The sequence below is a fragment of the Heptranchias perlo genome, chromosome 38, assembly GCF_035084215.1.
Source record: "Heptranchias perlo isolate sHepPer1 chromosome 38, sHepPer1.hap1, whole genome shotgun sequence".
NCBI classification, from domain to species: Eukaryota; Metazoa; Chordata; class Chondrichthyes; order Hexanchiformes; family Hexanchidae; genus Heptranchias; species Heptranchias perlo.
Genome location: NC_090362.1, coordinates 20,122,891 through 20,393,516, shown reverse-complemented (window position 1 = coordinate 20,393,516; position 270,626 = coordinate 20,122,891). Strand labels below are relative to the sequence as shown.

General features: G+C 42.9%; 1 long non-coding RNA gene across 1 annotated transcript; it reads right to left on the bottom strand.

The window, feature by feature from the left end:
- Positions 1–28,711: 28,711 nt before the first annotated feature.
- Positions 28,712–170,715, bottom strand: LOC137304649 (uncharacterized). Its single transcript, XR_010958599.1, has 3 exons — positions 170,633–170,715; positions 35,771–35,894; positions 28,712–29,349 (listed from the first exon to the last, which is right to left on the bottom strand). It is a non-coding gene; the product is annotated as an uncharacterized lncRNA (long non-coding RNA).
- Positions 170,716–270,626: the final 99,911 nt, after the last annotated feature.

The following is a 270,626-nucleotide window of genomic DNA, read 5'->3' as shown; positions in this document are numbered from 1 at the left end:
TGAAAGAAAGAAAGAAAGAAAGAAAGAAAGAAAGAAAGAAAGAAAGAAAGAAAGAAAGAAAGAAAGAAAGAAAGAAAGAAAGAAAGAAAGAAAGAAAGAAAGAAAGAAAGAAAGAAAGAAAGAAGGCCATGGAGGAGAAAAAGGAGGTAGGAGGAGCTTCTTAAAGTCTTTGTATCAAAGAGTTCTGAAAGTTGCTTGTAGTGCTTAATTAAAGGAGGCCATATCTAGAGACAAATGGATAGATTATTTTGCGTAAGCAATTTTCGTGAGATAACTGTTCTTGGTATAGAAGGCCCGTTATATTGTAGAGCAGAACCACCTGATATTATGGGCTGCCCTTTCCCACTCTTGCCAATACTCCTCTGCCAATGTATTTCACTTAAGTTAGGTAATAGAGTGTGGAGAATTTGATCTCATTAGTCTGGACTGGATTTAAACCCAGAGACCAGAGTTGAAAGTACAGATGTGTAAATCTGATGCGTCAAGCTTCATATATTGCAACAATTGTAATTTAATCTTAAAAAAAATACACTGCCTGTTGAAATATTGTGAATAGCTCATCATGAAAATGGTATTTTCTTAAATAATAAGCCTGAGCAAACTAAAAATCCGCTCAATTGGCCATTTCAAAGCAAGTGAATCTGTAATACATAAGACAGGATGTCAATAATTATGGATCATCAACCTCTGAGGTTAATTGCTAAAACACTGGGAATCCATGTCTTGTCTTTGAACTTTATATCATAAGATAAAAATTAAAAAATACTTGTAAACTACAATCACTGTTTGGCTATTTCCTTAAATTAAATGTTGGGCTGCATTGCTCAGTCAAAGAGACAACACTATTCATAAATGATTTTTACAGAACTGTTTCTATTCCATTCCAGGTTTTGTTACCTGCTCTGGGCGGTGTTAATTGATCTCACCTGGGAGCAACAGGTAGATGGGCATTAGGACAGGGTGGGAAAAGAAATAATCTGCCAGGGTTTCCTATCCTGATTGCTGTTCAGTGATCTCTGCTGGTGTGACAATTGGACACGGTGACTCCGGAATACGCTGGGAATGGTCAGTCAGGGTTCCCCAGTCTTGATTTCTACTCAGTGACTGGAATTGGAAAGCACAGGTGTGTGGACACAGGTGAGGACAGAAGCAGCCTTGGATGTATTGTCCCCTCATGGCCAAACAGACTGATACTCACCGGCAAGAAGATCGTGACTTGTGGGAACTACAGAAAGTGGTTAGGTGAGTCTGTTTAGTCAGGAATAAAGTGGGGACATTACAATAATTTTACAATAAAAGCAATTTCCATTCCTTTTACGGAATCAACAAAATATTCTTTCTTCAGTGTGAAAATCAGGCAGCTAAACAATCGTTCCCATAGCGACCACACTGCTCTCAATGAACAGCAGAGTTAAACCAAACAATAAAACAGCCCTCGTGCTCGTAACCATAGCTGCTACATAATTTCTTTCTGCCATTTTGAGACAGTGTCACATCTGCTATGGCCTTTTCTGATTATAGTATTATAGCAGGTACAGCACGGAGAAGGGCATTCGTCCCACTCCCCTGCTCTTTCCCCAGAGCCCTGTAAATTTTTTCCCTTCAAGTATTTATCCAATTCCCCTTTGAAAGTTACTATTGAATCTGCTTCCACCGCCCTTTCAGGCAGCGCATTCCAGATCATAACAACTCGCTACGTAAAAAAAAGTTTCCTCATGTCGTCTCTGGCTCTTTTGCCGATCACCTTAAATCTGTGTCCTCTGGTCACCTCTCCTTATTCTTCCTACCATAATGACGGTAACCCGCTTAAAATGAATGAGTTGTCATCAGTGTTACACTTGGAAAATTTAAGCCTGCAGCACAGCCCAAGCCATGCCCATGGATCCACAGTGCGTGTGATAAGGAAAGACTGACCTTTTTATGGCCTCTTTATTGCATCCCTCAGAATCATCTCAAAGTGCTTCACGCACAGTGAACAACTTTTGAAATGCAGTTATGTATTTGATTTATATTTTCTCATCATTTTCTAAGCTACAACAATCATATTTATTTTTGTTTTAGAGATGTATTCAGTGGACAGAATGAATTCAGTACATTTGTCGTTAGTGTTATTCAGTTGAGTCCATCGCTGACTAAATGTTGTACCCAACGATTGCCCACAATGCATTGTGTATTTCTTTACATAATGCGGGCAAGTATTCAGGAGGATTCTGAACTAAGAGACCAAAACCTGCACGCTTCATTCCACTGCCCTCCAAAAGTAATCCTGTCCCCAACATGCCATTCCTTTAAAATAAATAATTATATATTAAAAAAATCAAAGGGATTGTATCTTGCGAGCAAGATGACTGAAAATGAGCAACAAGTTCAGGTTTGATTTTGAAAGGAAGTAAAGATGAGTTCACTGTCCTATACACATGGGAATTGGAATAAATTCATTCTTTCTCACTCATACCCAAATATCAATGCTCAGAACTCAAACAAAATGCATCTCCAGTTCTTGTGCACTTCAAAGAGGATGAATCTGCTCCATAAGGTCATTAAGTGGTTTCACTTTCTCTAAGGAGTATAATGTCACAACTTTGAGATGCAAGTGTGGACTGAATGGACACATCACCTCATACTGTCCTCTAGACTACCTGTTGGATGCACCATTATCCTAAAGCTAGTCTCCAGGGGTGAGTGCTGAAATTAATCAATGGACCCAAACATGTGGCCTAGTTTAGGTTTATTCATCAATTCTTGAACTTGATTAATCACACACCATTTTGAGTTCCAATACATCAATCCCTTTAAAGCAATGGTGACTCAATCAATGTCTTACCAGAAATATTTCCTTCATTTTGGTTCTGTTGGTTATAGATCGGACCAAAACAACAAAGTTAACATGTGTTAGAATCGTTTCATTCTTGTTTTTATGCACACTATGTGTGTGTGTGTGTACATGTACGTGTGTGAAGGGGATTCATCCAATCTCTAGCAGTCTATTAGGGATCATCCAATCTCTGTTGGTTTAGTGATAGAGTTTTTAAACCTTTGTGGTCCAGGTGGAGATGAGCGGTCTCCCTGAAAGCAAAGTTGTGTTAGTGCCTTCCTGCTGAATCTCAGTCTCCTTAGGCACTTGTCATCATGAAATAATGTGCTTGATACAAGAGACCTGCTATATCATAGAGCATTGCCTTGTGACATTATGGGCAGCCCTTTCCTACTCATGCTAGCACTCCTCTGCCAAGTTCAGTGCTACTGGAGCACTGAACGCAGTCCCTGGAGTCCCCGGAAAGAAAATTTCAATCCACTTGCCTTTTAAATGAAGGCACCAGCTTTCTCCCTTTATGTTTGTACCATCTGGGTCAGTGTGTCATTCTCATGGGCATATTTAATGGACAACAGTGATTGATATGTGTCCATAATCTCTGGCAATCTGGTGAGGATGGAGATGGATTTGTATTTCCAAACTGGGTACTGCAGTGCAGTGATTATACTACTGGACTAGTAGTCCAGAGACTGCGAGTTCAAATCCCACCATGGTTTGAACTCAGTTAAAAGCGGTAAAAAGTGACCATGAAGCTATCGGATTGTTGTGAAAACCCATCTGGTTCACTAATGTCCTTTAGGGAAGGAAACCTGCCGTCTTTATGGGTCTGGCCTGTATGTGTGTGACTTGAGTGCCACACCAAAGTGGTTGAGTCTTATCTAACCTCAGAAGTGGTCCAGCAAGCAGCTCGGTAGTATCAGGGCAATGAGGGATGGGCAATAAATGCCGGCCTTGCCAGCAATGCCCACATTCCGAAAATTAATTTTTAAAAAAATACCACTGGGAGATTTTGGAATCTAATTCTTCAGCTTTACATACACCAAACTTTGCCAAATCTCAAATACTCCTCCTCAATCTGGGCAGTGATGAGTTTTTCAGTAGGGCCAAAAAAAGGATACAGGAGTCATGGCAATAAATAAATGGGAATTCTGATCAGTACTTTTTTCAATTAAACGTTTAAAAAATAAGTGCAATTGGTGCAAATTCACATTGTTTACTGGTCCAAAAGAGTCACAGAGACAGGGAGGCTTTACCATCATTCTATTAACATATGATTTGAATATTAATATATCGCTGGTTTACACCTGGTAAAACAGCATTAAACGTACTCTGGTGAAGGTCAGATATGTTGACACTTGACGCTACGAGGGAAACTGCATCAGCACCAACTTGTGGCAAAAGCATTTAGCAAAATACACTGAAAATTTTCAAGCCTGAAACCACAAGATCCAGAATTGAATTTGCCGAAAAATGCATAGAATTGTTACCAGAACTTTTTTTTGAAGCCATTTAGCGGAATGTCTCCCCTTATAAATCACTCTGATGTGTGGTGCTCCTTATTTTGATCCCTATATTAGCAAAAGGAGGTGTTTACATAAAGCTATGCTTCGGTACAGACAGTGCAACAATGCGGCAGCTCCTCATTACTAAATCATTTCCTTGCAGCACATTCAGATTACACTAGAGATGTAGAAAACCTGACTACTTTCTCCATTTGCCAACACAAAGGATTTTTGAGAACCTATTTGCCGTGTTACATGTGAAGAATGCAAGAGACATTTTTTGGCTGTAATCGCCCGTTATCATTTTTTTTATTCTTGTCAGTTTAACTCCCATTTCTTTCGAACAGGTTGGGTTCCAAAGGCACCAGGCCTCCCACTGGCATCACACCCAAATTGCTATTCTTGCTGTGTCAGCGAGTGTCAGCAAGCTGTTGAACCATTGGGGGGAGGGGAGGGGGGGGGGGTGGAATCTTGTCCTCGCTCGATATTCACATATTTTGTAACGGGAGTCACAGGTAACGATCAAGAGCAGGAACCCTGAGTGACTAAATATTGCGAAGACTGAAGTCATTGTCTTCGGTCTCCGACACAAACTCCATTCCCTCGCCACCGACTCCATCCCTCTCCCTGGTCACTGCCTGAGGCTGAACCAGGCCGTTCTCAATCTGGGCGTCCAATTTGATCCTGAGATGAGCAACCGACCTCATATCCGCTCCATCATCAAGACCGCCTACTTCCACCTCCGTAACATCGCCCGTCTCCACCCCCGCCTCAACTCATCTGCTGCTGAAACCCTCATCCATGCCTTTGTTACCTCTACACTCAACTATTCCAATGCTGTCCTGGCCGGCCTCCCATCTTCCACCCTCCATAAACTTGAGCTCATCCAAAACTCTGCTGCCCTTATCCTAACTCGCACCAAGTCCCGTTAACCCATCACCCACTGTGCTCGACCTACATTGGCTCGCCCGGTCTGGCAATGCCTCGATTTTAAAATTCTTACCCTTGTTTTCAAATCCCTCCATGGATTTTTCGCTCCCTATCTCTGTAACCTCCTCCATCCCTACAACCCTCTCTCAGATCTCTGCAGCCCTCCAATTCTGGCCTCTAGCGGAACCCCGATTTTAATCACTCCACCATTGGCGGCCGAGCCTTCGGTCTTCAGCTGCCTAGGCTCTAAACTCTGGAATTCCCTCTCTAAACCTCTCCGCCTCTCTACCTCTCTCTCCTCCTTAAAACCTAACTCTTTGACCAAGTACCTGTCCTAATATCTCCTGATGTGGCTCGGTGTCAAATTTTGTTTGATAATCGCTCCTGTGAGGCGCCTTGGGATGTTTTACTATGTTAAAGGCGCTATATAAATGAAAGTTGTTGTTGTTGATTTTTTTTCTCCCCCTAGGGCACTGATATCAATTGTGGTGCTTGACTAAGTCCAAACAGACCAAGGATTGAACCCTCCTGGTCTGTATGGCTCACACCAGGCAGTGCAGCTACCTACTGAACCCCCAGGAAAGCTATCTTACTCATCTTAAGTCAATGGTTTTCAAACTATCCTGCCTGGTGATTGCCTGTAATTATTGACACACTCCCAGGACCCTGTAAAGACCTTAGATTCCCATTGTAATAAATTGGAAATCATTTTTAAAAAAAGGTCCACGCCCCCCAAATTCCTGGGGCCGGAGAGGGTGGAAAGCACCCCGGGGAAGAGGAAGAGCCAGGAATTTGGCAAGGAACCTAGTTCCTTTGAGATTCCAGCCCATTTTCGGTACCCCTTCAAATTTTAGGGGCGGAGTCCATGGGCAGATCTTACGCCCACCCCTCCATCTCAGGAGGGGATGTCTGGGGAAGTTCCTGGGCTTCCCTGGTAATTCCATCTATTCCACCTTCAGTAGGCCTTCGTCGGAATCCCACCAGCTGAGAGTTGGCTCCAGTCCCATTGAAATCAGTAGGCCACAAACCTTTACTAGACTAAGGTAATTGAGCCCACAGGAGAATAGTAACCTTAGTTTGCAGGGACAAGGCTCTGCTAGGGGCAAAGAGCCACTCTTCCATCTGGCACCATGCAGGACCCTTGCACGTCTGACACACCCACTCATGCCAATAATCCCACTTCAGGGCAATTAAGGATGGGCAATAAATGCCGGCCTTGCCAGCGACGCCCACATCCCGTGAACGAATAAAAAATAAATAAATAAATAAATATCTTCAATTTTTTTTGTAAGATGTTTCGACCACTTTAAATGTGGTTACTGACCAATTGTTTTGTACCAATTGGAGAGGATACAAGTCACTGTTTGACATACAAGATGTCACTTCAAAGGCATTATTCCTATGCAGGTGTATTTGATTCCAAATTCAAAACAACTTAACACAGACTGTTTCTTCCCCCCTTATATCAACTTACAGTAAAGTATTGGGTAATATAGGTAAATGCAATGGTGGAGTTCAGAAAACAATTGCACCAACTTGATGAACTTAGCTCAACTATGGAAGACACTGTGGGCCCGATGTTAGCAGGGCTGCGGGTTCTCGGCGGGTGGTCTATCGGGCACGTGGAAAACACAGCCGGTGAATTGAGTCCGTCCCGCGCGCGATCACAGGATAATTGAGGTCATTAAGCTGTGGTTACGGGTTCTCCGCTTCTCAGCTGCGCGCTGGCGGCCTGCACATGCGCAGTGACGTCTGAGCGATGGTGGAGCTCTATTTAAAGGGGCAGTCCACCAATGCCCCTCCAGCTGCAAACAAGAAGTAGCGCAACATGGAGCACCCCAGGGGTAAGGCTGCCCCACGATTCTCTGACCACGCACTCCAGCTGCTGCTGGACGGGGTAAGGAGGAGGAGGGAGACGTTGTTCCCCAGCGACGGAAGGAGGTGCCCTGGCTCCGCCACCAGGAAGGCATGGGCGAAGGTGGCCGCGGAGGCTAGCAGCAGGGGCAACACCACAAGAACATGGATCCAGTGTCGCAAGAGATTCAATGATCTCACTAGGTCCGGCAAAGTGAGTACACTAACGCACTCTCCCACACTCCGTCTTCCACATCACCTCAAACACCGCACAACCCCTTCTGCACTGCCACCACAGCGCTCCCGCATCAATCCTCACAGCCACTCAACTATCATCCTCACCGTGCCTGCACGTACCCACCGTCCCTGTCCCCATTCGAACACTACCACACACCCCAATCCCCATACAATGGGACGGCCATGTGGCACACGCATCCTCCCATCCATCTCCCACACGCTCAACCCACCCACACCAATGCTTGAAGTGTCTCACAATGCAATCATCACTCAATCACGCATCTGTGTTTTGCCTTGACAGGAGAAGAGATGCAAGAACGCCCGGGAAAGGGCACGCACCGAAGGGGGCCCGCCACACGAGGTGGTTCTGATGGACGCAGAGGTGGACGCGTTGGAGATCAGCCACACGCTGCATTGCCTGTCCGTGGCGGATGGCGAGGCGGGGGCTGCAGAAACGTCCGGTAGGGAAAGCTGACACTCAGCACTCATGATCGCGAATGATCTTAGCATCACCTGGCATCTGCCGCACCGCAACATTTGTCCACATGCCTGATATTGCCCTCTGTTCTCTTGCAGGGCCGTCTGCGAGCGCCGTGTCTGGAGGGCGATTCCTCAGAGGACATGCCGGTCTCTGAAGGTCCATCGTCACATATGAGCCAAGCATCCACCAGCGCAGATACACACACCTCGGTGAGTCCCCCTCCTCAATTAGTTGGGGTTGCACATGGTGAGTCACCGCGCACATGTGAGCATGAGCAGACCCTGGTGGCAGGGGCAGCCGCAGAGGGTCCGCGTCGGTGGGAGCACTCTCCTCCAGGCTCTGCTCAGCCGGACCCAGATGCTGAACCCAGGGGGCCACCAGTCAAAAGGAGAGTCATCGAGGGGCACCAGCACATTGCCGAGGTACTGGGAGAGGTGCCACGCGCACTGTCCACAATCGCGCAGGTGATGGAGGAGTCCAACTCCTGCATGCGGGCAATGGTGGCGCACGTACAGGAGGGTATCGGCGACATAGTGTCGCGGGTAGGTGCGGGAACGTCTGCGGTGGAGGACAGGCTAGCCTCCCTCGAGCGTCACGCACAGCTCAACATTGAGTCCATGCAGGCCCTGACAAGGGCTGTTCGGATTCAGGGTGAGCAACATTCTGCCGCCATAAACAGGCTGACAGGTACATTAGAGGTGGCCTTGCAAGGTCTCACACAGGTCATCCAAACTGCCGTCCAGCAGGGTGGAAGGGGTGATGTGGGCCTAGGCCATGAGAGGGAAGATGGCAAACGGGGAAATGGAAGTGTGGACGCTACTCAAGGTGCCCCCACGTCTCACCCGTTGCCCCCCTCTCAACCGGTACCCGCAATGGTGCCTCCTCTCCAGGTGGCCGAGTCTGCCCCTGCACAGGTGCAGGAGGAGCAGTCTGTGGAGGTGCCCTCACGGGCACCGAAACCCAGGGGGCGTCGGCCCAAAGCATCTACCTGGTCAGGGCACGAACAAAAGCAATCTGCCACTACCTCTGCTGGAGCCACAGGGGTAGCACCACGTAGGGGTTCCCGCAAACATAAGGCAAAGGTGTTATGAACACAAAGGGAATGCACCAGGGTGTATGACAATTTGTTATGTTTTTATTTATAGTCGTTGACTGCACATACACAATAAACACAATTGTTCTCACCACTGCTGCCACCTCTTGTCCATTCTTCAGCGGCTTGTGCAATAGGTCCCTTCCGTGCGGCTCATCATGACGACGAACACCTGGTCCCACCCATTGGGTCACACTACAGTGGGTGCAGGAGTACAGGCACCACTCTTCTGTGGAGGGGGCTGGTATGGACCATCGTCTGTGCACGTGATGACATGTGAACGCCTCAGACAGTCTGATGTTAGGAGAACTGTTGACATATGAGTGCCTCCCTGGCCTGACGAGCACGCAGGTGAGCCGGTGTTTGGCCCATGGGTCGTTCCTCCTCCTCTCGCTCGTCCTCCTCCTCCTCCTCCTCCTCATCGTCGTCCTCAATGTGGGTGGCGGGTGTGCATGGGGCCTCCTCCAGCGGCACCCCTCTCTGTAGTGCCATGCTATGCAGGGCACAGCAGACAACTATAATTCGTCCCACTCGGAGTGGCCCGTATTGAAGCGCTCCCCCAGAACGATCAAGGCACCTGAAGCGCATCTTGAGAAGCCCTATAGCCTGCTCAATTGCAGACCTGGTAGCAATGTGGCTGTCATTATATCGACACTGCGGCTCGGTAATGGGGTTCCTCAGAGGTGTCATAAGCCACGTGTGCAGGGGATATCCCTTGTCGCCGAGGAGCCAGCCCTTGCCGGTGTTGGGTGCATGGAAGAGGGGCGGGACGGTGGACTCCCTGAGGACGAAGGCATCGTGGCAGCTGCCGGGGTATCTGGCGCACACGTGTAGGAATCTCCGGCGGTGGTCACAGATGAGCTGGGCGTTCATGGAGTGATACCCCTTGCAGTTGATGAACAGCCCTGGCTCATGTGGAGGTGCCCGTATTACTATGTGGGTGCAATCGATTACACCCTGTACCCGTGGGAAGCCAGCCACATCATGGAATCCAACCGCCCTCTCCATCTGGCTGCGCTCGTCCATGGCGAAGTTGATGTAGGTCGAGGCCCTGCGGAACAACCCATCGGTGACCTGCCTTATGCACTTGTGTGCAGACGACTGACAGACCCCGGTGATGTCCCCGGTGGCACCCTGGAAGGATCCGGAGGCGAAGAAGTTGAGGGCAGTGGTGACCTTGACGGCGACGGGTAAGAAGATGCTGCTTGGTCCATCCGGGAGCAGCTCGTCATTAAGGAGGCTGCAGATGTCGGCGACTACCTGGCGATTGACTCTGAGCCGACGTATGCACTGCTCCTCAGAGAGGCCCATGAAGCTGAGCCTCGGTCTGTAGACCCTGTGCGGAGGGTAGTGCCTCCTGCGACGCATCTCTCACTGCGGTTGCCCTCCCTCCTGCTGTGCAGGTGGGTGTGCCACAGCACCGTGTTGGGGGGCTCCACGTCTCTGAGGCGGACGGCGTGGACTGCGAAGCTGCTGGGGCTGGTGATGCTGTTCATCCTCCAAGGATGTCAAGGCAGCCCCCATCTGGCAGGTATAGGTCTGAGGGGTTGTGCACGGTAGGTAAGTGTGTCCTCGCACAGAGGTTGCGGTTCCACGCCGGTGAATCTTCTTGCTAGGAGGAGGGTGGTGGAGGGCAGGCGTTGCCCAATGTTACGGAGTGTCCTCCTGCGTTGGTGAAGGCTCTTCCCCCCCCACCTGTGGAATGCACCTTGCCAGCTGCCACAGGCTGCTGGCTGCAACACGTCCATTTGGAGTGAGTGTTTCCCCCAGTATGGGAAACAGTCTCAGTTCAAGGTAAAATCCCACCCTTCCTAATAAAACAGCTCAATCAGGTCAGTTAATGACCTGAAATAGCTAAATACATATTCTCAAGTGGCATCCCGCTGGCTTTAATTGCCTGCGGGATTCCCACCAGCGGGGGCTGCGCGCGCACGCCGGCGCGTCCATGGGGAACCCGGAAGTGGGCGGGATCGAGGCGGGCTCCGGTCCCGCTCCGGGATTCCCCGATTTTCGGCGCCCCCCCGCCGAGAACGCGGGTGGTAAAATCGAGCCCTGTGGGTCAAACAGACATCGAGTGTGCAACGGGCAAAGTCCCATTGACGTTAGTGGTAGGCCCGATCCATTTGGGTGGTTGGGCCTCATTTGCATTGCAAGAGGCGAGTTGCCAGCGATAATCCCGCTGTTTATGGGGAGCTCGTCATTCTTTAGGGCAGGAAACTCATCACAGAGCAGATACTCATCATGGGCCTGGAGCAGCACCTTACTGGGAACATCAGGGTGTAAACGGAGCAGCATATTTCAGCGTCAAGGAAATTTAATGAGCACATCCAGCAGCAAGGAGCGGAACTTAAGAAAGCCTTTAAGGCTCAAAACAACCAAAAGAATGAAGGAAATATGAGTGCAAAGAACTTTTCCTTACAGCAACCAATAATCCCCTTAATTAACGCTGGAAGTGGCCATCTCCAAATAGTTTATGGACAGGTTGAGGAAGTAGTGTTATCAGCGCTGAATGACACAAAAATGGTGTGTGGGGGGAGGGCCTGACAACATGAGCTGACCTCTATTTAAATATTTTATTGAGGCCCCTGCCCGTTTGCTGTTGGGAGCATTAGCCGCCTAAGTCGAGGTCTTCATGAAAATCGGAATTGGGCGGACCTCCAGAAGTTTTTTGTCCTGATTTTCGTCTCGCTGCCGACCCAGTTACAGGTGTAAAAGGTGTGGTATCAGGACGGGAGATCAACACTCCGTTCCAGTCGGCTGTGCACCAAAATATGAAAGAACTTGCATTTATACAGCACCTTTCGTGACCTCAGGATGTCCCAAAGCGCTTTACAGCCAATGATGTACTTTTGAAGGGCAGTCACTGTTGTAATGTAGGAAACGTGGCAGCCAATTTGTGCACAGCAAGATCCCACAAACAGCAATGTGATAATGACCAGATAATCAATTTTTTAGTGATGTTGGTTGAGAGATAAATATTGGCCAGGACACCCCTTCGCTTCTTCGAAATAGTGGCCGCGGGGTTTTTTACGTCCACGGGGCCTCGGTTTAACATCTCATTCCAAAGATGGCACCTCCGACAGTGCAGCACTCCCTCAGTCCTGCACTGGAGTGTCAGCCTGGATTATGCGCTCAAATCTCTGGAGTGGGACTTGAACCCACAACCTCTGACTCAGTGACTATCACTGAGTCAAAGGTGACACTTGATCAAGCAAATATTTGACAATTCATTATATTTTAAATAAACAGTCTCAAATCATTGCAGCTTTAAATAGTAATCACACTGCTTTACTGCACATGATTAATCCCTGCAATATTTTTGTCTTTTTTTTGTGTGGTATATTTTTGTTTCAATAGTAAGAGCTCAAAGGCAGCATCAGGAGAACTGAGCTGGAGGAGATGCTGAGCCCAACACTGCGAGGCCAGTGATACAGTATAATTAAATACAATCACTGCTTCAGAAATTGTACGGTTTCAACTGAGTATTAATTCAGCTCCCTCACATCATCAGGGTCAGTAGCTCCAACCAATGGTGTGGCTAGCACTTTAAAACACTGAAACCTGACAGAAATAGCTCCCTTGACAGCTCAGCTGGTTAAGGATGTGCCGTCTGCAAAGATGCCCAGTTTCTAACCTGGGGGAGCGGGGAGACAAGGGAAGGGGAATAAAAGCTGAAAATGCTGTTTTTGTTTGAGATTTCAGATCTCATTATTTCAGATTTCCAGCATCCGCAGTTGTGCGCTTTTGAAGGGAAGGGGAATGGTATGAGTAGCTCTCGGCAGTCTGGGTTAGTGAGGGAGGGGGAAAGATATCAGGGGTCCTACTCCTGATTACTAACTAGTGACCCCTGACCCCTGCTGGAAATGGAGGCCAAGTGAAGATAGGATCAGCCAAAAGTGTGATATTTTTCCCCCCCATGGTGCAATACAGGACTGAATTCCAGGAGCAAAGCAGTAGGTCACTCTCACCCTGCTGCGAATTAATAATGTGCAGGAAATTGAAATTGAAATGCAAGAAACAGATTTATGAATATATAAAAATACATTACGACTGTATCTGGAGAACTTATTGTCCAACATAAATTGTAATAGTATATCTTCAGAGTAACTGTTCCAAGTATCAAGCAGTTAGCTCTGCCAAGGTATATATCAAAGTGAGCTCATTTATACGGAGAACTTAATAAAATCATCATAGCTCGCATTTGTTTCTGAATCTGTTCTGCCAACCTTCTTAAATATAATTTAATGGAGATAATCCCATCTCCTTGCCTGTTACAAACGATGCCAAGCAAGGATGAGTGCTTGCACCATTACTCTTCAGTGTTTTGTTTGCTGTTATGCTTTTCGTGGCTTTCAATAATCTCCAAAACACTTCCTTGCTGTATGACGTTGCTGGGCAAACTTCTGTCAAAAAAGATTTTTTTTTTCTTCTCCATTATTCCAGTAGTCTAATTCATATCTCTTCCTGAATTAAGCAGTGACTGAATTCTGCAGGGCTATGGGGAAAGAGCAGGGGAGTGGGACTAATTGGATAGCTCTTTCACAGAGCCGGCACAGGAACGATGGGCCGAATGGCTCCTTCTTTACTGTTAGATTCTATGACTGTTCAACGGGAAGAAATTTTTTTCATTTGAAGTCAGGATTTGCATGCAAACTGACTGAAGTTGCATATCAAAGATGCAATGGAAACCAAGATGGTAATTTTGACATAGAACAATTCTGCATAAATCACCAACTATTACACGTGACAAACTATCATACCATTTCTGAAAATGCTTTTTTTGTGAATTTGTGGAACGCGATAGAATTTGTCAGGAGTTTAATACCAAGAAAGTGTATTTGTTGGTGCAGCTGGTCCCAAATCTTTATATATCCACAATGGGGAGAGCAAAACTAGGGGCCACAAATATAAGATAGTCACTAATAAATCCAATGGGAATTCAGGAGAAACTTCTTTATCCAAAGAGTAGTAAGAATGTGGAACTCGCTCCCACAAGGAGTAGATGAGGCGATTAGCATAGATGTATTTAAGGGGAAGCTAGATAAACACATGAGGGAGAAAGGAATAGGAGGATATGCTGATAGGGTAAGATAGGAGGGTCGTGTGGAGCATAAACGCTGGTATAGTCCAGTTGTGCCGAATGGCCTGTTTCTGTTCTGTAAATTTTATGTAATTCTATGCAACAATGAACCATTCGCAGACTATTGCCAAAGCTGTGTGTTAATTAGGCATTGATAATATTCATTATTCATTTGTGAATCCTGTAACTTTTGATCAATATTTTGTTGGTGCTCATAATTCATGAGAAATTAAGAAGTGTAGCAATTTTAAAGCCCTCCACATATATTTTAATACATTGCACGATTGTGAACATTAACAGGGCTGGCGAGTATTAGTAATGTGGCAGTTCAACCTGATTTAAATTACAAGATCAAAGAAATCCTTATTGGTAGACTGGACAAGTGTTGTCTCCTTGGATTTAAAGACAAGAGGTAGGACTTGTGAAAAAACATCGAAACAATTGCGATAAAATATGTTAACGTTCTCGATATCAACACCCCTTAGAGGGCTGGAACTGCCTCCATTCTTTAAAAGAGAAAAAGATCAAGTTGTTTCATTTATTTTGTTTCAGAGCTTTTATGTAGTTTGTTCCGACAATCAGGCTTTAATTCACTCTGTGCCCTATTTTTAATTCACTTGTTCACACGTTCATGCAAATTTCTGTTTGCACTATTTTAATAGAGTTTACTTTAGCATAACATCGACTGGAATTTGTGCGACTGCATTAACCAGTGCATTAAAAATAGCACACATAGGAACGTAAAGCTAAGTACGTCTGCTCATATTTGTAAATATTTTGGCAACAAAAATGACAGGACACATGAGTGACGAACAAATACTGGAATTGCCTGAAGTACTAATTAATCCATAGCTTTATTATTATATTTTTATTAGAAACAGTGTACATCAGCAATCATACGCAGGCAACCCATGATTTTCCATCCTTATTTCCCAGTATGTGCTCCCAGTGAGTGAGGGTCTACACCGGGAGTCCGCGATTACAAGATGTGCCCTTTTATTCTTTGATCACTGACAGAAGTTGCTGAGGCAGCGTTGAGAAGCACAATGCATTAAACATCCTGGATATTAGACGGCTCTTCTTTTCCCAGAGAGCGGTGAGCCTCTGGAATGTGTTGCCGGCTGGTGAGGTGGGAGCCGACTCTCTGCCTTCGAGAGGGAGCTGGACCAGTTCCTGACTGGGACAGAGATCGCATCATCGAGAAGGTCAGTGTCTTTATAGATAACACTCGGTCCGTGTGATCTCCTGGACTGGTTTCAATTGCCTGAGGGGGGTCGGAGAGGAGTTTTTCAGATTATTTTTTCCCTTATTGGCCCGGGGTTTTTTCTCTTTTTTTTGCCTCTCCCAGGAGTTTCCATGGCTGCGGGGGATGGGTGAGGGGAGGAGGGGAGGGTAGACAGTGTCTAGACACGATGCTCCAGCCATCATGGTGTTTGGGGCAGGCTCGGTGGACCAGCTAGTCTTTTCCTACCCGTAAATTTTGTATGTTTGTAAACTGATACTATCTCATGCGATTCAGATACTCCTCTCAGAATTTTAATGCCTAGTCCACTGTTCTGTCAGGATCTGTATTTTTACGATACACTTTGACTGTTGAATCCAAAGACCTGTGAAATGCAGCCTCTCTAATTTTACTTTGTGCCCCCTTTAATTTTTTGGAGGTGAGTTTTGTATTCCCGAGGGTGAGAGATGTTAATGCTGGGAAATGGAACACTTTCCATTTCCAGCACCCAGGGGTCAGCGTCAAGCACTCTCTGGACAAGTGTACTGGTTAGATGCAGAGTAAACCGATCATTATTCTGCCCTAACGATATGTGCCTCAGCTTTATCCTCAGATAATTTACCAAACTATTGCACTTGGCTCGCCTCTGAGTCAGAAGTTTGTGGGTTCAAACCCCACTCCAGAGACTTGAGCACAAAATCCAGGCTGACACTCGAGTGCACCTTTCAGATGAGATGTTAAACCGAGGCTCCGTCTGCCTCCTCAGGTGGATGTAAAAGATTCCATGGCACTATTTCGAAGAAGAGCTGCGGAATTTTCCCTGGCGTCCTGGTCAATATTTATCCCTCAACCAATATCACTAAAACAGATGATCTCATTGCTGTTTGTGGGATCTTGCTGTGCGCAAATTGGCAGCTACGTTTCCTACATTACAACAGTGACTGCACCTCAAAAAAAAGTACTTAATTGGCTATAAAGCTCTTTGGGATGTCCTGAGTCAAGTCTTTCTTTTACTCTGCCCGCACAATATGTGTCTCAGCCTTACCCTCAGATAATTGACCAAACTAGTGTTGTATTGTTCTCCTTTCCTCACACCAGCCATCCAGCGGCCTCTCTAGTCCCTCACACAAAGCAGTTTCCAGGCCCTGTAGAAGCCTGACGGTGAACTATTCCTAGGCCGCTCTCTGCCAGTTGTGATTTGTGGGGAGGATTTGTCTTCATCTCTGCTTGGTTACCTTCACAAGAGATAGAGCAAGGATTCTTGAGTGGAGTAATTATAAGTGCAATCTGGCACGTCACCACTCTGTTGCACAGCGTGTTGGAGTGTCCTGTGCCAGCATGTTATCTTTTACTGCTACATTAAACTCTAACAAGAAGTCTTGACCTTTCCATGGTGGATCTATGAGCATTTTAGCTTTTGCATGTTTGCAGGATTTAGTTAAAGAAAGTAAGTCACTTTTAGTTCCTTAACGTTCTACAACTGGGCTTTGCAGTAAGAATTCAACACTGAGGCCCTGTGACCATTCTTATCATAGAGACATAGAATCATACAGCACAGGAGAAGGCCATTCGGTCCATCATGCCTGTGCCAGCTCTTTGAAAGACCTATCCAATTAGCCCCACTCCCCTGCTCTTTCCCCACAGCCCTGCAAATTCTTTTCCTTTTCATGTATTTATCCAGTTCCCTTTTGAAAGTTATTATTGAATCTGCTTCCACCGCCCTTTCAGGCAGCGCATTCCAGACTGTAACAACTTGCTGAGTAAAAAAAAATTCTCCTCATCTCACCCTCTGGTTGTTTTGCCAATTACCTTAAATCTGTGACCTCTGGTTACCGACCCTTCTGCCACTGGAAACAGTTTTCTCCTTATTTACTCTATCAAAACCCTTCATGATTTTGTACACCTCTATTAAATCTCCCCTTAAGGGGAACAACCCCAGCTTCTCCAGTCTCTCCACATAACTGAAACCCTGCATCCCTGGTACCATTCTAGTAAATCTCCTCTACATCCTCTCTAAGGCCTTGACATCCTTTTTTTAATCAAACTTTCGGCTGCACACTGGGAGATTCACTGTGATGGTAAAACAGATCATATTCCAAAGCAATCCAGCTTTTAAACTTTTATGTTTGTATTTATGAGTAACTAATATGTGAACATGAAGAGCCAGAAAACTGCACAAAATGTTACCGCACAGAAGGAAGTGATTCATCCCATGCGTCTGTGCTGGCTCTCTGAGTAAGCTACCCATTGAGTCCCATTCCTCTGCCTCTTTTTCGTACCCTTTTAAATCTTTCTCTTTTAAATATTTGTCCACTTCCCCCTTAAAAGCCATTATAGATTCTGCTCCCCCCCCAACCGTTTCTGGTAAGGCATTCCATGTCCTAACAACCCGGTGTAAAAAAGATTCCACTAACTTCTCCTTTTGTAAAGATCTTAAATTTTTGCCTTCTAGTTACTGACATACCAGCCAGTTGAAATTGTTTTTTTTTACAATTTACTGTCTCAAAACCCCTCATAATCTCGAACACCTTGATCACATCTTAACCTTCTCTGTTCTAGTGAAAAAGGTCCCAGTTTCTACAGTCTCGAAGCCTCTCAGATCTGGTATTATCAAAGATAATCTCTTCTGTACCCTCTCCATGGCCTTAACATTATTCCTAAAGTTGAGCATCCAAATTGGAACACAATAATCTAACTGTGGCCTAACTATCGATGTGTTTAGATTTAGCATTACCTCTTTGCTTTTGCTTTTGTACTGTGTTGCCCTGGTTATAAAAAATGGGTTATCATATGATTTTTATTTATGGCTTTATCAACTTGCAGTCCCATATTTAAAGATTTGTGTATCTAGGTCTCTCTGCTCCTTTGCAAGTTTTACCAATGAATGTTTATTTCCTTTCCTTATTCTTCCTCCCAAATGTATCATCTCATGTTTCTCTGCATGAAATCTCATCCAACATCTACCTGCCCAATCAATTATTTCATCCTGGAATCCCTTACAGTTCTCTTTACATTTAATTATACCCTTGAATATTGTGTTGTCTGCAAATTATGATATTCCACCTCCTATATCTATCTAGGTCATTTGGATTATGCTGCTTTTTACTCATTTTGCTAAACTAATCAAACTTATAGCCCTAGGTGCCTCCTATTTGTGTCAAAGATTTACATCTAAATTGACTCTGAGCTCTTCTCCCAAATCCTTTCACACTGGGAGTAATAACTTTCCTCCTTTTTAGATATTTGAAAGTTTACTTTGAGACCTGCGCCCATCCTCGGGCTTTGCGAATGTTCCCGTTAACCAAATTATACCCACCTTTTTATTATAGGATACGTTCACAGCTTCTGCACACCCAATGAGGAGCCATGTTTGAATGAAGCACAGAGTTGGACAATCGGGACCACAGCATTGAACCCTATCTCTGACCAACACTCCCTTTGGGCGCTGTCCCTGGTAGGAATTGAATTAATTCGCGGGATGTGGGCGTCGCTGGCAAGGCCTGCATTTATTGCCCATCCTTAGTTGCCCTGACTTAGCATCTTGCTAGGCCACTTCAGAGGGCAGTTAAGAGTCAACCATGTTAGTGTGGGACTGGAATCACATATAGGCCAGACTGGGTAAGGACGGCAGGTTTCCTTCCCTAAAGGACATTAGTGAACCAGTCGGGTTTTAATCACAATCCACAGCTTCATGGTACCAGCTTCTTATTTCCAGACTTTTAAAACTGAATTCAATTCTTAACATGCTGTGGATGAGACTTGAACTTATGTTCATCTGGTTTAATTTAGTCCAGATCTCTGGATTTTACTGGTCGAGTAACATAACCACTACACTACCGTAACCCCTACAACTTCAGCATTGAGGAATTTACCTCAATGTACAGAAGCTTCAAGCTCCTGCACTTTGTTTCTAGAGCTTCTTGTTTTAGTGTGAAGCATTTACTCCATCCTTATATATGGCCCTTAACATTCACCATTTACCAACTCTCCTTATTCCTCCTTCCTCAATTTGATGGAATAGTTTCAATTTTAAGTTTAAAGTTCTAACCCAGAACTATAGGTTTATTTCGATATTCTAGAATATGCCTCTTTCTCCAAACTTATCCCAATTTTCAATCAACTTCAGATTCTAATGCTTCACTCCTGACGCTCTCGAAGCTACGACAGCTGCAAGTTCCTTACGGGTTAGAACCGTAAACCGCAGATCGGTCTTGTCCTTCAGTCAAGGAAACTATCCTCAAGCCGACACTGCTTTGAAAACAAGTAAATCATCGCTATTCAATTCTATTCTCACTAGAGAGGGTTGGTGTTTTCCTCCTTTGAAGTGATTATGGAGGATTTTCATCAAAGGTAGAATGATGTCAGAGTTATTACTGATCAATAAAGGAAACTGAAAAGGCCTCTGAATAAATTTTTTTAAAAATCTCCGTATACACTTTAGAGAAGTAGATTTAAACTTTTTCTGTTGAAAGTATAAAACAGCAGTAACATTATCATTCCAATGATGGAAGTTTTCATTTTTTGATTGAATTCACTTGAATTGTTATGCAATTGATAATTGAAGTCACAAAGAAGCCGATTCCTGTGTAGTATCCTAATTATGATCGAATCAGTTTTATGGAGAATCCATTCCTACGAGTTTGTGCTGTCTCTCTAGAATTATCAGCCTTCCCACAAAGGTCTTGTAGGTGATGGGCTGTGTTAAATTGGAGAGAAAATATAACTCTGCTGGTTGGAATGATTTAAATGGACATGCTTATTTGCAAAGTGGTGAGAGAGACTAAGAATATGGACATATGATTGGAGTAGAAAAGCTTTTTGAAATTCCCTATGCTGATCTTATTTTTAAAAAATAATCCAGCTTCTGAAATGCTGTTAAAAGCTGCCTGCAAACTGGAGAGAGGCTAAAGTATTGTAGCTATGAGCAAGTGAGCGTGATTCGCCCTGCACGGATAAGGGCAAGTGAGTGCAGAGGTGACTGAAATCGGACGACCACGGATTATTCAGGTGAGCAATGGGATGTGGGTGATTTGGTGAATCGACAATAACGCAGCTGGGAGACTAAGTGTGGGGGGTGTGAGACAAACGACTGTGCAGGTGAATGAGTGACCACGTTCATGACTCACTGGGAACTAATCTGCTGGATATAGAAAACAACTTCAGGCACAGTCTCGTTCTTTACATTCTTCATTAAACAGCTTCTATTTTACAAACAAGGACAAAAGAAAATATATGAGCCTTCATGGCAGTAGCCAGTACTGTACTTGTTCAGATAGTTTTAAGTCAATTTAGTTTATCAGTATGCATTGGGAAAAACACAATTTCGTTCTGTACTAAAATCAACAAATGTCAATGCATTATATTTTTTTTAAAAATCAACTGGTGAGGTATTAAAATTGCATAAAAAATATAAAATATTGCAGTACCCAGGCTAAAAAAATTAATTGTTTCTGCTTTGTCTGGTTCACTATATTCTCCGACTCGAGTTTAAAAATACCCATTATAGTGTGCAGTCGGGTCAGACCAGCGAGCGAAAAGTGTTAATTGGCTCTTGTATTAAAGATGAAAATATAATGGCCTTGAAATTAGATTGTAGGATATTAGTGTACGGAGATGTAATACATTTGTCTGAGGTGCCTCTATCCATTATTTTAGTGGAGACGTTAACTATTTGTTTTAAATGGATTAATGTCTCCACTAAAGAAGTACTCTTACATAGAATTACATAGAGTTTAGAGCACAGAAACAGGCCATTCGACCCAACTGGTCCATGCTGGTTTATGCTCCACACGAGCCAACTTCCACCCAACTTCATCTCACCCACACAAGTCATGTCAGGACAGGTTGAGAAAGGGGTTAAGGAACCAGATGGGATCCTGGGCTTTATAAATAGAGGCATAGAGCACAAAAACAAGGAAGTTATGTTGAAACTTTATAAAACACTGGTTCAGCCATATTGGAGTATTGTGTCCAATTCTGAGCAACGCACTTTAGAAAAGATGTGAAGGCCTTAGAGAGGGTGCAGAAAAGATTTACTGGAATGGTTCCAGGGATGAGGGACCTCAGTTACGTGGATAGACTGGAAAAGCTGAGATTGTTCCCCTTGGAGCAGAGAAGGATGAGGGGAGATTAGATAGAGGTGTTCAAAATCATGAGGGGTCTAGTCAGAGTAGATAGAGAGAAACTGTTCCCATTGGAGGAAGGGTCAAGAACCAGAGGACACAGCTTTAAGGTGATTGGCAAAAAAAACAAAGGCGACATGAAGAAACATTTTTTTTATGCCCTGAGTGGTTAGGATCTGGAATGCATTGCCTGAAAGGGTGGTGGAAAGAGGGTCAATTGTGGCTTTCAAAAAGGAATTAGATAGGTACCTGAAGGAGAAAAATTTGCAGGGCTATGGGGAAAGAGCGGGGCAGTGGGACTAGTTGGATTGCTCTTGCAGAGAGCCGGTGCAGGCTCAATGGGCCGAATGGCCTCCTTCTGTGCTGTAACCATTCTTTTTTATTTTAATTTGTTCATGGGATGTGGGCGTCACGGCGAGGCTGGAATTTATTGCCCATCCCTAATTGCCCTTGAGAAGGTGGTGGTGAGCCGCCTTCTTGAACCGCTGCAGTCCGTGTGGTGAAGATTCTCCCACAGTGCTGTTAGGAAGGGAGTTCCAGGATTTTGACCAAGCGCCGATGAAGGAATGGTGATATATTTCCAAGTCGGGATGGTGTGTGACTTGGAGGGGAACGTGCAGGTGGTGTTGTTCCCATGTACCTGCTGCTCTTGTCCTTCTAGGTGGCAGTGATCGTGGATTTGGGAGGTGCTGTCGAAGAAGCCTTGGCGAGTTGCTGCAGTGCATCCTGTGGATGGTACACACTGCAGCCACTGTGCGCCGGTGGTGAAGGGAGTGAATGTTTAGGGTGGTGGATGGGGTGCCAATCAAGCGGGCTGCTTTGTCCAGGATGGTGTCGAGCTTCTTGAGTGTTGTTGGAGCTGCACTCATCCAGTTAAGTGGAGAGTATTCCATCACACTCCTGACTTGTGCCTTGTAGATAGTGGAAAGGCTTTGGGGAGTCAGGAGGTGAGTCACTTGCCGCAGAACACCCAGCCTCTGATCTGCTCTTGTTGCCACAGTATTTATGTGGTTGGTCCAGTTAAGTTTCTGGTCAATGGTGACCCCCAGGATGTTGATGGTGGGGGATTCGGCGATGGTAATGCTGTTGAATGTCAAGGGAAGGTGGTTAGACTCTCTCTTGTTGGAGATGGTCATTGCCTGGCACTTGTCTGGCGTGAATTTTACTTGCCACTTATCAGCCCATGCCTGGATGTTGTCCAGGTCTTGCTGCATGCGGGCTCGGACTGCTTCATTATTTGTGGGGTTGCGAATGGAACTGAACACTGTGCAATCATCAGCGAACATCCCCATTTCTGACCTTGTGATGGAGGGAAGGTCATTGATGAAGCAGCTGAAGATGGTTGGGCCTAGGACACTGCCCTGAGGAACTCCTGCAGCAATGTCCTGGGGCTGAGATGATTGGCCTCCAACAACCACCACCATCTTCCTTTGTGCTCGGTATGACTCCAGCCACTGGAGAGTTTTCCCCCTGATTCCCATTGACTTCAATTTTACTAGGGCTCCTTGGTGCCACACTCGGTCAAATGCTGCCTTGATGTCAAGGGCAGTCACTCTCACCTCACCTCTGGAATTCAGCTCTTTTGTCCATGTTTGGACCAAGGCTGTAATGAGGTCTGGAGCCGAGTGGTCCTGGTGGAACCCAAACTAAGCATCGGTGAGCAGGTTATTGGTGAGTAAGTGCCGCTTGATAGCACTGTCGATGACGCCTTCCATCACTTTGCTGTTGATTGAGAGTAGACTGATGGGACGGTAATTGGCCGGATTGTATTGTATCAACCTACCCTTCTATTCCTTTCTCCCTCATGTGCTTATCTAGCTTCCCCTTTATTGCATCTACACTATTCGCCTCAGCTACTCCTTGTGGTAGCAAGTTCCACATTCTCTCCACTCCATTGAGTAAAGAAGTTATTGGATTTATTAGTGACCAACTTTTATTTATGGCCCCTAGTTTTGAACCCCAGGTGAAGAGCGTAATTTTAGTGGATGGAAAGCCGTGCTGACCTCCATATCCATGGTGGTGAAAGTCGGTAAGGGCGAGGAGCAAAAACAGGCCGTCTCACATCGGTCATTGGCTCTAAGCCCCACCCGATAATCAGACGTATCCTATAACAGGCGGTAAAAGTGATTCCACCTGTTTTACGTCCCCATCAGATCCAATTTCACCCCTGCATCGAATCCCTAATCTACTCTCCCATTGAATAAAGCTTAGCACAGGGGTGCTAATTTGTAAAATCTACCCCATATGTTTAATGCTCAATTCAGATTCGGAAGAACATTTATTGAAAAAAAGTGCAAAGTAACAGGCCGCTATTGATGATAAAAATTACCGATGTTCAGGAAGTTCAGACTTGTGGATTGGAGATTGTGCAGAAGAAAAGGAATTCTCTGGTGGCAAAAAAATTCTAGATACAATGGAACGATGGTGCTATCAGAATGGAACTCAATTGTGGAATGACTTACATAGTTTGCAAAGACTACCAGAAATGTTAAACTTGATTTTACCGACGCCAGAACAGCTTCAAGGTTCCATAGACTGACTGTCGATTAACAGATGTAAGTGATGGATAAGTCACAGCTGAGTCAAAGATAGAAGAAAAGGCTGAAAGAGGTGAAATAAAATGAGCTGCAGAAAATCATGAAGTTCTTTCGGAAAGATCGTACTTTGGATTTGAGTGAAAAAAATCTTATGAGTTCCTATAGCTTCTTCAACTCCAGTGTAGAAATAGGCCAAATGTAGAGAATAACCGCACAAGAGAAAGGACTTGCATTTATATAGTGCCTTTCATAACTTCAGGATGTCCCAAAGTGCTTTACAGTCAATCAAGAACTTTTTGAAGTGTAGTCATTGTAAGGAAACCCACAGTCATTTGTGCACAGCAAGCTCCCGCAAACAGCAAAGTGATAAGGAACAGGTAATCTGGATTTCTTTTTAAGTGATGTGGCTGAGGTATAAATATTGGCCCTGACACCAGGGTGAACTTCTCTGCTCTTCTTCAAAGTGCAGTCACTGTTGAGATGTAGCAAACGTGGCCGCCATTTGCGCACAGCAAGGTCCCATTAACAGGGATGAGATAAAGCGACCGGATAATCTGTCTTAGTGAGGTTGGTTGCACAGAATTACATAGAATGTACGGAACAGAAACAGGCCATTCGGCCCAACTGGTTTGTGCCGGCGTTTATGCTCCACACGAGCCCGTGGAACTATGGCAACAATTATTTAGTTCAGGACGTTCAAAACATTTCTTATCATCTAGAACAAAACGTACCACGGAATTGGCAAGGATGAAAAGATATACAGAAAGTGCTGCAAAACCCCATCAATCTTTACTGGACCAAGGAGAGTTTGTCTACAGCCAGCAGCTGTGGTATGTAACTGGTATCAATCAATTACCAATCATTTTGAACACATTGAACAGGGTAAAGGTTAGACAAAAGTTCAGCCTTTTAGCTTGCATGAGATTGAGCAATTCATTTTGTGGTATTTACTCATATTCTTTCCAAGTATGACACCGTGCTGATGACCTTCAGGGTGACCCATTCAGTGAGTAATATCGAGACACCAGCTGATGAATTGTAAGCCCCATTTTGACTGCGAAAAGGAAAAAAACAAAATCGGTAGGGTTACCAACTCTCCAGGATCGTCCCTGGAGTCTCCAGGAATTAAAGATTAATCTCCTGGGCACTGCTGCGAGCAAAACCCAGGAGAAAAATCATAGGGGCATTTGAAAAAAAAGTGTGTTTTCATTTTCTTTGCAAACTTTCATTTATGATTTATAATAATATTGGAGGTGGGAAAAAGAGGCTGTTTGACCGGGTGGAGCAATTGGAAGCGGGAGGTCATGTGATAAAATCTCCAGGAGAACGTCCAACTAGAGTTGGCAACCCCAGATGTCGGCTAAACTGAAGTCTTCTGTAATGGTTTAGATAATGACTTTATTCGATTTGAAGAACAAAGTCTGATCGTTGAAAGAGAGTCTGTGTTGAATAAATCTAAGTGGAGAGTTTGTGTCGATATTAACAGAATTTTTGCCTTTCACTATTGATAACATCAATAGGGTTTGTTGCTTTCAGACTGAGTGTACTGATTTCAGAAACAGGCTCAATGCTCTGCATCAATGAGATGCATCTAGTGATCATGTTGATTGTGGGGTTCCCATTCTACTCAAATAGTTTCCTCAGATTGAAGACAAGTTAGCATCAGTCCTGTTGACTCAAAGCCCACTTCGAAACCAAATACAGAATCAGTCCTCTCCACAGCAAAAAGATTTCTGGAATAAAGAAATACCTTTGCTTTTGGCACAAAGTTTTCATGACTAAAGACAGTGAGGGGAGATCAAATGGTTTCTCTGTGATGAAAACTGCATTTCTTACACTGATGGTGAAGTTGGATGTGGACCAACTTGCAAAACGGGTGGAATCACTTCTACCTCCCGTGAGACGACACTCCCAATATCCAGTTCTATTGGAGCCGAATCTCAGACGGGGTGTATAATCGGTGACCAACGCGATACTGCCTGTTTCACATCCCTGCTCACCCAATCTCATCCCCATCTAGTCTTGCTTGCCAAGGTAGAAAGAGAAATTCCATTTAAATCAAACAACCGCCCTCGATTTACATCAGGTACAATCAGGGAAGAGGACGCCTGTTTGATTTTCACTGCACTGTCTACAGCCCGGATTTTCCACTGGGATTCGGCTCAGTTTCAGGCAGGTCTGAGACAAGGCGGCCAGAAAATCGATGGGATGGCCAGTCCGCCAGCTCCCAACCATTCTCCACCGCTTGAAATCAGAGTCATACAGCACAGAAGGAGGCCATTCGGCCCACTGTGCCTGTGCTGGCTCATTGAAAGAGCTATCTAATTAGTCCCACTCCCCTGTTCTTTCCCCATTGCCCAGCAAATTTTTCCTTTTCAAGTATATGTCCAACTTGCGGGATTTTGTGCCAGAAATGACAAGGGCCATTGAATAAGTCCACCCACATACAGCAATTCTGTTTGTAAGTGAGGCCAACACATTACTGGTGTCCAATTTTGTTACGGCAGACTGGAAGGGATTTAAAATTGAACTGCTCTTGCCAAGGGAATGTGATCGCTTACAAAGGGTGATCGATTACACTCTCATACTCTGCAAATTTAAAAAATAAATGTCCTTTTCAATTGCCCAGGTGGCAGCCAGGCCCACTCTGTTGCTGCCTCAATTTTAAAATTCTCATCCTTGTGACCGGACTGGACTATTCCAATGCTCTCCTGGCTGGGATCCCATCTTCCACCCTCCATAAATTTGAGCTCGTCCAAAACTCTGATGCCCGTATCCTAACTCGCACCAAGTCCCGTTCTCCCATCATCCCTATGCTCGCTGACCTACACTGGCTCCCGGTCCGGGAATGCCTCAAATTTAAAATTCTCATCCTTGTTTTCAAATCCCTCCGTGGCCCTCGCCCCCCCTTCCCTATCACTGTAACCTCCTCCAGCCCTACAACCCTCCGAGATCTCTGCGCTCCTCCAATTCTTGCCTCTTGCGCATTCCCCATTTTAATCGCTCCACCATTGGTGGCCGTGCCTTCAGCTGCCTGGGCCCTAAGCTCTGGAATTCCCTCCCTAAACCTCTCCACCTCTCTCTCCTCTTTTAAGAAGCTCCTTAAAACCTACCTCTTTGACAAAGCTTTTGATCACCTGTCCTAATATCTCCTTATGTGGCTTGGTGTCAAATTTTGTTTGATAATCGCTCCTGTGAAGCGCCTTGGGATGTTTTACTACATTAAAGGCGCTATAAAAATGCAAGTTGTTGTTGTGTTCAAATCCCTCCATGACCTCGCCCCTCCCTATCTCTGTAATCTCCTCCAGGCCTACAAGCCTCCGAGATCTCTGCGCTCCTCCAATTCTGGCCTCATACGCATCACCGATTTTCATCGCTCCACCATCTGCGGCCGTGCCTTCAGCTGCCTGGGCCCTAAGCTCTGGAATTCCCTCCCTAAACCTCTCCGCCTCTCTCTCCTCTTTTAAGACGCTCCTTAAAACCTCCCTCTTCGACAAAGCTTATGGTCACCTGTCCTAATATCTGCTTATGTGGCTCGGTGTTAAATTTTGTTTGGTAACGCTTCTGTGAAGCACCTTGGGACATTTTACTACGTTAAATGCGCTATATAAATGCAAGTGGTTGTTGTTGTTGCAGGCTTAAGGTGGGCAACCGTCTTATTCCAACAAGCCACACCAGAACTTCTCAAAATCGCAAACATGAAACGACATTTGCTATAGCTTTAATTGGCATCAGTCCTTCAAATAAAGTGGGACTTGTTCCAAAAATGCTATTGATTGGCTTTGAAATCAGAGAGTTTGGAACAAAGCAGAAAGACCATTTTTTTTGCTTGCCCATTAAATCTGCAGTTTACCCTTGGTTTCAAATCGCAATAAAAGTCATGAAATAAATAAAACTCCATAGAATCATAGAAGTTTACAACATGGAAACAGGCCCTTCGGCCCAACATGTCCATGTCGCCCAGTTTATACCACTAAGCTAGTCCCAATTGCCTGCACTTGGCCCATATCCCTCTATACCCATCTTACCCATGTAACTGTCCAAATGCTTTTTAAAAGACAAAATTGTATCCGCCTCTACTACTGCCTCTGGCAGCTCATTCCAGACACTCACCACCCTTTGAGTGAAAAAAATTGCCCCTCTGGACCCTCTTGAAGAGATCTGATTCTATGTCCTCAATTAGCTGCAGTGTTATCAGTGCCCAAGCTTGCCTGGGAGTGGGCCCATCCTCTCTCTCCATGGTAACAGTTTGCTGCTAAGATGATATTTGTCGCTGCCTTTTGGATGTTGGCTTTTTTGACCACCAACTGAATTCTACTTGTTCAATTCCTTTCACATTACAGAGTGAGATGATCCAGCGATCAACTTCACTTAACTCAGGTCTCCGTTTTATTGAAAAGGGAAGCCACATAAGTCAAACATTTTATTGCAAAAACCACAGTTAAATTTTCTCCTCATTGGTCAACTAGAAGCCCTTATAAGTAATTCATATTTTTTACAGAGACTAAAAGCCAATAGGTAAAGGGACAAGAACTGTACATGAGAATCCAATCTATTTCAGAGGCTGAATTTTCCTATCTTCCCTCAGTTAAAGGGATCTTTCCATCAGTTTCATTTTTTAAAAAGTAAACTATTAAGAACGAATGTCCTTTTAACTTTTAGATCATTGTCCAACTTCTCTCAGACAGTCCCCCAAATGTCAAAAGGACTTGCTTTTCAATCAAAAGTATTGAAGACCTTGGCATCATTTTTCTAAGGTTTATTTTATATAAAGGTAGATAGCGGAATACACAATATAGAAACTTTACAAGTAATGAAGAAGCAATCACTTTACCCGACAGGAACCATTCACCTATTACTGAATATTTTAGGCTGAATGCATTTGCCTCACTTACTAAGGGTTTATTTTCAATACAGTGGAATGAATGAGCAATGATGGGAACCTTACCAATTATGGTCAATGCCAGTTAGTCAGTAATCTTCTATGCATGCTGCATTGGGCAGTCAGTTGGCAGTGCCCATCTTCTTGTGATGGGATTGGTGACAGAGGAGTGCTGGTCTTCTGAGGCTCATCTTTATTGGGTTTCATCTTACTTCCTTTATCAGATTACTACAGCTAGCAAGTTCCCTGTTCTGTAAAAGACAACACCTCCCTTCGAGATATGTTAAAGTTGTTTATATAAATGCAAGTTGTTGTTGTTGGAATTCCAAAAAGCTTCTGAATAGGTGCCACAAAACAGGTCACTTTATGATAGAGTCCTGTGGGATTGGAGGACAGATCTTGGGTTAGATAAGGAATTGCTTGCATTTTCATAGGCAGAAGGCTGTATTAATGGTTGTGGTTCTGGGTCCCGCAGTGGAGTCACACAGGGATCAGTGTTGGGACTGTTACTCTTCACCATATTCAGTAATGATCTGGATGAAGGCACTGGAGCAAGTTTGTGGATGATGCCAAGATTTGGGTGAGTGTTAAAACCTGGAATGAGAGAGAATGACTACAATCAGATCTAGATATGATGAGGGAATGGGCCTGCGTTTGGTAGATGCCATTTAACGTAGATAAGTGTAATGTTATGTAACAGTGTAGGTCTAATGCCAAGCTTGTGTATACCACGCAGGGTTAAGAACTAAGGCCTGTTGAACAGGAAAGGTATTATAGTACATAAATCTCTAAAGGACCACAACCAGTGAGGCAATAGTAAAAGCAAATAAAGTATTAGGATGAATTGCCAGGACAATCTAACATGAAACAAAAAGCATCATATTGTCCTTGGTTAGGCCTCATTTAGAAGATGGTGTCTAATTTTGATCCTCTCACATGGTGGGTGATATGAGGCCCTGGAAAAGGTTCAGAGAAGGCCCTCCAAAGTGATACCTACCTTAAAAGGCCTCACTTACTAAGTTAGGCTACAGTTTTTTGACTCTAGAAAAGCATAGACTTCAAGGAGATTTGATTGAGGTTTTAAAATAATGAAGGGATTAGACATGTTCATGTTAATAGACTATTTAAATCAGATAGATTAGGGAGAACCGGGGGACGTGTGTTGAAGAACTAGGTTTTGTGTCAGGAGGTTTTTCTTTCGGAACAAGTTGCAAACTCGTGCAGCTTCACTGCAAGCAATCAAAAGGGAGCTCGACCAGATCCTGGCCATTGCAGATATCACAGTATCCAGAAGTTAGGAGGTGTATTGGGCGGAGTGCCTCATGGTCACTGTGCTCTCCTAGAAGTTTCCTGTAGGTTGGAGATGAATTTCCCAGATTTTTTTTTCCATGACTTGGCCTACTTTTTTTGCCTCTCCCAGGAGATGAGGTGGCTGGCTGGTGGGTGGGAGGGAGGGGGGAGGAGAGCACTGGGTATTATGATGCTCAGTTGCAAAATGACTGTATGAGAGGCTCGATGGAGCATCTTTCCACGTCTGTATTTTTCATATGTTTATATATTGAGCTGGCAAGACTCACGTTGAGTTTACAAGCATGAGAAAGTTACTAAGATGGCTATTTCTGCAGAGTCAGATTCCACTGACTTGTGCATAAATTTGTTTTTGTTTGAGATGAGAAACCTAAATGAATGTGTCCTGTCACCCTTTTTAATTTGAAAAACACAACCAGTTTTAGACAGATGATGATGGATTCTCTGATTTTCAAATGGCAGTGTGAAAATAACATATTTATGTCTAATGAAACATCACCATACAAAACATTCATCTCTGGCCCCAACAATGCAAGAATTAATCATTCTCAACCACAGTCGATTTCCATTATTGTATTAGATATGTATGTATCCACAGACTGAAGTATGACTGAAGGAATAATTCACCAGGTAATCTGATGCAACCATGAAAAACCAGCTACATTTACAAAATATTGACATTTCAATTGCTGAAACATTAAATGATTTGCTAAGAGTGATGAGATAGCAGAAAATTAATTGCTAATTTAAAAAACACACTAAATCATAACTTCACATCGTCCTCCCTGATGTCGACTTAAGTGAAATCTGCTTTCATCATTCTCAATAGACACTTGCATAACAAGTCTTTTGAGAGTATATAAAAAACTTTAATTTTGATAGCTTGAAAGTTAATGCAAGCAGTTATTTAACAAAAGCTTGATGTGGCCTTTTAGAAAGAAAGACTTGCATTTCTATAATGCCTTTCACGACTTCACGATGTCCCAAGGCACTTTACAGGCAATGAAGTACTTTTTTTAAAAAGTGTAATCACTGTTGCAATGTTAGGAACATGGCAGCCAATTTGCGCACAGCAAGATCCCACAAACAGCAATGTGATAATGATCAGATAATCTGTTTATTTTTTCCAAGTGATGTTGGTTGAAGGATAAACATTGGTCAGGACACTGGGGAGAACTCGCCTGCTGTCCTTCGAGTAGTGCCATGGGATCTTTTACTTCTATCAGAGAGGGCAGACGGTACCTCAGTTTAACGTCTCATTCGAAAGACGGCACCTTTCACCGTAGCCTTACTTTGTGTTTCAGCCAACACACCAAAAAACAGTCACACCAAGCATATCATTCTACAGCATCTTACGGCCAATTTCTTTAGCAAGCCCAAACCAATTCTTTGGCAAGAGAATGAAGACTCTGTGGCACACTACCATTTGTCGATGCACATTTATATCTTAGGAAAAGTGTAACAGCAGCAATTTTTAGATTAAAATGCAAGTTTCTAGGAAGGTACTTGAATTATGAGGAGGAGAGGACATTAGGAGAATGGAGCAGCAGAACAGAAACTGGAACAGAGGCCTGAAGCAGCCAGCCAACCAGCCACCACAAGCCAGCCAGGCAGTCAACAGAAGGCAGCAAGGAAGCTATCCAGCAAGACACCAAACAACCCACCCACAGCCAGCACCAGAAACAAGCCAGCCAGTCGCCAGCAGAAGGTGGCTCAGATCTCCCACAGCCAGAAGCAATGTCAATCTGTCTTTCTCTTCCAGACCACTGATCAACTTGCTGGGTATGTAACTGATGGTCACGGGGCTCCAGACTGCCCTAACTTCAATCTTGTGGGTTGAAATCGCGCTTTGCATTCTTAGTAGAAAAGGCGTTCATCTAAAATTCCTCCGTCTCCGATTGTAATGAAAGCATCAAAGTGGTGAAGTGGTGGACAGAGTGATTAATGTACACATGGGTCATTGTGATCTCCTGGACTGATTTTGATCTCCTAAGGGAGTCGGAGAGAAATTTTCCAGATTTTTTTTCCTTTGTTGGCGCTGGATTTCTTTTGCCTAATTTTTTTGCCTCTCCCAGAGATTCCGTGTCCGTGGGGGGGGGGAGGGGGGAGGATGTGTTTAGTCGCGATGCTCCAGGCATTGTGAGTGTGTGACAGGCGAGATGGACCAGCTGGTCTTGTCCTCCCCGTCATTTTCGTATGAAATGGAGATTCATACCAAGCACAACTGTTACTAATATCACACTGTACAATTTCAACCCATGGCAGCGTACATCATTGAATCTTGGAACACATTCAGTGCCTGTTATTCTCTATGAAATATAAATCAAGTGAGAAGAATAGTTTATTAATAAGATTAAGAGGATTACCTGAATGGTCAAACTTAATATTGTTAGAGTAACACTAAAAACCAGAATTCGTAGACTTAATTGCTGTATTATAAGTGTATTATGAACAACAGCGAGGTTAATTATGCAAAAATTAATCACAAGATGGTTTAATGTTCGATGAAAAGACAATTATGCTGAATAATAAACTGACAGACAAGCTCTACTGCATTTCATTTTAGAAGCTGTTTCATTCTTTGATTTAATATTGTTGTTAATAAAACGTCATTTTTGATCGATTAACTCAGTGGTGCTCATAAAATGCCCTGGAGGCCATTTGCAGCCCATCACTTGTAGCACCTGATAGACCTGTGGCTTCATGTGACTCTAACTGGACCTCCATTCATGGCCTGCTTGCCTGAAAAAGGTTGACCAGGCAGAAATTCAATCCAATCCCATCTTTTGCCATGCGGAAAAAGGAGACAAGGAAAGCATATATGGCAAGTGAAAGATTCCGACTAAAATAAGACTATTGGTTTGATCACAAATTTTCCCCCTTGGACATAACTGTAAGTTCTTTGACTGTGAACAGTCTGGGTCACCCGGAGGCAATGGCCAGGAGTGGGATGGCAAAGGTAGAGAGTTTTGGTGGGCTTGAAGACAATGGTTTTGGTCTTCCCAATGCATAAAAATGCGGGTCATCCAAGACTGGATGTTAAGCAGCATGGCAATACAGAGGGGTCAAAAGAGGTAGTGGAGAGATAAAGCTGAGTGTGGTCAGTGTAGATGTGGAAGCTGACCCTAACAGTGCAGATGACATTGCCAAAGACAGTGTGTGGATCAGGAAGAAAAGAAGGCCAAGGATAGATCCTTGGGGGGGGCTTCAAAGGAAGGGAAGAGAAGCCATTGATGGTGTGGTCGACCATGTTAAAGGTTGCAGTGGGATCAACGAGCATGAGAAGGGATAATGCAGAGGATGTAATTTGTGACTTTGGTTAGGGCCATTTCGGTGCTGTGGCAGGGGTGGAAGCCTGATTGGAGAGATTCAAACATGGAGTTGTGGGGAAGATGGCCATGTATTTGGGAGGTGACAACACATTCAAGGACTTTGGAAAGGAGGAGAAGTTGGAGATAGGGTGATAGTTTTCAAGGACAGAGGGTTTGAGGGTGTTTTTTGAGCAGGGGAATGATGAGGGCAATTTTGAAAGGGAAAGGGACAGTTACAGACAGTGTACAATATCAGCTAACATGGAGGAGAGGAAGGGAAGTTGGGTGGTCAGCAGTTTAGTGGGAATAGGATCGAGAGATCAGGAGGTGGGTTTAATGGATGAACTTGGAGAGACCATGAGAGGAGATTGGAGAGATTTTTTGGGGCAGACGGTGAGAAGCAGCAGAGATAACTGAACAGATGGTCTCAATCTTAGTGACAACAAAGTCCATGAGCTCCTCGCACTTGTTGATGAAGGTGAAGGTGAGGGTGGAGGGAGGAGGGGAGAAGCATTAGGGTTAGGGTTAGGTGATGTTTGGTAGTGAAGAAAAGATGCCAGGGGGTATGTTTAAATCAATAACACATTGTCTGAGATTATTGCCTTAACTTTGCTCGCAATTTAATACTGCATTGTAATATTCTCTTAGAATCCATAATCCTCATTTATCATCGTACCTCCCATCTTTTGTGCTCAACGTAATAGTTTACACGTCTTACAATATATTCCATAAAGCAGTCAACATTTCTACCTAGAACTGCCAGAACCCAGCACTGATAATAAAATGGGTATTAAAAACCTGCTGATTCTAACATAGTAAGTTATACCCACATCGGCAACCAATATATTTATTACTGCTCAGTGTTCGCTCAGTGCTGAGAGAAAGATGTTCTCCGGCTGACAATACCAAACCACTTATTGCATAACTCGGCTGCTGTGCTGCCGGGAATGGCTCCCTGACTAACAATGTGGAAATGCAGCTCAGGAATACTCCCGCCACAAGTATTTCATTACCAGTCTCCAAGCCAAAATATTAATTTAAATGTTAATGCTGTGGAAAAGGAATACTTAGCCCAAGTTACTGACTTAGCCAACCGTCGATTATCACAGGTGTGAGCTGCAGAAGATGATGACACAGATTACTTAGATCAGCTTTCTCTGCCCTTGTGTTTGTTGGCATGTTGAGCAGTCAGTGCAGTAAAGGGTTGCACTGAAGAACATTTAAACACAGCCACATCTACAGGCAACTTATTCACAGGAAGCTACAGGCAACTTATTCACAGGAAGTTACGTACACGCCTTCAAATGAAAAGCGGCCCAGTCAGTTTTGAACAAGGGCCTTGAAGCAGCAAGTGAAATATTCTTGAATCTTAAGAAATTCAGTAACAATAAACAGTATTCATATTTCATCGTAAGAGTCATGTTAAGTGAAATTCCAACTGTGGGTGGAAGGGAAGATATACATTCAATTGAAGTATAAGCCCTTTTAACAATATTGTTGGTGTAATTTTGCAGCACTTTGTTGAACATTAAGGGGTTGATTTTTTTTCAGTTGGTGGTTTGGGTCCAACCAGCTTGGAGAGCATAATGCAGCTAATTGGCTGAACAACAACCTTTGCCCGACTTGTAAAATGCACAAGAGTTTCAGTAAGGCCATGAAAAACTCGTAAATAAATAGGATGCAAATGACAAGAATTTTCTTGTTTTCTCACTAGAATGCATTGCTTGCTTTGCCGGCTCATACAGAATGGGTGATGCCAAGGTACGGGACGACATGTTTGAGAAACTGATTTCTTAAAGGTTGTTTTGGAGTTTTTCATAGTGGATTTTACTTGCTGAATTATTGCTTTCTTTAGCCATTCTGCCACATTGCTTTCTGCATTTTTCCTTTTCTGGATTTTTGAGAACTGTTTGCTACAATCAAAACTCATATTCAAAATTCCAGTGGATGGTCCTCTGTCTTGCACTCATTGTCTCTCTTGCTTTCTCTCTCCGAGCATTATGGAGGAGAAACTTGAGGATCTGGGAAGAGATGAGAGGTCAATACATTTACACTAAGATGGGATTTGCCCATGTCTACAGAGTCAGGCACAGTGAGCTGTTTGCAATTTTAACAAAGGCATTAAATAAATGGGCAATTAAAATCACCCCATTAAAATCACGGACAGTGAAAAGTCACACTAATGTCTTAAGGGTTCATTCGCTATTATCACCCACTGTACATTCTAGCCTATGTTATTCTTTGACCCTGCAAAAAGAGGTTGATTTTCTTTGAATGGAAAATAAAATCATTACACTCTACAATCTAACATCATTAAAAATCTTGTACAGCGTTTAAACTTCTGTCCAGACCTTAGCTCCTGTTATTTTAGGTTAAACTTTTCTGTCAACATTTACCTTTGGAAATTCGATATTTCCCATTCAATTTTGCTATGTCAACAGTCACAGTGTAGTTGCAGGATTAGGTGGCTCTCTGGAACAAACTTAGGAAGACACTCTCCAAACTCCGCTGCCATGTTGTCTATTTTAAAAAAAACATATTTTCATTAACTGACCGTGGTTAATTTACCAGTCATTTAAAAAAAAATTAGAAGTGTACTGAAGTGTGGTTGCAGGAACAAGCCCGGTGAGCTGCCTTCCCTCAGGGTTTTGTATCACACTCAGGTCCCCTAGAATTCAATGGCATAGCAAGGCCTTCCAAATTACACAGCATGAGGATACAGATTCCTTGGCAAGTCTGACCAAGGTTTTAGACATCCCAATGCAATAATTACTTTACAATATGGTACAAATCAATGCTAAACAGGTGGACATTGCTCAGAAAAATTGTGAATGACAGTTTACTGCACTGAGCCTGAATTCCCATGTTAGCCGTTGACAGTGATAGAAGCCACTTGATACCTTGTTGTCTCACCTGACCCTTCACCTATCCTGATGAGACAGCTAGGCATCAAGTGGCAGTTAACTGTAGGTAGTGGGTAACCAACACTTGGTATCCGGAATCAGAACTAGATCTGTATTCTGACCCCCATTAATTTGCAACTTACAAACAATACAATAAGTGCAGGGACTTATTTACAATTTGCAGGCATCAAAAATAAATGTGATCCTAGGATTTGTTTTATAGATGGGAAAATCAAGGTTATTGGGATTATAGGAACATTAGGAACAGGAGTAGGCCATTCAGCCCCTCGAGCCTGCTCTGCCATTCAATTGGATCATGGCTGATCTGCACCTCAACCGCAGGGTTGTTGATAAAGCTGCTAAAAAAGCATATGTGATCCTTGGCTTTATCAATAGAGGGTTAGAGTACAAAAGCAAGGAAGTCATGCTAAACCTTTATAAATCCCTACTTCGGCCTCAGCTGGAGCATTGTGTCCAATTCTGGCCACCACATTGTAGGAAGGATGTCAAGGCCTTGAATAGAATGCAGAGGCGATTTACCAGAATGATGAGGGACTTCAGTTGAGTGGAGAGACTAGAGAGGCTGGGATTGTTCTCAGAAGATTAAGGGTAGATTTAATAGAGTTGTTCAAAATTATAAGGTGTTTTGATAGAGTAAATAAGGAGAAACTGTTTCCATTGGCAGGAGAGTCGGTGACCAGAGGATACAGATTTAAGGTAATTGGTAAAAGAACCAGAGGGGAGATGAGGAATTTTTTTTTATGCAGTGAGTTGTGATGATCTGGAATGCGCTGCCTGATAGGGCGGTGGAAGCAGATTCAATAATAACTTTCAAAAGGGAATTGGATAAATACTTGAAAAGGAAAAATTTGCAGGGCTATGGGGAAAGAACGGGGGAGTGGGACTAATTGGATAGCTCTTTCAAAGAGTCGGCACAGGCACGATGGAAAGAATGGCCTCCTTCTGTGCTGTACGATTCTACAGATACGTATTAGGTACTGTGTGTAAAACTACTATTGCTTAGAACTAATTACTGAAACCAGTGACATGGTTAAAGTTTCTGTAGTTTGGCAAATTATGCAGGTGAATGAACCCCTAAAGACTCATTTAGAAGAGTCGGCTGATTCACCAGTGTAAACCATTTATTAATGACTACAGATAAAGTTCACACATGGACCTCAGCAAAAAAAAATCTCTCTCACTGTAGCTGCACTCATTGGATTAGATATGTGTGTGTGTTTTGCAAATATAAAACAGCGAGATCTTTTAGAATAAGGTGCTGACAAAAGTTTAATTTGAAATTGAGAGTTTGATTTCTTTTTAATACTCGCATTGGAAAACATTTATAGAGAGGCATTTATAAATATTAAAAATAACATTCAACTGTTTCTATCTAATAATAGCACTTACTACCAGGATGTGGGTCGAATTAAATTATTTTTTTCCATGACTGAATAAATTTAAACCACTTCCAATAACATTGGTTAGAGAAAGAAGGACGAAAGAAAGAATTTGCATTTACTTAGCGCCTATCATGACCGGGAGATGTCCCAAAGTGCTTCACAGCCAATAGAGTAATTAAAGTCACTGCTGTAATGTAGGAAACATGGAACCAATTTGCGCACAGCAAGGTCCCACAAACAGCGTTGAGATAAATGACCAGATCATCTGTTTTTTTTTTAAGAGATGTTGGTTGAAAGGATGAAAAAAAGAATGAAATCTTTTCCTTTATTCATTAAGGGTGGGAATTGTCAATTTGCAAATCTACAGTGAAAAAAAAAGCCAAAATAATAAAAGGTGTCATGAAAATCAATATATTCGGAATATTGTTGTATCAAGTCATGTACAAAGCATCCAATTGGGCATTTATGGCCCAAATGTAGCCACAATTGGATAATCATAGATTATGCCATTAATCTAGAGTTCAGTGGAAAATCTTGGTGTTTTGGCAAGGATCCATACAATTACACAGTGAATTGTCACCTTCACAATGCAATGCCGAACCATTCCTAACATTGATTTGTTGCCATACTGAAGCTTCGTTGAAGAGGCAAAAATGACCCAGAAGTTCCTCGTGTCACGGGAACCATTCTAATTTTTGCTACAAATTAGGTTGGTTACAATGGACCCCCTGTGTTGTGTTTTTTCATTTGCTTTATTAACTTTCTTCTAAGTGCACTGGCACATCTTTCTGTCTCTCTCGGTCTCAATTAGATGCAGGCGACAGCTAAGTATGATTCAAAAACAATCACGTTTATTGACAGGGCCCCAGTTTAACATTTCATCTGAAACATCTACAACAGTGTAGTACTCTCTCAGTATATGTCAGGCTAGATAATGTCCTCAAGTCCTGGAGTGGGCCTTGAACCCACAACCTTCTGACTCAGAAGCCACAGTTAACTAAAAAAAAAGGCCAATCACTTGTGTGACACCTTGAGTGAAGTTGACGCATTTCACAGAGAGCAGTTTCTTTATCTTGAATGGCGATTTTAATTATAGAAAAGAACTTATATAAGAAAACACAACCTGACTAATAATTAGTCAAGCTTTTTTGCAATTAGATTGTAATTTGATAAAAGTAAATAGATGTCTAGTGTTGGCTTCAGACTGCTTGCTCTTAGTGCTTCCAGCTCTCCAGCCAAAAGTCGTACCAATTGGTGCACTTGGCCAGTCGAATTTTTCATTCATAATTAATTTCCATTATTTCATAGTCAGTTTGGCTACAGTTACTGACAATGCAAACTGTAAATTAACTGCAGTGATATCCTGCCTTAACACTTTGATGGGAAGGTCTGCTGTAACTCTGCCATTTAACCTCAACCAACTACATCATTGAGCTCAAAAGCTTTCAAAGCGTTGCAGTTGGCCCCTATGCAAAAGGCAAGCGTTATTACAAAGAAAGGGAGAGCCGAACTTTATGGGTACAGTAGCCTAGTGAGGATGGTACTGTGCTGATTGAGTGAATAAGGAAAAACTGTTTCCAGCGGCAGAAAGGTTGGTAACCAGAGGACACAGATTTAAGGTGATCAGAGGCGACATGAGGAAACATTTTTTTTAATGCAGCGAGTTGTTATGATCTGGAATGCACTGCCTGAAAGGGTGATGGAAACACCTTTCAAAAGGGAATTGATTAAATACTTGAAGGGAAAAAATTTGCAGAGCTAGGGCTACCACAGGCATGATGGGCCAAATGACCTCCTTCTGTGCTGTATCACAATACTATGATACTATGACTGGATTAGCAACCAGAGGTTCAGTCAGAGGCAGCTCCTGTGACTGCCATGTTGTTTTTCTGAAATTTTGGTCTCCTTTGCAATCCTGACCACAACCTGATAACAGCTCAGTTGCCACAGACTGCTACAGCTTCATTAGGGCAAAACAAGACCGACACTGTCCAAGACTTCCTTATATTATAGACATTTGTCTGCATCTCAATTAAAATTCATCTCAATTTGAAAGATTTTCTTAATACAGGCAAAGAATAGAGAGCTTCAGGAGTGCATCAAGTTTACACACTGTCAGAAAAGAAGAATCAACCTTTTGTGGTACTGAATGATTTACGGTGATGAGGCCTCCTAAATAATCTATAGACATAATTGAGTTGACATTATCAGTGATGCAAAGCATGGGTCAGGATAATCAGGCAGTTCATTTACTGGTGACAGCACCGTTGGAAATCTACTTAACAGTACAGATGGGAAGCCAGCACGATTTTATAGAAATTTAATGAATGTAAAACACAGATCTGTAAAGTTTGCACAAATCAGTCATTGACCAGTGGAAGTGTTGTCGACCTCTGTATCAAGGGAATGGGATCCAGGCAAAAATATCCTTTTTGCTCACCGGTTAATGATTTTCAGCGTAACTCCAAATAACTTACAAATCAAAAGGTGATGAAGGATGATTTTTAACTTATCTGGGCAAAGATGGCTTAGCATATCCTGGACAATAATTAGGATTTTCCATAGAATCTTAGTTAAAATAGGTTAACTTTTGCTTAGTTGGGCCCTTATAAATGAGCATGCATGACTCTGTGCCTTGCAACCTAACAAACTTGAAAGCACAAGAATTTCCTGAATGATAGCAGTGCAGTTTATAAACCTTGGCATTGATAAAGGCGAGACCATCAATGTCACTTTGCTCTGCAGTACAAAAAGCCAGAAGTCACATATTGCCCAAGATTTCTCTGAAGTCTCAAAGGCAAGAGGAGATGGGAGACATGTGTGTGTCCCATTGATGTAACACTCCTCCTCTCTCAGGTTTTGGGGAGATCAGGAATCTATCATTCCTCCTCTTTAGCTAGTCCCTGGATAAGTCCAACTGAATTGTCTCGAACCAAATTCCGCCCAAATTGGATCTCCAGCATCAGTCTAGAGAAGAGGATCAGATGGGCAACTGTTGTATAATCCACAGAATGACCTCATTCGCACTGTGGAAGTTGAATTAATCAGGGTAAAGATTTACACATGGGGCAATGGAGTGACAAAGGACACCTCACATCATTCCAATACTAAATGTTAGACAACCAGTTAATATAGTAAGCACACAATATAGAAGCAAAGTCAAGCTACTTGATTGAAGAGTGCGAATTTTGTAATAGTCATAAATGTTTCGGCCCCATAGTATCAGGGTAACATATCACAGGATAAAGATCAGATATCAGGTTAATTGTGATACAGAGCACTCTGCAAGTTATGTAATCACATTCTCTCTTTTTGACCATTCGCCGCTAAAGGCTGATTAATGAAGATTTGGAGCAGTTTTGTGCTGTGCTGTGACCACTCGGGACTAGAGAGACTAAGAACTCATTAAAATGGTCTATAATAGCCATCAGCAAGAGGAGACATTTAGTACCTCTGTGCTGGATTTAAATCAAGAGGTGCAGCAACAAATCGACTCTACTCTTTTATCAGGAAGCCTTTTAGCTCTCTTCCTTATTTCTTTTCATCTCTTTGCAAGTTTTATTTGTTCCTGGAACACTAGCACCACTGATAAGGTTGCGATCATTGCCCAACTCTAATTGCCAAAGTGATCGTTTTTTTTACAACTGAGTGGCTTGCTAGGCCACTTCAGAGGCCATTAAGAGTAAACCATATAATGTGGGCTAGTCACGTGTAGGCCAGGTCGGATAGGGTCCCTGTGTAATTAAATCTCTGCCCATTAACTTACTCAGTAGAAACACATCAAGAAATAAGGTTTTATTCATCCCACTGTGAACAGGAAAAATACGATTGTTGCCAAATAACAGGCTTGTCCTTTTTAAGCACTTGAAACATAAAAGATTACTGCACAAGATAAGAGCTCATGGTGTTGGGGGTAATATACTGACATGGATAGAGGATTGGCTAACAGAAAACAAAGAGTCGGGATAAAAGGGTCATTTTCAAAATGGCAATCTGTAACTAGTGGGGTGCCACAGTGCTGGGGCCTCAACTATTTACAATATATATCAATGACTTGGATGAAGGAACAGAGTGTCTTGTGGCCAAATTTGCTGATGATACAAAGCTAGGTGGAAAAGCAAGTTGCGATGAGGACACAGTGTCTGCAAAGGGATATTGACAGGTTAAGCGTATGGGCAAAAATTTGGCAGATGGAATAAAATGTGGGAAAATATGAAGTCATCCACTTTGGGAGGAAAAATAAAGTAAAATATTATTTGAATGGAGAAATACTACAAAATGCTGCGGTACAGAGGGATCTGGGTGTCCTCATACATAAACACAAAAAATTAACATACAGGTGCAGCAGGTAATCCAGAAGGCAAATGGAATTATTTCTAGGGGGATGGAATATAAAAGCAGGGAAGTCATACTACAACTGCACAGGGTGCTGGTGAGACCACACCTGGAGTACTGCATACAGTTCTGGTGCCCTTATTTAAGGAAGGATATATTTGCATTGGAAGCAGTTCAGAGAAGGCTCATTAGGTTGATTCCGGGTATGGAAGGGTTTTTTTAAATTCATTCATGGGATGTGGGCGTCGCTGGCAAGGCCGGCATTTATTGCCCAACCCTAATTGCCCTTGAGAAGGTGGTGGTGAGCCGCCTTCTTGAACCGCTGCAGTCCGTGTGGTGAAGGTTCTCCCACAGTGCTGTTAGGAAGGGAGTTCCAGGATTTTGACCCAGCGACGATGAAGGAACGGCGATATATTTCCAAGTCGGGATGGTGTGTGACTTGGAGGGGAACATGCAGGTGGTGTTGTTCCCATGTGCCTGCTGCTCTTGCCCTTCTAGGTGGTAGAGGTCGCGGGTTTGGGAGGTGCTGTCGAAGTAGCCTTGGCGAGTTGCTGCAGTGCATCCTGTGGATGGTACACACTGCAGCCACTGTGCGCCGGTGGTGAAGGGAGTGAATGTTTAGGGTGGTGGATGGGGTGCCAATCAAGCGGGCTGCTTTGTCCTGGATGGTGTCCAGCTTCTTGAGTGTTGTTGGAGCTGCACTCATCCAGGCAAGTGGAGAGTATTCCATCACACTCCTGACTTGTGCCTTGTAGATGGTGGAAAGGATTTGGGGAGTCAGGAGGTGAGTCACTCGCCGCAGAATACCCAGCCTCTGACCTACTCTTGTAGCCACAGTATTTATATGGCTGGTCCAGTTAAGTTTCTGGTCAATGGTGACCCCCAGGATGTTGATGGTGGGGGATTCGGCGATGGTAATGCCGTTGAATGTCAAGGGGAGGTGGTTAGATTCTCTCTTGTTGGAGATGGTCATTGCCTGGCACTTATCTGGCGCGAATGTTACTTGCCACTTATGAGCCCAAGCCTGGATGTTGTCCAGCTCTTGTTGCATGCGGGCTCGGACTGCTTCATTATCTGAGGGGTTGCGAACGGAACTGAACACTGTGCAATCATCAGCGAACATCCCCATTTCTGACCTTATGATAGAGGGAAAGTCATTGATGAAGCAGCTGAAGATGGTTGGGCCTAGGACACTGTCCTGAGGAACTCCTGCAGCAATGCCCTGGGGCTGAGATGATTGGCCTCCAACAACCACTACCATCTTCCTTTGTGCTAAGTATGACTCCAGCCACTGGAGAGTTTTCCCCCTGATTCCCATCGACTTCAATTTTACTAGGGCTCCTTGGTGCCACACTCGGTCAAATGCTGCCTTGATGTCAAGGGCAGTCACTCTCACCTCACCTCTGGAATTCAGCTCTTTTGTCCATGTTTGGACCAAGGCTGTAATGAGGTCTGGAGCCGAGTGGTCCTGGCAGAACCCAAACTGAGCATCGGTGAGCAGGTTGTCTTATGAGGAAAGATTGAACAGGTTGGGTCTATATTCATTGGAATTTAGAAGAATGAGAGGAGATCTTGTTGAAACATATAAGATTCTGAGGGGACTCGATAGGGGAGATGCTGAGAGGATGTTACCCCTCATGGGGGAATCTATAACTAGGGGCATAGTCTCAGAATAAGGGGTTGCCCGTTTAATTCGGAAATGAGGAGGAATTTCTTTTCCCAGAGGGTCATGAATCTTTTGAATTCTTTAACCCAAAAAGCTGTGGAGGCCAAGTCATTGAATACATTCAAGGCTGAGTTAGACAAATTTTTGATCAGCAAGGGAGTCAAAGGATATGGGGAAAGGGCGGGAAAGTGGAGTTGAGGTAAAAATCAGATCAGCCATGATCTCATTAAATGGCGGAGCAGGCTCGAAGGGCCGAATGGCCTACTCCTGCTCCTATCTCTTATGGTCTTTAATCTGTGCACTTATCCAACTATTTACGCCACCTATTTGATGACTGTGAGGTCATCGTCTGGAAATTCTTCACTGCAGCTCCTGTCTGATTTGGATTCCTGTAGGTTGCTCACTATGTCACGATTGATAGTGCAATTTTCACCAGGATTCCTTTTAGCACGGCAGCATTTTGCCAAATTCAAAAACCAGCCGGCAGGTGAGGAAAGGGAGTGGGATTTTGACTTCAGTTCCGGGCAGCTGTGCTTGAAGGGAGTGTACTTCAGGCAATCACCTTCCTTTAATGACCTCCCTGCAGGCGCAGATGACCACTGGGATTGTGTGATTGTAGGATTGGTCTTCAGACGTTTTCTTGATAACAGCAAACTAACAACTAATGGTTGGACATTATAAGATACAGAAGTGAGTAGAAAAATGAAACCTTGCTCTCTGATGCTGAATACCCACTGATTTATTTAAAGGCAGCACGCACAGAGATGTAAAATGTCAAGTGGCAGATCTGTAGTGCATTGACATATTGCATATCAAAAATTTCCCCCACTCAGTAATACAGGAACAGAAGTAGGCCATTCAGCCCCTCGAGCATGTTCTGCCATTCAATTAGATCATGGCTGATCTGTATCTTAACTTCATCGACCCGCCTTGTCTCCGTAACCCTTAATACCCTTGCCTAACAAAGATGGTCACATATTCAGGGTTTCTTGCTCTCCCTAACAAAATCCCAGATGGCAATGTCCCTTTAAGTGTGTAGCAGAGCAATTGCAGCAGCCTGGCATAAAACAGCTCAATGCGAACCTCCTGTTGCTTCCTGATACGACAGGAAAACCCAGCACATACATCAGGCGGGTAATTAAATGTCATCCAGTGCTCGAACTGAATAGCTCACTGCACCTGCACTGGAACAGAAGTGTCTGATCATTCAGCACTGAAGTACAACAGCAGGCAAGTCACTTCCATATTCGTGTGTATCTAAGGTATCAGAAACCCAGGTGGAATATGAACTAGACATCATGCAGATATGGGCGACAAATGTATTGAGCTTGGATTATGCTGATCCATTCTGACGCACAGGGGGTAGGAACATAGGAACAGGAGTCAGTTAGATCATGGCTGACCTGTCCCTTAACTCCATCTCCCCACCTTGGTTCCGTATCCCTTAATACCCTTGCCTAACAAAAATCTATCAATCTCAGTTAGGGTGATTTTAACCTAACTCGCCGGTCAGGAATCCCACGGGATCGGGAGGAACACTGGTTTTATATCCCACCCTATATTGCTCTTCATCGATTTCAATGGAGAGTAAAATCGGACAGGGTGTAAATCCAGCGTTCCTCCCGATCCCATCAGTCTTCCGACGGGCAGGTTAGGTTAAAATTGCCCCCACAGTGTAACTCTAACTTGTCAATCGAACTTATTTGAGGGCGTGCCAAAGGAGTTTGCCTTTTTTATAACATTCAAGGAGTGGAACCCCTTCCTGTTATATAACATGGCTGGTTTGTAATGGGGAGAATGCAGGGCAATGTGGGCAAGTGTGAGGGATCTCTCCTCCAGATCAGCCGCCTTCTAGGTGGCAGGTGACGTATTGCGAGGGATAAGGGAGGCACTGCTACAAGCAATGAGGAACTCCTGATCCATCTCAGGGACTGGCATTCATGTCTTTTTAAAGATACACTACGGCCACTCCAGCAAAGCGAATATGCCTGCGATGGCTAATTTACTTGGCGTCTTCAGCCTCAAAGCAGCTCTGGTTCAATGCAGGAATACAAGAGAAAAAAACTTAAAGGAGGAACACAGGAACAGGAGTAGGCCATTTAGCCCCTCGAGCCTATTCTATCATTCAATGAGATCATTGCTGATCTGTAACTTAACTCCATATACCCGCTTTAGCTACATATCTCTTAATACCTTTGGTTAACAAAAAATCTATAAGTCTCATATTTGAAATTAACAATTGAGCGAGCATCGACTGCTGTTTGCGGAAGAGAGTTCCAAACTTCTACCACCCTTTACATGTAGAAGTGTTTCCTGACTTCACTCCGAGCACATCTAGGGGCAAGTGTTAAAAAAGAAAGAAAGATTCTTGCATTTATATAGCGCCTGTTACAACCTCAGGATGTCCCAAAGCGCTTTACAGCCAATGAAGTACTTTTGAAGTGTAATCACTGTTGTAATGTGGAGAGACGGGACAGCCAATTAGCGCACAGCAAGACCCCACAAACAGCAATGTGATAATGATCTGATAAGCTTTAGGTGTTGTTTGAGGGATAAATATTTTCCAAGACACCGGGGAGAACACCCCTGCTGTGCTTCGAAATAGCGTCACGTGATCTTTTACATCCACCTGAGAGGGCAGACGTGGCTTCAGCTTAACTGAAAGACAGCACCTCCAACAGTGCAGCACTCCCTCAGTCCTGGCCTGGAATGTCAGCCTGTATTAAGTGCTCAAGACTCTGGACAAGCAGCGCTATAGAAACAGCAGAATAGGTAAATTTGATCTCAAACGGTTAAAAAAAAATTGCAGCACAAATCACGAGGCAAAATGCATCACCAAAACTAATCAAACTCTTTACATGAATAACAATGCTACAGTGTAAAAGCTGCAGGAAGCAGTAAAGAGGCATTTGATTTAGAATGCACTTCAATTGAAAAATGACAACACTTCAGCTGCAATTTATTATTGTTCTAATGCTAAACAATTCAGAACCAACTGCTGTCTTTTTTTCCACTGATATTACGTATAATGATGTTTGTGTAGTCGCTTTATTCCATTTGAATCAACAGTCGATGAAATTGCTTTCAGTGGATTTTTAGCATATAATATTTAGATTGATATTGATTATTCTGCGAAAAGCAAGGTGAACAATCCCTGGAAGCATTACTTTTGGAGTCAAAGGAATCAAATCACGCAGTGCGCCTGAGTATTGCTTTAAAACGTTTGTCCGAGCCTCATGTTAAAAACACAACCCAGTTTACTTTCTCCGTGGCCACTTAAGTGTCACAAGGTAAATTAGTTCCAATTAGAAAAATACCAAGTGTCAGGGAAAATGCAATTTCCTGAGCTTCCGTCGTCAGGACCTGCTGAGAGGTAAAAGTCAGATGGACAGTGGAAGGAATTGGATTTGATTAAAGAGGAGGAACGTAGAATAGAGAGAACTGAACGACCAAAAGGAAAGTAACTCCGGACTCATTTGTTGTATTGTGAGAGATTGACCATTTCTCCAATTAGTTATCACTGAGCTTTTATAAAACTGATGCCTATTTTTCTCCTTAATGAAATAACATCATCACAAATTGCCTGATTCAAAGCCTCGTGTTCGTGCCATTGCGTTAGTGGGTCATTATAAATTGAAGGCAGGGATTTTTTTTTTGTTAAAATGAGTTTTACTTCCTTAGGTATTTGGCAAAAAAAAAGATCATTAAGTTTCAGGACCATGTACTTGGAAATATCATCCCTAGGAAATCTGGTTTGTCAAAGCGTCTGCTGAAATTTCCTGTGATGGTAAAATGATAGATTTTTGTTCCAGTCCAAACTTTATACTTTTCTATTTATTTATGTATTTATTTACATTAACATATTTAGGGATTCCTAGTGAATGGAAAAATGTCTTCATCTAATAGTTTATTACTATTTTTTATATAAACATCTCAATAAATTAATCATGAATATATTGTTCAATCTTCGTTTAGACATTCTTTTATCTCTGGAGAGATCCAAACATGGAGTTGTGGGTAACATCGACACGGATTTGGGAGGTGACAATACGTTCAAGGACTTTGGAGAGAGGAGGGGGGGTGGAAGATAGGGCAGTAGTTTGCAAAGGCGGAGGGCTGAAGGGTGGGTTTTTTGAAGAGGGGATGATGATGTGGTTTGAAAGGGAGGGGGAGCTGTACTTGAGACGATGGAACCAGTTACAATGTCAATTAACATGGAGAACAGGAAGAGAAGGTGGGTCGTCTGCAGTTTAGTGGGAATGGGGTCAAGGGAGCAGGAGATGGATGTAATGGACAAGATGAGCTTGGGTAGAGCATGAGGGGAGGTAGAAAAGAAAATAGAGAGAGATGCAGGTGCAGAGCGAGGGCAGGCAAAGAGCTTGAGGGAAGGTTTGGGTTAGTCGGAGAGGGGGATGCATCAGAGGCAGCTGAATGGATGGTCTTGATCTTAGTGACAAAGAAGTCCATGAGGTCCAGGTAAATCTGGTGATGGGGGGCTAAACCAGTTGGGTGCCAGATTCTGTGTCCCTTGGAATTGAGGGAGCAAAGGTGAGGGTCATACCAGGGGGAAAAGACAAGGATGGGAGAGAGTAAAGATTTTTCTGGGGACAACGCCATCAATATTGGAGGTAAGGGAGTATTTGGGCAAATCGAAGAGTGCCGAAATATCGTTGTGAATGGAAGGCTAAAGGCTAGGCAGTTGGGAGTTTGAAAGTGATTGGGGGAGAATCTTTTCAAGAGCCGACACAGGAGGAAGTGGGATTGGAAGGGATGGAGGGATGCGGGTGGTGAGGGATACAAGGAAGATTCCCCATTATAAATTCAGTACGATTTATATTCAATAGATTTGTTCCTGGATCCAGTACAGTGTGAGGTTCAGCAGTAATGTTTGACTCCTCTGTATCATCCTTTGAATGCTCCTCACTAGCAGCTTTGGAGTACAATCCTTCCCTCCCTTGCTGTATCCAGGCTCAGACCGTGGAATTATATATTCACTTTAGCTCAGTGTTATGCTGTGCATTGATTTCCACAGACTTGGGGGTCACCAAACATCAATCCATGAGAAACCAGTAAGAGATGGGCAGTGTAAAAGATTGCAAGCTCACTCTGAACTGCATGAAAGACCAAATGCAAAAAAGATTCCCCTGGCAACGCAATCAAGGTCAGGACAGCGTGGCGAGATATTTATTTCTCTTCTTATGTGTTCAAAATATAATTCTGCCAGCAATAACCCATAAAGAACAGCAATTAAGGGGAAGCTAGATAAACACGAGGGAGAAAGGAATAGAAGGATATGCTGATAGGGTGAGATGAAGTAGGGAGGGAGGAGGCTCGTGAGGAGCATAAACACCGGCACGGACCTGTGGGCCAAATGGTGTACATAGAATTACATAGAATGCTGTACATTCTATGTAATTCTATGTAATTACTACCGTTCTCATGCTATTCCTCAGGAGTACAGCCAACATGGATTGTGTCACAGAAAGAAACGTCATGGGACTGAGGGTTTGATCAAATGTCGTAGTCTGCAAGCCTCCCCACAATGGCAGCTGATTACCAGTTCTTTCTAGAACATAGTCACTATGAGTGATTGATTTTATAGATTTCTTACTACCCTTGGAACACTTTTAAACTTGCATTTTTAAAAGACAATTTTCAGAAAGTTTGTTTACAAATTTTTGCCAATTTACCAGATGTTGAATCACCTTTTTTTCTCCCCCACTGTTGCTTTTCATTCCTGTAAAAGACGAGAGCTTAATGGAACCTAACAGCAAACTAGTAAAAGGTTCTCCAAGGTCCTAGTGACCACCAGGACAGCCAAAAAAAAAACTCAATTCATCCATTTTGGTGACTTTTGTTCAGCCTGGATTTTGAATAGGGGAACTTGGGGCTAAGTGAGTTGTAGGGTCGATAAAGTACTATTTTCCTGCAGTTATAAGCTACTGATGTGAGACAGCCCACATCTTTAAGATGGGTTAAAATAACCTGTGGATTTCTTGACCAATTTCAGAAATATTAAAAGTAAAATAATTGCATTATCCAGCCTCATGATCTACTGCCTTCCATTGTGTAGAACCTTGATGTGTCGACTGACACCAGCAGATGTATGTCAGAGATATTCATCTTTAGATGTGTCTCCTATATGTCAGAATACAATTAATTCACAATCTCCATTTTGCACATAAAAACCTCTTTAGATATCCTGATGAACACCAGAGTCCATTACAAAGTCACACAAAGAGTACTTTCTATAAATGCATGCTACTGGGAGCAACGGGAAAAAAGAATGGTTTATATAACATGCAAGGGGATACTGTTTAAAAAAAACATTTTAGATTGCTGGCTTCTCTGTAATGAAAAGTCCTTGAGTTGTTTCATAGATTCACAGAGTATCTTCAATATTGTAGGTCTCTGTATGTATGCAGCAAAAAGCCAAAGAACACTGTACTCACCGAGTGTACGACCAATACTACAGGACCATACCTCTCAGTTGGGTGAGTGCATTCCATCTTCTCTCCTGGATGTGTTCACTCCTTGCTGGAGTACTAGAATTGCCAGATACCTCTGTTACCTTGCCCAAGTAACCATTATTCATGTGCGAGCAGCGATTGTGAATGGCGGCAGACTATTTGCCCACAAATCAGCCCAAATCTGTCCCCGTCTCACATCCACACACATACCTCCAGCGGGGTTGCTGGATAGAGATCCAATTTAGTCACCATAACCCTGGAGGACTTTAGTCAACTGCTGCGTCCTACTCCCCAAACTGAGACCAGCTGTCTCAGCACAGACCGAGATCAAACCGGTCACTTTCCAGGTCCGTTTGGCTGAGATTCTCACTGCCTTAACAGGAATTGGGGAAATGCATCAAACCTGGTAGTTTGATGGTTTTCCTTCAGGTGTAGTCAGAGTTTTTAAGTATAGAACAGTCAGCCAATTCACCCACAGAAATAACAAAAATATTAGCTGTTCAATAGCAACATTGAGAATTTTTTAAAAAATCCTTTATCTGTTATAAATGATAACATGGGGATGATAACACTTCAATTAACCTGTAAGAAAAGAGAATAAATATAATTCTACTGTTCTTGGCCCTTCAGCTTGGCAATGTTGTGCACAAGGGATGTAAGTGAATGCTTGAGGGCAGTGTGTTTCAAAGCAGTGTGTTCAGTCACTGTTTTTTTTTAATAGTTCAAAAAGAAAGACTTGTATTTATATAGTGCCTTTCATGACCTCAGGATGTCCCAAAATGCTTTACAGCCAATGAAGTACTTTTGAAGTGTCCTCACTGTTATAATGTAGGAAATGCAACAGCCAATTTGCGCACAGCAAGATCCCACAAGCAGAAACGTGATAATGACCAGATAATCAGATTCAGTAATGTCGATTGAGGGATAAATATTGGCCAGGACACTGAGGAGAACTTCCCTGCTCTTCTCAAAATAGTACTATGGGATCCTTTACATCCACCTGACAGGACCTTGGTTTAACATCTCATTGGAAAGACAGTACCTCCGACAGTGCAGCACTCCCTCAGTACTGTACTGAAGTATGAGCCTGGATTATATGCTGAAGTCTCTGGAGTAAGACTTGAGCCCACAACCCTCTGACTCAGAGGCAAGAATGCTACCCACTGAACCACAGCTGACATTCCATAACAACTTGCTTGTAGGTTGCTCTTCCTTCAAGACCAGAAAAAAAATCAGCTTCAGATGAGAAAGTGGCCTGTAGATTGACTGTCGCTGGGCACAGGACTCAGCATTGGGTTGCAGCATTGAAGCAAGGTACTTAGGCATATCAATATGACTTTTATTTTATAGCTCTCTTTTTTTTTAAAGTGTTCATTCCAGTTCAGCTGCAGGAAACAGTTTCAATATATTTTTTTTTATCGTTAGTTTTGGCCAGGCAAATAATTCAAAAAAAAGGGATTAAGGTGATGAATATCAGCAGTTCAGAGAACAGTCTCTGGATCATCGACTTTCAGTCCATGTGCACAGCAGCAGTGTAAAGGCACTTGAAGAACCATTGCTTGCTACTTTCCCAATTTCATCAAAATATCCGCCAGTAATGCTCAAGCAGACAGTTGCTACTCGAGTGACTGCTGTGTTATTGGAGCTGACTTCAACAACTGGCTGCATTTTACTGCTCCTTTAAAAGGCCATCTGTGAATAAACTAGTTCGGCAGTTCAGTCTGATATAAAAACGCCTGATGTGATGGATGTTAATTGCGCCCAGAATTGACGTGGAAGCATAGTGGAAATCCGACATATAAATCCAAAGACAATAAACGGGTCTATTATTTGCCTCAGTAGCTGAGAGTGAGATACCTTGTCCCAGTCTGAGGTTCCCCACTCCTGTTTTGATATTCAGCTTCTATCTGGTTTTTGGCAGCCCCTCTCAAACCCGCGACCTCCACCACCTAGAAGGACAAGCACAGCAGGTGCCTGTGAAACACCATCACCTCCAAGATCCCCTCCAAGTCACACACCATCCCGACTTGGACATTTATCGGCCGTTCCTTCATTGTCACTGGGACTCCTGACCTAACAGCACTGTGGGAGAACCTTCAACACACGGACTGCAGCGGTTCAAGAAGGAGGCCCATCACCACCTTCTCAAGGGCAACTAGGGATGGGCAATAAATTCTGGCCTCGCCAGCGACGCCCACATCCCAAGAATTAATTTTAAAAATTGGTGGGCTGGAGGAAAGAAATGCTGTTAATATGCAAAAAAGGAAAGCTTATGTCGGACACAGAGAGCTCGATACTGCAGAAAGCCTAGAGGAGTATAAAAAGTGCAGGGGTGAAATGAAAAAGGAAATTAGGAAAGCAAAGAGAGGGCATGAAAAAATACTGGCAAGTAAAATCAAGGAAAACCCAAAAATGCTTTATAAATACATAAAGAGCAAGAGGATAACTAAGGAAAGAGTAGGGCCTATTAGAGACCAAAAAAAACCTATGTGTGGAGGCGGAAGATGTTGGTATGGTTCTTAATGAATACTTTGTGTCTGTCTTCACAAAACAGGGGGATGATGCAGAGATTGTAGTTAAGGAGGAGGAGTGTGAAATATTGGCTGGGATAAACATAGTGAGAGAGGAAGTATTAATGGGATTAGCATCTTTGAAAGTAGATAAATTGCCAGGCCCGGATCAAATGTATCCCAGGCTGTTAAAAGAAGCAAGGGAGGAAATAGCGGAGGCTCTGACCATCATTTTCTGATCCTCCCTGGCTACAGGCATGGTGCTGGAGGATTGGAGGACTGCTAACATTGTACTGTTATTTAAAAAGGGAGAAAGAGATAGACCGAGTAATTATAAGCCAGTCAGTCTAGCCTCGGTGGGCAAATTATTGGAATCAATTCTGAGGGACAGCATAAATCGTTATTTAGCAAGGCACGGATTAATCAAGGACAGTCAGCGTGGATTTGTTAAGGGAAGGTCGTGTCTGATTAACTTGATTGAATTTTTTGAGGCAGTAACAAGGAGGGTTGATGAGGGTAACGCGTTTGATGTAATGTACATGGATTTTAGCAAGGCTTTTAACAAGGTCCCACATGGCAGACTGATCAAAAAAGTAAAAGCCCATGGGATCCAAGGGAGAGTGGCAAGTTGGATCCAAAATTGTCTCAGTGGCAGGAAGCAAAGGGTAATAGTCGACGGGTGTTTTTGCAACTGGAAGGCTGTTTCCTGTAGGGTTCTGCAGGGCTCAATACGAGGTCCCTCGCTTTTTGTGGTATACATTAATGATTTGGATTTGAATGTGGGGGGCTTGATCAAGAAGTTTGCAGATGATGCAAAATTGGCCGTGTGGTTGATAGTGAGGAGGAAAGCTGTAGACTGCAGGAAGATATCAATGGACTGGTCAGGTGGGCAGAAAAGCAGCAAATGGAATTCAATCTAGACAAGTGTGAGGTAATGCATTTGGGAAGGGCAAACAAGGCAAGGGAGTACACAATAAATGGGAGGATACTGAGATGTGTAGAGGAACAGAGGGACCTTGGAGTACATGTCCACAGATCCCTGAAGGTAGCAGGACAGGTAGAGAAGGTGGTTAAAAAGGCATATGGAATACTTTCCTTTATTAGCCGAGGCATAGAATATAAGAGCAGGGAGGTTATGCTGGAACTGTATAAAACATTGGTTAGGCCACAGCTTGAGGACTGTGTACAGTTCTGGTCACCACTTTACAGGAAAGATGTGATTGCACTAGAGAGGGTGCAGAGGAGATTTACGAGGATGTTGCCTGGGCTGGAGAATTTTAGCTATGAGGAAAGATTGGATAGGCTGGGGTTGTTTTCTTTGGTACAAAGTGTTGGCCAGAGGCTGCAGAAACCTATTGAGGTTAATTCGAATTGCTAACAAAGACACTGACCTTTTGAACTGAGGTGGCCTGGAGTTCAGTCACTGGTCTGAACTGGCCAGAACCGGTTTGAATTCGTTCCGCTTCTTACAGGGACAAAGGAACGGTGATGAGACACCAGGCCTTATTTAGAAAAGGGGTATTGAGGTGATGCTACCTCGGCCCTTGGAACAGAGCCAATCAGGGGATGACATTGATCACTCCAGCAACTTTGAGCCAACCGGAGAAGACAGCATCATTCGAAAAGACAGACTTGGAGTTAAAACTGAAGCATTGCTGGCTTGGTCCCAGTGTGTTTTTGAGGGAGACTCCGGAGACTAACCATTGTGGAAGTGAGAACCCTACGTCTGGGACGTAGAGACAACGTTGAGAGTGAGGGAGCGAATTGCCTGGCCAGCAGTATCTCTCCTTTCCGGGTAATATAATATCCTTTCTATTCTGTGAAAGTCAGGGAGTGTTATCAGAGAAACCTAGTGGGTGTGCGTTTAAATCCTAATAGTCAGGGAGTGTTAGCAGAGAAACCTAATGGGTGTGCGTTTAAATCCTAGTTTGAGTATAAAACTGTATAACCTGCTGTAAACTGCATGCCTATAATCTAACTAGACGTATAAGCGGTATGTACATGATCTAATAACGTTAATAAAGCGAATTGAGAATTAAGAGAGAATTGACTCTTCCTCTGTGTACTAAGCCAAAACCGTTAACTTCCGGTCAACAAAGGGAGTCTGGAGGGAGATTTAATTGAGGTGTACAAAATTAGGACGGGACTAGATAGAGTGGATAGTGAGGACCTATTCCCCTTAGTAGAGGGGTCAGTAACCAGGGGGCATAGATTTAAAGTGATTGGTAGAAGGATTAGAGGGGAACTGAGGAGAATTTTTTTCACCCAGAGGGTGGTGGGGGTCTGGAACTCACTGCCTGAAAGGGTGGTAGAGGCAGAAACTCTCAACTCTTTAAAAAAGTACTTGGATGTGCACTTGAAGTGTCGTAACCTACAGGGCTACGGACCAAGTGCTGGAAAGTGGGATTAATCTGGATAACTCTTCTTCAGCCGGCACGAACACGATGGGCCGAACGGCCTCCTTCTGTGCCGTAACTTTCTACGGTTCTATGAATATGTCCGAAGATGCTCACTGACCTGCTGTGCTGGGGCTATTGCCGGTATATCTGATTATAGACTGCTCGAGAAGGCCTCACAGAGCATGCAAGCTTTCACTTCTGGGCCGATCTCCGACCAAAAACATTGCACGTAAAGGCACAACCAATGAAGAAGACTGGAGTAGTCGTGGTCTATTTGAAAGTGCTTTAAAAAAATTGCAACAGAGTTGGATTTTCTTTTGTGCGAGGTGGGGGTGGGGGGAGGGGAGAGGGGGGAGGGGAGAGGGGAGAGGGGGGAGGGGAGAGGGGGGAGGGGGGAGGGGGGAGGGGTAGAATCACAAGCAAAAAAAATAGAATTTTGCCCAAAGATCTTAATTTTTTTTTTAAAGAATCCAAACAACTGAGCCTAGTCCTGATGCTGTGGGAAACTTGCTGCATTTGTCTGAAATTCTACACTGCCCTATTTTAGTGGCGGTATTAACTAGTTTAAAATAAATGGATTAAACACTTTGCTTTCAAGGCGCAGATCGTTAGAAGGAGCGGCCATCTTTAATCCACGTCTTGGTTCCCACTGTTTCTTTTAAAAATACATCGATCAATCACACAGGCTTTTATCAATGGTGCTGCTAAAATAAATAGGATAACTAATCCAAAGACAAGATCAGAACTGTGAATCGTTTTCACAGCTGCTGTCACAGTGTCTCTGCTTGGCCGATGGTTTGTTTTTATATTAAAAGTAACAAAGTCCTCGATGCTCACCCGACGAGTCAGCCTTTTATGGAAGTGCTGGGGCCTGAGCTTGGAAAGGCTGAGGTAAGTTCTGCAAATACGCTTAACGGTGTGGTATAAGGCACCAACCGGTCGCAGGGCGTCGGTGACAATCGCCGAGTTGTGTCCATGGAATGGTAGAGCGTAGGTTTGGTTTCTTGATGTCATTCTGTCCGTTGTGGCACTGAGCAGAAGTTGCAACTTCATAACAGACAAGGTGGAACATCAGAGGACCGTCCTTGAATCATTACCGTTGAAGAGTTCAAGTGCAACTCTTACAAGTGGCTTGCGAGTAAGTTATCGACCTGTCCATTCTCTCAGCTCTACATGGCATGGGAAGTCCAAACAAAGAGGAAATAAAATAGAACCATATCACACGGCAAGGGAGGCGGCCATTCGGTCCATTGTCCACGTGCTGAGTCTCTGAGAGAGCTATCCCGTTAGTCTCATAACCCTGCAGCCCAGCAAATTTTTCCATTAAGTAGAGATCCAATTTCCTTTTGAAAGTTGAATCTGTTTCCACTGCCCTTTCAGGCAATAAATTTCAGATCATAACAACTCGCTGAGTAAAAAAAATTCTCCTCATCTTCCCCCCTGTTTTTTTTGCCAATTATCTTAAATCGGTGTCCTCTGGTTACTGACCCTCCCGCCAGTGGAAACATTAAACATTACATTAATAATGGAAGCAAGTAAATCAAACCTACAATAGCCACAAAGGGTCGATTTTGCTTCAGTTGCTATATATTTTCATGGACAATGGCTTCATCATGGAGTCAGATGAGGAACAACTGGAAAGGCATGGAAGTGCAAAGCAGCTACCTGCACCAGATTAGCTACTGCAGTCAGAGAGGCTGGTGTGTGTGGGCCTTATTGCTTAGTTCTTTGATTGAGCCTTGCAATTGGGGACTATTACTTTCCCAGACTGTATGGCTGATTACCACAGCACATGATGCATTCACACCACAATATTAATGGCTGCAATATTGTGAATGTGCTCCCATTATCGAGAACTAATTTGCAACCTATTGCTGTGAAACTGTAATGGCCAGCACATAATATATTATTGTAATAATTTTCCGGTGCGAATGCTGGAACAGAGAATTGGAAACTGATTAAAGTAGGAGGTGCAGCCAAGTGCTTTGAATCAACTTTCAGTCCCCCAATTCCAGCATAAAGCACGGGAATATTTATTATTACCACCCATAGAGGATAGTGATCATTATGGAAATGTTAGATTTTACTAATCATTAATGGCGGCCATCTCAGCTAATTGTAACTGGATTTGATTAAGCAATGCTCCAAATCGATATAAACACTTGAACAGCCTTAATCCTTTACCAGTGGTAATACAGGTAGAACAATAAGGCTGTGAGACGAGTCTGGGCTGCTTCTTATTCTCTGACAGGGTGCAGAGAAGGGCTTGGTCTTCAGCATGAGTGGGCTGTGTCAACCATGGCTCAGTTGGTGTCATACTCACCCTCGAGTCAGATAATTGTGGGTTCAAGCCCCACTCCAGAGACTTGAGCACATAATGTAGGCCGACACTCCAGTGCAGTACTAAGGGAGTGCCGCCTTTCAGATGAGATGTTAAACCGTCTGCCCTCTCAGGTAGACGCAAAAGATCCCATGGGACTATTTCAAAGAAGAGCAGGGGAGTTCTCCCCGTTGTCCTGACCAATATTTATCCTTCAACCAATACCATTAAAAACAGATTATCTGGTCATTGTCACATTGCTGTTTGTGGGATCTTGCTGTGTGCAAATTGGCTGCCGCATTTCCTACATCACAACATTGACTACACTTCAAAAGTACTTCATTGCTGTAAAGTGCTTTGACATATCCAGAAGTCATGAAAGACACTTATAAATGCAAGTCTGTCTTTTTTTTATGAAGAGTTATTTTGCTGAAATTTTTGTGAATCTTCTGCCGTACCACAAATCACTCCCAACCCTTCCATTCATAGTTTGCACACTGACTGATAATATCACATTATTCAGACACAGGATTTCATTTGTGCCCTTGAATGTTCAATACTAAATCCCAGTTATTGCTTGTGTAGTTCCATAATGTCCAATTCAAAATAAAATAAACACAATTATTCTCCGATTGAGCAGATTTACTAAGTAGCACCACTATTTGGCAAATGGAGCTATTTTCTTTCTCTCCATTCTCCTTATAGTTCCTGTAGACTTTCCAGAAGATAAATGGAGAACTAAACCCAACTGAATACATGAGAGGAACTGCATAACACTGAAGATCAGAGACTCGTACTGAAAACGAGGAGAATTACACCCCATTGAAAACAGGAGACCCATGCTCCACCGAAGACCAGATAAGAATTATATAGCACTGAAGACAAGAGACTCAAAATCCACTGAAGACAAGAGGAATGCCACACTCCCCATTGAAGACAATCAAAAAATTGCAATCTGCGCAAGACATGAGGAAAATCATGTTCTACTAAAGGCAGAGAATCCTACTGATTGTAACATTGCCCGTCTCCGCCCCTGTCTCCGCCCATTCGATACCGAAGCCCTCAACCATGCCTTTGTTGCCTCTAGACTCGACTATACCAATGCTCTCCTGGACCGGCTTCCCGTCTTGCACCCTCCACAAACTTGAGCTCAACCAAAACTCTGCTGCCCTGTATCCTAACTCGCACCAAATCCTGTTCATCCATCACCCCCTTGCTCACTGCCTCAATTTTAAAATTCTCATCCTTGTTTTCAAATCCCTCCATGGCCTCGTCCCTCCCTATCTCTGTAACCACCTCCAGCCCTACAACCCTCCGAGATCTCTGCGCTCCTCCAATTCTGACCTCTTGCGCATTCCCGGTTTCCTTCGCTGCACCATTGGTGGCCGTGCCTTCAGCTGCCTAGGTTCTAAGCTCTGGAATTCCCTCCCTAAACCTCTCCACCTCTCTCTCCTCCTTTAAGATGCTCCTTAAAATCTACCTCTTTGACCAAACCTTTGGTCACCTGTCCTAATGGGCTGGAACTTGCTCCGACCGGTGTGGCAAGGCTGTCCGCACATCCTGCTGACGAAGACTACGAGAAAACCTACCTCGTGGTCTCCGACGTCCACTTGCTCCATTTTAAAAATTTTTTCAGTTCAGCGCTGTGATTTCACGCAGGTTCCTTCGTATGGAGAGAGAATGTGGGAACGGAAGTCCCACCCGCAGAATCCGTCAAGAAGAGAAGTCACGAGAAGGCAACTAGAAATCAATCATTTAAAGCAAACTTCTGTATGTTAGTTTAAATAAAATTTTAGCATATCTTATAAAAAGCCAAGCAAATGGTTTAATTTAACAAAGCTTACAGAAGTTAGAAGTAAAAAAAAATTTAAATGTTGAATTTTTTTAAAAAAATTTTAATGATCAAAAAATATTAAAATAAGAGTAATTTGACATTCCACATTTTTAAAATTTAATTTTTTGTTGTTTCGCCGTCATTAACAGTCACCATGCTTTTAAGAGGTAGTGTCGGGCTGGTATTTTCCAATGTACCTTTTGGTGGCCTAAGTATCTTCGTTCCAGTTAGATTACCAATGTTTAATGATTTCTATGATTTTATTGTAGGTGGCCCCTTAAATCGGACCCGTCAAGCCTCCGCCAAACCAATGTGATCAAGTTCGCGATTTCGGGGTTTTAGTGTGCATGAGCGCATTTGCGAACTTGCACAATTGATTCGCCAGCGGTCGGAGAGGATGCCATTCAGGGACGGCGTCTGTGGGTGAGCAATTTCTGGGCCAATATCTCCTTATGTGGCTCGGTGTCAAATTTTGTTTGTGAACGCCTTGGGACGTTTTACTACATTAAAAGGCGCTATATAAATGCAAGTTGTTGTTGAAGCTGACAGAAGAATTGTACTCTGCAGGAGAACATAGCGAAGAGTTTCTTTGGCCAATATATCATTCACCTGTCCTACCACGGTCATTTTCTTTTATTTACAACAATTCATCCTGAAGTAGATAGGCCTCCTATCTCAGTTCCAATCAGTTATGGTTCCCAAACCACTTCTATTGCTCCTAAGTACATGAAATGCCCATTTTATATTTTATAATACACAGCATATAAATGACACGTGCATCACATCTATCTCATAAAGGAAGGGACATCATTATGACAGGAGATGTACTTCTGAGGCTCCTATATCTAACCAAAATGTTAATCACATGAACACTAACTGCTCCATTATCAGCAAGGTTTGCTCTTCTCTCAAGGACCAGAAGTAAGTATTCGACTTTTGCCCAAAAGTATACTAAATCTCCTTTTTACAGTCAAAGCACAATTTAGTGTGTTAATAGTTTAAATGACATTCTCGTTTTTTTAAATCAGACAAAATGAACTTTAAAAAGTATGTAATTTTCTAATACCCATTAAGTTTGCTGCAGCTCTGCAAATAATTTAAATTCTGTAATCTTTTCAATTAACTGACGCTGCCAAAATCTTATCAGATCAAACTCCGCTTCAAAAGAAGCATTTAATGAAGACAACTTGCCTTTATATTTCTGTAACAATCCAGGCCTTTTTTAAGCTCTCTCTCATTTACCATTCTTGTTTTTTTTAAATGAAATAATTTAGTCCTCTTTTTATCAATTGGTAAATGTTAGTTGTTAACTCACAAACAAACAACTTCCCCAAATCTTCTGAGCCATGTTTCGTGCAAGTGTTTTTGCTGCAGGAAATGATCATTCAGATCTGCTAAGAATCTTGCATTTTCACAGACACAAAGACATCAATGGAAAGTTGCATTACGCCCAGTGCATGTGGAATAACAACAACTTGCATTTATGTAGCACCTTTAACATCGTAAAATGTCCCAAGGTGCTTCACAGGAGCGTTTTCAAACAAAAATTGACACTGAGCCAAAGGAGACATTAGGACAGTTGGTCAAAGGTTTTAAGGAGCGTCTTAAAGAAAGAGAGGTAGCGAGGTGGAAAGGTTTGGAGAAGGAATTGCAGAGCTTAGGGCCAAGATGGCTGAAGGCATGACTGCCATTAATGGGGTGAAGGAAGTGTTGGATGCACAGGAATTAGTGGGTTGCATCATGGGCTGTCACTTCATAATACTGCACTTGAATTAGCCATGTGATTTAATATGTTAAACATATTCATATATTAAAATAAATTATATTAATATATTAAATATTTAGGACAAAAGAATTGGATAGGGCCTATTATTGGGCGGGGGTAGTGCAATCCATTATTGCCCCCTGCCCAATGGCCCCTGCGCAGGCAGGGTGAGACTTTCGTGTGGCCTGAGGACTTATCCGCAAGCAGCGTTCCGAATCAGCGTTGAACGAGGATTCAATGTAATTCGCACTTTCCACTAGCAGGGGACCCCAATCTCTTAAAGGCAGGCTGTCTCTTAAAAATCTCTTGAAGGTAGCCGGTACCTGTTATTTGCTGAAATTAACAGTCTGCTGTCTGCACGGAGTGTGAACGGAGATCAGACACTGCACATGCAAAACACGGATGCAGCTCCCATCCCCATGTTTACAAACTGTTGAGTTATGTTAAAACATTGAATAAAGGTTGTGCACCACTAAATCCCACATCCTCCAATCTGCATGCGAGACCTCACCAATCTGCCGATCTGAGTTTGTACCAGGCCTGTGAGGTTGCATGCACCAAGCTTCTCTGCTGATGCACTAGAGGTGTTGGTGCAAGAGGTGGATGGAAAGAGGGAGATCCTATATCCGCGGGGGGGCGGGGGGGAAACAAGAGGCCCTCCGGACATTTATCCAAAAGGCAGTGGGAGGCAGCGGGGGACGAAGTCAATGCCAGGCGCACAGCATCATGAACATGGATGCAGTGCAGGAAGAAGTTCAATGCTTTGACACGAGTGGTCAAGGTGAGTGAGGTCAACTGTCAAGTGACGTCTCCTACCAACTGCACCACTAGCCACATCCACTGCTCCATGCACTACATCCCCATACCTACAAACTCTTTCAATCAGTACTCAACTCTTCCAATCAGATGCTTCCTCTCACCCTTACATATTACTACTATTGCAAGCCGCCCACCCACAACTTACAGGCCACACATACTGTCAGCTATTCAACCATGACAAGCACATCACCTACTTCCCGCTTTCTTCAGAAGAAGGTGGCCCATATCAGGAGGCAGCAAGTGGCAGTGGCATTTATCCTCTCAAGCCTGTTCCGCCATTCAATGAGATCAGGGTGGACCTGTGACCTCACTCCATATACCCGCCTTAGCCCCATATCCCTCAATACCCTTGGTTCACAGAAATCTATCAGTCTCAGATTTAACATTCAAAATTGAGCTAGCATCTACTGCCATTTGCAGAAGAGCATTTTCAAACGTCTCCCACCCTTTGCGTGTAGAAGCATTTCCTAACTTCACTCCTGCACATCCTGGCTCTAAATAGAATCATAGAAAGGTTTCAGCACGGAAGGAGGCCATTCGGCCCATCGAGTCCATGTCGGCTCTATGCAAGAGCAATCCAGCTAGTCCCACTGCCCCGCCCTTACCCCGGACCCTTGCAAATTTTTTCCTTTTAAGTACTTATCAATGCGCGGTCTGTAGACTGTTAGGCTGTGTCCCCTAGTCCCCTAGTCCTAGTATTCAAGCATAGGAGACCTCCAAAAACAGTTACAAATGTTTCAGCAGCCAGAAGCAATAATCCAGCCACTAACCTGTAAATCCTGCACGGTCCCTTTAAATATCACTGGTGGGGGTCCTCAGATGGTTGGGGTTAAGACTGTGCATTCAGTTGAGCGTTAAGTCCCAAAATGGTGTCTATCATTTTAAATCAGCATTGCACGCTGATTGTATCCACTTTCTCCTTACTTTACGTGCAGCCGGCGTTCGGTATTTGCATTTGCGCTAACTCCTATACCAAGATGGCATCGGGCGCACGTCACGCTGGAAACGTGCGTGCGCAGCCAAGACGCCATCTTGGATGTCGGAGTGGCCGTGTAGCGCCGAAACAACGGGTGCTACACGGCCCAATTTAGTGCCCGTAATCTCCGTGGGGAAATTTAATTGAGGTGTTCAAAATTATGAAGGATTTTGATAGAGTAGGTGGGGAGAAACCGTCTCCACTGGCAGGAGGGTCGGTAACCAGAGGACACAGATGAAAGACAATCGGCAAAAGAACCAATGGGGAGGCGAGGAGAATTTTTTTTACGCAGTGAGTTGTGATGATCTGGAACGCACTGCCTGAAAGGGCGGTGGAAGCAGATTCGATAGTAATTTTCAAAAAAGAATTGGATAAATACTTGAAAGAGAAAAATTTGTAGGGCTATGGGGACAGGGAGGGTGAGCGGAGCTAATTGGATAGCTCTTTCAAAGAGCCAGCATAGGCACGATGGGACGAAAGGCCTCCTTCTGTGCTGTAAGATTCTATAATTCTGTGTTATGTACATGGTTTTGGTTTTTCTTAAAGCATCGTTCATACTGTTTCTTGCTATTATGGTTGGTAGAGTGACATCTGTGCAGACTGAAGCTAAGTTTCTATTACTTACCATAGACTGCGGCTCACAAATAACAAAAAAAAAATCATAATTGAAAATAGTACAGCTCCCCCCTTTTAAGATGAATTTATTCTGCCATAAACCTGTTTTTATGGATAAAAGCCATTTTCAAAAGGAGCCAAACTCACCCTCAAGGGAACGTGCCTGTGAAAACTGGTGATGATCTATAAAGTTTTTATTGAGTAATTTTGTTTCTCTACTTTTAGTGTGAGCCGACAGATGCCATAAAGTATCAATAGAGAATTTGCACCTTCAGCATGTTTTAGGTCCTCGGCCGATAAAGATTGATATTGTTGTAGTTTGACAGGTTTCAACTCCGTTTCCTCTCTTCGCATTTGAACAACAAATAGATAATGGCCATGGCAATCCAGGAACAGCATCTTCTTTACATTCTGCCCTCGCAGAGGTGAGGTAATGAGAGCCTAACACTTAGCAACTTCATAGAGAGTTTGGTATCATAGCAGAAGACAAAGATATATTCAGTAAGTAGTAATGTTTGATGTTCACAAATGGATTCAGCGCTGAGCCACGGGAGGCAAGGGGGAGGTGGAAGGGAACCCAACGTCTGGGTGTAACGATGGGTCTGCAGAAGGATTTTAAAGGTAGGAGAGAGAGAAGAGGAAAAGGCAAAATATTTAGCATGGGAGTTCCAGAAAATGGGGCCAGGGTGGCTGACGGTCTTGCCACAAACAGTGGGGTGAAGGGAGGGAGTGAGGGAGGGACATACAGAACCCAGAGTCAGAGGCCCAAAGACTGTGGGTGGGGATACAAGGCTGGAGAAGGTCGCAATAAGGCGGGGAAAGGCCATGGAGGGATTTAAAGATGGTGATAAGGAGTTTAAATGTAATACATTGGAGGGATGGTGAGCCAGTGTAGATCTGCAAGGATTGGGTGTTGGGAAAGCAGCATTTTCTGTCGGATGGGATATAACCAATTACATTTTGGACACTGTGGTTTGGGGAGGATGGGAGGCCAGAAAAGAGGACACATCAATACTCAAGTCTAGACCTACCAAAACCATGAATAAGGTTTAAGCAGCAGGGAAGTTGAGTTAGGGCCAGAGGTGAGTAATGGTGCACAGATAGAAAGAGGCAAATTTGGTGATGGATAGCATATAGGGTTTAAAGTTCAGTTCAAATGAAACACCAAGGATTTTCATCCTCTAGTCCAGTGTGAGCAAATGCCTAGGATGGACTCAATGGCAAGGGAGCCGAGTTTATGGCGGAGGCCAAAAATAACGGTTTCAGTCTTCCCGACAGTAAGTTGGAGGAAGTTGTGGCTCATCCATGGCTAAATGTCGGACAGGCAGCACGGAGGCAGACCTGTGGTCCAGAGAGAGGTGGTGGAGGAGGAACAGAGCTGGGGTATTGTCAGTCTACACATGGAGGCTGACTCTCTGCCTGCTGCTGATGTCAGTGAGGGCAACATGTAGATGAGGAAGAGGAGAGGGCCAAAGACAGAACCTTGCTGTCAATGCAGTTCAAAATGAACGATACTTCTTTCTATTCAGAGAGAGAAGAAACATTGACAGTGGTCACTGACAAATCGTTTTAGCTTGTGTTTTAATTAAGGAAAAAGATTCAAAAAGCAGGACTTAATTTTGAAAGTTTCCTGGTGTGCTTTTCTTTCCCTCAGTGAGGCATAATCATATTGAAGACATCTAATTTAAATATCAATGATAAAACTAGAAAGTATTATTCTTCCTGATAGCTATGATGTCAATCATTCTGTTGTACGGATATAGCAAACAATGGTGATGATTTATATTCTGAAGTGACAAGAAATAAGTGGGCGAGTGATGTATCTACAAGACTATTGTGTTGGGGAAAAAACAATTTTGATTGCTGCAACGCAGGTTTAGCAGATACTTGTATATTTATTTTAATTACTCTACTTCTACTTCCTGTGTTTGCAAGAAACTGAGCTGTGCATGTTCTAGTAGCACCTGATTAACAGAACAGATCATCAGTGGTGATTTAAAGGGATGTCAGCACCTCAGGAGCAAGATTTCAGCCAGGCTTAGTTTGCAAACAGCCTTCTCTGAAAACTCTAATGCCAAGTTGACCATTGGCCAATGGAGAAGGATTATGCTGTGGCAGCTACACCTCAGCCATCCCAGCTGATCACATCTGCAAGCCAGGTCCAGGTTGTTTAAATAGTTTCTTGTTTCAAACAATCACTTGTGTCTTTCTAATACTCCTCGAGCACAATGTGTTTGAATCTTGCACGATCTTGGTGCACGATTTCTTCGACCTCAAGGGCTGGAATGGATTGGTCTTTGTTCTTGAGGAGCCCGACCGTGATGTCTTTGATTTTGGTGACACCAACTACATTTCCCTCCATGTTAAAAAGCATAAAGCCTCCCCTAGCTACCTCTCATGACCAAGATCACAACACAGAATGATCACGGTGGACTTACATAAGAACAAAACATAAGAAATAGGAGCAGGAGTAGGCCAATCGGCCCCTCGAGCCTGCTCCGCCATTCAATAAGATCATGGCTGATCTGATCCTAACCTCAAACCTAAATTCATGTCCAATTTCCTGCCCGCTCCCCGTAACCCCTAATTCCCTTTACTTCTAGGAAACTGTCTCTTTCTGTTTTAAATTTATTTAATGATGTAGCTTCCACAGCTTCCTGGGGCAGCAAATTCCACAGACCTACTACCCTCTGAGTGCATTACTGCTCCTTGGAATACCAACTGGCTACAATTCCATCTTTCAGTATTGTTTCATTCTTTCTCTCTGTTTTCACCTCTCTCTTTGTCTCTCTGTTCTCCTGTCCGTTTGTTGAGGTGCCATTTCTCATTCTTTTATCTTTTCCTCCGTTCTCTCTCCTTTTCCTTTATGTATTTCTTTTACATGTTCTTTGTCTCTCTTGCTATCTTTTTTTCCTCTTTCTATTTCCTTTGTCTCTGTGCCAGTTCTTTGACATCACTTCTGTTGCATGGAGATTATTTCAGGATTAACCTTATTACAATAGTGCTTACTCGCAGGTGCTGCAACTTCAGATATTCCACCCCCAAATCGACAAACTACACGTCTGAAATCTACATTTCAGACCTCGAGGATTTGTCAGGGTCATTGGCGCAGAGCCCACATTATCTGAAACCACCGCAGAAAATTGACCATATATTTCCTAGCAGGTCTATGACTATTTAAAGACCTCCTTTTGGGGAAAAAAGAATAGTGCAACTAGACCAACAAATAAAGAACTTGCATTTATAATGCCTTTCATGACCTCAGATGTCCCAAAACGCTTTACAACCTATGAAGCATTTTTGAAGTGTAGTCACTGTTGTAATGTAGGAAACGCACCAGGCAATTTGCACACAGCAAGATCCCACAAACAGCAATGTGATATTGACTAGATAATCTGTTGTCGTGATGTTGGTTGAGGGATAAATATTGGCCAGGACTCCGGGGAGAACTCCCCTGCTCGTCTTCGAAATAGTGCCATCGGAACTTTTACAACCATTAGAGGGCAGACGGACCTTGGTTTGATGTCTCATCCAAAAGATGGCACCTCCGACAGCGCAGCATTCCCTCAGTAGCGCAATGGAGTACCAGCCTAGATTTTGTACTCAAGTCTCTGGAGTGAGACTTGAACCCACAACCTTCTGATTCAGAGGCAAGCGTGCTACCCACTGAGTCACGACACCGAGGGAGGTTTTGTTTATTGGATGGAATGCTAAACTGAAGACCCATCTGCCTGTTCTGGTGAATGTTAAAGATTCCATGGCATTACTCAAATAAGAGCAAGGAGTTCTCCTAGTGCCCTGGACAAACATTCCTCCCATGACCAGCAAGAACAGATTAACTGGTCATTCATCTCATTGCCATTTGTGGGATCTTGCTGAGCACAAAATATCTGCCATGTTTAAATTACAATAGTCACTGCACTTCAAAGTATGTGAAGCAGATTATGGCATTTGAGAGGTCTGACAGGCATCATATAAATGCAACTCTTCTGCTTTTAATGGAAGAATAATAAAACTGCCAGAAAGAAGACAAGGAAGAGAAAAGATAGTGAAATGTAAATACAAACGAACATTTCTGCACATCTCCTTTAATTAGATTTATGTCAACAAGAAGGTAATGGACGTAACAGGTACATAGTGCATTGGTTTGAAACTAGGGAACGGTGCAATGTTTCAAACTGAATTAAAGTGAGGAGGAAGGATGTGAAGTTATGATATTTTTCAAAGAGCTACTGACTGTTAAGTGAGAATTGAAACAAGCAGTGAAGGAAAAATATTAGAAACAGTTTGATTGGAAGTCCATGACAGTCAAAGTAAGAAGGTGGTTACTGTACATGGAATCGTTATCTGAAGTGTCAGAGTAAGAGGCTCAGAGGGGAAAGGATGGGGGTGGGGGAAGCAGAGGCCAGTTTAGTAAATCAGACAGATGACACAGAAAGGCTCAAGCAGACCTGGCAAGGGGAGCTTATTCAGAAATGAATTATGAACAACTTGGCAGGTTATCATATATTTTTATAAAGAAAGAAGTAAAAAAAAAATCTTCAACAGAGGACAAGGTAAGTGGTTTATTTAAAATTCATCGTTAAAAATTTGTAAGTGGAAAAACAGCTGCACAACGGTGGTCTACAGAGATAGACTAATTAATAAGTGATTGGAATAAAAGTAAGCAATATATCCACTTTATGTTAAATTTGGTATTTGGGCCCTATATTTCATCACAGACTTTCACCTTGCTGCAATGGGCAAACCCCTAATACTGCCTGTAGTACCAGTTACAACTGTAGGTGGCACTGTGATAGGAGTTTGCAACATCAAGGGTGTCACACCTTGCCTGTCACATGCTCCCTCAGCCCGGTAGATTTGTAAATCTTAATTCTGTCTCTAATCAATAAAGCTGAGCTCAAAAAGTAAAATCAATTTAGGAAAGTGCTCTGCACCTTCAGAAGCCAGCCATGGAGTACACCCTCTTTCTTGTCCATTAGTAGATCAGGCATTCTTCCATATTTAAGTGAGTGTAGTCCAGCCACTCAACCTCCAAGATCAGGAAAAATATTATCCTGAAAGCAAAATTGGGCCTTTGCAGCATTTTCCAGCCAGCAAACCTAAGTCCTCTGTAACCATTCAACGATCCATGCATGGCTTCTGTCACTCTCTGATCACACCAGCCCACTCTGCACACTAGTGTCCCTCTCCATCTACCCCTTAGGCCCATCAGACCAGACCCTACATTTAATTTTCCCCAGTGAAGCACTGATCTTTATTTAATTAATGTTGTTGCCTGAAGCCCGGATCTTCCTTCAATCCATGTTACTGATGTTGTAAGGGCCCTTTCAGTCCAGTAACCCCACGTCTGTATTTAGTTAATCTTGTCAACTTTCTCCCAAGTTTAATTAAGTTGTCTTTCCCATCATTCCCCATCATGGTCATCTTTCTTCAATTAATTTATTTAGTGCAATTTTTCCCCATTCTGTGTAAGGTTGCTTTAAATTGAATAATGTGGAGATGCCGGTGATGGACTGGGGTTGACAATTGTAAACAATTTTACAACACCAAGTTATAGTCCAGCAATTTTATTTTAAATTCACAAGCTTTCGGAGGCTTCCCCCTTCGTCAGGTGAACGATGTGAAATGAAGTCCCCTCCAAATGAAGTCCCCTTCATTTCACATCGTTCACCTGACGAAGGGGGAAGCCTCCGAAAGCTTGTGAATTTAAAATAAAATTGCTGGACTATAACTTGGTGTTGTAAAATTGTTTACAATTAAATTGAATAGTTCTAAAACAAATTCATAGAATCATACAGCATAAAAGGAGGCCATTCAGCACATTGTGCCTGTGCCAGCTCTTTGAAAGAGCTATCCAATTAGTTCCACTCCCCTGCTCTTTCCCCACAGACCTGCAAATATTTCCTTTTCAAGTATATATCCAATTCCCTCTTGAAAGTTACTATTGAATTTGTTTCCACCTCTAAGATTAACTACTCATCCATCATGAACTTGCCCTCAGATATGCCTGCTCCTTTAAATCTTTTCCTCTTATGTTCCTGCATTGAACGAGAGCTGCTTTATGGCTGAAGAACCCAAGTAAATTTGCCATTGCAGGCATTTTCAGTTTGCCAGAACAGGCATGTTGAATCTTTAAAAAGACATGAATGCCAGTTTCTTTCTAAGTCCCTGAGATGGATCAGGAGCTCCTCGTTGCTTGTAGCAGTGCCTCCCTTATCCCTCGCAATAAAAAAATGATCCCCAAAAAAAAATAGCACGGATGGATTGCGGATCTTTCATAATGAGCTTCAGCATTTTGCTGGAGAGCTTGAGTGACCTCACTGCTAGTTACTGGGCTGGTTAAACTAGTAACAGTGACAGTAGGCCATTGTCTGTCAGCTCGCTGCTCAATCTAGAAACACTGATTGATAGCAAAGCATTAAACTAAACCAATCAACGGTCAAGATTCTTGTAAAACACAATATGAAGGCCTATGTTCTGTTGCAATTGTTTGATAGCACTTATAAAGTCCAAACACACTCTGCTCTGAAGCGAATAGTTTAAGTTATTCTCCTTTCTTCATGTGTCGTGACTCATCTGTTGTGCAGTAAACTGCGAAGCAGGAGTTGGAGATTAAAGAGATAAAGCGCCTTAAAAATATACAGTTTGGCCCATAACCTTGCATGCCAATACCAACAGTTAGAACCCACTCAAATGGAGATACTCTAAACCTGCAAGTCTCCAGGACACAATCCTGGCAGGCACAGCCTCCGCCGGAGGACTGACTCCGCTGAGATCAATTGGAGGGGACTTAATTTACATAGAACTACATTACATAGAATTTTCAGCACAGAAACAGGCCATTCGGCCCAACTGGTCTATATCAGAGTTGATGCTCCACACAAGCCTCCTCCCACCCTACGTCATCTAACCCTATTAGTATAACCTTCTATTCTTTGCTCCCTCATGTGCTTATCTAGCTTCCCCTTATAGCATAGATGCCTTTTCTCCTTAACCACTCCATTTGGTAGCAATTTGTATGAGTAGGCGGGCACAAATGCCAACATGGGCCAATCTCCGATGCCTGCATTCCCCATGCAGCTGGAAAATGCAGTACCAGCCTGCCGTCGGGAGAGGGGTTTGCCCAACCCTTCCGACCCCAACCATGTCCCCTTGGTCCCCTGTGTAAGGGAACTGATCAAAAAAATGTTTTAAATAATCCACCTTTCTTGGGTGGCCCAGTCCACTCTTCTGGTGTGGATACCCTCCCAGCTGGTGCATATTTCCGCCCTTTTGAGGGTTGTTACACCTCATCTCACTCAGCGCACCAGCCTCCATCACTACACCAGATCCAGAATGCGCCAAGGAAACAGGGAACTCCTGACATAGGGAGTGCTCGCTGCTGGCTCTGCTCCCTGATAGTACTTGCATTGAAAGGGGCGGGCATAGGTTCTGCTCCTTACTAGAACGTCCCAAAAATGTCAGAGATCTGTTTTCCGGTGGATTGCACCAGAGTTATGACTGGACACCAGTGGAAACTCTGACGATTTTGGGAGCCTCTGTATCCAAGTTTACCAAATATCAGATTTTTTTATTTGGGTGGGGATGGAGCTGGTTCTCATAAGGGCTAATTAAGAACATAAGAACATAATAAATAGGAGCAGGAGTAGGCCAATCGGCCCCTCGAGCCTGCTCCGCCATTCAATAAGATCATGGCTGATCTGATCCTAACCTCAAATCTAAATTCATGTCCAATTTCCTGCCCGCTCCCCATAACCCCTAATTCCCTTTACTTCTAGGAAACTGTCTATTTCTGTTTTAAATTTATTTAATGATGTAGCTTCCACAGCTTCCTGGGGCAGCAAATTCCACAGACCAACTACCCTCTGAGTGAAGAAGTTTCTCCTCATCTCAGTTTTGAAAAAGCAGCCCCTTATTCTAAGATTATGCCCCCTAGTTCTAGTTTCACCCATCCTTGGGAACATCCTTACCACATCCACCCGATCAAGCCCCTTCACAATCTTATATGTTTCAATAAGATCGCCTCTCATTCTTCTGAACTCCCAGGAGTAGAGTCCCAATCTACTCAACCTCTCCTCATATGTCCGCCCCCTCATCCCCGGGATTAACCGAGTGAACCTTCTTTGTACTGCCTCGAGAGCAAGTATGTCTTTTCTTAAGTATGGACACCAAAACTGTATGCAGTATTCCAGGTGCGGTCTCACCAATACCTTATATAACTGCAGCAATACCTCCCTGTTTTTATATTCTATCCCCCTAGCAATAAAAGCCAACATTCCATTGGCCTTCTTGATCACCTGCATACTAACCTTTTGATTTTCTTGCACTAGGACCCCCAGATCCCTTTGTACTGCAGTACTTTCCAGTTTCTCGCCATTAAGATAATAACTTGCTCTCTGATTTTCCTGCCAAAGTGCACAACCTCACATTTTCCAATATTGTATTGCATCTGCCAAATCTCCGCCCACTCACCCAGCCTGTATATATCCCCTTGTAGGTTTTTTATGTCCTCCTCACTCTCTACTTTCCCTCCCATCTTTGTATCATCTGCAAACTTTGATATCTTACACTCGGTCCCCTCCTCCAAATCGTTAATATAGATTGTAAAGAGTTGGGGACCCAGCACTGACCCCTGCGGAACACCACTGGCTACTGGTTGCCAGTCCAAGAATGAACCATTTATCCCAACTCTCTGATTCCTGTTAGATAACCAATCCTCCACCCATGCCAGAATATTACCCCCAATCCAGTGATTCTTTATCTTGAGCAATAATCTTTTATGTGGCACCTTGTCGAATGCCTTCTGGGAGTCTAAATACACTACGTCCACTGGTTCCCCTTTATCCACCCTGTACGTTATGTCCTCAAAGAACTCAAGCAAATTTGTCAGACACGACTTCCCCTTCATAAAGCCATGCTGACTTTGTCCTATTAAATTATGTTTATCCAAATGTTCCGCTACTGTCTCCTTAATAATAGACTCCAAAATTTTACCCACCACAGATGTTAGGCTAACTGGTCGATAATTTCCAGCCTTCTGCCTACTACCCTTTTTAAATAAGGGTGTTACATTACAATTCGGTAATCCTGCACTCCCAATAAAGAACTCTGTTCAAAGGGCTAACAAGATAGAAAATTAGGGCAACATCCCATGACCCACACTCCCTTCTTGCATGGAACTATTCCTCTATCATCACTGGAACTGCCCGCACCCCCAAGGTATAAATCTGTACATAGCACTGCTTTTAGCTTTATATATATTTTCTGTAATTATCTTGAAATAACATATCTGGATAAAATCAACCGGTTTGATTCCAAGATCCACTAATACATCACATAAAAAAAGCAATTTCAGAACACAGTTAAAAATCTTTGTAAAAAGAGATAAGAAAAGGGGCTGGATGCAGCGTTTAGATCGTATTTTAAGTCATCCTCACTGAAATCCATTCCTCAAGCTCACTAAATGTAACTCAAAGCCAGTCTCAAAACTAAGTTAATGATTAGGACTTGAGCATGTAAAAACAGACCACCTGTCCCCAAGAATCATTTGAAACTGGCCCCAAAGGCAGTTGTTACAGACAAGTTTCACAGAACTATCATTTCTTCAAAGGAAATGTCTTGCCCCCAACTGCATTTAATGGAATTCAGCTCTTTGCTTCTCCACTGATCTGAGATCTTGTTAAGCTAGAGAAAGCCTCAAATTAGACCAAGCATTATCCTTTTTTAAATGAGGAAAGACAAGCTACTAGAATCGCCGAACGTTAATTAGAATAATCCTTCTCAGTGCGGTGGTTGGTCTTCTTCAAAGAGATAGTGTTGTCGTCACTGATCTGTTCTAGCTTGAGTTTAAGTGTCAGTCGTGGCTCAGTGGGTAGTAGTCCCGCCTCGGAGTCAGGAGGTTGAGGGTTTATGTCCCACTCCGCAGACTAGAGCACATAATCCAGGCTGACACTCCAATCCAATACTGAGGAAGTGATGTACTGTCAGAGTCATGGATGAGAAGTTAAACCGAGGCCCCGACTGTCCTCCCAGGTGGACATCAAAGACCCCATGACACTATTTCGGAAAAGAGCAGGGGAGTTTTCCCTGGTGTCCTGGCCAATATTTATCCCTGAACCAACATCATTAAAACAGTACTAAAAAGATTATCTGGTAATTATAATATTTGTGTTGGTGGGACTTTGCTGAGCCCAAATTGGCTGCTGCGTTTCTACATTACAACAGTAACTACACTACAAAAGTACTTAATTGGCTATAAAGCGCTTTGGGGTGTCTGCCCAGAAAACCTTTTATCTTTGTTTGTCAATACACGATACAATGATGTATGTGTGTTATAGCCTCAGTTGCATACAATATCATCATGACAATAATGACACATAGCCCCTCATCCTCCGCAGACAAAACAAAAGCTTTCAAAACACTTTCTCATTGATGCTGGTGTTTGACTTAATTAACTATTCCTAACTTCAATAGGAATTAACTATGAAAGCAAACTCTCTCAAACTGCAGGCTGGCATTAGTTATCAAGATGGTGGTGATCTCTTCCACTGAGCTGCTTAGGCCTGGGTCGATACATGGCTACAAGAGGATGTTAGACCAATCTGCACAAATCATCCCGGCCACACTCCACTAGTCTATTAAAACCTTAATCTGCACTCATCATGAAAAGGCTACAGTACCTGACCAGCTTGTTGTTGATCTGTAACGTTAATTGAGTTGTGTACACATGTCCTACAGTGCCATCCATTTTCACTGGGGTTACTGATAATAATCTATTAACTGTCCATCCTGCTTTGCTGCGTCAACATTTCCAGGATAGAAATGATAAAGAAATAAGTCAATAGGTAGTAAAATTATCTGGCACACAGGAATAAAATGTTAATCAATGAAATTAAAGTCAGAGAAAGGATTTATTGAGGAAACTCTGAGTTCTGTACCGAGTCGGATCAAATGAATTTCACAACCCCCTATTGGTTTGCATCAGATTTGTTTCTTTTTCTTTTCTTCTCTAAAATATATCACTTCTTCACACGAGTAATTTTATCTACAGATGAACTTTGTATAAACAAAATAAATCTCGTCAGTTTTTGGAGAAGTAGCAATTCTATTTTTTGCAATTTTTAAAAAGCCTTTTTTTGCTCTGTTGCATTGTCTGTATATTTATGTATGAGAGAGAACACATACAGAATAGACATGGATGTACAGTACAGAAACAGGCCATTCGGCCCAACAGGTCTGTGCCGGTGTTTATGCTCCACACGAGCCTCCTCCCACCCTTCATCTCACCCCATCAACATATCCTTCTATTCCTTTCTCCCACATGTGTTTATCCAGCTTCCCCTTAAATGCATCTATTCGATTCGCCTCAACTACTCCTTGTGGTAGCAAGTTCCACATTCTCACCACTCTCTGGGTATATCTTATATTTATGGCCCCTCGTTCTGGTCTCCCCCACAAGTGGAAACATCATCTCTACATCTACACTAGCAAACATTTTCATAATCTTAAAAGACCTCTATCAGGTCACCCCTCAGTCATGTCTTTTCTAGAGAAAAGAGCCTCAGCCTATTCAACCTTTCCTGATAGGTATCATCCTAGTAAATCTTTTTTGCATCTTCTCCAGTGCCTCTATATCCCTTTTGCAGTGTGGAGACAAGAACTGTTTGCAGTACTCCAAGTGTGGTCTAACCAAGGTTCCATGCAAGTTTAGCATAACTTTTCTGCTTTTAACTCTATCCCTCTAGAAATGAACCCCAGTGCTTGGTTTGCTTTTTTTGTTAAATGGTCTGATTAACCTGCATTGCTACTTCTAGTGATTTGTGTATCTGTACTCCCTAAATTCCTCTGCTCCTCTATCCCATTTAGACTCTTATTTTCCAAAGAATATATGTAGGGAATTCCTTATTTCCTGGACACTGGTCGAATAGACAAGCAAAGAAAGTCACCCTCATTCTCGGTAGTTTCATTAATCAAAAGTAATTATTTAATAATGTTATAATTCATACAAGCATTCATGACTTAACAATTCATACACAAACCAGGCAAATCATTAATACATATACGACCTTTAAACCAAGGGGTTTGCTCATTGGCCCTGAAGGTTGATAAGCTCTTCAGAACGCGAAGTCCTTCTCTTCTTGCGTGATGTTCGACTGCTGGGGGCGTTCCTTGTGACTGCTGGGGGTGAAGAGACTGTTCTTCTCGCAGTCTTTTTATATTGTCTCTTTACCAATAGGACGTAGGATTGGGGAGGGTCATTCTCTTTGTCCAATCGGTCCCTGTTGCTGTGCCTCAATCATTAACATACCTCAATGATTGACAGTTTAGGCTTTGATGATGTGACCAGAGACCTTGTGATGTAGAAAAGACCATCTACTCGAACTATGGGTTGTAAAAGGCCCCTTTACTCTCTCTCTGTTTACGGCCTTTCATGTAGAAATAGCCCCTTACATTTCTACACCCAGACATTCTGAATGGTCCTGATGTCTCCAATTTTGATTCCTTCAGTGGCTTCAAATCTATTCCTCATCATTTGACCATATTCTGGATGCAATACTGTTTGATGTTTTATAAATCCCAGTTCTGTGAACAGATTACCAGAAAGGACTGAAAGGGCCAATGCCTTTTCACACTATCATTGCTTTCTTGATCCGAAGCCTTTGATGTTTGCCCTTATTGCCTTTTCTTACATTACCCCCTGCTATGTTGAAAAGCTTGTACTTCCAAAAACACTTTAAGCTCATATGATCCATCTAACTTATTTATTTAATAATCTAGATATCTATCCACAGTACAATGTCCTTGATCCCGAAACTCAATTCTCCAATGCCATCAGCGTCATAGAGGGAAAAACAGGATTTCCAAGAACACGGTTTACCACATTATTGTGTTTGCAGGTTTTCAAATGTCTTTGTTTAAAAGAGGTACAGTTAACCCCTTCCTTCAAATGTCTTTTGTTAAAGGGGTTTTGAACCCCACAATGTGGCCTCCTTGTTTTTCCTACCAAAATGCACCACCTCACACTTATCTATAATCGAAATTCATTTGCCAATTACATGCCCATTCTGCAAGTTTATTAATGTCTTCCTGTATTTTGTTGCAGTCCTTCTCAGTATTGGTGTCGTCTGCAAATTTTGAAATTGTACTTCCGATTCCAGAGTCCAAATCGTTTATGTACATACTGAGGAACAGTGGACCCGGCCCTGATCCCTGTCGAACACCACTTCCCATCTTGGCCAGTTTGAGTAACTGCCTTTAACCCCTGCTCTCTGTTTTCTGTTTTGTAGCCAGCTTGCGATCCATTCTGCGACTTGTCTCCTGATTCCACAAGCTCTGACCTTAGTCATGAGTCTATGTGGATATACACACACACACACACACACACACACATATAAATAGATAGGGAGATGGACACAAACACACAGCATCTATAATACTTTGAAAATCTTGCCAATAGTGTGCACTTCCTGTAGATGTCACACTTACTTCCTGTAACACTTTCCCCATGTAGATAACACTCCTGATGTTATAAAACATCCACTGACTCAGTGAGCAACGCCACAGGAGATATGTAAACTAACACAGAAATGTACACATACATGCACACACACATATGCACTCATACACACAGATGCACATGCATACACACACACAGACACAGACAGACACACAGACAGACACACAGACAGAGTGAGCTGGTGACTACAATCCTGTCCATCATGATTATTTAACTAAGATATATTTGACTGCAGCTGGACAATGTCCCAGATGAAGCTGTGTACTCCCTGGTTCTCAGTTTTGTTTTGCTGATGAGTACTGGACTTTCAGGCTTTACTGCATGTTGTTTTTTCTGGCAGTACTTTTAATGTCCTGCAACAGATGTGGAAAGCTGAATTGAGCTCTCCACAAGCCGACCGTTATTTGACTCCAGCAATTTATTATCGAGAGCATCTGCTCACTCTCACAAATTCTCTTTTTATTGCGGTAGAGTTTTGTATCAGTTGGACCAGTACAGTTTTGAAGCCAACTAAGAAGTGGTTAAATGGATGCAATTAAAATGTTATATTCACCAAGAGCCCAATAGGATTTTGTTCCATTTTTGTTACCATTATCATGTGGGCTATCAGTACTAAATAGTGTGTGTTATATCACCTTTGTTAACATAATAACGATATATTTTGACATTTGGCAGAAAACGATGTGGATTAAAGGGTTGTCAACATTACTTTAGCTAGTGATGCTTATCTCAAACTTACAGAAGGGAAGAAATACATTTATCCAAAATATCACACAAATTAAAACTTTTGAGCTGTTAGATTTGTCTGATATAACGGGGGATTTTTGGTCCCAATGCTGAAATGGCAGGATCAGAATTGGCAGCCTTTACATCCACTGCTTTGACCGTCTGCCGACCACACAGGATTTCTCACGATCAGCACACTGTCACCACTCAAATTTATCAAGACCAGCTCCCGGTCGATAATGGTTCTGTCGCCGAGAGTTGGTTAGGAGGAGAGAGGAATCTGGCACGGGGAGCTAGCTAAATTTAAAGGGAAGTGGCCACTTAAAAAGGTAAATGACCGCATTGAGGGTCAAACATATTTTAAAATGTTTTTTTTTTTGAAAAGGCGGTAAATATTTTGATTGCAATTTGCGGCTTTTTTTATTGGCAAGAAACAGGGATGTCAAAATCCAGTAACTGGCACAATAAATGGGGAGGCAGGAAACAGAGTCCATGGCGAGGTGCAGCACTGAAACCCTGGTCGATAGCTGGCACAGTGAAAGTGCTGTCGCATGAGATGCATGAGGGCATTATCTCCCAAGAATAACTGGGTGGCATGCCTGGCAGCAGCTGACAACAAGCTCAAAGCCTCAAGCACTATCCACAACACCTGGTAACAAACGTGGAAGACAATGGCACAAGGGGGTTGGAGTATAAGAGTAAGGAAGTCTTGCTGCAATTATATAGGGCTCTGGTGAGACCACACCTGGTGAGACCATACCTGGAGTACTGTGTACAGTTTTGGTCTCCTTACCTAAGGAAGGATATATTTGCCTTAGAGGCGGTGCAACGAAGGTTCACTAGATTGATTCCTGGGATGAGAGGGTTGTCCTATGAGGAGAGATTGAGTAGAATGGGCCTATACTCTCTGGAGTTTAGAAGAATGAGAGGTCATCTCATTGAAAAGTATAAAATTCTAGGAGGGCTTGACAGGGTAAATGCTGAGAGGTTGTTTCCCTGGTTGCAGAGTCGAGAACTAGGGGTCAAAGTCGCAGGATAAGGGGACGGCCTTTTAGGACTGAGATGAAGAAAACATTTTTCACTCAGGGTTGTGAATCTTTGGAATTCTCTACCCCAGGGGACTGTGGATGCTCAGTCATTGAGTATATTCAAGGCTGAGAGCGATAGATTTTTGGACTCTAGGGGAATCAAGGGATATGGGGATCGGGCAAGAAAGTGGGGTCAAGGTTGAAGATCAGCCATGATCTTATTGAATAGTGCAGCAGGCTCAAGGGGCCGAATGGCCTACTCCTGCTCCTATTTCTTATGTTCTTAAGGAAACTGCCAAGGCAGAATTTGCAACCTCTAATAACAAACTATATAACAAACTTTTTAGATCCATACTTAGAAACATAGAAAATAGGAGCAGGAGTAGGCCATTCGGCCCTTCGAGCCTGCTCCACCATTCAATATGATCATGGCTGATCCTCTATCTCAATACCACATTCCCGCTCTCTCCCCATACCCCTTGATGCCATTTGTGTCTAGAAATCTATCGAGCTCCTTCTTATATATATTCAGTGACATGGCCTCCACAGCCTTCTGTGGTAGAGAATTCCACAAGTTCATCACCCTCTGAGTGAAGAAATTTCTCCTCATCTCAGTCCTAAATGTCCTACCCAGTATCCTGAGACTGTGACCCCTCGTTCTGGACCCCCCAGCCAGGGGAAACATCCTCCCTGCATCCAGTCTGTCCAGCCCTGTCAGAATTTTATATGTTTCAATGAGATCCCCTCTCATTCTTCTAAACTCGAGTGAATACAGGCCGAGTCGACCCAATCTCTCCTCATACAACAGTCCTGCCATCCCAGGAATCAGTCTGGTGAACCTTCGCTGCACTCCCTCGATGGCAAGAAAATCCTTTCTTAGGTAAGGAGACCAAAACTGCACACAATACTCCAGGTGTGGTCTCACCAAGGCCCTGTATAACTGCAGTAAGACATCCTTGCTCCTGTACTCAAATCCTCTTGCAATGAAGGCCAACATACCATTTGCCTTCCTAACTGCTTGCTGAACCTGCATGTTTGCTTTCAGTGACTGGTGTACAAGGACACCCAGGTCCCTTTGTACATCAACATTTCCCAATCTTTCACCATTTAAAAAATACTCTGCCTTTCTGTTTTTCCTTCCGCAGTGGATAACTTCACATTTATCCACATTATACTGCATCTGCCATGTATTTGCCCACTCACTCAACTTGTCTAAATCACCTTGAAGCCTCTTTGCATCCTCCTCACAACTCACGATCCCACCTAGATTTGTGTTGCATTGTATTCTTTACTTCTTCTATTTGTACTCATTACTAGAGTTAACCTACTAACCTGCTTTCAGGAGGCGTGTTGGTCACTAAAACCTTTCAAGGAGGCTGTGGGCCTCCATTTTCAATGGTTTTTCAATTTCAACCCCTGGGGGGTGGGGTGGGGTGGGATTCCCGGGCTTTCTCCTTCACGCCACGCGAAAGGAGGCCAGAAGGCCTGAAACTGCAGGTAAGTGCCTTTCAGGCACTACTTATGGGCCGGGAGGAGCAGGAGTCCTTCCCCTAGGCCCAACAAGCCGACATGCAGCGTCCCCTGCCCCCCAATGATCGCAGACCCCCCCCCACAACGATCCTGGACCCCAGATCCTCCCCACAATGATCACATACCGCAGTGATGACCCCCGATCACCCCCATGATCGCGGACCCCCACGATGACTCCCCCTTATCTCCCCCCCAATCCCTCCCCCCATGACTGACTCCTCCGATGTCTGACTCCCCCCCCCCCCCCCCCCACCCCGTGACCCCCATTCCCCCACATGCCCTCCTCCCCCATCCATACAATGAAAGCCTGAACATTTATCTTTTCACGTCCTCTTCCTTGCTCTGCTCCCGCCCGACTGAGACCAGCCTGTCAATGAGGCCGGCCTGTCGAACGGGAAACCGACAAAAAAAAACGTCCTTACGTCAAAATCGTAAGGCTGCCCGGGAAACTCGTACTTCTGTGTTTCCCATCCGCGATTCGGCCCCTACGCCCTCTTCCTGGCTCCGGGTTAAAATTACCCCCAAAACTGCTGCCGGGGTTTGATGGATTTGAATAACTGTCGGCTAAATTCACCAGGACTGGCCAGTCGCACAAATAGAGAAACAGAAACAACAGTGAGATTTTGTTTAAACCTCATAGTTTGGCTCTTCCTTCAAGCCACCTATTCGGAGGCCAAACCTGTGACATTTATACAGAGTTTGGTCGGGACATGGAATATGAATGTCGGTAGTTTTTAATTGTTTATGTATTGTGACTGAATTCAAGGAAACTCTATCAAGGTAAAATTAGACAAAAATCCTTCATTATTGTCAGTGATGTTCTAACATTTTTCAAAACAATATTTAAAAGGGTTTAACTGCCTCTGCCTAATATATTGTCAAATTTCTTTGTATTAATATAATGCACAGTCACTAACCAATTTAACGTAGATTAACTTGTCTAATGTAAACAGGTTGATCCACTGATCCAAAATAGTGTACAAAGGAGCTTTATGCAAACATACCAGAGAAATTAAACCACCAGTTGCTTTAATTTCCTCTCTGCACTATTTAAGAATACTTGTATGAATTCCTGTCTATGCTGTTTTGAAGCAGTCACTAAATCAATTTATTTTAAATAGGTTAATGACTGTAATAATGTAATATAGTGAAAAAATTATACCTTGACGTCTTACTTGCTTAACAATTCTTCTTGAACAGTACACAAGATGCTTGACAGGAAACATCGCCACCATTAGAAAGTTAAACCGCGCGGCACACTGTTACTGTGTTGTTAGTTTTCCATCTAATTACTCCTTAGGATATATATGTACAGAAATCTAATTGAACCGTAGTGTGGGTGGTAGAATGCATCCATCAGGGCTGTGCAGCTTGTGTGTCAGAGAGGCTGATCTTTTCATTGCCACATGGATTATTGGAACAAAAAACCCATCATATAAGGAACATAGGAACAGGAGGAGGCCGTTCAGCCCCTCGAGCCTGTTCCACCATTCAATTAGATCATGCCTGATCTGTATCTTAACTCCATCTCCCCGCCTTGGTTCCATAACCCTTAATACCCTTGCCTGACAAAAATCTGTCAACATCAGATTTGAAATTGACCCCCAGCATCAACAGCTTTTTGGAGGAGAGTTTTCCAGATTTCCACTCCCCTTTGTGTGAAGAAGTGCTTCCTGACATCACCCCTGAATGGCCTGGCTCTAATTTCAAGGCTATACCCCTTTGTTTTGGACTCTCCCACCAGGGGAAATCGCTTCTGGCTCTGAATTATGTAAAGCAGCAAATGTAATCACACTGATTGTATTTGAATCTTATAATGCACATGGCAACAGCTCCAATCTACTATATGTGATGGCCATATATCACACAGGCCCTAGTTACTTTGAAAAATGAATGGCACCTAACTGGTCAATTTAAAGCGCTCTCATCAACTAATTAGAATTCTTCTTTACCAATCTCATTTACATTCATCACCTAATTTGATGCCAACTCTTATTCTGGAATTAGGTGCCAGATTGCTATTAATAACAGTATAACCAGCGCCCATAAGAAAACAGAACTCCTAATGCTCAATTAATTTTGCAAGACATCTTACCTCATTCCATTTACCTCTGGTAGTATAACAAGGTGCAACCAAAGATATGGAAAGACCAACCAGGTAACCTCATGTCTTCCAATTTTTCAGAGACTAGAGATGGTTCTTCCCAGATGTTAAGAGCGTCTAAGACCACGACATGCAACGACGAGACACTTAAAGTCAAACACATGACTACTAATGGTATGCTCTCCTTAAATTAATGCATTCATCTCATTGCATGACTCCATCTAATAGCATCTGCTTGCAGTGACTGATCCAGTCATCTAGTTTTCTTTTAAGATTGTTGTGTCCGTGTTATTACAATACAAAAAGGTCCTTTAGATAACCTGGCAACATTTATGGAGGGACCCATTGTTAACTGTGTCATCGAGTTTTCTCCAAGCTGGGATTCAGCACAGAAAGTAAGTAATGTAATCATGTTGAGATTCATTTGTCAGTCTGCATTCTGTAGGTATAGCAACGTTTTTATTTAACTCTTTAGGGTTTTTTACAACCCACGATTGAGTAAAAAAGGATCAACATTAAAAGTTTAAACAACATTGGGCTGGATTTTGCTGCAAAAATAAAAGTGAGGCTATCAGCACCCACTGTATTTATGTACAAATCGGACAGTAATTTCCGACGACCATGTACACAGTTAAACGTGAAAATTGGAAGTTGCTGGCCGAGATGTGCTGTCCCTCCAAAAGCTGCGTGAAATCGGCATCTCACCGTCTGACTCACCGTTCAAATGTCATGAAGTTCCTGTACTTACCTCATAGATACAGACTAAACTCACTCAAAAAGTTAGGGCTTGTCCATTCCATGCCAGTAAGTACCCTTTTCACAGCGTGGTCAGTCTTAATTACTGCCAAATAACCTCTCTGGCACTGAAAATTAACTTTTACAAGTGTGGAGTCTCATTCCTTCAGCTTTTAATTATTGTTGGACATTTTATTTTAAAATTCAAGTTTTTTTTTCTTACTTTTTCTTTCTGTCTCTTTTATCTCTGTCCCTTAATCCAATCTTTCTTTCCCTCTCTCTTTCACTTTCTGCACCTAATTTGACACTGAATTCACTATTGTAACTTACACTTCCTGGTTCAGTCTCTGAGCTCTTATTAACGATTCTTCAATCTGATTAGTTAAGGGGATACACAGCTGCTTGCCCTGTTCACACAGGTTCCAGGTGCCCTGTAGAGAGAGTGCCGTGCTGAAGGCGATCTCTAATTTACAGGAACTTGTCGTGCAAAACCTCAAAGAACGTCTTTGGACAAGTGCAAGTGTAATAAATACCTAGCGCAGTTCATTCACGGCTCATAGCAAAATCCAGCCCGTTGGGCCAGAAATTACTCACCTGAGGACACTGTTCCATAATGGCGTCCTCTCCGACCGCCGGAGAATCAATTGTACAAGTTCACGAATGCGTTCATGCACAGTAAAACACCGAAATCGCAAGCTTGTTCCCATTGGTTTGCCGGCGACTTGATAGTTACGAATTAAAAGACCACCAAGGCTAAAATCAATAAAATCATTAAACATTCGTAAACTTACCCATCTGCCCGGCTGGAACGAAGATACTTACACCGCACTACTTTTTAAAAAGTGCGGTGACTGTTAATGACGGCGAAACAACAAAACATTAAATTTTAAAAATGTGGAATGTCAAATTACTCCTATTTTAATATTTTTTGATCATTTAAAAAAAAATTTAAAATTAAATTTTTTTTAAAAACTTTTAACTTCTGTAAGTTTCATTAAATTAAATCATTTGCTTGGCTTTTTACAATAAGGTATGTTAAATTTTTACTTGAACTAACATAGACAAGTTCACTTTAAATGAATGAGTTTTACTCCCCTGTTTGTGGGCGGGACTTCTCTTCTGGACTGATTCCGGGCGGGGCTTCCATTCCCACAGTCTCTCTCTCGATACGAAGGAACCTGCGTTGAACGAAAAAAAAATTTTAAATGGAGCAAGCGGACGGAGACCACGGGGTAAGTTTTCTCGTAGTCTTCGTCTGCGGCCAGCCTTGCCACACCGGTCGGAGCAAGTTCCAGCCCATTGTGTTCAGCCTTTACGACCAAACTCCATCTTCAGTCTCCTGCTACAGTGGTTTAGATCAAACCAGTTGTCCAATTTAAACATCGCTAGATACGGATTGTTAAGGGAATGTCTCTAAATTACAAGTTAAACACTGACATTTATTGTAATAAGGTAACAACATTAAAGACTCCTAATATGTCGTTACAGATACCTCAAATAATTAGTCACTATTTGTACCATATGGGTTAGAAAATATTTCTTTTAATAATTAAAAGTGAGCTTAATCGAGGGATAAGTTTGTGATGTCAAGACTTCATAGAAGCCATCTTTTCAAAGAGTAAAAATAAAATGGGTATTTGGTTGTTGTTATGCCTGCGAGTGCAAGGACCACTTCAATTATTTCTTGTTTATTGATAGCAATGTGGTTGTTAGGGAAACCTTTCTTATGTAGCACACAATTTTCAGTAACATGTGGTTGAAGACAGCATTTATGTCATCATAGATGACCAGTCTGATGGGAGCAACTTCTAAAACTTGCCATGAAGAATGTGTGTACATTCACCTATCATTTCAATTAGAAACCATAATATAGGTGTCTAGTGTATCCTCTTGGTGCCAGCATATGAAGTAAGTGCTAACTCTAGCCTTGTGCTTCTCCTACATGCTATCTCCCTGGCAGGACTGCATGAGGTGTCTGCCTGCTAAGATGCAATAGGATACGCCTAGTACTGAGGTAGCTATCATCTCATGGCGGCTAAGTTTGGAGATGGTCTCATTTCCTTTCAAGCTTTGTAGGGGGCTGGCAGGATGGTTGTGTGAGCTGCCATATTAAGACCATATCTGTGCCCATTGCTGCCATGCCACTGGTTCTGAGCAATGGCTACTCCTCCGCAGAACGGCAGGCCAAACGAGATCAGTGAAGTGTCGTGCGATGCTATTATTCAGCCTAAATCTTTTATAAGTTGGAAGAGACAGCCCTCTCCAGTCTGGCACCTCAAACCTCTATGGTACCAGTTTGTGCATTCACAGAGGAAACGCAAATTGCCCTTAGGGCCTCTTTCATGAGGACATCTGCTGCAGATGTCTCTGGAGCTGCCACATGTTCCACAGTGGACTGCAGCATGGTGAATCCATCCTTCGATGATCTGCACAAGCTGCTAGTGGACTCCTCCATCAAACCCTTCATATGCAACACGCTATCTGGCCAGCCCCTAAAGCCTGCACCAATGCTCGATTGTCTGCAAGCATTTTTTTTTAAAAAGCTGATCATCCAGAACCAAAGGCTCTTCAGCCAAAGAGTTAGACAACCTGACTCTCTGGCCCAGCACTTTATTTTTCTTCATGTACAAGCAGCAGCATTAACTACTCTCTCGAGTTCGGTGCATCATCTTGGCCCAGTCTCAAGTTCCCCCATCCCCCAGGGCAGATGCGATGGTGCTTGGGGGAGATTGAATGATTGATGCTGTGTGGTATGAAGTGCCCCGAGGGCCAGGTATACTGGGAAATACAGGTTTTTCTTCAGGCACATACGGATGAGGAAACGAGTAAGAGGTTACAATGGTGTCCTGATGTACGGAGATCACAAGTAAACTTACAGTAGAAGAAATAACTGGAAGGTTTCATGATAATGGTTTGTTGATTGTTTATGCGTGGGTACAATAGGATAAGAAGGAAAAGAAGCAGAAACTAATCATTAAGCTGTAGTTCGTGCCTGCCTCCTAGTTCCAAAACACACCACGTAAGATACAGATGATGAGATACAGTTGATTTGTGTGCTGCTAAAACATGGGAGGATTGAGCCATAGAAAGCAATTTGTTGAGTTGTAAGCATGAGTTATAAAGTTACATTGATATGCAGAGATCTTGACTTGTTTACGCTTATGAGTCAGAGGTTTGTCTTCTTGATGTTTTGACTGTGGTTGTCTGTCTTCCTCAGAGTTTCAGCGACTTGAGTAGAGTCCGTGTTAAGGTAAAGGTTTTGCCTCACAGAGAAGGAATGTCAGAGAACAAGATATTCCCAACCCTCTTCTGTGAACTCTTTTGTAATGACAAACATGACAGAAGATATTGGCCCAGAAATTGCTTGGAAAAGAACGGAGAGCCCAACAGCGCTCACCGTTGTTAGTGGCCAAATGGAGGGGTACATGCGCAGTGAAACGTGGAAATCCAGAACTTGCTCCTATTGGTTCACCGGCAATATGACAGCTTTGAATTAAAGGGACATCGCAAGCTAAAATCAGTGAAATCATTGAAAAAGCATCAACTTACTCATCTGCCCAGCTAGAAAGTAAGTAATATCACCACAAAAAAAAGGTATGCTTAAAAATACCAGGTCTAAACTAAGTTCTACTAGTTTAAGTTCTAAGTCTTAATGACTGCCAAGCAACTAAAAATTAACTTTTAAAAATGTGGAGTCTCATTACTCCTTCTTTTAATAGTTTTTGGTCACATTAAAAAAAATTCTTAGAAATTAAAAAATTTAAACTTTTTTAAACTTTTCCCTCCTGTCTCTTTTATTTAATTCGATTATTTCTTACCCTTTTTTTTCCCACTGTCTGTAACTGTTTTTACAATGATTTTAATGTTGTACCTTTCACTTCCTGTATTTAACGTTCCAAAACTGCAGAGACAGTTAACGCAGCTTGTCAAAAATGCTGCAATCTGATTGGTGGAAGGGAGAGATCGATCCTCTCACTTCTCCCATGGGTCCTAGCTTCACTTGAACTAACACTGGGCTCTTCTCCGCTTCCTATTCGAGGAAGTGCCCGCAGTTAGTGGGTTAGTCTAAATCTATGGAGCGGCGAGGGGCATTGGTTCATCAGTCCGAGCGATTTCTGTCCCAATGTACACGTTCTGGGAAAGAAACGGCCTTGACGGGTTGAAAGGCATTGTGTCGCCCAAGAGCTAACACTGTTAAAAAATATTTTCTCGTGTTTTCTGGGAATGGTCATAAAAGCAGAGTGTAAGGTTCTTACACGCTCTCGTTCCTTGTACTTAAATTATTTTGCCTCGAGCAACATTTCCTGTCACTGCATCATAGGGTTTGTTCATTGAAATGGGCCTAACCATGCACAGTAAAATCCTAGCAAGTTCCTGACTGGAAATGTTCCAATTGTCTGGATCTCAATTGATTCTATGTTTAAAATGTATCTCAGCCGTAGACTGCATTTCCAATCCAAAAATATTATCAGGATGTCACATGAGCCTTTCATACCTTGGCTCATAAAAAGCACGATAATGAAGCATAAAGAAGAAAAATGGCTGCCTTAAGTTGCATAATTTCACATAATTCACAAACCTCGGCCGTGTAATAAACTTACCACTTCACTGTCCATTAGGTTCTGTAGTCATTTTGGGATATATATTGGGCTGGATTTTCATCTGACAATAACAGCGAGGCTAACAGAGCTCACCGTTATATACGCAGTCGAACCTGGAAATCTGGAAGTTGCTCTACCAGATGTCCTGCTCCTGCATAAGCTCCATGAGAACGAAATCTCGCCGGCTGGCTCACCCGTTCAAATGATTGGAACCGCCTGAAGTTCCTGCACTGACCTGATGGATACGACCTAATCTCGCCAAAAAAAAGGTACGTCAAGTCCTTAAAGTCTAAGCACACTTTTAACAGCATAATAAGTCTTAATTACTGCCAAACCACCTCTCTGGCACTGAAAATTAACTTTTACAAGCGTGGAGTCTCATTCTTTCAGATTTTAATTGTTGTTGGACATTTAAAAAAAATGTTTAAGGTTTAATTGTTTCAGTTTTTCTTTGTCTCTTTTATCTGTCTCTCAATTCAATATTTCTTAACCTTTCTTTATTTTGCTTGCTGTACTTGACCCGACATTGAATTCCCTGTTCTAACTTACACTTCCTGGTTCTGACTCTGCGTTGCTTATTAAGACATTTCGATCTGATTGATTGAGGGGATGGACAGTTACTTGCCCCGTTCACACAGGCCCCAGATGCCCTGTAGTGGGCATCGCACTGGATTCAGTGCCCCACGAGAGGAACTTGCCGTGGAACAAACCCCCCAAGTAAACTTTACGGGTAAGTGCAAGTCTTACAATTGGCGGGGGCCGTTCGTTCACCACTCGGAAGAAAATCCGGGCCATTGTAACAGCCACAGACCCACTACATATATATTTTACAAGAAAGTTTCAATGTACTGAGCACTGGACTGCTAATATATTATTTGTTGCCTTTAGGAGATGCTGGGGAAATCATTGACAGCAAAGGAGTACCAGGGAGAGAGTACAGGGAGCATATTTTCCATTATTATGTGAATTTTAGGATGCGAGAGCAATGGTGCAGAATTTGAATGTATCTTGGCACAGTTCACGGATATTTTTGTCTAGGTCGGCTTTATTAACAGGTAGAGTTGTAGCTCCCCCAATGGCTCATTTAGTAAATGTACCACTCAGTGTAGAACTGAATCATACAAACCAGATTCCCAGTCTGTGTTGATCTCAGGTGGGTCCTAGAATTGGCCTCCACACCCAACAGTTAAGGGAAGGAAAATTAATCAGAGCTTCCTCTCCTGGTGGCTGCCCAGTGAGCCCTGCTGGAAGGAACGGGAGGATGGACATCAGGATCCAGGACAGCTGTTATGCCTTCACCCGATGGTCAAATGGCCAACATCACCTTTTATGTTTTGACATGAAGAATAGCCCTTGTCAAAGGAATGGGAGGGCAGCATTCAACAACAACTTGCATTTATACAGTGCCTTTAATGTAGTAAAATGTCCCAAGGTTCACAGGAGCGTTTTCAGACACAATTTGCCATCGAGCCACATAAGGAGATATTAGGACAGGTGAGGCAGGTTTTAAGGAGCGTCTTAAAGGAGGAGAGAGAGGCGGAGAGGTTTAGGGAGGAAATTCCAAAGTTTAGGGCCCAGGCAGCTGAAGGCACGGCCGCCAATGGTGGAGCGATGAAAATCGGGGATGCGCAAGAGGCCAGAATTGGAGGAGCGCAGAGATCTCGGAGGGTTGTAGGGCTGGAGGAGGTTACAGAGATAGGGAGGGGGCGAGGCCATGGAGGGATTTGAACACAAGGATGAGAATTTTTTTTTTTTTTAAATCGAGGTATTGCCGGACTGGGACCAAGGAAGGGATCCGTACCTCAGTGTGACTCAGGGTCTCATGTTGAGAAAACCAGATGGAAATAAAGTCAAAATGAAACCTTGATTCTACGACCATTTTTTAAAATGAGGACGTCAGTAATCATAGAATCACAGAAAATCTACAGCACAGAAGGAGGCCATTCGGCCCATCATGTCTGTGTCGGCCGAAAAAGAGCCACCCAACCTAATCCCACTTTCCAGCACTTGGTCTGTAGCCCTGTAGGTCACGGCACTTCAGGTGCACATTCAGGTAGTTTTAAATGAGTTGAGGGTTTCTGCCTCTACCACCCTCTCAGGCAGTGAGTTCCAGACCCCCACCACCCTCCGGGTGAAAAAAATTTTCCTCAGCTCCCCTCTAATCCTTCTACCAATTACTTTAAATCTATGCCCCTGGTCACTGACCCCTCTGCTAAGGGAAATAGGTACTCCCTATCCACTATCTGGGCCCCTCATAATTTTATACACTTCAATTAAATCTCCCCTCAGCCTCCTCTGTTCCAAAGAGAACAACCCCAGCCTATCCAATCTTTCCTCATAGCTAAAATTCTCCAGTCCTGGCAACATTCAGATAAATCTCCTCTGTACCCTCTCTAGTCCAATTATATTCTTCCTGTAATGTGGTGACCAGAACTGTACGCAGTACTCAAGCTGTGGCCTAACCAGTGTTTTATACAGTTCCAGCATAACCTCCCTGCTCTTATATTCTATGCCTCAGCTAATAAAGGAAAGTATTCCATATGCCTTCTTAACCACCTTATCTACCTGTCCTGCTACCTTCAGGGAACCTGTGGACATGCACTCCAAGGTCCCTCACTTCCTCTACACCTCTCAGTATCCTCCCATTTATTGTGTATTCCCTTGTCTTGTTTGCCCTCCACAAATGCATTACCTCACACTTCTCTGGATTGAATTCCATTTGCCACTTTTCTGTCCACCTGACCAGTCCATTGATACCTTCCTGCAGTCTACAGCTTTGCTCCTCACTTTCAACCACATGGCCAATTTTTGTATCATCTGCAAACTTCTTAATCATGCCCCCTACATTTAAGTCAAAATCATTAATATATATCACAAGAAGCAAGGGACCTCGTACTGAGCCCCAAGCAACCCCACTGGAAACAGCCTTCCAGTCACAAAAACACTCATCGACCATTACCCTTTGCTTCCTGCCACTGAGCCAATTTTGGATCCAACTTGCCACTCTCCCTTGGATCCCATGGGCTTTTACTTTTTTGACCAGTCTGCCATGTGGGACCTTGTCTAAAGCCTTGCTAAAATCCATGTAGACTACATCAAACGTGTTACTCTCATCGACCCTCCTTGTTACCTCCTCAAAAAATTCAATCAAGTTAGTCAGACACGACCTTCCCTTAACAAATCCATGCTGACTCCTTGATTACTCCATGCCTTTCTAGGTGACAGTTTATCCTGTCCCTCAGGATTGATTCCAATAATTTGCCCACTACAGAGGTTAGACTGACTGGCCTGCAATTACTTGGTCTATCCCTCGCTCCCTTTTTAAACAACAATACAATGTTAGCAGTCCTCCAATCCTCCAGCACTACGCCTGTATCCAGTGAGGATTGGAAAATGATGGTCAGAGCCTCTGCTATTTCCTCCCTTGTTTCTTTTAACAGCCTGGGATACATCTCATCCAGCCCTGGTGATTTATTTACTTCCAAAGATACTAATCCCCTTAATACTTCCTCTCTCACTAAGTTTATTCCAGCCAATATTTCACACTCCTCCTCCTCAACGACAATCTCTGCATCATCCCTCTCTTTTACGAAGACAGATGCAAAGTATTCATTAAGAACCACACCCACATCTTCCGCCTCCACACATAGTTTACCATTTTGGTCTCTAATAGGCCCTACTCTTTCCTTAGTTATCGTCTTGCTTTTAATGTATTTATAAAACATCTTTGGGTTTTCCTTGATTTTACTTGCTAATATTTTTTCATGCCCTCTCTTTGCTTTCCTAATTTTGTTTTTAATTTCACCCCTGCACTTTCTATACTCCTCTAGGCTTTCTGTAGTATTGAGTTCTCGGTGTTTGACATAAGCTTTCCTTTTTTGCCTTATCTTACCCTGTATGCTCCTTGATATCCAGGGGGCTCTAGATTTGGCAGTCCCTCCCTTTCTCTTTGTGGGAACATGTTTACTCTGAACCCCTTGAATCTCCCCCTTGAATGCCTCCCACTGCTCTGACATTGATTCACCTTCAAGTAGCTGTTTCCAGTCCACTTTTGCTAAATCATTTCCTAGCTTAGTAAAATTGGCCTTTCCCCATTTGAGAACTTTAACTCCTGTTCTATCTTTGTCCTTTTCCATAACTATGCTAAAACTAACTGAATTATGATCACTACCACCAAAATGCTTCCCCACTGATACTCCTTCCACCTGCCCAGCCTCATTTCATAAAACTAAATTCAGGACTGACCCTCTCTTGTTGGGCTAAAAAAGTTCTCCTGAATGAAGATTCCCATAGACATCCCTGTAGCATCTTTGCGTGAGAGAGCCAATTTGTGCCAAATTATGAGCCATTTTCAGTTGTGTACCCCGTTGCCCACTGAAACTATCTCAACCCATTTCACATAGGACCTTCAGGTGAGCAGAGAGAGGAGACTTTCGTGCCATCAATTTGGACAGGATTCAAATTCAGGTCACTGAAAGGAGCATGTGCGAATACATAGCATTATCCAGAGTCCCATTTTAGGGTTCCTTTTTATAGTTATCATTTTCAGTGCTAAAACCAGAGCACTAAACGTAGGCACAAGTCATATTTTATAAATCTGTCGGGCATGGAACGTGGTCTAATGAAGCTCCAAAATGTTCAGGCTGTAATGTGTTCCAATTAGGTTTTGTCTCAAAGATTCAGCTTCAGAGCTATGCATGAACCCCCTGTGTAGAGCTAAAGGTCATTCTGAACTCATTACTATGAAGATGATCAGATTACTACAGATTCATTATCAGCCTATTATGAGGCATTAATAAAAAAGTGGCCTTAATGAATGCATTGAGACCCCTAACTGAGGATGGGAGAAGCTTTATCACCTATTATCCTACAGCAGACTTTAACACAACGACACAATCTTACTAAAGAGAGCAATAGATATTTGGGAGTAATAATGACAATAATCAAGAGGTTCAGAGTGAAGCTCAAAGGGTTTATACTGTTACCCAAACCCTACTATTAGATTATTGCCTTGACCTCACTCCGTGGGATCTCATTATTTCTATTCTCTAGGGTTTCAATTTTACCTAGTGACTTTATTTGGTTTTCTTTTGTATTTTTTATTGACCTGATTCATATCATCGATGCTGGATCTTCATACTGGAAGTTTAACGTTACTGGGAGATTATCAGGAAGTTTCCTGCTGCTCATTGTACAATTTATATAGGACACTCCCAGCATGTTGGAATTGACTTGCTCATCTGTAAGAAAATGCTGAAACGTAGAATTTCAGATCAGCCATGATCTTATTGAATGGCGGAGCAGGCTCGAGGGGCCGATTGGCCTACTCCTGCTCCTATTTCTTATGTTCTTATGTTCTAATACATGGCATCAGTGAGATCATTACCAGCACTGATTGAAGAATGAATAATGTCTTCCTGCATAGATAAAGAGGGCTGTTGATTAATCATTGGTGAGAATGATGTACATTAACAGTTAGATTTTTGTTCTACATTCATCCAATGGACCAAACCACCCATGGGAACGTGTCCTTCCCACAGCTACTGTAATTCAAAATTTAAATATATTTTTTAGGAGGAAGAGGCCATTCGGCCCCTCAAGCCTTTTCTGCCATTCAATTAGATTATTGCTGATCTGTACGTCAACTCAATTTACCCGCCTTTGCTCCATATCCCTTGATACCCATATCCAACAAAAGCTTTCTAAACAGAAAGTTGATTAATTATGGAGTAGCACAATGCCTCAACACACTGCTTCTCCAACATGGCATCATTCAATGGGATGGGAGGACAGGAGTTCTCCATACAATTCTCAATTTGGAAGGGTCCCCTGATCTACTAAAAGGGAGAGACCAAAGAAGGAAAGCCTTGTATTTATAGAACACCTTTCACGACCTCAGGACATCCCAAAGCGCTTTATAGCCAACGAATACTTTTGAAGTGCAGTCACTGTTTTAATGTAAGAAATGTGGCAGCCAATTTGCGCACAGCAAGATCCCACAAATAGTAATCACTGTTTTAGTGATGTTGGTCGAAGGATAAATATTGGTCAGCACACCGGGGAGAAATCCCCTGCTCTTTTTTGAAATAGTGCCGTGGGATCTTTTATATCCATTTGAGAGGGTAGATGGGGCCATGGTTTAAACGTCTCATCTGATGGCACCTCCGACAGTGCAGCACTCCCTCAGTACTGCACTGGAGTGTCAGCCTAAATGTTTTGCTCAAGTCTCTAGAGTGGGACTTGAACCCACAACCTCCTGACTCAGAGGCGAGCAATCTCCCAACTGAGCCTGACAGACGATTCCCCACAAAGAGAAGCTGATTGGATGTCAGAACATCGGTGAGCGGTCCAAGGCTTATGAGTGCTACAAGGAAGTGTTTCAAGCTCTGTGACATCACTTCCTCTGCTGAATGGGAAATAAAGCAGAGTTGCATCGATAGGATTTGTCCTCCAGTAAAGCAAAATAAAATGTTCAATAATTTATAACTTGTTTATTGCAACATACGAGATTAGCTTTATTCCCCATGGCAAATGTAGTAGGCCACTGGAGATTTACAATATGTTGCACACATTTATTTTGTATTCTGAAACTAATTAAAAGCAAATTCAGAGCTGGAGATTATATTTGTAAATAAACATACCTAAAAAACTGATTTGTATTATGGCCACATTAACCAATGAGTGTATTACAATTTGATAAAACTGTTTACCCAAAAGAAAGAAATTTATCAGTTGGTCTTTAATACCAGCACTGAATTTAATTTTCTCATTCCACACTGCGAGGTATGAAGCCACATCGCTGATGGGGTCCAAACACAGATAGGCAGCCATTTGGTTTGATTGTGCTAAATCTAAATTAGAATTAGAAGCAAGCATCTTGATATTAATGAGCTATTGGAATTGGGCAGCAGTGAGTCTGCTCCCAACATCAGCCCATCAGCAGAGTCAGGACAGTTCAGGGAAGATACAATGTCAGTGTGCCTGGAATTTAGGAGCTGCCTGCATGTAGGGAATTTCATGGTATTCTGAGGGGGCAGGGGGCTGCAGAGGAACAGCCAAATCTCAAAAGTTATTATATGCAAGGAGAAAGGGAATGTCGAAATGATAATACCACAAAAATCTCAAGTCATCAAAATGCTTATCCCTACTTTACACTAAATAAACTGTCCCTTGTACCAAATACACTCACTCACCTGTGGCAATGCTCCCTGTGAATAATAAGGTACGCTGTTTTATAACAATAGGGGCGTTATGGCATGTAACGTACAATGAATTATCAGGTCACTGACTTACAATGCCCGAACGAGACAGATTTTCTTGCATTTCACTTCTTCAGTCACTGTAAATCAGTGGTCCTGGAAATACATTCCATTACCTCACATAAAACCCCACATCCTTCAAATCACATAAGCAACAGCACAGGACATCCACTCCCTTATGAAAATCCATTTTCCCCAACCACCGAACAGTACCACGGATTTTTTTTAACGTACGTTTAAACTTTGCACCTAGCGTGCATCTCTCACACTTCATTACAGACACAGAACAATAAAGAGAGAAAGGAAGCCAGTCACTTCATCGGGAGTTCTGACCCAGAGCCTGAAATTACAAAGCAATTTGCTGACCTCGAATTGACCTCAACATATTTACAATTACCGTTCCCAAAGGGAGTATTTGCACAGTAGTCTCAAAAGGGACAGGCCAGGTAACATCAAAACAAAGTTCCAGACAGCTCAGACTAAACAAGATCACCAAAACAGAATATCTGGTCATTTATCTCGTTTACTGTTTGTGGGACCTTGTTTGCAAATTGGCTGCTGCTTTGCCTACATACCAATAGTTAATATACTTCAAAAGTAGTTCATTTGGCTGTAAACTGTTTTAGAAAGTCATAAGGACATGAAAGGTGCCACAAAATACAAGTCTGTTCTCTCTTTACTCATGAGCAATGCCGAGGGGGGTCAACTAGCATTGTTTGACCTAAGGCTACAGGACCAATTCTTTCAAAATACAGATTTATTTCTTCTCATAATCTCTATGAAAACTAATTGTGCATTCTTTTATTTTTGAGCAGTATGTTTTGAAGCAGTGTCGCAGACAATTTGCAGAACTATGCAATTCTCAACCCAAAATATGTTTGAAATAAGCTTTAAAAATAATTGCATGCTTTTAATTTTGATGCACAATAAAAATGGAGCCTTCCACTGACTAATTGAAGTTTCTCAGTAATTCTTTTGGTTTACATTTAATAAGCCTGCCATTTTGTGTCTCAGAATTTTGGACTAAAATTGTACTTTGCTTCAACCTCCAACAAATCTTTGCAAATCAGCTCAGTAGTTTGTAATAAAACAAGCTGGACTCTCACCAGCCCGTCACATGGTCAGTCTTTAAAGAATGTATTGTATCTGCTTCTTTCTCTTTTGCTTTCCCTGGGATAGCTTCCTTTAAATGTATAAGGCATTTATTTTTCTTTTTTTACTTTCTCCTTACTATCCCATTATTTGACATTTTTCACATCCTTACTTTTCCACATCATTTTCTCTCTCTCCTTCACACACAATCTCTCTTTTTGTCTTTCTGGCATCCTCCCCAGGTACCAATTCCATCCTCATGATAGCCTTCCTGTCTCCTTTATCTTCCAGTCTAGCAGAGTAGAAGGAGCTTTACCCTGCGTTTGGCTCATTGTATGCTTGACCCCGAATTGCTGGTTGCTAGTATTTGGTGTCAAAAGTCAATAGCCTCAGACTTTTATCAGTGTTAGCTTGACTCAGTGATAGCATTCTTGACTCGGAATCAGAAAGAACAAACTTGGATTTATAGAGCACATGTCACAACCTCAGGCCATCCCAAAGTGCCTCACAGCCAACAAAACACTTTTGAAGTGCAGTCACTGTTGTAATGTAGGACATGCAGCAGCCAATTTGTGCACAGCAAGATCCCACAAACAGCAATGTGATAACGGCTAGATAATATGTTTTAGTGATGTTGATTGAGGTATAAATACTGGCCAGGACACCGGGGATAACTCCCCTGCTCTTCTTCAAAATATTGCCGTGGGATCTTTTGTGTCCAACTGAGGAGGCAGACGGGGCCTTGGTTTAACGTCTCATCTGAAAGACAGTGCAGCACTCTCTCTACTGCACTGGGAGTGTCTGCCTAGATTTTTGTGCTTAAGTCTCTGGTTGCAGGTTCAAGGTTGCAAATTCAAGCCACACTCCAAGACTTGAGCACATAATTTGGGCTGACACTTCAGTTCAGTTCTGAGGGAGTATTACATTGTCACAGATGTCTTGCAGATGAGATGTTAAACTGAGGCCCTGTATGCTTGTTCAGGTGGATGTAAACGTTTCATGACATTATCTGAAGATGAGCAGTGGAATCGTTGCTGGGCAAGGTTTCTCCCCTAACCAACAACACCACAAAAAAAATTAATTGTTCATTTATCTCATTTGCTGTTTGTGGCACCTTGCTGTGTGCAAATTGACTGCTGCACCTGCCTATATAATGATAGTGCTAACACTTCAGAAGTACTTAATTAGCCTTGAAGTGCTTTGGGATGTCCTGAAGATATGAAAGGTGTTTTCCTTTCTTAAATTGTATCCCAAACTTCCCATCTCAAAATGAGATTAGCTGTGTTAGCATTTATAGTTCTTTCCAAGTATAGGAATATAGGAACAGGAGTAGGCCATTCAGCCCCTCGAGCCCGCTCCACCATTTGATAAGATCATGGCTGATCTGTGATCTCACTCCATATACCTGCCTTTGGCCGATATCCCTTAATATCTTTGGTTGCCAAAAAGCTTTCTTTCTATCTCAGATTTAAATTTAGCAATTGAGCTAGTATCAATTGCCGTTTGCAGAAGAGAGTTCCAAACTTCTACCACCCTTTGTGTGTAGAAATATTTTCTAATCTCGCTCTTGAAAGGTTTGGCTCTAATTTTTAAACTGTGCCCCCTACTCCTAAAATCACCAACCAGCGGAAATAGTTTCTCTCTATCCACCCCATCTGTTCCCCTTAATATCTTATAAACTTTGATCAGATCACCCCTTAACCTTCGAAACGCTGGAGAATACAACCCCATTTTGTGTAATCTCTCCTCGTAACTTAACCCTTGAAGTCCGGGTATCATTCTAGTAAACCTACGCTGCACTCCCTCCAAGGCCAATATGTCCTTCCGAAGGTGCGGTGCCCAGAACTGCTCACATTACTCCAGGTGCAGTCTAACCAGGGTTTTGTATAGCTGCAGCATAACTTCTGCCCCCTTGTACTCCAGTCCTCTAGATATAAAAGCCAGCATTCCATTAGTCTTATTGACTATGTTCTGCACCTGTTCATGACACTTCAATGATCTATGTACCTGAACCCCTAAGTCCCTTTGGGCATCCACTGTTTTTAACTTTTTACCATTTAGAAAGTACCCTGTTCTATCCTTTTTTGATCCAAAGTGGATGACCTCACATTTGTCTACACTGAATTCCATTTGCCACAGTTTTGCCCATTCACCTAATCTATCAATATCGCTTTGTAATTTTATGTTTTCATCTACACTGCTTACAATGCCACCAATCTTTGTGTCACCGGCAAACTTAGATTTGAGACTTTCTATGCCTTCATCTAAGTAGTTAATAAATATAGTGAATAATTGAGGCCCCAAGACAGATCCCTGCGGGACTCCACGAGTCACATCCTGCCAATGTGAGTACCTTCCCATTATCCCTACTCTCTGTCGCCTTTCGCTCAGCCAACTTCCTAACCAAGTCCGTACTTTTCCCTCGATTCCATGGACTTCTATCTTAGCTAACAGTCTCTGATGTATGGCTCCTGCTCCTGTATATTTTCCCAAAAGATCAGTTTTACTGCTTATCCTAGATGGTTAAGTACCTCGTGCATAGAAGTGATAAGTAATAAGTAAATGATGAAATAAATTCTTGGCCATTTGTTTTACAAGCAGTTCTCGGGTGCTGAGTCCTGTATCGGTTCTCAAACTGACCTTTCCCACCAGGGTTCAGATTTGTATCCATCCCAGATATGAACAATGACAAATAGAAAAAGACCCTCTGGTCCATCCAGCCTGTCCCACACAACTGCAATGCCTTGAGCATCACTATACATGCACTCCCCATCCCACCCAAAAGCCACGTGATCACTTGGGAGAGGCAAAAAAAGATTAAACACCCAGGCCAATGTGGGGGGGAGAAAAAATCTGGAAAATTCCTCCCCGACCCCATTAGGTGATCAAAACTAGTCCAAGAGATCACTCTGGCCCCGATTAATCTTATACTCAACGGGGTGATCTCCACCCCAGCCAAAAACTGGTCCAGCTCTCGCTTGAAGGAATTCAGTAAATCAGCATTCACTGTACCAGCCGGCAGCCTGTTCCATAGGTCCACTATTCTCGGGGAAAAGAACCACCTTCTGACATCCAACCTCGTTCTGGCCTTAGATAACTTGAAATTGTGACCACTGGTCCCTCTCTAACCTATTTAGTTGAAACAAGCAGTCTACACAAACACAATCAATTCACTTCATCATCTTATAAACCTCGATCAAATCAATCCTAAGTCTACGCTTCTCTAAAGGCTATAACTAAGAAGCTTCAAACTGCGATCGATAGGATGATGTTGTCATTCTCTATTAGCTGTGAAAGTTCTGTGTGAAATATGTTTGCGTCCATTTCAATCCATTTACAGCACAAAATTACTGACAATTTAGTGCTAATTGGTAATCTTACTCAGGTCACATGATGGCTGGTAAGATAATGGGAAAAGAAGTCAGTGGTGTAGCAATGGTGTTCTGATGCTAAGGAGTAGGATAGATAACAACAGTGAGGACAGTTCAGGATACTCCATTGTATGTGAAACATTTTAGGGCATTTCTCAATATAATAAGGTGCTATAGAAATACAAGTCCTTTCTTACGGAGAAAAGATTTTCTTCTCACTTGTAGCAAAAAATGATGAGGCGAGTAAAAAGGACACCAATAGAGAATGGAGGAAATTCGGCCCCATTCTTGAGGCAGAGTAGAGGGGGCTTTACCCTGCGTCTAGCTCGTGCTATACTTGACCATGAATTGCTGATTGTTGGCACGGCTGGCAAGAGTGGAAAAGTGTACCGATTGCCACTGATGAGGGGTAGTCTGGTGATTTTCAGCCCCTAGAGAAGGACACGGACCACTCTAAAGTAAAAATACTCAATTGGAGGAGGGCCAATTTCAGTGGGATGAGAACGGATATGGCCCGGGTAAATTGGAATCAAAGATTGGCAGGCAAAACTGTAATTGAACAATGGGCGGACTTCAAAGAGGAGATGGTTCGGGTACAGTCTAGGTACATTCCCACGTGGGAGAAAGGTAGGGCAACTAAAGCCAGAGCTCCCTGGATAACAAAAGAGATAGAGAGTAAGATGAAGCAGAAAAAAAGGGCGTATGACAGATGTCAGGTTGATAACACAAGTGAGAACCAGGCTGAAAATAGAAAGTTCAGAGGGGAAGCGAAAAAGGAAATAAGAGGGGCAAAGAGAGAGTATGAGAAGAGACTGACGGCAAACATAAAAGGGAATCCAAAAGTCTTCTATAGGCATATAAATAATCAGCGGGTAGGAAGAGGAAGGGTGGGACCGATTAGGGTCCAAAAAGGAGATCTATGCATGTAGACAGAGGGCATGGCTGAGGTACTAATGAGTACTTTGCATCTGTCTTTACCAAGGAAGAAAATGCTGCCAAAGTCACAGTACAAGAGGAGGTAGTTGAGATACTGGATGGGCTAAAAATTGATAAAGAGGAGGTACAAGAAAGGCTAGCTGTACTTAAAGTGGATAACTCACCCGGTCCGGATGAGATGCATCCTAGATTGCTGAGGGAATTAAGGGTGGAAATTGTGGAGGTACTGGCCATAATCTTCCAATCATCCTTGGATGGGGATGGTGCCAGAGGACTGGAGAATTGCAAATGTTACACTCTTGTTCAAAATAGCTGTAAGGAAAAACCCAGCAACTACAGGCCAGTCAGTTTAACCTCAGTAGTGGGGAAACTTTTAGAAATGATAATCCGGGTCAAAATTAACAGTCACTTGGACAAGTGTGGATTAATTAAGGAAAGCCAGCACGGATTTATTAAGGGCAAATCGTGTTTAACTAACCTGATAGAGTTTTTTTGATGAGGTGACAGAGAGGGTTGATGAGGGCAATGCAGTTGATGTGGTGTATATGGACTTCCAAAAGGCGTTTGATAAAGTGCTGCATGATAGGCTTGTCATCAAAGTTGAAGCCCAGGGGCAGTGGCAGCATGGATACAAAATTGGCTAAATAACAGGAAGCAGAGAGTAGTGGTGAACGGTTGTTTTTCGGACTGGAGGGAGGTGTACAGTGGTGTTCCCCAGGGGTCGGTAATAAGACCACTGCTTTTCTTGATCTATATTAATGACTTGGACTTGGGTGTACAGGGCACAATTTCTAAATTTGCAGATGACACAAAACTTGGAAAGGTAGTGAACAGTGAAGAGGATAGTGATAGACTTCAAGAGGACATAGACAGGCTGCTGGAAGGGACGGACACGTGGCAGCTGAAAATTAATGCAGAAAAATGTGAAGTGATACATTTTGGTAGGGAGAACGAGGCGAGGCAATATAAACTAAAGGGTACAATTCTAAAAGGGGTGCAGGAACAGAGAGATCTGGGGGTATATGTGCACAAATCGTTGAAGGTGGCAGGGCAGGTTGAGAAAGCGGTTAAGAAAGTATACAGGATCCTGGGCTTTATAAATAGAGGCATAGAGTACAAAAGTATGGAGGTTATGATGAATCTTTATAAAACACTGATTTGGGCACAACTGGAGTATTGTGTCCAGTTCTGGGCACCGCACTTTAGGAAAAATATGAAGGCCTTAGAGAGGGTGCAGAAGAGATTTACCAGAATGGTTCCAGGGATGAGGGGCTTTAGTTAGGTGGATAGACTGGAGAAGCTGGGGTTGTTCTCCTTAGAGTAGAGAAGGTTGAGAGGAGATTTGATCGAGGTATTCAAAATCACGAAGGGGCTAGACAGAGTAGATAGAGAGAAACTCTTCCCATTGGCAGAAAGGTCAAGAACCAGAGGACACAGATTTAAGGTGATTGGCAAAAGAACCAAAGGCGACATGAGGAAAAACTTTTTTACACAGCAAGTGATTGTGATCTGGAATGCATTGCCTGAGGGGGTGGTGGAGGCAGATTCAATCGTGGCTCTCATAAGGCAATTGGATAAGTACTTGAAGGGAAAAAATTTGCAGGGCTACAGAGAAAGGGCGGGAGAATGGAACTGGCTGGACTGCTCTTGGCGATAGGCGGCATGGACTCAATGGGCCGAATGGCCTCCTTCCGTGCTGTAAACATTCTATGATTCTTGCGGAGGTAGGTGCTCATTGGGGTACCAACAAACCAGACTTGGTGGCCTGTAAGAAATGTTTGTGAACTGGCTGTTTCTTGTCTTTCTGTTGACATACAGTGCACACTCTGCAAAGGGATGGGATTTACCCCTATCAGAAATGTAAAAGAATGAGGCTGGAATCATGATCCATGTTATTCTATTACAAATGTTTAACATGCTCATACCATTTTCCTCTCTGTGCTATTTTAACACAGGTTTAAAATAAATGGGTTGGTACTCGTATTAGAATACTGCCGAGAGGAATCTGGTATGAGCATTTTAAGATTCAGTGCCAGTCGTAATTTCTCTCCTATAGTCTCCAGCACTAATACAGCTTGTCCTATCCTCAGATATTAGCTTTCAGTTTAAGCAGCTTACGACCTAAATATTCTGTATTTTCATCGCTCAACCTTTGGCGGCCGTGCCTTTAGCTGCCTAGGCCCCAAACTCTGGAATTCCCTCCCTAAACCTCTCTCTCTTCCTTTAAGATGCTCCTTAAAACCTGCCTCTTTGCACCTCTCAATATTTCCTTATATGGCTCAGTATCAAATTTTGTTTGATAATCGCTCCTGTGAAGCAGCTTGGGACGTTTTACTCCATTAAAGGCACTATATAAATGTAAGTTGTTGTCTGTATAGGAAATGCATTTACTATTTTTCCCAAAGTGCTGCACTACCTCTATGGCTATAATAATCATCATATAGCAAATATTTTAAACATGCTTGATCATGTCAGAGTTATTTTGTCATAGTAAAATCTCTATGTGGCAAACACAATTAATAATTAAAGATTCTAGCTTTGGAAATATTGCAAATCGACCTCAACCTCAATAAGTCAGAGCTAACATGATCTGCTTATTTCCTCTTTTTTTTTTTAGGTCCACCTCATGTTGCTCTCTTCCCAATCAGTCAGTTAAATCTGGGTTGCAACCACTGCAATTCCATGACTGGCCCATTGAATGGGAGTCTCCACGAGACAAAATTGAGGATGTCAGTTCCCTTTGTGACTGAGCTGTAGCGTTCTGGTAGTACAAAAACCTCCGTCCAGTTGGACAGCTGACAAAATGTTATCCCTGAGGACTAGGCAAAGTTCATTAAGCTCACCAGCCCAAGTGAAAATTCAAACTTGTGCTCCTTCTGGTTTACGGTTAATATCAGCCCCAATCATGTGCTCAGTTTCTGGAGTGGGGCTTGAACCCATGGTCTTTTGATTCAGGGCGAGAGTGCTACCAACTGAGCCAAGCTGACATATATAATGTTAACAAGTCCGGAAGTACTTCGTTGACTTCATTTTCTTCCTGGCCACAAAGAGAAAAGGCAAAATGACTTGGCAGTGGACACCTGGGGCTCGATTTTACAATGAAGGCGGGTTGGCAGCTGGTGGAGGGGGGGCGGAGAGAGAGAGAGAGAGAAAAAAGAGAGAAAAAAAAAGAGAAAAAAAGAGAGAAAGAGAGCGCACGCTGGACTGGAAGACTGGTAGTGTGGGGGGTGGGAAGAGGAGAAGATCCGGAGGATATCAGGGGGTGATGAGTGGGACATTGGGGGGGGGATGGAAAGGGGGACATTGGAGCGGGAGACATCGGAGCAGGGTGCAAAAGTAGGTTCATTTTGTGTTTTCACTTCTGTCTATGGTTTTTTTTTATTTAATTAATTTAGTTTCTTGCTCCCTGATCTGGCCCTTCATACCTGGTTTCACCAGGCGTGAATCAGAAGCGGTGGGCAAGCCGCCCAGGTAAGTTAAAAATCATTCTAATTACTTCATCTGTCACAGGTAAAGTGCCTTCAGTGCCTCAATGAGGTACATCTGGCTCTTTAACTATCATCCCGCCAGCTTTAATTGCCGGCGAGACTTCAGTTTTCGGGTCGCCCGTGGGCACACAGGTGGGTCCCTGGGAAACTCGGAAGTCGGTGGGTTGGAGCCGGCTTCCGAAACCGAACGGGACTTCCGTGATTTTCGGAGCTCCCCTGCCCCCAACGCTCCTGCAATTGCCTCCTAAAAACAACCCCCACCCCCCCACCCTGGTCTTTCAGAGCTTCACTAAGATATTATCCACCTAATGGCCATTATATAATGAGCCAGAACTTTACAATCAATTCCCTAACAATCAAAAACATGGAATTGATTTAAGGTCATCCAACAAAGGTTAGCAATACCATAGACATTTCATATCTCAGTGCATCAAAGTGAATAAATTCACACTATTTGGGCACGGACTGAATATTGATCTACAGCAAATCTGAATTTACAGCTCTGGTGCAATCAGGACTTTAGAATTTCCTTACTCCTGACACGTAAACTGGGATTCACTTTATTACTGAATCAGCAGCACAAATGAGGAGTAATTGTTCTTTCTGTACAGGCAAGAGATTCCAGTTAAATGTTGACAATTATTTGCAGAGCTGGATTCACCTGGATAACTCCCAAGAGCATCGTACTTACTGATGGAATTATATTAAGAAGGGCAAAATGAGTGGCTGACACAGTGGTGTCAATAATGAGTCGGAGGCGGGGCAGAACTTACAGTAGGACTCACAGCAAACAAACAGTCTATTTTACAGCAAACAGCATCTATTTACTCAGTGAACAGGATCCATTTAAAAAGAGTCTCTACAAACTACAGCAAACAGAATTCATGACCGAAACTACAGCAACGTCTCCCGATAAAAGCAGGTTTATTTCTCCAGCAAAATGCAGTGAGTGGAAGATAGTTACATAAAACAAATTATGTGCATAAAATCAATCCCAGTCACTTACAGCAGTGCGGTCTCCAGGTGAGACAAACGGGGGAGTTACTCAATCATCTTCATTTTGGTCGAAACTGCTGATGTCACTATAGGCAGCCTAAAAAAGCTATTTTAACAAAGCCTGTAATCCATTTATTTTTAAAAGGGTTAACACCCATGCCAAAATTGTGGACAAAGGAACACTTTTAACACATTTATTACAAACTAGTCAGTATTCACTAGCCTTTCACATTGCAATTCAAGAACAAGTGCAGTGTTCAGGTGGAGTGGGGTTAGAGGGCATGGGGTAATTGGACCACACATGCAGACGTAATTCAGTTTCTGTTATAAAGTCATATATTCTGTTCTTATTTCTATATAAATATGTTGATTTTACAGCATTTATAGTTAAATAGCAACATTTACAGTAATTTGGGAAGCAGAGAAGTAGAGTTGGTTGTGTTAAGATTAAAGATAATCCTTATCCTTCACTTTTAACAGCAGTCGATCTGGTCATTTATCTCATTCATGTGCGCAAATTGGCTGCTGCATTTCCAACATTACAACAACGACAACCTTCAAATAGTACTTCATTGGCTGTAAAGCACTCTGGGTCATCCTGAGGTCATGAAAGGTGCTATATATAAATGCACGTCCTTTCCTTTACAGGCATGTGGACCCAAGAGATTGAGACACATCTGATTAATAATCTTTATTTACAGACATTATTTCAAGTTGGGATTCATTGGGTTTTCAATGCAGGGTCAGTTTGCATGGAGATTAACACCATTTCCAAATGAAAGAAAAAAAAGAGTTGCATTTCTATAATGCCATTCACGACCTCAGAATGTCCCAAACTGCTTTACAGCCAATGAAGTACTTTTGAAGTGTAGTCACTGTTGTAATGTAGGAAACGTGGCAGCCAGTTTGCGCACAGCAAGGTCCCACAAACAGCAATGTGATAATGACCAGACAATCTGTTTTAGTGATGTTGGTTGAGGGATAAAGATTGGCCAAGACATGGGAGAGAACTCCCCTGCTCTTCATCAAAATAGTGCCTTGAGATATTTTACATCCATCTGAGGGCAGACGTGGACTCAGTTTAGCATCTCATCCGAAAGACGGCACCTCCGACAGTGCAGCACTCCCTCAGTACTGCACTGGAGTGTCAGCCTGGATTTTGTGCTCAAGTCTCCGGAGAGGGACTCAAATCCACAACCTTCTCACTCAGAAGTGAGAGGGCTACAACCAAGGCTCAGCTGGCACCTGGCATTTACATCCAAGTGTAAATATGGGAGAACAGTCTGGATCATGAGGAACAATCTGACATGAAAGCTCCTTCAGATCACCAGCTTCATCATGGACCTCTGTCATTACTCAGTAGAATATTAGATCACAGATGTTTGGAATCATAGTACACATTTGGAGGAAATGATTTGCAGTGCAACGTAGAAGTGCCTTTGGCAGATTTATTGCCCATTGTTTTGTCTGCACACAGTAACCAACATAAAAATGAGACCCAACACTATTATCACATTATTAAATTGGAATAATCTCATCGAATTAATGAATTCACACCCATCTGGTTTTGCCTTTTGGAGGTTGCAGAACTAAATTCAATGAGGCTTTCGGTCTCACATTGGCTACGTCCTTCAAAACTGACACTGACTGCCTTAAACAGAGTAAATTGTAGCTTCTGTACACATTATGTAGCATTGTTAGCAAGAAAATTGCAGTGAACTCAAGGGAACTCCCTAACCTGAACAGCCCCTACACTTCTTAACACACCACCTGAGGTGCTTTGAAATGTCTTGCCGTGATTAAGGAAGAGAGAGAGGGGTAGATACCACTTTTTAAAAAAAATTCGTTCATGGGATGTGGGTGTCGCTGGCGAGGCCGGCATTTATTGCCCATCCCTAATTGCTCTACAGAAGGTGGTGGTGAGCCGCCTTCTTGAACCACTGCAGTCCGTCTGGTGAAGGTTCTCCCACAGTGCTGTTAGGAAGGGAGTTCCAGGATTTTCACCCAGCAACAATGAAGGAACGGCGATACATTTCCAAGTCGGGATGGTGTGTGACTTGGAGGGGAACATGCAGGTGGTGTTGTTCCCATGTGCCTGCTGCTCTTGTCCTTCTAGGTGGTAGAGGTCGCGGGTTTGGGAGGTGCTGTCGAAGAAGCCTTGGCGAGTTGCTGCAGTGCATCCTGTGGATGGTACACACTGCAGCCACTGTGCACCGGTGGTGAAGGGAGTGAATGTTTAGGGTGGTGGATGGGGTGCCAATCAAGCGGGCTGCTTTGTCCTGGATGGTGTTGAGCTTCTTGAGTGTTGTTGGAGCTGCACTCATCCAGGCAAGTGGAGAGTATTCCATCACACTCCTGACTTGTGCCTTGTAGATGGTGGAAAGGCTTTGGGGAGTCAGGAGGTGAGTCACTCACCACAGAATACCCAGCCTCTGACCTGCTCTTGTAACCACAGTATTTATTTGGCTGGTCCAGTTAAGTTTCTGGTCAATGGTGACCCCCATGATGTTGATGGTGGGGGATTTGGCGATGGTAATGCCGTTGAATGTCAAGGGGAGGTGGTTAGACTCTCTCTTGTTGGAGATGGTCATTGCCTGGCACTTGCCTGGTGCGAATGTTACTTGCCACTTATCAGCCCAAGCCTGGATGTTGTCCAGGTCTTGCTGCATGCGGGCACGGACTGCTTCATTATCTGAGGGGTTGCGAATGGAACTGAACACTGTGCAATCATCAACGAGCATCCCCATTTCTGACCTTATGATGGAGGGAAGGTCATTGATGAAGCAGCTGAAGATGGTTGGGCCTAGGACACTGCCCTGAGGAACTCCTGCAGCAATGCCTTGGGGCTGAGATGATTGGCCTCCAACAACCACTACCATCTTCCTTTGTGCTAGGTATGACTCCAGCCACTGGAGAGTTTTCCCCGATTCCCATTGACTTCAATTTTACTAGGGCTCCTTGATGCTACACTCGGTCAAATGCTGCCTTGATATCAAGGGCAGTCACTCTCACCTCACCTCTGGAATTCAGCTCTTTTGTCCATGTTTGGACCAAGGCTGTAATGAGGTCTGGAGCAGAGTGGTCCTGGTGGAACCCAAACTGAGCATCGTTGAGCAGGTTATTGGTGAGTAAGTGTCGCTCGATAGCACTGTCGACGACACCTTCCATCACTTTGCTGATGATCGAGAGTACACTGATGGGGCGGTAATTGGCCGGATTGGATTTGTCCTGCTTTTTGTGGACAGGACATACCTGGGCAATTTTCCACATTGTCGGGTAGATGCCAGTGTTGTAGCTGTACTGGAACAGCTTGGCTAGAGGCGCAGCTAGTTCTGGAGCACAAGTCTTCAGCACTACAGCTGGGATGTTGTCGGGGCCCATAGCCTTTGCTGTATCCAGTGCACTCAGCCGTTTCTTGATATCACGTGGAGTGAATCGAATTGGCCGAAGACTGGCTTCCGTGATGGTGGGGATATCGGGAGGAGGCCGAGATGTATCATCCACTCGGCCCTTCTGGCTGAAGATGGTTGCAAATGCTTCAGCCTTGTCTTTTGCACTCACGTGCTGGATCCCACCATCATTGAGAATGGGGATGTTTGCAGAGCCTTCTCCTCCCGTTAGTTGTTTAATTGTCCGCCACCATTCACGACTGAATGTGGCAGGACTGCAGAGCTTTGATCTGATCCGTTGGTTGTGGAATCGCTTAGCTCTGTCTATAGCATGTTGCTTCCGCTGTTTAGCGTGCATGTAGTCCTGAGTTGTAGCTTCACGAGGTTGGCACCTCATTTTTAGGTACGCCTGGTGCTGCTCCTGGCATGCTCTTCTACACTTCTCATTGAACCAGGGTTGATACCCTGGCTTGTTGGTAATGGTAGAGTGAGGAATATGCCGGGCCATGAGGTTACAGATTGTGCTGGAATACAATTCTGCTGCTGATGGCCCACAGCACCTCATGAATGCCCAGTTTTGAGCTCCTAGATCTGTTCTGAATCTATCCCATTTAGCACGGTGATAACACGGATGGCATCCTCAGTGCGAAGACGGGACTTCGTCTCCACGAGGACTGTGCGGTGGTCACTCCTACCAATACGGTCATGGACAGATGCATTTGCGACAGGTAGATTGGTGAGGACGAGGTCAAGTAAGTTTCTCCCTCGTGTTGGTTCGCTCACCACCTGCCGCAGGCCCAGTCTGGCAGCTATGTCCTTCTGGACTCGGTCAGCTCGGTCAGTAGTGGTGCTACCGAGCCACTCTTGGTGATGGACATTGAAGTCCCCCACCCAGAGTACATTCTGTGCCCTTGCTACCCTCAGTGCTTGCTCAACATGGAGGAGGACTGATTCATCAGCTGAAGGACGGCGGTAGGTGGTAATCAGCAGGAGGTTTCCTTGCCCATGTTTGACCTGATGCCATGAGATTTCATGGGGTCCAGAGTCAATGTTGAGGACTCCCAGAGCCACTCCCTCCTGACTGTATATCACTGTACCGCCACCTCTGGTGGGTGTGTCCTGCCCGTGGGACAGGGATCCTGTCTGGTTCGTGTATTTTTGTTGTAAGGTTATGTAAATGATCGAAGTGATGTATAGCATATACTGTCCTGCTGACTGATCAAAAGACACAAACATAAGTTTATTGAGACAACACAGGCTCCTTCTGCACAGTGAGCCTTTAGAGATACAGGTGCTGAGATCACCAGATAATTAGAGGAGGCCACTTGGCCCATCTTAATTCATTCATCCAGAGAGATCCTAAAGTTCTCCCCATTTCAGCATCAAATCTTTCTTTGAAGAGTCCAGGGTTTTCACCTCCACTACACTCCCGAGAGATCTAGTCCACATGCTGATCAGTTTTTGTGCGAGGAACAATTTATTGACATTAATCCTGAATTTGCACTTTACTAGTTTGAACCTGTGTCACTTTATCCTCCTTTCGCAATTTAATTTAAAGTAATATTGCAGAATTACCTTTCCTGTTACTGTAACTATCATATATACCTTTATAAGATCACCTTTCAGATGCCCCCCTTTAAAAGGCCAAGTTTCTCCAGGTTCTTCTCATTCCTGAGACCCCTGGCACTAAGGATCAGCTCTGTGGCTCTTCTCTGCTTTGCTTCCAGAGACTTTCAGCTGTTTAACTTTCCAGAGACTGACATGATAGCCGGGACACTGGGGTGGGAGAGAAGAGTTGAAAAATATAAAGAACGAAAAAAAATGAAACGAGCAAAATTTCCTTGCCTGCAGTCAACTCAACTCATAGGTGATAAGAGGAATGCGTCTGTTAGCAACAGAACAAACAATGTTTACAGTCCATCAAATTCCCCTAATTTGTCAGAATTTGTCACCTTGTGACTGGTTGAAGATTGTGACAACAGTCTAAATGTTTGTCTGAGTCCTGCAAGAGATATTGTGCTTGTATGCGTGACTGGATGTTCATGGATATGAGAGAACTAACCTCAGCTTTCATCTCCGAGCTGACAATCACATCACACCCACCAGCACCTCGACTTGCCGAATTAATAAGAACTACGCAGCGTATGCTGTAAAATACCATTCGAGGGTTTCACACTGGAATCTCAGCAGGTCTGTCTCTTTATTTTAATCTGCGATTCAGCTGGGTTACTGAAATTAGATCCTAATTTTAGAACGGGAATAATTACTTGCAGTGTATAACAAAGCCAAAAAGAAATGATCACAATTGTAACCCACTTTAAACCTTGAGCAACTGCCACAAATCTGTGACATGTCATTAAAAAACAAGTGTTCAAAATATGAGGCAAACATTTGCAATTAAGCTATACACAGGGAAGGGGGATAGGTTTCTGCAGGAGGAAGCTTACACTCTTAATTGTGAGCAATCTTTACGGCCAAGTTTCTTAATCCGTTCCCTAGCCACCGACTCCATCCCTCTCCCTGGCCACTGTTTGAGGCTGAACCCGACCGTTCGTAACCTTGGCGTTGTATTTGACCCTGAGCTGAGCTTCTGATCACATATCCGCTCGATCACCATGACCGTCTACTTCCACCTCCGTAACATCGCCCGTCTCCACCCCCGCCTCAGCTCATCATCCCTGCCTTTGTTACCTCCAGACTTGACTATTCCAATGCTCTCCTGGCTGGCTTCCCATCTTCCACCCTCCATAAACTTGAGCTCATTCAAAACCCTGCTCCCCCTATCCTAACTCATACTAAGTCCCATTCTCCCATCACTCTTGTGCTCGCTGACCTACATTGGCACCCAGTCTGGGAACGCCTCGATTTTAAAATACTCATCCTTGTGTTCAAATCCCTCCATAGCCTCGTCCCTCCCATCTCTGTAACTTTCTCCAGCCCTACAACCCTCCGAGATCTCTGAGTTCCTCCAATTCTGGCCTCTCATGCATCCGACTTTCATCACTCCACCAATGGCGACCGTGCCTTCAGCTACCTAGGCCCGAAGTTTTGGATTTCCCTCCCTAAACCTCTCCGCCTCTCCACCTCGCTCTCTCTCCTCTTTTAAGATGCTCCTTAAAACCTACTTCTTTGACCAAGCTTTTGGTTACTTGTCCTAATATCTCCGTATGTGGTTTGATGTCAAATTTTGATTGAAATTGCTGTGAAGCACCTTGGGATGTTTTACTACGTTAAAGGCACTATATAAATGCAAGTAGTAGTAGTTGATATAGACTTTCCTATGTTACAATATCAACAAGATCCTTTTTTAAAAAATCGTAGAATCTTACAGCACAGGAGGCGGCTATTCAGCCCATCGTGCCTGTGCTGGCTCTTTGCAAGAGCTATCCAATTAGTCCCACTCCCCTGCTCTTTCACCATTGCCCTGAAAAGGAAAAATTTGCAAGTGTGTACCCAATTCCCTTTTGAAAATCAGTAGTGAATCTATTATATATCATGGAAAAACAAGAAAACATGAAATATAAAAGGTCAATCGGCCCATCAAGCTATTTTTATATTAGAAGTTAGTGCATGATTGAGAGTGGAAACTGGGCCTATTTCATTAGAATAAAGTTGTTCACAAATGATTGTCGGCATTAATATCTATCCAGATATTTTTTATAAGCAAAATGGAATTTGGGGTGTTCTTCCCCAAAATATAATTTATATTAATAATGAACAAGTATAACAGATATCTGTGGCTAATTGCAAGAAGAAAATATCATCTCAAGGATCAAGTGACATCACAAAGAAAGAACTTTTATAGAAAGAAAAAAAGGGAAGAACTTGCATTTATATAGCGCCTTTTAGGACTGCAGGACATCCCGAAGCATTTTATAGTCAATGAAGTACTTTTTGAAGTGCGGCACTGTTGATTTGCAGGCAAACGTGGCAGCCAATTTGCACATAGCAAGGTCCCATAAACACCAATAAAATGAATGAGCAGATAATTGTTTTTTTTAAAAATGGGATTTTGGTTGAGATAAACGTTGGCCAGGACACCAGGGAGATCTCCCCTGCGCTTCTTCGAATAGTGCCATGGGATCTTTCACATCCACCTGAGGGCCTCAGTTTAACCTCTCATCTGAAAGACGGCATCCCCAACAGTGCAGCACTCCCTCAGTACTGCAGTGAAGTGTCAGCCTAGAGTTTGTGCTCAAGTCTCTGGAGTGTGACTTGAACCCTTCTGACTCAGATGTAAAAGTGCCACAGCTGATAAGATCCATTTGCTTCAAGGGAAACTCCAGGATAACTTAAAAAGAACGGCTAACTCTTATTCTACCATCTTAACTGTAAAATAGCAGCCCATCAATATTTTAAAAACAAAATCAATATTTATGATATGTGAATGATTTGTCACAACCTGTACTTGACATTAAAAAAAATCTAGGGATTTAAAGATTAAGAAGATAGTCCAACAAGTCAATGTGTAGACGTCATTTCTATGTAATTCTAACACAGAAACTGACCAGCGGTGTGCCTCAGGGATCGGTGCTGGGTCCGCTGTTATTTGTTATTTATATTAATGATTTGGATGAGAATTTAGGAGGCATGGTTAGTAAGTTTGCAGATGACACCAAGATTGGTGGCATTGTGGACAGTGAAGAAGGTTATCTAGGATTGCAACGGGATCTTGATAAATTGGGCCAGTGGGCCGATGAATGGCAGATGGAGTTTAATTTAGATAAATGTGAGGTGATGCATTTTGGGAGATCGAATCGGGCCAGGACCTACTCCGTTAATGGTAGGGCGTTGGGGAGAGTTATAGAACAAAGAGATCTAGGAGTACAGGTTCATAGCTCCTTGAAAGTGGAGTCACAGGTGGATAGGGTGTTGAAGAAGGCATTCAGCATGCTTGGTTTCATTGGTCAGAACATTGAATACAGGAGTTGGGATGTCTTGTTGAAGTTGTACAAGACATTAGTTAGGCCACACTTGGAATACTGTGTACAGTTCTGGTCACCCTATTATAGAAAGGATATTATTAAACTAGAAAGAGTGCAGAAAATATTTACTAGGATGCTACCAGGACTTGATGGTTTGACTTATAGGGAGAGGTTGGATAGACTGAGACTTTTTTCCCTGGAGAGTAGGAGGTTTAGGGGTGATCTTATAGAAGTCTATAAAATAATGAGGGGCATAGATAAGGTAGATAGTCAAAATCTTTTCCCAAAGGTAGGGGAGTCTATAACGAGGGGGCATAGATTTAAGGTGAGAGGGGAGAGATACAAAAGGGTCCAGAGGGGCAATTTTTTCACTCAAAGGGTGGTGAGTGTCTGGAATGAGCTGCCAGAGGCAGTAGTAGAGGCGGGTACAATTTTGTCTTTTAAAAAGCATTTGGACAGTTACATGGGTAAGATGGGTATAGAGGGATATGGGCCAAGTGCAGGCAATTGGGACTAGCTTAGTGGTATAAACTGGGCGACATGGACATGTTGGGCCGAAGGGCCTGTTTCCATGTTGTAAACTTCTATGATACACTATGATTTGGCCCAACCAGTCCACGTTTGTGTTTATCCTCCACACGAGTTGTATCCTAATCCCATATCCCTTTCATCCCCTTTCCTTCAACCACCTATCTAACCCATTCTTAAACATTGCCCTGGTCTCTACTTCAATCACTAATGCTAGTCGTGCATTCCACACCCTCTGTGTAAAACAGTTTCTCCTGCTCTCTGTCGTAAATCTCTTACATTTAATCTTATATCTATGTTACCTTGGTATAGATCGGCACTTGAAAAGGTTAATTGACAACTGGTAACACTTTCCTGCGACTCTGATGGGGTCTCGTTTTAAAACAAATGGTGGTTGCTAGTTCTGTATAATACTCAATTTGTCAATTTGCTTTCTCGTTCTGCTCTGCCTTCTGTGAGTGAAACCTTTTGATCTAACGCACTGTCATCTGTGGAAAAATGTTTGGATAAATTTGGAATGAAGAGTCGGGCCCCTATTTTAAAATGTCTCATCTGCATTTGAATCTGAATATTATATTAAAAATAATAGAATAAATGTGTGTGTTTCAATTTTGCACACAAATAATGGAGAGTTTGCTTCTATTGCAAGTGAAACCAATTGGGGCAAATCCCTCATCGGATCATGAAGACAATGGTGCCTTACCTGCGGATAGATCAACCCCCTATCACCATCCCTGGCCTTCACTGAATTGAATGTTGAAATATGTTCACATTCATAAAGGCCATCAAAGAAATAGAAGCTTTAGTCAGACTGAATGCACTGCCTGAAAGAATAGTGGAACCAGATTCAATAGTAACTTTCAAAAGGGAATTGGATATATACTTGAAAAGGAAGGGCTGTGGGGAAAGAGCAGGGGAGTGGCACTAATTCCCTACATTACAACAGTGACTACACTTCAAAAAGTACTTCATTGGTTGTAAAGTGCTTTGGGACGTCCTGAGGTCATGAAAGGTGCTATATAAATGCATGTCTTTTGTTTCTTTTTGAATTGGATGGCTCTTTTCAAAAAGCCAGCCCAGGCACAATGGGCTGAATGGCCTCCTTCTGTGCTGTATGATCCTACGAATGGATGTGCAGCCAACTAAAGATATTTGCACTGTGCTGTTTTAAAGTTCCTGATAGTCACCACCATTCCCCAGCAATATCATTTCTCAAACCAAATGCGTGGTACAACGTTTATTAATCATTATCTGGAATCGTGATTTGAGGTTGGGAAAACAAAGGTCATAGATAGCCCCATATATTGCAAATGTTCAAAACAAAAATCCATCCTGTTCAAAAAGATGGGCACTTCAAAGTTCATTCATTGCCTCTGGCAGGTTGTGATCTATAAGGTTTGACTTGGCATCACAGAGTCAAACCTTTTCATCCTTCACCTTGTCTCAGTGGAACATCAATCAGCGAGCTACATGAAGTTTGAGTGATGGCTCGAATGGCCTTAGAAGACCAGTTCGTGCATTTGCTTTGATATTTTGCTTCATGAAGTTGACTGAAGAATTACATTATTACGGAGTAAATTAATCTGTCAGTTCCTTAAAACTCAAATTACAGTCGTCATCATAAGTAGAAGCAATGGGGGGGAAAAATACCCAAGTTATTCCAGGTTGTTTTGCTGGTGACTAGGAGGCTGGGATTGACGTTCAATTCAGGGTCAAACAAGAGTGTGAGGTTGTACTCTGTTAAGCTCACTAGGCTCAGACTGAGCAAGCTGCCAGCAAGAACGATGGAGTCAAAGGCCCAGGTGCAGGATTTTTGGCAGGAGCCCTGTTGACGTTGGCTTCGGTCTTGCTGATGTTGAGTTAAAGGAAGTTCTTGCTCAGCCAGGACTTTATGACTGTTAAGCACATCGGTGGTTGAGGAGTTAAGGGAGCTGGCAGAGAGATAGAGCTGGGTTTAATCAGCGTAGGTGTGAAAGCTAACCCATGCCTTCAAGGAAGAAGAGGGGCAGGGGGCTAGGTTCAAGGGGCCGTATGGCCTACTCCTATTTCTCACATCCTTATGGAGTTTTGGGGAACACTCCAGGTGAGGGTGAGAAGAAGCATGGAACACGTGGAGAGTTTGATGACCACAGTCTTGAAGGGTCGGCAGAACAGAGCCTGAGAAGAGGAAGCCACTGACAATGTCAGCAAGTATCGAGCTGAAGAAAGATATTCAGACGATAAGGAATTGGGTTGGAAGGGTATTGAGGGAGCAGAAGGTCTTTTGATTTTAAAATCTATATTTTCAAATACTGCCATACAGCCTTTCCTTGATTTTATGTGCCAGTCAACTGGAAATTAATTTTTAATCATATCAAACACTGTTACTGGTGGGGGTAAAAGGTAAAATGAATTTTGAAAATTCCAATCCACTTCCTCGTGGTCATAATCTCAGGAGTACAAATTTGTACCTAATTCCACACAAAATGCAATCATGTTCAGAGAGGTCCTTGGATGATTGGAGCGAGATGTTTAAAAGGTTTAATTGGTATAGTCGGGGAACTGTTCTGAATCAGGGGATGTGGAATGCATAGCAGACGAGAAGGAGCTTTGCTCTGCATTTAACTGTGTTACATCTGACCTGGAGCACTTAATTCTGACAGTGGATGCCCAAAATAAAGAGTATTCCATTCCACAGTACTAACATCCCTCATCTTCACAGAGTGTTGTGAGGCCGTGGAATTGACTTCCAGGGTTAGTGGTTGAGGCAGAAGCTATGTCAACATTCCAGATTAGATTGGATAGGTGGATGAAAGTAAAAGGGATAACAGTCTATGGGAACAGGGTGGGTAAATGTGATTAGACCTGGAGGGACAACACTGGCACAGACAAGTTAGAAGTTACAACAGGCCATTCGACCCAAGTATGTTTTTTTCTTCAAATTCATTCTTGGGATGTGGGTGTCGCTGGCAAGGCCAGCATTTATTGGCCATCCCTACTTTCCCTGAGAAGGTGGTGGTGGGACTTCTAAGGTTTCATTTAACTGAGTGGTTTGCTAAGCCACATCAGAGGGCAGTTAAGAGTCAACCACGTTGGTGTGGGATTGGAGTCAGGTAGAGGCCAGACCAGGTAAGGACGGCAGGTTTCCTTCCCTAAAGGACATTAGTGAACTAGTTGGATTTTTATGAAAGTTCAACAGCTTCGCTGTCACTTTTACTGATAACAGCTTTTTTATTTCCAGATTTATTTTTAAACTGGATTCAAATTCTCAAACCGCCATGGTAGGATTTAAACTCATGTTCTCTGGATTATTAGTCCAGGCTGTGGATTACTAGTCCAGTAACAAAACCACTATGCTACCGCACCCTTACAAATGTACTTTAATGGGCACAAAATTCATGGCTTTATTCTTAAACTGCGTTCACAATAAACTACTGTTGAAACTAAGAGCAAGGACAAACAAAATAAATAGTATCAGTAGAAAAAGGAATCATTGCACCTTCTCACATTTATAAAAGGATAGATTAATGTTTTTTGCTGCAACATAACTCTTGGAGTAGGTGGTGCATTAGTTTATATAATAAGTAGAATTGGCTGCACGATGTTATCACTGAGCTTATGACAAAATAAAGTGTATTCATGTAGCAGAATCTAATTTTAACTGAAATTAATTAATTGTTCATTTGTTCACATTACCTTTCAAGGAGAGCTTTGTCTCCTCAAGTTTAAACAGCATTCCCCATGAAACTTCATGCCAATGATATTCGATATTCATTCAGTAACTTGCATTTGTATAGCACTTTTAACTTAGAAGACAACCCAAGGCAGTTTACAGTGGAGAAAACACACTCTAAACAGCAATGGAAGAGTTGCACAAGGCGACCGATAGCACGGTTGGAGAGATAGATTTTAAAGGAGGTTTTTAAAAAGGATGGGGAAAGGCAGTGAGGTGGATGGGTTTAAGGAGGGAGAGGAGGCAGTGGGTCTCATGGAAGAGATGAGCTTGAGCAGGGCAGGGGGGTGGTGAGAGAGAAAAAGGGGGAGGAAAAGAATTTTAAAAAGAGGCACAGAGAAAAAAAAAGGGGGGAATCATAGAATGATACTGTGATACAGCATAGGAGGAGGCCATTCGGCCCATCGTGCCTGTGCCGGCTCTTTGAAAGAGCTATCCAATTAGTCCCACTCCCCTGCTCTTTCCTCGCAGCCCTGCACATTTTTCCCCTTCAAGTATTTAAATGAAGGCTGAGGAAGGGGGAGGAGAAAGAAAAGAAGAATTGGGGAAGATGGAGAAAAAACTAGGCTCCCAGCAGTGGAGCTTGGACAATTACACCACTCCCTTTATATGGACAACTGTTACAGGTTGTAAAATTCCCATTTAAATGAGTTTCTTCACCCATTGTCACTGAATGTCATTTGATGACATTGAATTTTCTGACCACTGTATGCTGTTATAAGATCACTCTGAATACATAACAGATTGATCTAATTGGGATCCTTTATGGTTGTATTTATATTTTGTTTCTATTCATTCACTTTGTGTCATCTGTGGCTCAGTTGGTATCACTCTCGCCTCGGAGTCAGAAGGTTGTGGCTTTCAAGCCTCACTCCAGGGACTTAAGCACAAAACCTAGGCCGACACTCCAGTGCTGTACTGAGGGAGTGCTGCACTGTTGGAGGTGCAATCTTTTGGATGAGACGTTAAACTGAGTCCCCGTCTGCGCTCTCAGGTGGATGTAAAAGATCCCACGGCCACTATTTCAGAGAGTAGGGGAGTTCTCTCTAGGGGAGTCCTGGCCAATATTTATCCCTCAACCAGGGTATCTGATCATTACTGAATTGCTGTTTGTGGGATCTTGCTGTGCGCAAATTGGCTTTCGCGTTTCCTACATTACAACAGTGACTACACTTCAAAAAAAGGTACTTCACTGGCTGTAAAGCACTTTGGAGCATCCTGAGATCATGAAAGGCGCTATCTAAATGCAAGTCTTTTTTACTTTAGGCCTCTTGGATTCCCCTGCTAAGATAAGGCCATATAACAGCCTTCCTTCATTCTCTCTACTAATTTAGTAACACATTGAAGCTTAAGATGTTCACAGACACCAGTTCCATCAACTTAAATGTAAGTCACCATATCTTTATAGTACATCAAATACAATCAGACACTTTTACAGCACTGATAAATCACCTTATCTTTGGGATTCAGTGAATTATTTGAACATATCTTTCTAGTGCTGTTAACTGGTTTCATGCAGAAAAGTCCAATTTAAATTGTGTTGAACAAATTTTAAATTAGCTTAACATTTCCATGCAAACATTGTGCGTGACAATCATCACAGAGGTTGACTTGGTGAGTCGAGCATGGTTAATGCAGGCTCCAATCCAAATAGTATATCGTGGACATGAGGTGTACAGTCCTTAAAGTGGCACCACTGCATCACTAGGAATTTTTCAGGCAGACTCGGGCATAAAACTAAGCATCAAAATGAAGATCTCACACAGAATATACAATGAAAATCGCTGGGGGAACAAGATACAGAAACTGGCGTGCTGCACTAGTAAAACAGATAACAAGTTTACTAACTCAAGCTTATTTGACCCTCCACTCACCTATTTCACATCAGTAGGACACATTCCACACATCAACAACAAAAACTTGCATTTATATAGCGCCTTTTACATAGTAAAAACTCCCAAATCGTTTCACAAGAGTGCAAGTCAGGTAAAAATTGACACCAAGCCGCATAAGGAGATATTCGGACAGGTGAGGTCAAAGAGGTAGGTTTAAAGAAGCATATGAAAGGAGGAGAGATAGGTGGACAGGTGGACAGGTTCATGGAGGGAATTCCAGAGCTTAAGGCCCAGGCAGCAGAATGCATGGCCGCCAATGGTGGAGTGATGAAAATCGGGGATGCACAAGAGGCAAGAATTGGAGGAGCGCAGAGATCTCAGAGGGTTGTAGGGCCGGAGGAGGTTACAGAGATAGAGAGGGGAGAGGTCATGGAGGGATTTGAAAAACAAGGATGAGAATTTTAAAATCAAGGCATCAGAATGGGTGTGCGATCTGTCAATTTACATGCCATAGCAGAAGGTCTGTGTAACAAAATCTTAAGCCCCTTTATAAAAAACAAAGTTTAAAGATTTTTGTTAGAAGCAGCACTCAATGGGACTCTTTCCCCCATCTTAGCAACTGAAGGTTTTAGTGTTTGGAACATAATATGGTGCTCTCGGGCCAAGACTTGATACTGTGCAAACAGCACGTACCCAAACCAAGAGGCCAGAGGCTTGATAAAAATTGGTCTTCAGGCCTCATCAGTATTCACGGGGAGAGCTCCACAGGCAGCTCGCCCAGGTGAAGATGTCAATATATGTCCTTCAGGCAAGTTCCGGAAAGGACGGCTACAGAGGAGGGGTGGGGGCCCGATGTTCTAAAAAAACCAAATATGTCATCTACTGGCCGTTGGCGGACAATGGGTCGCTGAGTGATCCTAAACCTGCCCCGCTAATCAGTAACACATTTCTTGATGGGGTCCTGCAACAGGCATTAGGCCCCTAATTTACATATTTGAAGAGCCTAATGTCTGTTAAGGCATCCGCCCAGGTCGCCTAAAAATGGCCCCCACAAATTTAGCAGCAGGACCAATGCCTGCGCAGATTGGGCGTCCCACTGCTAAATTGGGACACTTTGTGCTCATTTTTTTTAGGCGTTAAATGGGCATAATGCATACCAATTTCTACCCCAATATTTAATGTCCATATTTAATGGCATGATAAAGCAAAATTGTGATGAGTAAATATTTTTACCCAATGGTTCTTAAGTGTAAAAAGTAATTTTAACAAATCAAGTTCTTGTTTATCAGGATTTCTTTTTGGATGGAGCAGTAGCAATGAGTGAAAGTTTCCCCTTCAGAGGAAAACTTACACAGAGTGACAGTCACTCCCTGCCTTTGGTTTAAAATGTAGGCAACAGAGGGCTGGATCAGCAAGAAGTTACCACACTGTCCTTTTATATATCTGGGAGCAGGCTTCCAATCCAACATGTCAAATGGGAGGAAAGATTTCCTTTCTCTGACTATAGGCATCCTGAATAGAAAGTAAAAGTTTTGGGCAGTCTCAACCCAGTTACCAATTGCTGTGGTTCCACTGCACAAACTTGACTACAGTTCAGCCCCAAACTGGCAATCTCACCTAGTGAGGCCAATGGAATCGATGGCACGAGAAATTTCATAATGATGCAGTAGGAGAGAGTCTTCTGAGGTTGGGGCGAAGCCATATTGTTGGGGAGTAAGAGAGATTTACTCTGTATCTGGGTGTCCTATATCTGACCTTGGAATGTTTAGTGCCAACACTGGCTGGCAAAAGTAAGGGAAAGAAAACGTGCCTCCAACATTGGCATCCTTTATTTCGATAAGCACAAAAATTAATCAAAAATGATATCCTCTATTGACGCATGTTACTGTGAAATGTTAACAGAGCGCCATAGATTTAGAAAAGGTTTCCAATCTATGCCTTTCTTTTAGGTCATAAATCTAACTTTGTCCAATATGTGCAGCTCTGTGAGGAAGATCGCACTTATTCCTTCTAATCAATTGAGTAGATCAAGCTTTATCTGGGTTGTTGTTTGCAATGTCGTCTCTGCACAACTTATCCACCATTTTAGTACAGGGCAACAATTTAACGGATCTCAACCAATGGCTCAACAAAGAGATTATCTCATGGATATGAATCCCAACTAGAACCAGGCCACCATGGATTCTGAATACTGTACACAACATTACTTTTATGACCATGTGTGTGAAGCATGTCTTAGTTAATCGCTACATTACAAAAGTGACTGCACTTCAAAAGTACTTCATTAGCTGTGAAACGCTTTGGGATGCCCTGAGGTCATGAAAGATACTATATAAATGCAAATTCTCTCCTTTTTCTTCTCAGAACCTTGAATTCTATTAGCACAGTAGACCTATACTGGTCATGCAAACAATATTTTCAGGTGAAAATGTTTGTTCCAGCCTCGATGGCATGGTCCATATCTAAAAACAAACAAAAGGATAAGCCTCCTTATCCAATGGGATTTGAGTATACAAGGAGTGAAAGCATACAGTGCCCATGGTAAATAAACCTGTCAAATTATTATTTGTCTTGCCTTGATTTTAAAATTCTCATCCTCATTTTCAAATCCCTCCAAGGCCAAGCCCCTATCTCTGCAACCTCCTCCAACCCTACACCCTTCCGAGATCTCTGCGCTCCTCCAATTCTGGCCTCATGTGCATAACCAATTTTCATCGCTCCACTATTGGCAGCCATGCCTTCAGCTGCCTAGGCCCTAACCTCAGGAATTCCCTCCCTAAACCTGTTCAACTCTTTCTCCTCTTTTAAGATGCTCCTTAAAACCTACCTCTTTGGCCAAGCTTTTGGTCACCTGTCCTAATATCTCAAGTGGCTTGGTGTCAAATTTTGCTCCTGTAAAAGAAGCTCAGGACATTTTACCATGTTTAAGGCAAGTTGTTGTTTGCCCAATAAAGCACCAGCTAAACAAAACCATGAAGGTGGAGTGGTTTCTATCAATTACAATGGCACAAATTCACCAGAATGGTGTAAATTCACAGGCTGGTCTATTCAACACCACACTTGAAAATATTCTCAGGTCTGGTTGAAGGGCCATATTAAAAATGACCTTCACCTTACAATGCAAGTTGAAAACTGATTTCAACGATGATCAAAAGTATGGTATAAATCTGTCTATAACATGCATCTTCCAAAGATACTTCAAGTGGTTAAATACAGCTTCAAATCTTAATTGGTAACCTCTTGATGGAAACGGTGCTAAGCAATCGGAACTGAAAGACGAGATTTGATATTCATCTGTGGAGAGAACAGATGAGTTCAAATCTCGAGTGTGAACATATCAAAGCAGTTCTGACGAAGGGTCCAAACCTGAATCGTTAACTGATCTCTTCTCTCCGCAGATGGCGACTGAACTGTTTCGTTTCAGATTTCCAGATTCTGCAGGGTTTTTTTTTTGCTTTTGCTTTCTATGATTCGATTTTATTGCGCTAAAGGCACAAGGGAGAAAAGAGACAAAATGAACATGGCAGCTCAGGGCCAGCGATCCCATTTTATTTGACTCCTGAACGGGAGCTCGAGCCTCAGCCCTGAACACCCATCCCACCACCGTGGAGATGGCCAGGGGTCTCAAACAGCCGAGCTGCCATTTTCTTTTCTCGTATCTTACCACTCAGTGAGCAAGCAGAAGATTGCCCCTGTAGCGTTCCAAGTTGTGCAAGGCAATCTTCTTGTCGCACTGACAGAATGCAGACGTGCCAATATGAATGAATGCTGCAAACAGATTTAAATTAATGTATTCATTCCTCATAAATGGAGTTGCTTTTTTTTTTTAAAAAGCAACCTTGGGTTTGGATTGATCAGCCTAGGGTCCATACAGGTGGTCCTTTTTTTAAAAAAATGTATTCATTCTTGGGATGTGGGCATCACTGGCAGGGCCGGCATTTATTATCCATCCCTAGTGTCCCTTGAGAAGGTGGTGGGCGCCTTCTTCTTGAACTGCTGCAATCCATGTAGTGAAGATGCTCCCACAATGTGACTAGGTAGGGAGTTCCAGGGTTTTGACCCTGCGACGATGAAGGAACGGCGATATTCGTTCAAGTCAGAGTGGTGTGTAACTTGGAGGTGATGGTGTTCCCATGCATCTGCTGCCCTTGTCCTTCTAGGTGATGGAGGATGCGGGTTTGGGAAGTCAGTATAGTGTTTCATTTGCTTAAGAAGTGAATATTTCTGTTGTTATGAACTGAATTTAAGTAGGACATTTGCTTTCCTTTTACAGACAGTAACATATTCATCAAATCAAGTGCCAAAAAATAGAAACTTGTTCTATCCTTGCATGCATCAGCATCAAATATTCCCACAGCACTTATAGCATGGGTCACCTGCATCGAACTGACAATGAACTGTAGCTGCAAACCTCACAAGAGCATCACTACTGTAATGAAAAACAGTCATTTGTACCCTGGTAAGGAGGGGGAAGAGAGGAAGAGAGAGAGATTGTGCCAGGTCCATCACACTTCAATGTCTGAAAAAGTATAAAAAAAGAAAGGCAGCCATTTCCTGCTGTTTTTCTCTGACCTGGAGTCAGGAATTTGTAAGCACCTGATCAACAATAACAAATCACAAATTGACCTCAAAATATGCTTATTTACAGAACAGATTTTGAACAGGCCAAATACACACATCCAACTTAACAGAATAACACATTATGGGGATAATTTTGACTTTGTGCGATAGTGTAAAATGGGCAAAGCAAATCAGCAGCTTGTTTCACATCTCTCCCGATTGACTTCAGTGGAATTTTAAAAACATAATGCTCTGTCCTCTTAAACAGACTTACCATAAGCAAGGTCATGGACAACCTGCAAGTATATTTTATAAGCAATATTGACCCAAATTGAAATAGGTAGATTACTCCTTCCATAAATTTAAAATTGATTGCTGGAGATGATCATAAGGATAAGTAGATTCTTTCTGATCAAGAATCATTTAAGGTAAAGGTTATATTCAATGAGGACAATATGTTTAAAATGCTAATATATGTATTATGACCAGCAACTTTCCCAGGCAGGAATGTGGTGTACAAAATGATGTAAGATGTGTGGAGTGTCTATGTCAAAATGTAATCCATCGTTTTATGATTTCCCAGAACTGATGCATCAGACAACTACTCTGTCAATTTTGTATGACCTATAAGCTCATTAAAGTTGTTAAGACTGCCAAGGACAAGCTTCAAATAAATCATTTTATCATCAAAAGAACCTTTTTGTAGGCAGCAGTTCTAGCAGAATGTTGAAATCCACACACATATATATATATATATATATATATATATATATATATATATAAAAAAAAAAATTATACACACACTCTAAGCAATCATTCCGTGTATTGTAAATTACTACTTGTACTGTACAGTATCTTGTACATTTTTGCTCCTGGTAAATCATCTAACTACAAATAAATTTTATTTATACATTTAGCCTGTAAGAAATTATTTTAGCATTTAATATTTTCCAGTTCGACTGGAAACAGTGGAAATCTTACGTAAGTTCCAGTAAATAATTGATTGTGATCAGGGCTAACTGTTTGACTCAGGCTATGCTAACGCAGTATAGCAGAGAATTGAAGATGCAAGTTTCATGCTTTAAGGGCCTCAATCAGTTTACAGAAACTATTATCAGGAGTTTTGTACGAGAAACTGTTTTTGGAAAAAGAGTCCAAACTGTAAAAGACAGAGCAATATTTTCAGCAACATTTCTGAATTAATGCTGATCCATTTTGGAATTCAAGACAATTTTATACTGTAGGCAAGTCTACTGGGAACTGGTTTTGAAACTGACTAAACTCATAACTCTTCGCCACAAGCAAGACAAGACCATCAGCCCATCTGTTTGGGCTGTATTACAAATTAGGCCCCAGAGGTAAGTGGACATTTTTCTAAATACAACAAGGCTACAAAACCACATCAGTAAACTACAAACATGCAGATCTGCATTTCATGCTTATTTTTAAACTCCCGACAACCAAATAGCCATTATAGAAGACAACAGGTCTCAGATAATGAAGCAGTCCAAGCCCGCATGCAGCAAGACCTGGACAACATCCAGGCTTGGGCTGGTAAGTGGCAAGTAACATTCGTGCCAGGCATTGACCATCTCCAACAAGAGAGAGTCTAACCACCTCCCCTTGACATTCAACGGCATTACCATCGCCGAATCACCCACCAACATCCTGGGGGTCACCATTGGCCAGAAACTTAACTGGACCAGCCACATAAATACTGTGGCTACAAGAGCAGGTCAGAGGCTGGGTATTCTGCGGCAAGTGACTCACTTCCTGACTCCCCAAAGCCTTTCCACCATCTACAAGGCACAAGTCAGGAGTGTGATGGAATACTCTCCACTTGCCTGGATGAGTGCAGCTCCAACAACACTCAAGAAGCTCGACACCATCCAGGACAAAGCAGCCCGCTTGATTGGCACCCCATCCACCACCCTAAACGTTCACTCCCTCCACCACCAGCGCACTGTGGCTGCAGTCTGTAGCATCAACAAGATGCAACGTAGCAACTCGCCATGGCTTCTTCTACAGTACCACCCAAACCCACGACCTCTACCACCAGAAGGACAAGAGCAGCAGGCATTTGGGAACACCACCTGCACCTTCCCCTCCAAGTCACACACCATCCTGACTTGGAAATATATCACCATTCCTTCATTGCTGGGTCAAAATCCTGGAAAACTCTGCCTAATAGCACTGTGGGAGAACCTTCACCTCACAGACTGCAGCGGTTCAAGGCAGCAGCTCACCACCACCTTCTCATGGGCAATAAATGCTGGCCTTGCCAGCGACACCCACATCCCATGAATGAATAAAAAAAGGAGTGTGTTGCTGCTGCTGAGGCCTTCGGTAACTCTCTCTTTTCTCACCTCTATCCTAAAGATGCCGGCTCAGGGTATCTAACTAGGTGGACATTTTTAACACATGAGCCTTGACTGAGTGTCTGCAGACGATTAGACTAAGTGGGTGGGAACCTGACAATAGGGTCTGATCCTATGCCCATCCCAACACCCACACACTATACTTTCCAGCAGGATCCATTGGTACCATTCAGGCATGTGAACCTCTCTCCCCCCCCCAACACAGGACCTTCCTGGTCTGCCTGGGTCTGAACCAAACAAAGCAATTCATTTACCCACTAAGCAATCAGAGGGAGCTTGTGGAGACTGTAATCAAAGGGGGAAAACACTTCTGCAGAACATTAACCAAAGGGCTCATCATATCAACGATGCTTATGAAAACCCAATCAAGTATGGCAAATGTTGTTTTTAAATTTGTTCTCTGGCTGTTTGCAATCTGCATTTATTGCCCACTCCACGTTGGCCTGAGAAGGTGGCAGTGATCCTTCTGGTGGATGGTAGCCTCAGGATGGTGTTATGTGGGCAATTCCAGGATTTTGACCCAGTGACAATGAAAGGATCGGTGATATATGTACAAGTCAGGATGATGGATGAGGAGAGGTAGAAGTGATGGTGCTCGGAGAATATTGCTTCTCTTGTCCTTCTTAATGGTGGGATGTGCTGTTGAATTAAAATTTTGCGAATTGCTGCAGTGCATTAAGTAGGTGGTGGTGGTGGAAGGGGTAGATATTGAGCCCAGAGGCAGGAGTAGAGCTTTGAGTGTTGTGGCAAGTGCACCCATCCAGGTAAGTGGTCAGTCTTCCATCACACTCCTGACTTAAGCTTTGTAGATGATGGAGAGACTCAATGAATGATGTGAATGCAAGGGAAGGACATACCCAGGAGCTGTCCGTGGCTTTCTTTTATTAATTATTCTGACAATCCTTTTTGCAAGACACATCTCATTTACCTGGTTCCTTTGATGTTGACTTCATGTTTAAATGAGTCTGCAGCTAGGGTGAAAGATATGGAAAATAGCAGCAGTTTACAGATTAAAAAGGGGTGAAATTATGCTGTTATTTTCCTCTGCTTTATGGTAATGGGCAAATTACCATGTAAGGAAAAGAACAAACAAACTTGCATTTCTATAGCATCTTTCACAACCTAAGGACATCCAAAATGCTTTACAGCCAATAAAGTACTTTTGAAGTGTAGTCACTGTTGTAATGTAGGAAATATGGCAGCCATTTTGCACACAGCAAGATCCCACAAATAGCAATGTGATAACAACCAGATAATCTGTTTTTAGTGATGATGGATGAGGGATAAATGTTGGCCAGGACAACGGGGAGAACTCCTTTGCTCCTTTTCAAAATAGTGCTGTGGGGTCTTTTACATCCTCCTGAGAGGGCTGACGGAGCATCGGTTTAACGTTTCATCTGAACGACAGCACCTCAGACAGTGCAGCACTCCCTCAGTACTGCACTGGGAATGTCCGCCTGCCTGATGTGCTCAAGTCTCTGGAGTGAGACTTGAACCCCTGACCTTCTGACTCAGAAACGAGAGTGCTGGCAACTGAGCCGGGGCTGCGAAGTGCCGGTAGCTGTCGAGTTCCCATGCTGAAGTTGTAACCTTACTATCCTGGCAGGTTTGCCACGTGCTCCTGGGCTTCACTGGACCTTCAGTGCACTATTTAATCCTATGCAGAGCTGTTTCAAATGCACTAGGGAATATATGCTCCTCCTTGCACTCAATTCATTTTAAATCTAATAGCCCAGAGCAGTGTTGGAACTGACCAGTACTGCATCGGTCTTTTCCAATCCTGTACAGTCCTATGTAATTCTTCAAATGCATATAAGCACACCCTACAGTTCAAATTGCAGTGTAGTCAGTACAAGGATGCTACAAACAGATGCTATAATAATTCCAGGCAGTGTTTTTTTAAAGACAATTATTGCTTTGGTCATTAAACAGTATTTCCAAGATGTACAATCACAAAACATGAGATGTTATATATATATATATTGAAATGAATATTATAATTTCCACAGATAGGACAATAGATTCAATTGTCAAGTTCTCATAATATTGGCACAGCATCAAAGTGTCTGGGCACACCACCGACAGGAGCGAGAGCTCCCAGTGAGATAAAGGCTCACTTTCATGTTTCATATCTTGAATTTATTGTGATTGAGGTGCTTAAAAAACAGAAAGAAACTGTTGCAAGGTACAAAGAACAGGCTCCAAGCCCGCAACTAGAAGTGCTAAAGATGATAAAAGACAGAACACAGCGGGGGAAAGAAAAACAAAAAGTGAAAAGAAAATTTGGCCCACATTCAATGAAAATCAGTAAGAAATGCAACGGTACCACATTTACCTATCCAACCAACGCTGGAAGCACACACACGGAAGAGATGTAAAACAGGCTGCCGACTCACTATCACCCGTTTTACACTATCACACAAAATCAAGATCTACACTTGTGTGTTCTGGCACCATGACAGAGACAGAGACAGAGACAGAGAGCGAGCGCATTTAGAAATGGTCGACCATCATCCATATGTAGCCAACCAACCAACATCTCTGTGTAATTGCAACGATTCCAGCATTGCTAACACTTCAGCTCAATTCAACGGGCCAGCTGAGGCAAAACAGAGGGACATATTTTCACTTTTCCATGGTATCTAGTTAGTTACATGACTCCCCCTTTAGCTATCAGATCACAACACAATACATGGTTTGAAGACATGGAATCAATCTGTACCTAGGCAACTCAGTCTGCATATCAATACCCTTTTAAGAATGCAGCAGCATTTGCTCAGACAACTTCTCACCAACTCACACATCAACGTAGTGTAGCCAACAACAACAACTTGCATTTATATAGTGCCTTTAACGCAGTAGAACATCCCAAGGCGCTTCACAGGAGCATTTCAGACAAATTTTGACACCAAGCCACATAAGGAGATATTAGGACAGCTTGGTCAGAGGTGGGTTTTAAGGAGCATCTTAAAAGGAGGAGAGGGAGGTAGGTTTGTTGCACCCAAACATCCTTCCATGGTGCTGGCAAGTCGGAGTAACTCTCATGGCTCTGCTCCTGGGCCTGGCCAAAGTGGCCATCTACAAGTCCACGGTGATCGCAGCCCATGGCGGTGGTCACTTTGGCTGCCTGCCTCTCTTCCGCGGTCTTGTCCGCTCCCAGGTAGACTTGGAGAAGGCGCACACATTGTCCATTGGTACGCTTGAGGCCTTCCGCGACTGGTAGGCACCATAAACAATGGAGTGTCTAGTGGATACTACCAGCCATATTATTGAAGGTTTTAAGTTTCCTTTGTTTTTATGGTTAAGTTCTTTATTAGTTGTGCCCCTTGTGGGGTTCAAAACCCCTTTATATTGAGCTTAAAGCATTGTCAGGCTTTCAAAACACATTGGCTTTTTGGAAACACAAACTTTTCAACACAGTAGAGGGTAATGTAGGAAAAGGCAATGAGGGCGAACATCAAAGGCTTTGGATTGGGAAAGCAATGATAGTGTGAAAAGGCATTGGCCCTTTCAGTCCTTTCTGGTAATCTGTTCACAGAACTGGGATTTATAAAACATCAAACAGTATTGCATCCAGAATATGGTCAAATGATGAGGAATAGATTTGAAGCCACTGAAGGAATCAAAATTGGAGACATCAGGACCATTCAGAATGTCTGGGTGTAGAAATGTAAGGGGCTATTTCTACATGAAAGGCCGTAAACAGAGAGAGAGTAAAGGGGCCTTTTACAACCCATCGTTCGAGTAGATGGTCTTTTCTACATCACAAGGTCTCTGGTCACATCATCAAAGCCTAAACTGTCAATCATTGAGGTATGTTAATGATTGAGGCACAGCAACAGGGACCGATTGGACAAAGAGAATGACCCTCCCCAATCCTACGTCCTATTGGTAAAAAAACAATATAAAAAGACTGCGAGAAGAACAGTCTCTTCACCCCCAGCAGTCGAACATCACGCAAGAAGAGAAGGACTTCGCGTTCTGAAGAGCTGATCAACCTTCAGGGCCAATGAGCAAAACCCTTTAAAAGGTTTCAAGGTTGTATGTATATTAATGATTTGTCTGGCGTATTATGAATTGTTAAGTCATTACATAATAATGTTGCAAATTATTAACTGTAGAATGGGATTTTCTAGAGGAAATACATATGTATGGTTTGATTCTTGCTTCATGAATGCTTGTATGAATGATATTAAATAATTACTTTTGATTAAAAAACTACCCTGAGTGAGGGTGACTTTCTTTGCTTGACCATTCGTCCACTGTCCAATAATCACAGGAAATAAGAAATACCCGACACAGTCTTAAGAAAAAAAAGGGGCAGTTTTGTTTGACACTAGGACAAGTGTCTCCTTATTGGTTATTTTAGAAAAGGCACACTGAAAACAGCATCGCCAGATATGTGTTACTATGGCAACTAACTCCAATGTACTACTATGGGCTGCAGGCAGCAGGTGAGCGATGATCGAAACAGATCTGTAAGGTCAAGCAAAACCACATCAAACCTTAAACTACTGAAAAAAAGGAACTCAAAACCTTTGACACACACCCATGGAATAAAATCATGGTAATCTTCTATAGGAGCAATGAGTAGACTCTTAGCAACTTTCTTTTTTCTCTTCAAACATTCATCCCTTAACGTTGTCCCAAAGTGCAGAGATAAAGTGGACACATTTAAATTTTTTCAAGCTTATGTCAGCTATTTTGTTTAATATACTGATTCCATTATATTTTATAAAACACTAATATACACATTTTTTTCCTTCAGAGCATTGACTGAAAAATGCTTGCTCCATCACAATTTAGTGACAGAACAAAACAAACTATTTGTTCAGGCTGATGAGACTCATACTACTGGTTTTATTAAAAAGTGATTACAACAGCTGGAAATTACAGATGAGGATTAATTCTGTTCTCTTCCATTGTGTTCCAGACCTATTACAGGCATGTCTTGATTGATGTCACTGTATCCAAAACACAATCCATATATATAACAAAAGTACAGGGTTACCAGAAGTGAGACACATCGCATAGACTGACCAGCGTCAAGCCTAAGGAGTGACAATAACTCATTTATGGTTTAAAAGATGTAACTTATCGCTCATGAATGTTAACACAGTTCGGTCAGTGGCCGAGGATGGGGTCAGTATGGTCAATATGGTCACTTGGTTGAGTAATGGAAAGGCAGTTGGGCCTGTGGAACATTCCCTCAGCACCTCAGGGCAGGAAGAAAAGTAAGAGGAGAAAAATATTTTACACTCTTCATAAGTGTCCATGTTAGCAGATATTTACACCTCCAATTCCAGGGCTAGCAGTCTACTTTAGCTTGAGTGAAGGTTCTTAATTCAATGGATCCCAGTGCCTGAAATTAACAAGGTGACTGTATAAGTAATATGTGGTCCCACTATAGCACAATTCTTGGCCAGGTCTATTTGTGTGCTTATGAGGAATAGATGCATGGATCACTCCTGTTCTACAAAGGGAACGTCTCTCGGTTATATTATTTATTTCTGAAGTTGTGGTGTTTTAGGAGCTGCAAGCTTCCTTCCTTGCTGGACTCCTGTCCTGGTGGGTATAAGGGGCTGCTGTTAAACCAGTTTAATTTATTTAAGAACAATAAAGACCAGGATGAACTCAAGTCTTCGGTGCACAGTTTCCCTTGATAGTTGATCTTTGCCAGGCTTGGACTAAACAAAAACACTCCCTTTCATTCAAGATCAAATGTTATGTGGGTGATGCCAATACATGTGGGTAAATCAAGATAGGACACTTTAACCACAGACCCACTGGCAATGTGCGAAGGCAAACAGAAAAGTAAAACGGTCATTGAGTGCAACCAACTGGAATGAGGCAAATGTCACCCAAACTCTTAAAAAGTAGATATTTAGCTGGAATAATATCTCCAGTATCCAATTCCTTACAGTAATGCATTTCACTCATTTCACCAACATGATAAAAGTTCCTTAGCAGAGGACTCACACTCACCTGACAGTAGATGAACTATTTGGAAGAAATAATCAGCCTTTTTTAAAAAAAAACTTGACATAATATCCTGTGTGTCCATTATAAGGATCCACAGACAAGTTCCACATGGTTGGTCCCTGGAAACCCTGATTTTTGCTGAATGGCTAACATCAATCACAGAAATAGGTCAAACTAACGAATCACAGAGAACAGAGATTCATAGTAAGAGATCCATAGAAGCAGTAACCAGAGGCAGTGCCTACTGATAGCAGAATGCTGAAAGTAACAACAACCACTTGCATTTACATAGCGTCTTTATCATAGTAAAGCATTCCAAGACACTCCACAGGAGCGATTATCAAACAAAATTTGACACCGAATCACATAAAGGGGATATTAGGACAGGTGACTAAAAGCTTGGACAAAGAGAGGTGGAGAGGTTTAGGGAGGGAATTCCAGAGCTTAGGGCTCAGCCAGCTGAAGACAGGGCCACCAATGGTGGAGCGATGAAAATCGGGGATGGGCAAGAGGCCAGAACTGGAGGCGTGCAGAGATCTTAGAGGGTTGTAGGAGGAGGTTACACAGAGATAAGGAAGGATTTGAAAACAAGGATGAGAATTTCAAAATGTTGGACTGGGAGCCAATGTAGGTCAGCGAGCACAGGGGTGATGGGTGAAAGGGATTTGGTGCGAGTTGGAATAGTAAGGCCATGAAGTAAAAGGTTTACTACCTTACATCATCCTTAACTGCCAAAGGATGGCAATAAAGAACTTGGGAAATAAGTGGATTAATCAACAAGGGGTCAGAGCCCAGACACTACCCAACTTTATATTATGTTGATTGGTACCATCACCAGACATCGGAAAGCTCGTCCTTATATCCATTACCACCAACAAACCTTCTCCAGGGAAGTAGGTTTATTGGTGGTAATGAATACAAGGACCAGCTTTCCTTACTATTACTTTCAGCAATCTACCATCCATTGGCACCTCCAACCTTGCAGTATGTCAACCTAGATTATGATGTGGAGATGCCGGTGATGGACTGGGGTTGACAAACGTAAACAATCTTACAACACCAAGTTATAGTCCAACAATTTTATTTGAAATAAAATTCAAATAAAATTGTTGGACTATAACTTGGTGTTGTAAGATTGTTTACATTTGTCAACCTAGATTATGAGCTCGAGTCCTGGAGTAGGGCGTGAACTCAAGCTTTTGACCAGAAGGTGACAAAACTACCAACTGAGGTAAGATGACATTTGCAAGTGTGATTGTAGAAGAGTCAGGTAAAGGAAGTTGATTAAAGCACCCTTTATCACAATTCTACCTTGCATACCTGTTTCATCCAGTATTTGACCCAATTGTCTGAGTACTTTCAATGTCAGTTTTATAAGGATTTTGAGATGCCAGAAAGATGAATCAGTGACCAGCAATCAAGCATAAGAAAGCGGCAGTAACATTTTTGGAAAGGTGTTTTATTTCAATTTAAATGTAAAATATGATATGGGTTTCTGCCAATGCTGTTTCAATTTAGTGCTCTGACATTCCAATAACACCTCATCTCACCATGTACAAGACCTTTCACTCGTATATTCTTTCATTAAATAAAAAAAAGTATCAGTGTATTCGAAGCATACATAAGTGGAATATCAATTATTTCAATAAAAAATAATTCTAGAAAAAAGTCTTCAGAGGTTTCCTCTGAAAGATCAATTTTATTCCATTATTTAAAAAACCTGAAATATTCTTGCCTGACTTTCAATCAGCCATTTCCCCACCCGTTTGGTTCTCCATTCAATAATTCCTGTGGTAGCCCAGGTGATATCACAGGGCCTATTTTAATGGACCAATAGGGGTGACACGGAGTTATCCCAGTGTCACCCCACAGGAGTCAGTGTTATAAGCAGCTATGGCCGCACTCTCGCCTCAGGATCACAAGGTCGTGGGTTTAAGTCCCACTCCAGAGGCTTGAGCACGCAATCTAGGCTGACATTCCATTGCAGTACTGAGGGAGGTTCTGTCTTTCGGATGAGACGTTAAACAGAGACCCCGTCTGCCCTCTCAGGTGGATGTAAAAGATCCTGTGGCCACTATTCGAAGAAGAGCAGGGGAGTTCTCCCTGGTGTCCTTGAAGGACCTTGCTGTGCACAAATTGGTTGCCTACATTACAGCAGTGATGACACTTCAAAGTACTTCATTGGCTGTAAAGCGCTTTGGGACGTCCTGAAAGGCAAGTTCCATTTTCTTTAAAAGTTAGTCGTTGTAAAATCTTGGATGAGTTCTATACAACTCTAGAAATAGTTTTGACCCATAAAGCGGCAGAACTCTGTATCTTAGTCAACCTTAAATCGAAAAATGTAACCGGTTATTCCCACCACTATTGTTACCATCACACCCTATTTCTATATTCACAGGCTGTCAAGTCTCAAATCATTTGGAGCTAGATTTTGTTTAAAAATGCAACCGGATATGATACAACTGTTTAAATATATGGAACTGTGCTGATTTTTCAAGAGTTGGGAGTCTTAATCATCATCATCAATTTTATTCCTAGCATTTCCCAGGTGTTCACAGTTCAGTCTATAGTATTCAAGATTCCCCTTCACAATTATTAATAACAAGTTATTTAACCCTGATGACAAACTGATTCTCACTGAAAATTATAGTGTTGGGAGGCTTAAATTCTTGATCAATACTTTCAGTTTTACTGGCAGATCTTCATTGACCCCTTGTTCGCAATGAACTGTTCTAGTGATGAGGCGTCATTACATATATGCTGGCCACACTTGCATCATCTATTGAACCAAGGACATCATACAACAGAGCCACTCGTGAAGAATGAAATATAAGGCATAAAATGTAGCTTTGAGATTTTGTACCACCCCACCACCCTAAACATTCACTCCCTTCACCACCGGCGCACCGTGGCTGCAGTGTGTACCATCCACAGGATGCACTGCAGCAACTCGCCAAGGCTTCTTCGACAGCACCTCCCAAACCCACAGCCTCTACCACCTAGAAGGACAAGAGCAGCAGGCACATGGGAACAACACCACCTGCACGTTCCCCTCCAAGTCACACACCATCCCGACTTGGAAATATATCGCCGTTCCTTCATAGTCGCTGGGTCAAAATCCTGGAACTCCCTTCCTAACAGCACTGTGGGAGAACCTTCACCACACGGACTGCAGCGGTTCAAGAAGGCGGCTCACCACCACCTTCTCAAGGGCAATTAGGGATGGGCAATAAATGCCGACCTCGCCAGCGACGCCCACATCCCATGAACGAATAAAAAAAAAGAGCCAGCTGTTCCAAAAACCAGAAGATGATGTTGTTCAGAAGGAAAAAAGGTTTCCCAGAAGAAGCAAAAACTCATAGCATGGGATTAGACTAACAAATTTTGCATCAACTTCTGTATATATAATAAAACTATCGAAACCCAACAAAGAGGCTTTGATATTCAATGGCTTGATCAAGACAGGTTAAAAAATAGAAATCTGTATATGGCACAAAATGGCAGTGGATGACAAATTAAAATGAAGTGAAGAGAGCTGTGTGGAAAGGTTGCTTAACAACTGCAAGAGATTAAAGGATTAACTCAAAACTTACATGATTATGTAACATTAGGATCGTTAACATGTCGGCAATACTTCAAAGGTTTGGAAGATCTTACATATTAAAGAAGAGGTGTTTCAACCTCGAAAAATGAAAACAGCATAAAAGGTTGTATTAACATTTAAAATAGAATTAAATGAGGATGTAGAAAAGGCACAAGGAGAAGTTTGCGGTTTTAATGCTAATAAGGTTACAACATAAAATAATAGGACATTACAGTAACATGCGGACTACAATAATCCCTGACTGCAACCATGGCTCAATCCTCAGCTTCATCCTCTCTGCAGCCTTTAACACGACTGACCATGCCATCTTCCTCCAGCGCCTCTCCTCTATTGTCCAGCTGAGTGGGACTGCCTTTGCCTGGTTCCACTCTCTTACCCCTCCAGTCGTAGCCAGAGAATCTCCTGCAATGGCTTCTCTTCCTGTTCCATTACCTTGCGTTCCTTTTGGGCCCCTTCTATTTCTCATCTACGTGCTTCCCCTCGGTGATATCATCCAAAGACACGGGGGTCAATTTTCGGATGGCCGAGCGGGTGCGTTCGTGGCGGGCTCCTAAAATTGGGGATTCCCGGAGCCCGGCTCCAACCCACCCACTTCCGGGTTCCCCGATGACGTGAATCTGTGCGCGGAGCCCCCGCGTGCGGGACTCCCACCGGCAATCAAAGCCAGCGGGATCCCACTTAAGATCATTATCTGGGTACTTGTGGTCGTTTACAGACCTCATCAGTTGGAGATTTTAGGAGGATTTGGATTTTGAACTACCCAGAGCGTGTCCATTTAACAGGTGCGGGGTAAACCCTCATTCATTTCAGCAGGGCATTCAGTCATCTCAGGCTAGGTTTTGCCTGCCACACCATTGTCGCCACACTCCAAGTTATTAAATCATACCCTAAACTCTGCTGTCCAAACACATTTACCTACTTTGTGGACCCTCTCACCGTCAGGATGAGGGGGGGGGAAGGGGAGGGTTCCATTGCTGCATTCATCACTCCACTAGAGGACGAGCAACATCACCAGCCTCGCCAGGCACGACGTCCACCTCCGCCACGTGGAACTACACAACACAGTGCTGCGCAACAGGCACCTGCACAAAGTAGTCGTGCAACTACACATACACCCACTGTAGGGTGACCCAATGGGTGGCATCAAGGGTGGTCATGAAAGGGCCTTATTGCACAAGCCAGTCAAGAATGTCCAGGACGTGTCGGTAGTGGTGACAATGTGATATATTTAATTTCTGATTAACTCACATCACATAAGTAAAAACCATGACAAACCCTTAAACACCCTAGTGCATCCCATTCATGCTCATGACACATTTGCCTTACGCTTCCTACTACACATGATGCATGTCCTGTGGCTGCAACACAGGTAGTGGCAGGTGGAATGAGGCTGACTGTGAAAGAGATGAACGAGAGGGTGAGTATGAGACAGAGCCATGAGATTGTATGAGGATTGGGTTGAGTGGTAGTGGCGGGGTGAGTACTGGTGAGGTGAGGATGAGCTTTGAGTGGGTGTGAGGGGTGATGTGACAGTAGTGTTGGCAGTGCAGAAGGAGATGTGGGGTGGGGGCAGTGATGTAGCAGATGGAGTGTAGGGGAATGAGTAAGTGTACTCACTTCGGCTGACCTACTTAGGTCATTGCAGCGCCTCCTGCACTGTATGCAGGTGACCTCCTCTGCCACCTCGAGCCAGGCCTTCCTGGTGGCAGAGGCAGGCCACTTTCTCCCGTCCGCCAGGGAGAATATCTGTCCTCCCCCTCCTACTCACCCCATCTGATATTAGGAGGGAGGCAGGTTGCCAGCGGGGGTTCGACTGGGCCTGGACCTGGACCTGAAGTGGGGCATCATTAAACCTGGGAGCAGCCTTCCCTCTGGGCTGCTCCATGCTGTAATTTTGGCTCCTTTCTGCAGCGTCAGTCAGTGGAGGACTACCCCTTTAAATAAGGCTCCTCCAGCTGACAGCCTATGATGCGGGTGCGCAGTCCGCCCGCTGCGCAGCTTCCAACGCGAAACCCGGAAGCCAAGGTATGTGGCTTCAATTTACTTACGATCGCGTGGGGAACCCACCGATTTTACTGGGCGGGTAACCCACGCGCCCAGTCAACCCCCTGCTGGCAACTCCCCTCCCGCCTAATATCGGGCCCATGATGTCAGGTTCCGATGCACACAGGACACCCAGCTCTACCTCACCACCACCTCTCCAGACCTCGCCACTGCCTCTGATCAGACTGCTTGTCCATCACCCAGTCCTGGATGAGCCACAATTTCCTCCATTGGGAGGACCAAAGCCACTGTCTCGGTCCATGCCACTAACTTTGTTCGTTCACCACCGATTCCAACCCCCACCCTAGACACTGTCTCAGACTGAACCAGGTTTTTTGCAACCTCGGCATCATATTTGACCCCGAGTGGAGATTCTGACTCCATATCCTCTCCATCACAAAGGTCACCTACTTCTACCTTCATAATATTGCCCATCTCCGCCCCTCCCTCAGCCCATATGCTGCAGAAATCCTTATCCATGCTTTTGTTACCTCCAGATTCAACTATTCCAATGCTCTCCTGGCCGGCCTCCCATCTTCCACCCTTCATAAACTTCAGCTCATCTAAAACTCTGCTGCCCGTATCCTAACTCGCACCAAGTCCCGTTCACCCGTCACCCCTGTGCTTGCTGACCTACATTGGCTCTGGTCCATCAATGGCTCAAATTTAAAATTCTTATCCTAGTGTTCAAATTTCTTCATGGTCTCGCCCCTCCCTATGTCTAACCTTCTCTATAACCCTCCAAGAACTCTGCCTCCGGTCTCCTGTGCACACCCACTCCCTTCGCCCCACCATTGGTGGCCGTGCCTTCAGTCACCTTGGACCCAAGTTCAGGAATTCCATCCCTAAACCTCTCTAACTCTCTCTCTTCCTTTAAGACCCCCCCCTTAAAATCTATGACCAAGCTTTTAGTCACCCCTCCTAATATCTTGGGATGTTTTCCTATGTTAAAGGCACTGTATCAATGCATGTCATAGTTATTGTTTAACCTCGCCTTGAAAGCATTGTCCACAGCTCTTGCCAGATTGTTTTTGAAATGTAATTGTGTCAATTTGTTTTAATTGTGTTACAATTATTTGACAATAATGCATTTATAGCAAAAGCAGGACAAACCTTTAAAAGGACAGCTTCTTAAAAATATTTGTTCCTAGGATGTGGGCGATGCGAGCAAGGCCGCATTTATTGTCCATCCCTAGTGACGCCGAGCAGGTGATGGTGACCCTCTTGTGGAGATAGTGCTCCCATGGTAGGGATCTGTAGGCTATTGACTCAGTGACGATGAAGGAGTGGCAGAAAAGTCAGGATTCTGTGTGGCTTGGAGGGGAATTTGGAAGTGATGGTGTTCCCGTGATATTGTTGCTCATGTCCTTGCCGGTGGTAGAGGGGACGGGGAGGCAGGCATCGCTGAAGTAACATTGACCAGTTGCTGAAGTGCATCCTGTAGATCCTATATTTCCCTTTGTTTCTTTCAGTTCCTCAGAGCTGTGTCTCATTCTTCGACTGAAAGGATAGACACGAGGGTGACTTAGTTCCAGGACTCTGTCTGCACTATTCTTGGACCCATTATTTGAAGAAGTATGCTAGAACAAGGTTTTGGGAAAAAGTGTATACAGTATACGCAATTGTGCACAGATTTACTGCAGTGTCCATTCAGCAGTGATGGGGAGAGATTCAGGGTGTGGTTTGTTGATTGTCATGTTGGCCAGAGGTTAGGAAGCTGCAGATATGGTGACATTTGCACTGGAGACCCAGGATTGCATGGACAGGTTGGGGAGAGGCCAATAGTTAATGGGACAAGAGTACAAACTTTAAAAATTGTTCGCTATGCCCCAGCCAAAGCTTGACAAATACTCTCTCTTTCCTCCCTCCCAGAATGTTGCTATTCTACTCCTTTCCAATGGCCTGACTCATACTCGAGGAAACAATGGAGGCAGGGAAGAGGCAATACTTCCTCTCCTACCAGCAGCTGATGCAGATATCAGGTGATGCAGCACAGTAAAGATGAAGAAATCGCCAATGGCATGGATTCTGGATGATTGTAGCCTATAACAAAATGCAATATTCCACCGTGCTAATAAAAGAACGTAACATCCATATTATTTCTTTTTCAAATGAAATTTTAGATACTCCAATTTATTGCAAATTTAAAATTAACCTAGAACGATGCAGCACACTGAATGGGACCATTCGGCCCATCGTACCGACTATCCAATTAGTCCCACTCCCCTGCGCGTTCCTTTTTAAAATATATATCCACTTCCTTTTGAAAGTTATTATTGAATCTGTTTCCACCACTCTTTCAGGCAGTGCATTCCAGATCATAATAACTAGCCAAGTTTTTTTTAAAAATTCTCCTCATCTTTCCCCCCCCCCGCCTGGCTTCTTTTCCCCCCAATTACCTTAAATCAGGTCCTCTGGTTACCATCCCTCCTGCCCTATCTACCTCTTCCAAATCCCTCAAGTTTGAACACCTCCATTAAATCCACCCTTAACTTTCTCTTAATTGGGTTCTTTTAAATAATTCTTTTGCCTTTTTTGAGGGGAGAAGACAATACACAAAGTACTATCTGGAATTGGCTGTTTGCTTGAAACAGAAGGTGTTCTATCTATCTATGTTAATGGGATTGTCCGATCAGTATCTAATTAGAACAAGTATGGATGAGCTGTTACCACAGCTCTTTTTTTAAAAAAAAGGTTAAATATATGCAGAACTAGTGGATGTCTACTGGAGTATTCTAGGTTTGTTCAAAGAAATCAAGTAAATCAAATTAATGATCCTTTGAAGGACAATGGGTCCGGACAGATTCCAGACAGACAGACGGGATTGATTCCAATAGCAGACGGATCATAGAATGCAAACTTATGGATGGATTCATCATCTTCAATCTGATTCATTAACGGTCATCTCAGAAGACACTTAATGTCTCAGACTTGGTATCTGTGACATGAAAAGCTTTTCTGGCATAAGTAGATTGTATTACAAGTCATCTTCAATTCAGTTTTCAATAGTGTCTAATGAGGCAGCTGGATTCGGTGTAGCCAAGCAGGGAACATTACCTCAACCCACGTAGAAGCAGCACATCTATGAAAGTCTTGTAGATTAATCAGACTGGGTGAGAAATATAGACTGAAGAAGGTACTTAAACTTTTGTGAACTGATTTAATCTTTGCCACTCAGTGAATATTTATACTGCAAGTTTCTTGCTGTATAATTATAATTCAGACTGAAATCAAGTTTATTTATATGGTCTGACACCTGTCGGACAATGGTGCACGAGACATGAGCCTCACAACCCTCGAGTGTGAAATATTGCAGTAAAGAAAGTAATTGTCACATTAAAAAGTGTAAAAGTTTCAGATGAAAAGTCTGCGTATAGAAACTAGATTTTGCTGTGAACAACTTGCATTTATATAGTGCCTTTAACATAGTAAAACGTCCCAAGGTGCGTCACAGGAGTGTAATCAGTCAAAATTTGATACCGAGCCACATAAAGAGATATTAGGACTTAGCCAAGAGGTAGGTTTTAAGGAGCATCTTAAAAAAAAGGTTTTGGGAGGGAATTCTAGAGCTACAACAAAAGGGCACCCCTTCCATAAATTTGACTTTGTTAATTGCTGAACGCATCAGAGAAGTTTTACCGAGGAGCCCACAGGCAAGCCATCTTTCCCCGTGGCCCAATGAATGCTCCAACAACACCCTTCCCCCTTCAGCAAGCGATAATAATCTGTACATTTGAACTTCAAATACAATCGAGTTCCAGGCAGTGACACTGTCTGGGAAAGGAACCCCAGGCAAGAGAGGTGATGTGTAAAATATATGCTGCTGCACTGTGTGTCAGGAGGGCCTGAATTGATGATAAAGCATGCACAGTGAGGTTTAAAATTAGAAATTCAATTTGAGCAGCATGAAAATGGAAGGGAGCAAAGTGCATAAGATTTGGGCCTAGTGATGAAATGTGCTAAGCGCATTCAAATAATGTTATTTTTTAGCTGGGTTACTGTAGGTCACCTCAGTTTTAACTGTACCTTCCTATTAAATGGAAATATTTATGTAAAAATAAGTTGTGAACAGGCATCAGTTCCCTCTCCATATTAACTATGATTAAGGCAATAACTTTACCACAGATTGCTCCTCAGACAATAACCACTTTTCCCCCCCAACATTGATTGCAAATTGCTTTAATCCAAAAAATATGCATTGTAAAGCCTTCACTTCATCATTGTGATCCTTGAGAGTGGTTCTTGGCCCACAGACAGCTGTTTCAAAGAGGTTTCATGAGATTAGATCTGGAGATATTAGCGCAAGAATGCTTAACACCCTTGCATAACGTTCCTGTTATTTTAACAGCGTTGTCAACTCATTCAAAATAAACAGTTCAACCCCTGCATTACACGATCAGTTAGAGGGACATCATCCGGACACATTAAGTGTGTGCCCATTAATATCACTTTCATAATTTGTAGGCTTAGAAGCTTGTTTGAATCAATAGACAAAAACATTTCAACTTCGAGCATCTCCATTTAGTTAAAAAATAGTTTTCCTTCCTTCTTTAAGCTCCCTTCTAACTGAAATAAAAACATAAAATGCTGGAAACACTCAGGTCAAGCAGCATCTGTGGAGATAGAAACACTAACTGAGACAGGAAGGAGATAGAAGGAGATATAAAGCTACATTCTCACACTCCATGATACAATAGGGCCAATTCCCCTCTCCGCAACACTTGTTACAAGGGTGTCCTGATGAGAATGATGAGCGGAGAGCCATAACCTGCCTCAGTGGGCTGGTCAATATTTATCCCTCAGCCGACATCCCTAAAAAACAGATTATCTGGCCAACATCCTATTGCTGTGTGCAAATTCACTGCCACGTTGCCTACATTACCACCCTTTCAGGCAGAAACCCTCGACTCATTTAAAAAGTACTTGGATGTGCACTTGAAGTGTCGTAACCTACAGGGCTACGGACCAAGTGCTGGAAAGTGGGATTAAGCTGGATAGCTCTTTATCGGTCAGCACGGACACGATGGGCCGAATGGCAGCCTCCTGTTCGGTAACTTTCTATGATTACAACAGTGACTACACTTCAAAAGTACTTCATTGGCTGTAAACCACTTTGGGACACCCTGAGGTCATGAAAGGCACTATATAAATGCAAATCCAAATTCTTTCTATAACCTACCTCAGTAGTGTATGATGCACAATAGTGGGTCGGAGGTGGAGGTGAAAGTACCTGCTTGAAGCAGACAGCAACTTCATTATAATATTTAGGTGATGCAGGAGAGTTGTTCTGAGCCTCCCGTTTCCCCTTCTCCTCACATTACACCAAATTTAACTGGGTGCAGATGATGTGCAGCGCGGATCGGTAAATTTGGCTCACTAATGGAACGTGGAAGGGTAACATTGTCACTGGGTGCCACATTCTTGCCACTTGGCTCCAGCTAACCCTACAAGTCAAAGTCCCAATGGGTAGGGTGTTCCTAGTTGGACAAGCAGCAGGAAACAGCTTTAGTTGACTACGTGGTTTTGGCTGATTAAACTCCAGCAGTACACACTTGAAGGTCTCTAAACCTTGGCTCTGCCATTCTGTGTCTAAGCTCTCTGGACCTGACTAATTGGAATGTGTCCTTATGGGAGAATATGTTCACATCTTATTGGGTAAACAGATGCTCAATAAATGGGTGTAAATTTCTCAGTAGCTTGGTTTTGAGATTATTAAAACGAGTTGGTGGGATTCCATGTGTGCCAGATAACGGCCCGCAGTACTCCAAGTGTGGTCTAACCAAGGTTTGATATAATTTTAACATAACTTCTCTGCTTTTCAAGTAGGTGCATTTACTTAAGTAATGTGGCAGTAGGAGGGGGGAGTTCATGCTAGTTTTCCAGGGCAATTGATCACAGTGATCAGCAGCCATTAGAGGGATGGCAATTGCAGCTTTTTTTTTGTTTTAATTCAAGTCTTCAGTTGGAACCATCTTGACTTCCTGATGGAGTGATAAAGTGCTGCTGTGATATTCCTGGCTCCCTTCCCCGGGTATTTGAGCATCATAAATGGCACCAGAGCACCGCCCCCTTTATGTGAAATGACCCCCTGCCAAGGATTTGGAATTGGGGTTGCTATGGGGCCAGATGTCTTTACATGCTGCACTCCCTGCAGTGGAGTTAGTCTCTATATGTAGATAAACAAGTTCAAAACTGCTGGAAAGAGGCAAAGTGAGATTTAGGGCAATTGTGGATTTAACAGAGAGTAAATCAATTTCCTCGATGTCCTGGAGGAAATCACTTTCTGGAACTATAGCTTGGAAAGTTAGTGAAGTATTCTCAAACCAAGGATCAGATTCAGAGAGTCAAACCCAAAGTTATAAATATTCAGGCACTCAAGCCTATTAACGACATTTAATAGTCCCAAAAATGCCTCCGTTAATGAAAAACGTGAATTCCAGTTTCTCGCTGCAGTTAACAACCTACTAAAAAAACCTCACTGGAATGTGTGGCTGTGAATTCTGCAATATCTTAATGTGATTCCCTTCACAGATAGTTAATTACAGAGCAATACAGATATGCTCCTCTGTGTTAAAAAGAAAAATTTCAGGCCCTATAATCTTCATCTCATACCTTCTCATCTGCTTTCCTCAATGGTGTAGGATGGTACACCTCATCCACTTACCACCAGCCACTGTTTGAATCGTCAAGCTCTCTCACCTACTTAAGGCACATGTTTAAATTTAAATACATCACAGGCATCTTCAGTAACAAAAATTTCATTTATGCTGAGATTGTCTCCATTCGTTATTATAGCACCAAATCCCCAAAAGTTAATATCTGTTTTCAGCTGCAATCCACCTCTGGTAACTTACTACCTTGGTCATAGTAAGTCTTGGGGCCTTAATGTGGCTCAGTATCCTGGTGCCTTCATTACAATTCAATCTTCAAAACATCGGTGTTGGATTTGCAGAGATAACCCATATGTGCAGCACGCAGTATAGCAATGCCACAAGGGTTGAAGGCAACAAGGTGCTTGACATCAGAACTGTGTTAGGATGATAGTGGTGATGTTGGTAGCACTCTTGCCTTTGAGTCCGAAGGTTGTGGGTTCAAGTCCCACTCCAGAGTCTTGAGCACAAAATCTAGGCTGACACTCCAGTGCAGTACTGAGGGAATACTGTACTGACAGAGGTGCCATATTTTGGCTAAGATGTTACACCGAGGCCCCGTCTGCCCTCTTGGGTGGATGTGAAAGATCCCATGGCCACTATTGGGAGTTTTCCCCAGTGTCCTGGCCAACATTTATCCTTCAACCAACATCAATAAAAGAGATTATCTGGTGATTATCCCTTTGCTGTTTGTGGGACCTTGCTGTGTGCAAATTGGCGGCTGCGTTTCCTCCTTTACAAGTGACTACTCTTCAAAAAAATAGGTACTTTTTGGGCTGTAAAGCACCTGAAAAGGTGCTATATAAATGTAAGTTTGTTTTTCTTTGATGGGGAGGGGTGCTAATTTACCAGCAAGGTGTCGATCAGGTCATTGTTTAGAGCATAAAAGCTAACCCGGTGAGCGGAGTCTAATTTAAGATCGGGCCAACGCTGGAGATCACAAATAAAGACCATCACGTACATAGTGAGCCGAAGACCAGATTGTCCCAGGCTTCGGCTATGCTCAGATTTCCAATCTGCAGCATAGACAATGGGTAAGGTGACCTTGCAGTCCTCCATTCTGTGCTCGGCCCTATTAATCAGCCATTAACATGCCACAGTCACAAAGCAGAAGATACTTTGACAGATTCTACTAATAGCCTAGTCATAAAAGATGGAGAATAAGGCAGTGTGTCATTTTACTTCACCAATGCACACTGTTATGGCTTCAAGATTATCCCAAAGTGGTGCTTAACTGTCAGCTTGCTAATAAAGTTCGTTTCATTTTAAAAGTACCTGCAATTTTGACATCCTTTCACAATGTTTGACAACTAATGGCAACAAACAAACAGCTAAAGAACGATTAACCCTCCCTGTCTCTGTCACCAAGGATTAGATCAGTTAGAAATCATGACTTCCTGATAAAAACCAGTGTTGTTTGCACGTTCTCTCCTCTCCTGAAGGTGTTGACTCTTGCTGGGCACAGAGGCAGAGATCTGTATAGGGTTCTATAGATTTCCTGTCACACTTGCCGACCTGCAGTAGCTCAGCCCAAGGAACCAGCCTTCATGCAGGAGCTTCGATAGTGAGTGCTGGGGAGCTATTCAACCACTGAACAGACATCATAGCCAAGTCCTTGCCCATTCTTATCTGGTGGCCGTTCTGACGAACTATCCAGGTGACTCAGGAACAGGCAGGAGATTTTCCAAACCCTAATCCAGAAGCGTTGAGATCTGACACTGCCACGTGAGCTGAGAGCAGCTAACTGACCAAGGATCAAACCTGGGACCATCCTGGCCTATATGGATCAGTACCACACCCAGTGATGCACTTACCCACTGCACCTTTTGGATGAGACTTTAAACTAGAGTTTTCCCAGTGTGTCCTGGCCAATATTTATCCCTCAACCATCACTAGAAAACAGCAAATCTGGTCATTTATCTCAATGATGTTTGTGGGACCTTGCTGTGCGCAAATCGGCTGCCGTGTTTCCTACATTACAACAATGACTACACTTCAAAAAGTACTTCATTGACTGTAAAGCACTTAGGGACGTCAGGAGATCATGAAAGGCGCTATATAAATGCAAGTCTTCCTTTCTTACATTAGCAGGTCTCAGTTGCTTCTAATAAATTAACACTTGGTGTTGGAGTTGTACTAGTTTGTGTTTGTGGTAATGGAGGTGATGAAATGCAAAACACAATAGCCTTGGACTACACTATGGAATAACTGAGTTAATCTTAAATTCCTCTTCCCACCTTTTATATAAAAAAGAGGCTTGAACCTATTTATTTTAAAATTAGAGAGAAACATTTCAGACAAAATGAATTGAGTGTTCATACTTCTTGTGGGACAACATAATTTCAAGGTACACACATTTCAGAATGTTTACGGGTGATATTACAACATTAACAGCAGTCTATCCAGGGACTCAAATGTGGTCAAGTGACTTGGAACTGTCCTGTACCCACCTATGAACATGATCGAATAATGAGACGAGGAATCTAACCACAAATTCACATTCATATTGAACCTATTCACCCTGGCAAATGTGTACACCACTGAATTAATAAGGGCTGATCTTCCTCTTATTGCCCTTGGTTGCAAAGGACGACCTGGGCTCAGTGCAGTCTCATAAGAGAGAGCCCATCTGCTTATCTGACAACTTAAATGAATGGTCTGAAGATCAGACTGGACCCATTATGGGGGCGCGATCCTTCCAGTGTGATTTTCCTCTATGTGCTGTGACCAGGTTGATCCGTTATGACCCAACAATATCAACTTGCATTTATATAGCACCTTTAATGTAGTAAAATGTTCCAAGGTGCTTCACAGGAGCAATTAGACAAAATTTTACACCCAGCCACATAAGGAGATATTAGGACCGGTGACCGAAAGCTTGGTCAAAGAGGTAGGTTATAAGGAGCGTCTTAAAGGAGGAGAGAGGGAGGTAGGGGGGGGTTTAGGAAGGGAATTCCAGAGCTTAGGGCCTAGGCAGCTGAAGGCACGGCCACTGATGGCAAGGAGAGGAAAACCCGCCTCTGTATTTATGAAATCAATCAGAAGATTTTCAACTCTGACTTGACAAGGGATACACGTCAATACATGACAACCGACCAAACAGGTCAGCTCATGTTAAATGGTGCCATTCAGCTGTCAGTCCACATCAGTGATTTCATATTGGTAATAGCTGAGGCAGCTTGAAAGGACACATGGCTAACAAGCATTTGAGATATTGGTCCAATCTGATAACTCTTGTAAACTGGGTTTGTAGGAACAGCTTGGAGTGAGGGACACTGCAATTTTAGGAATGACTTTTATATCACTATCATCCACCACATGTCCCGGTGCAAATGAGGATAAGATTTCCGAGGGCCGTGACATACGTTACAGTTTGGGCTGCTACTCAACTTGGGTTCACATGTAGATGGCAGTTTCTATAATCAGAGTCCCTCATAAATCATAACTTGTATTTTTATTTGCAGTGATGATGGGATGACAGACCCAGGTTTAATAATTGAGACCTATTAACCTCACTGGAAAATACAATGGGACGCCTCCAATGCTCTCCTTTGATCTTTGAGAGGTGAAGAATAACACTGGTGTGGACTAAAACTGCTTAAAACTGGAAAAAAGTGTTGGATGCACAGAAGTTTATAATGTAATTCTGACCATTTTGCAACCAGATCACAAGGTTTTTCTATAGGAGGCAACAAGAAAAACAGCAGCTTGCATTTATATAGCGCCTTTAATGTAGAAAAATATCCAAGGCGCTTTGCAGGGGTGTAATGAGGCCTGCCTAATACCACCTGCAAACTCAGATCCTTAAGAGTGGCTCTTGGCCTGTGAACAGCTGCTTCAAAGAGATTTCTCGAGATTAGACCTAGAAACTTCAGTTGGTGATATTAGCAGAACTCCTCGAATACTGCCAGAAAAAAGTAATTTATTGTAAAATATCAGAAACTTGGCTATAAAAAGAGTTTTTTTATTTTTGACAGATGTATCTGAGGGGCCAGTTAGACGTATGAATCAATAAGCAGGCTTGAAATTTACCTATGAGCAAGATACATCTTTTATTTGTTTATTGGCTACGGAAGCACTTTGGGACATCCTGAGGACATGAAATGCGCTAAATAAATGCAAGCTCTTTTTGTGTCTATAATAAAATATGTGTTGTTTTTCAGGAAGGATTAACCTAGTATTGCAAACCTTTGTAATATGAGAGGATTAGTTGTTAATAAACATAGAATACCTAGCCAAAGCAAATGTAGTTTGAATAATCTCTAGCTATTACTGTGCAATATATCCAGTTGAATGGAACTCAATGGGGATTTAAATCTAAAGATCAATGTTTCATCCTGTTATCTTTGATTGGAAACTTGTTATTTGAGTTAGGTTAATGAGTTCAAACCTTCAGAGAAAATCTTTTCTTTTTATGGCTCGAATGAAAAAGGAGGCAGGTCTCTCCCAGTAGAAATCTGTTGGACCGCGCCAGGAGGTACGGAATGGTTAAAATGGAGCAGAAGGTTCTGGAAGAGCATTTGGCTCTTCCAGCAACATTCTTTGCACAGGAGGAGGTCTGTCTCTCCTCTAGTCCCCCTCCAGGAGAGAGGTAGATAACAACTTTCCTCCCTGAGGATCAGTTACTAAAAAAGGTTGTAGGAGTCAGTTTGACATCAATGGAGGAAAAGCTACCCAGAGAGAGTAAAACTGCTTTATAACTTGGCGATCGAAGAATGGGTAAACACTACCTCCGTTGCGATGAAATTGCCATTCCAAGCTACTGAGCTACCCGAGCAAATTCTATTAGTCATTGAGGTGACTAATCCACTGATCTTTCTTATTCCCTCATGCATGATCACTCTTACAAGACATGCTCCTGCTAACCGGGTCTGAGCATCTACTTTTAATCATGGACTTTTGATGGGAATGACAAGAACATAAACAGAAGAGCCCAAAATCCATCTCGTTCACCTTCTACCATCCTGGCAGTCACATGATCCAACAATAATGGAGTTGTTGACTAATCATAGCAATCAATCTCTATCAATTAGTCTACAATTGATAAGAGCCCACTGCCCTCTCAAAGAAGTCGGTCATTCACGGTAAAGGCGGCCACATTATTATCTTATCACAGTCGTTATTATCCAGTCAAGACCAGCTAGAGGGACCCGTTCTTATTCCATGGGTCCACCTGGACCTTGCACTCTGCATGAATGAAGCCTTTCTCCCCACCTCCCTTTTAAATTCACAAAGCACTTTCACAATACTGAAAGAGCACTTGCATTTTGGCATAAAGCAAGGAACTAAAAATAACATACAAAAGGGAAGCGTACGAGAAAAGCTCCCTAAAACATCTGGGCAGCACTCTCAAGAAGCAGTTTCCATGGAGACATTACTATCATATCACGCCCTTGTGTCTGCCGTTTAAAAGAAAATCATTAACCTGCTCATTTTAAATGGGAAACGATTTCATTAAAGCTGCGCAAACAAGGAATTGACGCAAAGGCAGCACCAAAAATAGCACACCGAGGAATTTCAACCCTTAGTATCTCATTGCAACAACAGCAGCAGTCGTTAACTTGAAAACAAGCTCATTTCTTGCTCGAAGCTGGGCTTCGTAAGAGTGTGACATTCAGAATAATCGCCATCAAAGATTGTGATGATCAGGCAGGTCCAATAAAAGGCTCTCATCTGTTGCTGACAAATGCTAGCATTGAATTGATGTGCCAAATTCAATTTAACCAGCTCTGGCAAACTGCCAAGAAAGATTCAAAAGGAGCTGCATCATTTACAAATATTCAGAACATCGGATCTTCATTTGTGCCAGGAGTGGTTGCTGGTATTGCACTGCTGTCTCAAAACTTCTGCATAGGACGCAAGGAAAAATTTGCTGTTGAATAGGTGAACCTTCTTTCATCCCTAGTCTCAATCTCACTTTCTATTGAACAGGAAAGTAAGAATTACTAGAGGAAAAAAGACCAAAGTCCATCTAGCGTGCCTTCCACAATCCAGGTAGTCACTTGATAAAATGATAATGAGTTGTTGACTAATAAATCTCTATCAATTGGTCTACAACAGACCCAGACATGAGGAAACCCCCAGTGACGGGAAGCTTTGGGTCCCAATAGGTCCAAAATCACCTGTTCCTCCCAAGCGTGCTACACTCATCATACGTCATGTCCCAAATTATTCATTCATTGTATCCCAACATATTTTCTGAAAGAAAGCGATCTAATTTGTATTTAAATGAATCAATACTAACTGCTTCCACCATCTCCCCAGGAAGTCTGATCCACAGATTTATCACTTGCTCATTGAAATAATGGTTCCAGATTAATTTCGAATTTACCTCCCCTTCAAGCGCAGGCCATGACCTCTGGTTCATTCAAATCTCTCAATTTACACACACATTATTTTCTGTTCATTTAAGTAATAATCCCTTCCTGGATTTTTTGTTCCCATGAGAGGCACTTCTCATTTATCATTTAATTTCGCCTGCCACCTGTTTGCCCTATTCCCCAAGTATCGTCAAATCCTCCTGTAGCTTATCCTGTTCAGCTTTAGCGTCTACCACCCTCATTAGCTTTGATTCATCTGCTCATTTAGCCACTGTGCTTGTGACTCCGACATCCAGATCATTGAAGATATTAACAAGAGGTCCCAAAACAGACCCCGTGGGGCCAGACTCGTAACATTTTCCCAGGCTGATGACAATCCATGGACCACCACCCTCTGGATTCTATTGGTCAACCAATTATGTAGCCATTGTATATTTTCTTTTCCTTCTCGGTTTTACCAATACATCTATGAACGTCCCTCTTTTATTCATCCTTAGTTCCATATACACCAACATATGCATTTCCTTTTCCCTCCGAATCCTCACATTGTTGAAATCAAGACTCATTCTTTCCCATGACCTCATAATTGTGCAATTCCTTAATTTCCTCCTATAATGTGCAAGTTTTTAAAGCCCAATCTTGGTATAGCCTAATACCTACTTCTAAACTTTTCTTACCCTCACCCCAACTCTTTTCAAACTCAGTGGTGTCTTGTACACTGGGCACTGAACCTCGTTCAATAAAAAGAACTGTAAACATGATCTTGCATCACCTGTAGTCATTGGCCTACGGCTACACAAGTTAGCTCCTCGTATTCTGAATTATCCATTGACAGATGTCTCATTCCAACAGAAATATGAATATTATTCACTCTTTCTTGCAGGAGAAAATAAACTTTCTCTTTCCCTTCCCCCACCCCCAAATTATATACCCTTTCGTTATGAAAACACTGACTTCAGGATGAGTGAGGTTCTAGAGGTTGGTTGCCAAGTACAGTTTGTGGATGTCAACAAACATATATTCCATTTTACTGATGTGATCACTTGCTTTCTGTAACTCATTATGTTCTGATGGGTATACCCTATTCAGAGTGAAAAATCAAAACTTTGAAACTTCCCACCACGTAACTAATTGAACATTTTTGGTTGTCGATAAGCAGCAGCTGGAGGATTTATTTCTATGTTTATACCCTGACTAATTCTATTAAATACGCTTCTTAAAGTGTTCATTCCATTTTGTTGCAGGAAAGGCTTTTTTTTTTGAGAGACACTCACACTTAGTTCAGGCCAACCTCCCAACCCGACAAAGGACGTACCACACTGTCTTCAGATTAGGGAGTCTTTGAATCAATGTCAAAACCACAGCCATTTCGAGTCAAGTCACGTGTTTACTATAACTGAACTTGAACTTGCTGCTCTTCTCTTTAATCAAACTGTCAGTCTGCAACGCCCAACCAGCTGACTGCTAATTTATTGAAACTCTTGTCTAGTATGGGTTTGGGCATAAACCGGAATGTGAGAGAGAAGCAATTTCTTCTGGAAAATAAAAAGGGTGAGCAGGACAGTGAACTGCATAAGACTCAAAATGGAGGATTGGTGTATGTAACATCTGTCACTGCAGCCTGTGTGTGTTGATGACACCTTCATTTGCAGATCATTTTTTTTGTTTGTCTTTTAAGTGCACCTACCCTCTGAGGAGGGCAGGCTTTCCCCCACCTCCCATTTTCTGCCTCCATTCATATCCCTTGCTCCACAATTGGCTTCAACAATCCAGGGAGTGGAACATTTGGTGGACGTTTACATGTGCGAATGTTGGCCGAGATCAGAGCGAGGCTCAAAAGGTGATTCTCAATGAACAAAGTCAACCTCCAGGCTCAAATGTGAAAAACAGCAATATGTCGCCAAGAATGAAGAATCATTCTTTCGATCAGGGCACTCCTTTCACTCTACCGTTTTGTGACTTTTTTTTTTCCCCCCAGGACACCATCCATCCACTCCCATATTCTTTTTTTTAAAAAGTGTGATAGAATGGCCACTGACATTGATATGATCACTGCACTGTAATGACATTTATTGATGTCCGTTCACCCCACCACTGCATCAAACTGCCCATCCGTACTATCAAATACACAGGATATGGAGTGTAAGCAAGAGATCATGGAGGCAGTACTAACCCAGCATTCTTAGCTATAGTGAACATCCTCTATTAAAACTATAGATTGAGCGAAAGCAAGAAACTAAACACTTGCAAATCCCACAGTCAGTGACACTATGAAGAGAAAAAGAAGTATGGAAAACAACTGAAAACAAGCAAGAAGAAGAAAAGCAAGATACATGAATGCAACCTGGTCATGTCTAGTGACAGCTTGCCAATTATAGCCATGTTTATCTTTTCAGTATGATTGGATGCCTCAATCATACAGCTGGCAACAGAAAATCTCACTGCTCGGATTGTTCCATTAATGACAGCTCTGATGCAGCAGCAACAGTTCTAGCAGCCATAGGTGAAAGACAGGCTGCAAATGTCCCCATACCCTCGAGCCATATTATGAGCATCGCTGACCATAGACACCCTGACTGCAGAGTTTCTTATGACTACCCTCATTGTAAGTTTTCCTGTGACTATTTTGTCACTGCCCATTTCTTGGATTATCCCTGCTCTGACAATATGTGCAGCCCACAATGCAGCAGAATGCACTTTTGGACACTGCTGCTGTAAACCATTTACAACTCAATGACAAACCTGCCCCATGACACTCATTTCACCTGTAATACTGTTCATTGGAGTCCAGATTTATGCCAAGAGCTGATGAGTGACTGTGCAGCCAAATATTACAAATTACTCAAAGTACCAGTGGGAGGCGAGACAAGGATTGATGTAACGTCTAGTGTTTATATAATTAGACTGCAGCCAAAGCATGTCACAAAATTGATAAATGCTCAAAAGACAGATGTCCATATCGTTCTATATGCCAGCATGCTTAATGATGAAAATTTGCCAAATTGAAAGCCACTGTCAAAATCGATAGGTTTTCCCTTCCCCTACCGACTTGTAACGCTAATATCAATGGATGGCGTGCCATTATGAGAACATGAACAATCTCCGGATATTTATAACCACACATGCAATTGCTTGTTTATCATACTGCTGTGTGACGTGCCCAAATAGTACAGCTATAGTCAGATTTGTACCACAGCCATGTGCCTAACAAAACCTTCATTTAAATCTCGGCAGTATCTGGAGATAGTTACAAATTCTTGCTGTCTGACTATACGCCATTTAGATACAAACTTCATGATACATTAACTCTCGAGGATCAGCTATTACAGTCCCCTTCACCCAATGCCAGAACAGAAAAAAAAAACACGAATTTCAGTGTAATCAGCAGTCCGAAAGGACATCGATTTTGCTCTTGATGATAGTCTTTCTGCTTGTCCAAAATTTATCCCTCAATCAATATCATGAAAACAGATTATCTGGTCATTTATCTCATTGCTGTTCATAGGATCTTGCTGGGTGCATATTGACTGCTGTGTTTCTCTAGATTACAACAGTGACTACACTTCAAAAGTACTTTATTGCCTGTGAAGCACTTTGGGATGTCCTGAGGTTGCAAAAGGTGCTAATTCTTTTAGTATCGTCAATAAAAGAACAAAAGGATTGGAGATGAAAGGTAAGGTTGCCTTCCAGACATCATTTTTCCCTTTAATATCCTAGCCTGGCATGCAGAAGAAGGAGCCTCCTCGAAGTGAGTGCAGTATTCGAGTCTTGAATGGACTGGGAATTTATGGCACAAATGAGAAAACTGAGCTACTTGGAAGCAGTTTTATCAGTGGAGATGATACAGGGAAGCTCCCTTTGAGACCAGAAGAGTTAATGAGTCAATTTTGTTCACCTCAGCTCAGGGCTTCCAGGCTACACCTCCACGACACAGAACCAGATATCTCCATGGTATGTGCTAGAATCAAATCAGAATTTTACAGCACAGAAGGAGGACTTCTGCCTGTGTCAGCTCTCTCAAAGAACTATCCACTTAGTCCCATACCCCTTTCCCCATTTTAAATTTGATCTTTTTCAAATATTTATCCGCTACTTTTTCAAAAGCTATTACGGATTCTGCTTCCACCATTGTTTCTTGTTGGACATTTTTCTGAACCTCTCCCTTCATTCTTAGTAACGAATGAGGATGGGATACAATTTAGAGAAATAGGGAGTCTCAGGTTAATTTGAAATCTGCACACTGGACCCCCCCAAAACCATGCACGACAAGTAATCCACATTGGGACCATAGGAATTACTAGAGGGGAAAAAAGACCAAAGTCCATCTAGTTTGCCTTCTACCATCCTGGCATGATACAACAATGATAATAGAGTTACTGACTAATCATTGTAATCAATCTCTATCAATAAGTCTACAACAGACATGACACGACAATGAAAACCCCCCCAGTGGAGAACTTTGGGAACCATTGATCTGAAGTCACCTGTTCCTCCCATTACATGCAAAAAAATTTTCCCCCCCTCATTTCTAAAAATAGGTCTGCATATAACTAAAATCAAGTCGAACAAATCATAAAATGTTACTGGCTAATCAAACCAACAGACGATCGACAGAAACTGTATAAAATCCAGCGATGGATTTTACATTAAGGAATTCACAGGAAGCAACAGTTAATTATTTCCAAAATGAAAGCAAACAGCCACATAAAAGAAAGACGTTTCAGTCATTTGAAAACACTTGAGGGTCTTGTCACAATTCCAAACAAAATTGGTTCTGATTAGAGATAAAGAAAGAGCATGAATGGCATGTTTTAACTGGAGAAAGATGTACAGAGAGCAAAGACCTCTCTCAAAATATCTTCAAGTAGATGGTATCACCCATTACTAGTTTAAAACTACTTCAGTCAATTAATGAACTCATTTAAAGATTGCTCCATATTCTTCTAAGGCAGTACCTCATTCAGACAAATGGAGTTCCTTTTAATTAAAAAGCAGTTCATTTTCTTTTTGCATAATTGAAAATAGGATAAATTCAAAAAGCCAGATTATGAAATACATCAGTTCAATTCTTTTAATCATTGTATCTGCAGCAATTGATCTCATAACCATTACTAACAATATGTCAGTCAAACTGAGGTGAGACTGTTTGGAAAGAAAAGTGCGATACAAAAGAAAGACAGGCTTCATTTATATAACGCCTTTCATGACCTCAGGATGGCCCAAAGCGCTTTGCTGCGCACAGCAAGATCCCACAAACAGCAATGTGATAATGACCAGATAATCTGTTTTAGTGATGTTGGTTGAGGGATAAATATTGGCCAGGGCTCCGGGGAGAACTCCTCTGCTCTTCTTCCAATATTGCCATGAGATCTTTAAAGTCCACTTGAGGGCAAACGTCTCATCTAAAGATGGCATCTCAGATATTGCAGCACTCCCTCAGTTCTGCACTGGAGTGTCAGCCTGGATTGTGTGTTGAAGTCTCTGGAGTGGGATTTGAACCCACAACCTTGTGATGAGAGAGGAGAGTGCTACCCACCTTTTTGGGACCCTTAATAGAGTAATGCTTTGTATGAACAGCGCAATGTATAAATGCAGGGGAACATAACAAGGGTGATTTTAAACCGCAAGAACAGGTTGGTTGGGGGCGGGTGGGAGTTGAAAATAGTTGTTTTTTTGGGTCGCGACCACAAGCCAGCTTTATTTCCGGGTTTAACTTTGGTGTGGAATAGTACAGGGTCGGAAAATTTTGCGGTTGCGATCCAAGAAAACAACTATTTTCAACTCACACTCGCCCCCAATCCACTCATTCTTGGGGTTTGAAATCACCAACATCTTTCTGTTAGCAGCATGCAACACCCATTGCTTGGGAACTTTAAGGTACAGTCAAGCACCATCTTATCCATCGTGGCTACGTTCTCACTTTACAACAACATTAAAGATGTGCGTAAACAGGGTGTGTGGCAATTGATTCGACCTCCAGGTCAGAGTGTCTACTCTAGTACCTGGTGGTTGCAGGTCCAAACTGATCCCAGACGGCAGTGTAAAGATTGGGCTTCTGCAGCTCAGGTCTCAAGAAGCAATGTTCAACAGGATTGGGGAGGGAAACATTTTAAACATACCTGAAATAATTCTTCAATGGGTTATCCTAACATTAGAAAAAAATCTTTGTGCCAATTGAAAGGAACAGCTGGTGCACTTGAGCCAGTTGTCGGGATGTCACAACGTCATCGTGAAAGAAGTCTCGACAAGCTCAGATTGGGTGTTGAAGGAGACTGTGAACCGTGCTGCCAAGCCTGAAGCGAACTTGGCAATGATTTGCTCCAAGTTTAATTGGTAGAGTATGAATTTGCCCCAATCTCACTGAATCACAGTGCAGGCATAACAATCTGAATTTAATACTTCGACAAGCAGCAAATGAGATTCTTCACCTCTGAAGAAGTTGCACATTTATAATCACACCTTTCACGACCTCAGAACTTCCCAATTTACAGCCAAGAAAGTACTTTGAGTGTAGTCAATGCTGTAATGTAGGAAACGTGACAGCCAATTTGTGAACAGCAAGGTCCCACAAGAAATTCGATCCTGTGCCCAGCCTCTCAGATTGGAGGATCAGAGAAGGACAAGCAACAAGATGGAGCACAGAGAAAGTTAAGCACCTTTCATCTACAGGTACTGCACACCATTCAAAATTTAAAAAAAGGTCTTCTAGCTATTGTTTTTTTTTAAAAAAACAGCAGCCTCCAGCATCCCACAGACAGCGGCCATTACCATTGCTCCAAGCCTCTCAGGTCTGCAACAGCAGTTGGATGTCTACCTCCATCTATAAATATATGAGCCCTTGCCAGCATACAGTTCTGTGCTGGAGGAGCATCTGCCCTAGGCTAATGGTCTGAAGTCGTGGCAGATTCATGTCATGTCAAGGTGGGGTGGGAGAAATAGAGGAACAAAATTGGCCCATAGATTTCATGTTTAATATCACCTTTTCCCCAGTTTCAAATGGGCAAAATTATAGAAAGTCAAGGAGGTTATTATATATATATTTTTTTGAGAGTCAGGTTTCTGACAGAGGTTTAGTGGCGAGACTTTGCCTTTAATATGCTCTAAAGCAGTGAAGCTGAACCTAATCACAGTTGTTAGGAAAACTGCTCTAGGCACACTGGCCCTGTCCTCGCACAGACCCGTGCTAAATCTTTCAAATATTAAAAATGCACAACATTTATGTGAATTGCAGCGGTGGTTTTATCGAAATGCAATCAGCATAATGGAGCTGACAATCCCGTGTTTTAAATTAAGAATTAGACATAAGTATCCACTCTTTGATTGTGCTTTAAAACACTCTAAAAGCTTGCTCCTCGACAGTTGCCCATCTTATCCTTTTAGATTTCCATTCTGCTGTCTCCTTTTATCTTCGTTGGGTTTAAGGTGATTCATGCCTGGAATTAGACTCGCTTCTGGCTTTTGTGTAGCATTAGTTTCCTTGTCTTCAATTCTGTTGCTCATGTTTGCAAATTGGCTGCTATTCATTTGTGGTTATATTCACATTATAACAAGGCAGACATCCCAACTTCCCCGATGCCGTTAATATTCCTGGTCATTTTCCCCCCCACCTTTGCTGTCATCTAAAAAGCTTCCACACGCTGTATGTTTGAACAGGTACATGGATCAGTTTGCATCAAAGACATCTGATTTTTATTCTGCATATATGTGCGACTATTTTCTGTTGTAGATGGGGGTCAAACCAAGACAAAAAATTGGAGCAGTCTCGAATATGGGACAATTTGGGAGCAGGCAGGGTAATCTTAATTCAGGAGCAGTTGGAATGGCTGAGATCATCCTCTGCTTAGGTGATCCTGAACAAAACTGAATGCATTCTTGGGGCATTTACACAGTGATATCTTTCCCCAATTACTTCTGGTGAACAACCAATAAGAACATGGATTTAAATATTATATATGGCCATCCGTGGGTCCATGATATGCACCTAAGCATCTCACAAAGCAAAAGTCTTGGGCACTCCTGTTCCAAAAGACTGACACTCTTTCCTCTCAGGGACGGTATGGTACCCCTGTGTAATATTGTGACATGTAACTGCTGACAACTTGAAGGATGGAAGTTATTACTTCCCCAAAAAAGTGTAATATAATAGGATGAAAAGGATAAAACACATGGAAGGGGGGGGGGGGGGGTAAATTTCCTCTGGTGCACAGCGGTTAATGTGCACAATTCCTTCCATGTGCTACTTCAGTGCAGCCATTTACCTGTCTGAAATAACTAAAATAGCACACATGGGCAATTCAAACAACTGCATTAAGCACTGTGCACCAGAGGAAATTAAAGGGACAGGCCGGGTTAAAAGTAGCTCCACCTTAGCCACTGAATGCTACATTAGGAGCCACATGGTATGATGCTCGTGTTATTGTAAAACAGTGTATCCTCCACTTTAACCTAAGCAATGGCAAGGGAGATTTCCTGGTATCTCTCAAGATCCTCCACTGACATTCTTCCAATTCAATCTCAGGAGTAGAGAGCTCAGCGTTGATCACACTTACTGAAAAGCTCTTGGCCGCAGACAGAACAATGAACATCTGCTCTTTCATGCTTGCAATTGGCCAGCAGCGTTTCTTAAAGTGAATCTTTTTCGAAAATAATTCTGTAGCATTTTTTCCCCCCCCATTTTTGTCAATATTTAACTCTTCAGTTTCACTCCACCTCCAGAAACACTGGTGATCGGAGCCCAGAATGTAGTGGCAATAGAGCAAACTGTGAGCTCGGCACCAAAGGGAACAGGAGTAGGCCTTTCAATCCTGCTCCGCCATTCAATTAGATCATGGCTGATCTGTATCTTAACTCCATTTACCGGCCATTGTTCTGTAACATTTAATACCTTTGCCCAACAAAAATCTACCATGTCAGTTTTGCCATTTTCAATTGACCCCCAGCCTCAGCTGTTTGGGGGAAGAGTGTTCCAGATTTCCACTCCCCTTTGTGTGAAGAAGTGCTTCCAGACATCACCCCTGAACGGCCTAGCTCTAATTTTAAGGTTATGCCCCCTTGTTCTGGACTCTCCCACCAGAGGAAATAGTTTCTCTCTATCGACCCAATCAATTCCTTTAATCATCTTGAATACCTCAATTAGATCACCCCTTAATCATCTATATTCAAGTGAATACAAGCCTACTCTATGCAACCTGTCCTCATAATTTAACCCCAGTATCATCCTGGTGAATCTGCACTGCACCTTCTCCAAGGTGAATAAATCCTTCCTAAGATGCGGTGCCCAGAACTGAACACAATGCTCTAAATGGGGTCTAACCAGAGCTTTATAGATGGCAGTGCCCATCAGTTTGATGAACATTAGGAAATGAGATCTTTGATTTAAACAAATCAATGTTGCATTTTCTATAATGACACAGGTATAACATAATAAATTAGTCTTTCTTCCAAATTTCTTTGACAGCTTCCTTTAATTTTTTTAATCCAATTGTTCTTTCTCTACATCTATGTAAATTATGGCACCAACACCATATTCTTCATTCAAGGGCAAACTGATCGACCAGCCTTACAAAGCTGCTCCGTCAAATCTCAGGATAATAACTGGGACTTACAAACTCTGATCGGATCCAGTTATCTTCAAAACCAGGCAGAACAGTACTGATAACCTTACAATGGACATCAAACATCATCAGTTAATTCACTAAACAATTTATGAGCTATGCACAGATGAAATAGGGAACCCACAGAACAATTTTATGCTTCTCACTCAATACCTTTCTAAATCTTTCTCACACGACATTTCAATTTAACTTCTGAAATCTGAGGTGTCCTATTTATGTACATTTTGTGCATATACACACAAGCATCGGAATAAAATACAACACTGAAACCACAATCTAATTGGTTTGGAATCAGAGAACAATGCTCTGGTGGGGGCAGCTATATATGGAACGATGTGAAGCTAATTGCAAGCTATTTTAAACAGAAGTCTAATTTCTGAAAGTTGTCACATCTTGTATACAGTGAATACATTTTGACCCTGACAGTGAACCTTATGGGCAAAATACAGAAGAGTCTTAACTCTGTTCCCTTAATCTGAAAATCTCTGCATGTGGGTAATTACCATTGCCACAGGTAATCAAAGCAGCATGTTCAATCTGTACATACAAGCAAAGTCCCTATTAATATAATTTGCGAGAATTGAGGCATAGGGTAAGTTTGTACATTAAGAAATGTTAGTTTCTAATCATATAGGATGCAGGTATTTTAATCATCGAAAGCCTCAGTAAACACACCCTGAAATTGAAATTCATCTTAATACAGTGAGTTATTGCCCCATCCTTGAATACCCTCACATTATACCTAGACCTCTAACAACTGAATACGCAGAACAATTTTCATTGAATACTAAAAAAAAGCCACTGCTTGATTGATGGATAAATAGAGAGAGAAATATTTGACCTATTGCTGTCTCCTCTTCCACAGCATCCATCAGACCAGAAAGCATGTGCACCCAGAAACCTTCATGTTATGCTGTTACAAGAGTTAGTATCTTCCTACTCAAAGCTGCTGACAACACTTTGGACTACACCATGCTGAGAGAGCGAGAACTTGCGTTTATATAGTGCTTTTCATGGCCTCAGGACATCTCAAAGTACTTTACAGCCAACTAAGTAATTTTTGAAGTGTAGTCACTGTTGTAATAGGGAAACGCAGCAGTCAATTTGTGCACAGCAAGATCCCACAAACAGCAATGAGATGATGGGCTCAATTTTAACCAAGATCGGGTGGGTTGGGGAGGGCAGAAAAAAAAAGACTTTTTGGGAGCACGCAGACACCCTGGCTAGAACCTGCCCATTTTTGCATTAGACTCAGGCAAAATCAGTGCATGTGCACACAGCAGACACCAGAAAGTCCCACCCTCATTTAAATCTGGTGTGCTGCTACTGACAGGGGCAATGTACCTCGTTAAAAAAAGGTACAAAAAAGGTATTTTGTATATTGGACACTTAAATGACCGTGGGTGGCTTTCGATTCGTGCCCAGTGAAAGCAGCGGGAAGGACCAGATCAGGCAAAAATATACTAAAAATAAAATGACATTTTCCATTGTTAAAAAAATGTTAACAAACATACCTTAAAACTGATGCTGCCTGAACCCACCTCCCCTTCCAATGTCCAATGTGGCCTCTCTCTTTCTTCCCCCCCCCACCCCCACGAGTAGCTCCTCTCTACCGACAGGAAACAGTGACACAGCAATTTTCTGACTCCACCTGTAAAGTATTAACGAACAAGTGAACGCTCTAAAATATAATCAAGATGAGAGAGCAGAAAGGAAGATAATATGAAAGATGTAATGGTAGAAGTAGGGAACTTTGGATGACTCGGGAGATTGAGACCCTAGTCAGAAAGAAGAAGGAGGCATATGACATGCATAGGCAGCTGGGATCAAGTGGATCCCTTGAAGAGTATAGAGATTGCCGGAGTAGAGTTAAGAGAGAAATCAGGAGGGCAAAAAGGGGACATGAGATTGCTTTGGCAGATAAGGCAAAGGTGAATCCAAAGAGCTTCTACAAATACATAAAGGGCAAAAGAGTAACTAGGGAGAAAGTAGGGCCTCTGAAGGATCAACAAGGTCATCTATGTGCGGAACCACAAGAGATGGGTGAGATCCTAAATGAATATTTCGCATCGGTATTTACGGTTGAGAAAGGCATGGATGTTAGGGAACTTGGGGAAATAAATAGTGATGTCTTGAGGAGTGTACATATTACAGAGAGGGAGGTGCTGGAAGTCTTAACGCGCATCAAGGTAGATAAATCTCCGGGACCTGATGAAATGTATCCCAGGACGTTATGGGAGGTTAGGGAGGAAATTGCGGGTCCCCTAGCAGAGATATTTGAATCATCCACCGCTACAGGTGAGGTGCCTGAAGATTGGAGGGTAGCAAATGTTGTGCCTTTGTTTAAGAAGGGCGGCAGGGAAAAGCCTGGGAACTACAGACCGGTGAGCCTGACATCTGGAGTGGGGAAGTTGTTAGAGGGTATTCTGAGAGACAGGATCTACGGGCATTTGGAGAGGCAGGGACTGATTAGGAACAGTCAGCATGGTTTTGTGAGAGGAAAATCATGTCTCACGAATTTGATTGAGTTTTTTGAAGGGGTAACCAAGAAGATAGATGAGGGCTGTGCAGTAGACGTGGTCTACATGGACTTTAGCAAAGCCTTTGACAAGGTACCGCATGGTAGGTTGTTACATAAGGTTAAATCTCACGGGATCCAAGGTGAGGTAGCCAATTGGATACAACATTGGCTTGACGACAGAAGACAGAGGGTGGTTGTCGAGGGTTGTTTTTCAAATTGGAGGCCTGTGACCAGCGGTGTGCCTCAGGGATCGGTGCTGGGTCCGCTGTTATTTGTTATTTATATTAATGATTTGGATGAGAATTTAGGAGGCATGGTTAGTAAGTTTGCAGATGACACCAAGATTGGTGGCATTGTGGACAGTGAAGAAGGTTATCTAGGATTGCAACGGGATCTTGATAAATTGGGCCAGTGGGCCGATGAATGGCAGATGGAGTTTAATTTAGATAAATGTGAGGTGATGCATTTTGGGAGATCGAATCGGGCCAGGACCTACTCCGTTAATGGTAGGGCGTTGGGGAGAGTTATAGAACAAAGAGATCTAGGAGTACAGGTTCATAGCTCCTTGAAAGTGGAGTCACAGGTGGATAGGGTGGTGAAGAAGGCATTCAGCTTGCTTGGTTTCATTGGTCAGAACATCGAATACAGGAGTTGGGATGTCTTGTTGAAGTTGTACAAGACATTAGTTAGGCCACACTTGGAATACTGTGTACAGTTCTGGTCACCCTATTATAGAAAGGATATTATTAAACTAGAAAGAGTGCAGAAAAGATTTACTAGGATGCTACCAGGACTTGATGGTTTGACTTATAGGGAGAGGTTAGATAGACTGGGACTTTTTTCCCTGGAGAGTAGGAGGTTGAGGGGTGATCTTATACAAGTCTATAAAATAATGAGGGGCATAGATAAGGTAGATAGTCAAAATCTTTTCCCAAAGGTAGGGGAGTCTATAACGAGGGGACATAGATTTAAGGTGAGAGGGGAGAGATACAAAAGGGTCCAGAGGGGCAATTTTTTCACTCAAAGGGTGGTGAGTGTCTGGAACGAGCTGCCAGAGGCAGTAGTAGAGGCGGGTACAATTTTGTCTTTTAAAAAGCATTTGGACAGTTACATGGGTAAGATGGGTATAGAGGGATATGGACCAAGTGCAGGCAATTGGGACTAGCTTAGTGGTATAAACTGGGCGACATGGACATGTTGGGCTGAAGGGCCTGTTTCCATGTTGTAAACTTCTATGATTCTATGTAACAAAACCAATTCCAACTTTATAAAAAATGATAGTATTCTCTGCCGATAGTTGGGGTGGGGACTGCATCAAATAGGGAATAGAGATTAAAAATTACATTTATTGAAAAAGAACCAGACTGCTTAAACAAGAGTAAGGAGACAGGAGTCTAGAAGTAGGGGAGATATGGCTAAATGTTTTTAAAGAAAAAGAAGGAACTTGCATTTATATAGTGCCTCCCATGACCTCAAGTTGTCCCAAAGTGCTTTATAATCAATTAAATACTTTTGAAGTGTAGTCACTGTTAAAATGTTTTAAATTCTCTACATTACAAGTGCAGGGATGATGTCAAACAATTGGGAAATCTAATGCTGTTCCATTTTTTTTTTAAAAAATCAAAAGCAAGATCTAGGGATTTATAGAGCTGTTAGTTTGATATTGGCAGCAAGGAAATTATTAAAGTCTCTTACAAAAGAAGCAACTCTAGTGAATTGAATAGGAGCAAAAGGCAGAAACTCCTAGCATGCAAAGGTCATGAAAGAGCAGTCAAGTCTATACAGGAGGCTTGCAGCTATAGTGGAAGCTCTTGGGATAAAGTAGCAAATTGGAAAAATAAATTAGCTAAACACAGGAAACAAAGTGCATTGTTCAACAGTGGCAGCTGTACAGCTGTGACCTGCAGGGCCCCTGAGGGATTGGCTCTGGGTTCACAATATTTGGGCAAATCCTGGAAGATGGTATAATGGATGGAATGTGTAGGTGTGCAGAGAATGCCAACTGCCCAGGTTGTTTGAAGGAAAAGGCTAACATTTAAATAGCTCTATAGAGATTTCACAACCGTGCAGCTGACATTTAATATTAAGAAATGAGATAATAAAATATTGGCCCTCTCTATGTTCCAGAATGAAGTAGGATTGTTTAACAAAGTGAGTTTTAGAGTGTGATTTTTTGACCAAATTTCCAAAAAGTGTGCTCACACTGTAGGGCAATATCGGCAAAGCAATGTAAAATGTTCGGGGGTGCCTTGAGCACGGTCGTCTTATTTCCTTGGACTACCAATCATGGTATGGAGCAATAGGTACAGTTATGGTTATCGTACTTTAAAAAAAAAGATACGGAATTCGTGGAAAGGATTCAAAAAGGATCAAAGATGATGCCTCGATTTACGTAATGAAGTTATGAAGAGCAACCTAGGAGGTGAAACTTTCTCATTGGAAAAAAACAATTAAATTGAAGGTACAACATTAATGTCTTGTAAAATAATGATGGGAATCAATAAGATAGAGCGAGCTATTGCTAATCAAAACCAAGGGATTATACTTTTTTTTTAAAAAAGCCACTAATTTCAATTTCAAGAATTATTTCTCACTCAGCGTTACTAGTTTATGGGATGGACTACCATCTAGCGCAGTAAGTATTGCCTCAGTTGGAGCCTGTAAGTTGCTAACCCTCCAGGGTTGTCCTGAAGTCTTGAGGAATTAAAGATTAATCTCCTGGTCACTGCTGCGAGCAAATCCAGGAGAAAAACCATGGCTGGGGGGGGGGGGGGGGGTTAAAACAATTGTGTGTTTTTGTTTTCATTTATTAGTTATAAAAAGGGTGGGGGGAGAAAAAGGCTGTTGATCGGTAGGGAAGGCCGTGTGACGCGAGGATGGACCCGTCAGATGATCGATGGCGGAAGTGTGGGGGCGGGGCAATGCATTTGGCGGCAAAGGGTCACATGATGAAACCTCCAGGAATAAGTTCAACCAGACTTGGCAACCCTACTTCAGGAGGACATTGGATCAATCCCTAATTCAGCTGGGAGCAGAGAAATGACTTTGGAATTAGGAAAACAGTCTCAGCAGGTCCTGATATAGGACTTGCCCGGGTGATGCAACAAACTGGTTGTTCAGGCTATCCAATCTATTCATTATGTTGTTAATATTGATCCCAGACTTTTATAGTGCAGTAAATTACCCTCAAGCCACTTAATTTTACCTGTAGGACACAGAACAGCATGTTTTAAAAGTCAAGACAAAGTTTATGGGATAGTGGAGAGCTATACGTTTGATATATAGGACCACAAGATACAGGATTACCTTTTATAGGGTGCAAAGTTAAAAGAAAATTGTAGGGGAACTGCACCCTATCATAACACCGTGGAATTGATGCAAGTGATCACCACTTCGCCATGGGGAGAAGTAAATAAAAACAACCCATGATTTAGAATAACACTCACAGAAATTTAGCCTCAGGGGCTCCACTGAAAGATCGTTGAAAAATATTTCCCCTATGGTGCTTTAAATCACAGCTTTCAAAATCCAATTGCAAGAAGACTTAAAGAAAAACACAAAATGCTGGAAACACTTAACAGATCATTCAGCTTCTGTGGAGTGAACAGGAAAGCTAACAGGGCAGATTTTCCGATCGATAAAAGAGAGAGAAGAGGCATCGATTTACGGACGCGATCGCCCGTGCCCAATCCTCTGACGAAAGACATCCAAGTGCCCAGAGCACTGGCCTAAAACTGGCGTTAGGGCGCTTGAATATGATAATCAGGGGCCTGTGGTTTAGAACCTCATGGCCATATTCAGCAAAATCTGATCTCCAGCAGGTCTTGAATGGGACTGCTGGATTACTTCCCTTAACATGGAACCAGAAAAAGAACAAACTTATATTAATATAGCACCTTTCATGACCACCCAAAGCACTTTATAGCCAATTAAGTACTTTTGAAGTGTGGTCACTGCTGTAATATAGAAAACGCAAGAGACAATTTGCGCACAGCAAGCTCCCAAACAGCAATGTAATAAAGACCAGACAATCTCTTTCTTCTTTTAGTGATGTTGGTTGAGGGATGAGTATTGGTCAGGACACCAGGAAGAACTCCCTGCTCATTGAAATAGTGCCATGGGATCTTTCTCTCCTCCCTCCCCCCAACTCTTCTTTCTGTTCCTTTTTAAAAATGTTGTTAATCTGCAATTTCTTCCAGTTCTGATGAAAGCTCCACACATCATGCAGTGACTCATCCTTTCTTTCTACAGATGCTGACTGACCAACATTTTCTGTTGCAGATTTCCAACATCTGCAGTTTTGCCTTGGGCACAAAGTCTTTGCCTCTCCTACTTTTTGTGCAGATCGATTCGAATCGGTTGCGCCGATCAGTTTCCTGCCGATCTTTCTATCGTTTGGGCACCAGATAAAATGTTCATACCTCCTTCCGGCAACATCTCAATTTTAAAATAATCATCCTTGTTTTCAAATCCCTCCATGGCCTCACCCCTCCCTATCTCTCTAACCTCCTCCAGCCCTACAACCCTTGGAGGTCTCTGGGCTCCTCCAATTCCGGCCTCTTGGCTCCACCATTGGCGGCCGTGCCTTCAGCTGCCTGGGCCCTAAGCTCAGGAATTCACTCCCTAAACCTCTCCGCCTCTCTCTCCTCCTTTAAGACCCACCTCTTTGACCAAGCTTTTGATCATCTGTCCTAATAACTATGTGGCTCAGTTTTGATAACGCTCTTGTGAAGTGCCTTGGGACATTTTATGATGTTAAAGTTGTTGTTTACTGGTCAGCTCTTCAGCAGCTGATTTGATGCATTCAAATGTTCGGTGCTGAACTCAAATTGGGAGCAGCCAGCACATACGGAACACATTAGGGGAAATTGTGAGTGTGCACCCTGTGATTTCTCGTCCATTAACTTTTATGGATAGAAAACTCAGTCTGTACACCGATTTTCCAAGATGTGGTCACTGCGAGTGGGAACACTGGATCACACAATTACTCCATAGTCCCTTGTCCCACCAAGAAGTCCCAAAGTACATCGCAGAACTGTTGAAAACTATATAACAAATAGTTACTGTACAAGCGTCAAATGCCAGGAGGGAATCTATACAGAACGATTGCTCAAGTAATCGGATTTTAAACTGTGCTGAGAATTCAAAACAGGAATTCACCAACAAGGAATTTTTTTGTAGCACAGGATGATTTGAACTTAAAGCCAAGCCAGAAACAACACCAAACCTTTTGAAACTTCTCCCCCTGGATCAATACATACCTATATATTATTGTACTGTTTGCTATTTGTAGCTTGGAATATGTTGGGAGGTCTCAAAGGGTCAGATACCACACTGTTGAAATATAGCAATTGTGTGGGTGGTTATTAAAGTAATGCAAACTTGCTAGGTAAACAAAGAAGGTTCACTTCAAATTTTAGCTGTTTCCCTTTTGTGCCTTTTATTGGAACTGCTGGTACAGCTCGAGGTTATAGGGAATACTGAGTTGTGTGTTTTTTGGGAGCGGTACAGAGTGGGAGTTATGTCAGTAATTCTAACATATATGTATGTGTGACAAAGCCATGGTATCAAGTGTGCTGTTTTGATTGAGATGTTCCAACATTAAACAGTGCTACTGAGAAGAGCAGCAACACTGTCCAAGGCCCCAAAAATCAGCTGCTTGGCCAATTCCAAGGGAAATCCCGCTCCTATTACAAATGCTGACCTAAATTCTAGAGATATTTCAGCACATTGCTGTATTTAAACATACTGCAAATTGAGAGATACAAACAAAGCAAGCAGTGATGTGGCAAAACTCCAATGGATGCACAATTTGACATTCCTCATTGCCTAAATATCAACATCATTATTGTCTTGCCAGGATAAAAGTATAACCCATTGTCTATTCCCTCACATGAATATCATGTTTCAGCCCAATAAATCCGGTAATCACCACCTCGATGTTGTGTACAACCAAACATGCTCATTAAATATATAGTGGTGAATAAGATCTTGCCCAGACAGGATCATTTAATAAGTACACACATAGGACTGTCGCACCAAGTCCCATTCACCCATCACCCCTGTACTCTCTCATATACATTGGCTTCCAGTCCGGCAACACCTCAATTTTCGAATTCGCATCCTTGTGTTAAAATCCATCCATGGACTAGCCCCCACCCTATCTCTGTAACCTCCTCCAGCCCTACAACACTCCGAGATCTCTGCATATTCCAATTCTGGCCTTTTGTCCACCCCCACCCCACTCACTTCACCCCATCATTGGCGGCCGTGTCTTCAGCGTGTAGGCCCTAAGCTTTGGAATTCCCTCCCCAAACCTCTCTGCCTCAATCTCCTCCTTTAAGACGCTCCTTAAAACCTACCTCTTGGACCAAGTTCTTGGTCACCTGTCCTAGTGTCTCCTTCTTTGGTTTGGTGTCAATTTTTGTCTGATTACACTCCTGTGAAGCATCTTGGGATGTTTTACTCCATTAAAGACGCTATATAAATGCAAGTTGTTGTTGTACAATATAACCAGTATCATTAACTGTAAAGCATAACATTTCCAAAATATATCTATCTATGTATGATAAATTGGGTTTCTGCTCTTATCCCTCTCTTTAGGAAAAGGCTAAAAGTGAGATAGCGGGAATGTGAATGGGAAGACATGAACGGCGAGAATGCGATGGGAAGGTCTTGACGGGGTCTATAAACAATCTGGTTCGTATGACTGATGACCGACTGACTGACTCACTCGCCTTCACTGCCATGTGTAAATTCTTTTACGGTGCTCCGGCTCACTAATTCGACAAGTGTTTAGCTTTTGATTGGGTTGTTATTGAATAGATCGGATTGTCCCCCTCTGGCTACAGTAAATATAGAGTGGAGATACTGGATTTGTTGCACCTTTGTATTTTAGCTTGAAATGTTTTGAAACAGTGACACATTTTAGCAAAATCCTAACACACCAACCTCAGTGAATGAAAACTAAAGTAGCAGCAAGCCCAAGGTTTCTCACCGTTGGACTATATTTTCCTGAAGTGGTCATTTTTCTGAATGAAACTCATGAATTTGGAGACCATTTTCAAGGCAACATCTTCTTCTAGGGAAGGCATGATGTCATTGTCCTTGTGATACTTGTGTATCACCGCTTTATATTTCATAAGCACAAGATTATAACATTATTACTCTTGGCACTTTTACTTCTGTAGTCAATTCCAAATAGGCCTGTGTGCTTTACTCTTTATATTTAAGAAAGCCTTTTCATTTCTGCTGCAGTTATTTTTATAGCTATTATAATTTTATGTTTTACCTGTCACTCTATTATGTCCTTCAAGTCTGAACTTGTCTATATTATTATTCTTCTATATAAAATTCATCGACTTACTGAAAGGTTCGGTTTGTTCCAATTGGATGGGAAATGCCAGTTCCACAATCTGAAGTGTCACCTTGACAACGGTCTCCAGGTGCATTACATTCATTTCCAAAGTGCCCTTTGTTTTGTTGGGGACTATTTAATTGCACTGAGAAATGCTTCAGATAAAGCTCTTAAAGATAAATGTATTTTTAAGCTGGTGTCACTTCATTAGAAAGTATTGATGAAACAAAATAATGTTTCTAATAAGAGAAGCATTTGCAGAACCTGATAACTTTGTTGTCCTGTAGGTACTACTTTAAACCAGTACCTGCTTTACAGCAGTGCTCAGCTGGCATCACTAAGTTATACCGCTAGTTCCGCATTGGTTTCTGGTCAGGTAAATGGAGCTCTGTGTGTACCTTCCGGTCCATCAACGTTAACTGAGTTGGTAACGGACTTACCTCCGAACCTGCACATTGTGGATTTGAGTCCCACTCCCAGACTTAAGCACATAATCCAAGTTGATCTTCCAGTGCACTATTGAGAGAGGTTATGTCCAAATAAACACTCAAATTAGTGTGGTAACAACCATCTGGAGAAAAGAAAGAAGAAGAAAAAAACAACCATCTGCTTTTATTTCCAGACCCTCTAGAATATTCCATCAAAGAATAACAAAGTAATACAAGAGAAGACTTGGAGTGTAATTGCGACAATGTCCTTACTCCCATCAGGGGGCCACCTAGTGTTCCGTTAACAATATGCAAGTACCATTGTATGTTAACGATCCCATTGGGTACCTATGACGGCACCTCCGACAGTGCAGCTCTCCCTCAGTACTGCCCTGGAGTGTCAGCCTAGATTATGTGCTCAAGTCCCTGGAGTGGGACTTGAACCTTCTGACTCAGAGGCCAGTTGTTGTAACCCAACTACTGTCCTAGCTGACATCGGAGGCTCAAGTTTAAAATGAAAGTCCAGGTGTGTTGGTGGCAGGGGGGCAAAGAAAATGGGAGAAATCCGGAGCGGGCAGGATTCCTAGATCCAACCCGTTGAAGAACATGCCGACCCAGAGTCACCTGGGTGCGCACACCGTTCCCGAACCCAAAAGTCCCGCCGGCAATTAAAGCCGGCGGCACGATATTTAAACAAGCAAATGTACCTCACGCACCTGAGACCTTCGAACCTATATATCTCACAAAGAGAGTTCAAACATTACTTCTTTAAATAAAAGATATGCTACCACTGAGCCAAGGCTGACTCCTAAAGGTACTTAAGGTAGTTTATTTTTGGCATATTGAATAGTTTAAAAGATTTTGACTGTACCTGGGCGGCTTTCCCATCGCTTCCGATTCACGCCTGGTGAAACCAATGTCCGACGTCTCCTCCCCCCGATCTTTGTCTCTCCCCCCCCCCCCGTTCTCTCTCACAATGGCCGATGAGATCTCTCTCTCTCTCTCTCTTTCTCCGCCCCCCCCCCCTCAGATGTGCAGCTCCTGTCGGCAGCCTGCCTGTCAATCAGGCTGGCCGCCAGGCGTGAAGCCCGGAAGTGGCTTTAATTGGCTGCATTTGGGTTGCCATCAACCCGCCTACTTCCCTTCTGGGTCTGGTGCCCGCTAATCACCCCCCCAACGCTGCCATCCCACCCCCCTTTTAAAATTGAGCCACAGGTGATTCAATACAAACTGGTGTCAAGTCCTGGGTCTTTTCGCCCGTATGGCTCAGTGCGACGCCAGGCAGTGCCATCATTCACTGAGTCATAAAAAGGGCTTGTGGATTATTCTTTGAAAACTTTTTGCAAGAAGCATGCCTTTTGTCCCTAGGGTTAATTTAATAACCGTTTACAAACATACGCAAATGATGAACAGGAAAAGACCCACACACAGTTGGGAATATAATCTCCTGGGAGAGGCGAAAAACCAGATAAAAACCTGGGCCAATTGTTTGGGGGCAGGGGTGGGAACAAAACTGCAAAATTCCTCTCCGACCCTCTTGGGCGATCAAACCCTTTAAGAGTTCACAAGATGAAGAAAGTTGACAGTTGAAAATCATCAGTGTGGTTTTCTGCGACATTAAGATTTAAAAATGTCCTTGTTATAATATGGGTTTTTTTTCTCTTTTTTTATTGCCTCTCCCAGGAGATCAAATGGCTGCGGAGGGGGCGTGGGGAGAGAGGGGAGGGGGTGAGAGAGAGGTAGGGGGAGGGAAGAAGTGTAAAGTCATGATGGTCTGGCCATCATGGTGTGGGGCAGGCTTGATGGGCCAGGTGGTCTTTTCCTGCCCGTCAGTTTCATATGTTCTATGTTGATCTTAATTATGATTAATAGTTGAGATTCTGTTCTGTTACCCAATTGTGTTATAAGCCTCGATACAAGAAGTTATATTGTGACTACGTACTGTTTTACCTTTACTTTACTAAACTTGGCGATCTGAGCTACAGCTGAGCTTATTTTAAAGTAGCTTTTGAGCCAGACAAATCATTGCAAATACTTGACCGCACGACTCTCCTTTATTATTTGTCTGTTGTCACATGACTTAATGGGGTAGATTTTCGACTTGCCGACCAGATGTAAAACCAGTATTACCGGTCGACCAGTGTTATAGAAACCAATGGAAGTGAGAACTGGGCGGTTTCTATAACGTTAGTTTTACACCTGGACAGCAAGTTGAAAATCATCCAATAGCCTAAAAGTGAATGTCTTGGAAGAAATACCTTAAAGGAACGCAATTTCCTACTGGTACCTGAGATTAAATTAAGATGGATTACAAAGGTGAAAAATGAGGTATATTGGGATGATTTTGGCTCAAAATTCCTTTGTTGATCTCCCTCTTCATCAATATATTTAGGCTCATGTGGAGCATAAACACCAGCATAGACCTGTTGGGCAGAATGGCCTGTTTCTGTGCTGTAAATTCTATTTAATTCTATGTGATATTCTGGATTTTCGTTTCCTGGATATTTTGTTTCCGATATCGTCCATTTGACACTATCACCCAAAGTCAAAATTATCCCCGTTAACTCCTAATTTTGATATTGTGGGAGATACTTGAAAGCTGAAAATGGCTTAATAATATATTTAACCCACTATCATCCCTGAGAGTGTGGATTTAAAAGAACTATATTTTTTCATTTTATATAAGTGTTAGCTGCTTTTTTCCCACTACTTCAGCAAGATTCAGGGGAGTGGGATGAATTGGCAAGTCTTTCAAATGTTGATATAGAACTGAATGTAAGGCTTAATTGAATTTGCTGTATTTTTTAACAGCCTTGTTACACTAAAGTGAACTCTATCATCCAACTTTTACTACTCATGTTGCTTCTATCAATTGTGACTGTGTTTCCGATGGGTAATTTAGCAACAGGCTATAACTGTGATGTTCTGAAGTTTTTTATGCGGGAGTACCAAAACTTAAAGCTCTATTCCACTCCAAAAAAATGGAATGTTATTTAAGAAGAAATAGCCATTTGTTTAAGAGGACTGTTCAGTTCAGATTAACTTGTCAAGGCAATTCCGTGGTACAATCACTGGGAAGCGGAAACAATCCAGCTAAACTCGCAAAAGACGCCCTCTGTGACTATGACTGTGGTGCGTTATCGCTCCTCGACCTTCTCGACCTCTCTTCAGCCTTTGACACGGTCGACCACTCCAATCCTCCTCCAACACCTCTCCTCTGTTGTCCAGTTCAGTGGGACTGCCAGTTCCACTCTGGCCTATCCAATCAAAGCAGGAGCATCTCCAGCAACGGTTTCACTTCCTGCCCCTCTACAGTTACTGCTGGAACCCCCTAAGCGTCTATCCTGGCCCTTCTCCTTTCTCATCTACATGCTGCCCCTCGGCAACAGCATCCGCAGATATGGGGTCAGGTTCCACATGCACGCTGACAACACCCAGCTCTACCTCACCACCACCTCTTGCAACTCCTCCATGGCCTCTGTGAACAGCCTGCTTCTCCAGTCCTGGATGAGCTGTAATTTCCTCCAGTTAAACATTGGGAAGACCGAAGCCATCGTCTTTGACCCCTCACAAACTCCGTACCCTCGCCACCAATTCCATCCCCCTCCTCAGCCACTGTCTCAGTTTGAACTAAACTGTTCACAACCACAGCATCTTTTTGACTCTGAGCTGAGTTTCCAACCTCATGTCGTCTCCATAACAAAGACCACCTACTTCCACTTCTGTACCATTGCCTGGCTCAGCCCATCTGCTGCCCAAACCCTCATCCATGCTTTTCTTACCTTCAAATTTGACTATTCCAATGCTCTCCTGGCCAGCCTCCCATCCTTTACTCTCAATAAACTTCAGCTCTTCCAAAACTCTTCTATCCGTATTGTAACCCATTCCAAGTCCCACTCCCCCGTTACCCTTTTGCTCACTAACCTACATTGGCTCCCAGTTCCCCAACACCTCAAATTTCAAATTATCATCCTGGTGTTCAAATCCCTTCATGATCTTCCCCCTCCCTATCTCTATAACCTCCCCCAGCCTGGCCTCGCCCCTCCCTATCTCTATAACCTCCCCCAGCCTGGCCTTGCCCCTCCCTATCTCTATAACCTCCCCCGGCCCGACCTCGCCCCTCCCTATCTCTATAACCTCCCCCAGCCTGGCCTCGCCCCTCCCTATCTCTATAACCTCCCCCAGCCTGGCCTCGCCCCTCCCTATCTCTATAACCTCCCCCGGCCCGACCTCGCCCCTCCCTATCTCTATAACCTCCCCCGGCCCGACCTCGCCCCTCCCTATCTCTATAACCTCCCCCAGCCCGACCTCGCCCCTCCCTATCTCTATAACCTCCTCCAGCCCGACCACTGAGAACTCTCCATTCCTCAGGCACTAGAGTCTTGTGTAACCTCACTTCCTTCACCCAATCATTGGCAGCCGTGCTTTCAGCCGTCCAGGTCATACACTTTGGAATTCCCTCCCTAAACCTCTCCACTTCCCTCTCCTCATTTAAGACCTTCCTTAAATCCCACCTCTTTGACCGAACTTTTAGCCACTCCTCCGAAGACCTCCTTCTTAGGCTCGGTGCAGATTGTTGTCTGATTACGTTTCTGTGAAGCGCCTTGGGATGTTTTTCTACATTAAAGGTGCTACGTACGTGCAAGTTATTGTTGGAATAGGAGGTGCAATCTCTAAGTGCTGAACTATACTCTCTTGTAATACACAAACCAACTGGTTCCATTGGAAAATATCCAACACTTTGCCAAGTTATGTCCATGACTATGAGATATTATTGTTATTAACCTGCTACACAAACACACACAGAGGCAAGGGCATTATGGTAATTATGTACAGTAATGATCCACTGTGATTGTAATTAGAACTCTAGTGCTTGCGAGCAGCTGCTAAACTGGCGACTTCTTCACAGCCATGACAGCTATTTTTAGTTTTATAATGGAAAAAATTCACACATTATACACCAAATAGTCCCTAATCGTTAAGTGCCTTTTTCACTTACAGGCTCATGAAAACGTGACTCTTATGTCATGGACATAACTTGGCAAAGTGTTAGATTAATAAAAAAATTAATTTAAAATGAAGGTCAGCTGCAACTGTGAATTTATCAAACGACCCCACCCAAAATATCAGAATCAATGAGCAGCAGTTCCGCCAATAATAGTGTCAGTGTTTACCAAAGCCAGTAATGTGTTTTAATTAATTTAACTAGTCATAATTAATATTAAGAAACATAGGAACAGGAGAAGCCCATTCAGCCCCTCAACCTTTTCTGCCATTCAATTAGATCATGGCATTAAAGAAATGTATTTTCCTGCTGAGACAGAGGCACTTACTTTGTTTCTCAAAGCTAAGAGATAAATGTATTACAGAACAATTAAAATCAATAAGCCTTGAAATTGCACGGTGGGTTAATAGCGTGTGATAATAACGAGTGATAGTGCGCGAATGCTTGATGTGTTTGCTTGGAATTCTATTTTAGCGAGCAAAGGAGTTTTGGACAAGCTTATTGCATGTTTGTATGTTATTACCCTATTACTCCAGTGTTGGAATTGGTGGGAGCTTATAATTAAGGCATGACCCATTTACATAGGGCGTTGCCATTATAAATATGGCTCAGTGGTAGCGCTCTCACCTCTGAGTCAGAAGGTTGTGGGTTCAAGTTCAAGTCCAACTCCAGAGACTTGAGCACAAACTCCAGTACAGCACTGAGGGCATGCTGCACTGTCGGAGGTGCCGTCTTTTGGATGAGGCAGGTGGGCATAAAAGATCCTATAGCGCTATTTTGAAGAAGAGCAGGGGAGTTCTACCCGGTTCTCCAGGCCAATATTTATCCCTCAACCAACATCACTAAAACAGATCATCTGGTCATTATCACATTGCTGTTTGTGGGATCTTGCTGTGCTCAAATTGGCTGCCGTATTTCCTACGTTGCAGCAGTGACTACACTACAAAAGTGTTTCATTGCCTGTAAAGCGCTTTTGGATGACACTATATAGAGTCGTGTGTCTTTACATAAATGAATGTCTTTCTTCCTTTATAGGAATTTATAATGGAAATATAAAAATAAGGACAGGATAGGGACTGAATTACATATGTGAACCGTGGTCCAATTATTTCCTAGCCTCTTCACACGAAGATTACACTTGGTCTTAAATCCACAGGAGATTGACTAGTTATATTCAAATGACAGCTCCCTTTGGAATTCAATTAAAATTTACATTTGGAAATGTTTGCAAGCAAATGGTTTAGTTTTTCCTTATAACAAAATACACTTTCATTGTCCAGCCACTCAGCTTCAAACCATCATCAAGCTTTGAACTATTTTCATCCCTCAAATCACACACGCTGGTAATTGTACACTTTTGATGGACATCTAGCTTTCAAACACCAAACCCATAAGCTGCTTAGATATTCAGAGTAGAAGCTGGTAAGAGAGCTATAACTATGAATTTGCAGCAGATAGTGCAAATCTAATGCTTAAAAATTATAACTTTTGAAGAAATGTTTAAGGAATATCAGTTAAGCTCATATTGAAATGTTCCTTGCATCACCATTTCTGTAACAGGGGGGAAACTGAGCACAATAATAAACCTTTGAAACTACGTACAATTGACAAACTGACTTAAACAACTCTTAAATTATGCACATTTGGGTCCATAAAATAAAATTAACACTAATTGATCTCTTTCGTTGTTACAGATTAAAAATATAACATCTAGATCTCCTTCCTGTAACTGAATATGGGCCTGGACACAGTATGAAAGAATCAGTGCCATATTTCAACTGGCTTATTACAAGATTGTGAGAACAGCTGAAGATCAGAGAAACTCTGCAAAGAGTCACAAGGGCTGAGTTATGAGGAAAAAGTGGAGAAACTTGGCTCTTCATCGTTGAAAGCAGGGACTGAAAGGAGTCCTCGTGGAGGTATATAAGCAAATAGAAGGCGCAGAAAAGTAAATTCAGAGCACCATTAGGACAAGGGAATACCTGTTTAAAGTGATGAAAGACAAATTTATTACACAAAAGATGATCAATACTTCAAACGGAAAGGGAAGAAAATAATCTTGGACTTATTTAAGAAACAGCTGGATGCTGTGAAGGGGGACGGCAAGGAAATTGTAGATTTAATTTTGTTGGGTGCACGAACTGGGAGGCCCCAATCTGCTAACTTAAAGATCCTAAGCAAAATACTGCGGATGCTGAAATCTGAAATAAAAATAGAAAATGCTGGAAATACTCAGCAGGTCAGGCAGCATCTTAAGCAAACACATCAAGCATTTGCTCACTGTGATCACTCCTTATTATCAGACGCTATTAACCCACCGCGCAATTTCAAGGCTTATTGATTTTAATTGTTGTGAAATACATTTATCTCTTAGCTTTGAGATACACATTGAGTGCTTCTGTCTCAGCAGGTAAAATACATTTCTTTAATGCCTTGATCTAATTGAATGGCAAAACGGGCTCGAGGGGCTGAATGGCCTCCTCCTGTTCCTATGTTCCTTAATATTAATTATGACTGGTTAAATTAATTAAAACACACTACTGGCTTTGGTAAACACTGACACTATTATTGACAGAACTGCTGTTCAAAAGGTCATCGACCTGAAACATTAACTCTGTTTCTCTTTCCACAGATGCAGCCTGACCTACTGAGTATTTCCAGCACTTTCCGTTTTTAACTCAAAGATCAGTTTGTTTTGACAAACCTGAAGCAAATTGTTCGAACATCCGAAATCCCAGTGACAACATAAAGAGTGTTGTCTTACAGCTGAGGTTCAAAGCCTTTCCCTCCTGAGTCTGTGACTGCACCGTAACTAAAAGAACTGTTGGACAATAGGAATGGGCCATAAAAATGTCAAGCTTGTAGCTCTGTTGGGCTTTGCTTTGAGCCATAAAACTGTTCCATTCAGCTTGACAAAATGCTGCTGTTGCCAGTTAGTAATAATTAACTTGCTTATGGAACCACTGTTCTGAAATACGTCTTGTCAGTTCAGACATGCAGTGCGTTTTAAGAACACAAAAGCAATTCGCTGTCAGCACTAAGTCCAATCACTTGTCAGTTTGTACTTATAGCTCGTATGCATATTAAAACCAGGGATTGCTGAACGCTCTTTGCAAATCCCCCTGATATTGGTATTTTGCCTCATTCTTTGTTCTTTAACTATGTTAATCTGAGCGGTCTCAGGAAAATGGCACGCAGCCACTGCCTTTAATAAAGATCAAGGCTGGAGGCACAAATCTGTTTTCTTTATTGACGTGCAGCCATTATTAAAAAAAACCCATCTCCCTGTCTAAAACTTCATTTGTCTTTGGATTAGAAAATGATATGTAGTGCATGCTGCATAGATGGGCAAGAACTATAAATAGAATAGCATAGCTGGGAGAGAAATACAAAAACAGTGGCCCAATTATAGGATAAGACGGCATCGAAAGCATGAGAGCAAAGCATAAATAGTTTATAACGTCATTTGAGCCCGGAGATTGATTTCCAGCCTTTAACTCCTTTCCAGGTACAAACAAGTCCTGTCTAATGTGTGACTGGTTTACCTTGGGATCCGACAATTGGATCAAGAAGATATTTGCACCTCTATCCATTAAGTTATTCCCGTTGCAAATGAATTGAGATGAAATCTCTTTTATTCTACAGCACACGTATCATAAAAAGGTGCCAGTCGTACATCTTTGATAGCATAGAGTTATTGTATGGGTCAACACCTGTGTGTGTTTAGAGATTAGATACTTGGTGAATTAACTGTACGCCTGCTACAACAGAGAGCCAACGGTGTGCCAGTGAAGGAGACAGTGTTTGTTTCTCTGTGTTTCAGAGAATGCATGACTCCCGTATATACATACACCTTATAATAACCAGCAATACTTTTTACACATGTGTCAACTGTGGCACATTGGGTAGCACTCTCGCCTATGAGCAGGAAAGTTGTGGGTTCAAGACCCATTCCAGCGACTTGAACACAACATATAGACTGACACTTCCAGTGTAGTACCGAGGGAGTGCTGCACTGTCAGAGGTGCCGTCTTTCGGAAAAGATATTAAACCCAGGCCCCGTCTGCCCTCTCAGGTGTTGGTTTAAGGTCATAAACAGCACCTCATTTCCCATGGGCTGCCATCTCCCTCAGTGGCTGTGGAAGGTCCCAGGTGGCCAGCAAGTGGAAAGCTGCTTCAAAGGACTTGCCACAGCCGTAAAAAAACACGATTGCTTCTGACAGTAACTTGCATCATGTTTCTATGGCTGTCAACAGTGGCACAGCTGTGCGAGGTCCTGGCTCAAACCACCACTTTGATGGCGTTCACTGTCTCCGGGGGGCTTGAGTGCCACCTTGTTCACACTGCAGATTTGCCATTGAGTTTAGAACTGACAGAAGACTACAGTAATTCTATATAATGGCAGTAAACGAGATGAGTTTGACACAATGAAAGTTAACGTTTGCATCAGGTATGTGTTTATCTGCAGTTAACTATAGATGAAATATTGCAAACAAACATTATTAAAGTGAATTGCTTTGAATCTTGTCCTGTTATTGTGGTTCCGAGATCTCTGCGCTCCTCCAATTCTGGCCTCTTGCGCATCACCGATTTTCATCGCTCCACCACTGGCGGCCGTGCCTAGGCCCTAAGCTCTGGAATTCCCTGCCTAAACCTCTCCGCCTCTCCACCTCTCTCTCCTCCTTTAAGAAGCTCCATAAAACCTACCTCTTTGAGCAAGTTCTTCGTCACCCGACCTAATATCCCTTTATGTAACTTGGTGTCGAATTTTGTCTGATGACATTCCTGTAAAGCGCCTTGGGACGTTAAAGGAGCTATATAAATGCAAGTTGTTGATTTATTACTGAATGTCTATTAATCAAAGATTTGTTTTTTTTCTTCTGTTGAGCAGCGTGACTTCTGTGATGAAGCAGGTAGAAAGGGTGCATAAAGCTGTATCTATTGGAGTTTAATATCGGTAAATGGACAATGCTGCCAATCCAGAAATAAAAACAGAAAGTGCTAGAAATGCACAAAAGGCCAGGCAGCATCTGATAGAAAATGATGGGTTTGCATTTTGGGTGAGAACCTTCATCAGAACCTCAGTTAATGCTCTGGTGCCGCCACAGAGTTAACGAGGGAGACGGAGGTGTGCGGTGATCATGATGTCATGATTTGGATATCTGTGGACATGTTTTTTCCACAAGACGTACTTGGGCATATGCGATTTCACTCTGTATTTTGGACAGAAGATTGCCTGGAAGGGAATAGTTTACCCAAACAGCCCCATGCTGGGTTGTTCATCAATAGGCAGATGGGAGGCGATTTAAAGGTGGGATGGGTAGATGTTTTTGTACAGATCCAAACAGTGACCCATTCATTAGCAACGTCTGGCCATTCAGGAGACATCTAGCATCTTGGTGTTGACAAAGTTCTTTGTTCTCTGCGAGACTGTGAAGGGAACCTTTTTAAAAACAGAGTAAATATTGACACCACTGTGTCAGCCAATCAGTTGGAGGCAGGGGCGGGACACGTGGTTTTAATTTACAGAGTCTCCGAACTCATGACCGAAACTGCAACAAACAAGAGTCTCCCGAGTACAGCAGGATCATTTCTCCAGCAAAATGCAGTGAGTGGAGGATAGTTACATTATACAAACTATGTGCATGAAATCAATCCCAGTCACTTACAGCAGTGTGGCTTGATTGACGGGGGAATTACCCAATCATCTCCATTCTGGCTGGGACTTGTGGTTTCACTAGGAACACAGGAACAGGAGTAGGTCATTTACCCCCTTGAGTCTGTTCTGCCATTCAATGAAATCATGGCTGATCTATTGAACAGGACTTTGATGAGATCTCACCTGGAGTACTGTGTACAGTTTTGGTCTCCTTATCTAAGGAAGGATATACTTGCCTTAGAGGCGGTGTAATGAAGGTTCACTAGATTAATTCCTGGGATGAGAGGGTTGTCCCATGAGGAGAGATTGAGTAGAATGGGCCTATACTCTCTGGAGTTTAGAAGAATAAGAGGTGATCTCATTGAAATATATAAGATTCTGAGGGGGCTTGACAGGGTAGAGGCTGAGAGGTTGTTTCCCCTGGCTGGAGAGTCCAGAACTAGGGAGCACAGTCTCAGGATAAGGGGCCGGCCATTTAAGACTGAGGTGAGGAGGAATTTCTTCATTCAGAGGGCTGTGAATCTTTGGAATTTTATACCCCAGAGGGCTGTGGATGCTGAGTCGTTGAATATATTCAAGGCTGAGATCGATAGATTTTTGGGATATGGGATCAGGCAGGAAAGTGGAGTTGAGGTTAAAGATCAGCCATGATCTGATTGAATGGTGGAGCAGGCTCGTGGGGCCGTATGGCTCCTATTTCTTATGTTCTTATGATCTGTGACCCAACTCTAAATACCTGCCTTAGCCCCATGTCCGTTAATGCCTTTGGTTAACAAAAATCTATCAATCTCAGATTTAAAATTAGCAATTGAGCTAGCATCAGTTGCCGTTTGCGGAAGAGAGTTCCAAACTTCTTCCACCCTTTGTGTGTAGAAGTGTTTCCTAACTTCACTTCTGAAAGTCCTGGCTCTAATTTTTAGGCTATGTCCCCTAGTCCTAGACTCCCCAACCAGCGGAAATAGTTTCTCTCTATCTACCCTATCAGTTCCCCTTAATATCTTGAACAGTTCAAACAAATCAGCCTTTTAAAAATCAGAAACCCAAAATTAGTGAGCTGCAAATGGAGTAAAGCAGCAGAGAAACGTTGTCTTTCCTGGCGGTAGGATGGATAACAGAGCAATTCCATCTTTCATTAAGTAAGAATCCCCCAAGAGGTCTAGTGCTTACGGGATTTGGGCTCTTCCCTGCCTAATGTTCCTGTAGTTGATGCACTCAGGTGGTCCCATAGCCCCAGGCAGGAAAGTCAGCTCTTATTGTTTTCTAAGAGATGCCACAGTGGAGGTTGTGCAACTATTGATTGGATTGAACCTAAAGTTCCACAAAAAATCTGCAAGGTTCTACAAGAACACCTTTTGCTTGGCAATTAAAGAAAAATAAAGTAAGAACTTGTATTTATATCACACCATTCATATTCGCAGGACATCCCAAATTGCATTACAGCTCAATCTCATGGGGACTGGAATACAAAGGGGAGGAAGTTATGATTCAGTTGTACAGATCCTTGGTCAGATCCCATCTGGAGTATTGCATTCAGCTTTGGGCACTGCACCTCATGACGAATATATTGGCCTTGGAGGGGGTATAGTGCAGATCCAGCAGAATACCGGGGCTTAAAGGGCTAAATTATGAGGACAGATTGCATGAATTTGGCTTGTAGTCCCTTGAGTTTAGAAGGTTGAGGGGTGATCTAAACGAGCTGTTTAAAATGACAAAAGGATTCGATATGGTCAATGCAGAGAAACTGGTGGGGGGAATCCAGATCAAGGGGGCATGATCTTAAAATAAGAGCTAGGCCGTTCAGGAGTGAAATCAAGAAGCACTTTTTCACACAAGGGATAGTGGAAACCTGGAACTCTCTTCCCCCAAAAGGCTGTGGGTGCTGGGAAATTTTCAGGACCGAGATCGATAGATTTTTGTTAGGTAAGGGCATCAAGAAATCTGGATCGATGGCGGGTAAGTGGGGTTGAGGTACAGACCAGCCATGATCTGATTGAATGGCGGAACAGGCTTGAAGGGCTGAATGGCCTACTCCTGTTGCTAACCAAAGCACTTTGCAACCAACTAATTGCTTTTTGTTTTGAAGTGCATCACCATTGTTATTTGAGGAAGTTGTGATTACGTCACAGGTTGGTTATATCTAAATTTTTGAGGCAATATTTAAGTCCTATTGCAGTCAGTATTTGCATAATATATGCAGAATGTACCTGTACATGTTTATAAGGGATGAGCAAACAACCTGACATCAAATCGAATGCTAATATAAGCTGCTTTAAATGCCGTTCACTCCTTCAACTCAACCACAAAAGCAAATCTTGCCTCCGATCCAAATTTTCCTTTTGTCATTTAAAAAACAGAGAAAACTTGCTTCACCAGAACTTGTTGCTGTAGCAAAGTTCAGTCCTGGTTGCCTGTGAACATACATTTGTCATATCAGATTGACTGCTGCTGATCCGTCTCTGGGCTGGGATCAAAGCCTGCTCGAGGTCAAATATTTTCCGTGAATGAAACCATTTCCATTCACAAAAATAACATTAAGAACTTGGTTGTTGAGTGTGTGCCCACTTTGCCTGATTGTCTCGTGGGTGAATCGAAAGTTACATTTCCCAGTGGTCTAGGGAGGGAGCAGGCAATGAATTGTTCCTGGTGATTTAATGTGCTGACAAAATGGTCAGTCAAGATAAGGTAGTTCCTGCAAGGTTCTCGATTCCCCCACCTCTCTCGTTCACTTAGAAACACTTCTCTCCCACTCAGTGCTGCCTTACACAGAGCAGCACATGAAAAATCACAGCAATAAATGCAGGCTTCAGGAAACGTCAGCGTTTTCTCCCCATTACCAGATCACCAGGCAGTGTCCTTCAATGGATGATTGGCATTTCAAAAGACCAGCATAGCCTGAAAGTTACTGTCTGTGATGCCATCACACAAACACTACATTCGTAGATCAAACTCCCCTCCCTGTTGTTTTAACTGAAGCGTTAACCCATTTAAAATAAACAGGTCAATGCTTCATTTAGTGTCTTGGAGAGAGGACTTTGATACGTCAAAGCACTGCTCGCTGTAATTTCTAGGGTTGCAAAGAGAACGGTTTCATTTCAAGCAGTGTGGATGCCAGGCCACTAGATGTCATCAGCACATTTAACAAATACATCTTGACTAGGCAACGGCCAAAAACATCGAAGCAGAAAAAAGCCGAAATGTACAACAGGTCAGTCAGTGTCTGAAAGAGAAAGGTAGATTAATATTCCAGATGTGACACTTACATCAGAACTGAATTCCCAGTTTCAAGATTCTCAAATCTACTAATTTCTCAAGTGTAACAATGTATTACTGCCAGGAGTTAGATAGAAATCCTTAATACATTGTGCAAACCAGAATCTTATTTAATGCTTCATCAACTGTTATCAGAATCAGTTCCAGGAGCTGAGGCTTTTTTTCTTTAGAGTAATGCAGGCTTAGAGGGAATTTGATTGAGGTCTTTAAAATGGTGAAGGGATTAGATTCTGTCCAGTTGGATAGATTCTTTCAGATGCTAAGGATGATAGGATGAGAGGCCATTCATATAAAATCCTCAGGAACTAACAGGTTAGATGTTACAAAGTATTTCTTTTCATAGAGTCATCAGTCTCTGAAACAGATTACTGAAGCTTGCAGTAAGGATGGGTTCCCTGCAGAACTTCAAAAAGACATTGTGACTCTGGAGAAGATACAGAGAAGCAAGAAGGAAGATCTTCAGCCTGAGATCATTAAGCTGTGAGAATAGACTTGATTCTTTAGGTTTGCACTTGCTGGAGAGATGGAGACTTAGAGTGGATCTGATCCAGGCATTTCAAATGACTAAATACATGGACATCATGCAAGTCGATGGTATGTTTGAGGTGATGGGGTTGGAGATGGCATCATGCAAGTAGTTAGCGCGCTTGAGGTGATGGGGTTAAGCGGAACTAGAAGCCGCCTAAACAAACTGAGGAAGTAGGGGTGAGGTTAGATCTCTGGAAGTTTTACTTTTCCTAGAGAGTGATCGACCTACGGAACAGGATTCCAGAGGGGATAGTCAAGGGTAACTCCTCGCAGTGCTTCAAGAAGGTGGAATTCTGGAAAAAGAGGCAATTGCGGCAAATGGAACACAGGAACAAATTATTCTGGAAAATAATTCATGGGCCTGGGGTCTCCTAGGGTTTTTGCCTGCTCACCCATGACCATCAGAGATGAATTTTGTATCAAAATTGGCTTTCGGTCTCTTTTTTGCCTCTTCCAGGAGATAGGAAGAAGGGACACTTTGGTGCACAGGGAGAAAATCAGTTGATGGATGAGCCAAGCTTGAAAGGGCCTGATGACCTTGTCTCATCCTGGATGCATAAACATGACTCCAATTTGCATCTGTCCAATTTGAATAGTGTAAACTATTTTTCACACATCACATTTCACTGCACCATTTGTCTCACATCCTAATCCATAGTCACATTAAGCATCACCACATTATTGTGCACTGTGTTGTGCAGTCACCTTCTCTACTCAGGCAAATGAGTTACATTCAGCATCAAAACTGTTATTCAGTATTCAATGAGTTAAAGCAGGGAGCAGCAATCATAGATGGCTCGGTTGAAGGCCCTATAATCCCCACACTTCTTCAAGATACCCAGGGCAGTTCTCCCCGGTGTCCTGGCCAATATTTATCCTTCAACTGACATCACTAAAACAGGTTATTTGGTCATTATCTCATTGCTGTTTGTGGGACCTTGCTGTGCGCAATTTGGCTGTCACATTTCCTACGTTACAATGACTATACTTCAAAAAGTACTTCATTGGCTGCAGAACGCTTTGGACTATCTCAAGGTCATGAAAAGCACTCTATAAATGCAACTTTTTTCTTTTCTTTCAATGTGGCTGCTGGTAGAATCACAAACTGACTCTCAATCTGCAAGTATGTATCCTCCTTCTGCTCATTGCCTCCCCATAATGCTGAGGTAATTCCTCTCATTGACAGTCTGTTGTGCTCCTCAGTTAATTCATTTTAATAATATTCAAAATGCGAAATTCATTGAACAAAAAAAGGCCAATAAAGATGGTTCTGGATAAACGTCCAATTAAATTTAAAGCTGAAACATATTTGAATTTAAGTGCCAGATTGATTGAGATGTCAAGACTCTCGTCTCTGAATCAGAGGGTCATGGGTTCAAGATCCACTGTAGGACTTGAGCACATAATCTAGGCTCACACTTCAGTGCTACGTTGTCAGTTGTGCCGTCTTCCAGATGAGACGTTAATCTGACGCCCTGTCTGCCTACTCAGGTTGATAAGATCCCATAGTACTATTTGAAAATGAGCAGGGAGATCTCCCAGTGTCCTTTAACAAGCACCAAAAACAAAATATCTGACCATTCATTCACTTCTTGGTGGTGGGACCATGTTTCCCTACAAAACAACGGTGTGCACTTCAAAAGTAATGTATTGGTTGTAAAGAACTTTAGGATATCATGAGGCCATAAAAGGATCTGTTTAAATGCAAGTTCTTTCTTTTATGACCTATCCTTTTAAGATAAAAAGATATAAAGCCTCAGCTTTCTGGAGATATGTGATCTGATCACAAAAGATTACATTTTATGAGTTACAAAGCTCAGTCATGAATCTTGAAGGAACCCAGAGTCCCATCCCTGTAACTTATTGATTTAGATCTCATTTTTATATTCTCCACAGTTAGTTATTGTATCCCCAGACCATGAAAATCACATCATATACGCATAACAATCTTTTTTATATATAATTCTATGGATATGAACAATAATTTAACTTTGCGGAACCTTAACAGTTCTCTAAATCAGGTGGCATGGAAACAAAACTTAAGACGTGCAGCCAAATGCAGACACAAATGGCAGAAAAAAATCCTGCAGGTTGTAAGTTTGCATGTTCAATGCTGTGAACTCTCATGCATAACCCATACTGAAAGCTGCCATCGGCACAGTATCAGGTACTCACTAGAATGCAGAAATAAAAATGCTCACCTTTCATATTGTGCTTTATCACATCATTAAAATGTCTTTGCACTTTTTGGAGCGCAGTGACCGTGTGTCAGCAAATACAGCAGCCATTCTTCACCAGCAACATTCAATAATTAGCCACAAGGCTCTTCACAGGAAGACTAATGGTAAATAAAATGCCGAGCCAAGAAAGGTGGTGGAGGGGGAGGTAGTTAGGAGGGGTGACTGAAAGCTTGTTCGAAGAGATGGGTTTTGAGAAGGTTTTGAAAGGAGAGAGAGGTGGAGGGGCCAAGGGTTTGAAGGAGAAAATTCCAGAGACGGTTGAAGGCTCCAACACCAATGGTTGGGCGAAGGGAAAGGGGGAAGCACAAGAGGTTGGAGTCAGCGAAACCGTTAATCTGGGATAGTTTAAGGGAGGAATGTTGGCTGGGACTATTCCATTTTTTTTGGATGGTGTCATAGGATTTATAATATCCACCAGGACAAGTAGACATGGCCTCAATTTAACATCTCATCCAAAGGACATTCTGACAACAACAACACTGCACTCAGTATTGCCGGAATGTCAGTCTAGATTAAATGAACACCAGCACTTCTGGTTGGAGACTCCAACCCACAGCCTTCTTACCCAGAGACAAGAGTGCTACCAACTGAGCCAAGCTGACACACATTGCGATATGTTGCAAATATTGATCCCTTGCTACAATTAATTCACAGCCTGGTCATTAAAATCGTCACAATTTTTCATTCTGTTTTCAGCAGGAAGCTGCAATGATTCAAAATAAATCAATAGTGGCAAGGGGATAGTAGAACAGCAAATCTAAGAAAAACAAGGCTCAGTCCTGACGAAAGGTCTTTGACCTGAAACGTTAACTCTGTTTCTTTCTCCACAGATGCTGCCTCACTTGCTGAGCTTCTCCGGCATTTTCTATTTTATTTCAGATTTCCAGCATCCGCAGCATTTTGCTTTTCATCTAAGAAAAACATGTCGCAGCTAAGTGAAAGAAGGAAGTTAAAGAGAAAATGGCACAGTGCCACAGATTGATAGATATTCTCTTCAATAATATCCAAAATCCTTCCAGTGATTACAATGCTGAGTTTGAATATCCAGTCTTGTGCTAACACACTCTCTATTTTTTATAGTACTGTTGGAAGCGAAGAGTATAAAATTCAGATTATTCAACAGCAATCACCTGAGAAAGTCAGGTAAACAGAGCTTTTAGTCCCTAACATCTGAACATTGCTTCATGGAGTTGATCCACTTTATTGTTGCCAAATTTCTCCACTTCACTCCATTCCTTTCATGAAAATGCCAACTCTTATGGGGATAGAGACCCCGTGGCCTCCCAATACTTTGCCCAAGTGGTCAATCTTCATTTGCGACCCCAGTTATTGGATGGCGGCAAGCTATTCGACCATGGAAGATAGCACAGGGCTAATTCTGTGATCTGACGCTCCCAGTGGGGAGTTGTGCTCACAGCGAGCATGGGTCGGGAAATCTTGGTTACAATGTTGTCGTCCTGTTTCCAACCCACTTGAGCGTGACTTTTGTGCTGGGAGTGTGGAATCAACCCTCATATTTGATCCAATTCTGTTCCCGTCTAACGCTCATTCACGCTTACGATCCAGAAGAGGTCATGCGATAGCAAACGAGCAGGAACCATGGCTGATCTTTTTCCTTCCTTTTGCCCAGTAATGCGGAGGCCTGTTGCAGCACTTCAATTGCAACCCTGGCTGAGTGTAACTAACTCAGAATGGGAATCAGCCTTGGGAGCTTCCTTGTCTGCATGGTGTATTACACCGCCATGTGGTTATGGTGTGGTCCACTTTAACTCAGCATTAGTATGGTGCTTTTTGAGCAGGAAGGCAGTACACACTGATAAAAAGGGAGAAAATAGAATACAAAGGTAAACTAGGAAGAAGTATAAAAATGGATTGTAAGAGCTTCCACAAGTATGTAAAAAGGAAGAGAGTAGCAAAAGTAGAAGCTCTTACATTGGCAGATGCCATTTCCCTTTCATAAAACCATGTTGACTCTGCCTAATCATATTATGGTGTTCTAAGTGCCCTGTTACCAATTCTTTAATAATGGATTCCAGCATTTTCCCGACGGCTGATGTCAGGCTAACTGGCCTGTAGTTCCCTGTTTCCTCTCTTCCCTCCTTTCTTGAATAACGGGGTTACATTTGCTACCTTCCAATCCGCTGGGACCATTCTAGAATCTAGGGAATTTAGGGAATTTTGGAAGATCATAACCAATGCATCCATTATCTCTGCAGCCATCTCTTTTAGAACCTGCAGAAATGTTGAACAAATATTTTGTATCTGTCTTCATAGTAGAAGACACAAAAAGCATACCAGAAATAGTGGGGAACCAAGGGGCTAATGAGAGTGAGGAACTTAAAGTAATTATTATCAGTAGAGAAAAGGTACTTGAGAAACAAATGGGACTAAAAGCCAATAAATCCCCTGGACCTGATGGCCTTGCATCCTAGGGTTCTCAAAGAGGTGGCTGCAGAGATAGTGGATGCATTGGTTATGATCTTCCAAAATTCCCTACATTCTAGAACGGTCCCAGTGGATTGGAAGGGAGCAAATGTAACCCCTCTATTCAAGAAAGGAGGGAGAGAGAAAACAGGGAACTACAGGCCAGTTAGCCCGACATCAGTCATTGGGAAAATGCCTGAATTCCATTATTAGGGAAGTGGTAACAGGGCACTTAGAAAATCATAATATGATTAGGCAGAGTCAACATGGTTTTATGAAAGGGAAATCACATTTGACAAATTTATTTGAGTTTTTTGAAGATGTAACTAGCAGGGTAGATAAAGGGGAACCATTGGATGGAGCATATTTGGATTTTCAAAAGGCATTCGATAAGGTGCTACATAAAAGGTTGTTACACAAGATAAGGACTCATGGGGTTGGGGTTAACACATCAGCATAGATAGAGGATTGGTTAATGGACAGAAAACAGAGAGTAGGGGTAAACGGGTCATTTTCAGGTTGGCAGGCTGTAACTAGTGGGGTACCACAAGGATCAGTGCTTGGGCCTCAGCTATTTACAATCTATATTAATGACTTAGATGAAGGGACCGAGTGTAATGTATCCAAGTTTGCTGATGATACAAAGCTAGGTGGGAAAGTAAGCTCTGAGGAGGACACAAAGAGTCTACAAAGGGATATAGACAGGTTAAGTGAGTGGGCAAGAAGGTGGCAGATGGAGCATAATGTGGGGAAATGTGAGGTTATTCACTTTGGTAGGAAGAATAGAAAAACAGAATATTTTTTAAATGGTGAGAAACTATTAAATATTGGTGTCCAGAGGGATTTGGGTGTCCTCATACATGAAACACAGAAAGTTAGCATGCAGGTACGGCAGACAATTAGGAAAGCAAATGGCATGTTGGCCTTTATTGCAAGGGGGTTGGAGTACAAGAGTAAGGAAGTCTTATTACAATTCTATAGGGCTTTGCTGAGACCTCACCTGGAGGACTTTGTACAGTTTTGTATATCCTAAGGAAGGATATACTTGCCTTAGAAGGTGCAACAAAGGTTCACTAGATTAATTCCTGGGATGAGAGAGTTGTCTATGAGGAGAGATTGAATAGAATGGATCTATACTCTCTGGAATTTAGAAGAATGAGAGGTGATCTTATTGAAACATATAAGATTCTGAGGGGGTTTGACAGGGTAGATGTTGAGAGGTTGTTTCCCCTGGCTGGAGAGTCCAGAACTAGGGGGCATAGTCACAGGATAAGGGGTCGGCCATTTAAGACTGAGATGAGGAGGAATTTCTTCACTCAGAGGGTTGTGAATCTTTGGAATTCTCTATCCCAGAGGGCTGTGGATACTGAGTCATTGAGTATATTCAAAACTGAGATGGATAGATTTTTGGATTCTAGAGGAATCAAGGGATGTGGGAATCAGGCAGGAAGGTGGAGTAGAGGTTGAAGATCAGCCATGATCTGATTGAATGGCGGAGCAGGCTCAAGGGGCCGTATGGCCTACTCCTGCTCCTATTTCTTATGTTCTTACGTTCACACAGATTTAATTGAGAATTTCTTCATTAACAGTTTTAGTAGTACAGTAGGACCACACTTAGAATACTATGCACCAGTCTGGTCTCCATTTAACAAAAAGGATATAGAGGCATTGGAGAAGGTGCAAAAAAGACTTACAAGGATGACACCAGAATTAAGAGGTCATAACTGTCAGGAAAGGCTGGAGCTCTTTTCTCTAGAAAAGAGAAGGCTGAGGAGTGACCTGATAGAGGTCTTTAAAATTATGAAGGGGTTTGATAGAGTAGACGTAGAGAAAACCACATGGAGTAGTTGAGGCGAATAGTTTAGATGCATTTAGGAGGAAGCGAGATAAGTACATGAGGGAGAAAGGAATAGAAGGATATGCTGATAGGGTAAGATGAAGTAGGATGGGAGGAGGCTCATGTGGAGCATAAACACCAGCATGGACTATTTGGGCCAAATGGCCTGTTTCTATGCTGTAAATTCGATGTAACTCTGATTCCACAATCCTGCACTCCCAGCAATGTCCGTGGGTCAGAATATCAGGGCTACAATTTTGTATCCGATTCCTGTCGGGAGCACAGATTCATTATCAGTTGCGTTGTGTCACGCGATGACAGTGATGTTGTTAAATTAACGGCAGACAATGTACATCACAGATCTTCCCAAAATATCAACATTGAATTCAATTTGTTTCTGAAAATGTGTCTTTGTTGTTCCAGATACACGGCAGAAATTACTGCTGCCAATATTAGCAAAGGCTTCGTGCATGAGCAGGATATTCCTCTTTCCATTATTGCAATGCGGGCATTAACCCATTTAAAATAAAGAAAGACTTGCATTCATATAGTGCCTTTCATAACCTCAAGGTGTCCCAAGGTGCTTTACAACCAATGAAGTACTTTTGAAGTGTAGTCACTGTTATATGTAGGAAACACGACACAAAGGTCCCACAAACAGTTGTGGGTTAATTTGGTTTAGTGATGTTGATTAAGAGATGACTATTGGCCAGGACACCTGGGAGAACTCCCCTGCTCTTCATCAAAATAGAACCATGGGATCTTTTACATCCACCTGAGAGGCCTCAGTTTGACATCTCATTTGAAACACCTCCAGACACTGCAGCACTCCCTCAGTACTGCACTGGAGTAGCAGCCAGAACGATGTGCTCAAGTCTCTGGAGCAGGAATTGAACCCACAACCTTCATGACTTGGAGGCAAGGGGGCCACCCACTGAGCCACGGATCAAACAGACCAATGGCCTATCAACATGATAAGCTTTTTCAGCTAAATTTGCCAACAGCAACTTCTAGCTTAAGATGGTTTCAAATCTACCTGTTCCGACAAGTCAATTTTTCAGGCTTAGATAGCTGTGGTATAGGACAGGAGGAACCTGCCACTGGACTAAGACATGGGCTACTACAAGAAATACTTTTCACATAGCTTTTACAGAGATTTTACACTGTGAGAAACAGAGAGGGATATAATGATTTCAGTAACAACCCAGGCAAATTCAATTATCACCTTCCCTTTTACATCCATTCCTATAATATCAGATGCAACAAACATCAAGCAGCAGGAGACATCAGATGCGTACTGCTTATTTAATAGACTCCGCGCTTGCTTTGTAATTTCCACAGCAGAGGGGATTTTATGAATATATTTGTTTCTGATCTTTACAATGTATTGCAATGTACCAAAAACTAAATGGAACAAGTCTGTTCTACATGGAGTGTACAGTAAGTGCAGATCACAGTCCATAAACCAAAGAAACATACCAGGCATAGAGAATCATAGGGCCCGATATATTTATGGGGAGGCGTGGAGGGTACAGGGAAGCGCAGGGAAACCCGGTAAGGACAGGGAGGCGGAATTTAACGGCAGGATGTCATTATAATTTTTTTCTTCCATTTTCTGTCTGGCAGCCGGCCAGATTGACTGGCTGACCGGGCGGGAAAAGCAGCGGCAGGAGACCACAGCAGGGGACCCCCCGGGGACGGCCCCCGGCAATCGGGAGGAAGGGAGCTACAGATCGGAGCTTGCGAGAGGGAGAGAGAGGCCGCGACCTGCAGAAGGGAGGCGGAAGGCATTCTTGAGAGGCCAGGGGAGCACTCCTGCTCCTCCTGGCCCACAAGGAGTGCTGTATTAAGCAGGTACCTTCTGGATCCGGCAGCTCCTGCTTCCCATTTCACTGCTGGGTTTCCTGACACCTGGGAAACCTGGCCACAGTCACACTGTGGGCGCCTGATTTAAATATGTTAATGAAGTGCCCCGCCTCTTGAGGGCAGGACACTCGCAAGGCTCGAAACCCCCTCCCCTGACCTCTGACCCTCTCCTGTCCATCGTTCTGTAGGGGGGATGGGGGGGCGGATGTTAATATTAAGAATCATAGAGCACAGAAGGAGGCCATTTGGCCCATCGTGTCTGTGCTGGCTCTGTGAAAGACCTATCCAATTAGTCCCACCCCCCTGCTCTTTCCCCATTGCCCTGCAAATTTTTCCTTTCTCTATTTATCCAATTCCCTTTTGAAAGTTACTATTGAATCTAGTTCCACCGCCCTTTCAGGCAGTGCATTCCAGATCATAACAACTCACCGAGTAAAACAAATTCTCCTCATCTCCCCCCTGGCTTACTTGCCAATTACCTTAAATCTGTGCCCTCCGGTTACGGAACCTCCTGCCAGAGGAAACAGTTTCTCCCCATTTACTCTATCACAATCCCTCATAATTTTGAACGCCTCTATTAAATCTTCCCTGAACCTTCTTTGAAGACAGTAGTACCTAACGACTATATTGTTTGTGAATTTGTGCCTCAGCCTTGGTATTATGCATATCATTTGAGGTGATACTTCAGTGCAACACTAAGGGAGTGCAGCATTGTCAGAGGTGCCACCATTCAGATAAAATATTAAACTGAGGGTGCACCTAATTTGATTTTTTAGAGTTTAATTTTGTTCGAGTGTGTGATACGTGCAGAAACCTATCACCATGTTTAAGTATCTAAGCCAAGCTACGAAGAAATCCAAACATGTAGTTTATGATTGCTCAGTATTGAAAAAAAAATTCTAGATCCAGTACAGGAAATATGGTAGTGTAGAGATTAGTTACTGGACTAGTAATCCAGAGAATGTGAGTGCAAATCCCACTGTGGCAGCTTGAGAATTTGAATTCAGTTTTAAATAAAATCTGGAAATAAAATAGCTGATATCAGTAAAATAAATTGACCATGAAGCTGTCGAATTGTCGTAAACACCCAACTGGTTCATTAATGTCCTTTAGGGATCAAAACCTACCGTCCTTACCCAGTCTGCCTGAGATGTGACTTCAGTCCCACACCAACGTGGTTGACTCTTAAACGCCCTCTGAAGCGGGGTGGCAAACCTCTCTATTGTATCAGAAGGCCTACCACCACCTTCTCAGGGCAAATATTTCCCCTTCAAGTATTTATCCAATTCCCTTTTGAAAGTTATTATTGAATCTGCTTCCACCGCCCTTTCAGGCAGCGCATTCCAGATCATAACAACTCGCTGCATTAAAAGAAATGTCTCCTCATCTCCCCCTCTGGTTCGACTCTTTGTTTATTTGATTTGCTGTTCATGGGACCTTGCAGTGTGCAAATTGGCTGTGACATTTGTCTACAAAACAGCAGTCACTGCTCCTAAAGTAAAACTAATTGGTTGGAAAGTTGCTATAGAAATGCATGTTCTTTTTTTAATAACTGACAAAAAAATACTTGTGAAAGCACAAATGTTTTCACCTCCATTAGTTCTTTTGGATACATGGTTGTTCTGGCCACAACGATTACAATTCACACACAAGTTGCAGATCACAGAAGCAAAAACACTACTGCCATTATTTCTGTCTGACAGGATCTTGTGGCTTGTTAATAGAATTGCACATTTTACAGTCAGATTATTACAAATTCTAGATTTCTAACTGCATAGCTCATGTACTAACGACAGATACTGGAGAGCACTGTTTAAACTGTGCTTCAAATTTTACTACCAATGCACTGCTTGGCTGGTCCAATATTTCCCACATGTATTCAACCTTGGTTCATGATCTAAGCAGCTATTATAAATCTGAAATCTTGAGCACAATATAAACTCTGCATTTTCATTTAACTTTTAAGTGTCCATTCTCGAACATGCTGTGATGATACTTCGAAAGCTTCCCATTCCTTAACTTGATACATGCCAAAGTTCCTTAGAAGTGTTTTACCTATAATAGTTATAGTACGTTCTTTTGGAAAGAAAAGGAAGAGAGACTTGCATTTATACATCACCTTTCACGACTTCAGGAAGTCCCAAGGAGCTTTACAGCCAAAGTATTTTTGAAATATAATCACTCTTGTAATAAAGGAAATAAGGCAGCCAATTTACTCACAGCAAGGTCGCACAATTAGCAATGTGATAATGACCAGATAATCATTTTTTTTTAGTGATGTTGGCTGAGGAATAAATATTGTCCAGGACACTGGGGAGAACTCCCCTGCTCTTCTTTGAATAGTGCCATGGGATCTTTTACATCCACCTGAGAGAGCAGACGGGGCCTCAGTTTAACGTCTTGTCTGAGTGACAGCACCTCCAACAGTGCAGCACTCCCTCAATACTGCACAATTTTGTGACCAAGTCTCTGGACTGGGACCCACAACTTTCTGACTGAGAGGCAAGAATGCTACCCACTGAGTCATAGCTGACACATAGGTTATGACAGGAATTATTTTCAAAATTTCAAATAAACTTTTGAAGCAAATTTGGCAGCTGAAAGAAAGGACAGTTCAGAAAGTTTGATTTAATTTATATATGTGGACCAGTCGACAAGCATCCAATAACCTTGCTGTTCATTCCAAACAACTTGCAGATAGCAGTCTAGCTACTTCAGATTTATTTTGTATTTACAAAAAAATATACAGTGAATTTAATTTTCTGTACCGATCCAGCTAAATTTAACTTGATGCTTGGGTTATGGGGATCACACTTTCTAATGGCCCTGTTTTCCACAAACCCCATTGTGATGCAAAGCCATTTCCAAAGCACTTCCCTCAGTCTGAACCAGTGAAGTGATGTGTGTGTGGGGTCAAACCTCAGACAGATAATGAAAGGGCCATGCATTTCATGTCTAAAGTAATGGTGACAAAGCAGCACCTCAGCACTTTCTGATTCCTATAATAAGAGAAAATTATGCGGCTGTGCTGTTTCAAATCAAGCCGAGATCTTAGTGTCAGGATTCATAGTGTCAAGACGGCTGCACATTTTTCTCAGTGAATCTTTGATATGTCAGCGTTGATTTTACTTAAGGAACCTGGTCTGTCGTGATGTTCTGTCTTTTAAATGAAGACCTGATTTCGGGGATGGATAAATACTTTTAGACAGCAAGGTTGGGAGAATTTACGCTGCATCGAACACATGTAATGCGTGCTCTAATGAAGTACTGCCATTTTAAATGTGCTGAATGACAGACATAGAAGCAAAAGAAATGGATCGTGAGATGTGGACAAATGCTTGTCTGGAGCTAAATTAATGAGTCGGGCAATCAATATGAAAGTCATTTCCCAACCTTGCAGTAAATTACTGGTATTGCACTTGTCATGTAGAGAACTCCCTTAACCGTATTGACAGCTTTATCAAATATGCACATGCAGGGGATCTCTGCTCTTTTAAAAGTATTATTACCTTGCATGTTTGTGACAGTAGTTTCAAACTCCATTAGCAGTCTCGTACATAAGGCAACCAAGCAAATGTGTAATGAATTCTCATCCAGTCATTTGGTACAGTAAAGCAGTTTTAATAGCAACTCGGTAATCGTTCTCCTTGGGGATGAGAAAGGAAGCAGACTTGGTCATTGTAAATTTCTGTTCAAAACTACAATATAGAGTTAAACTTTCATATTGGATGAAAGGACAGTAAGAAATTTAACCATTTAAAAATAAGATTATTCCTGAAATAGTTTTCCCAAAATATAACACTGTATGTTTTGATTCATCAACTGCCTTATTTCAAAGCTAACTCAATTGCTTTTAACGTTGTAAACAAGTTCACCATTTCACTTATGTGCAATCCATTCAACTTCAACAAACAGAGCAAATGAAAAATACACAGGCTAATTATCTGCTACTTTCTGAGGCAGACAAATGCCAACTGACTTAGATTAGGAATCACAGATTGTTGTCACCTAACCTGTTCGTATGAGTCTTCAACTCTTGGGATGCACCGAATAAATATTTAGATGTAGATAAGAGCACATTGTGTGCACAGTCATTATAACTCAGCTGTTCACATTACCACTGTATGTGGTCATTATAACTCAGCTGCTCACATTACCACCATATGTGGTCATTATAACCTGCCTGTAGACAAGGCCAGCGCTTTGTGTGACCAACACATCTTCACACAGAAGGTAGGTGGATATTGGGGTCCTCCACTTCAGTCTCCTGGTACTTGTTTGATCGCCTACAGGGATTGGAAAGGAATTTCCTAACGGCCTCGGGTGTTTTCTTGTTTTTGCCTCTCCCAGGAGACTGTGTAGCAGGAGGGGCAGGGGGGTGTGGGAGGCCAGAATGGGATGGTGGCTTGCAGGAGAGATACGCTGACAGAATGGGACAGACTTGATAGACCAGCTGGTCTTTTCCTGTCCTTTGCTTTCGTATGAAACTTCATGATTCATTCTTGTTGGGAAGAAAGTATAAACAGGATCTCTGATGTTTATCACAGGTTACATTGAACTACGTTATATTAATCTTTGTAATTTCTTCATGTTATTTGGTTACCAACATGATATTAAGCCATCATCAGAGCTGACTGTGTTGGGTAGATCTCATGGGAATGATAACCACTGCATTTGTTGTGCTGGGAGCATTGATGTCTTTCTTTCAGAAATGCATACGTCGTTTGATTTGCTTTGCTAAATTTGGCCTAAACAAAACAACAGAATAATCAGATAATAAACAACCTTTGAGTTTAGTCTCGATAAGGTATTCTTTAAATAGAATATCACAGCACTAAATCCAGCACTGGTTATCTATTAAGCTGGTTAAAATGTTCAATTGACAAGCTTATACATGAATGAGATGATCAAAAAAATTAGGTTCTTTTGTCATATTCCCCTTTACAGAAAAGCCCTCGGACTTCAAGGGGTGACGTTTTAATTTGGAGGCTACAAGGCAAATGAGTAATTGCCGATACACAACAGTTCCTGACTGATTGGTCTGCATTTTAAATGTCACAACTGTCACATTCAGACAGATAAAATAGTACATTTCATTTATTCATTCAGATGAAAGTTATTGGACATATTCTGCGTTGATGAATTTCTTTCACCCTACGTTGTTCACAGAGGAGCTTTCTGTTGGTTTAGTCATGTTCAGACAATGTAACACCCACCTTAAAGGGCAACGGGAGATGTAAAAGATTGTTTTAATTGTTACAAGGATTGAGATTTTCTTCGGGTTTTGGAATACAAGAAATTCATCTCAGTGAAGCTCCTTGTTATTTTGCTGCAGGGAGACAGCAAGCATAGTTCGTGCAATGCTCTTTGATCAAGATTTTGCAAATGCTGCATATAATAAGAATCTTTAAGCACCCCCTTGTGAGTGTTATATTTTACCCATATATATAGCTTGCTTGCTGGCTTAGTGGACAATTGCACCGTTAGGTCTGCTGCTGGACTATGCTTGCCCGAGATTTCAGTGCAATTCTGAGGGAGTGCTGCATTGTCGGAGGGTCAATGTTTCAGAAGAGACTTTAAACCATTATATCATAATAAACTTATCGCAGCCCTTAAATTCCACCCACTCCATCCCATCAGTGATGATGTGCCCTGCCTATCTGTTCAAGTGGACATAAAAGATCCCATGGCCAACGTTTGTCTCTCAACCAACACCACCAAAGCAGATTAATTGGTCATTTATCTCTTTTGCTGTTTGTGGGACCTTGCGACTGCTGTATTTGCCTGTATAACGACAGTGACTACATGGAAAGGGTAATTCATTGCGTTATTGGCTGTGAAGCAATTTGGGACATCCTGGGGATGTGGAAGGTGCTGTATAAATGACAGTTCTTTGTTTCTGATTGCTATCGTTCAGCGGTTGCTTTAAGACCTGCATTAGGTAAGACTTATCTGTACATAAATCTAAGATGGATTTAGTATGTGACAATTTGAAGGAAGTTACAACCCTCCAGTGCTGTGCCTACTCTCAGTTGCCCTGCCTCTGACCCCAAGTGTAGATGCCGGCTTCCTAATAAGGAGGATAAAGATGCCAAAAGGACCTAAACATATAAATGCTGATTTTGAAAGGTTCTAGCATGTGTGCAGAACCTTGTAAAATTAGATGCATGACCACTTTCCCACAATTCCTGGCCGAACCTCTCAGCAAATGGAGGGAACTCCTCCAGGTACATTCCCGTCTGCCCACCCCAATCTACCCTATCATGGTCCCTACTCCATGTATTTAATCTCCTGAGGGAAAGTGATACATAAATACCTCTTGATCCCCAAAACTAATTAAGGAAAACTCTGGGATATTTATCCATTGCCAACTCTTTACTATTCAGTTCTAGCCTGCTGCTCCCATTGACAACACCTCTTCCCCAGAAGCACAGGGACCATTATGTCCCATACAGTGTTTGGTCACCTCAACCTTTGCCGACCTCTATAGCCTACAATTCACATCATTGCTTAATCATCACTACCCTATCCATTCTGGATGGGGAAGGGGGCACATCATCGCTGATGGGATGGAGTAGTTGGAATTTGAGGGCTGCATACAGCAATGGTTTCCAAAAATTGCACCACTGTAATCCCAAACCTAAATTTGCCCCAATTCTAAACATGCACTGAATTCATTTATAAACTATGCCTAATTGATTACTGTTACAGTGAAGATTTTCAAAATGAGGGAACCTGGTTGCTCGTGAAAAATGAATCTTTTGCTGTCCAAATTTTAAAAAAAACTCTTACTGGCCTAGAGTGACAGCTGAGATTTGGCATTAGTGCTGTTTCAGTCAGTTGTCAGTGTCAATCTGTCATTGTCAGAATGTGGAAGAGTGGGAGAGTCCACTAGAAAGTTTTAAATGTACATAACAAGCTAGACAAGGAGTGAGCTTAACAAAATGTCAGTCTGTTCATTGGAGAGAAGCAACATTGGCAAGGGAGGTTTGACTGGTGAGGGTTTATGGTATATTTCAAAGAATATACAAGGAGAGAACAGAAAGATGAAATTGATGGAGACAGCTCCAGTTAAAAAGCAAGCACAGCTGCGATGAGCCAAATAACATCCTTCTACGCTGTAATTTCTGTGATTCTATGTAAAGGATGAAGATGTAGCACCAGAGGTAAAATACCATTAAGGGAAGAAGGGAATTTGGGAAAACTGGAGCCGTATTTCCCTCTGTTCACTAGTTCTAATGATAAATTAGACATGCGTGGACAATGTAGAGAGTGCTAATGGATTATTTCTCCATGTGGAATGCTCCTATTCAAAAATGGCTTCGGGCAAATTAGCAAAAAAAAAACAAACCAGATTTTTGCTTGCTGAAAGGCCAAATTGTGAGAAACAGTTGCAGAAGTACACAAGGGGAGGGGATTGATAGTCAGCGGCGATATCAGTGGCAGTGAAGGTCACCGCTAAAACCTTGATTCACCGCGCCTCCTGTCCCCACCAACTACAGACATCAGCAAAAACCACCAGCAGAGGCAGTTAATGCTTTTCAAAGTTTCTGGCATCTGCATGGAACTACTGACTATACGCAGAGAGCCATTGCCGCACCAATCAACATTCCTAAGGCATACCCTAAGTAGGAGGAGCTATTATTCCATCATCGTTCTACAAATGGTCTATCAGCTCCACCTGAAAACTATGTATATTACTGATCAATTCCAGAGAGTCCGAGCTAGGGCGTTACACATGATGATTTCACTCAGAGCTAATCAAGCCTTTTAAAGGACAAAGGGGGATAGAGTGCAATTCCCGGTTGTCACGCACAATTATATTTTCCCAGTCTTCATTTAAAAAGGGCGTTATGCTCTACTCAATGGGCAACCATAAGTAAAACCCAAACTGATGACCTTCAGACACAACACAAAAGACATCTCCGGAGTCACAGCTGTCATGATCCCAGATGTAAGTTGAAGGAAAAAGCTGGATGCATTGGAAAACACAATGTAGAGGCCTATGATAGCCAAAAGATTTTGAGAGGTTACTTGACTCTTAGGAACTGTACAGACTATGCCATGTCACAGCGTAGATCATCATAGGTTCGAAACCCAAAACGAGTGCAAGGTCAGAGGAGAAACTGTTCTGCACGCCTGTCCATGCCGGCCTAAGGCCTGAGACAAATTCGGCTTCAGGCTTCATTTAAATGCAACTGGCAAGTTGCGGGCGCCAATCTGGTGCCCTGCTGCAGCTCGCTGGTCGGGGAGGGCAGGAAATCGAGCCGCTATCACATGGAACCAGCCAGATGGTCTTGTCAGGGGGCGAGGTGATCCCTCAAATGTGCTGGCAGTGGGCTGGAGTTTCTTTTCTGGGCCGACTTCTGCATCTCCTGGGCCCACAAAAAGTAAAACCTGAAAATTTCTTGGGTCTCTTTTTGAGGTCCCTTTAAGGACCACTGGTTTGGTCGTTCAAGATATGGTACAAGTAGGCGGTGCATGCACAACACAAGCTATAGCCGTTTGTTCCTGAATTTCGCATTGAGGGACCCACCACTGGCATAGGCCTCTGATTTGCATATTTAAGGGGCCTAATGCATGTTTCAGGTTGGGCATCTGGATGACTAAAGGTCACCTGTCAACACGGCATCTAGTGCATTTCTGGTCCAGGTAGGGCGCCACAGATCACGATGTGAAATTCGTAGGCCTAATGCCCATTTTACGGGTGCAAAACAGGGGGTCGTAAGTTGAATTTACCCCTCCGTTTGTCTAATTAGCGGAAGAATCTTTAACACTATTGTACAATGTTCCTTTGTTCACTATTTTCATAGAATCATACAGCGCAGGAGGAGGCCATTCGGCCCATCATGCCCGTGCCGGCTCTTTGAAAGAGCTATCCAATTAGTCCCATTCCCCTGCTCTTTCCCCATTGCCCTGTAAATTTTTCCCCTTCAAGTATTTATCCAATTCACTTTTGAAAATTACTATTGAATCTGCTTCCACCACCATTTCAGGTAGTGCTTTCCATTTTAATGGAGCCATTAACTCATTTATTTTAAATAAGTTTGTTATGATTCAGGCTATATCCCAGCACATTCACTTTAGGGCAGTGAAGAGGTCTCCACAAACATACTGAATTTCTTATGGACTATACTTTGTATATTATGAATGCTAAATGATAGCATGCTATAGGACTAACAATTACTCTTTAAGAACATAAGAAATAGAGCAGGAGTAGGCGATACGGCCCCTCGAGCCTGCTCCGCCATTCCATAAGATCATGGCTGATTTTCAAACTCAACTTCACTTTCCTGCCCGATCCCCTTATCCGTTGATGCCCCTATCTCAGCCTTGAATATACTCAGCGACTCAGTATCCACAGCCCTCTGGGGTAGAGAATTTCAAAGATTCTGAGTGAAGAAATTCCTCCTCATCTCAGTCTTAAATGGCCGACCCCTTATCCTGAGACTTTGCCCCCTCGTTCTAAACACTACAGCCAGGGGGAAACAACCTCTCAGCACCTACCATGTCAATCCCCCTCAGAATCTTATATGCTTCAATGAGATCACCTCTCATTCTTCTAAACTCCAGAGAGTATAGGCCCATTCTACTCAATCTCTCCTCATTGGACAACCCTCTCATCCCAGAAATCAAACTAGTGAACCTTTGTTGAACCCCCTCTAAGGCAAGTATGTCCTTCCTTCGATAAGGAGACCAAAACTGTACACAATACTCCAGGTGTGGTCTCACCAAAGCCCTGTTCAATTGGACAAGACTTCCTTACTTTTGTACTCTAAACCTCTTGCAATAAAGGCCAACATGCCATTTGCCTTTCGAATTGCTTGCTGTACCTGCATACTAACTTTCAGTGTTTCTTGTACGAGGACACTCAAATCTTTCTGAACACCAACATTTAATAGCTTCTCGTTTGAAAAAATATTCTGTTTTTCTATTCTTCCTACCAAAGTGAATAACCTCACATTTCCCCACATTAAACTCCATCTACCACCTTCTTGCCCACTCACTTAACCTGTCTATATCCCTTTGCAGACTCTTTGTGTCCTCCTCAGAGCTTACTTTCCCACCTGGCTTTGTATCGTCAGCAAACTTGGATACATTACACTCGGTCCCTTCATCTAAGTCATTAATATAGATTGTAAATAGCTGAGGCCCAAGCACTGATCCTTGTGGCACCCCACTAGTTACAGCCTGCCAACCTGAAAATGACCCGTTTACCCCGACTCTTTATTTTCTGACCATTAACCAATCCTCTATCTATGCTAATATGTTACCCCCAACCCCATGAGCTCTTATCTTGCATAACAACCTTTTATGTGGCACCTTATCGAACGCCTTTTGAAAATCCAAATATACGATATCCACTGGTTCCCCTTTATCTACCCTGCTAGTTACATCCTCAAAAAACTCTAATAAATTTGTCATACGTGATTTCCCTTTCATAAAACCATGTTGACTCTGCCTAATCATATTATGATTTTCTAGGTGCCCTGTTACCACTTCCTTAGTAATGGATTCCAGCATTTTCCCGAAGACCAATGTCAGGCTAACTGGCCTGTAGTTCCCTGTTTTCTCTTTCCCTCCTGTCTTGAATAGAGGGGTTACATTTGCTACCTTCCAATCCACTGGGACCATTCTAGTATCTAGGGAATTTTGGAAGATCATAACCAATGCATCCACTATCTCTGCAGCCACCTCTTTTGGAACCCTAGGATGCAAGGCCATCAGGTCCAGGGGATTTATCAGCTTTTAGTCCCATTATTTTCTCCAGTTCTTTTTCTCTACCGATATTAATTACTTTAAGTTCCTCACTCTCATTAGCCCCTTGGTTCCCCACTATTCCTGGTATGTTTTTTATGTCTTTTACTGTGAAGACAAATACAAAATATATGTTTAACGTCTCTGCCATTTCCTTATTCCCCATTATAATTTCTCCTGTCTCAGCCTCTGAGGGACCAACGTTTACTTTTGCTACTCTCTTCCTTTTTATATACCATGTAGAAACTCTTACAATCTGTTTTTATATTTCTTGCTAGTTTACTCATTCTATTTTCTCTCTTTTTATCAATTTTTTGGTCATCCTTTGCTGGTTTCTAAAACTCTCTCATTCTTCAGGGTCATTAATCTTCTTCACAACATTATAGGCCTCTTCTTTTAATCTAATACTATCCTTAACTTCTTTAGTTAGCCACGGATGGATCATTTTTCCCGTGGAGTTTTTATTTCCCAATGGAATGTATATTCATTGAGAATTTTGAAATATTTCTTTAAATGATGCTACTGCTTATCTACCATCATAGCTTTTAACCTAATTTCCCAATCTACCTTATCCAACTCGCCCCTCATACCTATGTAATTGGCTTTATTTAAGTTTAAGACTCTAGTTTCAGACTTGAGTATGTCACTCTCAAACTCAATGTCAAATTCTATCATATTATGATCACTCTTCCTCAGAGGATCCTTTATTATGAGATTACTAATTAACTCTGTCTCATTACACAATACAAGATCTAAAATAGCCTGTTCCCTGGCTGGTTCTATGGCGTATTGTTCTAGGAACTATCATGCATTCCATGAACTCATCCTCCAGATTACCTTTGCCAATTTGATTTGTCCAGTCTATATGAAGATTATTACATTTCCTTTGTTACAAATTCCTATTATTTCTTCATTAATACGCTGTTCAACAGTTTAGCTACTGTTAGGTGGCCTGTAAACTACTCCCACCAGTGTTTTCTGCCCCTTGTTATTCCTTATTTCCACCCAGACTGATTCTACTTCCTGATCCCCCAAGCCAAGATCCTTTCTCACCACTGTCCTTATGTCATCTTTTATTATTAGGGGTGCAGCCCCTCCTTTTCCATTCTGCCTATCTTTTTGTACCCTGGAATATTTAGTTCCCAACATTGGTCACCTTGCAACCATGGGCCCGATGTTACCAGGGGTGCGGGTTCTCGGCGGGGGGGGCTATCGGGCGCCCGGCGAAATCAGTCAGCCACCTGCGCGATCGTGGCCCAATTGGATCCACTTACCTTCTCCTCCGGGTTCCCCACTGCTGATCTGCGCGTCGGGCGGGCTGCGCATGCGCAGTAAGATCTGTCAGCTGGAGGAGCTCTATTTAAAGGGGCAGTCGTCCACTGACAGATGCTGCAACAAACAGAAAAAATTACAGCATGGAGCAGCCCAGGGGGAAGGCTGCTCCCAGTTTAATGATGCCTCACTCCAGGTATCAATACATGGGGTGAGGAGGAGGGGAAGGACAGAGATCTTCACCCCGGCGGGCGGGAGGAAGCAGCCTGCCTATGCCACCAGGAAGGCCTGGCTCGAGGTGGCAGAGAGGAGGTCACTAGCACCACCAACATATCGCCCCATGTCTCTGTAATGGCTGCTAGATCAAACCCATTTATCTCTATTTGTGCCATTAATTCATCTAACTTGTTACGAATGCTCCGTGCATTCAGATAAAGAGCCTTTAATTTTAACTTTTTACCATTTTTCCCTACTTTGTTCTTATTCGCTGATGCGTTATTACCATTAAACTCTCTGTCCCTTCCTGCCACACTCTGCTTATCTTTACCCAAATCACTACCCTGCTCTGTTGCCTTGACTTTTCTCTTTAGATTTCTAAATTTCCCCTCACCTGACCCCTACCCCCTGCGTATTTTTAATTCAACTAAATATATTAAGCACTCAGCTAAAGATGAATGACAGTCCCTGTAAACCAAAACAAACCTTTCACGTCACAGGTGTTAATAAAAAATATTAAATATCTTTCTCTCTAGATAACCTGGCCATTACATATATGAATTTGTATACTTTCAGTCGGCAACCTTTTATACTTTGACATTTCAATAAATGAACAGTCAAACCAACTTGACCAAATGAATGTCTGTACACAAAGGAAGCTCGCTGGCTCTCATTAAACTATAGATTCAGCTTCATGTATTGGCTAGCCCCAGTCACTGAGACAAAAGAGTACCTGAAGCTAGTTTTAAATTCAAGTTGACTCTGTCTATCTAAAGTCATATAAAACAATTACAAATCTCCCTAGTGTTTTAATGTTTAATTCATTGCCACTGATTTTCCAGGGATGCTGTTTTAGTGTACAATTCTCCCTAATTTGATATGATAAAGGGTTAATGCCTCTGTTTAAATAGAGAACTGATAACTGCTGAAGGTGCATATTAAGGGTCTGTACGCTAAAACTGCAAACGGGGTTTAATAGGTTCCCAGACTTTAAATTAAATTAGCTTTGTTGGAGCTGTAAAATCATTGGTAAAAGTTAATAACCTCATTTCTAACTTCCAAAGTCACTGTTTTATGCATTGCCTTAATGCTCCAAACTAACTCTCGTGCAGTCTGCTGTAGCTGCTGTGAGGCTATAATCTCCAACCTGAAATTTATAAATTAAAATGAGAATATTTCAAACCATTTTGTTGAGAGGGTGAGGGGGGCCTGGGAGCCTTTATATAACTTTCTAGAAGTTAAACAGCTTGTACAAAGTGTATAATGATTGTCGCTATAGGGACTGTGTGACATTAGCATCAGCACCCAAAAAAAATGGCAAGATTAATCATTACTTCAAATAAACTGACAGGGATAGTAGTGACAATTATTACAGGGTGGATCTTCTTCATATATATGGAATGATTTATGCCAGTTACAAAGAATTTGGTTTAGTCTGAGGAGCAATATATAAAAGACCTTATAGTTGAATAGAACCAAGGATGTATTCATCAGATTTTCATCTCCTTCAAGGGTCCTGGGAGTTGATATTGCTTTTTTGTGTGACTTCATTGACCTTTAAATGCCCTTGAGTCTATCAAATACAGATTTCTTTATTTTAAAGAATAATCTCACTGTATGAAGTGCCAAAGGCCATCGTCATATGTTTTGATACCAGCCCTAGTCTTTGTCAAGTTTGCATTTTCATCATTGACTTGTTCATAGATTCAGCTGTCACGAACTGACCTCTACATGATGGATAGCATCTCACGTCTTCAGACAGCCCAGCCAGGAAGCATTGACAGATATTATAAATGCTGATGGTATGTTGCAAGTGGGACGGTCATCTAAAAACATAAAGGGAGTTGGAGTGTTCCCACCTTCTCTCTTGCATTAGCTTCACTTCCTTCTGCAGCAATGTGTTGTGGGTTTGGTGAGAGGGGATTTGTGTGTAATCTAAGTTGCTGAGTAATTTCCAAATTCTAGACAGAGGTTGCATTGTCAAGCACTCCAACAGGATATGTCCCATGGGTGCTTTATCCATGTGTTTGTGGAGGGATAGAGATTAGTCATAGCAAGAGAATACAGCTATAGTTCTGCTAGCAGTAAGAGTTCTACTAGCCTGCCACAACTCAGGTCTCCAGAAGCAAGCCCAGCAGACAGTGTGGGTCTTTCAGGATCTCACTGCTGGTCATTTTTCTCTGTGGCATCCTAGACTGCAGCTGCCACGAGAATAATAGCCCAAGTCCGATGGCACCCCAGAAAAGATGGGATTGCCCCTTTACCCCTGTGTCCAACTATCCCTCCCCCTCCACCCCTTGAAGCACCCTGATCCTGAAGGATTGAAGAAATGCACAATTATGTCAACAGACTCAGTAATAAAAATGCTAGAGTATAATATATTGAAATCAATGGAAATAAAAATTGGCTGGTGGGTGATTCTATGAGGGGCGGGTGATTCTATGACGGGCGGGTGATTCTATGACGGGTGATTCTATGAGGGGCGGGTGATTCTATGAGGGGTGGGTGATTCTATGACGGGTGATTCTACGACGGGCGGGTGATTCTATGAGGGGCGGGTGATTCTATGAGGGGCGGGTGATTCTATGAGGGGTGGGTGATTCTATGAGGGGCGGGTGATTCAATGCGGGTGATTCTACGACGGGCGGGTGATTCTATGAGGGGCGGGTGATTCTATGATGGGCGGGTGATTCTATGACGGGTGATTCTACGACGGGCGGGTGATTCTATGAGGGGCGGGTGATTCTATGACGGGTGATTCTACGACGGGCGGGTGATTCTATGACGGGCGGGTGATTCTATGACGGGTGATTCTATGACGGGCGGGTGATTCTATGACGGGTGATTCTATGACGGGCGGGTGATTCTATGACGGGTGATTCTATGACGGGCGGGTGATTCTATGACGGGCGGGTGATTCTATGACGGGTGATTCTATGACGGGCGGGTGATTCTATGACGGGTGGGTGATTCTATGACGGGCGGGTGATTCTATGACGGGTGATTCTATGACGGGCGGGTGATTCTATGACGGGCGGGTGATTCTATGACGGGTGATTCTATGACGGGCGGGTGATTCTATGACGGGTGATTCTATGACGGGTGATTCTATGACGGGCGGGTGATTCTATGACGGGTGATTCTATGACGGGTGATTCTATGACGGGCGGGTGATTCTATGACGGGCGGGTGATTCTATGACGGGTGATTCTATGACGGGCGGGTGATTCTATGACGGGTGGGTGATTCTATGACGGGTGATTCTATGACGGGCGGGTGATTCTATGACGGGTGATTCTATGACGGGTGATTCTATGATGGGCGGGTGATTCTATGACGGGCGGGTGATTCTATGATGGGCGGGTGATTCTATGATGGGCGGGTGATTCTATGACGGGCGGGTGATTCTATGACGGGTGGGTGATTCTATGACGGGTGATTCTATGACGGGCGGGTGATTCTATGATGGGCGGGTGATTCTATGACGGGCGGGTGATTCTATGACGGGTGATTCTATGACGGGCGGGTGATTCTATGACGGGCGGGTGATTCTATGACGGGCGGGTGATCCTGTTCTGCCAGTTTTCCATCCAAGCGTTAAAGGCGAAAATTTACCACATTGTCACAATGGGGAAACGTTGAGATAAAACACACTGAACACACCTGCAACATTTTGGGGCAGTAAAATTCAGCTCAACTGAAACTATAATATGACCTGAGATTTCATTTAGTGGGAGCGGGAGAAGTTAATTGGGTAGAAATGCCGTTGTAAGGATGGGTCCTGATTTAAGGCGAGGGGGAATGGCCACAATGACTTATTTTGCCGGGGTTTGGGGCACAAGTTGAGATGACAGTTGTGAATAGGTTGCTTCAGGCACTTAAGTAAATGTGTCATCGACTAAAGCCTGCCTTGTTGAGTGCCTCACTGCTGGTCCAGGTATGATTTCCAAAGTGTTAGGAATGTAAATTTTGTAACACTAAATTACCTATATGCCAAAGTTGAATTCTTGGAGACGGAGTCAAACACTTGCTGTTTATTAACACTTCTGTTTTTTCAGGGTAGATTAACTAGAATGATACCTGGACTCCAAAGGTTAAATTACGAGGAGAGATTACACAAACTAGGGTTGTATTCCCTAGAATTGAGAAGATTAAGGGGTGATTTGATCAAAATTTTCAAGATATTAATGGGAACTGATAGGGTAGATAGAGAGAAATTATTTCCACTGGTTGGGGAGTCTAGGTCGAAGGGACATAGCCTAAAAATTAGAGCTAGGACTTTCAGGAGTAAAGTTAGGAAACATTCTACACACAAAGAGTGGGAGAAGTTTGGAACTCTCTTCCACAAACGTTAGTTGACACTAGCTCAATTGTTCATTTTAAATCTGAGATTGATAGATTTTTGTTAAGCAAAGACATTAAGGGATAGGGGGCGAAGGTGGGTGCATGGAGTTAAGCACAGATCTGTCATGACCTCACTGAATGGCGGAACAGGCTCGAGGGGCTAAGTGGCCTCCTCCTGTTCCTGTGTTCATTGCAAATTCCTTTGCGAGATAAGGGCAAAAAGGTAAAATCGAAATGAAAGAAAAAGTCATACATTAAGGAAAGAGGTCATTTACTGGTGCACTCCCCTAATTCCCCCATTTACTGGTGCATTCCCCTAATTCCCCCATTTACTGGTGCACTCCCCTAATTCCCCCATTTACTGGTGCACTCCCCTAATTCCCCCATTTACTGGTGCATTCCCCTAATTCCCCCATTTACTGGTGCATTCCCCTAATTCCCCCATTTACTGGTGCACTCCCCTAATTCCCCCATTTACTGGTGCACTCCCCTAATTCCCCCATTTACTGGTGCATTCCCCTAATTCCCCCATTTACTGGTGCACTCCCCTAATTCCCCCATTTACTGGTGCACTCCCCTAATTCCCCCATTTACTGGTGCACTCCCCTAATTCCCCCATTTACTGGTGCACTCCCCTAATTCCCCCATTTACTGGTGCACTCCCCTAATTCCCCCATTTACTGGTGCACTCCCCTAATTTTAGAAGCGTAGTGACTTAATGACTGCAAAACAACAAAAAGAAATTAATTTTCAAAATGTGGAAAGTTTAATTATTATTATTTTACTATTTTTTGATCATTAAAATATTTATTTTAAAAAATTTAACCTTTTAATTTCTGTATGTTTCAGAACATTATAAATCATGTACTTGCCTTTTTATAATAAGATATGTTAATTTTTTATTTAGACTAACATAGGGAATATCACTTTAAATGAATGAGTTTTCCTGGCCTGTGTGTGGGCTGGGTTTCCATTCCCACAGTCTCTGCACACACACACGGCCTGCGCTGATCTCGGGGTGAGCCACCGGAGAAGAATTCAAAATGGAGTAGGTGGATGTTGTGGGCCACGTAATAAGTATCTTCGTACTTTTTATCTGCAGGATGTTCAGAGAGTCTTGCCCCACTGGTCGGAGCAAGTTTCGACCCAATAAAGAATAGCCAGCACAAATTTCAAAAGGGGAGGTCATGCTTGACATTATTGAATGAAGAAGTAACAGAGAGAGTAGACAAAGGTAATGCAGTAGATGTAATATATTTGGATTTTCAAAAGTCCTTCGACTGTGGACTCATGGCTAAGGTCAGAGCATGTGGAGTCAGGTGACAGCAGAATGGATAGCAGGTTGGCTATAAAACAGAAAACAGAGAGTAGGGGTTAAGGGTGGCTACTCAGACTGGCAAAAGGTGGGAAGTGGTGTTCCAAAGGGATCGGTGCTGGGACCACTGTTGTTCACAGTTTACATGAATGATTTGGACTCGGGAATCAGAAGTGCAATTTCAAAGTTTGTGGACGACACCATATTGGAGATATAGTAAATACTGAGAAAGACTGCAACAAAATACAAGAAGATATTAATAAACTTGCAGAATGGGCCTGTAATTGGCAAATTAATTTCAATATAGATAAGTGTGAGGTGTTACATTTTGGTAGGAAGAATAAGGAGGCCACATAATGCTTGGATAATAAGTCTAAATGGGGTAGAGGAGCAGAGGGATCTGGGGGAACAGATACACAAATCACTAAAAGTAGCGAAACAGGTTAATAAGACCATAAAAACGGCAAATCAAGCCCTGGGTTCATTTCAAGAGGGATAGAATTGAAAAGCAGAGAAGTTATGTTAAACTTGTATAGAACCTTGGTTAGACCACACTTGGGGCACTGTGTACAATTCTGGTCTCCATATTATAAAAAGGATATAGAGGCACTGGAGAAGATGCAAAAAAAGATTCACAAGGATGATACCAGAACTGAGAGGACATCCTTATTGGGGAAGGCTGAACAAGCTGAGGCTCTTTTCTCTGGAGAAGAGAAGGCCGAGGGGTGACCTGAAAGAAGTCTTTAAGATTATGAAAGGGATTGATAGGGTAGACGTAGAGAAGATGTTTCCACTTGTAGGGGAGACCAAGTCTAGGGGCCATAAATATAAGATAGTCACCAATAAATCCAATAAGGAATTCAGGAAAGACTTCTTTACCCAAAGAGTGGTTAGAATGTGGAACTCGCTACCACAAGGAGTAGTTGAGGTGAATAGCATGGATGCATTTAAGGGGAAGCTGGATAAACACACAATGGAGAAAGGAATAGAAGGATATGGTGATAGGATTAGATAAAGAGGGGTGGGAGGAGGCTCTTGTGGAGCATAAATGCTGCCATATACCAGTTGGGCCGAATGGCCTGTTTCTGAGCTGTAGACTATGTAATTCTATGCCTATATTTATGATGTCATGTTGTAATTCTCCTGCCAGTGATGACACTGTATTGCCTCCCCCAGCTCCTCAGCCAATACTGCTGAGGAACTCCAATAATCCAACCAAAACTACTCTTGCTCCCAAATTGGTGTACACTTTTGCTGTTTAACTGTACGATTTTAAAATTGGGGCTGAATCAACATCTGTGCAAGAAAGAAAGAAAGACTTGTATTTAAATAGTGCCTTTCATGACCTCAGGACGACACAAAGCACTTTACAGTGTGGTCACTGTTGTATTGTGGGATGTGATCCAATTATCCCCCATCCTGCTTCACCTGAGAATTAAACTTGGTCTTGACTTGTGCACACCATAGGAAATCGACTAATCTAAAAAATAACAGATCAAGTGATCAATCGTCTCAAGTCGGTTTACTTTTTGCTGCTTTGTGTGTCTGAGTGACGACGATCGCTGCACCTCAAACAACAATTCACTGTGTGGGGCACTTTGAAATGCTGCAGCGTGAAAGCTGTATAAATATAACAACAACTTGCATTTATATAGCGCCTTTAATGTACTAAAATGTCCCAAAGCGCTTCACAGGAGTGATTATCAAACAAAATTTGACACCAAGCCACACAATGAGGTATTAGGACAGGTGACCAAAACCTTGGTCAAAGAGGTAGGTTTTAAGGAGCATCTTAAAGGAGGAGAGAGAGGCGGAGAGGTTTAGGGAGGGAATTCCAGAACTTAGGGCCTAGGCAGCTGAAGGCACGGCCGCCAATGGTGGAGCGATGGTAATTGGGAATGCGCAAGAGGCCAGAATTGGAGGAGCGCAGAGATCTCGGAGGGTTGTAGGACTGGAGGAGGTTACTGAGAAAGGGAGGGGCGAGGCCATGGAAGAATTTGAACACAAGGATGGGAATTTTAAATTCGAAGCGTTGCCAGACCAGGAGCCAATGTAGGTCAGAGAGCACAGGGGTGATGGGTGAACGGGACTTGGCGCATTAGGATATGGGCAGTAGAGTTTTGGATGAGCTGAAGATTACAGAGGGTGGAAGGTGGGAGGCCAGCCAGTATTATTATTATTATCTCAGCCATATATACCAGTGGGCCCCTATTCAGGTCCAAACTCTTTTTTTAAAACTTTATTAATCACATCAAATTTTATTCCAGCCCAGGGTAGTGGTAGCTCATCGTAGAATTGCTGCCTTACAATAAGAATGCTATGCCAAATATTGCAGATGGATTTATCAGTTTTCTCTGTGTGTGTGTGTGTGTGTGTGTGTGTGACAGTGCTATTGATGAAATCTTGTACTAAAGCTTCACCTTGTCTAAATTTAATTGGATCGTCACTGGAGGGAATGTAACTGGAGTTACAATGTCGAAATGCTCATTATGTGCTTCCAAAGCAAAATCACAAATCAGCAACAAAATTAACCCTTAAGCTCAGATTCAATCACAAATGAATGTATCTTTGCCATATCCATTCCAAAGATGGATGAAAACGAACAGGTGTCCAAAGTATTTAAGATCTACTCTCTGTTTAATGGAATAGATCTATATTGTATGTGGTGTATTTTTTGAGAACAAGCAGCCATGTGAATCCGACATTTAATTATCAACATGGGCTATAAAATAATCTCCTTTGCCCATCACATCAAACAACTATAGCGTGCAAATTTAATTTACGCATCAGGTTATTTTAATGTCAAAGCATCAAATGCTAATATCTCAAACATCCATTTCTAGGCTTCCATTTCTGTCGCCACTGACTGATTCAGTTCCGCAGTTTATCCTTTAGCATTTAAGGTTGTACATGGAATTATTTTTCCAAGGCTCTGCTCCCAGTGTGAAGCTTCACGAGAACGGAGCCAGGACAGTGATAGGGAAACCACTTGCAGGACCAGTTCTGTAACTCCCACACCCTTCCAGCAAGGCTCTAAGCTGGGAGTGGACCCTTGTAAAAAGACCCAAACATGCTTCCCCTTCCTATTCCCTTAATTCAAAAAGAGGGGGGACTTGTACCTATTTAAACACTTCGGGGATGCATTCCACACAAGTCTAGGTCTTGACTAATCGTTGTGCCAAGTCCTGGTTAAAAGAATTCAATTTTCACATGATGACCTGTCAGTGTCCAGACATATGCCACACCGGAAATGAATACATGGCATCTACAAAGCCTTTAAAACTTGGAAAACTGTAAAGCTGAAGATGTCTGGATGAAGCCCAGGATCCATTCCTTGAAACTGTGCAGGCTATGAATCAGGCAGGTGGACCTCTTGTGCCCGGATTCCCAACATATGGTCCCATCTGACAATACTCTGTGCTGGCAGTGGTAAAGTTTACCCCCCCGATCTCCAGGAAGTAGAGATGGAACCACTCCACCCCCCACTACAGAAAACATACTCACTTGCCCATCAGATTTGAGACAGAACCATCTCCCTGCTCACCCCACCTCCCCAGCCACCGGCAGATTGATTGGGGAAAAATGAGTTCCAAATCCACCAGTATAATGCTGGAGACTGAAGTACCTCTCCCCTCTCCGTCCGCCTATGTATTCATTGGACCACTGGGGAAATCAACACCAGTTGACCGTAAAGGGGCGAGAGCTCTTTTACCATTTCGAACAAGGTTTCCATAGCAACTGTAGGAAATCTTCCTGTTTCATTTACAGTGTTGCTAACACACAGGAGTTTATCATCCAAATTAGCAGTCTCAGAGGAGAGCTTCGTGTGATGGGAGTGCATTTCGGGAATTCTGGAAAAGCATCCGCATCCCTGACACGTACTCACATTATGCAAAGCTCTGCACCAGGAATGCTAATCCAGCAAAATTTGCGGGACGCACTGACCTTCCCGTCTGAATTCTCGACGTGCTCCCACTGCGCAAAGCTCCACAGCGGGAGCATTGATTCCTAAAGTCTACCCCTGGCCACTCGTCTCTCCCCAGACAGCCCATCTCCAGTGTGGTAATGGCCCTGTGGCCTAGGATTAGCAACTGTGATTGGACATATTCCTGTCCTCCTGCCTCGAACCGCTCCGCCCCCTCAATCCTGCCATTGGTCACCCAACATGTCCATCCTTGTGGTGCCCCGCCTTCCCACGGCCAATTGGAAAGCGAATAGACTCTTCATTACCCGATTGGATGATTCAGGACTGTCAGCCAAACAGCCTTTTTTCCCATGTCCAATATTTTTAGAACTAATGAGCCGAAGTGGTCAAAGACTTTTTTCTTAAAAACACAATTTTCTTTAATGCCCATATGATTTTTCTCCTGTGTTTTGCTCGCAGCAGTGTCCTGGAGATTAGGCTGGAGACTCCAGGACAAGCCCGGAGTGTCGGAAACCCTACTGCGGACGGGGTCAGGAGGGCATCTGTGGGGCAGGTGGAAGTCCCCACTTCTGCTGGCACAAGATCCATACCCAAATAGTCAACCCTCAGGAAAATTCTACCAGCAGGAACTTGGCGTGGCCTTCCCACTAGACCATCAGATTGAAAAAAAACACATCGACTCACAGCATTTTTGCTGTGATTCCAATCACAAACAACACCCAGCTTCCTTATTATGACAGCAGACTCCCAATGGTAGAACAGGAGCGGGTCAGTTCAGCGAGCTGTATGAATGTGCCGTCATTTTTGATGGGATAAGCAACCCAAGACTAAAAGTATGGGCTGGAGCTTGGGGTGGGGATCCCCTGTTGGTACAAGGTCCACAGCCCTGGGGGTTTACCTGCCTTTCTTCTGCCACATTTCCCTGGCCATGGGAACCTACTCCTCTTTGACTGATTTTCCAAGCTTCTTTTCCTCTCTGCTAACCGTTTACACCTCCTCTAGACCCATCTTTTGTTTCTATACCTGTCTCATTATCACCTCCTTTTGCCTTGCACCATCATCCCTTTTGTCATTTAATCAGTCCTGCCCTCCACCCTATCATAGGAGCAGAAACCCCTTTTGTTCTTTTCCTGCACCAGTATTGCTTAAAAGCTGTTCCTCTCTTAACATCTTCCAGTTCTGATGAAAGGTCATCGGCCTGAAACGTTAACTCTGTCTCTCTCTCCACTGATGCTGCCTGACCTGCTGAGTGTTTCCAGCATTTCCTGCTTTTATTACTAAAGCTTGAAGAAAAATTACATTATTCACTCGCTGACGCAAAATGGCCTCGTTTGGGTTACGGGGGTCCTGAATTCGGTTCTGCTCTACATGACGCATTCATAACCTTTGCCTCCTACAGGTGTCGCATTTGAGATTTACATAATTATTAGATACATTTGGCATATTGTAGTCTTCAGCTTTGCAAATATGAAGGGATTTTTGTTCATCTTATTGCGTTTCGTGACAGGGCTAAGTGAGGGTTTCATTACAGACACAAATGGAAGGGTTTGGTGTTAACTGTCACCCGACCTGCAGTGTTGACACCATGTGAGTTGTGACATGTTATTGTGCTGATCAAGTTAGCGTCAGTTAGTGGTGAGATCATTTGATCTGATGTTGGCACTGCACTCTCCAAGTAGGTGGCCTCTTATCTCCTTTGTGTGCATTGTTTTTTTAGCACACTGGTTAACATCTTTAACTTCCTGACTGTACTATTTGAATATAATTGCTAACCTATTTTTTTTATGCAGGTTGACAGTTGTGTTCAAATAGCAGAGATTGAAAACCAATAAAAATAGCGCACAAAGGAAATTAAGCCTCATAGTGTTTGACTGCACCAATTTAAATAGAATAGAATTGGTTAGACGAGGAGTCGAAAATCAATGATTAAAGGATATGATAGGGGAGATAGAGAGAAACTATTTCCTCTGGTGGGGGGAGTCCAGAACAAAAGGGGCATAACCTTAAAATTAGAGCTAGGCCGTTCAGGGGTGATGTCAGGAAGCACTTCCTCACACAAAGGGGAGTGAAAATCTGGAACTCTTTCCCCAAAAAGGCTGTTGAGGCTGGGGGTCAATTGAAAAACTCAAAACTGAGATTGATAGATTTTTGTTAGGCAAGGGTATTAAGGGTCACAGAACCAAGGTGGGTAGATGGAGTTAAGATACAGATCAACCATGATCTAATTGAATGGCAGAACAGGCTTGAGGGGTTGAATGGCCTATTCTTGTTCCTATGTTCTTAATTTACATACATCAACAAAATGCAGGACCGAAGGCGGCTACCACTAATATTTTAGACTCAGTTTACTTATGTCGTTGCATTCAGCTTTCAGTCAGCTGAGCTGAATGTTTGCTAATTGCAGTTGCTGTTTTCTTTGTGCTGACTATGGGTTCATAGCCTTTCACATAATGAGATAAGCTCACGTGTTGAGGGTCAAGAGAGGCAAACCCAAGGGACCTGCTGCCCCCTATCAAAAAATACACTGTTTTTAAGTGCATGCGGACTTTAGATTTTTTACCTTTTTATACGTTTGGCGCCTGGGCAACATTCCAGTTATATGGACAGCGAGTGATCATGGCCGTTATTCGGCTATGAGTGCACCCATATATGTGGAAAATGTGAACTATCAACAATAAACAGGCAAAAGATTGCTCCTTGTGCCCCGATTCCTCTAGAGAACAGTGTGAACCAAAGCGGGATTTCATTGCATTTCATTTTGAAGCAGGTCCCCCATGGCGTTGCTCACAGGGAGTCAGAGGATGAGGCAACTTGTAACGTGCAACTTTTTTTTTGTTGTTGTGGAGTTTGGATGAGGGAGTGTGCTGCAGTCAGAAAATACAGATTCTTTTGCAATAGCCTCTGTGTCTGGTTGCACAACGATCAGCACCTCTTTAATCCCTTTGTGGTGCATGCCCCCGACAGGCGAAGCTCCACACTGGGAGCACGTATTCAGAACATTTACCCGATCATCTTTCTCGGCTATGTTATAGAGGAAAACCCACACAGGAAAACCAACAACTAAAGGGACGACACTGTTAGGGTAAGTTCTTAAATTATACTAACCCAATTGTGGAGCCGGGAGGGGCATGAGTGATCCTCCCGACCCCACAGTCAAAGAACGCAGGCCGCTGCCGGCCAATACTCCCCCCAGATTGCTGCCACTTCCTTGTCCCTCTCCCACCCCCCCACCCCAACACCATCACCCCCAGCCACCTCTACCTCTCTACCTTTCACACCCGTTCATTCATTCATGACAAGGAATATCTCCTTTTTCTCAAAACATTGCTGGACCAACCTTGAAGAAAATAAATGTACAAATAAAACAGCAGCCAGGCAACCTCCAAATGTTACTTTTAGGAAAATGAAAAGGTTCTAAAGACTGCATTTTTAAAACCATTTTACTCGTTCTTACATTACTTCTTTGGGGAAGTTTTTAATAAACACAACTGTAACTGCAACTCTCAGAAGCCATCAGCCCATCTTAAAACTTTTGAGCCCCAACTTTGTATGTAACCAGCAATGGAAATAACATTTGATGGATTATCCTCCAACCAATCCAACTGCATCAAGTTTCACCCTCTAACTGATCTGATTGGATGTAACAGCCTTCAGTCCTGCCTCCAATGCATCTGATTGATTCTCACAGTGCCCAATCCTGCCTTCCAATTGATCTTAGTGTTGAAACTGACAATCTCACATCCCGCATCGAGTAAGTACTTTATGGTTGCTGGTTTGTCCTTACGTCATATCTAATATCTCAGTAACTTCCAGAAATGCTCCCAGATCTCCTTCATTTTTCAAGCCCCATAAGTTATCGTAATCCACAGGAAGGGGTTTTCAATATTCATTGCGACTTTCGGAATATGATTAAGCATACTGATGAAAAACTAGCAATCTTGTTTCAAGAAACATCCAAGAAACAATTATTCAAAGAGTGCTGTGAGACACAATGTGCAATGATGCTGGGAGCATTGTGTCCTGCCAAGCCTCTCTGGGTGTCATTCTGGAAAACTCCAAGGCCAGAGTTTCTCCATACACAAATAAAGGCCATTTCATAAGGCTCGTTCATCCATCAGTACCTGCTTCTGTTCATTTCCATCGCTCCACCATTGGTGGTCGTGCCTTCAGCTGCCCAGGCCCCAAGCTCTGGAATTCCCTCCCTAAACCTCTCCACCTCTCGACCTCTCTCTCCTCCTTTAAGACGCTCCTTAAAACCTACCTCTTTGACCAAGCTTTTGGTCACCTGTCCTTTCATCTCACAATAAGGGGTCTCAGAATAAGGGGTCTCAGAATAAGAGGTAGGCCATTTAGGACTGAGATAAGGAGAAATTTCTTCACTCAGAGGGTGGTGAATCTTTTTTTTTATTCGTTCTTGGGATGTGGGCGTCGCTGGCAAGGCCGGCATTTATTGCCCATCCTTAATTGCCCTTGAGAAGGTGGTGGTGAGCCGCCTTCTTGAACTGCTGCAGTCCGTGTGGTGAAGGTTCTCCCACAGTGCTGTTAGGAAGGGAGTTCCAGGATTTTGACCCAGCGACGATGAAGGAACGGCGATATATTTCCAAGTCGGGATGGTGTGTGACTTGGAGGGGAACGTGCAGGTGGTGTTGTTCCCATGCGCCTGCTGCTCTTGTCCTTCTAGGTGGTAGAGGTCGCGGGTTTGGGAGGTGCTGTCGAAGAAGCCTTGGCGAGTTGCTGCAGTGCATCCTGTGGATGGTACACACTGCAGCCACTGTGCACCGATGGTGAAGGGAGTGAATGTTTAGGGTGGTGGATGGGGTGCCAATCAAGCGGGCTGCTTTGTCCTGGATGATGTCGAGCTTCTCGAGTGTTGGAGCTGTACTCATCCAGGCAAGTGGAGAGTATTCCATCACACTCCTGACTTGTGCCATGTAGATGGTGGAAAGGCTTTGGGGAATCAGGAGGTGAGTCACTCGCCGCAGAATACCCAGCCTCTGACCTGCTCTTGTAGCCACAGTATTTATATGGCTGGTCCAGTTAAGTTTCTGGTCAATGGTGACCCCCAGGATGTTGATGGTGGGGGATTTGGCGATGGTAATGCCGTTGAATGTCAAGGGGAGGTGGTTAGACTCTCTCTTGTTGGAGATGGTCATTGCCTGGCACTTATCTGGCGCGAATGTTACTTGCCACTTTTCAGCCCAAGCCTGGATGTTGTCCAGGTTTTGCTGAATCTTTGAAATTCTCTACCCCAGAGGGATGTGGAGGCTCAGTCAATTCAAAACAGAGATCGATAGATTTCTAGATATTAAAGGCATCAAGGGATATGGAGATAGTGCAGGAAAATGGCATTGAGGTAGAAGATCAGCCATGATCTTGTTGAATGGCGGAGCAGGCTCGAGGGGCCGAATGGCCGACTCCTGCTCCTATTCCTTATGTTCTTATGAAGCGCCATGGGCCATTTTACTATATTAAAAGCGCTATACAAATGCAAGCTGTTGTTGTCCAAAGGGAAGACACAGAATGTTTAGATGGTCAAAACCCAGAACCCCCCCCCCCGCAGAATAAGGGAAGGCCATCCATTTTTTAAAAATTAATATTGAAATGCTTGTAATAGAAGTAATTTTAACTGCTTTTGTGAAATTGCTTCTATATACGAATGAACAAACAATGATGATCATGAAAAGACCCTCTGGTCCATCCAGGGGTGGGGGGAGGGAGGTGGTGAGAAGAAGGGGGAGGTGGGAAGGGGAATGGATACAATGCACAGAATAGTATTAGTGCTCGAACAAATCAAAATATGTCTTTTACTTTCACAAGTGCTGCAACCCCAAAGATCGGTAAATGGGACCTTCATGACTCCATATTTTTTAGGTTTTATTTTTACTAATGTCGAGCACAGTATTTCCAAGTACCTTTGAGTGGTTGGCTCAAGACGTGACTATAATTAACAATTACCTCATCTCCCGCGGCATTGTTTAACTTTAGTCTGAGGTCTGGAGCATGGCCGTGGTTCTTAGCCGCCAAGGTGGAGGTGTGTTTTTAGCTGGACTTGCCCTATTAGGCCACTGCTGAGGTATTGCTATGAGGAAGTGGTCTAAATAGGAGCGTCCTGAAGTTAATTGGAGGATAGTTGCCCAGGGAATTTTCTATAGATTCTGTTTGAAAATCGTGGCCGGTATCAACGTCAGAAAAGCCAGGAGCAAACGGCTCTCCTTCTCTCTTTTTTTCCCTACATTACAACAGTGACTACACTTCAAAAGTTATTTTTCCTCCCCTCCTCTTCTTCTCCCCTCGGGTGCCTGGCTCTCCGCAGATGCTGCTCGACCCGCTGAGTATATCCAGCATTTTCTGTTTTTACTTCAAAAGTACTTCATTGGCTGTAAAGAGCTTTGGGACATCCTGAGGTTGTGAAAGGTGCTATAGAAATGCAAGTTCTTTCTTTCATAAAACTTTGACACTAGCAAGTGTAACACCTAACAAGTGATGTACATGCAATAGATGCAAGGTATTATAAATATATAAATATCAAACACTTCTAACTGGCCTAAGCTTACTGATGAAGTTTGGCACTGAACTATGTTTCAGCAGTGCATTGTATACTTGTGCCTAATTTCTATTAGCGAATGGGATTCCAATCTATTTATTTCAGATAACTTTTGATTAAAATTCCTGCTAATGTAACCCCTCAGACCATTTTTCTCAGCTATTTGACTCTCCTAATTGTACTGAGGTCATGATAAGTTATCTGGAGACTAAAGAGAATTGTTTGAGAGCCTCTAAAAATATTAATTAGAGTCATAAATTCCAGAAAGTGCATCATTACTCCACACAAGTTGTCCTCGGTGAATTGTTAATGACATAAATGGCTGATGCTTACACGAACTATCGAAGAACCCAGAGCTGAATAGAATAGAATCAATGATTACAGCCTAAGGTAACTGTGACAAACTTATCCTTCATAGATGTGCAAACACGATTCTAAACCTGCACAAACAAAATTCTCTTGCACAATTGGGGAAAAATAACAAGTCAATGTATTGCACTAAGATGTTAAAAGATACGTATTTGGTTGTTGTATCTTCACACACATCCTTTGGTGAATGCTGAAGTAGTGGGAGGATTTGCAGACTGATTAACAGTCTGTTAACATTCCTTCGAAGGCCATAACCACTTTTATATCAGCTGATAGGGTGGTTAGTCCTATTCGCTGGGAGGGGTTTACGGGGATCCCACAACTCATATGATAAGGGAGATCCAGCCTCACCCAATCAACACGAGAATCCCACTAGATGTCAACCCAGAATTCAGAGCCGGAGTTCCAGTCTCCGCTCACTGTAACAATCGGGAGCGGGGTCAAACCCTGCATCTTCTGACTCAGGGGCAGGAATACTACCACTGAGCCAAAGGCTCTCTCCTCTACGTACTTGGTAATTTAAAGAAAATGAGCCCATCCACACATGCAAACAAAATCAGCTGGTTATTTTGTCAACTCTATTCCTATTTCAGGGCACTCTTCAGTATCCTGTGCAATTTATACCAACCTCTTCATGCCCACGACAATGAATCAAACACAAAGCCACAGAGTGAGGCATTTTTACATTCAAGATATGAACACTGCAGTGTTATTGAAGACGAAGCAACACATTGGGGGTCTTGGACAGTAGCACAAAACTGGAACTAACAGATCGGCAGGCCCCTTTTACACCCTGCTCAAGTTTCTTTTCCATGCAAGCTCTCCCTCAGGTGGGAAAGGAAACCTTGAAGATCACTGAGGCAAGTGACAGGAGAAGCATCAGGGAATGGTGAGGCTGGAGGCCAAATGCAGCCAGGTGTCCACTTATTCCTTTTACCTTTTCTCTTTCCTCAAGAAATAACATACAGACACCATAGCAACCTGGTGCTGCCACTCATCAGCTGCTGCGTAACCTTCCCGTTACTTGCTGACCCTTGTCCCTCTCCTCTGTTATCAGGTCCATCCCATGACTCAGGCCCTGCCAATGAAGAGATGGAGGGGAACACCCACTCTAAGATGCACCAACACTCAGTCCACCCGTCCCAAGCACCAGCACAGAAATCGGCACTGCGGGTGGGACAGTCAGTGAGTTAGAGGGGGTCTGCACAGGGTGAATCACTCAGCAGGAGCTAGCGATAGTGGAAAGAAAAGACCAGGAGATGGGGTGGTCGGAGGGTAAGCTTAGATCTTAGCTCTGCTCAAGAGGACAGGGATGCTAACTTCAGCCATCCAGCCATTTAAAAGAAAGATCTTCCATGTGCACCAACAATTGCTCGAGGCATTGGTCTGCTTGCCTTGGACTTGCCACACTATGTCAGAGAGTATGGAGGAGTCCACTTCCAACTGGTGTGTCCTGGAGCAAGGCACCAACACTCTGCAGTCTACCATGGAGCGTGTGGTTACTTCAATGGATGCTGCACCTGGGCCTCCTGTCCACCAGCATTCATATCTTTGATCAAAGCTCATGCTGGTGCCATCCAGTCTCTGGGCTCCAACATTTCCAGCGTCTTTGAAAGGCTGGCGGAATGCATTGAACAGAGCTTCAGTCGAGTCGCAGGTCTGCTGTCCCACAGACCAGCGGGAGCGCTGAGCCGTAGCCCCATGGGAGCAGCAACGCCATGATGGGAGTAGCGCGTGTGGCCCTTTCTCATGATGGGCAGCAGGCCTGCTCCCCCGCCATTCCCTCAACCAATGCCCACCATGGTGCCAGGAGGCCAGCTGGGCCAGACTGCCCCGGTGGCAGCTGAGATGCCACAGTCTGCAGCTGGGCCCAAGCAGGAGCCTGGAGGTCATTGGCCATGACCACCTGAGAAACCCACATCTGAGCATCAGCAGCCTTGCACCATCCATGCTGAAGCCACTGGAGGAGCACCTCGTAGCAGCAGTAGATTAAGAGGGAAGCAAAGTTAAAAAAAAGGTTCTAGGGGCTGACACATGGGTGTTATTTATTTTGCCATTTGTTACCACAATTAGACTGTAACGCTGATAATGTTGTCGATGGAATGTTTCTGTAGTAAAGGGGTTTCATTTGCTCTGTGTGATATTTTTAGTTAATAGATTTGTGTTAATTCCTACCTGCCACATTTTTACAAACATATTAATCCATTTACTTTAACCAGCAGTAGCGGAGCCGGTGGTGAGGGAATGGGGAGAGGGCGGAGGGAAATCGAGTTGCGTCATGACCCCCCTCCCCCCAATCACTTTGATCTTACATTAAATATAAAATATAAAAATACGTCATAGATGTTAACATTTGTCGAGCTCAAAATGCTTACTACGTCAATGAGTAGCAGTCAATCAAAGCCACTCAGCAACATTAGTCAAACACCAGGTCCTTGTCCTTTACTTCTTCAAGTCGATTGATTGGTGTATCCACATGGTGTGACCTACGACCTTCCCGTTCTATGTTAGGACTCGACTAAAACTGACTGCAAATAATTTACTCAATTAACTTTTAAATTACCGATCGTGATTGTGTTGGCATTAGGAGTCTGACCAGAATGGCAATACAACATTGGAGGTCACAGTCGTGACTGTGCAATGGGCGCAGACATAAAACATCAGCTCTCCGGCCCCGGACTCCTTGACTAAATTTCTGCCTTTGGGGACCAAGTCGGACAAATCTGGACTTCAGCGCCACCCGAACCGCCCCTGCTTAACAGCTGCATTAAAATACCACAGATGGGATTTTAGTGTATTTGACAACTGTATTTCATTAGTGCCGAGTGGAAATGAAACTCCACAATGGTGACATTACAAGGGAATTGTGGTCACCCTCACATTCTGAGTGGAAATATTTAGCATAATACTTGGTTGGTCATAATGGCCATGGAATTCCGGTGTGGGATCCTGGGAAATGAACACTTAATGTGTTGAACTGAAATTTCTCTCTACCTATTTTAGCAGAGGCCTTAACCCCTTTTGGAGTGCATTGGTCATTCGTCCCATTTCCTGTTTGTGGAATCTTGTTGCGTGCAATGTGGTCGAGCCTTTTTGTCTACAAAACAATAGTGGCCGCACCTCAAAAGTGATTCTTGTGGAGTGGTTTGAGATTTTTCTCAGAGGCGTTAATAACTGGCGGGAAAGTTCGAGCATCGTACCCGAGGCATGCGGAGGATAATGGTGTGGTAAGCAGTGACTCTGTGACTGATACTGCCAGTGGAATTGTCAGAAGTGGGTGATGTTATCACGGGAGTTGTCAAACACGAGAGGAGTTATCTCCTACCACAACTTAAAGGTGACCTCGCTTTGACTAAGTAGTGGGCTGGATTAACCTTAAAACATAATTTTGAAGGAAGCAGAAAAGAATAAAATCTGGCAGCAGCTACTGGCCTAGAAAGAATCTAATCATCTCTGGAGTCAGTTTCTTCCCGACATGTCAAACATTTTGACAAAACAGGTGTCATTTCAATCCCTGCAGTGAGTGGATGATGCGCTGGTCCAGTTTCAAGCAGAAGTCAATAACTAGCCTTGAAGGCCAGAGGCATATTTTTTGTCTTACTGCCAATAGCTTGTTTGATGGTCTGTTACCATCTGTTCTTTGATAAAATAAATAAATGCAACCCATAACCGTCAGTTCTTTAAAGCAAAGAGGGCCAAATCTTCCCGGAAAAATAACAGCGTGTTAACGACGCACGCCGTTATCAGTGCGCAAATCGGCCAGCCAAGTTCCGGGCATTTACAGATACGCCGTGAGCTGCGAATTTCCAAAACCTGCTGGTCGATTTATGCCTCTCCTCCGTTTGCTTTGTACAAACGGCATCTCGCCCTTCGTCTCCCCGTTATTTTTAAGAAGTTGCTGGATTTGCACATTAATTGGCCATTAAACTCGCTGCAGAAAGTTAGGGCTCATAATTAACAGCTTAACTACCCATGTAATGATGTGATCATTGTTAATTCAGTGCCAATCAATCTCTCCAGCCCAGAAAGGGAACAATTTAAACTGCTGATTCTCATTCCTGCATGTAGTAAATTCTTCTTAGAGATTTAAAACATTTTAAATTTTATTCTTACGTTTCCTTTCTGTCTCTTTTTTCTCTCTCTCTTAATCCAATCTTTCTTTCCCTCTCTTTATTTCTGTACCTGATTTGACTCTCATTCACCTGATTTCCTTCTCCGTCATTCCTCCGTTTCTTTCTCAATCCATAAATCTCATTGTTTAAGGAGACAGACTGTAGGTCCCATCGTTCACTAAGGTCCCAGATGCTCCATTGCCCTCGCTTTTTGCCGTTATCAGCTCGCACTTCCAGCAAGTTACGCCACAAATTATATTCAAGCTGAAGGACACGGGAAAAGGTCTAACCATCGGGGCACAGGGCGGGATGTCCCACTCCAGCTGGATCCGGCCCAGAGTGTTTTCCATTCTGAGAAACACTATGCAATCTGAGCTGCAATGTTAGTGCCAGCCACAAAAGAGCCAATGAATTCAATGGCATGCCATATGAATACATGGAGTTACATCGAGTCTACAGCACAGAAACAGGCCATTCGGCCCAACTGGTCTGTGCCGGCATTTATGCTCCACAAGAACCTCCTCCCACCCCCCTTCATCTCACCCTATCAGCACGTCCTTCTATTCCTTTCTCCCTCATGTGTTTATCCAGCTTCCCCTTAAATGCACCTATGTTATTCGCCTCAACTACTCCTTGGGGTAGTGAGTTCCACATTCTAACCACTCTCTGGGTAAAGAAGTTTCTCCTGAATTCCCTATTGGATTCATTAGTGACTGTTATATTGATGACCTTTAGTTTTGGACTCCCACAAGTGGAAACATTTTCTCTACGTCTACCCAGTCAAACCCTTTCATAATCTTAAAGACCTCTATCAGGTCACCCCTCAGCCTTCTCTTTTCTAGAGAAAAGAGCCCCAGCCTGTTCAGCCTTTCCTGATAAGTATATCCTCTCCGTTCTGATATCATCCTTGTGAACCTTTTTTGCACCTTCCCCAATGCCTTTACATCCTTTAACCGGCTGACTTTGCAAGGGACATCTCCCAGCGCAGAGCCTTGTTTGACGGGAGCCCAGGTAGTAGAGATAGGTGCGGTGTACACAATTTACTCAATTCTTCTGATTAAAAAGAAATTAATGAAAATGAATCAGCAGAAACCCAGGAGCACCGTGAATCTGCCTGGTTTCCATTCTCGATTCTCCAATCTGTGCTCTGGTCAAGGCTCAGCTTGTAAAATTTACCCTGACATCTAACAAAGCTCACATGGGGGAGGGAGGTTTAAAGAGGTACAGTTGTGTAGTGATTATGTTGGTGGACTAGTAATCCAAAGGCCTGGACTAATAACCCAGAGAATGCTTAACTACCCTCCTAACAAGCTGCTTAGATGTATCAAAAACTGCTACAAAAAATACCACACGGACAGCAGCACCACTATGTTGCCAACCCTATAGGATTGTCCTGGAGTCTCCAGGAATTAAGGATTAATCCCCTAGACTTTGCTGTGAGCAAACCCAGGAGTAAAATTATAGGGCCATTAAAAAAAAGTGTGCTTTATCATTTTCTTTGAACACTTTCATTTATTAGTTATAACATGTTACAGTAGAGAAAAAGGCTGTTTGATTGGACGGGAGGGATGGAGGCGGAAGGTCATGTAACGAAACCTCCAGGAATACGTCCAACCAGAGTTGGCAACCCCAGCAGCGGTTTAAGAAGGCAGCCCACCACCACCTCCTCAGGGCAATTAGGGATGGGCAATAAATGCCGGCCTTGCCAGCGACGCCCACATCCCAACAATCAATTAAAAAAATAAGTTTCGTAACGACAATAAAATCCCTGTGCTTGCTCCAGCATTCTGCACTGTAGCCTCTGGCTGTGAAGAGCCTATTTAAGCAAGAGGTATTATTATAGCCTGCTTCCAGCTCTGGCAGACAGCAACTTGTAGCATACAACAGTGTTAGCAAAGCAAAGGTGGGACTGAAGGACCATTTGAAGGGAAAGTGTATCATATTGTAAATGGGTTAATGCCCGCCCTCAAATAATGCAGACAGGAGTGCAGTAAGTGTTCACCGATTAAAAGTTCTACCCTATACACTTAAGATTACTGTTCACAGTTCTGGTCTCCATATTACTAAAAGGATATAGAGGCACTGGAGAAAGGTGCAAGAAAGATTTACAAGGATGATACCAGAATTGAGAGGTTATAACTATCAGGAAAGGCTGAACAGGCTGGGGCTCTTTTCTCTAGAAAAGAAGAGGCTGAGAGGTGACCTGATAGAGGTCTTTAAAATTATGAAGGGGTTTGAAAGGGTAGATGTGGAGAAGATGTTTCCAATTGTAGGGTAGTTCAAAATTAGGAGTTATAAATATAAGATAGCCACTAATAAATCCAATACGGAATCAGGAGAAACTTCTTTACCCAAAGAGTGGTTCGAATGTAGATCTTGCTACCACATGGAGTAGTTGAGGCGAATAGCATAGATGCATTTAAGGGGAAGATAAGTAAATATATGAGGGAAAAAGGAATAGAAGGATTTGTTGATAGGGTTAGATGAAGTAATGGCGGGAGGAGGCTCGTACGGAGCATAAACACCAGCACAGACCAGTTGGGCCAAATGGTTTGTTTCTGTGCTGTAAATTCTATGTAATTCTATGTAGTATTTTGATTATTGCAGTAACTCTGAATTCTAACTGTTATATCAGCCAATTTTAAATCCTTTGTTCTGAACTTCAATCTACTCCTGTTAGTTTATTGCGCTAAAACAATTCGAAATATCCAGTGAGAGTGATTTTCACCTTCATCACCTGGGCAGTAATCTGGTGTACTGGATCAACGGCCATTGTAGAACCCGTCCGATTTTCATCCCGTCTATTCCAGTGGGATGGTATCAGGTGGGTTCCATAATGGGTGGGTGATCCGCTCTGCCAGCTTATGCCCAGGCAGACAAGTGAAAATCACTCCTAGCAATTCAACTAAGCAAATTAAATAAAACAGCAGAAGAGGATTTTCAATCGGGACATTCCAGCATTAAACAGCGTAGCCGAGACAAGTAGTGTCCAAGGGAACCGGGCAAACTGTTGGTCACACAGAGAAAGGAGTTCCTTCTCCAAGAGCCAGCTTGAATTGTAGCCTTTCGATGCACTACGGGTAAGGGGTGGACCGAGTTCTTTGCCACGAGGGGAAGAGTCAGGAAAGGAAAACCATCCAAAGACCACCCTCGCTCTTGTCACAGAGCATCATTAGAGCTGGATGGGAGTCATTCACCCATCTACGCACTCGGCCTGGCACAGAGACACTGGGAAAAAGAGAACACAAGAAAATGCCTATTAAAAAAAAGCAATGGAATGTCTGAAGTGGCAAGCTGAGCGGAAAGTGATATTTCCATTTGCCTGGTACACTTTCCATCATGGAGCCTGGCAGCATCTGTGCTCTTGCAAGCTCCACGTTTACAGAGTCTGCAATGAGTGAAAGCCATCGGAGAGGTACACTTCATTTATTGAGAAAGATCTCAATCCACAGTGCTTATGGTGTTGAAAAGGGAGTTGAATCACTTGGAGGTCAAAATCGTGCTTTGAAATATTCGTAACAAACACGTTTGTATGAAATTCCTGGATCTGTTATTTGAACAGAGGCATTTACTAAGAACCTATTCAGCCAGAGGGAGACTTTCCCCCTAATAGTCTGGACTGTCGTTAAACCTGAGTCTCAGAAGAAGAGAGAGACTGTCTCACTGCTCCATTCCACCCATGCCCCTTGGATTTTTTTTAAAGAGACGCTGATAATTTTTTCTGACGTATAGACACTCCAAAAATTCCTGTTTTTCCAGTTTTCTCTCCTGATGTTTCCTCTGTTCCCTTTCTCTTCTGCTGCTGTTGTCTCCCGTGTTTCCCAGGTGCCAGATGCCCTCTGGCACCTCGACCAAGGTAATACTACTCAGGTGTAAGCTTTACTATTAAACTGAAGAGACCATTGTACTCGAGACAAGTCCAGTCCTCGCCTGACATCCAGCAAAGGTAACAGTGCAGCAATCGGGAGCCAAAACACTGGGAGAGTTTCCCTTCCTGACCCCAGTGGTGCTGCAGCCAATGATAACATGGCTGCTGCTGCCTCAGCTGAAATCAGCCAATCCATCATAGGCCAAGGGCCAAATGTGGGATCTTCTGTATCTGTGTGGCTCAGAGATTTAGACTTTTATGTCCAAATGATCAGAGTAAAAACAATTCAACATTGTTCTTGTTCATTTCCGAACATTCCCATTTGGAAAATAAACTCCCCCGTCTAAGCTGTAATCACTCTAGTTTGCCAGATGTTGCTGTGCATCATTAGATAAAATAGATATTTAAAGCCCAAGAGCATCCCTTAGTTATAACATAATTATTCAGGAAAGGCAATTTGGGATACATAAAATTACATAGAATTTACAGCACAGAAACAGGCCATTCGGCCCAACTGGTCTATGCTGTACTTATGTCTCCTCCCATCCCACGTCATCCAACTCTATTAGTAGATCCTTCTATTCCTTTCTCCCTCATCTACTTATCTAGCTTCCCCCTAAATGCATCCATGCTATTCGCCTCAACTACTCCTTGTGGTAGCGAGTTCCACATTCTAACCACTCTCTGGGTAAAGAAGTTTCTCCTGAATTCCCCATTGGAATTATTAATGACTATCTTATATTTATGAACCCCTAGTTTTGGACCTCCTCCATAAGGGGAAACATCTTCTCTATGTCTACCCTATCCAACCCCTTCATAATTTTAAAGACCTCGATTATAATATTAAGATACCGCACGGAACTTAGTCAAATGACCAACAACAAATCTGTATTGTCAACTTTGGAATGCTGGGGCAGAGAAAGTAAATACAAACCTGAGGCATAAAGAACTGGGACCGCTCGTACTAAAAACAGATGATCTAGTACAATGAGCAGAAGTACTGCCAGCTCCACAAGTCTCTCCCCTGGAGGCTTCAGATGTTCCGGTGAAAAATTAAGCAATTACAATTTGATAATGAAAGTAATTATCAAGCATAACAATGTAAAATTACCAACACGATACAAGTTTTCAAAGATCAAGGCAGATCTGAATTTGAAACACAGTAATTAAATCTAGCAGAGCTGCTCAATGCGCAGAAAGTGTTTTCTGGATCATTAGTGCAGAATAATGAAAGTATTTACCAGAATACGATACATAATAGGATAGATGTTTGTAATTTTATGAAAAATTGGGTTCACGGTATTCAGAGGAAACAACAAAGCTTGAACGTTAATTAAAGGACATCGCCATCCTAATTAATACCGTTGATACTTTGAAAGGTTATCAACCCAAGTGTTTATTTTTGACTGTCCTTACGTGGTTGATGTCAGAAATTACGCACACTGTAGGTGAATCAGCCTCAGTCCTTATAGAGGCTAGAAATGGCACCAAGAACCAGGAAAATAGAGGCAGTCCACAGCTCTCCCAGGGTCTAGGAAGTAAGGATAATATCCAGTAGGGTTTACAGTTCAAAAGGTCCCAGGTTTGATCACTTTTCTTTGTTGAGTCAGTCAAGGCTACAATGCTGAGTTAGGTAGGGGGGTGGAATTTCGTAACTGAGAGTCGGTTGAGGACTGAATTGGGCTTGGTTGTGATGCTCACGGTAGCGGAACAGGCTGTGGAGCTTTCCCACCTAACCTATGAATAAAGGTGGGGTGGTACTTGAGGGCAACCAGCGTGCACGGAACCACAACCCAGCTCAAGCCAATGTCTTCAGGAGAGGAGGAGAGAACATTGGAAAGCAAATCTAATGGCATGCAAAAAAGCTTTACTAGGATGACACCAGAACTGAGAGGTTTTACCCATCAGGAGAGATTGAACAGGCTGGGGCTCTTTTCCCTAGAAAAAAAGATGACTGAGGGGTGACCTGATAGAGGTCTTTAAGATTATGAAAGGGTTTGATAGTGTACTTGCTGGGAGACCAGAGCTAGCGGCCATAAATATAAGATAGTCACTAATGAATCCAATAAGGAATTCAGGAGCAATTTCTTTACCCAATGAGTGGTGAGAATGTGGAACTCGCTACCACAAGGAGTGGTTGAGGCGAATAGTATAGATGCATTTAAGGGGAAGCTAGATAAACACATGAGGGGGAAAGGAATAGAAGGACATGCTGATAGTGATAGATGAAGTAGGGAGGGAGGAGGCTCGAGTGGAGCATATACGCCGGCATAGACCTGTTGGGCCGAATGGCCTGTTTCTGTGCTGTTCATTCTATGTAATAAAGTGACATCACAAGTCCCGGCCAGAATGGAGATGATTGGGTAATTCCCCCGTCAGTCACGCCTGGAGACCGCACTGCTGTAAGTGACTGGGATTGATTTTACGCAAATAATTTATATTATGGAACTATCCTTCACTCACTGCACTGCGCTGGAGAAATCACCCTGCTTACTCGGGAGACCCTCTTTGCTATAGTTTCGGTCATGAGAGGCATCTGAGTTCAGAGACTGTCAAGTCCCACCCCATCTCCAAATCATTGGCTGACACAGTGGTGTCAATATTCATTACAAAATCTAACATGTTCCTCAGCATCAGGCTGTGTGTGTGCCCAATGTAAACTAGGGAAACTGTCTGCCAGCTAACTACTAAAAATGAGAGCAAGAGAAGATGTGCTAACACTGGTATTCACTGTTCCAACTCCTCAGCTATATGCAACAGCCGCATAACTAATGTACAAATAGCGTATAGCTCCCATGATACACAGGGTGTACAACATACCAGTTTTTATATATAGTGTATTGGGTCTGCGATATCTGGTAAGGATCAGTCTCTAAGCAATATTTAAAAAGGAACGCAGTATTTGTAACTGAAAACAAGTTTGCTGAACACACCATTTGATGGTGTAGATCACCACTGATAGAACTGCTCCAGTCCTGAAGGACATAACTGCCAGACTGGGCTTGCAGCAGGTTGTGGGAGAACCAACAGGAGGGAATAACCTACTTGACCTTGTCCACATCAGTCTACCTGTTGCAGATGCATCTGCCCATGACAGCATTGGTAGGAGTGACTATTCGTGGAGACCAAGTCACATCTTCACATGGCTGGCACCCTCCATCATATTGTGTGGCACTACCAACATGCATAGTGGGATAAACCGATCGAACAGCTCAAAACTGGGCATCCATGAGGCGCTGTGGGCCATCAGCAGCAGCAAAATTGTATTCCATCACAATCTGTAACCTCATGGCACGGCATATCCCTCACTCCTCCATCACCATCAAGCCTGATGATCAACCCTAGTTCAACGAGAAGTGTAGAAGAGCATGCCAGGAGCAGCACCAGGCTTGGCTGAAAATGAGATGCCAACCTGGTGAAGCTACAACACAGGACTACATGCATGCTATAGACAGAGCTAAGACAACCAATGAATCAGATCAAAGCTCTGCAGTCCTGCCACACCCAGTTGTGAATGGTGGTGGACAGTTAAATAAATAATGGGAAGAGGAGGTTCCGTGAACAACCCCATCCTCAATGATGGCAGAGCCCAGCACTTGAGTTCAAAAGACAAGGCTGAAGTGTTTGCAACCATCTTCAGCCAGAAGTGCCGAGTGGCTGATCCATTTTGGCCTCCTCCCGACATCCCCACCATCACAGAAGCCAGTCTTCAGCCAATTCGATTCACTCCACGTGATATCAAGAAACGGCTGAGTGCACTGGATACAGCAAAAGCTATGGGCCCCGACAACATCCCGGCTGTAGCGCTGAAGGCCCGTGCTCCTGAACTTGTTGCACCCTCTAGCTAAGCTGTTCCGGTACATCTACAATACTGACATCTACCCGACAATGTGGAAAATTGCCCAGGTATGTCCTGTACACAAAAAGCAGGACAAATCCAACCCGGCCAGTTTCCTTTAACAACAGCGCTCCCCTTCAGCGCCCGTTGATTTTGCATCAAAGTCGGAGCCTAATGAGTTAGCGTACAGCTCGCATGGGTTCCCAGCAACCTTTGTGCTGACTACTATGGCAAGTTGGGAACCTTGGGCATATCTTAGGCCTCAGCCCTCAGCCCTCCAAGGCTAATGATGTGCAGAGCAGGCAGCACCATTATATTACCCGCCCCCGTCTCCTATTGCAGGATTAGGTGATAATTCATTGAATACTATTTCGTTTTAACTACGCAATTTGTAAACCACAAACTCATTAGGCATGTTTTCTGATAGCTTCATTGCTATTCATTAGCAATAATGAACGCATTAAGGGAGAGGGAGCAATGTAATAGGGCCAAAAAACCTCAAAGACTTTCTTTCCTCTAGAACAAGGTCAAAGCATGATTGCTAATGGCTCAACTTTAGCGTTTTGATTTAAAAATTAATCTTAGATGTGTTTTTCAATCTCAAAGATTCAGGCTCATTGCTTCTTAAGTGATTTGATTTAGCTGCATGGTAACAAACTGCAATTGCAATGGACATCCTTCATTTTATGGTTTCCTTGCATTTTTGAATGAGATTATATCCAGCAGATTTCAATAGCATGATATGGGGGGAAGGAAAGGGGATTATAGAATCATAGAATTGTAAAGCAAAGGAGGCAGCCATTCGGCCCATCATGCTCTTTGAAAGAGCTATCCAATTAGTCCCACTTCCCTGCTCAAATATATATCCAATTCCCTTTTGAAAGTTACAATTTAATCTGCTTCCATGATCTTTTACAACAAATAATGATTTTTTAAAATAATAATAATGGGTTGCAACATGATAATGGGCAAATTAATTTTGACGGCCAAAAAGTTGTTCCTGGGACAATAATTTTAAACAATGGCTAGCCCTCCTAGGGTCATCATAAACGTAGCAGAAGATTTTCTGTGTCTGCTATCCTAGTGAAATCATAAAAAATACTCTAACATCAACAGTTTGCATTTATATAGCGCCTTTAACATAATAAAACATCCCAAGGAGCTTCACAGGAGCGATTACCAGACAAAATTTGACAAAGAGCCACATAAAGAGATATTAGGACAGGTGACCAAAAGCTTGGTCAAAAGAGGTAGGTTTCAGGGAGCGTCTTAAAGGAGGAGAGAGAGAGGTGGGGAGGCAGAGAGGTTTAGGGAGAGAATTCCAGATCTTAGGACCGAGGCAGCTGAAGGCACGGCCACCAATGGTGGAGCGATCAAAATCTGGGCTGTACAAGAGGCAAGAATTGGAAGAGCACAGAGATCTCGGAGGGTTGTAGGGCTGGAGGAGGTTACAGAGATAGGGAGGGGCGAGGCCATGGAGGGAGCTGAAAACAAGGATGAGCTTTTTTTTTAAATCGAGGCGTTCGTTTATGATTTCGCCAGAGGTGGAGATCAAAGGAAATCTTCCCGCTATGCTTATAATGTTGCTAGCACGCAGTGACCAGAAGAAATCATACTATCATGTGCAGTGACATCTAAAACTTTTAGAGAAAGCATTGTTACCCTAAATAGGACATGTAAAACACAGATCTACCCAGCAATAGAGTTTAAATGTTTTTGTGTATTTTGAGTGTCTTAACGATGTTATCAATATAAACACTATTTTCAGAATGTTACGCCTGTTATTGGTTTATTGTCTGATAATTGGGAATTCCCTTGGGAGCTCTCCCGATCGGCCACCATAACTTTAGTGGAAGATCGGCAGAAATCCTGCTTACAAGTTTTCCAAGAGCCAAAGGGAATTGGCTAAAGCTGTTTGGGGAGGAGGAGCGGGGTCTATTTAGCTAACCATGGTGGAACTGGACAGCTTCTATGTACTGGCACCAGACCAGATAAATTGAGTTGACTTTGTTATTTTACTAGGCCTAGCCATAAAGTGCCAGTCTCTCCACTGGGCCACTCAGCAGCCATTGACAAGAAAGAAAGAACTTGCATTTATTTAGCTCCCTTCACGACCTCAGGACGTCCCAAAACACTTTACAGACAATGAAGTACTTTTGAAGTGTAGTCACTGTTGTAATGTAGGAAATGTGGCAGCCAATTTTGCACACAGCAAGCTCTCACAAACAGCAATGTGATAATGACCAGATAATCTTGTTTTAGTGATGTTGGGTGAGGGATAAATATTGGCCAGGACACTGGGCAGAACTCCCCTTGGACTTTATTGGGTATTAGCTGGCCTCTGCCATGCAGCTCTCCCAACAGTTGAGGTTGGGCACTCACTGGACATCACTCGTTGTACAATCACAAGTGTGAACCAAAAACGACCACTTTGTGCACAGCGTGTTCAAACACTCACTTACCACACTGTTGCAGGGTCTCTCATCTTAAAATTATTAATCGTGTTTGCTTAATGGGAACAACAGAGTTTGTTTTGTCCAATATGAAAATGTTCCCACTATTCCTTTAACATTCTCAAAAAGAGAAAATAGGAATGGTGTGTTCAGTTTGGAAGGTCACTAAATCAGAGGACAATCATTGAAGATTATGTTGACTAACTCTTACAGGAGACACTCAGCTTTAGTGCTTTGATGCGCCAGTAAAAAGATAAGCCCCTGGCTACAATTTTCAAGTGGTTGTACAAATGATTTGTCAACAGTAGTATATCTGTCAGATCAATAAAGAGCTGTTCTCAACAGAAGGCTGCGGAGGGATTTTAACACCTTAAAGACTCACAATATTAAAGCCAACTGGTGCCCATGAAAACCACCCTAGCAAGAATCGGTGCCTTCGAAAGGGCAGGAAATTAGAAGAAAACAAACAATTAGTCAATGTTTGCCTGGGATTCAACTGTTGCCTGACAGGAACAAAAGTAGGCCATTCTGTTCATCGAGTATGATCCGCCATTTTGTTACCCAAAACAGCTCCTTTTCCATTAATGCCAGTTCTGCACCCTTGGTCCATACCCCTTAAGCTCCAATTGTCTCAGGATTCACAGCCTCTTTGAGGGAGAGAGTTCCAAATTTCCACTACCCTTTGTGTGAAAAAATACTTCCTGATTTTGCTATGGAACGGCCTAGCTCAAATTTTAAGATAAGTCCCCTCATTCTTGATACCCCCACCAGTGGAAGTAGTTTCTCCATATCTACCATTTGAAATCCTTTTTGAACTTTTTAAACACCTCGATCAGATCAGCCCTCAATCTTCTATACTCAAGGGAATATGATCATGATTAATACTTACCGTTCAGAATGGAACTGAAGGTTCCTAGCCCTCTTCCCATCACTGGTAACCGCTGCAAGTACTAATACCACAGCTCACTTATGAAATAATCCTTTCAAGGGTGGTGAATAGGTACATGGAAGTCTTTAAGATAGCACAGGCATACTTTTAAACTAACAATCCCTGACTCGTTATGAGAATTCCAGTGGAAAATGCTGATAAGAATGATTGAATGCTCAGATCAAATGCAAGAACTTTACAGTAATAAGTTTATCTTGCATTACCGCATGAGAAAAGTTATTTTTTTAAAGAGACTTATTTTCTCTCCCCCAAAAATAATAGTCAAAACAAATTAATCCTGTTATCTATCTTAGTCACCTGAGCAATTATCAGATTCCCTGTACTAATGCACACTATGTATAAATCCCCAATAGCTAACTCTCCAACAATTATTAGAGAAATGTCATATGGTGGCTCACCAGTGTATGTGATGGAAATGTTTTAGTCGTTGAAATATTAACAGGGAAAGAAATAAAAATGAGGATTTTGGCAGCTTTGAAGACGATTTGATTTGTAACCCACTTAATAGTTTGTTTTTGCCTTGCCAATATTGTCACGGCAACAAGTATATGATGTTAGGCATCTAACTGACTAAAGAATGGACCAAGCCTGGGCTGTTAAAAAAAATGTTCAAAACCGGTGAACAGACAAAAGGAGTAATTTTCCAACTTTGTATTTCTGACGGGGAGTCTCAACCACCGGGAGCTGGTCTCGGGATTGGCACCCTCTCCGATCAACAACATATTCGAGGGCACCATTGACCAGAGTCTTAACTGGACCAGCCATATTAACACCATGGCAACAACAGCAGGGCAGAGGCTGCGTACTTTGTGATTAAGTAGCTCACCTCCTTACCTCCTTACCCAGCAAAGCCTTGCAAGGCTGAAGTCATGAATGTGATGGAATACTCAACACTCACCTGGATGGATGCAGCTGCAACAGCACTCAAGAAGCTCGACACCATCCAGGGCAGAGCAGCTCACTTCATTGATGCCTTTGCCACTGGATTCAAATGTCCACCCACTCCATCACCAGCACAGAAACTCCCTCAGATAATTCAACAGGACCTCCCTCCCCCTGCAACCATTGAGCAAATCAAGAGCAGCAATGTCATGGGAATGCCATCACCTCTACGTTCCCTTCTAAGTCACAAACTATCCTGACTTAGGCAACTTTTGCCATTCATTCATCATCATTCCAATATCATGGAATTCTTTACCTAACACAGTCACTGGAGCACCATCACCAAAAGGACTGCAGAGTTTCATGAAAAAAGCTCGCCATCTTCTCAGAGCAACTGGGGATGAGCAATGAATGGAGCCTTGCAAATGTTACCCTTATCCCGAAAACAAATAAAGAAACATCACTGGCAGATTGACCAGGAAGCACCAGTTTTTGAATACTGCATGTAGCTTAACTTCGTATGCCACCACTAAAGCAATTATTCAACAAATATTTCTCATACCCAAGGTGGTCATATATCTGGATGGTTGACCTTTGAACAGTAAGTACACAATGCCATGCGATACACACGTATGCTGATTCCAAGTAAAAGCACTAGTACCCAAAGTTACTAAGCCATTTGGTTTCACCCAGATATTTGTCGTGACTTTGGAGTATATTTGAAGACAGCTTAGCCTGAAACTTAGACCAATGAGATCAATGGCCGGGAATGTCCTCGGAGCTGCTCTAAGTTCACCGGATGTGAACAGGGTTTGCACCGGACGTCAGGTGAAGCAGGACCAGCTCTGAGGAAAGTCCTAACCAATGAGTTTTCTCTTCCAACAACGGAACTGGTTTGTAACAATAAAAGCATCGAATATATCATTCACAGAATTACAAACTGACATCTTAGTTTGAAGATGAGCAAAGGAACCTTTATTTGGAATCAATAATTCATCTTATCCAGTGAGCCCTCATAACTGAATATTTGATAAGTGAATAGTTTGTTTAAGTGAATTAATTCTGCACACAAAATCCCTCTCTCACGACGCTCGTGCTTTTCAGATCATTTAAGTGAATTGGATGCCTGTTTAAATGAATAAAAATGTTATCACTAAAGATGTATATTTAAATTAGGATACATATTAATTTAACTCAAGCACAGGTCAACACAGATGATCCCAAGGATTCAGAATAGGATATGAGGTCTATAAGCCAGTGATTATTTTGGTCGAACTTTGCGAAACTTGTATATTTTCTTAATTTTTCTTTTCTGAGGCAGTGAGCTAAGCTTATGAATTGAATCAATATCCTTGATATTCTTTGCCAACTGAGTTTCTCCTTGAGTTGCAAAAAGCTTGGTGCTTTACACTATCTCCACGAAGGTTGTGAACTCTTCAGCATAATGCTCCATGCCATCCTAACATCTCCCCACCGTGTAATTGATAATTCAGTTCATAAAATACACTGCAGTCTATAAAACTGCTTAGTCCATAAACCTCCAGTATGTAATGCTTTATTCAGTTCATAAAGTACCTGAATGTAATATGCTGCTCAGTCTATAGAGAATGCCTCACTAATGTCTAAAGTCCATCAAGCTTCCGAACTCAGTGCAGCACTCAACCCATTAAGTCTCCCTGTGTAACGTTCTATTCAGTCCAGAATGCTTCTGTATGTACAGTAGTGTTCGATTCTTAGACATCTGCTAAAATAATACACTTTTCAGTGAATAATTCACCCATTTGCATGGCTGTTCAGTCCATCATATCCATTTTATATATTGAGCTGTTCAGAGTGAAGAACTTCTTTACCCAGGGAGTGGTGAGAATGTGGAACTCGCTACCACAAGGAGTGGTTGAGACAAATATCATGGATGCATTTAAGGGGAAGCTAGATAAACACATGAGGGAGAAAGGAATAGAAGGTCATGCTGATAGGGTGAGATGAAGTAGAGTGGGAGGAGGCTTGGGTGGAGCATAAAGACCGGAATAGACCTGTTGGGCAGAGAGGGAATTCCTGACAGTAGGACCCAGGTGGCTGAAAGCTTTGCCATCAGTGGTGAGGAAAAGCGAGGGGGCGGGGGATGCACAAAAGACTGGAGTCCTGGTGTTCTTGGGGGATATAATGCTGGAGAAGATTGCAGAGATAGTGTGGGGAGAGACCACATAGGGATTTAAAGATGAAGATGAGGATTTTAAACATGATGTATTGGAGCCAGCAAAACAATCCTAATAACATAATGAAACTTAACATTCACTCCTTTGTAATGCACAGCTCTGTTTATCAGGAACACTAATGTACAACAGTTGAATCTATAAATAGTTTGTATATAATAAGCATTTTAAAATCTCCTCGTCCATTAATATTTTACTGTCAGCAGCATTCTCTTTTCGAGTGCATTGTTCAGCATATATAAATCCACTCCTCCAAAACAACAAATATCGGAGATACCTGTGTTAAAATGATGAATTCACACACAAATGTACATCTATGAAAGCTCTGGCAGATATCCAAGAACACTTGGGTGGGAAAGATAGTCTCATGGCTACAGTCACTTCACAAACTCCCTGAGTTGAAGATCAAAATAGCAAATTAACTAACTGTACTGAAAACTTCTGTATTTTTTGTAAAATAGATCCAAGATGATAAATATTATAGATCTTGAAGACTGCATTCTAAAATGGATCAAAAACCTAGTGGACGAGAGATTTGTATTCCGCAGGGATCAGTGCTTGGGCCCCAGCTATTCACAATATATATCAATGATTTGGATGGGGGAGCCAAATGTAATATTTCCAAGTTTGCTGACGACACAAAACTAGGTGGGATCGTGAATTGTGAGCAGAATGCAAAGAGGCTTCAAGGCGATTTAGACAAATTGAGTGAGTGTGCAAATACATGGCAGATGCAGTATAATGTGGATAAATGTGAAGTTATCCACTTCAGAAGGAAAAGCAGAAAGGCAGAGTATTATTTAAATGGTGATAGATTGGGAAATGTTGATGTACAAAGGAACATGGGTGTCCTTGTACACCAGTCACTGAAAGCAAACATGCAGGTTCAGCAAGCAGTTAGGAAGGCAAATGGTATGTTGGCCTTCATTGCAAGAGGATTTAAGTATAGGAGCAAGGATGTCTTACTGCAGTTATACAGGGCTTTGGTGAGACCACACCTGGAGTATTGTGTGCAGTTTTGGTCTCCTTACCTGACAAAGGATATACTTTCCATAGAGGGAGTGCAGCGAAGGTTCACCAGACTGATTCCTGGGATGGCAGGACCGTCGTATGAGGAGAGATTGGGTCGACTCGGCCTGTATTCACTCGAGTTTAGAAGAATGAGAGGGGATCTCATTGAAACATATAAAATTTTGACAGGGCTAGACAGGCTGGATGCACAGGGAGGATGTTTCCCCTGGCTGGGGGGTCCAGAATGAGGGGTCACAGTCTCAGGATACGAGGTAGGACATTTAGGACTGAGATGAGGAGAAATTTCTTCACTCAGAGGGTGGTGAACCTATGGAATTCTCTACCACAGAAGGCAGTGGAGGCCACATCACTGAATATATGTAAGAAGGAGCTAGATAGATTTATAGACACAAAAGGCATCAAAAGGCATAAGTTATATCCACTAGATGAGACCTGAGACTCTATTTTTACCTTAAGTGGAATCCCAACCTGACAGCTCAGCAACACTCTGCCCCCTTATCCTCTACTAGACGTCAACAGAAAACATGTTGAGCTTTTACTTCTGATTCTACAGGTTCACCAACCAGAGAGATTGCGAGGCTCCTGAGTGGAATTTTTTGGGGTCACCTCACACTTTGATGAATATTTTCACGGTAAGATTATCAGCTTTGATACTCAATTTTGATTTCCAAATTATCTATAAAAACGTGGGGCTGATTAAAAACTCTCATGATGAAAGGTCATCAACCTGAGCTTTCGCTGTCAAAATAACGGTGCGGCTAATGGCATTCGCCGTTACTTACGCGCAAATGGTACAGTAATTTCAGGCGAGGGGCAGATGCGCGGTTAAACGCGAATATCCAAAAGTTGCTGCCTGTGATGCGCTGCTCCCCCCGTTAGCTTCGCGAAAATGACATCTCGCCGTCTGCATCACCATTGAAATGCACTGAACAGCGTGAAATTTGCATGGTAGATACTAATTGAACTCACCACAGAAAGTTAGGCCTGTCCATTCCAGTCTAAGTTCCCTTTTAACAATGTGATTGTTAAGTTACTGCCAATCAACCTCTCTGGCACTGAAAATTAACTATTACAGTGTGGAGTCCCATTCCTTCAGTATTAATTGTTGTTGCAGATTTTAAAAATGTAAAATTTTAAATTAAATTTTTTTTTACTTTTCCTTCCTGTCTCTTTTTGTTCGTCTCTCTCTTAATCCAATCTTTCTGTCCCTCTCTTTATTTCTCTTTCTGTACCTGATTTGACATTGAATTCACTCATTCCAATTTACACTTCCTTCAATTTTGATCGGTTAAGGAGACATACAGTTGCTTGCCCTGTTCACTCAGGTCCTAGCTGCCCTAGTTTCCCTCACTGCGATGTTATCAGCTCACACTTTCAGCAGCTTGCCATGCAAAACATTTTAAAACCTAAACGTGCAAGGGCAAGACTAACCAACGGCAGACACCGTTAGATGCCCTGCCACTGCAAAATTTGGCCTGTTAGCTCTTGTTTCTCTGTCCACAGTTGCTGCCTGACCTGCTGAGTGTTTCCAGCGTTTTCTGTTTTAATTTCAGATTTCCAGTATCCGCAGTATTTTGCTTTTGTCTATAAATATAATAAATGCATCAGCAGTCTTGATACTAAATTGCACAATGAAATGTTAACCCAACTGTTCTACATTATTTGCTGATGGGTTCCAAATAGTTACATCTGCTGTCTGTAAAAAAAGAAATTCAATTAATTTTAAATTTTACATTTGCCAGAGCAAGCAGGAAACAATAATTTAATTCATCCCAATAGCCTTTTCAGTTGTATAAAGTTAATGTAAGCTTTACTTTTGTGACCCATTGGCAGGTATAAAGGTAAATTATTTCCCCAGTGCCCAAATTCACATTAACGGTCTTAAGAGTTTGTGCTTGCTCTCCTCTCTCCTCCCTCCCCCTTCTGCTGCGGATTTCACTTCCAATCCGGGGAGATGCTGGTCAGCACGGATAACTCGCTCTGTCAAGTCGTCACCGCTGGTGCATGACCTCAATGTCCACGAACATCCCCGAGACAATTCCCAACCAGAAAAGCGCAGCGGTCTGCTCTACGTGTTTCGAAAGGAAAAAATATTCGTAATGATCCCAAAAGGCAGTTTCAGACGACATGAAAACCAGATGAGCAGAACCCTCTTGCTTTTATTTTTTGTCCCCCATATCTTTCGTTATCCCATGTTTCCTTTAGTCGGCTAATCTTTGACGAGCCGATTTTCCATTCAACTCCCAACTGCCTGAAATCAGGGAACTTATTTTGCAATACGTCCACTTACTGAAATTATTAAGTTCTCAGTTACGCTGGGAATAATGGATATCTGAGCACGAGTACAAAAAATTCAAATGACACATTAAACCAGGAGGGAATAGTTTATAGCCAGTGCCTGAAACTAGATTACAACCATGAAATTATATTATGGTACCTGTTATAATTTACATTATGTACAGTTTTAGTTTTATGTTAGGGATGTTATTTAGTTTTGTGCTAACAGAAAATGTCACAGTACAGATCCTGGTTGCTTGATGACTGTCACACATTGTGACGATGGTCCATCTGCCACCCTCTCCCCACAGCCAATACCCGCTCACTCTCTCCCCCCACCACGCTGTCTCTATCTTTCCTACTCTCACTCTAGCTTCACAATTACTCTTCCCCGTCGCTGTCAGTGACGTTTTTAAAACTGAACGTTGTTTTTTTTTCCTTTTCCAACTTTCCCCTCGCCCAATCCGGCGATGGGGACCCACGATAGGTGCGGTTCACGGCCACGGCAACTCTTAGGTGCTTCACCGGAAAAGAGGGCGTTCTTCACCTGCGTGTCTGGAGATTGAATGGTAGCAGGCTATTTGACCAATGCCTAATTCCATCTCCGGCTGGCCCGACACATACAGACTCATTTTCCAACAGACATCACTGGGCAATGACCTAGGCTGGGTACCCAATCTGACATTTACCCTCCATAGCCGAGGAACGTCAAGGTCAATAGTAACATCTCCAACTCTGCCGAGTTACCCAAAATTGACCTCGGGGCCTTCTCGGTCGGTCACATGGTGCTTTTACACAATAAACCACCAGGGGAGCGATATCACTTCCTCTTGTATGGAGCTCACTGATTTCAACAGTGAAAGAAAAAGACTTGCATTTATATAGTGCCTTTCACAACCTCAAGACATCCGAAAGTGCTTTACAGCCAATGAAGTGCTTTTGAAGTGTAGTCACTGTTGTGATGTAGAAAATGCAGCAGCCAAATTGTGTACAGCAAGATCCCACAAACAGCAATGTGATAATGAGCAGATCATCTGTTTCAGTGATGTTGTTTGAGGGATAAATATTGGCCCTTCTTCGAAATAGTACCGTGGAACCTTTTACGTCCACCTGAGACGGCAGACAGGGCCTCTGCCTAACGTCTCATCTGAAAGACGGCACCTCCGACAGTGCAGCACTCCCTCAGTGCTGCACTGGGATTATCAGCTTAGATCTTGCACTCATGTCCCTAGAGTGGGACTTGAACCCACAACGTTCTGAGCCACGGCTGACATACAGTGGGGCTAAAATGTGCTGCAATGTCAAACTGCCAACCATGCTCCCCCATCACTGCAACACAGGAGCTGACATTAAAAAGGCACATGCTGTTATTAGGGAAAGTAAGTTACTGCACCAAGTCATTTGTCATCACTTAGAAACCAGCATTTTCACTGCTTCAATTCGTCTTGATGTAAACTTGTGATATGGGAATTGCTGCGTGACCCCAAAACACTTGCCCTCAATATAAATGACATTCATACAACACTGGTGAGTTGCACATGATGCAGCCGCCAGAACTCTTGCTCTGCTCTCTCGTCTTCCCGTCTGTGATAAGCTTTGCTGGACTCCTTGTGCCTGGTCATTAGACTTTAAATGTCCTTGCTCTTGCATTCACATCCGTCAATGGCATCGTCCCACCCTACCTCGATGGTAACTAGGGGTCATAGTCTTAAGATAAGGGGTTGGCCATTTAGGACTGAGATGAGGAAAAATATCTTCACTCAGAGGGTAGTGAATCTTTGGAATTCTCTATCCCAGAAGGTTGTGGGTGCTCAGTCGTTGAGTATATTCAAGACTGAGATCGATAGCTTTTTGGACACTAAGGGAATCGAGGGATATGGGGATCAGGGGAAAAAATGGAGTTGGGGTAAAAGATCAGCCATGATCTAATTGAATGGCGGAGCAGTGTCGAGGGGTCGAATGGCCTACTCCTGCTCCTGTTTCTCATGTTCTTATGTCCTACATCACTGCACGCACCTTTTATCCCCTCGACACTGGTTTGCTGCTCATCCTTTACTCACTCTGCTGCACCATCCGTAATCGCCCCTTCAATCACTAAAGCCCAACCTTTTGGAACCTCCTCCTTAACTATCTCTGCATTACCACCTCCCTCCTCATTGTCAAAATCCTCTTAAAAATCCTTTACTTTGACCATGTGGTCAGCCCCTACCCATCTTTTGTCTTCAGCTGTTCGCCTTTGCTTGGTATCCATTTTGTCCTCGCTTCTGTTAGTTATTCCGAGATGTCTTTTCGTACATTAGGAACGTCACATGGTCATAATATCTGTCACTGGGTCAAAATCTTGCAACTTCCTACCTAGCAGCACTGTGGGAGAACCTTCACCACACGGACTGCAGCGGTTCAAGAGGGCGGCTCACCACCACCTTCTCAAGGGCAACTAGTAATGGGTAATAAATGCCAGCCTTGCCAGCAATGCCCATCTCCTAACAATGAATGAATAAAGTATTAGGAGCACTGTAGAAATCTAAGTTGCCCCTTGTGCCCGTGGCTCTTTAAATTATGGGCCAGTGTTGGTCAGTGATTTATTTCTCATAATGTTCTGTCTCCAAATGCATTTCCTCTTCAATTTCTGTTATAAGGCTATTTGCTCTCACTCTTTATCTTTTTCATATCGCAGTTTATGCCATGCAATGGGACATTTATCACAGCACGTAATTCATTTTTACACACAAAATGTTTGCCTCCTAAGGCGTGCATTATGAGGATAGAATTTATTTGGATACAAGACACATATGTGAGAGGTAGAGACATTTAAATATATCTGTGAAATGCCATAAATATTGATTTTTAATACTGATACAATTAATATTTCAAATTTACATCAAATTATGACTTTTTGAATGCAGGTGAGTGATAATATTCTGCAGTGATGACACCATGGGGTAGATCTTGACTTTGTGCGATTGTGTAAAACGGGTGATAGTGAGTCAGCAGCCTGGTTTGCATCTCTCCCCATTGACTTCAAAGGAAGTAAATATCGGGAAGAGATTTAAAACCAGCTGCCAGCTCATTATCACCCGTTTTACACAATTGCACAAAATCAAAATCTACCCCTATATGTCTTCAATCAATGTCTTTGAGAGCTACTTCTAACTGTCACTAGTATTGTTTTCACTTTAATGAGGCCACGGTGTATGCATAAAAACAATGAGAAATGGCAGAGACTAAACGATTAACCCTTCCGATTTTCTTGCTATTGATCGATCACTCAAACTCCACTCTAGTGAAATATGACAAAATCCGAATCTTTCAGTTCAACGACAGTCTTACTGCTCGCTGCTCAACTAGCCATAATTCTGTATATGATACATACAAGGCTTCAATTTCCATCCATTTCCTAATTCAGCAGAGCACAGGGATGTTGTACTGAAAACGTACAGTGCTTTAGAAAGGCTGCACCTTCAGCACTGAATCCCGTTTTGGTACAGAGACACAAAAGCATTTTTCATTCAAGTCCTGGAGGGACTGCGAACAAGAGCCAGAAGTTTGATCTCTAATGTCTGAAGACTAAATTAGGATGATTTCGAATTATGAAACAATTTAAAGGACATGAAGCTGGATTCCAGCAATGGCCGGGCGCATGGATTTTTTGGCACTGCCTAATCATGCAGTTTCGCACTTCCCTGAGCACCTACAGCCTCCCTTCTATCTAACTGCATCCTCGAACATTTACCCTGCCTCCTTCCTCTGTATCCTGAACTTTAAAAAGGTAAGAAATTGATTTAACCGAACAAATGGTGTTTTTTTTTACAGAGGGTTTTTAGAATTCTCTACCAGACAAAGTGGTGGAAACAGAATCCATAATAGATTATAAAGGGGAAGTGTAGAAACATTTGAAAAAGGAGAGGATAGTAGAGTATTTTGCATTTTTCACAGAAATAAGCACATAATCATGGAAATCAACATGAAAATAACACTAGCAGTCCAGGAACAATAACATGCAATAAAAAGTCAATTTATCTTATTCAATCATTGTAAATCAGTAACCCTCGTAACAAATTAAAACTAATGGACAGAAAATTGTAGGGTCCATTAATCGAACACACGCCCAAATTCCCAATAAACGCTACGGCACATAAAGTATGAAAAATGACTCTAGTGAGAAAGTGTGGAACAACGCAATATGGTAACGCCTGATGAATTAGCCCACAATCAGCAGATATTAACTGAAACTTGCTGTAAAATAAACTATTATGTAACTAAAACGTATTAAATGAGTCAGGCCAAGAGAAGGTAGTTTAGGCAAAATGTACACATTCCTATCATACAATTTTACAGCACAGAAGGAGCCGTTCGGCCCATCGAGCCTGTGCTGGATCTCTGAAAGAACTAAAGAACACTTCACTTAGTTCCATCCCCTACCCTTTTCCCCATACTCCATTATCCTCTCCTTTTCCAAATTTTTATACTCTTCCTTTATATAATCCACCACTGTGTCTGGCAGAGAATTCTAAAAACCCTCTGTGCAAAGAAAAATCTACTAAACTCTTTCCAACAGTTTGAAGAAAATAATCCGAAAATGGGTCAGGAAAAGATTAAACTTTTAACAATCTATTAAACCCATTAACCACCTTTTTGTAATAACAGTTAACGTATCTGTACTGGTGACATTTACCTGTTGTTCTCCCCTCCCCTCTGCTTCGATCAGTCCTATAAAGTAGTCATGCAGGAGAGTGGTATTAATTGAATAGCTCGTTAAAAAGCCGGCACAGGTACAATGGGCTGAATGGCCTCCTTCTGTGCTGTATGATTCTATGATTCTATGTCCGAACGTGGATTGAAAATTGGTTAACAGACAGGAAACAGAGAGTAGGAATAAACAGGTCTTTTTCGGGGTGGCAGACTGTGACTAGTGGGGTACCGCAGGGATCAGTGCTTGGGCCCCAGCTATTCACAATATATATCAATGATTTAGATGAGGGAACCAAATGTAATATTTCCAAGTTTGCTGATGACACAAAAGTAGGTGGGATCGTGAGTTGTGAGGAGGATGCAAAGGGGCTTCAAGGCGATTTAGACAAGTTGAGTGAGTGGGCAAATACATGGCAGATGCAGTATAATGTGGATAAATGTGAAGTTATCCACTTCGGAAGGAAAAACAGAAAGGAAGAGTATTATTTAAATGGTGATAGATTGGGGAATGTTGATGTACAAAGGGACCTGGGTGTCCTTGTACACGAGTCATTGAAAGTAAACATGCAGGTGCAGCAAGCGGTTAGGAAGGCAAATGATATGTTGGCCTTCATTGCAAGAGGATTTGAGAACAAGAGCAAGGATGTCTTACTGCAGTTTTACAGGACCTTGGTGAGACCACAACTGGAGTATTGTGTGCAGTTTTGGTCTCCTTGATACCTGGGATGGCAGGACTGTCGTATGAGGAGAGATTGAGTCAACTCGGCCTGTATTCACTCGAGTTTAGAAGAATGAGAGGGGATCTTATTGAAACATATAAAATTCTGACAGGGCTAGACAGACTAGATGCAGGGAGGATGTTTCCCCCTGGCTGGGGGGTCCAGAACGAGGGGTCACAGTCTCAGGATACGGGGTAAGATATTTAGGACTGAGATGAGGAGAAATTTCTTCACTCAGAGGGTGGTGAACCTGTGGAATTATCTACCACAGAAGGCTGTGGAGGCCAAGTCACTGAATATATTTAAGAAGGAGCTAGATAGATTTCTAGACACAAAAGGCATCAAGGGGTATGGGGAGAGAGCGGGAATATGGTATTGAGATAGAGGATCAGCCATGATCATATTGAATGGCGGAGCAGGCTCGAAGGGCCAAATGGCCTACTCCTGCTCCTATTTTCTATGTTTCTATGTTTACAGCTTATAGGCCAAATGCAGCCCCCAAACAGTAAAAATCCAGCCCTCACTGAACTCGCCAACTCAATTTATGCTTATATTCCTTAGCCGTTGGATTTATCTGTTTGAATTTTGAGGGCCTAAAAGTTTTGAAAGGGCTTTTCTAATTGTTCTTTCTCCTTGATGGATAAATCCTAAATCAGAACACCAAAATTTGTTAGCATTATGGAAGCTAATGGAAGCATGGATTTAAATTTCATATGTGAAAGAAAGACTCGCATTTATATACAGTACCTTTCACGGCCTCAGGATGTCCCAACCTGCTTTACAGCCAATTAAGTACTTTTTGAAGTGTAGTCACTGTTGTAATGTAGGAAACGCAGCAGCCAATTTGTGCACAGCTAGATCCCACAAACAGCAATGAGATAATGACCAGATAATCTGTTTTAGTGATGTTGGTTGAGGGATAAATATTGACCAAGACACCAGGGAGAACTCCCCCTGCTCTTCTTCAAAATAGCACCATGGGATCTTTTACATCTACCTGAGAGGGCAGAATGGGCCTCGGTTTTAACGTCTCATCCGAAAGACGGCACCTCCGACAGTGCAGCACTGAAGCACCGGCCTGGACTTTGTGCTCAAGTCTCTGGATTGGGACTTGAACCTCACAACTTCCTAACTCAGAGACAGGAGTGCTACCCACTGAACCACAGCTGACACCATGTGGTACACAAAGCTCCATGCAAGCAACATGTGGCCCACAAAGAGATAAAGAGTGGACACCCTGCTCTAAAGGGGCTCTCGTCTTGCCAGGCTGTATAACTTTTGATGAAGGATCCTAACCCAAAATGTTATCCTGGCTTTTCACTTTCAGATGCTGACAGGCTTGCTGTCTATCTCCAGTATTTTGTGTTTTATCTCAAATTTCCTGCATTCACACTTTTTCTTTCCAAATGTAGAATTAGCAGAACGTAAGAGGGGTTCGTTCTGCGCCATATCAATAATGAACATGTTAATCGTCAAAGTTTGTTTTAACGCACTTGTTAACAATCTCACAAAGCACAATTTTGACCCTGAAGTAAGTTAAATAAGATAAATATTGCTGCAAGTGAAGCTGGCTTGGGGTAGCTTACAGTTGACAAGGTCAGGTAGTTACAGGATGAAATGATCAGGAAATGATCCTGAGGCTGTGATTCAGAAACTACAAAGAGAATGAAAGTTTTGTACGCATTACATATCGAATTATGGATAGTTAGCAGGGCAGTAACTCTCATTCAACAGAGATTTAGAGACTGTCATAATTTACGAAGTAACTAACGTATTCAGTACTAAATTCACACAGTACTATTGGGGGCTTCAACACCCACACAATTTGTCTGAAAATCTCCTGCGCCCTTAAAAATGAACCTTGTTATTTAGCTAGGAGGGAACGGGATCGGGCTTGGTCGTATTAGTCATAGTCTGGGCTCGCACAATCAATCAGGGAATTTAACAGTACAGAAGGAGGCCATTTGGCCCGTTGGGTCTGTGCCGGCTCTCGGAAAGTTATCTAATCAGTCCCATTCCTCTGCTCTTTTATAGTTCTTATTTTTCAAATATTTATCCACTTTCTTATTAAAAGCTATTATGGATCCTGTTTTCCCCACTGTGTCTGATCAGGCGTTCCATGTCCGAACAACCCTCAACGAAAACCAATTCTCCTAACTACTCCCTATGTTCTTTTAGTGGTGATCTTGCATTTATGCTCTCTATTTACTGAAATAATTTTTCCCTATTTACCTTATCAAAACTCTTCATAATTATGAATAACCCCATCAGATCTCCTCTTAACCTTTTGTGTTCTAATGCAGAGGCCCAGTCTCTCTAATTTCTCCTCATAACTCAAGCTTCTCATCCCTGGTATCAAATTAGTGAATCTCTTCTCTACCATCTCCATGGGCTTGGCGTCTCTCCTAAAGGTGGCCAAAAACTAGACACATGAGCAATGGCCATTTGGCTTCAATAAGAGAAGGAAGTTGACACCCATTGAACTCACCCCAGTTCAACAGCAGAGGGGAGAACATTGGAAAGAAAGAAATTCCCCCCAAAAAACTTCCAATAATTTAAAATTAATGGGAGCTGCCATTCTGGGAATGCCTCGATTTTAAAATTCTCATCCTTGTTTTCAAATCACTCCATGGCCTCGCCCCTCCCTATCTCTGTAACCTCCTCCAACCCTACATGCTCACCCACTAAATCCCCCATCATTCTGGATTTCCAAGGGTGCTCTGTGATTACTGAAAGCATCATGTAAAACCGACTGGAACTTATTGCCATCTAGTGGCATGAAAGAAAGAGCAGTTTATAATCTGGGGAGGAAGAGCGAGTTTGACTCGGTAATGTCAAGGGGCAGATACTGATATTAGAAAAGACTAGCCTGGTGTGTCTGATTTAAAGTAATCCAAGCAATTAGCAATGAGCCAATACAAAAACCAGTCATCCTTACTGCGGCCATGCAATATACAACAGTATGCACTCTCACATCTGTCCAGCTGTATTGCTCAGCACCATGGCATGTGCACCATATTCACACGATTGGCCGCCAGCTCAGTCTTTCTGAAGAAAAGAGGCCTGAGCTAAATTAGCAACACACAAAGATTTTCTCTGAAATGCACTAAATCTGAGAACAGGGGTTGGCTGTCATGCCCTCCCCGGAAGATTAAAGTGCCAACATGCACTGCCTGGGCACACATGAAGAGTGGACTCTAAGGTGAGGTGTCCAAGGAATAATACCCCAGAAAGAGTCAGTGCCTTCAGGAGAGGTGCGGGAAAAAGGAGAGAAGATTGGAGAGGTGGGGAAAGCAGTTAATTGTACAAATAGCATGCCTAATGGAGCACTCGTCATTAAATGACTGAGGCAGGCAACAGAACCCATGCAGATTTCATTGTTTGCCTATAATTTATTGAGCCTGCATCACTGATGTAGCAAATAGTATATTACCCTCTTCCCATAAAGTATCTTTATAAAATAACAACATGCAGTTATGACTGTAATTTAATCACCGTGTTCAAATGGCATCTATAAACGGTCATGTTAAAAACTCAATTAAACTAAACTGGTTGCTCTTCACCAGCCATCTATTTTTCTATATAAAAAGTGTCACCCTACATCTTGAAGGAAAAATAAAAAGGTGCATTAAGAAAAATAGAAGTGAATTAAAAAGTAAATGTTGATATGGTTACGATGTGTTGAGTTCCAGACACCTTGATGGATTGCTTTAAATCCCGAGGGAGTCATCATAGCACAACATACACTTTTACGAGTCACAACACATACTCTACTCCCAATAATCTCATTGCATTAAAATAGTTTTGCTTTGCCATGATCCAGGGTGATACTGTTGCTGAGGTTTCACTGAAGGGGCTTAAAGTTTCTTATATTCTTACGTTCAGTGCTCTGTAGCTTCTTTGGTGGGTTAGTACAGTTAATACAAACTTTTTTTCTTGTGTCCTATGGAAGAAAATCACTTCCCCCAGGACCCAAAACAATAATATCTTCTGACTAGAGTTTTCATAAAATCACAATAAAGGGCAATATATGCTCTCGCTAACTAATAATTAAAATTAGCCATCGACGCTACTTGAAAAACATTTTATATACAGTATAAATAGAGTAAAAAAAAGATCAGGTTGAGTTTCACTTACTTAATGTGACAGTGGGTCTGCTTGTTGTTCATGATCTGGTTCCAATCTGGATCACAAGTTGAAAGCTCTACACGCAGATCAGGCTCGTTGTTGAGTCTGTTTCTTTCTCTTGTTTTTAACCTTGTCAAAGTCGAAAATCCCAGTTCGCACATGCAGGTTGTTGTGACGGCAGAACACTGATCTTACTTAACAGGGGATACTCTTTGAAAGCACTGATCCAAAAAGATGACAAACTTAATGACTTGTGGCGTGTTTTCAGTGTGTTCTCACAGGTGAGCTGCACCTGCTGGTTTTATTGCTCAGGCATCAAGTTTAGCTTCATTATTGATTCAGGATTAAATTATTAAAGTATATCTTTTTTTAAATAACCCAGGCTTTCCTCGCTGCTGGACTGCAGCTAAATTTCTCAGCTGATAAACACAGCTCTGTGCACACATCTGGATAGGCACAGGCAGAGCTCTGCTCTCCCCCAATCTGGGAGGTGTGCGTGGGGCAATATAACTAGACACTGCCAACTTGCTGCAGTCTCAAATCTACACCAGTACAAAACAAACACAGGGGAGCTGCAATATAACAGTACAAATAAATTATAGTAACTGAGACAACACTGATGTTGAAGACTTGAACTGTAACTTTCTAAATACTTTTTTTGGAGGGGTGGGCGTGAGGGTTTGATGAGGAACCGTCACAGTGGTTTCTACTTGTGAATGTCAGGTATGTTCATGTTTGCCAGCTCGATGAGGAAGAACAAACTTTTAGGTTGTAAACTGCTACTGTTTCCCGGGGGGGGAGAAAACAAGGTCACTTTCTAAAAAGAGGCCAACACTACAGCACAAGGTGAAACCAATTCAATCCAGTTGATATCTGAAATCAGATAGCTAGAATATAAAACTGCCTTTAGGAGGATTACATCCTCAGTCATTGGTGCAGGCCTGTTTTCAAAGGAGAAAAATTGCAACGCTGACACGATGACCAGTAGCTCAGCGGTTCGGGAAGTAACTTCTTAAGAGGAGTCCGAGTCGACCTCCACCACCCCCAAAAGCAAACTCCACGGTCCTCAGGGTTGATCAGTTGAAGGAGGGGCCGCCACGCTGCTCCGACGACACGGGCCAGGATGTGCTGGGTGTTTTCTTTTTAAAGACTAGCAGGATGAGGCCTGTTTTCTGAGCCCAACAAAAGGCGCGCGGGGGGTGGGGGCGAGTGAATAAAACAGACTGAAATTAAACTCCGGGTTGAAAACCCCGATCTCTCTTTACAAACATGTTACTCTAGGTCCGCCTCCCATTTTCACCCGGAGGCTTCACAGCCGCCAGGATCAGGTTGAAAACGGTTTAACATTTACTGAGAACATGAGCCACATCACCTATATTTAAAAAAAACCTATTGTATTTTTTTTCCTCCTCCCCCTCCGTCCTCCTCAGTTTTTTTTAAAAATCGAACTCCCCAACCCCCCCTTACCTCTGCCTCTTCTCGTCCTCTATCTCCTTTATCTTTTTTACCTCAAAAAAGCGGACGATATCCTTGACGTTGGTTGTCCTCCAGCCTGCGGCCTACGGCACCCACAATGCAACTGCTCATCTCGTCCCCCCCCCCCCCCCCCGCTCCGCTCCGCCAGGGGGTGCAGCGTGTAGCAGCAATAAGGGAGTGCGGGGGCTCAGCGCGTCCTGCTTGATGCTCGACAGGTCGAGGCAGCTCTTCATGATGAGCTTGACGGGGGATAGAGACAGCGCGATCAGGGCGGGCGGGTGACTCGGCCTCGCGGGGACGCGACCCCCAGTGATTAATGTTCTGCAACACAACCCGAACTTTGAAAGCCACTGGGTTAGTAGGTTACTGCAGCGCTCAGTGTGATAAGGAGCCATATAGAGACCAAGAAGGCCCCAGGCTTGATTGGCAGTGTTTTCTAAGGTAGCTGATCTCTGGTCAGGCGGCAGTTGAGGTGCCACAATTTGGCCTCAGTGTCCCCTGGCTGCAGAGAGTAAAAAAATCAGAAGGGTTTCCAGTCCTTACTGCCGTCCAGTGACCCCTGCTGTAAAGTGTGCATGTAGACATAGGAGCAGGAGGAGGCCATTCAGCCCCTCGAGCCTGCTCCGCCATTCAATTAGATCATGGGAGACCTGTGTCTTAACTCCATTCACTTGCCTTGGTTCCACATCCCATAATACCCTTACCTAACAAAAATCTATGAACGTCAGGTTTGAAATTTTCAATTGACTCCCAGTCTCAACAGCTTTTTGGGGGAAAGAGTTCCAGATTTCCACTCCCCTTTGTGTGAAGAAGTGCTTCCTGACATCACCCCTGAATGGCCTGGCTCTAATTTTAAGGTTCTGCCCCCTTGTTCTGGACTCTCCCACCAGAGGAAATAGTTTCTCTCTATCCACCCTATCAGATCCTTTAATCATCTTAAACACTTCAATCAGATCACCCCTTAATCTTCTACACTCGAGGGAATGCCAGCCTAGTCTAAGTAACCTACCTTCAGAATTTAACCCTCTAAACTCCAGTATCAATCTGGTGAATCTGCGATGAGCCAATATATCCTTCCTGAGGTACGGTGCCCAGAACTGAACCCAATACTCCTGATGGGGTCTAACCAGAGCTTTATGTAACTGTAACATAACTTCCACCTCTTTGTATTCCAGCCCTCTTGAGATGAAGACTTACATTCCATAAACCTTTTTAATAAATTTTTGTACCTGTCCACTAGCTATTAGTGATTTCTGTACTTGGACCCCTAAATCTCACTGCTCCTCCACAGTTCCTAGCTTCTCGCCATTTATAAAATACTCTGATCAACCTTTCTCAATGCCTTTCCAGACATCAGATGAGAGCAAGAGGAGGCTCTCTTGACAAAGCGGAGAATACTGGAAATATACAGCTGGTTCATCGGAGAAAAAAAAACCTTTATATTTCAGGTACAGGCTCTTTCCGATTGACCCATGGTGTGTTGCAAGATCAAAGGACCTGCCCACGCTCAAAGTTGACATGTAAAGATCGGCCAATTGATTGAGATATTGGAGCCCACTGGATTCCTTCAGATCCATATGCAACATCAGTCAGCACTGGAGGGAGAGACGGGAAGAAAACTGAAGGAACAAAACTAATGTGAAACCCAGTGAAACATGCAATTGATGTTATATCCATCACCTGGCCCTGAGTCATGAAATACCACACATTGATTAGAGAATATGCTTCAGTGTTATCATAAAAAAACAGACAGAAACTGGCAAATCATTCGTGGTTTCCGTGGTGACAGGGTCTGAAGAATCTATCCCGCTATTGGTGGTTCTTTCTTCCTGTAATATCAGTGTATGGAAGCACACTACATTTCGGATGTGAGCTTGGTATTCTGGTCCTTTGATGATTGCTCTGCTCAGTGCAGGATGCAGAAGATATTGTGCACATTGATCTGTCGTGTGTATTATCATTCCTGCTTTCCCTGTGAAATGACCGTGCCAAATAAATGTACAGTGCGACCTGCACTCACTGTCACCTCCACCGAGTATTCGCCTCTCTATTGCAGTCTGTTTTCAGGGGGCCGATTTACTTAGCCTGGTAATTAGTGTAAAATTTCCTCTATAAAACGGCTCCTTGCATGTTCCTTTGTTTTTACCACTTTGTGTTGTGTCTCACTCTACTCTGTGTGGTACGGTCAACGGACCAGTGCCCTGCCTGTCTGCAAAAGGCAAGATAGCACTGTACATTGACAATTATATTGCATCATTATTACCACCAACTGACCTCAATGTGAAGCATCTCGACAAACACTACCAGAATTCCAAAATCAAATTCTCATCACAATCATAGATTACAGAATGGAAACAGCTAGAATACATTTCATGGCCCTGCATACAGAATCACATGGAACAAGAAACCGAAGATGACCAAGGAAGTGTTGGATAGACAATGTCGAGAGAGACTTGCCACAGAAAGGGAGACAGGTGACTAAAGCGGCCGGGTTAGTTCAGAAGCGACAACAATGGAGTGCATTCATTCGGCCCCATTGTTGCTACTGAGCTGATGGATTGGAATTTAGTAGTAGAACTAGTACTAATCCAGTACTATAATGAGTACACTACCATACCCCAACATTTTGGTAGTTTATTATAAAGTTTATGGTGTCAGCCGTGGCTCAGTGTGAGGCTCTCCCACCTCGGAGTCAGACAACTGTGGGTTCAAGTCCCACTCCAGAGACTTGAGCACAAAATCTAGGCTGACTCTCCCAGTGCAGTACTGAGGGAGTGCTGCACTGTCGGTAGATGCCATCTTTCGGATGAGATGTTAAACCAAGGCTCTGTCTGCCCTCTCAGGTGGACATAAAAGATCCCATGGCACTATTTCGAAGAAGAGCAGGGGAGTTCTCCCCAGTGTTCTGACCAATATGTATCCCTCAACCAACATCACTAAAAACAGATTATCTGGTTATTATCACATTGCTGTTTCTGGGACCTCCCTGTGCACAAATTGGCTGCAGCGTTTCCTAAATTACAACAGTGACCACACTTCAAAAAGTACTTCATTGGTTGTAAAGTGCTTTGGGATGTCCTGAGGTCATGAAAGTCACTGTATAAATGCAAGTTATTTCTTTCTTTCTTTGAATCTCCAGCTCCTAAGATGCAGTGCCACAGCAGTTTGACAAGAATATTTTAGCAGCAAACTTCCCTTTTATGCAGGCCTCATTTTATGGTCTCAGCCACTCTCGACACACAGAAGCCGATACTCCATTCACCATTCTTCAAATTTAAATGCTTAATTTAAATCATTTTAAATTTACTGCTTCGCTTACCGAATTAATGTTACTGTTAGGATCCGAGAATAAGGTTTATGGATTGTTGACACTTTAAGATGCATCTTAGAGCTTCAGAACCAACTGCTACTTTCACCTTTGTGTTTTTAAATATCAATTTAATCAGTCCTCATTTAAATTTAAACTACCCATTACAATTTTACAACATTTTGAAAAGAAGTTGTGTTCTCTTTAATGAAGTGCACTTTACAATGGATAATTATTTTGATAATTTGAACAAATAATTGGAATTTAAACAGCACAATCCAGTTGCTTAATTACATCCCATTTGCTTCCTCAGCTACTGCATAAAATATCACTTTTCTTCTCCAAGAATCTTTTCTGTCACAACTGACTTTTCTTTTCGCCTTCCCGCTGACTCCGAAAATGAGGGTGATGAAGGGGCATTTTTTACTTCATCTTCAGATGTTGGGCATCTTCCCCCAAAAGAAATGCTTCGAGCCAATCTTAGTGCTTCATCTGCCAAATACAACATGTTCCTTTTATATTTTACATTCCCCTTTAAGTACTGAATGTTCTGTGGAGCTTTCTGAATAACACTGTGTCTATCATGAATTAATTAACTAAACAAAATAAAGTAGTGGCTTTAGCTAGGGAACCAGGAAGAGCAAGGGGTGGAGATCGGTGACATCAGTTCTCCATCCCATTGCGCCAGCCTGGAATTCCCTGGGTATCCCCGATAGGCGGTACAGGGCCTGGGGCTGGACTAGATTCCCTGGGTATCCCCAATAGGCGGTACTGGGCCTGGGGCTGGACTAGATTCCCTGGGTATCCCCGATAGGCGGTACAGGGCCTGGGGCTGGACTAGATTCCCTGGGTATCCCTGATAGGCGGTACAGGGCCTGGGGCTGGACTAGATTCCCTGGGTATCCCCGATAGGCGGTACTGGGCCTGGGGCTGGACTAGATTCCCTGGGTATCCCCGATAGGCGGTACAGGGCCTGGGACTGGACTAGATGTGGAGGGGGTACTCAGCCTTCCATCTCACTTTCCTGAGATTGCAATCATTGGACGCCTAAGTGGAATTGGGGAGGCTGGTATCGAAGTTGGAAGAGCTGTCCCACAGACTAATCAAACAATAAACTCTCATAGTCCTACTTAAAGAATCGTATCCTTCAGCCAACATCCCAGATTCCTCCATCACTATTCCCGGGTATGTCCTGTTCCACCGGCAGGATAGACCCACCAGATGTGGGGCCGCAGTGGTATAAAGTCAGGCTTGAGTGCTAAACATTGATCCCATGAAGTTTCACGCCTCAGGTCAACAAGCTCAAGGTCAACTATGGTTGATCCTCCAACCCATCTCCTCAACTTATGAATCATTACTCCGCCATGTTGAACACCACTTGAAGGAAACTCTGATGGAAGCCAGGGCACAGAATGTACTCTGGGTGAGGGACTTCAATGTCCACAACCAAGAGTAGCTCACATCTGACAGAACAAGTCAAGTTGCTAGGCAGTTAATTTGATTGGCACACCTGTCATCAGGCTCAATATCCACTCGCTCCATCACTGGCACAACGTGGTTCGAGTATGAATAATCTATAGGATGTACTGCAACAACTCACCAAGATTACTTCAACAGCAGTTCCCCCTACACCCCCCCCCGCCAATCACTGAGAAGGACAAAAGCAGCATTGTGACAGGAACACCATCATCCCCAAGTTCCCCTCCAACTCACACATTGTCCCATCTTGGATATAAATTTCCACTGTGCCTTCATCATTGCAAGGTCTATATCCTGGAATTCCCTCCCTAACACCATTGTGGGAGCACCATCAGCACAACGATTGCAATGGTTCAAGGAGAAGGCCCACCACCAACTTCTTAGAGCAACTAGGGGTGAGCAACAAATTCTGGCCTTGTCAGCGTCGCCCACATCCCAAGAACAAATCGGAAAAGTATCTTACAGGTTGCAGTGTGCATGCCAGTTTCAGTCTGAGAGCTCAGGAGTACAGGTGAGAAGCATTTATGGTTATTCTGCCTCAGTAGCAAAGTCTGACATCTGGATTGTGACACCTCTGCATACTGATGTACTGCTTTTAATATCTCAATAATATAGACAGCCAATACATCAAGTCGATTAAATACTGATTATTGACAACAGATTAAAAATGGTTTCATTTAATCAACATTAAAATCAGTAACATGCTTATGTGAACTGCGGTACGGAGGATATAACATCTGGTAAAAGGTCAACTGTAACCAAGAAGATCATGTCTCAGTCGCAGGGTAAAAACCTCACAAACAAAATATTAAAGCTTCTCAAGGAACAATTTTAATTTAATTTCTGAAATCAGTAAGCCACAATAGCTGGTTAAAATATTTAATCAGTGGAATGTCGACATGGACAACACAGCCACCTATTTAATAATCGAGTGCAACGGCCCACAAATTTCCATCACATCTGTCCATAGTGCATAGGAAATACTGGAAATGAACAGGAATGAGAGCCAATTGGAGTATATAATATAAATACAAATTTAACATGATTGTAAGTTAATAAAAGAGTGTAATTTATATGAGATAATGTATATTTGAAGGCACTTGATATTTATGTTGTAGATTTGACCAGTGGGTTAAATTACTAGCTTGTTGCTTACTCTAGCATACATTTCTACATTTTCTTTTGCAATACAATGCTGTTAATCCATCTTTTGGATGAGACATTAAACCAAGGCCCCATCTGCTCTCAGGTGCACATAAAAGATCCCATGGCACCATTTTGAAGAAGAGCAGGGGAGTTCTCCCTGGTGTCCTGGCCAATATTTACCCCTCAACTATCATCACTAAAACAGATTATCTGGCCATTATCACATTGTTGTTTGTGGGATCTTGCTGTGCGCAAATTGACTGCCGCATTTCCTACATAACAACACTGACTACACTTCAAAATTACGTTCCCCTCCAAGTCACACACCATCCCGACTTGGAAATATATCGCCATTCCTTCATCGTCGCTGGGTCAAAATCCTGGAACTCCCTTCCTAACAGCACTGTGGGAGAACCTTCACCACACGGACTGCAGCGGTTCAAGAAGGCGGCTCACCACCACCTTCTCAAGGGCAATTAGGGTTGGGCAATAAATGCCGGCCTCGCCAGCGACGCCCACATCCCATGAACGAATAAAAATAAAATTGGCTATAAAGCGTTTTGGGACGTCTTGACATCATGAAAGGCGTTATTTAAATGAAAGCCTTTCTTTCTTATATTAAAAACTTAGGTACTGCTTTATCTGAGTTACAAATGCATCAAATTGAATGACACTTTGGTGCTCAATGCTCTTTAATTCTGGTTTGCATTCTTGTCTTGCTGGCACTTTTCTTTCCAACGATGAAGATTTGACTAGTTTGAATCCAGGTTTGGTGGTGGTTAACTTCTAACTGCATTCCCATGTTCAAGCAAGTCTAAAGTTCAACATTCCATTATTAGATTAGGATGAAGGGTCCATCTTACAATGGGACTGGTCAGGTACGATTAACCCAGTGTTAGGCCAGAGTTATTGAACAAGTAAAGTGACTATCCTGTTTCCTTTATCTCACCTATTTCTAACTCATTCTTTCATTCAACCTCAAATCTGTGACACTCTTTACTTCCCTCAGTCCCATCCTTCTTCAATGTATAAACTTTTAAAACTCAGGTTTAGTGCCATCTGATCACCACTTCTTGGCTTACATCACTTCCCTCATGAGAAAAGTCATGGGTGAGATAAGGCCATTTAGCCCATCTTTGTAACAAGAATCCCATTTCATGAATTCTGTGTCATTGAAAAGTTCATCTGAAACTATCATGAGAAACAACTGCGGAGACCATCGTTCATCAGCAGTTTTGATATAAGTATCACGTTAAATATGGTTTTGTTCACCTTCTAAACAGTCATGCAAATTAAATATGCAAATATTTGATGTACAATAGAAATATTGAAAATAACCTGCTTTCTTTGCAAAAATCTGAAATCGGAATAGTACATAATTCTCAAAATATTGTGGAGAACGACCTGTTGAATTAATTTAGGACTGATATCAGCGGCTTCTTCTTCACACAAAGAGTAGTGGAAGCATAAACCCTGGAATCAATTAAGAACCAATTCAATGAGGGGGGACTTTAGGGTTATCTGGATGGGTAAGCTGAGATGGGCGAATGGCCTTCCTCGCCCATAACTATCTTGTGATCTTCTTGAACTATGATTGTCATCCTGCAAACATTAACACTTTCAAAAAAAAGCCAAGGACGATGCCCAGCAGGATGTTCTCCTGCTGAAACTGTATTGACAACTGTTAGCCAGATTATCATACAAGTAATCCCCAAGGTTTAATCCAAATGATAAATCTTATTATTTGACCCAATATTGATGCAAGACTAATAATCTTTAGTTGCCTGAGTTTGTTTTGCCTCCCTCTTTTGAAAAATGGGCACCACATGAGTTTGCTCCCAACCTAGCAGGGTCTCCCTAGTGTTAGACTGATTCATGGTAATAGTCAGCATCTTGCAGATATCATCCCTTAACTCTTCCATAACCATCCCCATTTGTGTTTTAGCCCTCTCAAACTGTCTAGGACCTCCATCTTATTGGTGTCAAAGTTATTAAACGAGCCTAAATATTCTCAGATTATGGGGGAATTTATTGGCAATAAATTGCATAGTGAATAATGGAGGAATTAATCTGCAGCATATTAACTATTTTATGATCATCTACAGTCCTGGGGTTCTCGTCTCTTTTCGTGGCTGGCGGGGGTGGGAGGGGGGGCGCGGTAGAGGAATCAGAGCCAACTTTAGTCTTATACACACACATACAGACACATTCTATCAGTGGTCAATCAATAGTGATTGAGGGAGACAGCCCTGGCTGGTCCCTTCCCTCCCTAATCCAGGGATACTGAGATGAATTGCATGGCTTCCAGTGCCACCCCCGGTTGAAATTAGCAAATTCAGACCAGGGATTAAACCTGGATCCTTCCTGATTTCGGTAGCTCGGTGCCATCCTGAGTGTTGCCTATGAATCTTGGGAAGACCCCTTTCAAGCAATGGAAACAGAGCTTCACCTTTTATCAACAGACTTATCCTTCTTATTTAAGCAATTCTTCCAGTTTAAACTGCAAGCTCTTATCACAATGGCATCTCTTGTTGATTGTGTATGGGCAATTCTTACAAATTTTAATTATACCCATTTGAATGGGAGAATGCCATGATTGAAAAAGCTATCCTTGAATAACCTCCTAATGACTTATTTTCACTCCTATGATTCTATTTGACCATTTCCTCCATGTCCCCACCAAGCTCATTTCATTTTGGAGGATGCAGTGACTAAGGCAAAGCCCCAAATAATGCCTCTTGTCATTTTTTTTACCCTCCCTGGTAATTTTGTATATCTATTTGCTCCCTGTTTGAATTATACCTACCTCCGTGGGAGAACGCTGTGATTAAATAAGATCCTTGAATGCCAAGAGCTGCTATTAGCCAGTAATATAGTCATCACTCCATTAACAATAAATCGTCTCGAGTGCTCTACCATCAATGCATGACGAGAGCAAAGTAATAAAATGCGTTAAGCTTTCATTTGAAAAAAGGATTCCAATTTGGGCACACAAAAGTTTTTCTAAGCTCGGAGAGGTTTCAACAGCAGCAGATGTTTTCCACTGGGCAAAGGCACAGATTCTAATCCCTTTGTGTCACACTTGGTCTTGCTCTTAACAGAGGCAGAGAATTAACTCAACCGCCTGAGTGGGAACCACAATGGGCTTTTCATTAAAAAATGGCTCCCAATGTTCCAGTAGCAAATAGGCCAAACTAGCACTAGACCCATCAAGACTCCAGGCTTGTGCAGCTGGAATTGCAAGCAAGGTTCATTCAGGCTTAGGCTAGTTTCACAGGAAACTAACTACAAATCTGTCACGGCTTGTACAAATATCCTGAGAAAATTCTACAAGCTTGTAAGCATGTCCTGTCACACCAGTACTATCTATCCTGCCACACTACATGCATCAGTATCCTTTCACATGAGTACGAATGATTTTTACCCAGCTTTAGAATGTCTGGAGTGATGTTACTCAGCCTCCACTCTGGAATCCGTATTAGTCAATTGCAGTGTTTTAAAACTCCCTCTCATCACATTTCTAATTACAAACACAAGTTAAACTGAATATCAGAATTCTGTATCACATCCATTTGAGTAGTTTCCTGTCAAATTGGTGATGTTGGTTGAGGGGTAAATATTGGCCAGGACACCAAGACAACTCCCCTGCTCTTCTTCAAACAGTGTCATGGGATCTTTTACATCCACTTGAGTCGGCAGATGTGGCCTTGGTTTAATGTCTCACCTGAAAGACGGCACCTCTGACAATGCAGCACTCACTCAGCACTGCACTGCACTGAAGTGTCAGCCTGGATTTTCCTGTGGACACTGGAATCAGAAAATAAACCAGCCACACTGAACTTGAAAGTTTTCACAAAACGATTCTGATGATACATGGTTGTGCTCTACTATTTTTCTACATTACTAATGTCTTTCCAGTTGGCACGGGAGGAGTGATTCCATGATTCGGTGCTTCCATTGAGGAGCAGTGCTCACAGGGAGTGCAGGTCCAGAAAACACATGTCTGCAGCCCGTGACTTTCTGTCCGTTCAAATGAGTGGATGGGAGCTCACATGCAACATGGCCTGAGCTGCAATCCCCGGGAACTCCCGATCACGGGATCACCCCTACACAGGGATTAACGCATTAAGTGGGTGAAGTGGGCCGATTAAAAGATAAAGGGAAGCTAGATAAACACATGAGGGAGAAAGGAATAGAAGGATATGCTGATAGGGTGAGATGAAGAGGGGTGAGAGGAGGCTTAGACCAGTTGGACCGAAAGGACAATTTCTGTGTTGTAAATTCAATGTAAACCTGTAATTAATAGATTCCTCCCTTTCTCCCATGAGCCTTGTGCAATTTGTTCTTCCTCTTAATTCCATTATTATTGACCATGTTGGGGGGGTGTAGCTCACCTTGGCCGGATATCGTATTACAAACTTTACAAGTGTTGCATCTTTTCTCAACCGAGATATCTTTCAAGATTTTTTTCTGCTTCATTCCTTTGCGTTCAACATTTCCCTGAAGTTTACATTTATAATAATCTGATATTTCTGCCCTTGCCCTTCCAAGTGATGATTAATCTTAAATTTATAACATATTGCTCTCATTAGTCCCAGGAGGTTCCCCTGGCTCTATGTTTTGAATGCTATCCTAATCACCTATAAGAATTAGATCTAAACGCACACCCTAGCACTGCAGTTATATTTTTCTCCATGGAATTGATCAGCATCATGAAAAATATTGATTAATAAAACAGCATGCAGCAATAGACAACATAATGAGGGCAGATATCTTTCATATTTTGACCTTGGTGATTGCTGGAAGCACAGAATCGCTTGAAATAATTATAATTGAGAACAGTCACTCAAGTTATAGATTTCCCATAATTCTGTGTATCTTCCAGCTCTCCTGGCTCAGCAAGTGGTGGGTTAACTCTATGTTTGAACTTCTGCGTTCAAGGAAATGTAGCTCCAAGCAAGAAAACTGTGTGGGGGAGGAGGAGGTCCAGAGGCAGGAAAAGCAGGGAGCGAATCTTTGCTGAAGACATTCTGCATTTTGAATTGATACAGGATGTTGAGGCTGCGTAGGTCTGAGGGAGGAGATTGAGCTGCATGTTGAGCTGCAGCCGTGGCAGTTCTCATTTATCAAACCTAAACCCGAAGACTCGATTCAAACGGGAGCCACGGAGAATTGGTGGCCAACCAAATCTCTTTGATCCTTTAGAGGAGTGGGTTGTGATATAGGGTTTCCTCATCCAGTCATTGCCCTGCGTGGTTTTAGATTTTACCCAGAAGCAAGAGATATTTTGCTGTAGCCTCTAAAAGAAGGATAACTGTTGCCCTATTGGATCGTGTAAAACATTGAAATTACTTGATGACGAAGAGAGCTGGACTTTTTTGAAGATTCCCACTTTTCTACCTTCTTTCTCAGTTATTTTCACCAATTCTTTGCTCCAACAGCTTGCATTTATACAGGGCCTTTAATGTTGAAAAATGTCCTAAGGCTACACTAGGCAAAGACTGAATGTTTGCAATTCTTGCAGAAAACTATGCACCACTGACCACTCCCCCCACCACACTGAACTGTATTCGATAACTTGTCCGCCTAGTGACTTAGTCATAGAATGTTACAGCACAGAAACAGGGCAATTGGCCCAAGTCTACACCTGTATCTTTCTCCACACGAGCAGCTTAATCTAATCTCACATTCCGGCTCACTCCCCAAAACCTTTAATATTCCTCTTTTTCAAGTAACATTCTAATTCTCCTTTAAAAGAATGTCTGAGGCCCGATTTTAATTGTACCTGTCCAACGTGAAAGGTGCAGGTTGGGGGGATGGGGGGCTAAGACGCTGCGTTCTTCCCCAAGGCCCCCCCCCACCTCCATCAGGATTTTAACACCCAGTGTTTCGGGAGTGTTGAGGCTGTCCAGCGCAGGTAGGAGGTATCAGGTGTGGCTTAGTGGGGAGCACTCTTGCCTGAGTCAGAAGGTTGTGGGTTCAATTCGCCACTCCAGAGACTTAAGTTCAAAATCAAGGCTGACACTCCAGTGCAGTACTGAGGGAGTGCTACACTGTCAGAGGTGCCGTCTTTCTGTTTAAGAACTGAGGCCCTGTCTGCCCTCTCGGGTGGACGTAAAAGATCCAACAGCACTATTTCAAAGAAGAGCAGGGGAGTTCTCCCTGGTGTCCTGGCCAATATTTATCACTAAAACAGATTATCTGGTCATTATCTCATTGTTGTTTGTGGGAGCTTGCTGTGCTGCATTTCCTACATTGCAACAGTGACTACACTTCATTGGCTGTAAAGCGCTTTGTGTCGTCCTGAGGACTGAAAAGGCGCAATATAAATAATTTCTTTCTGTCTTTCATAAATGTCGGGGTCCAATGATGTAATTTGGACTGCAACATTATTTGAACTCTTAAATGTGCGATTCTCCACGGTACCAGCGAAAGCTGGTGGTGATTAGCATCAGCCCAGAAGAGGCCCAGGTAAGAAGTGATTTTTTTAAGTTTTGGTAAGGTTCCTTGTGGCCCAGGAAGAGCAGCAGTGATCCTTGTGGCCCAAAAGGAAAGCTCAGGCCTCCTCTGCCCTGGGCTTCACCCCACCCCCTCTCCGATCACGATAGGCCCAGACCTCCTCTTTCCTGACTTACCTGCAACGGGGACCGTTTCTATGGGTCCACAGGGGGTCCTGCAGTCATGCCATTTCCCACTCCCGCCCACCAGCCTCTACATCGTCCCCCCTGGCTTCGGCCAGATGTCAGCGAGGAGGCTTTTTCAAGAGTTAAAAATTGCCCGGACCTCACGCTGCAGGTGGACCGGGTGAATTACAGCCCACTTCAGCACCCCGCACCCTCGATTCTCGCCCCAGGTTAAAATTGGGGCTCTCGATTCTGCTTCACCAATGGTTTGTGACAGAGAATTCCACATTCTAACTAACCTCACAACAGAGAAATATTTTTTCTAAGCTCCCTTTTAATTCTTTTTGTGAGCATCTTATATTTGGATCCTCTGGTTAACATCTTACCAATCAGTGAAAGCAATTTTTTTTTGTTTTATTGGTTCACGGGATGTGGGTGTCGCTGGCAAGGCCGGCATTTATTGCCCATCCCTAATTGCCCTCGAGAAGGTGGTGGTGAGCCGCCTTCTTGAACCGCTGCAGTCCGTGTGGTGAAGGTTCTCCCACAGTGCTGTTAGGAAGGGAGTTCCAGGATTTTGACCCAGCGACAATGAAGGAACGGCGATATATTTCCAAGTCAGGATGGTGTGTGACTTGGAGGGGAACGTGCAGGTGGTGTTGTTCTCATGTGCCTGCTGCTCTTGTCCTTCTAGGTGGTAGAGGTCGCGGGTTTGGGAGGTGCTGTCGAAGAAGCCTTGGCAAGTTGCTGCAGTGCATCCTGTGGATGGTACACACTACAGCCACTGTGCGCTGGTGGTAAAGGGAGTGAATGTTTAGGGTGGTGGATGGAGTGCCAATCAAGCGGGCTGCTTTATCCTGGATGGTGTCGAGCTTCTTGAGTGTTGTTGGAGCTGCACTCATCCAGGCAAGTGGAGAGTATTCCATCACACTCCTGACTTGTGCCTTGTAGATGGTGGAAAGGCTTTGGGGAGTCAGGAGGTGAGTCACTCGCCGCAGAATACCCAGCCTCTGACCTGCTCTCGTAGCCACAGTATTTATATGGCTGGTCCAGTTAAGTTTCTGGTCAATGGTGACCCCCAGGATGTTGACGGTGGGGGATTCGGTGATGGTAATGCCGTTGAATGTCAGGGGGAGGTGGTTAGACTCTCTCTTGTTGGAGATGGTCATTGCCTGGCACTTATCTGGCGCGAATGTTACTTGCCACTTATGAGCCCAAGCCTGGATGTTGTCCAGGTCTTGCTGCATGCCGGCTCGGACTGCTTCATTATTTGAGGGGTTGCGAATGGAACTGAACACTGTGCAGTCATCAGCGAACATCCCCATTTCTGACCTTATGATGGAGGAAAGGTCATTGATGAAGCAGCTGAAGATGGTTGGGCTTAGGACACTGCCCTGAGGAACTCCTGCAGCAATGCCTTGGGGCTGAGATGATTGTCCTCCAACAACCACTACCATCTTCCTTTGTGCTAGGTATGACTCCAGCCACTAGAGAGTTTTCCCCCTGATTCCCATTGACTTCAATTTTACTAGGGCTCCTTGGTGCCACACTCGGTCAAATGCTGCCTTGATATCAAGGGCAGTCACTCTCACCTCACCTCTGGAATTCAGCTCTTTTGTCCATGTTTGGACCAAGGCTGTAATGAGGTCTGGAGCCGAGTGGTCCTGGTGGAACCCAAACTGAGCATCGGTGAGCAGCTTATTGGTGAGTAAGTGCCGCTTGATAGCACTGTCGATGACACCTTCCATCACTTTGCTGATGATTGAGAGTAGACTGATGGGGCGGTAATTGGCCGGATTGGATTTGTCCTGCTTTTTGTGGACAGGACATACCTGGGCAATTTTCCACATTGTCGGGTAGATGCCAGTGTTGTAGCTGCACTGGAACAGCTTGGCTAGAGGCGCAGCTAATTCTGGAGCACAAGTCTTCAGCACTACAGCCGGGATGTTGTCAGGGCCCATAGCCTTTGCTGTATCCAGTGCACTCAGCCGTTTCTTGATATCACGTGGAGTGAATCGAATTGGCCGAAGACTGGCTTCTGTGATGGTGGGGATATCGGGAGGAGGCTGAGATGGATCATCCACTCGGCACTTCTGGCTGAAGATGGTTGCAAACGCTTCAGCCTTGTCTTTTGCACTCACGTGCTGGACTCATAGAGTCATAGAGTTAGAGAGTCATAGAGTCATAGAGTTATACAGCACGGATAGAGGCCCTTCGGCCCATCGTGTCCGCGCCGGCCATCAAGCCCTGTCTAATCTAATCCCATATTCTAGCATTTGGTCCGTAGCCTTGTATGCTATGGCATTTCAAGTGCTCATCCAAATGCTTCTTGAATGTTGTGAGGGTTCCTGCCTCCACAACCCTTTCAGGCAGCGAGTTCCAGACTCCAACCACCCTCTGGGTGAAAAAGTTCTTTCTCAAATCCCCTCTAAACCTCCCGCCTTTTACCTTGAATCTATGCCCCCTTGTTATAGAACCCTCAACGAAGGGAAAAAGCTCCTTAGTATCCATCCTATCTGTGCCCCTCATAATTTTGTACACCTCAATCATGTCCCCCCTCAGCCTCCTCTGCTCTAAGGAAAACAAACCCAATCTTCCCAGTCTCTCATCATAGCTGAAGCGCTCCAGCCCTGGTAACATCCTGGTGAATCTCCTCTGCACCCTCTCCAAAGCGATCACATCCTTCCTGTAGTGTGGCGACCAGAACTGCACACAGTACTCCAGCTGTGGCCTAACCAGTGTTTTATACAGCTCCATCATAACCTCCTTGCTCTTATATTCTATGCCTCGGCTAATAAAGGCAAGTATCCCATATGCCTTCTTTACCACCTTCAGGGATCTGTGAACTTGCACACCAAGATCCCTCTGACCCTCTGTCTTGCCTAGGGTCCTCCCATTCATTGTGTATTCCCTTGCCTTGTTAGTCCCTCCAAAGTGCATCACCTCGCACTTTTCCGGGTTAAATTCCATTTGCCACTGTTCCGCCCATCTGACCAACCCATCTATATCGTCCTGCAGACTGAGGCTATCCTCCTCGCTATTTACCACCCTACCAATTTTTGTATCATCAGCGAACTTACTGATCATACCTTTTACATTCATATCCAAGTCGTTAATGTAGACCACAATCATTCCACCATCATTGAGGATGGGGATGTTTCATAATCTTGAAACACTCTATCAGATTACCCCAAACCTTTTCAGCTCCAGTTAAAAAGGTCCTAACTTTCCAAGTCGCTCTTT